This window comes from Crotalus tigris, unplaced genomic scaffold, assembly GCF_016545835.1.
Source record: "Crotalus tigris isolate CLP2741 ecotype Arizona unplaced genomic scaffold, ASM1654583v1 scf7180000020963.25688851:1431469, whole genome shotgun sequence".
Taxonomy (NCBI): Eukaryota; Metazoa; Chordata; class Lepidosauria; order Squamata; family Viperidae; genus Crotalus; species Crotalus tigris.
In genome coordinates, this window is record NW_024098281.1 from 1,013,893 (window position 1) to 1,297,234 (window position 283,342).

The window sequence follows — 283,342 nt, forward strand, 5'->3', positions numbered from 1 at the left end:
CTAGTTCCTCCTTAGGCCCTTGGTAGAGTTTGTGTAATCTCTCCCAGAATCTTTCATGGTGCTTGTAGTTCGACCCATCTTTCCATCAGATGTGAGTGCATGGCTTCTGTAGGTTTTCTTTGTTGTCTCAGATCATAGTGACCCTGAGACTTCTTTGGCCTTACTAAGGCTTGAGCTTCAGCCTCTGTGTACAGGTCAAGGTTGGCTGTTTGCAGCATTTCTCCTTGATCGGCTGGTTGGGGTGCCTCATCTAGGCTGGTTGGTTGAACCCCTTCTTCTAAATCAGTGGGACACTCTGCCATGGCTAGGACAGGTTCAGTACTCTTCCCAGCTATTTTGAAGCAAATTTGATGTACTTCTCTCTCTGACCACTAGGGGTTGCTACTTGCAGATCAGCTACTGGGGTGCTGTCTGCGGGTGGAGGCACCACTGGGTGTGTTCTCCTGCATTCGTGGGTACTTCAGCACAATTCACCCTGTCACCACTAGAGGTCACTTCCTGTAGGTCGGTTACCAGGGTGCTCTTCCTTCGAGGTTCATCCTTTGTCCACTAGAGGCTTTCTCTGTGCATGATTAAAGGCTTGCGTGTAGTTCCTCCTTTAACCACTAGGGACGCCAGTCAAAATTCTTCTTACTACTACGTTACCTCTAGTGGCCACTGAGAGAATGCTGAGCTTCCACTAGCTCTTACAAACTCCCACCTGGTTGTTAGGTTGCAAGCTGGAACTTCTTGGTCATCAGCTTGAGTGCATGATTACTTTTGGTGAAGTTCACTCTGTGCCTTCTAAGGGGTGTTGGAAGCTTGGGATGAATTTAAGTAACTTGCTCTTTAACTATCAGATTTACTCTGCGTAGTTAGAATGCATTTAGTGAAGTACCTTCTTTCCCCTCTAAGGGGTGATCTTAACTTGGCTTGGTGTAAGCCTGCTATGTGCTGAATTAATTATCAAGTTGTTGTAATCCAGCATAGAAGAAATTGCAAAAAAAAATTGCATAAGGAAGGTGTCATGTGCAAATTGGCCACCAGGGGATGCTACTGCATTGCTATTGGAATCTCTGCATTCCTTCTTTCCATTGAAATTCTTAGCATTCCAAAGGGAGGGGGGAGTTTAGCTTCTCTCTCTCCAGGACTGGGTTACTAAGAAGACAAATGGTTTTATTGCCTGCTGCTGGCGCCAGAAAGGGGGTCTGTTTGTTCTGAACGTTAAACAAAGGCCACAGAGGTTTGTTAAACTTTGAATTTGCCAGCAAAGAAACTTTTTCAGCCTTTCCTGCGAAGAATCAAAGGCTGCACTCCACACCTCTCATCATAGACTGTTAAAGTGAGGGCTCAGAAGCAAATGGGCTTGGTCTCACACACACATGTTTGAGTTGCAGGCGAAAAGGGGGTGGCTGCCTCAAGCTCCTTTGATCTTTAGAAATACAGCCTTTACATGCAAGAAATCCTTATAACAAGAGTGAAAACTTTTCCTCTTCTGCTTTAAATGTTGTCTGGCAGACAGAAAATACTGGCAATTTAGCACAAATATAAAACGTTTACAGTCTTTTACTTTTTTCTTTCAAAGCTGATATACAGAAAGCCATAATTTCTCACTCTAGAGTCAGATGTGAAGATAAAGCCTTGAATTTACTTTTGCAGGTGATTAGAGGAAAATTAATCCCATCAAATTATTGTTCTGCCCCAGACAGAACAGATGGCCTTAGTCCTATCCAGGACAGACAGATAACTCAATAGAAATGATTTTAAAACAGAAATATATTTATTCAGAGGAATTACTTGCATTTATGTTGGTTGATTCTGGATAATACATCTCTGTTCATTTCCATAGGTAATTTGATGATGGATTTTCCCCTCTTCTACTGCATAAGCATCACATGTTGGCATAGGACCTTCAAACCGTGGCTAAGTGCCATGAGGCTTGGAAGAAAAAAGACATCCCCCCCCCCGCGGCTTGTATCCAGGAAATCCTCTGATGAGCTCAGTAACTCCTCCCACTGACTCATTAATATGGGATAGCTAACTAGCTAAACTACATTACCCACAAGCTGTCTCTTAAGGAGACATCACTTAACCCAATAAATGCCAAACATTCTTACATGCAAACCTACATGCGCTAGCCAGGGTTACATAGAGTTATACAATCCAGAACACAGCCGGTGAACCATTAAGCTCCGCTGAGCCGCCAAAGGATGCCCTGCTATTTTATCTAAGGAGGGAGGAGGAGGAGGAGGAGGAGGAGGAGGAGGAGGAGGAGGAGGAGGAAGATTGATGAATGGCAGTGTGGCACATAGGCGTCTGCAACTTTTCCTCCTGTTGTGGCTGCAGGTGGAGGAGAAAGAGGAGACTATCCTTTGTTGTTGACTGCAAATCTTTCTTGTGAATTAAATGATTTCCTTCTTTGTGAATGGTTTTCCTCTTCCTTTCCCTTTTATGGTTTTTTGTTTATATCTCTGTCTTACAAACTGTTAAGAGACTTTCAGACAAAGGCGTGATACGATTGGTTGAAACGATCACATGATTTGCCTTGCTTCGTTATTGCTGGGGGTTATTTCAACACCAAACACAAGAGGGAGCAAAATACTAATTTGTATCAGGAGACTGCTAAACTAGGGGAGTTCAGTTTTATTTAACATTTTTTGTGACCAAAAGACTACTTTTTTTTCTCAGAAGGCTGCTAAGCTATCTATGGGTTTACACTTATTTTACTTTTTGTGAGCAAAAGACTTTTTTTTAATACAAGACTGTTTTCATCAGGAGCTCAGACTTAGCTTTATTTAACTTTTTTTGTGAACTGAGTGACGTTTTTTCCCTTCTTCTCTTTTTTTTCCTTTTTCTCAATTTCCCTGACTACTCTGGTGGATTTATAAGCAGTGCTGTAGGATTAAGTCTTTGACACAGAAAACATTGCTTTCTAAGGACTCAGTTTGCCAGCTTCCTGTGGAGTTATTAAACACCAGGAAACAAAAAAAACACATTGCCCTGACCTTGCCAATTGGGGGAGGGGCAGGCAGGTTGGTGCTGGCTTGCCTGTTCACCTGACCTGCCCATTTCAGCCACTTGCTGCCCCCTCCCCCGAAGGACCTTCCTCTTCCTTGCTGCAGAAACGGGGTCCTCCTCCTCCTCCTCCTCCTCCTCCAATTCTTGCAGGATTAAGTCAATGCCTTCATCTCCATAACTTTAAATTGGAATGTTTTAATAAATGAAACAGAAACCTAATCCTGTTTGAATGAATTTCTAGTTACCTGTATTTATAGCTCCACATAATCAGATTTGTTTTGAGTGTTGCAACATAGTGCTTTAAGTTAACAGGTGCCAGGTTCAAGGAAGCCCAGGTGAAGAACACAGCTGCTCTCCAAAGGATGTAACCATGTGCTGTACACATGTGATTTAAATTGGGGGGGGCTGGGGGAAGTAAGTGAAACTGAATGAAGATATTCCACGGACTGACAGTTTGGGGAGGGGGTGGTGAATCTGGTTAATCATGAGCTGGTATTAAGGTTTACCTCATGACAGGGAGAGCAGCAAAACGTCAATATTTCTCCGCTCTTATTGCATCGGCAGAGATGACCCAGACCTTCCTGGGGAGGGCTGGCCAGAGGTCTACCTTCAGGGCCCTGCTGAGAAATTTTCAGTGTGCTACCAGATAAAATTGCTCGGATCCCTTCTCAGTTGGGTACCAAGCGAGGTGCAGATCTGTTGGAGATGCCCGGGGAGCAGTTTTATCCTGTTATCTGGGAACAGTTTGATCCTGTTTTAAGCAGAGGCTCCTGTGAATTAGACCAGCACCCCTTCTGGCTGGTCAAGGCTACCCGGGAAGTGACACCTGATGGGTCCTAGTGACGAGAGGCTGTTCTTGGCACCGTTTGACACACTCTCTCCTTTAGAAGCGTCACTGGACCATTCTGGAAAATTTTCATCCAGGAGACGAGGTTGTGCTGCAACTTGAGGACCGAGGATGAAATGGACTGAGCCCCTTTTAGAGTTTATGCACCGGAGACAAACTCCTTGTGTTCAACCACACTTGGCCAATAAAGAATTCTATTCTATATTCTCTTCTATTCTATATTCTATTCTATTCTATTCTATTCTATTCTATTCTATTCTATTCTATTCTATTCTATTCTATTCTATATTCTATTCTATTCTATATTCTATTCTATATGCTATTCTATATTGTATTGTATTCTATTCCATCACTGTATTGTATTGTATTCTAATTCTAATTAATTCTAATTCTAATAATTCTAATTCTATTCTATATTCTATTCTATATGCTATTCTATTCTATATGCTATTCTATATTGTATTGTATTGTATTCCATCGTATTGTATTGTACTGTAATTCTTATTAGTTCTAATTCTAATAATTCTAATTCTATTCTATATTCTATTCTATTCTATTCTATTCTATTCTATATTGTATTGTATTGTATTCCATCATTGTATTGTATTCTAATTCTAATTAATTCTAATTCTATTCTATTCTATTCTATATTCTATTATATATGCTATTCTATCCTATATGATATTCTATTCTATATGCTATTCTATATTGTATTGTATTGTATTCCATCGTATTGTATTGTATTGTAATTCTTATTAGTTCTAATTCTAATAATTCTAATTCTAATTCTATTCTATATTCTATTCTATTCTATGTTCTATTCTATGTTCTATTCTATATGCTATTTATTCTATTCTATTCTATTCTATATTGTATTGTATTGTATTGTATTCCATCATTGTATTGTATTCTAATTCTAATTAATTCTAATTTCTAATAATTCTAATTCTAATTCTAATTCTAATTCTATTCTATTCTATTCTATTCTATTCTATTCTATTCTACTCTACTCTACTCTACTCTACTCTACTCTACTCTACTCTACTCTATTCTATTCTATTCTATTCTATTCTATTCTATTCTATTCTATTCTATTGAGGTAGGGTATCCATCACCTTGAAGCTGGTCCCAATCGGAGTTGATAGATACTGAGAAGTCCCACTGTGCAGCCTGCCTTGAGGGGTGTCGCAGGGCTTGGTTCTCTCTCTCTGCTGCTGGATGAGACCATCCTTTCATGTGGGATGAGCTACTGTGAGCAGGTGGGTAGCACCCAGGTAGACAGCTCCATCCCAGGGAAAGTAAGTGCTGCTGTGGATGCTCCCTTGCTGTGTTTGGAGATGGGGGGAGGGGGTTGGATGGGGCACAGTAGGCTTCAGCTGAAGTGGCTGTGAGCAGGAGGAGTCTGTTGTGTATCTGCCCTCTTTGGTCCTGGGCCAGGTTGCCCTGCCTGAGACAGACCTGATGCATAATCTGGGGGTGGGGGGATGCTCCGCCTGGCCAAGGATCAGATGGCAGTGGTGGCTGGGAGAGCCCTTGCTCAATTTCACGATGTGAATCAATCACACCCTAGTTTGAGAGTCCCTTCTTTCAGCTATTCATGCCCTGGTCATCCCCCCCATATTGACTACTGCAAATAGGCTCTAGTGGGGCTATCCTTGAAAAGTGTCCAGAAGCTGCAACTGGCACAGAATGCAGTGGCACAAGCAGTTTTGGGTGCCCTGAGGGTCACACATATAACACCCCTGCTAAGTGACTGCATTGGGGGCCAGTTTACTTCCGGGTCCAAATCAAGGTGTGATCACTTTTAAAGCCCTTCGTTGGCCTTGCACCATGTTATCTGAGGAACCATCCCTTTTTCACCAGCCCAGGCAGGGAGGGTGTGGGTCTCCTCTCCCTCCTCCGGATGAGCACAACTTCTACAGGGGGTTTGTTCCAAGGCACCCCAAAACTCTGCTGGCTTTCCTCAATGTCATCTCACAGCCACCCCCCTACATGCACTCATGGGGGCGATCCCAGGTTCTCTGGCCCAATTGTTCCAAGCCATGAACTGCGCACCTTTTATGCGTATCCTGAATGCCTGCCTGGTCTTTTGCCCTGTGGAAGGACAGTCTCCAAGGTGCCCACCCAGGCTGCTCTCATTCAGCCTTCCTGGGCAGGGCCAGACCCATCCATGTTGTGCCTTCTGCACCCCGACAAGCAGTCTCCCACTCCACTTGTCTGAGAACAGTGGCACAGATCCCTGGGGGAGGCCCTCAGCTATGGCTCTGCCCTTGGAGGCCCAGCCATTCACACAGAATGGGGTCACTTGCCAGTGGTACATGTGGGGCTGCTTTTGCCAGGCCTCGTTCATATATTATAGATCTGCAGCAGCTGAAGGTCAACCAAAGTCGGACCCTTTTTCTGAGTTCCCAAAGGGAACTAAAACCAAATCATACAAAGGTGCTTTTTGCTCACCACGCAACCGCACGGTTACCAGGTTGATGACCTGGACAACCTGGAAGGGCCCTAGTCTCCTCCCTCTCCTGCGAATGTCGAGCCCACGGGGCTTGACACATGCCAAGCCGCGTGAAAACTGACCTGGTTAGTGCTGTGTTAGTCTAGCCCAGTGATGGCGAACCTTTTAGAGACCGAGTGCCCAAACTGCAACCCAAAACCCACTTACGCATCGTCAGGTGCCGGGTGGGTGTGGCCTATTGGGTGGGTATGGCTACGGTGGTAATGGCAGACTGGGTGGGACTAAAAAGTTCAATCAATCAATTCCAACTTTGCAAGATCTCCCCCCCCCCCCCGCAAGAAGTTGAAATTGACTGAACCTTTTTTTTTTTTTTTGCACACAGCAGTGGAGGCCTAAAGCGAAAAGGTTTTATAAAACTCAGCTGAAGGCCTAGGACTGGGGCGACGGTGCGTGCCCACAGAGAGGGCTCTGAGTGCCACCTCTGGCACCCGTGCCATATGTTCGCCACTGGTCTAGCCATTAGTCTCTCACAAACCCACTTAATCCTCTTGTGCACCTCCCCTGCTGTGAAGCAAACCCGAAGAGCCTGAGGAAGACCTGCTGGCTACAGCCTGGAGCACAACTCAGCCGGGTGGGCAGCCCAGGCAAGACCCCTTTGGCCCAGGACTGCAAGGGAGCTTCCTGCCTTGCGCAATTAGCCCCAAGGAAGGTGCCTGATGCTCTCCAGTTGGCACGGAAGGCCCGATGCTGTGAAAGGGACAAAGACTCCTGAAGGCAGGACAAGAAGCAACAGCTGGAAACTAATCAAGGAGAGAAGCAACCTAGAACTAAGGAGAAACTTCCTGACAGAACAATTAACCAGTGGAACAACCTGCCTCCAGAAGTAGTGAATGCTCCAACACTGGAAGTTTTTAAGAAGAGACTGGATAGCCATTTGTCTGAAATGGTATAGGGTTTCCTGCCTGAGCAGGCAGTTGGACTAGATGACCTCCAAGGTCCCTTCCAACTTTTTTTATTATTATTATGGATCATCCCACAGCCAGATGTTCAGACTGGATTTGGCATTTTGTCTACCTATTGAGTCCTTACGCAGGACCTGGGATAGGCAGATGTGAATGTTTGATGGTATTACAGGTATCGTCACAGGATGGAAGCAGTTCCTAGTAAGGCCGCCTTTTGCAATTGACTAAAAGAGAATTTGTCAATGCCAATGGTTATTATTATTATTAAGTCTGTGGACAGTCCCAGTGGCGATGGTGACACCTAGGGAGAAGGCTGGGGACGGATGATCCTGGAGGCGGCCCACCGAGGCAGCCACGAAGGTGGTGCCTAATCCACCAGTGGGAAACGAGGGGCTGGGCTTCCTCTCCAGGGGGCAGATGGGGAAGACACAGGCCACTCTGGAGAGTACGGCGAGGAAGGGCTCTGCTCATGAGCCATTTATTGTTGCACTGTAGAAGAACATGACACAAAGCAGGACTCAAACAAACCTTCCAGGGTCCTTCCTCTTCAGCCCAGGGTCCCGCTCTGGGTTCGGCCAACCCCTGCCCTTGCCTCAATCTAGCTAGGGTGGGGGAACCCCCAGAGAAGCAAGGCAGATGCCTAGGATGGGGGAAAAGAGTCTGAGCAGCATTTCCTGCTGGGGCCCGCAATGGTCCTTCTGAGCGTGGGGATGGTCAGTGAAGGGAAGTTGTGGTTGGAGGAGCCCTGGCAGGGCAAAGCCTCTGTTGCTCAGCAGCCCTGGTTTTCCTGCTCCCCCCGCCCCCTGCCCCATCCAGACTATCCCCTGCTGGATCTTGGCATCTTCATGCTGCTGGCAAAGCGCCCCAAAGCCTCACATTTCATCAGTGCGATGGGGCTGGAGGATGACACTGGTGGTACCATCTGCCCAGCCAGGCTGCTGGTCGACGGAGGTGGGTGGGAGTGCCCCCTCCTTCCCTGGAGGAGGATGCTTGGGGGCCAGGAGGAGCCCCTCCAAGGCAGGAGAAGGTGAGTCCAAGGAGGAGCTGCCGTTGCTGGCAGAGGGGGGCCCAGCCCCCGGGGCGCTCCGTGGGCCCCCTCGAGACCCGTTGAGACTCTCTGAAGCCGCAAAGCCTTCGGGGGACACAGCTTTCTCTGACAAAAGCAGCCCGGGGGACCCAGGAGAGGGAAGGGTTTTCGTCTCTTCTGCTGACTGGGGGGTGCCTGCCAACGTCCGGGAAGCCCCGCTTGAGAACTCCCGCAGCTTTCGGGACAACACTGAAAGAAGAAAAGGGGGCAGTTACAGCATTGCAGGGGAGCAGGGTTGCCCTCCTCGGGGTCCCTGGTGGCTTCCCCTTTTCCTGCCTCCTCCTCCTCCTCCTCCCTTGGAATGAACTGCCCAACAACTTTGTGCTTTTTAGAAGGATGGCATCTCCTGTTTGCCCCTTTCCACTGTCCCCCCCCCCTTTGGAAGATGTTATTGGAAGTGACCCCAAGCCACTCCTGTCCCTCTGGGGAGGCCATCCAGCCCTTGGCCACGGAAAAAATAAATCCTGCAAAGATGTCTGCCGAGGACTAACGACTCTCGGAGGCTGCTTGGCTTAAATCAGACCCTTCCTCTTTATGCCCAGTGGAGGAGGAAGTCAACAAAGCATCCCCTTTTTGTCACCCATACGCCAAACTGCTCCAACTGGCAAACCTCCGTTCTGCGCCAACTGAAGCCGGCCGGGCAGCCCAAGTGCCCATCTCCAGCCACGGGAGAGCAAAGGCCACGGGTGGGGGGGGGGACTGTAGCCTCCAGGAGTTTGCTCAGTCTTTGCAGGAGCTGGTGCTGAAAGCACAAGGCTGTCTGTGTGTGGGGGTGGGTGGGTGACTAGGCTTAGAGGTTGCAGAGGCCAACTCAGCCCCAGAGACTCACCTCCATGCTGCCCCAGCGGTTGCTTCTGGCCACCCAGAGGATAGAGGCTGGGCAGGAGGACCAGGCAGAAGGAGAAGAGCAGCACCTGAGCAGAGAGCGGTTGAAGGCAATCAGACCACAGTTTGCATGGCTGAAACGTGTCCCCTCCTTGCAGCTCCCATTTTTGGCCCACTGGAGGGGAGCAGGGGAGAGCTGGCCAGAGGGCTAGAGACACGGAAACTCACCATGACGCAGGTGCTGGCCGCAGCTGTCTTGGTGGACGAGTGCTGGACGAGCGCTTGCAGCTTCCTCAACTGCTCAAGCAGGGACCTGCAACGTAGGATTGACGCACCCTCAGCTGCACCACTGGGGTCTCTTGCTGCAGCAAGGTGCCCCCTGCCTTGAACCAGGCTCCTACAGACTCAACTGAGGGCTGCACCCCTATCGAGTGGGGCGGTCTCGATCATTGTTTGATCCGTATGTGGGCAACTGAACGAAGCTTGGGCGGCTACGGGCAGCCCCAATTGGCTTGCAGAACTCTTAAGACGAGAGCAGCCTCCCTTGCGCCCCCCCCCCCAGCCCAACTCACGTGTTCTGCTTCTGCAGCAGCTGCACCTTCTTCTGGAGCTCACTGTTCTGGGCTGTGCAGGCCAGCACCCTGCAGAGAGATGGGTCAGTGAGGAAGCCCAGACTGGGTAGTCCCCTTGGTGAGGAGAGGGGAGAGAAAGCAAGGAAGACCCCTTTCCCCACCCCTCTGCTCCCCACCTGCTCTCCAGGTTGTCCATGTAGACCTTCTTCCTGCGGCGGCTGTCCTGGGCTGACTGCTTGTTGCGAATCTTCCTCCGGACGCGCTTCAGGACCCTCTCCTCTGCCTGGCAGCACACGTGTCGGGGGATGGTGGTTAGCCAAGAGCCCCCCTCCCTTCCCCTGGGGAACCCCTGCCTTTCAGCCTGCCTGCCTGCCAAGGCTTTGTCCAGACCTTAGCCCTGGCCCCTCCTCCACCGCCTGGGGGGGGCACCGGGCTGGCCACGCTGCAGGGCAAGGACCAGGCTGCTCCGTCCCCCTCTTGGAGCCAAGATCCGGTGGGGGGAGGGCTTTCCCTGTTGATTCTCCTCCCTGCCTTTGGATGTCCCGCAGGCCAGGTGAGGCAGGCCCACCTTGGTTAGGGGCAGGTGGGAGGGAATCGAGACACCCTCCTTCTCCAGGAGCTGCTTCTCTTCATCCGTCAGGACCAGCGGTGGGAAGTCCAACTGGAAATGCAGGAAAGATGGTGGCTGATCAGGGCCAGGGCCTGGGAAGCACCAAGGATGAGGGGCTCCAGAAGAGCGGCCTGGCCAGGCTGCTTACCTGCATGCCTGCTCCTACCTGGGGCTCCGCTGTGAATGCTGCAGTGGGAAGACTGAGGCCCTCGGCGGTTTCCATATCTGCCCACATCTCTGGAAGAGGGGAGAGAGAGGACTGTCAACCCGCCGCACTGTGAACCAGCCCTTTCTCCCCCCCAGGGCAAACCTCGCTGCTGCCCTGGTTCAGTGGCTGGGTTCGCACAAGGCACCAAGCTGGCTAGAGCAGGCCTGATTAGTAAGAGGCTCCAGCGCATTGGCTTGTTAGCAGAACCAGCCGCCTACTGAGGGGGAGGGGTCCTGATGGGCCCAACCTGGGATGTCAGTGCGGTTAGTTGATCCAGGGGTGGGGGGAAGCCAGTTGGGGTACAGAACCAGAGGAAACCCCTACAAGGCTAGCTGAGTTCTAAGAATCCAATTTCTGACCCGAGTCAAGGTTTTGTGTAATTATGTCACTAAGAGCATCTTATGAGCCAAGCCCTCAGATTAGCCTCTCTGGATCCAGGGTGCTTTGCTAAAATCATAGCTTCCACATTTCCTTACAGAGAAGCAAGCAGCCCCTTTGCCAGAGTCCTGGCAAATTTATAAATCTGAATGTCTACATTTTAATATTTAAAGCTAAAAAGCAAGGCTTTTTTTTCTGCATTGGGAGGTTTGGGAGGAGAGGGCCAGATCCTCTGTCTCTTCCCCTAACCTATGTGACCTTAAAAAACATCTCTCATTGACTTTGGCCTGGCTGAAGGAATGCCTGTGCAAAAGCCCCTTGCTAGGAGGTTGATGCCGAGTTAGGGGCCTCTTTGCAAAAGGGGGGAAGATGGCAGGAAGTAGCAAGCCACAAGCCGAAGGGAGCAGACTGGAGCTGAAGGCCCAGAATAACAACTTTATCAAGGATCTTGGAGGTCTTCTAGTCCAACCCCCTGCTCAAGCAGGAAACCCTACGCCATTCTGGACAAATGACTGTCCAATCTCTCAACTCCCAGTGTTGGAGCATTCATAACTTCCAGAGACAAACCGTTCCATTGGTTAATTTCTCCTTAGTCCTAGGTTGGATCTGATAAACTTCGATCTGTTACCTCTTGTCTTACCTTCAGGTGCTTTGGAGAATAGGTTGGCCCCCTCCTCTTTGTGGCAGCCCTTCAAATTTTGGAAGACTGTTATCCTGTCACCCCTGGTCTTCCTTTTCAATAGACTAGACATAGCCAGTTCCCCCAATTGTCCATTGAGTCACATTCACTCCTTCTACCTCAGCATCTTTTTTGTATTGTGGTGATTAAAACTGGATACAGTATTCCAGGTGTGGCCCTCCCAGAGCAGCATATAGCAGTACTAACACTTCACAAAATCTTGACACTATCACTCTGTCGATGCAACCTAGGACTGTGTTGGCTTTTTTGGCAACTGCCGCGCAAGGCTGGCTCATACTTAAGCGGTGGTCTACCAGACACCTGCCCCCCCCTCACTGTTACCACTTTGGAGCCATGTTCCTCCTACCGTATGCAATATCTGTGCATTTGAATTTTCTGTCTAGATGCAGGACCTTACTTTGTTCACCAGTGAAATGTGCCTTGTTGGATGGGGCCCAATGCTCAAGCCTGTCAAGATTCTTCTGAATCTTGAGTCTGTCATCTAAAGCAGTGGTTCTTAACCTGGGTGATATCGCCCCCCAGGGGGCGATTTCATTTTTCAGGGGGGCGATGGAACGAAAAGGGGGCGATATGGGGGCGATGGAGCGAGAAGTTTTGGGGACACTTTTGAGACTTTTTCGTACAATGAATCGCTGTATATCTATCGTACAAAAACATCAGATCGAATTGAATTGTGTTTTCAAACGTTCCTCCAGCTAGCTTCAGTACAGAACGCCGTACATATGTGAAGACGCATTGCTTATCTTAATGCGCGTTGCGCAGCAGCCTCTACCCATACAGTGGTGCGCCATTGGCCAGAATATGGGAGATATGATAAAAAGACTGGAAATAAATTATTTGCATCGATACGTCCTGATGACAATTTTAAAGAAAACAAAAAAAAGTGTTTGCATAAATTGAAGAATTATTTCCTATGTTGTGACTGAGAGGTTATGTTGGGGGAGGGGGGCGATGACAACTTCCTCATTGGCTCAAGGGGGCGATTCGTTCAAAAAGGTTAAGAACCACTGATCTAAAGTATCGGCAATTCCCCTCCAGCTTGGTGTCATCTGAAATTGATGAAGATGTTGAAGAGTCCTGGGCCTAAAACAGAGCCCTCCCCTGCACACTTCCTCCATGTAGAGCAGTGGTTCTCAACCTGTGGGTCGGGACCCCATTTGGGGTCGAATGACCATTTCACGGGGGTCGCCAAACCATGCTGTCCGCCATTTTTTTCCCTTTTCCCTAGCTGTCCTACTCCCTCTTATTGATGGCCACACCCACTTGGGGGTCACCACAACATGGAGAACTGTATTATGGGGTCACGGTATTAGAAAGGTTGAGAACCACTGATGTAGAGGGAAGTTCCATTGAGCACTCCACGTTGAGTGCGGTTGGTCACCCAGTTACCAATCCATCTGATGGTGATGCTGTCTACCCCACAATTTTCTCTTACCAAGAAGCAGGTTGTGGTCTATTGTATCAAATGCCTTACTCTTGCAAGTGGGAAAGCGTTTCTCCCCTGCCTGCCAGGGCGGGAGAGGAAGCCCGCCTGCCTTGGGCTCAGATGGCTCTTCCGGGTTGCTGCGGCCGTTTTTCCCTCCTACCTCGGAGGTTTCCCTCCCAGCCATTTCACCATCCTCTGGCCACGCGCAAAAACGCCGCAGGCTGGGCCGTAAGTTGGCTGGGAGACCAGCCCAGCTTCGCTCTCAGCCCACGGCAGCCCCCGACCCGTTTCCCAACTTAGCCCGGGCCCTCGGGAAGCCTCCGCTCACCCAGATCTATGGCCACGTCACCCTCGCCCGCCGCCCAGGAGGGCGCGGTGGCATTCAGGTGTAAGGAGTAGTTGTGCTCCGACTCCACGCGGCCCGAGTCAGGGAGGCTGCTGGCAGGAGACGGGCTCCGGTCCTCGGCGAGGCTGCTCTGGCCGGAGGGGTCGGCGGAGCTGTCCGAATCCTCCCCGAAGGGGCTCCAGAGGCACCGCAGCAGCTCCTCCAGCTCGTCCTCCTGCCTGCCCGGGACCTGCGGAGCGAGAGGAGGCAGGAGCAACCAGGGCCAACCGAGGGCACCGCCCGCTTGCCCCTGCCCGGCCCACTGCCCACCTGCGGCTGCGGGAAGCCCCACGGCTCCGGTTCCGGCTCGCTCCCCAGGAAAAGCTCCTCCTGCAGGAGGAAGTCCAGCAGGTCCTGCTCGGCCATGGCCGCCGCCTCTTCGGGCACAGCGTCCGCCAGGAGAACCGCCGGCAGGGCGTCCACTCCAACCACTTGCGGGCGGGATCCGCGGAAGTGAAACCGGCTCCCGCTCTGTCGCACCTACTCCGCTACTGCGGCTGCTGACCCGGACGAGTCCGCTCCTTCCAACACAGCAGAGATGACGTCACCCACCAGGAAGTGTCTCGCTGCCTGTCCGTCTTCCTCTTGTCCCGCCTCTCCCGCGGCCGCTCACTGGCTGGCGGGAGCGTCACTCACGCCTGGGAAAATCCCGCGGCTTCTGACGTCATGGGGCTCGGGCGTCAGGTTCTCCCTCAGGCTCTTCCGGTTGCTCTGCGGATTCGTGGCTGGACGCGGCGGGGGTCTCGGAGATCCTCTAGTCCAGCCCGCTGCCCCGCGAAGGAATTGCGGCTGCTGATAAAAACAGGATCGCCAACGTCCGATAACGGATATGGCACAAGAAGAAGAAGCCCGATCTTGGCTTGTTTCCCCCCTCCTCCCGCTGGACCCCTGCCTGACCTCAAGAGAGAGTTATCGCAGCCCCTTACTTTTAATGGCTGTTTTTGTTTTGTTTTTTTTAGAATAGAATAGAATTCTTCATTGGCCAAATGTGATTGGACACACAAGGGATTTGTCTCCGGTGCAGAAGTTCTCAGTGTACATACAAGCAAGAAGTGATAAATCGTGATAGCAATAGCACGTAAGACTTATATACCGCTTCGCAGTGCTTTACAGACCCTCTCTAAGCAGTTTACAGAGTTAGCTTCTTGCCCCCAGCAATCTGGGTTCTCATTTTAATGACCGTGGAAGGATGGAGTTAACTTGAGCCTGTCTAGATCAAATTCCTGGAGTGAGCAGTGAGTTAGCCTGCGGTACTGCATTCTAACCACAGCTCTATCATAATCAAATACAATCATCATAAATCATATGATACAACACTCAGTGATAGTCATAGGATACTAAATAAGCAATCAACATGAATCATAATAGGATGCTAAATAGAAACAATCAGTGTTTCCATTGCTTGTGAACTGCCTAGGATAGAGATTTTCAGTCATAACCGCCTTCAGATCTGGGGACTTCCAGAAGCCTCCAGCAGACCTGTTACATTTTTTAATACTGGTGGCTATGGTAAATATTGTTGTTATTATTATTGTTGTTGTTATTCTTATTATTAGTAGTAGTAGTAGTAGTGTTAGTAGTATGGTTGGTCCCAGACAGCCAAATGTTTAAACTAGCTTTGGCATTCTTGTCCACTACTGAGGCCTTCCCAAGGATCTGGGATAGGAAGATGTTGTTTGATGGTGTTAAAAGTATTATTATTACTATAAATGAGAGGCAAACATATTCCCTTTGGAAAATGAAAGCTTAATGTGGGATGGGATCCCTGGCTTGGCAATGGTTCCTGTGAAAAAGACACAGAAAGTTCTTGGATTAGCAGGACAATCGGTCCCAGAATTTCTGTTACTAAGCAATGCAATCCTAAAGTGTGATGTCCATATTGCCATCTTAACTCAGAGACCTTGCAAGTCATTCAGAGGACCTCATGTGACCAGAGACCTAAGCAAGCACGCTGCTGGGCAGGTGGGTGAATGTCGCAGGCAGGTGCTATTATAGAGCATGAGTGGGTGAGTGGTGGGTGGCTGTATTCTGTAGCGGGGCTGCTTGGGAGAAAAAGGGATGGGAGCAACTTATGGGAGCGACTTGGAGGCTCCCTGCTGGCTTCCTCATTGACTTTGTGGGAAACCAGCAGGAAGGTTGCAAATGGTGATCACATGACCGTGGCTTCCTGGATCGTGTGACAATGATGACATTGCAACAGCTGTAGTACCGAGGACCAATTACAAGTGCCCCTCACTCAGCTCCATTGTAACTTCACATATTAATCAGTTATTTTAGGCTGTATCAACAGAAATACTTCATTAATTGCAGCAAGCAATGCATCTTCATTTTGTTGGTCAGACCCCACCTCCAGGACTGTGTTCAGTTGTGTCAACAGCGTTTAAGAGAAGTGGGAGTCAGTTCAAAGAAGGGCAATGAGGCTGAACCAAGGAATAGAAAACAGTAACTATGCAGAAGAATGGAAGGGAGCGCAGGATCTGATGGCTTCCAGAGATCCAAAGAGAAAGAAGGTCAAAAGGCTTCCCTTTTCTCATTCTGGTGTCCCAGATGCAGCTCAGTGGATTTCAAGACAGATTCCAACTGATCCACTTCTTGGGAGTAATGATGAAAGAGGGTGAGCTCTCATTTTCTGCTTCTGAGCATCCACGAAAAAAGCCTTTTAAATAATAATAATAATAATAATAATAATAATAATAATAATAATAATAATAATAATAATAACTACTACTGGAAGAAAAGGTGTTTACCCGTCGCAGATACACAGTGATGGAAAACAAAGAAATAATGATCTGTTACTACAGATCAAGTCCAACAAGACGAGGATATCTAAAACGAATGCACCAATTCTGGAAAGAACAACATCCAGAATCAGAAATAACAGAACAGAGACTAGCAGATCAACGCCGATTTATAACACGAAATAAAGTATTTACAGAAACAGAATTAGACGAACTGCAAAGGTTTACCCAGGGCAAAGAAATCAAAGCCTTACAAGAAGTAATTCAGAATGTAGAGGCAAACCAGGGGGAGTTGGCAGTGAAAGAATCCAGTAGAGATATACAACTGTTCTCATTTGGAAACCAGGCACCTCTTCCTCAGGAAGAACAAAACCCTCTAACTAAAGAAATAAAAGAATTGAAACAAAGAATAATTGAGCATCTAGAACAGCACAAAAACAACAGAATAAGGCTGCCTGCATTGAAGCTTGTTCCAAAGAAACAGCTAGCACAAGCATTAAAAGATGCAAATACTGCAATAGCAAGTATAAGCACCAATTCACTGCAAGAAACAAACCAATTAATGTACAGCACAGCTGCAGTTATAACAGAATACCTGGGATGCAAAATCAACAAAAAGAAAAACAAACAAACAGTGCACCAGAAAAATGGAAGGTTAGACTAGAAAATAAGATCAGCAAGTTAAGATCACATGCAAGCAAGCTAGAACAGATGAAAGAAAAGAAGCTGAAGAACAAGAAGACCAAAGAATACCTAATCAAGAAATACCACTTAGAAACAAGGAAGATCAAGGAAGCACTGGAAATAATAAAGCAACAAATAACAGCTATAGCCAGGAAAATCAGTAGATATGAAGCTCGAATTGCAAACTATAGGCAGAACCTCCAATTTCAATCCAATCAGAAACGTTTCTACCAATCCATCAATGGAGAAACTGCAAGGAATCAGTCATACCTGACAAGGAAGAAACAGTGCAGTTCTGGAAGCAGATATGGGATAACCCAAAGAAATACAACAAGGATGCGGCTTGGTTAAAAGAGGTGGATGCAAATAAAACAGAAGTTGAAATGAAAGAACTAGTAATAACAACAAAAATGGTAGAAAAAAGAGCAAAGAAAATCAAAAATTGGTCAGCACCAGGTGAAGATGAACTGCATGGGTTTTGGTTGAAACATCTAACTGTTATACACCCACTCATTGCCAAGCAATTCAACAATATACTACAAGGAGGAGAAATTGAAAAGTGGCTAACAACTGGGAAAACCTACCTAATAATGAAAAATCCAGCAAAAGGGGCAACACCAGGTAACTACAGGCCAATTACCTGCTTACCAACAACTTTCAAATTACTAACTGGTGTGGTAGCTGATGCAGTACAACAGCATCTAGTTGAAAACAATCTCTTTCCACCTGAGCAGAAAGGAAACCGCCCCAATAGCAGAGGAACAAAAGATCAACTCCTAATAGACAAAATGATCTTGGAAAACTGCAAGAGAAGGAAGACCAACCTGAATGTGGCATGGATTGACTACAAAAAGGCATTTGACTCTCTGCCACATGATTGGATAATAAAGTGCCTAGAAATAACAGGAGTCAGTAGAAACATCAGAAAATTTGTGCAAAGATCGATGGCACAATGGAAGACACAGTTGCAGATCAATGGTGAGAGGCTGGGAGAGGTTAATATCAAGAGAGGAATATTTCAAGGAGATTCATTATCACCATTACTATTTGTTATTGCACTGTTTCCTCTGTCAACAATACTGAATAACTCAGGACATGGCTATCAAACATCAAAAACATCTGCCAGACTATCCCACCTCCTTTACATGGATGATCTGAAGCTGTATGGAAAAACATCATCTGAAATAGAATCGCTGCTCAACACTGTCCGTATATATAGCCAAGATATTGTAATGGAGTTTGGCTTGGACAAATGTGCCACACTTACTATCAAACAAGGAAAAATAGTGAAAACTGAAGGAATCAAGATGCCCCACGAAAATAACATTAAGAGTCTGGATGAGGAAGAATACTACAAATACTTGGGTATCCTTCAAGCTGACAACATCAAGCACACTGAAGTCAAGAAAAAGATTAGAGGTGAATACATCAAGAGAGTGAAGAAGATCTTAAAATCCAAACTCAATGGAGGAAATACCATAAAGGCAATCAACACCTGGGCAATCCCAGTCATTAGGTACACAGCTGGAATAGTGGACTGGACTCAAGCAGAACTAAAAGCAATGGATAGGCAGACCAGAAAAATAATGACAATGAATCATGCCCTTCATCCACGCAGTGACATTGATAGACTTTATCTACCAAGGCAAATAGGTGGGCGTGGAATGCTACAAGTACATCAGATGGTTGAAGAAGAAAAAATGGCTTTGGAAGAATATCTGAAGAACAATGATGAAGATGCACTGAAATTAGTATATCAGGAAGGCTTACTAACTACTAGAGAGACCAAACTGGCCTACAAGAAAGACCAAATGAAGAACAGAATAGAGGCATGGGAAGACATGGCCAATACATTAAAAAAATAGCTGGGAAAGCAGATAATAATAAAACCTGGCAATGGCTAAGAGCAGGAAAATTGAAGAAAGAGACCGAGGGATTAATTCTGGCTGCACAAGACCAAGCCTTAAGGACAAATGCATACAAAATCAAAATTGAGAAGACAGCAACAGACAGTAAGTGCCGCCTATGCAAAGAAGCTGAAGAAACAGTGGACCACCTGGTAAGCTGTTGCAAGAAGATTGCACAGACTGACTACAAGCAGCGGCATGACAAAGTAGCAACAATGGTGCATTGGAAGATCTGCAAAAAATATCAGTTGCCTGTAAGCAAAAACTGGTGGGATCATAAAATAGAGAAAGTCATAGAAAATGATAAAATTAAACTGCTCTGGGACTTCAGAATTCAAACAGACAAGCACCTGCAACATAACACCCCAGACTTAACAATTGTCGATAAGAAAGACAAAAAAGTCTGGATAGTGGATGTGGCAGTGCCTGGAGATAGCAGAATAGAAGAGAAAGACCTGGAGAAGATAACAAAATACAAAGACCTACACATAGAAATAGAAAGACTGTGGCAAAAGCAAGCAAGGGTAGTACCAATAGTCATAGGCGCCTTGGGTGCAATCCCAAAACAACTGGAGCACCACTTGAACACCATTGGCATTAACAAATTTGCTATTAGTCAATTGCAAAAGGCGGCCTTATTAGGAACTGCTTCCATCCTGCGACGATACCTGTAATACCATCAAACATCCACATCTGCCTATCCCAGGTCCTGGGTAAGGACTCGATAGGTAGACAAAATGCCAAATCCAGTCTGAACATCTGGCTGACTGTGCGATGATTGAGATAATAATAATAAAGTTGGAAGGGACCTTGGAGGTCATCTAGTCCAACCCCCCGCTCAGGTAGGAAACCCTATACCATTTCAGACAAATGGCTGTCCAGTCTCTTCTTAAAAACTTCCAGTGTTGGAGCACTCACTGCTTCTGGAGGCAGGTTGTTCCACTGGTTAATTGTTCTGTCAGGAAGTCCTTGACTTGAGACCATTATTGGGACTGGAATCTCAGTCATTGAGTGAAACACTTGTTCAGGAAGACATCTCATGACTGCTTAGCTCAACAACTGCCATCCTGGCATTCCAGGTTACAATCGTTATCTCATGGGTTGTTAAGCAAAGTCCCAGATAAGGAGGAACTCCAAGCTGAAAAGCCTCCTTGGCTTTTTGGCAGGAGGGATATTCAGCCCGAGTAGAGAGACACTCAAGCCCGGATTGTGCCAGGTCTCTTGAGTCCTTACTTGCCACCACCCAAGGCACTCCACACTCCTTATCTAGGAGCAGAAAATCTTCCCTGAAATCCAGCCCAATAGAGAGACAGGTGCGGCCTGCATTGGGCCTCCCCTACCTGCCTATGGCACCCCATGCTCCTAACTGTACTGCCTATCAGCTCTGGGGCTGAAAATCTTGCTTGGATTTTGGCTCGCTCTGTCTCCGGGGACTGGCCGAAAGAGCTGCAGGAATGGTGCTGAAATCCTTCAGCAGACAACTCTTTCAGCCAGTGGCCAGAGAAAAGACAGTAGCAGCTTGCAAACTTTCCTGCTGGCTTCCTCCTCACATGATCATTGGGCAATTAGTATCTGGTCCTAAAAGTAAACAGGTTACCAAGCATCCGGATTGCAATCAAGTGATTGTTTGTGTATGTGTATACACCCCATTTTGCGATAGTTGGACGTGCTTTACAGGTAGTAAAGCAGTCTTTTTGAGGCTATCGTTATTTCAAACTGTTGTTAAGCAAATGGCCATGATCATCTGCACCTCTTTCTGTGCTTTCAGAAACAATGTAAAAGCACATGTATAGTATTGAGACTTCTGAAAATTCACTAATAAAACCTGATTATTAGTGAATTCCTAATTCCTCCAACTCTATCCTAATATATTTTATAGAATGCCCTAAATTTGAAAGAGTTAGGAACATGTCATCAGCAAGTAAGTGTACTAGATAACTTCATTTGCCTACTTTTATCTCTTTTCATTTCCGTGTGGTCACGCAATGCTATTGTTAATGTTTCTATAACAAAATCAGATAGCAAAGGTGATCGCACTTACCAATAGCACTTAGATTTATATACAGCTTCACGGACCTAAGTGATTTAGAGTCAGCATTTTGCCCTCTCCAATAATCTGGGTCCTCCTTTTACTGATCTTGGAAGGATGGAAGGCTAAGTCAACCTTGAGCCAGTCAGGATTGAACTCCTGGCAGTGGGGAGAGTTTGTCTGCACTGCTGCATTCTAACCACTGCGCCACCATGGCTCATGATAAAGGTCAACCTTGATTTGTCTCTCTTGAAAGTGAAAATTATTCCTGAATGTTCCTTCATGCACCCACACCTTATAAGCCCTTATAAACAATAGTACACTGCCACTGACATCCCCTAAACCAGGGGTAGGCAACCTTGGCTCTTTTATGATTCGTGGACTTCCTATAGCATAGCTGGCTCAGGAATTTTGGGAGTTGAAGTCCATGAGTCATAAAAGAGCCAAGCTTACCTACCCCTGCCCTAAACTCTGCTGAAGATATTACCTAGCGCGGTAACAAAACGTTCGGAAACCAACCCACGAGCTCAGAGAACGAACCTTCATCCTTATACAATTAGATTATATAAAACATTAAAACATACATTTAAATGGCATACAAATTTAAATCAGTTAAAAATCAATTAACCAAAATGAAGGGAGCAAAATGCAAATGGGAATGAGGTGAGGGGTCTGACGAATCCCTTAACTAAGATGCCATTCTCCCATTGGGGCTGGTTCCTCGGATTATATTTCTTTACTTATTTATTAATTCAATATCTATAGCTGTCCAACGCAATCAGGTGACCCTGGACCCATGCCATGAAGGGTTTTAACGGCGCTAGCCTACACCTTGAATTGGACCCAGAAACAAACTGGCCACCGGTGCTGCATGGGCCGCCCAAGAACTGCTTTATGTTCCAGGTTTCCAATGTAATTTTGTCTTTGCACCTTCGGATTTTCTTTGCCTGCATCAGCAACTAGACTTTCTGGAGGTCTTAAAAGTAGACCATGATAAATCATTGGAGCCTCGAAGGACTCTCAGCTCTTCCTTGGCAGCATGTTGAGAGTCAGCCGAGCAGAGGAGCCCCCTTGTCCGACAACATTATCAACGTCTTGTCCACCGGGGTGATTTTCTAGACTGCCTCCTCCGGTGCGGCCTCGATCGCCGCCTCTGCCGGGGCCACCAAAGCGACCTTCTTCCGTTGCTGCTGCCCAAGGAAGGTCGCCGCCTGCTTTAGCGGGGCAGCCCCGGGAAACTTTGCCCAGGGCATCCTGCAGAGCTTCTTCGCTCGACGCCCCAGGGACAGACACCGGCGCGGACTCCAGCAGGACAGAAGGGGAAGGGGTGCATTCCGATATTCTCCACGCACTTAAAAGCAACAAAAGCGCGGAACCGAACCGCTACAGCACCGCTTGGCCGGTCTAACACGGATGGACTTCAACTCCCAGAACTCCCCGGCTTGACAGCGAGCCTCCAGATCGGCCAAGGTGGCCGAGGAATTCTGGGAGTTGAAGTACCGGGAGCAAGAACTCTTCGAAGACCAGGTCCGAAAGGCCACCGCGCGGAGGAAAGTCCGTGTTCTGTCCGAGACAGAATAGGCTGCTGTAATTCGCTAAGACAGGCAGTTCACTCGGTGAAACAAGACAAAGAAATATCACTTTGGGGAGAAAGCGGATGAGGCCCGGACGGGTGCCGGGACTCGGCTCTCCCAGGCCGCCCTCAATGGAAGAAGGCTCCGCCGCTTCGCTTCTCCCCCTCGGCCCGACGACGCGCCCACGACTGCAAAGAGACGTGGGATAGAGGGAGGGAGTCCTCCCCCTCCGACGGCCCGGGACGCGGGCATGCGCCCTGGCGGGGAGGCGCCTCGCGGGCGGGGCGGGGCCAGGCGGGAGGTGGGGCGGCCCTCCTGCCCTCGCTCACAGCCCAGCGCCCGCCGCCGCTGCTGCCGCCGCCTCGCCCCGCAGGTACGAACGCGAAGCCGCCGCCGTCGCGCCCCGGGAGGCTCATCCAGCCACACGCCCGGCGGGCAGGGAGGGGCTGCCGCGGGACGGGGCGCCGTTCCGGCCCTCGCCCGCCCGCTTTCTGGGAAGGGCCCGGAGCCCCAACGGGAGGGCCGAGGAGGGCCCGGCCGCCGCCGCCGCCGCTGCTCCTCCACAGGCAGCCTGTCCCGTCCCGTCCAGCCCTGCCCGGGTTTGCAGGACGGCCACAAAGTGGCGGGCGCGGGGAGTCTCGCCGGCCCTAACTCCGACTCTTCCCGGGTCGGCGGGGAGCTGGCTCCGACTCTCCCTTCGCCCCCACTCCGGTCGAGAGGGGAGAGTCCCGGTAGGGCCGCGGGGCTTTCGCTGCCCTGGGCCTTGGGGTTCCTTGCAGAGAAAAGCGTCGCTCCGCAAGGCGGGCGTCCCTTCCTTCTCGCCGTTTCCATCCCTTCCCGCCCTCCCTCCGTCTCTTGGCCTTAGGATCCCTGCCCGCCCGGTGCAGCCCCCGAGAGTTTCGGGGCTCTCCTGTCTGAGCCGGCAGCGCTTTGCCCTCTCCCTCCCGGCCGGGCCCCCTGCTCCCCTCTCGGCTGGACTCGGGCGGGGGGGGGGGAAGCGGTCCAGCCACTCCTAGAGGAGCTTCCGAGAAAGTTGGGTTTGGGGCGTATGGAAAGCGGAAAGGAGGAACTTCTGGCTTCCCTCCCACGCGCGGCTCCCCATTCTGCAGCTCTCGGACCTCCCCATCCCCCGGTGGCAATCCCATCCCCCGGTTAGCCAGTCTACTTTGCAGGGTGGTGGTTGCTTGGCGTAGCAGAAGAGGGAGAACCTCGCCTGCTCCTTAAATTCCAGGAGGGGGAAAGGCGGAGTTTCAATATTCAACCGAATGTGAACAAAATAGTCCCTTTTATGGCGCTGTGCTGGGGGGGGGGGGCAGGCCAGGGGCTGAGGGAGGGGCATTTCTCACTGGTGACGGGTCTCTGCATGAAGAGGTCTCTGTTAGATTTCTGAAATGTTTTTTCAATAGAAGGGAATCTGTAGCTGTTCAGGGCTGAATTGTGGAGCCCTTGGTGTTCTCTTGAGTTAGGTTGCTTGCTAGCAGACATTTCCTGAACAAGAAACGCATCAAAGATGTACTTTTTTTTTTTTTTAAAGAGCACTGTGATAGGTTTATAGCACCAATTGTGTCTTGTGCAATGTGTACTCCAGAATTAGCAAGCCGAGTGTTTGCAGAAAAAAATAAAACCACAAACGGAGGCCAAGGCTGAAGGCTTTGTCAAATGTTTTGGGCCATTTTGATAAAGATGACTGCAAATATTTTTAACCTATTAAAAATGGAACTGTAAAATTTGGAGTAATCTTTTTCTCTGCAGTAAGCTACTTTGGCTTATTGCTTTGCTCTTTGGTGGCTGCTAAGTTGATTTCTACTTTCTGTTCCTTTCTAAAGCTCTCTTCCTTGGTGGGGGCCGCCGATCCCATAGCTTGTTTTGTGAGGGGCTCTAGGAAGCCTGTGGGAACCCCCCACCCTTACCCCCACTCAAAGCTCTATGGCCTTGGGCTTCATTGGCACTTCTTTTTGCTGGAGCTGAGAGAAGCAGGTGTACCCGAGGAAAGACCTCTGGAGGTAGAGCATGCAGCCAGCTTTTCTCCCACCTGGAAATTGACTCGCAGAGGTCAGCTTGAAAGGGCATTGCCAAGTATCACCAGGCACAGTTCAGCATCTCCCTTCTTTCTTGTAGCTGCAGAAGTGGGGCTTCTCCCCACTGAATGCAGAGCCTTTGGTTGCAGCTGTAACATCTGCTTCACTTGGCAATGCCTTGTGTGGGGCAAGGGCCCCTCCACCTTACCCTGACACCCAGGGCTGTCCCTACAAGTTGGGTTAGAGTACTTGAAAGCTGAAGAAGGCAGGAAACCCCACAAGCTTGCCACATGTGGGGTTTCAGAGTGTGTGGGGCTCCAGAGGGACAGTGGTATGCTTGCCCAGGGTGGGGAGGTCGTCTCAGGGAGCATGTCCAGGATTGGCGGGGGTTCCCCTTCACTTTCAGCATCTGGCCCAAGAGCAACCCAGACCCCCTCTCTGTCTGGGGTTATGCCATCTGCCAGTTCTTGGTGCTGTGGTTCTCTCTGCCTCCAAATAGAGCCCCTGCAGCCTCTCTCTCTCTCTCCTCCCCCCCCCCCATTGCTGCTGAGGCCATGGCCAGAGGTGGCCAGGCATTCCATATTTGGTAATAAATATTGTGGACTCTTTTGCCGTGGGAGGGGGACACTTCCCACTCGATTCCTCCTCCTTCTGGCTGGAATCTGCTAGCTTCTCATTTGGGAGGGATGAGGCACAGCCAAAAGTACCCTGCAGGGTTCAGGCTGGTGCCTCAGGCCTTCTGCAGCGGCCCTTAGCTGGCTGGCTTGTGACTGCCATGTGAGAGCAGCAGCAGACCCTCGGACAGCCCATGTGGCACTGAAGGGCCCTCTGAAATGCAGGTCTTCCAAATTTGGTGGGGACAGAGAAGAAGCTGAGGGTGCGTTGGCCACCTCCCTCCACTCCTCCTAGTTTCTGGGAAGGCTGTTCCTGCCTCTGAGGGGTGGCGCTTCCTCTTCGCCCCCTCTTTGGGGCACCTTGGAATGCTGTAAGGGGCATCCTTTTTCTGGGGACCTCTGGGGCTGCACAGCTGGCATCCTCTCTGCCCCTGACCCCTTTGCCCTTCCAGTGTGCCGAGAGTGGGAGGGAGGGAGCTCTGGCGTCAGCGGAGGCTGTTGAGACAGCCATGAGCTGGATGGACAGGAAGTGGGCCTGCGGGCAGCTGACCAGGGACCGTCCTGGAGGGGAGAGTTGGCCCTTCTGTCCTGTAGAGTCAGAGAGCAGGCGAGGCTGCTTTCCACCTCCAGAGGTTTAGGCCGAATGCTCCCCTCCACATCTGCCACTGTGCCAGAGGCTGCAGACATTGTGCTTCCGTTGGGGAGCTGGGGCTGGCTGGATCCCAGGCGGCCCTGGGCTGCTCCAGGGCAGTCAGGGAAAGTAGGCCCAGCTCAGAAAGGGTGGGGCTGTCATGGACCCCACGCCTGGTGGGTGGGGAGGAGGGTGCTGACTGGCTTGGAATGGCCTAACCCAGGGCAGGCTCTCTTCTCCCCACCTCCACCCCCCTTAGCAGGAAGGCAGGCTGGAGGTGGCGTGTGGGGAAGGGAAGGAGGAGAGCCCTGGGTGTTCCAAGGCCTGTCAACTCTAGCCCCTGCCACAGCAGAGCAGTGGAAGCTGGGCGGGTGAGCCATTTCCTGTTGCATTTTTCTTTTGCAGAGCGATGGCCCTGACTCAGTGGGTCCTGGGGGGTGGCTCCTTCCTTCCTTCCTTCCTTCCTTCCTTCCTTCCTTCCTTCCTTCCTTCCTTCCTTCCTCCCTCCCTCCCTCCCTCCCTCCCTCCCTCCCTCCTTCCCTCCCTCCCTCCCTCCCTCCCAATGCTGATCCTTGAGGCTTTGGGAAGCTCCCTTAAAGAGCAGCCACCCTGCTCCCTTTGAGCAGTGCGGAAAAGGGTCGAGGGACTTGAGTGGCTTGCTGGCTTTGGGGTGCTCCTGGCACCTGCTCTCCCCCTTGCACTGGGGCTCTCGGAAGCCTTTAGCCTTGGCACAGTGAGCTTCAAGTTGGGTTAAGAGGAGAAGAAGGAGACCTTCCCATTTCATGCTGCATGACCCTTTCAGTTGGAATGGGCGTTACCTTTTGCAACTTTCCAGCTCTGCCTTTCCAGGGTAGTAAAGCGTAAGGTTAAAGGTCTCAGCTCTACCACCTTCCCGCAGGGTCCTCAGGTGGGTGCCCTTCCTGCATCAAGGAGTCGTCCACCTATTCCTGTTCCGGACATGGCTCCCCCCTTGCCCTCTGGGCCCCCATTTTCATCTGCCTGTTGCAGCCAAGAGCTGAGCCTGGCAGACTCCTTGTTCTGTGCCACAAACTGAAACACAGAGAAGAAATGCAGCCGGGCCCATGTCCTCCGCTGCTTCTCTTCCCCCTTCTCCCTTATTTGTTCTTTGGCTGTTTAGTATTTCCGTACAGACGTTCAGCACCCCCAAATTATTTTCAAGCCATTCAGCATTAAGGCTCTGCTCTCCCAGGCGTTCTCAGGGAGTTCCTGGGCTGAGGATGGAGGGATAAACCTTTAGCAAACACCTGGCATGCGGCTCTGCAGATTTGGGGGAGGGGAGGGAAGGAATTCAGGCTGCCTTTTTTAATTGAGAACTTCAAATACATTAATGGGTTTATAAAAATCTTCAGGGCCAGGCCTAGAATAGAAATGGGATCTAGTGTTGTCTATTCATGCCCCCCTCATTCTTTTACTGTTGCTGTTGATTCTGCTCTGCATGAGGCAGACCCCTCCACCGCCCCCCCTCACCCTGAGACTCCCTGTAGCTCCTGCCTGGTGCTGCCAGTGCTTGGCTCTGGTAGGTCCTGGGGTCCTACTTGGGGGGGAGGGCAGGGTGGATAATAATCCATGATTTTTAAAAAAAAAATCAAAAAAAATAGGATTTTTTTAAAATTTAAATTGGATTTTTTTTATTTTTTATCAAATTTATTTTAATAACATGCTTTTGGAATAAAAAAACTATCTAAATATAGTTTTCTATTTCAGATGCATTAATAATTTAGTGTATTCAGCATGAAATGGATCTTAGTTATGTAGCATGAGGCTATATTCTGCAATATTTACATTTTTGGTAAACTCAATGAATCTAATGTTATCTCTGCAAACTGAGATAACATGCACTGCATTGATGTATTCACTCAATTTCACAGTAACCTTGAGATAAATCGTAAAAACAAAGTTCAGGAATATTCTTTTATCCCATTGTTTTGCAAATCTGTGTACCTACAAACCGTATGATGGTTTGAAGAGAAATGTGTCTAAGTGTTTTAACTAAATAAAAGAATTTGAGTAGTTCTCCAACTATGTGAGATTAACCTAAAATTGATTCTGATATCGCTGTTTTACTAACCTGACAGTTTATTATTCTGAATAGGAAACCCTCATTTTGTTTGCAAATAATAATATTAAAGATTCTAACTACCAGCAAGAATGAGTCCTTACATTTAAAGAGCACCTGTCATTTCAGATCCATGATGGCAGTGCTTGCTAGCGGGCATCCATTCACGTGCTGTCCGCCACGTCCCTCACTGTATTGTGTCACTGCTGCATCACCAGCCGTCCCATTAAAGTGAGTGGGACTGTCGGCGAGTCAACAGCGGGTCAGGAGGAGCTGCTGCAGGATCGAGATGACAGTTCCTCTTTAAAAATTATGATTTAAATCGTGTTGATTTAAATCAAGCCTTTTTACTAGTGATTTAAATTGTGATTTAAATTGATGATTTAAATCAAATCCACCCTGGGTGAGGGTCATCACACCTGTGTCCCACTTCACGCAGAGTTTAATTTTGAATGGTGCTGCCATCGTCCTTTGGGGCTTGGGGCTTATCCAAGCTAGAAAGTTGGCAGCTCTTTTATTCCAATTCCCGATTTCTGTATTATCATCCTTCTGTCCATAAGAAGAAGGGGACCCACCCTCAGCAAAAGTGTGAGGAAAGAAGGTGCTTGGCCCGGGGCAGTCAGGCATCTGCTGCATGCAGGTCCATTAGCGCTGTTTTGAATGACCGCCTGTCTTTGCATCCGGCTGTACCAGAGGTTTGGCAAAGGCTTGCTGGACGCTGCTTTACTGTTTCTGACTGAGCTGAGAATGCCTGAGCCTGTGTGCCCACCCCCAGATGCACACGTACACATACATCTCTTGCAAAGGAAGGTCTGGCTCTCTGGCAACTATGGGGTGCTGAAGCCCCAGGACTTCAGCAGCTTTGAAAATTGAACCCAGGGCCCAGAAAAGTTACCCATTAAAAACTGAAGTAATTCAAAGTCAAGAGCCGAATTCAAGCTGAACTCCAATAGTGAATGATCAGACCCTGGTCTGCAGCTGCCTTCATTTTGACCCCTCCCAGTCCAGGATAGTCTGGGGGAGAGGGTGTGTAGATTAAGGGGGAGATCCATGACCCCCCCCCTACTCCTTCAGACAGGGTTTCCTCTTCAAAGGTGCTGCTGTTACCTGTCCAGGCACAGCATTTCTCTTGGGAAATCAGAGTGGGAAGGGGGGGGCAGTCAGCCTCCCCCACCCTCTTATCCAGCCCATTCTGCAGATAGTTTGCCAACACAATTCCCTGAATTGGCTAGAGCACCCCTGTTCATCCTGTCTCCCAGTAGCGCTGGAGGCCCATCTGATAGCTTCTGCTGCTTGCTGAAGGGGTTGATCTCCTGTACTTCCGTTTTAAGAAATCGGCTCACCACCCCTGCGTGCATGCATGAACATGCGTATATACACACACACACACACACACACACACACACACATATGCAGTGTCCAATGCAGTTCACATTTCCAAGGCCGCATTAGAGGCGATTCAGAGCAAAACTGGTGGCCGCAGCCTTTATTGCCCAGAGACGGGGGCAGCCGCTGTCTGTGCAGGAGGACAGAAGCTTTTGGTGACACTGCCAAGGCCAGGGGAGGCTTTGGGGACTGTCTAGGCCAGCTCTTTTTCCGCTCTGCAGCCTCCCGGCAAGTCTACTTCCTTGGTTGTCCTCCTTCCTGCTTCGCCAGGTGACCTTCTGTGGGGGCGCGGGGGGGGGCTTCCTTCCCCTTTCTCCTGCATTTCTGCCTTAGTTCTAGGACAGGCAGAGTGGTGGCAACAAAGAGTCCCTACCAAGTATAGGGGGAGGGAAAAAGACATGCAGATTTAAGCCCGGACTCGGTTGGGGGGGGTTTTGGATTTTGGGACTGAAGCTGGCAAGCGAAGGTACTGCCCGTCTCTGTGTTTGGTGAGCCAGTCTTGTGGCATCCGTAGGAAATGGAGGAAAGGCTGTGTCTGTGCGGGGTTTGTGTGTTGTGTCCTCCCACCTTAGGAAGTCTTTTGTAGGATGCTGGAGCTCACAAAATGGGCCTGAGCTGGGGGTTAAGAATTGTGTGGCAGCATCGAGAGTGTTGGGCCAGAGAGAGGAGGTGTGAGAGGAAAAGCACAATGGGATCCTGAAGTTTGCCAACATCTAACAGCCAGTGGTGTTTTGGCCAGGAGGGCTGGGAAATGGGGGGAGGGAGGCTTCCCTCCCATCTTGCAGAGAAGGGTCTGCTTCTCCTATTGCAGTTGGAAGGAGGGCTGGGAGCTGTGAGAAAGGGGAAGCCTAACCAAAGCACAGCTGGAGAATGTCTTCTGGGAACTGGGAAGGAAAGGGCAGAAGTCCCCCACCCCATTGGCTGCTGGCCCTGCTTCCTCTTTCGAAGGGGGGAGGGAGGGTGCTTAGGCACAGGCCCGCCCCTCCTTCCTCCCCCCCCCCCCCAGACCACAGAGCCTCTGGCATGCTAGGGGATAAGCAAGAAGGCGTGCAGAGCCAGCCAGGGGGAAGGTGGGGGGGGGGCTCCCCTGCGAGCAGACATCTTTGGGGCATGCTGAGAATGCAGCCCTGGAATGTCTCCCTGGCCTGTGTGTGTATGTGGGGGGAGCGCCTGCCTCCTATGGGAAGGCCTGGGTGAACTCTGGGGCAAAGGCAGGAAGGAAGTTGCCCCATTACCAGTTGTTTCTTGACTAGGAACAGCCCAGTGGGTATAGGAAGAAGGGGGAGCTCAGGGGGGGGGCAGAGCATGCCAGAGGAGGCAGCAAAGCCAATCTCTCAAGGGGGGGGGCTTGAGAGATTGGCTTTGCCGCCTCCTCTGGCCAGTTCTTGGGCCTATTCCTTGCATTGTTGGCCTGTGACATTAACAATATTAATCTCCCCCCCCCCCCAGCCCTATTCCAGGATGGGGCTGATTTCGGAGTCAGTTGGGGTTGGTGGGCAACATCCTGGAGCCCAGCGGTACAGTAGTGGCCAAAATTGTGGAAACCTTTTGGGAAAAGTGTATTTTTGAGGTTTGATGGCTAATAACACCACTTTTATTTTGGAGAAGTACCATAAAATTATATATCAACGGAAAGATAATTTAATCGAGAATGTAATGCAACAAAGTTCGTTCAATTATCTGTACTGTATTCTATGAAAAGGTATAGCCAAGTAACCAGAAAAAGGAAGCACAACTTGATATCAGGTAGCTTTCCTTCATCTGATTGTAGCCAATGAGCGTGAGTGTTTAGAGAGCCAATCAGGGGTCATCTTGTTTTGGCCATGAGCCAATCAGATCACAGGAGGATTCAGTGATTGATGTCCTGTATTGAAGCTGAGAGGAGGACCTTGGTCAGTGTGTTATGTGATGGCTATCAAGTTGGTTGGATTTTTTGTGTGTTCTTTCATTTAGTGAGCTTGTAAAATGTAATAAAATTAAAGTCATGGTGCAAAGAGTTGACCGGTCACCCAGAAAGCGATGTAAAATAGTATTCTTAAGTGAACAAGGCTACAGTTATAAAGAAATTAGAAGAAAAATGGGTGGAAACTTAACTGAAGGTGGCATTTCTACTGTACACTTTTCCCAAAAGGTTTCCACAATTTCGGCCACTACTGTAAAGGCAGTAAAACCCAGTGAGACCACCCAGGAGCAGCCTTTCTCCCATTGGTCCTTCTGATGCTACTAGTGTTTCTGAACCTTGACAATTTTAAGGCATGTGGACTTCAACTCCCAGAATTCCACAGCCAGCAATGCTGGCTGTGGAATTCTGGAAGTTGAAGTCCACATGCCTTAAAATGGTCAAGGTTGAGAAACACTGTACTAGGGTTTCTGGAGCCCTTCAGAAGGGAGGGTCAATTCCACCTGTGTCCACAAAGTGACAGGTGGGGGGCAGTCTTAGTCTTTGTACTTGTGGCTTAGCACGGGAGGAGGAGCAGGGATAGCCGCACCTCCAGCTTATGACCATCCTGGGATGCCTGGCTTTGGTCCCCCCTCCCCAAAATGCAACCTTCCACGGTGGGCAAAGCATCAGGCCTGGTTTCGGGAAGGAAGCTGAACTTCTTCATGAGCGTCTCCTGGCGGCCTGGCTGGGCTTGAGTTGCCGATCCTCAGTTTGGGTGTAGAAAAGACGCCTGATGGATGGACTCTGACTTGGGGCAGGAGCTGCCCATCCCTGTCCAGGCGCCTTCACCGAGGTTCCTGGATGTTTGGGGGTGAGAGGTGGCAGGGCATCCAAATTCACCCGATACTGGCTGGTGCCCTCGAGGGGAGGGGCCTTGGGGCGTGGGCGTGACCTGCACAAGCGGAAGGGGGGGGATGGCCTTGGGGTCAGATGAGAGGAAAGGGGCTGCAGCTGCTGGGGTGCAGATAGGATAGTCCCGCCCTGTGCAGAGGCCGAAGCAGAGGCCGAAGCAAGAGGGCTCCGCATCCAAGGGCCTCCCAACAAGGACTGGGCAGAGTCAGGTACCCGGAACAGCCCTAGGGGCATCGGGGGAGGGCAGAGGAACAGAGCAGAAGCCCCTGCCTTATCCAGGCCCTGCAAGGATGGGGGAGGGGCTGCAGGCTGGGGCGGACCTCACCTCCCTGCCAGCTGCCAGTTGTGCCTCTGGCAATGGCACAAAAGGCCCTAAAGGCAGGGGCATCAGAAACATTTGGGAGGGGTCAGGTGGGCACCCCTTGCTAGCCATCCTCGGGACCTTGAGGTCCAGAAGACAGCCCCTCCCTGGAAACAGCTGCCAGCACCACTGTTTGAGCTATAGGAAGGCAGTGGGGCGTGGTGAAAGGGTGCAGGTAGCAGGGCACAGTATGGCACAGTGTGGTGTTGGCACCTCTGTTTTGTGGCATGGCTGCCCTTCCAATTTGAGGAGCTCCTTTTCTCCTTCGGGAAGAGCATCCCCAGCTTTAAACCTAAGATGGAGAACTCTCTCCCCGGCTTTCCTCCGCAGCCCCCCTCTTTTCCAACTCTGCGATTTTGCAGTTCTGTATGGGTCTCTTGCCTGAGCAGGGGGTTGGATTAGATGACCTCCGAGGTCCCTTCCAACTCTGTGATTCTGAAATTCAGGCACTATCTTCACTTTGGGCCAGAGGCATCGGAAGAAGGCTTCCGCTGACCGTGCGGGGGGGAGACAGTCATCGGGTGCTAGGCCGGGCCTTCTGACTTCCTTCGGCGGTTTCCTCTTACCGGCCATCTGGGCCTAATCTGCCTCCTTCGACCACCAGCCTTATCAGCTCAGCTTCACCAGGGTGGGCTTCCTCCTGCGGGCATGATGCGGCACATCTTCGCCGATAGGCTCCTCCTGGGCCACAAGTCCTTCTTCCTGCTGCCCTGCCCTGGGCCTGGCAGAAGCAGCGCCTGGATATGGGTGCTCCACACTTTGCCATGATGATTGCAGTAAAAGGGGAACTTCTGGTCATGGGGCAGCAGCCTCCTGTTCTCGTCTTGACCGCTACCCTGTCCAGCAGCTGCTCCAAGGACCGGAGCGGGGAGTTGGCACACGCAGAGAATGCCGGCTTGGCTTTTCTTACCGTTTGAGAGGCTCCGGGTCTCTTCCGAAGGCAAAGGAGCCAACTGGTGGAATGTCCCGTGGGGTTGGGCAAAAAATTGCAGCCTCAGCCTCCTCCCATCTGCACTTCTGGAGGCCTGTGGGAAAGGAAGGACTCTGGGTTCCACCCGGAAGAGCCGCCGGACGTTGAAGGCTGAGCTGCTCTGAGAATGGGGTGGCTTGGGCCACCCTTGGGGGCACTTGCTTCTCTCCCCCTCGTGGCACCCTGCTCACTCTGCCCTTCTTCAACAGGTGAAGCAGGAGAGGGGACATCTCAGGCGCCACCATGGTGGCCTTATCGCTCAAGATAAGCATTGGCAATGCGGTGAAGACAATGCAGTTTGAGCCCTCCACCATGGTGTATGACGCTTGCCGCATCATCCGGGAACGGGTGCCGGAGGCGCAGATGGGGCAGCGTAAGTGGCCAGGCTTTCATTGGAGAAGGCTATGCAGAGGGAGAAAGGGGTGGGCTACCAACCAGGAACTGCAGTGGGCCAGGGAGGCTGGGCCTTTGGGGGAAACAGGACAGTCCCCGCTTGCACCTTGTCCCTTGCTCATGCCCCTGTGGCTATGGGGCATCATTGGCTGACCTCAAGCCCCCTCCACCCCACCTCAGTCCAACCTCCTTCTTGCTGTTCTTTCTTCAGCCAACGACTTCGGCCTTTTTCTCTCGGATGAAGACCCCAAGAAGGGGATATGGTTGGAGGCTGGGAAGGCTCTGGACTACTACATGCTCCGCAATGGGGTGAGTGCTTCCCTTCGGGGGGGGATTTCTGGTCAGCCAGGACAGCACAGAGTGAATTGGTAGAGGGTAAGTCTGAATGCCAGCTGCAGCAGTTAATGAAGGGCTCATAGCCTAGTGCAGTGGTGGCGAACCTATGGCACGCGTGCCAGGGGTGGCACTCAGAGCCCTCTCTGTGGGCACACAGGCCATGCCCTGGAGATGGCAACCGTCCCTCTTCAACCAGCCGCCTGCTAACTTGCCAAGGTCCCACATGGCCAGATGCATCCCAGCACCCATGCGCTCTCTGGCCTCAGTGTGCAGAGATCGATGGTGTCAGGCAGCAGCCATCCCTGCCCCTGCCTCACCTTGCCCTGTGACAATGGCACCCCCGTCCTGCCTCGCCTTGCCTCGCCTCACCCCACAGGATAAGCCTCCTGCCCACTGCCCCACCTGGCAGAGACCTCCTGGACCTCCCCCAACCCTGCCCAGCCCCCACAGGCGTCCCTCCCCACGAGCAACATCGAGGTGATCATGCCCACCTTGGCCACTCCCACCCAATCTGCCATGACCACCACAGCCAATCCCACCCAGTGGTCCACGCCGACCTGGTACCCGGCGATAAATAAGTGGGTTTTGGGTTGCTGTTTGGGCACTCGGTCTCTCGCCATCACTGGCCTAGCGTAATTCCCCCCCCCCCAGATATGGTGCTCTTGACCAGAACATACATGGCCCCAAGCAGAGCCACTTCTCCAGAAAGGCCTACTAAAATTCCTCTGCAATGGCATTGCTCCGAGTCCAGAGCCAGGTCAGCTGCTCCCTTTGGCTGGGCCCGGCATCAGCCTCCTTCCAAGCACCGCACCTCCTCTGGGGCTGCAAGAGAGGCAGAGAGATGGGTACCTCCTGCATATGGAGGCTCCTCTGGTTTCTTGCTGGTGGAGGAGAAGGCTGGACCTTGCAGCATTCCTCAGAGACGAGCCAAGAACCTGACCTCTACACACACACACACACACACACACACACACACACACACACACACACACCGCCCCCAGAGTTGGCATCTTGAGGAGAAGTAGAACCTGTCCAGCACAGTCCCAAATGTGCCAGCCCAGGATGGTGCAGCAGGTGGACCCTGAGAGGGACTGCCATCTTGGCTCCCTTTCCCACCCCCTTGGTTGTCCGTGCTCTTCCCCCCCAATTGTGGCCTTTCTTGATTCGTTCCCCCCCACCCCAAACTCTGACTTCCCAGGACACCATGGAGTACAAGAAGAAACAGCGGCCCCTGAAGATCCGCATGTTGGATGGGACGGTCAAGACGGTCATGGTGGATGACTCCAAGATAGTCACTGACATGCTCATGACCATATGTGCCCGGATCGGTGAGCAGCCTGGAGGCAGTTGGGCTAGCAGGTGGAAGGGGGAGGAGTGAAGAGAGAGTCTCTGTTCTGTGGGTCCTTCTTCCCCCCCTCCCCCTCAGGGCCAGAAAGGACCAACTGTGTTAGCAAAGCTGAGGTGCCCATGTAGCCGCGGGCAGGGCGACGTTTGTCCCTCAGCAAGGCTGCTTTGTGCCCCTAGGCATCACCAATTACGATGAGTATTCACTGGTGCGAGAGATCCTGGAGGAGAAGAAGGAGGAGCAGATGGGCACACTCCGAAAGGACAAGACCCTCCTGCGGGACGAGAAGAAGATGGAGAGGCTGAAGCAGAAGCTGCACACAGATGATGAGTGTACGTGAGCCGGACTGGGCTGGGCTGAGTGCTCGGGGGGGGGAGACGCGGGTGGAGGGGACCTCGGTGGCTCTCATCCTGCCCTGCCTCCTCGTGCAGTGAACTGGCTGGATCACGGACGGACTTTGCGCGAACAGGGCATCGACGACAACGAGACGCTGCTCCTCCGGCGGAAGTTCTTCTACTCTGACCAGAACGTGGATTCCCGTGACCCGGTGCAGCTCAACCTCCTCTATGTCCAGGTGGGGCTTTTCCCTCCATTTTCTGGGCTGGCGTGGGGTGGTTTGGCTCGTCTGGGTAGAAAAGAGGCTGCTTTGGGAGGCCCGGCATTTCCAGGGAGGAGTGGTGAGGAGGGTCCCTGCTGATCTTGCTCATCTGTCTTCAGGCCCGAGACGACATCCTGAACGGCTCCCACCCGGTCTCCTTCGACAAGGCCTGCGAGTTTGCCGGCTATCAGTGTCAGATCCAGTTTGGTCCTCACAATGAGCAAAAGCACAAGGCTGGATTTCTGGAGTGAGTCCGCCTGCCTGTACCTTGGGGCCAGGTCCTGGTGGGTTCTTTGCCCCCACGGTCCCCTCGGCTGGTCATTTGGCTCGAGGGCTGGACAGAGCAGGGAAGTCAGGCCTTGGAAGGCTCTTCTCTGAGGGAGACTCTCTTTCCCCTTGTGCAGATTGAAGGATTTTCTGCCAAAGGAGTACATCAAGCAGAAGGGGGAGCGGAAGATATTCCTGGTGAGGGGAGGGGCTCTTGACACCCGAGGTTGTGGGCCACTTCCCTCTGCTGCACCCTCTACTTTCCAAGGGCCTTGGAGGTCTGGCAGGCATATGGGCTGGTGGTGGTGATGAGGGAATCTGCAGAAGGATGATGGTGCCGAAGGGCTGGGGAAGCAATGGGGCAGGGAGGGGGTGGGTCATTTGGGAGCAAGGGGATGCAGCCATCTATTCTCTTCCCCTCCCCCTCCTCCCAGGCCCACAAGAACTGTGCCAACATGAGTGAGATCGAGGCCAAGGTGCGCTACGTGAAACTCGCCCGCTCGCTCAAGACGTATGGCGTCTCCTTCTTCTTGGTCAAAGTAAGCTGTGATGCTTCAAGTCCCCTTTTGCCCCTGCCCGGGGGGGGGGCTAGGAGACCCTGCTCAGAGGCTCTGAGAGGGGGGAGGGAGGTGTCTGGCTCTGTGGAAGGGGTACTGGCTGAGGCTTTCCTACTCCGAGCTGGAGGGGTGTGTGTGTGTGCACCCTATGGCAAAGATACCTGCCTTGCAGGAGAAGATGAAGGGGAAGAACAAGCTGGTCCCCCGTCTCCTGGGCATCACCAAGGAGTGTGTGATGCGTGTAGACGAGAAGACCAAGGAGGTCATCCAGGAGTGGAATCTGACCAACATCAAGCGCTGGGCAGCCTCTCCCAAGAGCTTCACCCTGGTAAGGTCTCCCCCTCCAGCTTCAAAAGACCACAAAGGGTCCATTAAGGACTGATTGGGGTAGCAAAGTCTCTCCATCCTGCCCCCCCCCCAAAGTCTGCAGGTGAAAGACAGAGGAGGGGCCACTCGGGGTGCCCCAGATGCTCCTGGGCGGCTGCTGCCTTCCTGGAGCAGGCAGGCCCCCCACCACTCGGGGCTGTGTAGGCTATTTCCCAGTGAAGTACCCTCTGAAACAGCTGTGCCCAGTGCAGCTGTGGCATTCTATGGGATGCTGCCCTCGCCTGGCAGATGGGGAGATCTGTTCTAAGACAAGCAACACCAGCAACCGCATCTTGGGGGGGCAGCAGCCCAGCTGGAAGCACTCCCTCCAGTGACTGCCTGGGCTTTGGGGTTACAGGACTTTGGGGACTACCAGGATGGCTATTACTCTGTGCAGACCACTGAAGGGGAGCAGATTGCCCAGCTCATTGCTGGCTACATCGACATCATCTTGAAGAAGGTGGGTCTCGGATGGGGGGGGGTGACCAGGCTGAATCAAGGGATGCCCTAAGCTATAGCCCTCCCCTCCGTGTGTGTGTGTCCCCTGACTCAGCCTGTGTCCCTTTAGCTGCTGTTGAGGTGGGGATCAGTTTCTCTGGGCCTGGCTCGGGACAACGGGGATAACCATTGTTTCATCCCGTGTAGAAAAAGAGTAAAGACCACTTTGGCTTGGAGGGAGACGAGGAATCCACCATGCTGGAGGACTCCGTGTCCCCCAAGAAGTAAGACTGGCTTTGCCAGAGTGGGGTTGGGGGCCCGTCGGGGAGGGGGAAGTGGGGGGCGTGCCTCACCCCCTGCTCCCCTTGTAGGTCGACCCTTCTGCAGCAGCAGTTCAACCAGCTGAACAAAGCCGAGCACAGCTCCGTGGCCCTCCCAGTTATCATACGGCCGGGTGCCAGCGGGCCAGAGAACTTCCAGATGGGCACCATGCCCCAGGCCCAGCAGCAGATCACCAGTGGCCAGATGCATCGGGGGCACATGCCCCCTCTGGTAAGGGTCCCGGGCTTTAGGGGACACCAGCCACTGCATCCCCCAGGTCTCCTGCTACTCCAGCACAGGACTTGGGGGCTTCCGCTGCCCTTTGACGCTTGGTGCCCCTTCCTGAAGTCACCTCTGATTCTTGGGAAACAGGAAGGCAGCCCCACATTCTCCTCCTTTGCCCAGCCCTGCTATTGCTGGGGGAGGCGCATTGGCTCACCCATCTTTTTTCCACTCTGCCCTGCAGACGTCGGCTCAGCAGGCCCTGACAGGCACCCTCAATTCCAGCATGCAGGCCGTGAAAGCTGCACAGTCCAGCCTGGATGACTTCGAGACCCTCCCGCCCCTGGGCCAAGATGCGGTGAGAGGACCAGGAAGGAGGATGGCTGGGTGTCCCCCTGGAGAGGCTCCCTCCTGGGCTGGATGCCTGGGATAACTCCTGCTTCTTTGTCCGTAGGCCTCCAAGGCCTGGCGAAAGAACAAGATGGACGAGTCAAAGCATGAAATCCACTCCCAAGTCGATGCCATCACGGCAGGCACAGCTTCAGTGGTCAACCTGACCGCTGGTGACCCAGCAGAAACAGACTACACAGCTGTGGGCTGCGCCGTCACCACCATCTCCTCCAACCTGACTGAGATGTCCAAAGGAGTGAAACTGCTGGCGGCACTAATGGAGGACGAGGGCGGCAACGGGCGGCAGCTCCTGCATGCTGCTAAAAATCTGGCTGGGGCTGTCTCAGAACTGTTGAAGACAGCCCAGCCATCCAGCGCTGAGGTCAGTGGCGAAGGGAGTGAACTGGAAGACGCTGCTTGAGACGTTGGATCTAGGAGAGCCGGGGGGGTAGAAAGTGGAAGGGGGGGGATGCAGGTTTTCATCTCCCTTGGCAGTGGAATCTGTCTGGGGGTGTTTGGGCTGATTCCTCCTTTGCACCCCAACACAGTGTTGTTGTTCAGTAAATAGGAGATAGGGAGGGACCACTGTGTCTGCTGCTTCGAGCTCCTGTGCAAAAGGAAGTTGAACAGAAAGGAAGCAGGTGATCTTGGGCCCCTGCCTGACTCCAGCAGGTGCCACTGCACTTCTGGTCCAGCTGGGACAAGCAGAGGGGGGACGGGGGGACAAGCAATGGGGGGGGCGGGGCGTTGCCCATCTTGAGATCCAGAGTTAGCTTCCTGACAGCAGCGCTGGCCAAGGGCTCCTGGGCTGGTCTTGGAGGCTTTCACCTCACAGGGCCCCGACTCCTGCTGTAGCTGCTTTCCTAATCCTTCGGAATTGTTCTCTGGGGGAGAGGGTGACTCTTGCCATCGAAGTCCAGAGGGCGCACAGTGGCAGACTGCCTTTCTTGGGGCATGTGACCAGACCGAAGACCAGAAACTGACGTGTGCCCCTCTTTCTCCCTTCCAGCCACGGCAGAATCTGTTGCAGGCAGCTGGCGCGGTGGGACAGACCAGCGGGGAATTGCTGCAGGAGATTGGGGAGAGTGACACGGATCCCCATTTCCAGGTGAGGGATCTGCCAAGAGCAGACTGGTCCCACCCTGCTGCCCCAAATAGATTGGACCGGCTCAGGAGTGGCTGAGAGATGTCCAGGGGACTGCAGTGAAGTCTGTAGGAGGAGAGACTGGAGAAAAGTCAGTGGGGCTGAGGGGCGACAGAGGGCCCCCTCCAAAGTGCCCACAGAGATTACCAGGGTCCCAGGATGTGAGGCTACAGAGTTTGCTACGCGATTCCTTGTCCATCCCCCAAAGCGTCGGCAATTGAACGTGGAGACCCAGAACCAGAAACAGCTTGCCTTGCCGGAATGACTTCGAGCACCGCTGGGAGGGTCTGAAACTGAAGTTCCTGCCTGGCGTGGGGAGGGGGGATTCAGTGAGGCCTAATGGCCTGGAAGCCGACTCCACAATGGGTAGCTGAGGTTTGTGGGCTTGGCCCATCATCTCTCATGTTGTGGATGTTCACGTACAGATTGTGGAGAGCCGGCGCCTCCGGATCCTGTCCAGCCCCGATGCCAAGACGGTAAAAGGGCCCGAGATGGTCCATGGCTTTGCTCCTTGCAGAGCCCCTGCATTTGCCACCCCAATCGGTGTGCTTGCCCAAGGGGCTCCTGCGTAGCTTTCTCTCGCCAGGTTCTTCAAAGCCGCTCTCGGGCTAGGCTCTGTCTGGTGTCAATCTCCACCGTATAATTTAAAAGCCCCTTCGAAAGCAATCACAGGTCTGGGATCGGGTGATGCAGGCCCCCCCCCACTCTTCCAGCACTGATCTACCCTGCTTCCTTAGGGGTGACCTGGCCCTCTCTGAAAACCCAGAGACAGGATCCAGCCTCGATATGGGGAGTTTCGGCTGGGCTAGAAAAGGAGAGGTGGGTGGGGGGAAGTTTACAACTGGCACAAGGGCGTGCTTGGACCTGGCAGCACCTTCTGCTCTCCCGGCCCACAAGCTGCGACTGCTTGGGCTTGGTGATGGGCTTGGTGTGCGGCACTCTGCGCCTGAGATTGAGTTGCTGGTGGTGAAGGGTGTTCCTGGTTGGGCGGGTGGGCTGGCAGGTGGCAACATGGCCACCTCCAGGCACAGGCCCCTGGGGGGGGGAGACCCTGGGCTGGATGTGTTTTGCGTGCTTCCTGGCTGTGGCTTGATGGCCCTTCCTTCTCCAGGACGTGTTGATGCAGCTCGCCAAGGCGGTGGCCAGTGCGGCTGCTGCTTTGGTTCTGAAGGCCAAGAACGTGGCCCAGAAGACCGAGGACTCAGTGCTGCAGACCCAGGTGATCGCGGCTGCCACACAGTGTGCCCTCTCCACGTCTCAGCTGGTGGCCTGCACCAAGGTGGGTCCTTCTTGCCTGGGATTTGGTCATCAGCACAGCTTCTGTTGGGACAGCTGGGGGGGGCTCTCCCGTCTTGCCTGGGCCCCCTGTAGACCCTCTTCCTTCTAAGGGAGGCTGGTCCAGTTGCTCCTGTGTGTAATTCAACTTGGGCGGGCCAGGTTTGCTTTCTCCACTGGACGATGGCCAGAGAGCCTGCTCCCGACCTGTGCTCCTTGCTTTTTCTTCGACAGGTGGTTGCTCCCACCATCAGCTCCCCCGTCTGCCAGGAGCAGCTGATCGAGGCTGGGAAATTGGTGGCCAAATCAGTGGAAGGCTGTGTGGACGCCTCCCAGGCTGCCACCTCTGACGAGCCACTACTGAAGCAGGTGGGGGTGGCCGCCACCGCGGTGACCCAGGCACTCAACGACCTGCTGGAGCACATCAAGCAGCACGCCACGGGCGGGCAGCCAGTTGGGCGCTACGACCAGGCTACCGACACCATCCTCAATGTCACCGAGAACATCTTCAGCTCCATGGGCGATGCTGGTGAGAAGTGCCACCTGGGAAGACTATCCTGTCTGCAAAGCCCCAGAATTGCAAGGCAATGTTAGCTGTTGGGTCCTGGACAGCCAGGAGCATCGTGCCCCCCCCCCTCATAGCCTCTCCGTGCTCTTTGACCCCCAGGTGAAATGGTTCGTCAGGCTCGCATCCTGGCCCAGGCTACCTCCGACCTGGTGAACGCCATCAAGGCTGATGCGGAGGGGGAGACAGACCTGGAAAACTCACGGAAATTGCTGAGTGCCGCCAAGATCCTGGCCGATGCTACAGCCAAGATGGTGGAAGCAGCAAAGGTCTGGCCCCTTGGTGGATGGAGCTGGGCATTGGGATGTTTAGTCTGATGGTGCCCATTTGGCTCTATGCCCGCAGCTGCACAAAGCAGAAAATGACCCCCTCTCCTTGGCGAGCAGTGTCAGACAGAGGCGCCCCCTGCCCCCCTTGCAGGCAGCTTGCGGCCTTGCAGGCAAGTGGGCCCTGCCAGAGCCTATCCTTGGGGGTGACTATGAGAGCCGCCCCTTCCAAACGGAACACAGGAATTTGAGGGCAAGCATGTTCCTGATGGGCCTCTGTCTTTCCTGCCAGGGGGCTGCAGCCCATCCGGACAGTGAGGAGCAGCAGCAGCGGCTGCGAGAGGCAGCCGAGGGGCTCCGCATGGCTACCAATGCAGCAGCCCAAAATGCCATCAAGAAGAAGCTGGTGCATCGGCTGGAGGTCGGTTTCGGGAAGGGGCAAGACTCCCCCCTTTTACACTTTCTGGCCAGCCTGGTCTGACTGGGAAAGTGAGGGCCTGACCCTGATCTTTCTGTCCAGCACGCAGCCAAACAAGCCGCTGCAGCTGCCACGCAGATGATTGCGGCTGCCCAGCACAGTGCTGGGGGGAGCAAGAACCCTTCCGCCCAGCAGCAGCTCGTGCAGAGCTGCAAGGTAAGCTGGAAGGGGGGCAGGACCCTGACCTTGAAGCCCCCTCTGATTCCATGGCCCGTGCATGGGTGATATGGGGCTGTCTTCACCGTCCTCGCCTGGTAGGAAAGTGAAGGCCCAGCAGGCGGGTGGGAATTGAGCTCCGGATCCCCTCTTGCTCTCCCGGACACAGCCAGTGTGGCAGGGAAGCCCAGCTGTTCCAGGCACAGACAACTTGGTGCACAGCAGCTTCTCAGTGTGGTTGGCAGAGTGAGAGGGACAGCAGGGACCTCTGAAGCTGCTGTTCAGGTGCTCAGCCTGTCCGCTGCCTTTTTGCCTGACCTGTCCAAGGAGGAAGAGCTGAGCTAGCTGAGACATCCTGGCAGGTGCCAAGATGAAAGGAAGGCAGGGGAGGACTGAAACAAAAAGGCCATCAGCCACAGGAGGCCAAAGAAGCCACGAGCTCACTTATCCCTGAAGCAGGGGAGCAGGGAAAGGCTTCCCCTCCAGGGGTAGCCCAGGGCGGACCTGCAGCCGAGACGTTCTTCTTTCTTCATTCCTGGCAGGTGGTGGCTGATCAGATCCCGATGCTGGTGCAGGGAGTTCGTGGCAGCCAGTCCCAGCCGGACAGCCCCAGTGCCCAGCTGGGCCTCATTGCCGCCAGCCAGAACTTCCTGCAGGTGAGCAGATGCTCTGGCCTGGCCGGGTTGGCAGGGGGCTTACGGCACACGCCAGGCGAGCACGGCCACTCCACGTGACACCTACCCATTTTTTCCATTGTAGCCTGGTGGGAAGATGGTGGCTGCCGCCAAGGCTACGGTGCCCACCGTCTCGGACCAGGCCTCTGCCATGCAGCTCAGCCAATGTGCTAAAAATCTGGCAGCAGCTCTTGCCGAACTCCGCACAGCAACACAGAAGGTCAGCAACTTTGCTTGCAGGGTTCTAAGTATCAACCCCACTGGGGGAGGTGGGGGTGGGGTGGGCAGGAGCACAGGAGAGACACATCGCTCTGTCTGGGAGGCTCCTTGTACCAGGCCTGGCTGAGCCTGGCCTCTTTCCCAGGGTGGGAACTCCTGGCCTTGGCAGGAAGTCCCAAGGGTGTGTGTGTGCTGGTGAGCAGGACGGGTTCTCCTATTCTCCCAGGCGCAGGAGGCCTGCGGGCCACTGGAGATCGACTCGGCCCTCAGTTTGGTGCAGAGCCTGGAGAAAGACTTGCAAGAGGCCAAGGCGGCTGCACGGGACGGCAAGCTGAAGCCCCTTCCAGGAGAGACGGTGTGTTGGGGAGAGGGAATTCAGTGGAGCTTTTGGGGGGGGGGAGAAGGTGGCCTCTGGGGGGTTCCGGGCCCTTTCTGATAGCCTGTCTGTGCTGCAGATGGAGAAGTGTGCTCAGGACCTGGGGAATAGCACCAAGGCGGTCAGCTCCTCCATTGCCCAGCTGCTGGGGGAGGTTACCCAGGGCAACGAGAACTACACAGGTACCTGGTTCTTCAGGGTTTGTGGCAATTGCAGCTACAACTATGGCTCTGCATGTTTGTGGGTAGCCTGTCCTGTCCTTTGGCCAGGACGCTTTCCTCGCCCTGCCTGGCCTGAGTGGTCAGGGACTCATTTTGCCCTGCAACGACCCCCGCCTGCCTTTGGGACGCCCCGGCCCAGCCAGATTTGCCTTTCTTGGGATGGGGCAAGTCCCTAATTCCAGGCTCTGGAATCAGGAAGACAGCTGGATAGGGCAGGTATTCCTGGGCTCCCATTCGTGAGGAGTCCCTTGCCCCTCTCCCTGTCCTCCCCGCAGGAATTGCAGCCCGGGATGTGGCGCAGGCGCTGCGCCAACTCAGCCAGTCTGCGCGGGGGGTGGCCGCCAGCACAGAGGACCCTCAGGCCCAGGCAGCCATGCTGGACTGCGCAGGAGACGTCATGGACAAAGCCAGCAGCCTCATCCGGGAGGCCCGCAAGGCGGTGGCCAAGCCAGGGGATGCTGAGAGCCAGCAGCGCCTGGCCCAGGTGAGCCCGGAGGCCTGGCTGGGCCTGGTCTTGCTAGGGGTAGCAGCTGCTTGGGGAGAAAGGCGGTTGCCTGGGAGGGCAGGTCAAACTCTCCCATCTCCTCTCTGCAGGTGGCCAAGGCCGTGTCCCAAGCCCTGAACCGTTGTGTGAACTGCCTGCCTGGTCAGCGGGATGTCGATGCCGCCATCCGCACCGTTGGCGAGGCTAGCAAGAGGCTGTTGGCCAATTCTGTGAGTGGGGAGGCTGCTTTTGGCCCGGAGGGTGGGTGGCCTTGGTCAATGGCACAACACAGGCCAGCCCCATGTGGGTAGGCCAGCTCCATTTTGTATACTGCTGACCTGTGCAGAGAGCCGCCCCCACTGCCCTGCCGAAGCTGATCCCTGGTTTGCCTTTGGCAGACCCACATTGAAAATGCCACCCCCACATGCGCATCACCACCCGCACAGGCCACGCAGATACACTCGCTGTGCTTGGTCCTGACTCGGTCTTTGGAGTCATAGGCCTTGGGGACTCTCATGGTGGGAGTTTGGCAGAGCCCACCTCTCAAACGTGGGGAGATTAACCACCAGCCCCCAGGCTATAGGTTTGGGAAACTGGGCTTTGGGTTTCCCTGCTCCAGGCAACGGAAGGGGCTGCCTTGCTAGTCCTCAGACTTGGTGGCCAACGAAGGGATGGGCTGGAGGTGTCTGGCAGGAGGAGAACCGGATATTCAACCTAGTCCTTAAGCGGAAATCGCCTGGCTGTGACAGGAGACGAGAAGGGTGCCTGGGACTCCGAGCCTGACCCCTTTTTTCTGCTCCCAGTTTCCTCCCAGCACCAAGAACTTTCAGGAGGCCCAGAGCCAGCTGAACCAGGCTGCGGCTGGCTTGAACCAGTCGGCCAATGAGCTGGTGCAGGCGTCGCGCGGAACCTCCCAAGACCTGGCCAGGGCCTCTGGCAAGTTTGGCCAAGACTTCAATGAGTTCCTGCAGGCTGGCGTGGAGATGGCTGGACAGTCCCAGGTAAGAGCTGCCTGGCTGGGCGGGGAAGGTCTCCCGTACACGTGCAGAAGGAGCGCCTCGTCCTAAGGCATGTGGGTGGGCCTGTGCGCGCAACCTCGTGTGTGGTGGGAGGTGCCAGCAGGAGGTTGGCAGGGCAGAGCCCAGGCGGGATGTGACCTGAAAGGATGAGCTCTTCCAGAGGCTGCTCTGGAGAGTGTCCGGGGCAGGTTCCCAGCGGGCTGCCAGGCAGATGCCACAGCAGCCCTGACCAAGGGAGCTGAGTGTGCAGCACCAGGCCCTGTGACTGGCAGGCTGGGTGAGGCTTTGGGTGTTTCAGAGCAGAGAAAGCCAGGGGTGATGAGACGTGCGAGCCTGCTCGCTCTCCTGCAGGGCAGTTCCAATGCTGGGGGGGAGGGGAAACCCAAGACCCTCTCCCTGGGGTGAGGGGAGGCTGCTTGGGGGAGGCTGAATGTCCAGCACAGCCCCATGGGGGCTGAGCAGGCCAGGCCAGAAATTGATTGGCGGAGGGCCTGGGGTGGGATGCCATAGGGCCAGCCGGATCCCTCTTCATTCCGTCCTGGCATCCTGTGGAGGGCAGAGGTACTACTGGAAGGGAAGATGGGTCGAGGCACAGCTGCACTTGAGGTCTGGGGACTAAGAGCTCAGGCTGCCGAGAAAACTCGTGCTTGGCACAGTCATAATTCCAGAAGGGCTGTGAAGTCCCGAGGGAAAAAGGGCAGGGGGCCAGGTGGGTTTGGCTGCTTGGTCTGGAAGCTACCCCCATTTCTAGCAAGCAGAGCGGGGAGTGAATTTAAGCAGGGGAGGGGGCTGCCCCAATCAGCCCAGGCTCAAGGGTGCCCAGGGGAGGGGGCAAGGCAGTGCCAAGGGGCTGCCCATCACGGAACGGCGATTGCAGTGAGGGGCTGGCCGGGTGTGGTTCAAAGGTCCGGTGACTCCCTCCGTCTCTCTCCCCTGCAGTCCAAGGAGGCCCAGGGCCAGCTGGTGTCCAACCTGAAGGGCATCTCCCTCTCCTCCAGCAAGTTGCTTCTCGCAGCCAAAGCACTCTCCGCAGACCCTACAGCACCCAATCTCAAGAATCAGCTGGCAGCGGCTGCCCGGTACGCATCCCTCTTGCAGTGGTAGCGGGAAGTGGGGCCTCCCCCCCCACTCCCTGAGAACTGCCGGGTTGCCTGGAGAGGGGCACTCTTGGGCAACGGGGGAGGAGTTAGGACAGCTGTGCTGCACCTGGATGCCCGGGGATGAGGACAGGGCGGGCTTAACGGCAGCGTCTCTCTCTGTCTCCTCCCCCCCCCCAACCCTGGCAGGGCTGTGACGGACAGCATCAACCAGCTGATCACCATGTGCACCCAGCAGGCCCCCGGCCAGAAGGAGTGTGACAATGCTTTGCGGGAGCTGGAGGTGAGCCAGCCTCACCTGGAAGAGGGCAGGTGCCCTGGGGCTGATTGGGGGGCAGGCAGGGCGGCCTGCCTGAGGTTCAGCTGACTTCTCCTCTCCAGACGGTGCGAGAACTTCTGGAAAACCCCACCCAGGCTGTCAGTGACATGTCCTACTTCAACTGCCTGGACAGCGTCATGGAGAACTCCAAGGTGAGCGGGGAGAGAAGGGTGGCTTTGAGCCAGGCGCTTAGGGTTTCTTGAGGTCTTTCAAGTCCCCCAAAGCTCAGGCTAGATGTCCAGACAGAAGGAAGTCCAGCTTCTGTTCCAAAAGAGGAGGGGGTCCATTTTCTTTCTGGGTTATCTTGGGAAGTTTTGCAGACCTGTCCCCACTTTAAAACCTGCATTCTCTGAATGGCTCTGGAAGCTGTTTCTTGCTGTGCCAGCGCAAGAAGCCCTCAGGATCCATAGTTCTGTGCCTGCACACATCTACACCCATGCATGTGCTTCCCTGCTTTCTGTCTCCTGCAGGTGCTGGGTGAGGCCATGGCTGGCATCTCGCAGAATGCCAAGAACAGCAAGCTGCCAGAATTTGGCGAGTCCGTCAGCACAGCCTCCAAGGCCCTCTGTGGCTTCACGGAAGCGGCTGCCCAGGTGGGAGGCAGAGGCCCTCGTGAGGCTGGCGGGGGGAGGGCAACGCTCCCGACTGTGGAGCAGAGGTTGCAGGGGAAGGGGCTGTCTTCCCTGTTCTCAGGACTCCCCCCCCCATCCGTGCTCTGTTGTAGGCAGCCTACTTGGTCGGCGTTTCTGACCCCAACAGCCAGGCCGGTCAGCAAGGCCTGGTGGACCCCACCCAGTTTGCCAGAGCCAACCAAGCCATCCAGATGGCCTGCCAGAACCTGATCGACCCAGCCTGCACGCAATCCCAGGTAGAGGCCACCTTTGGCCAGGAGGGAAGATGGGCGTTTCTAAGGGGAAATATCCTGGCAGTAGAACAGTTAATCAGTGGGAGAGAAGTTGGGTGCTCCAACCCTGGAGGTTTTCAAGAAGAAATTGGACTGCCAGTTGTCCAGAATGGTATAGGGCAGACATGTCAAACACAAGGCCCGGGGCCGGATGTGGCCCACGAAGCATCCTGGAAACAGTGAGGGAACGGCCCCCGCTGCCTTGGCCCTGGCCCAGGCCGGCCGGGAGCCAATGTACAATTTTGTGCTGGCCATTTATGCTGAAACCATTCAGTCTTAGCGCCACAAGGCCGTCTGGAAACAGCGAGGAACCAGCCCCTGCCGCGTCGGCCTCGCCCTCTGGGTGCATCCTTTGTGAGGAATGAAGAAATGGACCATGCCTTGGCGCTTGCCCTGGTCCCACCCCCTTCTGCCAGAGACCCTCAGATCTATCCCACTCCTGCCCAGGCCCCCACAGGCACCCTTGACGCGAACGATGTAGAGCTGGCCATGCCCGCCCAGTAGGCCACACCCACTCCATCCATGCCCACCCAGTAGGCCGCACCCACCCTGGCCACACCCACGTGTCCCCCCCCCCCCGAGGGCAACTGCAATGCTGATGCGGCCCTCAGTGAAATTGAGTTTGACACCCCTGGTATAGGGTCTCCTGCCTGACCAGGGGGTTGGACTAGAAGACCTCCAGGATCCCTTCCAACTCTGTTATGTGTTGGAGGAGGGGGCTTGAACCAGGCAGTTGTGAATGCAGTCCCACAGCCAGGGGCACTCCTCACACAAAGGCAGGGGCGTGGGCTTCATTATCATCGGGGATGATTCCTTGAGCCTCCTTGTGGGTAGAGCTAAGTCCTCCTTGCCTTCCGCAGGTCTTGTCGGCCGCCACCATCGTGGCCAAGCACACCTCCGCCCTTTGCAATACCTGCCGACTGGCCTCCTCCCGCACCGCCAACCCGGTGGCCAAGCGCCAGTTTGTCCAGTCTGCCAAGGAGGTAGCCAACAGCACAGCCAACCTCGTCAAGACCATCAAGGTACCCCCAGATTCCCAGCTGGGAAGGGGATGTTCGGCAGAGAGAAATGAGAACCCTGCGCTTGGGGGCCATGGAATGCAAAACCCCGCCCCTGGGGGGGGGAGATGGCTCAGGATCAGTGGGAGGTCCACGACTGGCCGGGTCGCGAACTGAACAGCTATATTGCATGTTGAGCCCCATTCTCTGGGTCTGACAATGGAGATTGTCCCAAAGAGCAGATTTCAGCTACTTTGCGAAGTCATCCTGCAAAGGACGGGAGAAACTTTCTGCCCGGGGGAGGGTGGCTGTGAGGTTGAAGGCTGCAGGCTGCCCCCCCCCCCAGCTTGGCTGTGTGGCTACCTCTCGGCTCTCTGTGGGACAAAAAGTGGCTGGTTCTGGGCTCCGGGAGCTTTTCTATCACAGCATGATGGAAGGTAAAGGTCCAACACGAGTCTTCCCACAGGCGTTGGATGGCGCGTTCACTCCAGACAACCGCGAGCGCTGCCGTGAAGCCACAGCCCCACTGATCGAAGCGGTGGAGAACCTGACCGCCTTCGCCTCTAATCCCGAGTTTGCCACCATCCCTGCCCAGATCAGCCCAGAGGTAGGCAGAGGTTGCTGGGGGATGGGGAGGAGGAAGGGTCCTCTCTCGGCAGCCCTTGGTCTGTTGCCCTAGAGCAGGGGGAAGGAACCTTGGCTCTTTTACGACTTGTGGACTTCGACTCCCAGAATTCCTGAGTCAGCATGGCTGGTTCAGGAATTCTGGGTATTGAAGTCCACAAGTCATAAAAGAGCCAAGGTTCCCTACCTCGGCCCTAGAATGACCCTCTCTCTGCTATTTCCCCTTAGGGGCGCAGGGCCATGGAGCCCATCCTCTCCTCTGCCAAGACCATGTTGGAAAGCTCTGCTGGCCTCATCCAGACTGCTCGCTCGCTGGCTGTCAATCCCAAGGACCCTCCCAAGTGGTCAGTGCTGGCGGGCCATTCGCGCACTGTCTCTGATTCGATCAAGAAGCTTATCACCAACATGAGGTAGGTGCTCGCTGTTTGCCTTCCCCCTGCAGCCCGGCTCCCCCCATGGAGCTTATATTGGGGACCTCAGTCTGAGGCAAGCACAGGAGGAGAAGGCATATAGTCCTCAGAGGCAGGGGGCAAGCAGGTCTCCCTGGAAGCAGGCAACTGTTGGCAATTCTGACCCAATCTGGCCAAGTTCCAAATCCAGATGTGCGGCTGCATCGGCCCGGGGGGGGGGCTGGGAGTCGGAATCCTTCCTCAGTGTTCTCATTGGCACACGTTCGGGTATTCCTTTTTAGCAATTGCATCATTTAGTAACCATTCACGGTTGTGATGTGGCCAGTTCTTGCATTTATGACTTTTGCAGATCTGTAAAACAAAAGGAAGCTGAAATAAGGCTTCCTGGGGATCCAGGAAGAGAAGGCCCTTCTCTTCCTGGATCCCCAACTGGCCAGACTAATAGGGTGGAGGGGACCCATAGTGTGCCAGCATGTGTGGGACGGGCCAACACCAGTGGGGTGAAAAGGTCCCTCAAGTAACCTGGACCCACGCCATGAAGGGCTTTAAAGGTGATTCCCAACACCTTGAATTGCACCCGGAAGTCACGGTTCTACTGAGTGACCACTTTGCTTCATGACCGAGTTGCCAGCCCAGTTACAGTTGCTAAACAAAGATTATCTGCATAGGGATGAAAAGGGGGCAACCACGACTGGACTATTGTAATGGGCTCTACATGAGGCTGTCCTTGAAGAGCATTCGGAAGCTACAGCTGGTCCAAAGTGCAGCAGCACAAGGAGTTTGGGGGCTCCAAGAATGGCCCCTGTCGCCTCACTGCTCTGCGAACTGCATTGGTCGCCAGTCTGCTTCCGGGTGCAATTCAAGGTGTTGGGAATCACCTTTAAAGCCCTTCATGGCGTGGGTCCAGGTTACTTGAGGGACCTTTTCACCCCACTGGGGTTGGCCCGTCCCACACATGCTGGCACACTATGGGTCCCCTCCACCCTATTAGTCTGGCCAGTTGGGGATCCAGGAAGAGAAGGGCCTTCTCTGCTGTGGCTCCTGCCCTCTGTAAAATCTCACCCTCCCCCCCCCTCGATGTGAGGTTGGCCCCAACCCTCCTGTCTTTTCATAAGGGCCTAAAGATGTGATTGTGCCAGTCAGCCTGGGGTCCCAGTGGGGGAACAGTGCAATGTAGGGGGTTGATCCCATCTCCTCCTCTGCCCCTGCCTTCCCCGTGTGTCCTTAGGTTTGAATGTCTGTTTTTAACTTATTATGTTTTTAGCTTAGATAACTGTAACCTGCCCAGAGTTAACTTAGGATAGAGGGGTAGGCAACCTTGGCTCTTTTATGACTTGTGGACTTCAACTCCCAGAATTCCTGAGCCAGCCATGCTGAGGGGAAAGGGAGAGGCTTCCAAGCTGAGCCAGGCTGGCTCAGGAATTCTGGGAGTTGAAGTTACCGAGTCACAAAAGAGCCAAGGTTACTTACCCCTGGCCTAGGGTAAGATGGGAGGCCAATGAATTTTATAAATCAATAAAACCAAAATGGCTGCCTCCCCTGAGGTTTTCAGGCCCGGGGCAAAAGCGGGTCAGGAAAAACCATAAAATTATTATAGATCCTTCACAATGTAAGAAATGGCGGCAGAGGTAAATTTCTGCCCCTCACTGGCCATGAAGAGTCCCCCCCCCCTTACTTAACCCTTACCGTCCTTACTATTTCAGGCCCATTCACACAACTGAGGAGATTCCCTAAAGATTCAGGACTTGCCATCTTTTTTTAGTTTCTCACAAAATATCTGGAAAACCGACTCCTTTTGCCTTCCAAATCGTTGGCAGCACGCTGGCATCTCTGTGGCTAACAGAACTGGGAGGGACGAACAGATGAAGCAGCAATTGGAGGGGGAGGAAACTAGGGAGGTGCCCAGTGTGCACATCTGGTTGCCATTGCTGTCTGCAGGGACAAGGCTCCTGGCCAGCGGGAGTGTGACGAGGCCATCGAAGCGCTGAATAAATGCGTCCGAGAGGTGGACCAGGCCTCCTTGGCAGCCATCAGCCAGCAGCTGGCCCCTCGTGAAGGCATCTCCCAGGAGGTGAGGAGGTGTTTGGTTCAGCTCACGCTGGGGCAGCAGTCAGGCGGTGGGCTTCTGGGGAGAGGCTGACCGCTAGTCCTCCAGATTGGAGGGCCTGTGGACACCAGAATGGCTGTTCATCTCCAGCAGTGCAAAAAAGGAGGCAGGCCGCCCGGGTGGCCCCTTCTGACCAGCAGCAGGACAGAATTCTGCTTCAGGTTCTGCTTCAGCTTCTGGGTAGGGGGGAAATGTCCTCCCCCTGCCCCAAATTGGTGCTCAGGCCTTGTCTCCTTCCCCAGGCCCTGCACAACCAGATGCTTACAGCTGTACAGGAGATCAGCAACCTCATTGAACCCGTGGCAGGTGCTGCTCGTGCTGAGGCCTCCCAGCTGGGCCACAAGGTAAGGCAGCCACTGGCTGCAGCAGCAGGAGAGCTCCACAGCCAGTGCCCAGCTGGAAGGCTGGCGAGACCACGCAGCCAACTGGGGCCTGATCCTGAAGAGCCAGTCAGGCCATCCTGTGGGTGGGGAGGGAGGAAACAGGGCTGAGAAGGCAGGCCTGGCTTCAGGCCTGGAACTGGCTTCCCTGGGCTCTCCGTGGCTTGGTGTCTTTCGGGATGCACCCAGGCACCTTCTTCACGATGCAGTGTGGGGTGTATGTGGCTCCAGTCCCACTACAAGGCTTTGACCTTCTGCAGCCGACCTCCCCCTGTCCGCCTGCTTGCCTCCTCTGTGGGGGCTTGAGGTCCTCTTCTTTGCTCTACGCTGGAAAAGGGAAGGGGAAGGGGACTGGAAAAGATGGGGGAGACTCGGTGTGAGGCGGGCAGTGCTCGGCTCGAAGGACCCTTTGGCCCTCGTCCTCCGGACTGGCCCCTCATTTGCTTGGAGAGCGGCATCTTGATTGCCCAACCCCTTACATGACCCCCTCCGCAGCTCCATCTCAAGGGAATGCCCCTTCCCACCCCTTCTCTCCTCCTTCTCCAGGTCTCCCAGCTAGCCCAGTATTTTGAGCCCCTGGTCATGGCTGCGGTGGGTGCAGCCTCCAAGATGCTGAACCACCAGCAGCAAATGAACCTTCTGGACCAGACCAAGACGCTGGCCGAGTCGGGCCTGCAGATGCTCTACACGGCCAAGGAGGCCGGGGGGAACCCCAAGGTAACCGTGGGGCTGGCACCGGATGGATGCATGCATGGGGGTGGAAGCTGCCTGTGCGCCACCTGGGCTGATGCCAGGGCCTGATGGGGGCCTCTCTCTGCAGCAGGCAACCCACACGCAGGAGGCCCTGGAGGAGGCCGCCCAGATGATGAGGGAGGCGGTGGAAGACCTCACAGCCACCCTGAACGAGGCTGCCAGCGCCGCGGGGGTGGTAGGCGGCATGGTGGACTCTATCAGGCAAGCCATAAACCAGGTAAGCAGGGAAGCCACGGTCCGGCCTCCCCCTGGCCACTGGGCCTCTTCTCTGGGGAGCCCCTGTGCCCGGCTCCCCTTTGGCACCGGAAACCTTGCCAAACCAGCTTTGTAGGGCAAGGCAGTTAGGCACCCCACGGGGTTCAGGAGGAGCCAGAGAGGCTCAGGTGGGATCTTGGAAGCATTTGCTGTCGAGTCTTTTGGGGTACTGAAGTCACCCCCATCAGCCAGTTTGCCTGGCCCTCCCCCCCATTGGTGTAATCTTTGCGTCAGTCAAAAGAAAAATGGTGGGGAGGGTTTGTGTGTGGGGGAAATGCAGGGGTATACTGAGAAGCAGGGCAGCAGCCCACCTCCCAGCTCTTTTCTTCCATTGGGCAGCTGGACGAGGGCCCGATGGGAGAGCCCGAAGGCACCTTTGTGGACTACCAGACCACCATGGTGAAGACTGCCAAGGCCATTGCTGTGACAGTGCAGGAGATGGTGAGCCGGTTGGATGACCTCTTGGGGAAGGGTGGGCTTTGGGCATGAGGGCTGGGGAGCCGGTTTCTATGCAGACCCCCTTCCAGAGCCCAGGGCAGGTCCTTTTACCCTTTTTCCCACCTCATGTCTTACTCTGCTGCCACAGGTGACCAAATCCACCACCAACCCGGATGAACTAGGCATCTTGGCCAACCAGCTCACCTCGGATTACGGGCACCTAGCCCTGCAGGCCAAGCCCGCTGCCCTCACAGCAGAGAATGAAGAGGTGAGGGAGGGCACGAGAGTTGGGGGAGGGGAGGGACCTGGAGGTGGTCTTGCCAGCAGTATTCAGAGGCTGTTGCAGCGCCCCTAGCAATGGTGAGTGTGCCAGGCATCTCGATTTCCTGGGTTGGGGAGAAGGGGGCAGGTTGGCACAGTTCTGCATCTGTCTCAAGAAAGCAGCTCTGTCTTCCTGGGGAGTCGGTTCCCCCTGTTTCTAGCCTGGCTTGACGGGCATAAAAGCTGAGAGCAAGGGAGACATTGGGGCCCCTTTGCCAGTGGTGAGTCGGGTAGCTTCAAAGTGGGTTTGTGGAAAAGAAGCAGACCACATTCCTCCCCCCCCCAATAGAAGGGCACCAAGGCAGAGCTGGCAGCTGTGACATGCTTTCTTGAATTCCATGCTCCCCTCCAGATTGGCTCCCACATTAAGAACAGAGTGCAGGAGCTGGGCCATGGCTGTGCCGCCCTCGTGACCAATGCTGGCGCTCTCCAGTGCAGTCCCAGCGATGCCTACACCAAGAAGGAGTTGATCGAATGCGCCCGCAAGGTTTCCGAGAAGGTGACTCTAGCCAGACCTGGGCTAGGAATGGAAGAGTCCCCCCATCCCCCCCCCCCAGATGCATATTGGGGATCGGACCCACAGACCATAACGGGTGTCCTGTCATTCCTCTCCTGCAGGTTTCACACGTGCTGGCAGCCCTCCAGGCCGGCAACCGGGGCACCCAGGCATGCATCACCGCAGCCAGTGCCGTATCAGGCATCATCGCAGATCTGGACACCACCATCATGTTTGCCACTGCAGGAACCCTCAACCGGGAGAATGCTGAGACCTTCGCTGACCACAGGTTGTGGCTCCCGTGGGCTGGTGGGTGGGTGGGGCTCCTTAGTGCCAACGCCTCGGCCTCCAGCGTGCTCTGACGGGCGCTTTCTTGGCAGGGAAGGCATCCTGAAGACAGCCAAAGCACTAGTGGAAGACACCAAAGTGTTGGTACAGAATGCCACCGCCAGCCAAGAGAAACTGGCCCAAGCCGCCCAGTCCTCGGTGACAACCATCACGCGCCTGGCAGAGGTGGTGAAGCTGGGGGCTGCTAGCTTGGGCTCTGAGGATCCCGAGACTCAGGTCAGGACGGCAGCCACAGGTGGTGGGCAGGCGGTCCTGGGTGGGTCCCGGCTGCTCATCCCGCCTTTCTCTCTGCACCCAGGTGGTCCTGATCAACGCTGTCAAGGATGTTGCTAAAGCCCTGGGAGACCTGATCGGTGCCACCAAAGCCGCTGCCGGCAAGTCTGGAGATGATCCTGCCGTGTACCAGCTGAAGAATTCGGCCAAGGTCAGGCCAGCAGCCACTAGGGCGGAGCACGGCTTGAGTGTCCTTGTGCTTGGGGGGGAGGAGAGGTGGAGCACCACACAAGGGACACCGGAGATGGCCATCCGGTCCTTGAGCAGCTCTATGGCTGTTGTCGGCAGGTGATGGTCACCAACGTCACGTCGCTCTTGAAGACCGTCAAAGCAGTGGAGGACGAGGCCACGAAGGGGACACGGGCACTGGAGGCCACCATCGAACACATTCGGCAGGAGCTGGCGGTGAGGGCCTGTCCCCCTGCTTCCCGCAACCACTGGCTGACCAGCCGGTCTCCCACACTAACCCCCCCTCCTCCTCCAGGTGTTCTGCTCCCAGCTGCCCCCTGCCAAGACTTCTACACCAGAAGACTTCATTCGCATGACAAAAGGCATCACCATGGCAACGGCCAAGGCAGTGGCAGCTGGCAACTCTTGCCGGCAGGAAGATGTGATAGCCACGGCCAACCTGAGCCGCCGTGCCATTGCGGACATGTTGCGCTCTTGCAAGGTGGGCCTTGGGGTCAATTTCCCAAGGGGGAGGGGGAAGGTCACAAGCTGTAGGGTTTTTGAAGGGGAGGAAGGCCTCTGATTGGGGTCCTGCCCTGCAGGAGAGTGTCCTCATTGGACAAGCAACCCTGGGGTGGGGGCTGGAGAAGGCTGGCCTGGGTGGACACAGGGCCACCCCCTCCAATGGGGTCTTGCAGCCCTCCTCCAGGGAGCTGCAGTTGGGGAGCTCTGAGTTGGAGGGCGGCCCCTCTCCTTTCTGCTTGGGGGGCTGGCGATCATCTGCCCGTCTCCTTCCAGGAAGCTGCATGCCATCCTGACGTGAGCAGTGAGGTGCGGCATCGAGCCCTGCGCTTTGGCCAGGAGTGTGCTAGCGGCTATCTGGAACTTCTGGAGCACGTTCTGGTGGTAGGTGCCTGTCCCTCTTCACCCACCCTGTCTCCAGCAGCTGTCCCTTCTTCCTCAGCCCTCTCTCCTCGGCCCAGCCAGTGAGCGCAGCGTGCACTGCATACGAGGGTATGTTGCAAGTCCACAAGAGGGGTGCTAGGGAAGCCCAGAGTCATTAGGTCTGGGGGAGGGCCCAGGGACAACTACCTTCCCCCTGCGTAGTGAGACATTAGCCCGCGGACTTGTGGTGTGCTGGTCTTTGTGCTGTGGGGACAATTCTAACCGGCAGAAGTAGCCCTTTGTGTGCAGTGTGGCTAATTTCTTTTTGGGTTCATGTCCCTCCCCGGGCAGGCTGCCAAGGGACACCGGAAGCACTGGTCCTGTGAGCTGGGGAAGCCCCATGGGACAGAGGGAAGGGCACTTGGAGGCCCCCGGCCGGGTGATCTGGCTGCTTGGACATTCAACCGGCTCCCCCAGCCCTTCCGGGCAAACCCAGATCTTCTTCACCCTCCCTTCCCTCTCCAGCCCCTCCCAACTTCCCTGCTCCCTTTTGTCTCTGCTGCTGCCTTCGCCCCTGCCTCTCCCAAGCAGTAGCTGGCAGTGGTGGGCCCTGGGGTGCCCAGATGGGTGCCCAGCACGGTTCCTCTTTCCTCAGATCCTGCAGAAGCCAAGCCACGACCTGAAGCAGCAGCTGGCCGGCTACTCCAAGCGGGTGGCTGGCTGCGTCACGGAGCTCATCCAGGCGGCCGAAGCCATGAAAGGTAGGTGGGGAGGCCTGGGATTGTCCGGCCCTCCTCCTCTTCCTCCTCTTCCTCCTCCTCCTCCTCCTCCTCGCTGGGCACGGGGCGTGTATCCAGACAGCCCATTTCTGCTTTTTGGGGATTTGCTCAACCCGTTGAGTGGTGGATCAATCCAACAGGCTGCGCTTGCACTTGAGAGTGGGAGACCCAGTCAGGCCTGCGGTGTGAATGCTGTGGGGCTTAAGAAAAGGACGGAGCTTTTCAGAAAGGGCAGCCTTCATGAAAGGAGAGCCGGGAGTCGGAGCATCGTCCGGGCTAAGCCAGGGGCAGCTCTGGACCCCTATGCCTTCTTGTCTCCCACAGGGACCGAGTGGGTGGACCCCGAGGACCCCACGGTCATTGCTGAGAATGAGCTGCTGGGGGCAGCCGCTGCGATCGAGGCTGCAGCAAAGAAGCTGGAGCAGCTGAAACCGCGAGCCAAGCCCAAGGTGGGCTCCCCCCCAGCAGAGTGTGAGAGTCGTTGCCAGCTGAGCTCTGCCCCTTCCATGCCCCCCAGTACGAGAAAGGGGCCAGCCCCTCTCACTGCTCTCGCTGGCTCTAGGGACCACCTGGGCAACCTCCTTGCAGACCCACATGGCCTTAGGAGGACTCCGGCCACGACTTGCCTCCCTCCCCCTCTCCCCCGATGACCTGGTCCTGTGCCAGCCTGGCTTCCTCCATCCCGGGCAGAGTGAGAGGGGCCGGTCTGGGGCTTTTTCATGCCCTTTTCAAACAGAAGGGGGGAGCAGAAATGCTTCCTCTTGCTCAGAGTCCTGGTCGCTACTCCCCGGGGAAGACTTTTCTGGGGTGGAGGGCTTCCCCCCTCCCAGCTGACAGTCTCTTGCCTCTCCAGCAAGCAGATGAGAGCCTCAACTTTGAAGAGCAGATCTTGGAGGCAGCCAAGTCCATCGCTGCGGCCACCAGCGCCCTGGTGAAGGCGGCCTCTGCAGCCCAGAGGGAACTTGTGGCCCAAGGCAAGGCAAGTGGGGGCTCGGCACCTGGGCAGGAAGCCCTCAAGTCTGGCCTGGAGCTGACCACCCTGTTTCTCTCTCTCTCTGTCTCTTTCTCTCTGCCAGGTGGGCGCCATCCCAGCCAATGCCCTGGATGACGGACAGTGGTCCCAAGGCCTCATTTCAGCAGTGAGTGCGGAGGGGGTTGGGGGGAGGCTATCCACTCACTGGGAAGGGGCCCTGCTTGCTTAGAATGACCTATTTTCATAAGAGAGGGAGGCCTCTCCCATACCCGTTGTCCACTCTCTCCAGTGTGGGCCCCTAGTCAGGAGAGCCCTCTGCTCTGCCCTGAGACCCCTGAGCTCCTCCCCTCCCACCCTACAAGAGAATGGGAGAGCTTGGGCAGAAGGGGGGCTCCCTAGGGCAGGGGTAGGCAACCTTGGCTCTTTTATGACTCGTAGACTTCAACTCCCAGAATTCCTGAGCCAGCCATGCTGAGGGGAAATGCTGGCTCAGGAATTCTGGGAGTTGAAGTCCACGAGTCATAAAAGAGCCAAGTTGCCTACCCCTGCCCCTAGGCCAAGAGTGGCTTCTGGGGCACTCGAGGCCTCAGTCTGGGTGGGCCCTTTGTGGCCACAGCGCCTGCAGTGGCCACCCTTCCACTCGCTTACCCCCCTTCTTCCTCTACCAAGGCCCGGATGGTGGCTGCTGCCACCAACAACCTTTGTGAAGCCGCCAATGCGGCCGTCCAGGGCCACGCCAGCGAAGAGAAGCTTATCTCCTCAGCCAAGCAGGTGGCGGCCTCCACCGCGCAGCTCCTGGTGGCGTGCAAGGTGAAGGCAGACCAGGACTCCGAGGCCATGAAGCGCCTGCAGGTGAGGAGGCAGAGTTGGCTGAGGGTCTGAGGGAGCTGCCCTTCCCTCCCTTCCACTGATGGAGGAGTTGAGGGAGCGGGGTCCACCTTCCCCGCTGGCCCCAGTGTTGACCTCTCCCAGGTCCAGTTTGGGCCCTGATGGACTCAGTCAGGGCTGCCCTTCCTTGGGTCAGCTGGGGCTGGGTCTCTGTCCTGCACACTTGCGCTAGGGCCCGGGCAACCCTGCTTCTGGAGGTGAGGGGAGCACCCCAACCACCCCCCACCCCTTGCCAACCAGACCAGCAACAATCAGCTGGAAGGTTCCCCAGAGGGATCGGGGCCCTGTGCACTGCCTCCCCTCAGGGGTCTGCAGGCATGGGGTGACCGAGGCCATCCCAGGGTGTGACCTCCTTTGCCCCCAAATCCGTCAGGCGGCTGGCAACGCGGTCAAGAGGGCTTCGGACAACCTGGTAAAAGCGGCGCAGAAAGCTGCGGCCTTCGAGGACGAGGAGAACGCAACGGTGGTGGTGAAGGAACGGATGGTTGGGGGGATTGCGCAGGTAAGGGCCCACCCAGGAGGGGCTGGAGTAGGGCCGGAGGGGGTTCCCACGGGGTGACCGCTGCCTCTTCCTTCTCCTCAGATCATAGCCGCCCAGGAGGAAATGCTGCGCAAGGAACGGGAACTGGAGGAGGCGCGCAAGAAGCTGGCCATGATCCGGCAGCAGCAGTACAAGTTCCTCCCCTCTGAGCTGCGGGACGAAGGGCAGAACTGAGCTGCCCCGCGGCCGGACACCAAGCAAGGGCAGCCCTCCTCATAGCTGGGGCCCGGGGCCCCTGCCGCCGGGCCCACCGCTACTTCTGCGCGAGCCCCGAATCCCCCTCATGCCGTACTCTGGACTGTCTTCCTGGGCTGCCCCTTCCAGGAGCTTTCCCTGTGCCTTGGCTGCCTGCTCAGCCTGATTGTCTTGGGGGGCCGTGAAACCCCTTTGGGGCTGTGCAATCTGGGGGGAACATGGGCTCTGCCCACCCCTCTCTGCCTCTGTGCATTTTGCCTTACGGGCGGGCCCTGGCCCATAGCCAAAGGGCTGTCTCCGCCCTTTGATTCCCAAGTGCCTGCCAGACCCTCACAGCCCTGCAGCGTTGCTTGGCTCTCCCCCCCCCTCACCTCCTGAGCCTCCTTCCCCTGCAGCAGGAGGCCCTCTCCTGCACAAGCCCCCAAGCGCAGCTGTGCTTAACCACATCTGGGGACCATTCACAAGCTGAGGCTTCTCACCTCTTTGTAATTTTGATACATCCATAAGGCAGGGAACCCAGGGCTGGGAAGTGGGAGGATGAGGGCTCTGCCTCCGAGCCCCTCAGGCTGTCTGGAAAGGGCTGGTCTGCAATAAACTGGTTCCTCTGCTCTTCTGCCTCTACTCACTCCTTTGTGGCCAGCAGCAGCCCTCACCCCTGGGTTGTGAGAAACAGGGCTCCAGGCAGCAGACCCAGCTGGTGTGGGAGGAATCAACATTGTCTGGCCCCCAGTGGCCTTGCCCAGCTCTAGGGAGAAGAGCAGGCCGCTCCTAGACGCGGGACCCACGCTGCTTGATGTGGGATTCTTCCCTCTCCCCTAGGGAAGAATCCCAGACCTGCTTGCCAGCTCCCAGTGTCGGCTCCTATGGGCAGACCCACACCTCCACGGCAGTCCCTGACCTTTCCAAGTCCCCAAAAGACTGCCCCAGGCTCAGGTCCTCTTGCTGGTTGGGAGGACCCTTTTAGAGGGTCCCAGAGGAGCCCATCCTCGCTCAGCTGCCCCATTCCCCCGTGTGGAGGTCAGGGCTGCGTCAGGCTCCTGCCAGCCGGCCACCCTTCCCACCAGGCATCTGGACCCAGCTTTCTCTGCAGTGCTCTCAGCACTTCCTGCGATAGCAGTCTGTCCCTGGCAGTGGGTGCCCTAATCTGGCACAGGAAGAGTGGGGAGCCTGGGTTGGGGGGAGAAGGACAGGAGGGCGAGGAAGTTGCTTGCTGCACAGTCTTCTGGTTTCTCCTGCCTCCTTGGCCTTGAGGGTTCTTGATTCCTGCCCTGACTGGAACCTTGGTGAGAGTTGCCCTCCTGGGTGGTTCCCTTTCCTTGTGAATGGGACAATCCAACTCTAGCGTGGGGAGGGGGGAAAGAGAGCAAAGATCCTGGCCTCCTCTGCCTGAGGGTGTGCCCATCAGCAGATCCCCAGAAGCGGTGAAAGGGAGGCCCAGGCATGGCCTTCTCCTCAAGCAGGTAGTGGTGGAGCTCTACCAGAGCTGGGAACCGGCACCTGCGAAGTTCAGCCTTCTGTTCCTCCTTTGCCACTCAGCCCTTTTCTGAGCCTGGAGAGTTGCTTCTGGCCAGCTGGCTTACGAGGCTCCAGGGAGGTTGAGGGCCAGATCTCACAGTGGGCAGGGGTCTGTGGTCGGGCCTTTCCCTTGGAGGAGAAGATGCAGCTGCAGAAGCACTTCCAACCACTGAGGAGAGGACGATGTCTATCCCAGAGAATGGTGCAAGATTTGGGGGTTGCGGGTTTTGCTCCCATAGTTCCCCAGGTGGGTTGTGGGCTTCCTCTCCTGAGGGGCGGGCAGGAGTTGTGTTCCTGAGGATGTGCTACTAACTCTGCACTGTGTCCTGCTGACCCGCAAAGGCCCCAAGATCAGGGAAGTGTTCCTCCTGCTCGTAAAGGCTCCAGAGGAAAGTCACCACCCTCATCCTCATTCTGAGGTGGACGGTGCCTCTAAATCCACCAGCCCTGAAGGAACTCTGCTGCCAGTCCTGTTGCAGCTGGGGGAGGGGACATTCCAGCCTGCACTTTGCCATTCTCTCCACCCAAGCCTTTGTTATTACCGCTGTTCCAGGCTACGGAAGCTGCCCACCATCTGCCAAAGAGCCGAGCACCCTGAATAGAGATGGGCCTGGGCAAGAGGCTGCCTTCTTGGCAAGCGAACTGGCCCCTAATCCCCGGCTGCCTGCCCTGAGCCCAGAGCCAGAAATAGCCCGCTGGGCTGATTTGATGGACAGAGATCAAGGAAGGCCTTCCTTCCTGATCGCCACCTGCTCTGTGCCCATCACACCAGTGGGAGTGAGCCAGCAGGCATCCTGCCTCAGCCTGAGACTGCCCAGTGGGAGGGATGTGCTGTGCCTCCCTGCACCTGCTGGATGAGCCATTCCTAGCCAGGGGGGCCATATTCATACAGCAGCTTGGCTGCAAAAGAGAGCCAACCCTCTTTTTGTGAAGCGAATGTTAGCCAATTTTTTGTACCAATATGGCCGCCAATTTTTTGTACCAATATGGCTGCCAAATAGTTCTCCACCCTGGTTAAGCAATAAACTCTAAAATGAGGCATTTGACAGGACTGCTGTATGGAACAGAGAGCTTCAGTGTTGTAAGGCAGGTGCTGCTTTATTATTTATTGTAGTTATCACCCGCCCTACGTAAAATGGGAACTGGAGAATGTAACCGTTGTGCCCATTGTGCTCAGAGACCCTGCCCTCCCACGAGGGGAAACCCCGAAGAAAAGGAGCCACCAGGGCAGATGGTCCCCCAAAGGCTCTCCTGCAGGTGTCCCAAATGGATGCCTTGGAGGCTGCAGCAAAGCCATTGGTAGCCGGCATGGATGTGTAAGGCAGGGGTCCCCAACCCCGGGTCCATGGACCGGTACCGGTCCGCAGCATGCCAGCAATCGGTCCACACAAACAAGCAAAACCCCTTTCGTAGGATGCAGGCAGCACACAAAACCACGCACTCTCAGGTCCGTGGAAAAACCTTTCTTCACGGAACCAGTCCCTGGTGCCCAAAAGGTTGGGGACCTCTGGTGTAAGGTGTAATTTCACTTAATGGAACCTCTCAGGTGTTATAAATTGGAAGGGGGGGGACATAGAGCAAGTTTTCAAAGGGGTTTCTCCAAATATGAATAGTTTGTCAGATGCAGTCCAGGAGAAGAGGAGAACGAACACACACACACACACACACACACACACACAGGCTCCTGATTTAACAGTTCCAACCCAGCACCCCCTCCTATATGAAATCAGGGTTTTGCATGCGTAGCAGGCAGAAACATGGAAACCTGAAGAGAGGTTTACCAATTGAAAAATAGCTCATCTCTTCCAGGGCCAAAGGGAAGTTGTTCATGCACAATTCAGTGAGGTCAGAAAAAAATAAGCCATGCTCCCCAGTGTTACCTCTGCTCTCCCTGATTCCCTAGTGAAGGAAGCCACAGAACCCATGTTGGAAGGGAGGGAACGAAGGAGGGCTGGCTTCAGGGGCAAGCAGCTGCTATTCTTTGGACCCAAGGAGTATGTCCTCCATCTCCAGGCCATACAATGATGCCCCGTGAGATGCAAATGGATGCCCAGAGTTTCTTGGGCGCAAAATCCAATGGCTGCTGCAGGATTGAGGAAATGCCTCCTCCGTCACCACATAGCCCGCTGGCTGTCACCAGAGCAGCTTCAAGATGGCTGCCACAAGAAATGTGTTGGCACACTTAACTGCTGGCACACGAACTACAATATTCTCAGAGCTGGCTGGATGAGCAAGTTAACTATTCATACCTCGACTGCAACTCTTCTTGATTATTACACCACCACCGATGATGGGAGCCATCTTGAAAAGTTTCATAAGATTGCAGTTGGTGCAAAATGCCAGGATGCTAACCATCTGCATCAGTTGCCAGTCACTTTCACTTCTGAAGTTGTCAGTCATTCAGAACATCATTATCTAAGGGACCACTGCTCCCACCGGTAATCTGCCCGTGTTTTAACATCTGTCCAGTTATTGGCATTTTCAGAAACCAATCTGGCTTTATTTCATCTGGTTTTGAAATACCGGTTCTTCTTACAGGTCCTCAAGAAATATTGAACTTTGTTGTTAGCAATACTTTCTAGAACCTATTGACTTCACTTTCCAGAATATCTGACTCTTGTCTGGTGATCAAACACCTGGATGTGTCATTGATTAGGGAATCTTTTTTACTCTCTCCTCTTTCATTTATCTGTCTTTTCTTGTTTTCTGTCTCTTGGCATGCTCATTATGTAAATGTTTCTCTTGCTTTCCATAAGTTCCTTAAATAAATGCCTCCTCTTTCTTACTGAATTCTTATCCTCGGTTTCTTTGTGTTGCTTGTCTACATATAACAATTTGTCTGTTCCTGTTCATCCCTGAAATCCTGGGCTTAATTGAGCAAATGTTTCTCTTGTTCCTTGACTGATGTGATATCACTCAGCATTCGTATGCCTGGAAGCTTTGTTTCAGGTAGGCATGGAAGAGAGTTCAAGATTGCGGAAGGAAGGAAGGAAGGAAGGAAGGAAGGAAGGAAGGAAGGAAGGAAGGGAGGGAGGGAGGGAGGGAGGGAGGGAGGGAGGGAGGGAGGGAGGGAGACTACTCTCCCCTTTATGGTCCCCACCCCATTTTTCTTTCCATGCCAGGTGGTGGGATCCCTGACTGCCCCAAAGCTAAGGCACCAATCCTGTCCTTCCTGAGCAGTTGCTGCAAGGAAGACTAGAGGGCCAGGATTGTACCCCGAAGGGCTTTGCCAAGAAAAGATCAGAGATGACACCTCTACAGCTCTGTCATTGCAGCTCCTTTTCCTTCCCTTTGCCTGGTTTCTCCTCTTGCCTGTCAGGATGTGTTTATTTGCCTCATTCACACTGATGCCACACATTTCAGTTCAGAGTTTTGCAGGCACTCTGCTTATCACAAATCTACTCTGTGCCTTCATTACATAATTATATTCCATGCTAATGTTGTTGGTGTAATAATGTTGCTTGCTTTTGTTACTTTACGAGGAGGAATTCACGACCCGGGTTGCAATAAGCTTCCACTTGCTCTTCTAAGGTAGGGGAACTCCCAGTTCTGGGCCATCCTGATGCGAGGAGGAGGGCGGAGAGCGGGGGGCGGGGGGCGGGGGAGGACACATAACTCAGGTTTGAATTTCCTGAAGGCTCTTCCATCTTGGAGGGATTCCACTCCTCCCCAGTTGGACACTGGAGAAGCCTCCAGCCAAGCACTGGGTTAGGACCTCCACATCATCGGTTTGCCCCAAGGACCAAATTTATAACTGGGTGTCATCAATAAGCTGATGACCATCATCATTGTGACATCATGACGGGATCTCATGAATTAGCCTCATGAAGATGTTAAAAAGGAATGGGGAGATGAGAAGCCCCTGAGGAACTCAAGAAAAAGAGGGGATCCCTGCAGAACCCACCATTCCAACTCCTTGCAGACAGCCCAGAAGGGTATCGTGGAACTGAAAGCCACTAAGAAGAAGAACCAATGGGGCTATCCACCCCTTTCCGATTCCAGGAATCCCCACAAGCACAACTAATGTAATTCTGCTGCTGGATCTAAATCCTGATCTAACCCACTGGCCCCAGGGATCCAAATTACCTCTAGGGCTCTTGACTGCTTCTTCCAGATCTCTTCTAGAAAAGGAAGGTTGGAGACAGTTCTAGATTCCCTCCAAAGCAGGTGGAGTGAAGGCTTCTGCAGGAGGGGGAGTAGAGATGGAGGAAACATCTTTTCATTACAAGAAGCAGCACTGATGGCTGCTTAGAAGAAGTGTCTACATTCTCAGGATTCATAGATTTAAAAAAAGGAGCCCAGATCACAACATAAAGTAAGAGGCTTCTCTATTCAGGGGTAGGCAACCTTGGCTCTTTTATGACTCGTAGACTTCAACTCCCAGAAGTCCTGAGCCAGCCATGCTCAGGAATGCTGGCTCAGGAATTCTGGGAGTTGAAGTCCATGAGTCATAAAAGAGCCAAGGTTGCCTACCCCTACAGCCCAGCTTCTCTAGAATACAAGCCATTTCCAGTGCAATTCTGAATTACACATTCAAATGTCCTTTCAGCCTGAATGGTTTGACTTCAGATCCACAGTCGGTGACGATTTATGGCACTGGTGCAAATACAGAGGAATTATTTAAGATCAACAACATTCCTTCAGCTCAAGATGGCCTTACTCTGGGCTGCTGAAGACTGATGGAATGCAAAATTAGCCCTTAAACCGAAAGTGGCTAAATCATCTGGCAGAACTCAGAAGGTGCCTCTGCAGCAGCAGACTTCACCCAAAGCATAACACCGTCCAGGCACACATCACAAAGGTGAGGTTCTGGAGACGCAACAGGCCACAGGTGCGTTGCTCAAGATCAAGAAGAATGTTTGCCTACTATGGAAGAATGGATACTTAAGGTGTCTAATTTAGCAGAAATGGCAAAAATCTCCGCTTATTTGAAGGATTATTCACAAGAAAAATATATTTCGGTTTGGAGAAGATGGATTGATTATATTCAGAATAAATATGAGACTGAAAAGTATTATTTAGCTTATGAGTAAATTTTAGATTGTCATTAATAGTTTAATATGGTTGAATTTATATTATTTTTATTATTATTTTTTAATTATATTATTATTTTTGTTTTTAATTTGTTAATGTTTATCTTGAAAAGGAGTTAAAGTATGTTATGGATTTGATTGCTAATGTAGTTGGGTAATGTTAGTTAGATTATGATTGTTTATTTTTAACCCTGTAATCAGCTTTGGGAAGTGGGGGAGGGGGGAAGGGGTGGGAGGGATTTGGGATATATATTGTATAAAATCTTTAAAACTTTTAATAAAAAAAAGGATCAAGAAGAATGTGTGAGGCATGGAATAAAATGAAGAGGTCATATTCTGCTTGAATGTCCTAAGAGAGGTGCAAGAATGGAAGAACCCATATCCAGAGATACTGATGGTGGCGGTTCAGGATGGGGTGGGTGGGTGGGTGGGTGGGCTTTGGTGGGATGCCTTTCAAGAGGAAACTTAATGGTCATATTTTCTGGGGGCTTTCAACACAATGGTTGGCTGAGCAGGGAATTTGATTCCAGTTCTAATTTTAGGAATTAAAGATTCTAAGCTTTAATAAGGTATGCTAATTAATAAGCAAAATTGAAAAGACACGCACCGATTTAGATTTAAAGTTAGATAACTTATGCGGTCAGTGAAAATACTTTTACGTTGAATTTCAGCAATTTTTTGTGAACCAATCACAGAATAATGTGACCTTCCACTGACTAAACCGTAACGCAGAGCATTTCTGCCTTTTATTTTTTTGTTTTTAATGTAACAATTTGTTAATTTGACTGTTTCTTACATTTTAATTAATATGGTTAATATTACTTCCCTTCAAGGCATGAAGGCTGCATTTCTACTACACACCCAAATCAAGCTGAAACTGGATTTGGGGGGGGTTATAGTTAAGTCTGCGCAATCCATTTCTTTGGAGAGAAGTTGGTTTCAAAGACAGGATGAGGCTGGCCAGAAAAGCCTCAGGGCCTCAGGGCCCAAGCCCGAACAAGAGGATGGAGGGCAACTACTGATCAAGGGGCATTGGCCATGTGCCAGCACACCTGCAGTGGTCCACCTGCCTGGCCTGCAAGACTTTGGTTGCATGTGGGAAGAGGGCATGGGATCCTGGTGGTTTTTCTGGGCCTCAGAAGACTAGGAATCACAAGTTGGGGCAAAGCCAGCGCTCAGGCCCCCCAGAGGGGGTTTGTCCTTCTAGGGTTCCTTCTCCTTTGGCTGCTCTGTGTGTGGCCACCCAAGAGCCAGAACTGACAAGCGCCGAGGGTGGACAGATCCCTTGCAGTGAGACAGAAGAAGAGAGACTTCAGGCTGGCTGGTCCACCCGCCTGGCAGTGGGACTGGAAGGCTTGTTCTGACTTCCTTACTTATGACTCCGTTTCTAAAAGGCTCCGGTGCCCCTCATTGAGCTGGAGTCTGGGGAGAGGCCCTGGGACAGCCAATCAGCAACCCAGCAGGCCTGGCAAGGCAGCAACTGGGTCAGGACTGGAGAAGCCATTCTTGTCCAAGCGACCTGCCCAGTACTCCCCTCCCCCACAGTCCTAGGAAGCCACATAACAAGATGGCCCGATTGAGAGTCGCTCTCTGACTCATGGGTAACCCTTGAGAAAGGGGCTGTGCTGGGCACGGGGCTTGGCTTTGCCACCCAACTGCGGCCTCTAGGGGACTACCACTGGGTCTGTGGTTCTGCTCATCCTTTTCTCGGAGCAGAGGACCCCCCCCCCTTCCTCAACAGCTGTGCCTCAAGGACTGTGCACAGGTCTCTCAGCCTTGTCTGTGGAAAGCAGGGCATGAAAGTCCCTCAATTTGCCCCTGTCTGGTCCCCATACCTGGTCCTAGGCAGCCTACTGGCCTGCTTCTCTCTGATTGGCGGCACGCAGAGACTGAGGCCCTGCCTCCCCTTGCGCCTGCATTCGTCTGCCTTGTCCCCACTAGGGTGGGGCGGCCCACCAGCATAATTCCCCCCCCCATTCCAACACCAATCTTGACTCTTCAGCCCTCTCTGGACTAGCAGTAGACCATACCTCTTGCCTCTGGCCCTCTTCCACCCCCCACCCCCACTGCCAGTCCACTCCAGGGAGCTTTTTCCTAGCTGTTCCATTCTCTCATTCCCAAATCCCAGCCGGGAGGTCTGACAAGTTGTTCATCCAGGCTCTGGGACTACTGTAGTTCTTGACGTGTATTGCAAATGCAGGAAAGGAATGTATTCAGATCCCTCCAACAGCCGATGCCCCTCCCAAGCTCCCACCACCACAGATTCTCCCGAATCCCAAAGGTCCTCGGACCCTCTGTCTGCCGCGGTTGTTCTGGAGCAGCCCCTTGGCACGGCTGAATAGCCAGCTTTGCGCGGCCGAGGGCTTCACTTAAGCCGCCGCTGGTGTCTCCCACGCGTGATCGTGCCTCCCGATTCCCGGTTCCCTGGGCTTTTGCGCCGAGATGTAGCAGCGGGACACCGTGGCTTGGTCGCGCGACGTAGCGGGCCGCAGAGAAATCCGGCTCGGCGGGGCTTACGGAGCCTCCAGGCCGCCCTGACTCGTTGGGAGGGGGGGGGCGGGAATGCCGAAGCGCTTACGGCCAAACGGGGAGAGATGCGCTGTCCCTTGGCGGTCTGCCTGCCTCTCCCCGCCCGCAGGCCGGTCCGAGTTTGCCAGCTTGTCCCTAAAAGGTGCTGCTTGGCCGGCGGGGGAGGGACCGGCCCCTCCCCAGCTTTTAGGCAGCGCCAGAGGTCCGGGGCGCCCAGCCAGCACCCGCCACTCCCGGCTCCACTCCGCTCCTTCGCGTCTCCGCCGCCCGTCCTCTCCTTTTTCTCCAGCCGTCCGTCCCGTCGGTCTCCCCAGCCGCCGCCGCCATGGAAGCCATCAAGAAAAAGATGCAGATGCTGAAGCTGGACAAGGAGAACGCGATAGACCGAGCCGAGCAGGCGGAGGGGGACAAGAAGCAGGCGGAGGACCGGTGCAAGCAGGTGACTCGCCCGTGATTGGCCCGGAGAGCTGGAACCCATCTGGAGCCTCTGACACGGGCCCCCCCGGCTCCCCAAGGCCCCTTAACCTTCTTTCTGGCCGGGCACATGGGCTCGGGGACTCTGGGTGCCCTTCGGAAAGGCAAGGGAGGCCCTTGGTCCCTCTCCCCTCTCCTAAGGTGGCGGGGGTCCAGAGGGGCACCCCGTGGCTCTGAGTTCAGGGCGGCCTCTGCCTTCCCCCGCTTCCCCCCTCCTCTCCCCAAACCCCCTCTCCCGTTAAGGCTCGCTGGTGGGCAGCAACGTCCCAGCCACAGCGCCGTTTGACTCCCGGCCGCCTTTCTCTCTCTCTCCCCCCCCCCTCCCCCGTCCCTCTCCCGGTAGCTGGAGGAGGAAAAGCAGGGCCTGGAGAAAAAGCTGAAAGGAACCGAGGATGAAGTGGAGAAATACTCCGAAGCGGTCAAGGAAGCCCAGGAGAAGCTGGAGATGGCCGAGAAGAAGGCGGCCGACGTAAGTCAAGGGAAGGGTGGCGGGGCGGGGCGAGGCGGGGCGGGACGGACTCCGTGGGAGAGTGCTTTCGGGGTAAGGGTCGAGCCTGCGGGGCGGGGTCGGCCGGGGCGCCCTGATGAGCAGCGGCAGATGAGATGCGACGCCCCTGCAGGTATTCCGAGCGCGTTAAGCCTCGAGCAGCTGCTGCCTGCGGCGCCGGGGAGGATTCCGCGCAGGGTGGATAGGACCGCCCGGAGCTTAAAAGAGGCATCGCCGGGCGCCGCGCCAGCCGCCCGAAAACCTGTCGAAGTCCTGCAGTTACAATTCCTGAGCTCCCTCCGCTATTCCGGGCAGACCGGCTTTGACCCCTGCCGAGAAGGCCGCGCAGGTGGCCGCGGGCCGGTCGCTGGTAATGTTAACGCCCAGCCTTCGCAAAGGCACTCGGCACCCTATAAATAAACGCTCCTTTCCAAGCCGGGCCCGCGTCTGGGGAGAAACCAATCCGGGAAACTTAAGGAGCTGCTAAAACGGAGCTGCCACTTGGAGGACAGCCAGCGCACAGCCCGGTGGTCAAATACCCCGGCGACGAGCAGGACCCACGGCTGGGAAAGCTGGCCAGGCTAGAAGGGAAAGCAACAGGCGGCCCAGAGACATGGGGACGGGGCCATATCAAAAGAGGAGGAAGAGAAAGGCTCCGGCAGGCCTGCCAGTTCCCCAGAGCTCAGAGCGTGAGGAATGGAAGCGCCGGCCCCAGATCTGTGCTTGGACCCCCCCAGCCTTGGCTGGTGGGCCAAATCATGCAGCAGAGACGGGAGGGCAAGGCAGGGGCCCTGCACAGAGAAGCTCCAGGTGCTGGAACAGAGTCTCCTAATTCACCAGGGGCAGCTTCTTCGTGGGGCCACCTGCCCTTTCCAACGTGCAGGCCCTTCCATGCTGATGCCCACCGGAGAAGCCAGGCTCCACTGCTGAGATGTGCAAAAGGATCCCAATCGTCGGGAGTGTCTGGAAACCCGGCCTGACTGGGACTCAGCTCAGAAAGGAGCCCTTTCCCTGCCTGGAGCACTTGGATCTCCTCTACCCAGGGCACCCCCAGCATCAGAGAACTGCTGCCCCCCTTGCCCCCAACCCATGAGAACCCAAAGTGCCCCCAAGATTCCTCTCCCCTCTCCCTAGGCAGGAGTAGGCAACCTCGGCTCTTTTATGACTCATGGACTTCAACTCCCAGAATTCCTGAGTCAGTTCTTCTAAGTTCTTTTGCCAGTTCTTCTAAGACAGCTGACTCAGGAATTCTGGGAGTTGAAGTCCATGAGTCATAAAAGAGCCGAGGTTGCCTACCCCTGCCCTAGAGGATCCCCACACTTCCTGGGGCCAGGGATTTCAGCAGGAGCTGGAAGAAAGAGGGAGCACTGCCGCCCTCCTCTGGCTGCCTTGTCTCCCTCTCGCCTTTGCTCATATTTGGTGATTCCCTGCGCCAGGGGAAGGAGGTGGGGCTGACGGGGAGGAGCAATGCTTTGGAAAGTCCAGCCGCTCTTCCCTCATGGTGGCCCCATCGGCCTCTACTGCACCCCAGGATCCAGTGTCCTCCTTCCGTCCCTGTGCAGAACCCCCACATCACCCAGCTTTCTGGACTGCTGGATTTTAAGGGAACTGAAAGTGAACACGCAGACAGACACCTGTACTACGGAAGTCTTAGGACCACTGTGATCCAATCACTCAGGGGATCAAGAATCGAATCCTGCGGCAGGAGAATTGAACGGGAAAGGGTTGCCCAAGATGGGTGGAAGTTCCTAAAGAAAAGCAAAACGAAACGGCAAGCAATTCTGGTGAGGAGAAAAAAAACAGAAGACGCTTTACAAGCCAGTGGGATTGCAGAAAAAGTGTAGTAAAGATCTGAAAATAAGCAACCCAAATGAAAAGAGACTCAGGTCACGAAGGAAGAGAACAGACAAGCCGTCTTGAATTGTTTGCTGGCATCAAGAAAGCAAATCTCTGAAGAGTTTAGCAGAAGACGCTTATAAAAAGGGCTTTAGTTACCTCCAAAATAAAAAGAGCCAGTCCTGCAGCTGCTCAACGAAGAAAGCAACACACTAACAGGCAACACTTTCCATCTCCTATTTCGGTCCAGTCTTCTCTACCCCCCCCCACCCCAGTGTTTTCCATCAGACACTGCGAGAGATGGGCTGAATAGCAGGAATGAAGCCTGAGATGAGAGAAATGGCAGCCAGATGGAGGAGAGCATCAAAGAGCCCTGGAGAAGCACAAATACCTGTCTTCAAAAAAAAAAAAAAAAAAAAAAATGGAGGAGGGGCAACAATAAAGAACAAGTGAAGCTTTCTGATATTTCTGCCTTGGAAGACCACAGAGCAGTTCATAAAAAGACTGATCTATAAGCATTCCAATGTGGTAATCAACAGAAACCACCATGGATTTCCAAGTGGAATCTTGCCAGATTACTCTTATGCAGTGTTTGTTCATGTAACTTCCTTAATAAATTGTGGGGAATGTACCTATTGATTTCAGCAAAGCACTGCTGCACCCCCCACAATATGCTGATTAATGAACTAGTTAAGCATGGCTGGATGGCCTTGGAATTAAAGACCTCCAGAGCTGCCTTGAAAGTAATTCTTGTAGCATGACGATCAAAGCTTTTTGCAACAGACTGGAGGAAATTGTTTGGATGCCACAAGGGTTAACCCTGGGTTCTCTACTCTTCAATATTTTCATTAATGAGTTGAATGCTGATCAAATCTGAAGGCAGCTCAGCTTTTGATAAGATAGCTAATACCCCAGAGGACAGAAATAATAATCAAAACTATCCTTGGAGGTTGGAGAAATGAGCTGAACAGAATGAATTTAACAAGACTGGTGCCATGTTTCTTCAAATGCAATGCCAAAATTTTATCCAATGCGCGTGCGCGCACACACACACACACACACGGATACCAGGCTTGATAACTGTACTTGCAAAAAAACAACAACCTTGGGGTCGATTGCAAGTGAGTTTAAAGTAGTGGTGGCGAACCTATGGCACGCGTGCCAGAGGTAGCACTCAGAGCCCTCTCTGTGGGCATGCGCGCCGTTGCCACAGCAGAGTTCGCCAGAGTAGCGAGCACGTGGTGTTTGGAAACGACAGGGCAGGAAGTGAGTGAGCAAGCGGCATTGGCCCCCCGGGGATGCCCCGGAGATGGTGAGGGACTGGCCCCTGCCGCCCTGGCCCCAGCCACACTCACCCAGTCTGCCGTGACCACTGCAATCATGCCCACCCAGTGGGCCATGCCCCCCCCCGAGGCACCACAATGCTGATGCAGCCCTGGCACTTTGCGATAAATACGTGGGTTTTGGGTTGCAGTTTGGGCACCCGGTCTCTAAAAGGTTCGCCATCATTGGTTTAAAGCAATGGTTCTCAACCTATGGGTCGGGACCCCATTTGGGGTCGAACGACCATTTCATGGGGGTCGCCAAACAAGGCTGTCCGTCATTTTTTCCCCCTTTGGCCACGCCCCTGGCACCCAGTGATGTATAAGTGGTTGGGGGTCACCACAACATGGGGAACTGTATTATGGGGTCGCGGCATTAGAAAGGTTGAGAACCACTGGTTTAAAGCAATCATGTGACATGGCTGCCAGGATGAAAATCCTTAGGCTGCCGGACTGTGGTTCCAGGTTAATTGTGCTCCAGCCATCTCAAGGGCGGTTTTGTGCTTTAGGAAGAGATACTGAAATGAAATGCCAGGGACCGCCTGGAAGGACATCCCACCTTTTCCAGGTTTGTCCTTCCATCTTTCCAGTCTGTGGAACATGTCCATTTGTCTGCAGCACGACTGCTGCATCTCTGACTTCTGGCCAGCCACAACTCAGCCTGGTTGGCCAGGCCCTGAAGAGCATCACAGTTCTGTCACATTGTTGTGACTCTGGAGAGCAAGAGTTCTCTTGAACAGACAATTGAATGGACATGCTGAGGGGGACAGACTGGGTCAAGACAGGCTGGGCTTAGCATGGTGCCAGGATGCCAGGAGAACTCATGGCACTGGCCCTTCTTGGGTAAGAGCGATATCAGGCAAGCTTCGCCAGACTGTGAAAAGGAGAGGACCAGAGGGCAGGAGTGGAGCCAGCAGCCAGACAGAGGAGCAGGGGAAGTGCAGCCAACCCATAGAAAGGAGGGTGAAAAAAACCCAGAACTGCTTTCCCAAATCAAGTATCAGCCAGTCTGAAGCTGAAATCCCCACACAGATCCTTCCTTGGGACCAGCTGTGGAGAAAGGAATTCTTTTAAAAAGAACAGTGAGATTTAACATGCTGCTGGAGACACTTTCTCACAATGCTTCTTCCTTCAAATTCCTTCGTAATGCTGTACGTGCTTGGAAGTCAGGCCCCAAACTGGTCTTTGGCTGTTCCAAAACCAGAGTTCCTGCCCTGTTTCAGACCAGAGACAAGGTGGAGATGAAGAGAATGGGCTGGCCTTGCTGGGTAGAAAGCAAACCTATCCAGGTCAGTTAAAGTTTGCCCAGTAGCAAAGGCTGGCTGCAGATTTGCTGAGCAGATGGTTGGGAAAAGTCACTTCCTGTAACTCTGGAGAGACAGAACCTCCAAATGGGAGATACCTTTATTTGCAACCCTCATCCGAGAGAAAATGCTCAGAACTGCCTTCTGTGGGTTGAGAGAGTCACCGCCTGGGTTTCTCTCTGCGGTCCTGATTCTTGGCTGCCTGCCCACCTGCCACTGTGCTGAGCAGATTGCTGCGCTGTTTGCTTCAGGATTTTAGATGAACTTACACCACCTGGTTTCCAGCAGCAGAAACTCTGACTTCACAGACTCTGTTCTTGACTCCCACCAGTGGTTTTTTGGCTCTCTGTGGGAAAGGAGAAGGCCGTCATCTGTCCCTTTTTTCAGCTGGGGAAGTCTCCGGCAGAGTTGCGAGTCTGAGGACATCCCTCACCTGCCCCTCTGCCCACCCTAGCCAAGAGCCAGACTCTTTCCTTCAGCTAGCTGGGCATGAACAAGGACAGAAAGATGGCAGCTGATGATGTTAGTCAATACGAAACCTGACAACTGCCCAGTTCAAGTATGTTTGAAGACAACCCCAAATCCTCTCTAGAGATTCTGCCAGTTCTTCTAAGACAGATGGCAATGTTCTACTCAGCGCCTTGTATGGATATTTGGAGCGTGCTAGTTCTAGTATACCTACCTGTTTGTATACTGGAGGTGGATAGCGCCAGTCTCCAGTTACACCACTAGGTGGCGTTGAACTTCCTTGGGAGGAATGGACTCCTCTGGGCAAGTGATGGGAGGCCCACGGATATGACTTAAGGCAGGGGTCTTCAAACTTGGCCCTTTTATGACTTGTGGACTTCAACTCCCAGAATTCCTCAGCCAGCGTGCCTGGCTGAGGAATTCTGAGAGTTGAAGTCCACAAGTCATAAAAGGGCCAAGTTTGAAGACCCCTGACTTAAGGTCATCCTGGGGCTCCGCCGAGGGGCAGCGGGCTTTCCCTTCCCCTCTTGAGGCATCTCTAGCCTCGCCCTGCTGCCTGCAGTGGCGCTTGGTGAGGAAACCCCAGCTGGGCTGAGCGGAGGCTGCCGCCGCCTGTGTTTGAGCGGGCTCTTTAAGGCAGGGCCTGGCCGAGCCCGCCGGAGGAGGCGCATGCCGGGCAAAGCCGGTGGGGCGGGGAGAGGGGGAAGAGGAAGAGGGGCGCGGCGGCAACAGCAGCTCGAAGGGCCGCCTCGGTCCACACCCACCGCGCTTCTTCCTGCTGGGCGGGCGGGCTGGCGAGCGAGCGAGCAGAGGGAAAGAGGGCCAAGAGACCGCGGCCCGAGAGCCCCGCCAGCTGGCCAGTCAGTCAATTCACTCTGCGCCCGCGTCCACGGCGGGTCCAGCGGCCCCTCCATTCCCTGCCCTCCGCCTCGCCCGCCCGCCCGCCCCAATTCTGGGACCATGGCCGGGGGCAGCTCCATCGAGGCAGTCAAGAAGAAGATCCAGACGCTCCAGCAAGTGGCGGACGAGGCCGAAGAGCGCGCCGAGCACCTGCAGCGGGAGGTGGACGCCGAGCGCCAAGCCAGAGAACGGGTGAGCGGCGAGCCCCGATGGGGCAGCGCGTGTCGACACCCCCCACCCACCCACCCACCCAAATCGCTCGCCGGGCCCCGCGTCGCAGCCGCCCTCCGAGGGCTGCACGGTGTTCCTCTTCTAAGCACGTACAGAGCGCCTCGTGGCCTCAGCCCCACGGCCGAGCAGCAGGCGACTCTTTCGGGCGCAAGGGGGTCCTTTCCAGGATTCCGGACGGCTCTGTAGCTGGGCTGAGCTCCCCTTTTCGGATCGCCCTCCCGTGCTCCCGCGAGCGGGCCCTGCCCTGCGCAGGTACGCCGCCTCCTGCTTTCGGGGCTGGCGCGGCCGCTCCTCCCCTTCTCCGGGGCAGTGGAAATTCTTCCGTGGCTTGAGCGGAAGCCAGCGGCTGGCTTTCGGGACCCCGAGCTGCTGCTCTTCGCTGCTGCCTCTGCCCGCGCTCGGTGCCGCGGCTTCGCACCCTTCGCGTTGCTGGATGGGCCTGGATGGGGGGAGCAGCGGCCCCCTAGACTCCCATTCAGCCAGGCCGTGGTCACCTGGATAAGACCCGGGCGGGGAGCGGCCTGGATGCTTCCGATTGCCGGTGGATGTCAGGGGTCCGCAAGAGGCAGGAGAAGGCTGGGCTGCTGGAGGACTTGCTTCCCCTTCCTACCTGGACAGCTGAAACTGGGGGGGGGAAGGGGGGGGTCTGGCTTCTGGGAGAGATTGCCCCAAAAGCAAAAGGTTTAATGTGAGGAGAGACGGGTTGTGCTGGTTCAATTCCCAGGGCGGACCTGAGGTCCCAGAGGCTTATCTCAGCCCCTTGGAGGAATCATTAAAGGAGAATATTGTAGCTCAGGGTTGACATGAGGGGTCTTTGATGCTCTCCCAGCTTGGCTGTTTGCTTGCAGGCTTCCATGACCCAAACTAGGTAACATCATCACCTAGTTACCTGGAGCACAGATAATATTACCTATTTTGGATAATGAAACATCTGCAAGAAAACAACCAAGCTCAGAAGGCACCAAGGACCCCTCATATGGAGGAATAAAATGGCCTAGGGTAGCAGGAAACACCCTCCCACACACACTTCTCTGCTTTCCACAAGGTATCAGGATCTGGCATCTTGTGCACCAGGAGGGCTGCTTTGCTGAGCAAACTGCTGTTTTCACTCTGCGAAGTGTTTCAGAGGTGCTTTGAAGGCGCATCTAGTTCAGTTTTTTCTGTGCAGTAACTGCTTTCTGGATGTTGTTGAACCCTCAGCATCCTTCACTGTGGGTAACAAAGGGGTTGCCCTCCCCCCATGGCTGATCCAGGCTTACTGAGGCTCTTCTAGGGTCCAGATGTGTGCACATCCAAGCCCCGTGAACTGTTCATGCAGGGTGTGGAAGTAATAATAATAATAGAGTTGGAAGGGACCTTGGAGGTCTTCTAGTCCAACCCCCTGCGCAGGCAGGAAACCCTATACCATTTCAGACAAGTGGCTGTCCAGTCTCTTCTTAAAAACTCCCAGTGTTGGAGCATTCACAATTTCTGGAGGCAGGTTGTAGAGCTCACTAGGCACTGACGTTTCAAGGTGGGCTGCCTTCAGAAGTCAGCCCCCAGGCCTTGATGGCTCAGTGGGGATTGGCTGAGGCTTCTGTGAGGGCTCTGGATTCCCTGGGTGGATGTTGGCAGTCCAGACAGGAGAGCCAAGTCTCTGGGTGCAAAGACCAGGCCCTGGATGGAGAAGCCACGAATTAGGCTGGGCTGCTTGGACCGTTTGTCCTCCCTTCCTGTCCTGTGGCCTGGGTGCTCTGAGGCTCCTCTTCAGTGCAAGCCTGGTTGCTTCATCCTGGGTTTGACTGCGCCTCCCCCTCCTCTCCTTCCTCTCCAGCATGTTGTGTCATGCACTAGTTTCCTGCCAGGCGCCCTCTCCAGAGCCCTGGGAAGAGGCTGCTTTTCTGACCCTCTGTATGGCCCAGGTTCTTGGGCCTCCCCCATGCCAGGGGCCGCTTGACCTGGCAGGATGCTCCTCCCTTGCCTGGAATGTGTGGAGTTGGGGGGGGCTGCCTCGCTCCTCCCCCCCTCTGAGTGTGCAGCCCACCTCTGCTGCAATAAACAGGAAATCCTTCCCCCCCCCAGCTCACATTGTCCTCCTCTTCTGGGGAATATGCTGCTGGGGGGGAGGGGGGCATTCCTCCTGCTTTAGTCAGCATTGCCTAAAAGAAAGCAGCAGGGCCCACCCTTACCGCTGCTTCACCCTTTCCCATCAGTCTTTGCTGGACTTGAGTCAGCGTGCCAGGAAGGGCCTGGAGTCCCCGGGCAGTGTGCGGGAGCCCCCCCCCGCATGCTTCTCGATGGAGTTCCTGTTTTAGAGTAAAGTCCAGCTGCGCCCAGAGTGACTCAATGGGGGTGGGGCGAGAGGATCTTTTCCTTTTCCCCATCAGTGCTGACAGAGCTGGCCATGAGGCTGCAGTGCTCACTCAAGATGCTTAGCTCCTTTTTTATTCATTTAGTGGGTTCATGGGTCACTTCCGGTTCCCAGCAGTCTCCTGGCCTGCCACGCCCAGGGTCCCACATTCCTCCTCCTCCTCCTTCATGGAGCTCCTGCTGGCTTCTAGGGGCTGTACAGAGAGTCTATAAAACCCCATGGGGCAGCGGCAGGTTCCCAGGCCCCAAGGCAGGATGTAGGACGAGAGAGAGAGAGAGAGAGAGAGAGAGAGAGAGAGAGAGAGAGAGAGAGAGAGAGAGAGAGAGAGAGAGAGAGAGAGAGAGAGAGAGAGAGAGAGAGAAGGGGGGGGTTGGGTAGTGGGGGGGGGGAACCAGCAGCTCTGCAGAGAGAGGCCAAGAAGCCCTAGAGAAGCTGCCCTGTGTGTGTGTTTTGGGGGAGGGCCTGGTGGCCAGAGATGCCCAAGCACAGACTTTGTGCCCAGCAGAAACGCTCCCCTTTTATTTTTTTAAAAATATTTTATTAGAATTTATATGGATAAAGGGGAAGTGGGGTCAGTAAGGGTATAACAAGGGGTGACAAACAAAAAAGGTTAGACCAGGGGAAAGGATCAGTACAACATGGTAGTTATCCCCCACATTAAATCAACGCTTCAGCAAGTATACATATTCAATCATGATAATTAATATAAGGTAACAATACTTGATATAATATTACTAATTATATCACTAATTAATCAGATAACTTTAACACAATATATTACATTAGTTATAGTTACTTATTGTTAAAATCACAAAAGGAAAAAAGAATTCATAGAAATAAACATTAAAATTTAAATACAAAATAACAATTATCCCATTGAATTTCGTAACCTTTTCTCATTCTAGCGTGTTGCTACTCATTGGTAAAATTTATCCCATGTTTTAAAATAGATTGAGTCTTCTTTCTCTTTCATGTCTAAAGTTAATCTGTCCATTTCAGGCCCATTCAAGTATTTTTATATCTGGTCAGATGGTAAATTTTCGTTTTTCCAAAACTGGGCAAATACTATTCTCGCAGCTGTTAATACATGTAATATTAAGTACTCATTCTTCTTTCCATAATTAGATCCTAATATTCCTAGCAAACACAATTCCGGTTTAAATTCGCTCCCCTTTTCTTGTACACCCAGGCACTGCCCTACTCCACCTCTCCTCATCAGCTACTCTGCCCTTTGGGGCGGCTCTTTCTCCTTCCTTCCCTGCCCATCAGATCCCTCTTCCATTCATTCCTTCAGGGCTGAGCTGCACAGAGACACTCAAGTCCCTAACCAAGCGTAGCCAGTGGGGCAAAAGCTGACCGTTTAAGGTGCTCTGTACATCCAGCTGTTTGGAGGGGTGGAGGCACCACCCCCATTCAGTGGGAGGGGGGACATTCTCTGATGTTAGCAGGAATCTGCAAAAGGCAAAGGGGCTGTTTGGGGAATTGGGTCCCAGACTCTGGGTCAGTTTCTGGGTTGATAAGGCCCTGCATATGGTCTGGGAGTGAATATGTTACGAGTGTGTTTCCCACATGTGGGTGCATCAGGATTCCAGTCACCAGCTTCTGCCCAAGAGAGGAGGTGGTCCCTCTGATTCTGAAATACATTCCTTCTGCCATCCTCCCGAAAAAGGTTCCTGCCTGTTTTCTATTACTTCCAACTGAAGGGCAGCCTATAAATCGGTTAAGGCAATCAATAAAGGATGGGAAAGATCTCAGAAATACTGAAGTCTGTTTCCTGTATTAAACTGAAACAGGATCCATCCATCCATAAGAGCCGAGGTGGCGCAGCAGTTAGAGTGCAGGACTGCAGGCCACTTTGGCTGACTGTGTTCAGCAGGTCAGCGGTTCAAATCTCACCAGCTCAGCCTTCCATCCTTCCGGGGTAGGTAAAATGAGGACCCAGATTGTTGGGGGCAATGTAAATATATATATATATACATTGCTTACTGGTGTACACCGCTTAGAGAGTGCTTGCACTTAAAGCGGTATATAAGTCTCACAAATAAATAAATAAATAAATAAATGTTCTGCAGGCTGGAGAAAGATGGCAGAAGCGCCAAACCATGGGGCTTGGGGTCAGGCTGGGCATCGTCAGACCCATAAGAAGACCCAGACTGTGAGATTAACTTCACGGGAAGAATCAAAGGACTTTTATTGAAATTGGCTATAACAATGATGGCGGACCTTTTAGAGACCGAGTGCCCCAAAACTGGCCCCGCCCCCCGCTCCACCCCCTGCTGTGCCCCTGCTCCGCCCCCACACCATTTCCCACCCCGCCTGCCCTCAGGGCCACTCACCGCCTCCAGGGCCCACCACAGATTGCCCAGGCAGCCCAGCAGCGCCATGGTAGCCATGCCCTCTGCCCGCACCCTGCAGCATCAACTGTGCGCGATGGGGCGTGAGGGCAGTCTTGTCTACACTGCCTGGCTGCCATGTCCTTGGCTGGGCTGCTCCGCGTGGGCCACGCTCGGGGGCGACTCCTCCAGGGGGGCTGCTCGTGAGGAGGGGGTCGTGGGGGGAGGCGAGGCTGGGGCAATGGCACGTGTGCCCACAGAGACGGCTCCGAGTGCCGCCTCTGACACCCGTGCCATAGGTTCGTCACCACTGGGCTATAACAATAGAATCTTGCAGGTCAGACTGAGGGGTGCCTCCTTCCCTTTCGAATATTCCTGTGAATTAAGGGGGTGTCTGTTTGAGCCTCTTCCGAGTATCAGTGGGGCGTGAAGACCTGCTCCACCCTCCTTGCTCCATCCAGGTCATCTTCCTTGAGGTCTACAGGAAGAGGCTTGGTGTGATTGGGGCTTGCAAAGCAAGGCCAGGAATGGACTTCCTCAGCACATCCTGAGGCTGGCCCTTGCTGAGGTTGGCGGTCAGGGGTCAGGGCTGGCCTTCTGGGTGTGGGTCTAGGTCAGGGGTAGGCAACCTTGGCTCTTTTATGACTCGTGGACTTCAACTCCCAGAATTCCTGAGCCAGCCATGCTGAGGGGAAAGGGAGAGGTTTCCAAGCTGAGCCATGCTGGCTCAGGGATGCTGGGAGTTGAAGTCCAGGAGTCATAAAAGAGCCAAGGTTGCCTACCCCTGGCCTAGTCTGTTAAGCCTGACCGGAGTAGATTATCAGAAACTGGTAGGCCTAGTCCACGGGTAGGCAGCCTTGGCTTTTTTATGACTGGTGGACTTCAACTCCCAGAATTCCTGAGCCAGCCATGCTGAGGGGAAAGGGAAAGGTTTCCAAGCTGAGTCATGCTGGCTCAGGAATTCTGGGAGTTGAAGTCCACAAGTCATAAAAGAGCCAAGGTTGCCTACCCCTGGTCTAGGTTTAATCCTGGAAGTTTCTCTGAGGAGGGCAGAAAATGTGCTTCCCTGGCTTACTCTGGTGTTGCTGTTTCCCAGCAGAAGGACCAGGCAGTTCCCGATGTTCCTAGAAATCAGTCACCTTTGGGGGGGTGTTTTACTGGATGGCTCAGGGAGTTGTCTGCTATTTGGGGGAAGAATAACCAACCTGGTCTGGGTGAAGGCTGGTATTGGATCCTCACCTGGAGGTGTAGGGAGTGAATCTTCTGAACTGTAAGTTGCGATGAGACCACTCTGGCTGTCAGTGTAAGCCTTAAGGAGGGAGAGAGTCTGGTCTCAGGGCACTAATTTCTTTGCAGGCTGAGTCAGATGTGGCATCTCTGAACCGTCGTATCCAGCTGGTGGAAGAGGAGCTGGACCGAGCACAGGAGCGCCTGGCCACCGCGCTGCAGAAACTGGAGGAGACGGAGAAGATGGCTGATGAGAGCGAGAGGTGGGACTAATGTTCATCGGGAGGCAAACGAGATGAACCCAAATGAAGCCACGGGGCTGCTGGGAAGGGCTGGAGAGTCCTTGTGACTACTTAAGAAAATAAGTGTGGCCCAAGAAATCTGCTTCCACGGCAAGACTTAGATCCTCCTGTGCTATGAATCATGTCGGGCAGCAAGCATTTTCGATCTTGGGCAGGTGCTTCAGCCTCTTCCCACGTGATGCGTAGAGTCTTTTAAGTCTTCCATGGACATTCTTGGCCATATATTTCGAGGGCGTCCTGGTGGTCATTTGGGAGGGGGTCCATCTGACTGCCATCTTGGGGATTCAGTTGTTCTCCATGAAGAGAATGTGACTGGCAGATTGGTCGTCTGCATATGACAATGCTAGGTAGTTTGCAAGAGAAACTCTTTTGGAGCACTTCTTTGTTAGTAACGTGGTCAAAATAGCGAACCTTTAAGAGGTTCGGTAGAGGCATCTTTGTTGCAAGACTTCAAGTCTCTCCTTAATACTTGCTGGCGCCTTCCAGCTCTCGCTGGCATAAATGGCAGTCTTGGATCACTAAAGAGGCGAGCAAAGGGAGTTTTTCAGGAGGTGTAATAATTCCAGTCACTCCCCAGCCCCATTCCGCCTGCCTAGCTGGCTGCAGAGAAAATTGTTGGGTTGCCTGGACCCGAACCCAGGGCTTTTAAAGCACTGAACACATGACCTGCTCCTGTTCCATGAGATGAAGGAGGGGGGTCAAAGGTGAGCAGGGCCTGTGGGGACTGCGGTCGAAGCCCAGGGACCCCTAGCGAAGGGTTGGGCAGTCTGGGTGGTGAGCGTGGCAGGGTGCACCTGTGCGCTCAGATACTGGTGTCGAGGTTGTGGTCAGTTCTCCAGCCCAGTGGCTGCAGGAGAGTTTTCTTGACCGGGGCTCATTTCCCCCAGAGGCATGAAGGTCATCGAAAACCGAGCCATGAAGGACGAGGAGAAGATGGAACTACAGGAGATGCAGCTGAAGGAGGCCAAGCACATCGCTGAAGAGGCAGACCGCAAATATGAAGAGGTGAGCCCTCGGGGCTGCAGGAGGGAGACATCGGCCCTGGCCCTGGCTGCCTTTTGGGGGGGGGGAGCATCCCACTTACCCATTTGACGTGGCCTTTGCTTTCCAGGTGGCCCGTAAGCTGGTGATCCTGGAGGGGGATCTGGAACGCTCTGAGGAGAGGGCAGAGGTGGCCGAGAGGTGAGTACAGCTACGGAAGCTGCCAGCTCCTTTGTCCGGCCATGGAGTGCAGGGGGCCCAATGGGCAGAGGGCATCCTCAGCCTGCTTCCCTCTCTTCCCTTCCCCTGCATGGCTTCCTCTCTCACAATCGACCCATTTGTCGGCTCCCGTTTGAGAAAGCATCCCAAGGCCCCTTCAGCCCTTGCGCTCCTTTCCTCTCTGCTCTGATGGGCCCCGGTGGGCTGGAAGGCAGGGTGGGGCCCTTGTGTGCAAGTGGGGGAGGCGGCCCCTGTGCTTCCCTGCATGATGATCCTTCCATCTTCTCTAGTCTTGCCCTCAAGAAGACGGGTCCTTGTCTTAACTGAGCCCCTGGCTTCAGATTATCCCTGAGGCCTCTTCCCACCCCACGTCTCTAGGAAAGAGCAAGAGGACTGACAGGATTGGCTCTCCAGAGGCGCCACTGTGGCTTCTATCTTGGCACAAATGATTGATGGCTTCTCCATATTTTGAGTTCTGGGCAGCCCGTCCTGGGCCTAAGCTGGGGGCGGGGGAGCAGCCCTGGCTGTGTGGATCCTGCTGGCCCTTCTCCTCTGGCTAATCCTTGCGTTGCCTCCCCAGCCGTGTGAGGCAGCTGGAAGAGGAGCTCCGTACTATGGATCAGGCCCTCAAATCCTTGATGGCTTCAGAGGAAGAGGTACTGAGTAGGGGGCTCTCCTGCCCTCCTCTCCCTCCTCTCTTTCGCGCCTTTGCTGCGCCCTCTCTCTCCTCTCCTGCTTTTCACCCGGTCCTGGGTCCTCGGCCTTGAGTCTTTCTCCTCTCTTCTGCCTCCTCTGCTGAGTTTCTCTAGCTGGTATCTCTCCTGGATGCGGCAGTGCCCCGGTGGAGGCTCAGGGCTGGCTGCACCCCCATAGCAGAGATGGCAAAGGAAGGTGCAGAGACTGCTGCTCTGCACCTCCCAGCCCAGCGTGACTGCAACGGAGATGACCCGTCCTCACTGTTGTTTGGGTGCTTCTTCTGGCCTTGCACGGAGGACTGAGCAGCACTTTAGGAACCATTCATGGCCTAGCTTATCTTTGGAGGATGCAGAGGCAACTGAGGTGGGGGGAAGGATAGCGGGAGGGGGAGAGACTGAACAGCAGCATCTTCCCACAGAAGCAGCCATCTCAGCCTGCATCACCACCAGCAAGGTGACCCAACAGCCCCTCGCCCCCCTGTGTTAGCTGCCCGGATGGAAAGGCAGGCTGGGCATCTCCCAAGGGCAGGCGCTTGAGGGGAGTCTGCTCCTCAGACTCCCTGTGTCTGAAGCTGGCTGGCTTGGGGGGACACTTGGGAAGAAGGTTCTCCTGGAGCGGCAAAGGCCCCACCCCCACCCCCAATTCAGCTGATTTCGTGCAGCTCAGTTTCCAGCCCTGCAAGAGGAATCTCTCTGGCCCTCTTCCTTGGGAACCTCCCCCACTTTTTTTTCTCTCCACTGATGCTCTCCCTCCCCTTTTTCTTTCTCTCTGCTCCCTTCCTTCCTTCCTTCCTTCCTTCCTTCCTTCCTTCCTTCCTTCCTTCCTTCCTTCCTTCCTTCCTTCCTTCCTTCCTTCCTTCCTTCCTTCCACCCTGCCTCTGCCTCTCTCTGTCTGGCTGGGACACACAGTAAATGCGGGGACCTTGAGGAGGAACTGAAAATTGTCACCAACAACCTCAAATCTTTGGAGGCTCAAGCTGACAAGGTAGGGGGAGGGATGGGTGGGTGGGGGCAGCCCCTACAAGAGAGAGGGTCACTCTGCAGTGCAAAGGCTTCGTGTGGGGAGTAAGGGGGCGGGGGTGGGGGAAGACTGCAGGCTGCTGCACCTCGTATTTTATCCCTCCTCTCTTCTTTCCTCTCTGCCAAGTATTCCACCAAGGAGGATAAATACGAGGAGGAGATAAAGCTGCTGACAGACAAGCTGAAAGAGGTGAGGGGAAATGCTGCTTCTCCTGGGGGGGGGGGGCTCCATATGTGTGGGGTGGAAAATGGATGGAGGATCTGGCTCCAAAGGATCTGCAGTCAGTGCTCAGCTCCTGGATCCTGGCAGGCAGGGAGGGAGGGAGGGAGGGACAGGCTGCTGACACATTTCCCCCCCCCCCCCCGTTGGCTGTGATTTTCATTGGAGGAGGATGGGGCCACGTAGCAGCAGCCCAGAAAGGAGGATGCTCCCTGGAGCGCTAGAGAGCAGAAAGCAAGGAGCCCACCCAGCACTCATTGCCAGAGATTCTCACTGCAGGGGGAAACAGCACCAGGAGAGCCGTCAAGTCCCTCATTGACGCGACATTGACTCCTTAGCTCCTCCGTTGCCATAGTCTCCGTTCTGTGGCCTGAACACCCAGAGCTGCTGCCCTTCCTTCCTTCTTGCCTGGACTTCTCATATGTTATATTTTATTGATTTTTTAAAAACATAGTCACCTTAATATTTGGTAAATGGCGTGTTGTCTGGGTTTACATTTAAAAGCAATCCATGACAATTAATTTCTATACTTCCATAATCGACATAGTAGCTTTCTCTGATGTTCTCTTCTTCCAGTAACGTTCTCTTTAACCAACCTTAAATTAACACATGATAGATAACAACTGAATATAAACCACTTTTCTAGTATTTAACAATCACGTCAATATAAAGCTTCTTTTCTAAGTGATCGTCTTAATTAGCTCAGCATAAGTCCTGTTTTCAAAGTTCTTATTTAGATTTGTTCTCCCCGCAATATTCAAGTTGTTCTTACCGGTTAAGATTTTCTCAAAGTTAATCACGCTTAAGTATTACATCTTTTTCTTCATACAAGCCATCCCAACAGTTTTACGTTTCTCATATCTTAAAAAAAAAGAAAAAGAAAAAAAGAGAAGAAAAAAAAAGGACTTCTGCTGTGGGGAGAGTGTGCCCCCTGCTCAGGGTGGGGGGACCTCCGTCCTCTCTGCTGAACGCCCGCTTGCCCGGGCCGAGGCCTGTCCAGGAAGCCCCGAAGGGTGCCCAAGGCCCTGCCGCTTCCTTACCCATTGCGGGAGGAAGGAGGCAGCTGTCATTTTCCTGGGGATGGAGGACACCTTTGCCCTCACCTGGCATGGCCAGATCCCTGTGTCTGGACAGGGCGGTCCGGCAGAACTACCACTGTCCCTGCGCTTATTCTCTTTAGCCTCATCCTGCTCAGAGGGGCAGCAGGGAGCAGATAGGGCAGGGCGAAGCAGGCAGGACAGGGAGCTGGGGATGGTCCCTTTGGCCTACTCTGGGGGTTCAGAATGGAGTCAGGGGTACCCCTTTCTCCAAAGGGCTCAGGGTTGGCTTCTGGACAGCTCCTTCATTTCTGGGCCATTGTAAACTCTTTTTTTTATTATTAAAAGTTTTACAAATTGATTACAATATAACTCAAACCCCTCCCACCCCTTCCCCCCTCCCCCACTTCCCAGAACTGATTACAGGGTAACAAATAAACAATCTAACATTACCCGACTATACTATCAATCAATCTATAACATACTTTAACTCAAAACAAATGTTAACTAATTAAAAACAAGAATAATAATATAATTAAACCATAACACTAAAAATAATATAAATTCAACCATATTAAACTATGAATAATAATCTAAAATCTACTCATAAGCAAGATAGTACTTTTCAGTCTCATATTTCTTTTGAATATAATCAATCCATCTTCTCCAGACCGAAATATATTTTTCTTGTGAATGGTCCTTCAAATAGGTGGAGATTTTCGCCATTTCTGCTAAATTAGACACCTTAAGTATCCATTCTTCCATAGTAGGCAAAGAATTTTTCTTCCAATATTGCCACACCAATAATCTTGCAGCTGTTATAAGATTCAGGGCCATTGTAAGCTCTTCTCTCTGCCCCCCCCCCCCCAGGCTGAGACTCGGGCAGAATTTGCTGAGAGGTCTGTGGCAAAGCTGGAGAAAACCATTGATGATTTAGAAGGTAAGCCCCCCTCCTCCTCCCCCCCCCAGCACTTGGCCTGGGCATGGGTGGGTGAGTCGATGCCTGCAGACAGCTGGGGAGGGGGGGTATAGCGAGACACCAGTGCCTCTGTGCAAGAGTTCCTCCCTCCTGTCCCTCTTCCTTCCTTCCTCTCACTTTCACTCTTTTCTCCCTCCTCCTTCACTACTGCCTGGCTGTCTCTCACTCCCTGTATTACGTCCACCCTCCCTGCACGCTGGCTGCAGACGAGGTCTATGCCCAGAAGATGAAGTACAAGGCCATCAGTGAGGAGCTGGACAATGCGCTGAATGACATCACCTCCCTCTGAGCCCCAGCACGGCTGCACTGCCCTGCCCTGCCCAGACACCCCTTGAGCACCCCCTCCTTTTGCAGATGCCTTGTCAGCTCTCTCCCCCTCCCCATACTTCTCCACCCCGGGGGAGAATGGGCCGAGGGGGGGTTTCCATGGAGGGAGTGGGGCTTTTCTATGCCCAAGTGCCTTAGGGCTGCACTATTGGGGGGCTGGCTGTGCTAAGAAAGCAGCCTGCCTTATGTAGGGTGGGGGACTCGCTGGCCAGGGAAAGGCCCCTGCCTGGGTGGGACGGGAGGGCCACAGACCCCAGACCCCTACTGGACCCTCCTGGCTCTGCTTGTTCGTCCCCCTTGCCTGTCTTCCACAGTGCCTTCCACGTTCTGTTCTCATCTTCTTCATTTCAATAAACATCTCTCAAGCTCTCCTTCTCTTCTCTTCCATTGCTGCCTCTTCATTTAAACTTTTTGGTTGCGCCCATCAAGCCTCTCGCCCATCAGTCCTGCCGCCCCCTCACCTCTTTGGGTCAAGTGGAGGTTGTGGGGAGTAACGGAGCCAAGATTCCTCACCAGCAGTTAGTCTCACATTTCTCTGGCTCGGGGTTCCCAGGGTGGAGGTGGGGGGTGAGGCCCCAGAGGAGTGGGGAAGAGGTCCAAGCAGGGCGTGTGGAGCAGCTCCAGGATTCCCAGGCTCCGCTGTCTGCCAGGTGCACCGAAAGTGGGAGCTGAGCTGCCCTCCTTCCCGCGGGTGCAGCAGTGAGAATTGGGTCAGTGCTTTTTTCCGGGGTGACCTCCTGGCACCCCGCAGCAGCTGCTGCATTAAGGAAGTGCTCCCTTGCCTGCCTCCCTAGGCGGATGTTTCCTGCGTCCGTGCCTGCACTTGTTTGAGGGGAACAAGGCGGAAATGGGGGGGGAAGGGTTGGTTCACTGGCTGTCCTAGCAGAGCAGCAGCCTTCTGGGGGGGGGGTCTTGGCAAGAGGCTTCGAGGGGGAGGGAAAATCGAGCACCTGGCCTCCCTGTTTTCTGTTTTCCTCTGCACTGACGCCTGTGTCTTCCTTCCTTCCTTCCTTCCTTCTCTTTCTCGCTGCTGCCATCACTGACGCCTCGGCCTCTTCTCTAGCACGCTTCCAGCAGGAGGCAGAGAAAAACCGTCTCCTTGCTAGAGAACTCCGGCTGGTCCTCAACGGCCTCCAGAACTGAGTTAGCGTCTCCCTACCCTGGGAGGGTCTCTCCTGCTCTCAGGGGTGGACGGGGCTGTAGCAACACTTAGCTGATGTTGGGTGTTCCCTGCAAGATGAGGAAGGGCTTGTGCCCAGGGTGCATTCAGGGAAGAGGGAAAACCTTTGTCCACCACCACCCTGGCAGCAGACGCTTGGAAGGGGTGGGGTGCCCAGGGGTGGCTGGTTCCTGGTGGGGAAGGGATGAACTCCACACACCATTGCCGCTGGGGGGGGGGAGAATCTGGAGGGAACCTTTCCCTGGGCTGGAGAACACAGGTGGTGGGGCACAGTCCTGGGTAGTAGTGCCCCCTTTCTGTCTTTCCATCTTCTCTGAATAGCTGCCACCCTCTCAGCAGCACCCTCAGCCAGCTGCGAAGCACCTGGTTGGTGTTGTGGGCTTGGCCTGGCCTTCTCTTAGCAACCAAGAGGGAGAAGGCTGCCTGCTAGCATCTAGGGCAGCCCCTTCTAGGTAGCCTGGCATCCTTGTAGCTGCTGCTTTTCTTCGGAAGACATGAGACTGATGTGCTCCTTGGGCGTGTGTGTGTGTGTCTGTGCGTGTGCCTTCCTTCCTTCCTCTCACTTGGGGGGGGGCTCTCAATCTGGCTGTGTGTGCCTGTGGCTCGGTGTGCGTGTGTCCGTCGCCTGCCTTGTGTTTGCAGAGAACCTGGCCAGTGCCAAAGAAGAGAACGTCGGCATCCACCAGGTCCTGGACCAAACTCTTCTTGAACTGAACAATCTCTGAGGGGCTGAGCTGCGCCTCTCCCCCTCCCCTCACCCGCAGCTCTGGGAGGAAAGACGGCCTCCTGCAGCCCAGGCTGCTGCCATTCTTTTGTGCAGTGGTGCAGTGCCTCACTTTCCAGTGCAGATATTAAAGCAAGCTGAACAGCAAAGGTGGTGTGTGCCTGTTCATCTGTGGGGCTGGGTGCGAGAGGGCTCTGGCAGTGGCTGCCATTTCATGGTCTGATCTGCAGGAGGGGGGAGGGGGGCTCCTGGTTCCTGAGCTAATAGCCTGCTGGCCATTGGAAAGAGGGCAGCTCCTGGCTGGTGAGGCAATAAAAAGACAAGACTTGGGGGTTCTTGGATCAGCCCTTAAAACTGTCCAAATCCTGAAGGCCAGAGTTTCTCTTTTCTGGTTTTGACGCTTGAAATATTCCTCCATGTTCACTTGGGTGTCCTCCAGACCACCGTTGAAAAATGGCCCTGCACTCATCTCCTCCAGGAAGCAGATGTATGCAGGCATCTGGCGCAATTGGGGTCCTGTTGCAAGCACGCTTCCCCTCTCTTGCTGGAGCAGGGAAGGCCCAGCTGATATATTCCTGTGCTTGAGGAGTGCCAGCCTCTTTTCTGGGCAGTTGCTCTTCTGGATGAGCAGCCTTAGGAAGAGCCCTGTCGAGGGGAGGAAAGGCAGGAGATGAGTCAAACCTGAGGCTGATTCATACCAACAGCCTTCCCTCTCTCTCCCGCCATGCACATTGTCCTTGTTTCCTCCGGATACCCCAGAGAAGATCTCCTCTCCATCCAGCCATGACCTTCTGGCTCTTCCCCTTTCAACCTGTTTCAAGTGAGCTTAAAGACCGGCTGCACAGACCATGCAACATTCAGTGAAAGGAAGGGGCCACAGCTGCTGCCTCCTTTTATTTGGCTTACTGCATTTGTATGTTGCCCATCTCTCCCAGAGGTGACTCCAGGCGGCTTACAAACGAGTAAATCCCCAACAGTGGCCCAGCATTGCATTGGAGGAAGGCCTCCCTTCTGCTTCTTTTCACTGCTATGAGCTGCTCATCTGGGGACGTGAACCACTAAGCAACAGCCTGCATGTAACTGGCCAAAGTAAGTGGAAGAGGCTTGCGCAAGCAATGATGGCCAGTTGCCTGCTCCCCTCCCAGAATCATCTTCTGTTCACAAGTTCCAGCTGCCAGTTCTTTAGCTGATGTCCTTAATATGCATCAGGTTCTGCCTGAGAGTCTGGGATAGCTTAATGCAGGGGTCCTTAACCCTAATGACAGATTTTATCTTCCTGGGCTCCAAGATCACCGCAGATGGGGACTGCAGCCAAGAAATTAAAAGACGCTCCTGGGGAGGAAAGCTATGGCAAATCTAGACAGCACACTAAAAAGCAGAGACATCACCCTGCCAACAAAAGTACATATAGTCAAGGCCATGGTTTTCCCAGTGGCAATGTATGGCTGTGAAAGTTGGACCATAAGAAAGGCTGAGTGCAAAAGAATTGAAGCCTTTGAACTATGGTGCTGGAGAAGACTCCTGCGAATCCCCTGGACTGCAAGGCAATAAAAGCGGTCAGTCCTAGAGGAGATCAACCCCTGACTGCTCTTTAGAAGGCCAGATCCTGAAGTGGAAACTCAAGTACTTTGGCCACCTAATGAGAAGGAAGGACTCACTGGAGAAGAGCCTAATGCTGGGAAAGATTGAGAGCAGTAGAAGAAGGGGACAGAGAATGGGGTGGGTGGATGGAGTCACTGAAGCAGTAGGTGTGAGCTTAAATGGACTCCAGAAGATGGTAGAGGACACGAAGGCCTGGAGGAACGTCCATGGGGTCGCGATGGGTTAGACACGACTTTGTAACTAACAACAACAATCTCAACCTTGGCAACTTTAAGCTTTGCTGGCTGAGGAATTCTGGGAGTTGAAGTCCACAAGTCTTAAAATTGCCAAGGTTGAGCACCCCTGGCTTAATGTATCGGCACAGTCCATGTGCAGATCCAAGCAGTGTGGCCTTTTGCAACTGATGGATGGAAATTTGGTCACTGTGCAGATTTTCCATGTGCTGACCATGACCTTTTTGGTCTGGCACCCAGTGGGCTGATAACCACTGGGAGCACCACAGCCGGTTGATGCCATAATTTTTCAATTTCGATTTTCAGATCTTGATACTTTGTGAGCTTCTCTACTTGTTTGTCTTCTACTATCCACTGATAGTACCACACCAATTATTCACACTTTCTTCATTTCAAGCACAATTATTTCTGTTGTGAGCCAAGACTTTATTGGTCTGTATTCAGAAATCTCACAATATTTTAATGTGTTCCTTTTTTTCCAGTGCTATTCATTTATTATTAAATTTATTTGCTGCCTTTCTCGTTTTGAGTGGCTTGCAAAATTAAAGGCATAAAACCATGAGATAAAGACAGTAAAAATGGAATTACAATTCAAAATAAAGTTACACTTAAAATATGGGGAGGGAGGGAGCAGAAAATACAGAGGGGGGGGGAGAGGGGATCTTCTATCTGTCCATTAACCATCTGCAGCACGATATCCTCCCGCGCCTCCCATTGGGAATTCAAGCCATCTGGCAGAGCCAGGTCTTCAGGCCCTTATGAAAGTCAGAGGGTGGCAGCCGGTCTCACCTCAGGGGGGCAAGCTGTTACAGAGGGTGGAGCCATGGCAGTGAAGGCCCTGTCCTGGACCCTGGCCGATGGGGCCCACAGCATGTCTCCTCTGTTGGTGCATGGGGCAGGCCAATCCCATAGAGTGAGACGTTTCCTGAAGTAACCTGGATCCATGTCATCCAGGGTTTTAAAGATGATGACTGAATTGCACCCAGAAGTAAACTGGCAGTTCTATCCAACAAAATGAAATTTAATGTTGAGAAAAGATTTTACACCTAGGAAAAACCAAAGGGACAAGTACAGATATGGCCAAACTTGGCTCAAAAACTAACTATGAGAGGGATCTTGGAGTCCCAGTGGGTGATCACTTAAACATGAACCAGCTGTGTGCCACAGCAGCCAAAGAAGTTAATACAATCCTTGGTTGTATAACCAGAGGCATAGAATCATAATCATGTGAAGTATTAACACCGCTTTATAACACTTTAAGTAAGGCCACCCCTGGAATACTGCATCCAGTTTTGGTCACCACATTCAAAAAAAGATGTTAAGACATTGGAAAAAGTGCAGAGAAGAACAACTGATTAAAGGCCTGGAGACAAAAACATAGGAAGAACGGCTGCAGGAACTAGGTATGGCTAGTCCGGGATAAGGCCACCTTGGCTCTTTTATGACTCGTGGACTTCAACTCCCAGAATTCCTGAGCCATCCATCCTGAGGGGAAAGGGAGAGATTTCCAAGCTGAGCCATCTGGCTCAGGAATTCTGGGAGTTGAAGTCCACGAGACATAAAAGAGCCACGGTTGCCTAGTCTAAAGAAAAGAAATAGGGCTGACATGACAGCAGTATTCCAGTATTTGAAAGGCTGCCACAGAGAAGGGGGGGGGTCAACCTATTCTCCAAAGCACCTGAAGAAGGCAGGACAAGAAACAACGGATGGAAACTAATCAAGGAGAGAAGCAACCTGAAACTAAGGAGAATCTTCCTGACAGCGAAGTCAGCCGCGCACCCTTCCCTCCCTCCCCCCCCACCTTCGCAAGGCCACCACTTCCGGGATCTGCTCGCGGGGCTCGGCGGGGCATGCGCTTGCGCGAGGGCGGCGGCGGCGGCGGCGGCGGGGTGGGGGGGCGCGCGCTGCCGGCCATGACGCTGCCGGTCTTCTTCGGGTGCGCCTTCGTGGCCTTCGGGCCGGCGCTGGCGCTCTTCCTGCTGACCGTGGTGGGCGAGCCGCTGCGGGTGATCATCCTGATCGCGGGGTGAGGCCGGGGGGGCTGAGTGGGACGGCGGCGGGGGTGGGGGGAGGGAGAGCGGGAGGGCGGCGGCGGCGTTGCTGTCCGAGGCTTTCATCCTTACTTCCTCTTTCTTCCCTCCCCCCCCAAACCCCGGCAGGGCCTTCTTCTGGCTGGTCTCGCTGTTGCTCTCCTCGCTGGTCTGGTTCGTGGCGGCCAAGGCCAGCGACCCGACCGACCAGGCGTTACAGCGGGGGCTGCTGGTCTTCGGCGTGCTCTTCTCCGTGGCGCTGCAGGAGGCCTTCCGCTTCCTCTACTACAAGCTGCTCAGGTGCGGGCAGGGGGCGGGCGGGACCCGCAAGGCGGTGGGGGAAGACGGCGCGGCCTCTGGTCCCCGAGCGCGAATCGGGCAGCGCCAAGCCGGACTGGCCTTTGGGGGGAGAAGGAGGCCGCGGCCTCCTCCATCCCTCCCCGCAGCCCGCTTCCCTGTCAGGTCCCGGGGGTGCGGGCTGCCCGTCCGTCCTTCGTCCCGCTCGGTAGACGGGCAGGCATCCCGGAGCCTCGCCCTGCAGGTTGGTGGGCTCCGGCGCCTTCCCCGGGACAGGGGCTGCTCCCGCAATTTGGCCTCCTGAAATCAAGTTTCCATATATGTGAACTAGGCTCCAGTTTTTTTTAACCATCGTGGTTTGAACCCAGTGGCTGCTTCTTAAGGTTTCTGCAGCACCTCCTTATTAATTAGGATCAGATCCAGGAGAACCTTATCTCTTCCTTCTTCTAGAACATGGAATAACCCATAGAAGGGAATATTTGTATCTTGGTTGAACTGTGGAGTCCTTGGTGTTCTCTGAGCTTGGCTGTTTTCTTGCAGACATTTCATTACTCAACTAGGTAACATCATCAGTGCTAGAAGGGAGCAGGCTTTGTACTCTGATTAATTGTAGTGGCTGGCCTGTCAGTGTTGGTGTTTTGTTGGTAGTTCCTTGATTAGGCTTTTGTTTATTGTTTGATTGTTTGTGTTGATAGTTCTTTGATTGGGGCATTGTTTACCACTTGATTGTTGATCTGATATTAATCCTGGTGTTAATCCCTGCTTATCTGGGTGTTGCTTGCTGGTGAGGAAGTATTTCGGTCTTTCTGTTTCCTTTTTAGTTTTTTGATTATCTCTTTTGAATGGTATGTAAATGTTTTTTTCTATATGTACCAGTTGATGCCTGATTTGTCAGAGTGGCAGGCTTCCAGGACTTCTCTAGTGTTTTTGGATTTAACTTGGTCTGGGATGATCTCTGTTTCCCAGTTGAAACTATGGTTAAGTCTATCCATACGTTGTGCAATTAAGAAGTTTTCATTGTGTTTTCTGACTGCTAGTTGGTATTCATGGATGCACTCTGCTAGTCTTCCGCCTGCTTGTCCTACATAAAGGCTGTTGCAGTCCTTACACTGTATGTTTATTTATTTATTTATGAGACTTATATACCGCTTTAAGTGCAAGCACTCTCTAAGCGGTGTACACCAGTAAGCAATGTATATATATATTTACATTGCCCCCAACAATCTGGGTCCTCATTTTACCTACCCCGGAAGGATGGAAGGCTGAGTCAACCTTGAGCCGGTGAGACTTGAACCTCATTTGTTTCTTCTGGGGCTGCCGGGTCTTTTGGTTTACTCAGGATGATTTGAAGGGCTTTTCTTGGTTTGTGTGCTGTGCTGATTCCATGAGGTTGTAATAGTCTATTTGGTAATTTCTGAGATGTTTTTGATGTATGGCAAAGTTATGCTTCTCACGGCTTTGTGAAAAGGTTGTACTGTATCGGGTTGAGTGGTCAGGCACTTTTTGATAAATGAGGGGGACCTTGGTGCTCTCTTTTCTTGCAGACGTTTCATTACCCTAAGTAGGTAACATCACCAGTGCTAGTAAGGAGTGCTGTTTGCTGTCTGTTTATATTCTGGTGTTTTCCCTGTCTGGGTGGGTGAGGGCGGTCTTAGGAGATTCTTCAATAGGGCTGTTTACTGATGGCTCTTTGGCAGTTTCTTGATTGGTGTATTGCTTACTTGATTGTTGGTCTGAAGTTCACTTTGGAGTTAATCTATGCTGATCTGAGTGCTGACTACTGGTGGAAAGATGCTGGAGTCTTTTCTTCTTTGGGGCTAGTTGATTGTCTTTTTTGCATAGTCTATAGCAGGGCTTTTCAACCTTTTCACCCATTGTACCACTTTTAGGATATGGCAACATCCGAGTACCACCAGTCATCTAGCAAGGTGTCAAAAACTTGATGACCAGAAAAAAAAAGTAAAAAAGTGATAAAGTACAGGTAGTCCTCGACTTACAACCGTTCACTTAGTGACTCTTAGAAGTTGCAATGGCACTGAAAAAAGTGCCCCCAAGCCACAGCCGAGCAAGACACTTGCCTGCCCACCCGGCGGCACTTTTCCTCCTGTCCAAGGTTTTCATTGTGAGCATTTCTGTTGAGGATTGGCAGCGGGGGTGGGGTAGGGGGTGTTTGGTTTTTATTCCCCCTGTCTGCTGGGTGATTGCAGAAGGTTTTGGTCACTTCACACGACCCTGGGACACTGTGACCATCATAAATATGAATCAGTTGCCAAGCATCTGAATATAAATCACAAGACCCTGGAGATGCTGCAACATTCCAGCTGATCAGCACTTCTGGGCTCAGCAGAAGCGCCAGGATCAGTGCCACTTTCTAGCTGATTGGTGCTTCTTCAGGGCTCAGCAGAAGCACCAGGATCAGCACCAAGCTCCAGCTGGAGCCTAGCGCTGATCCTGGCGCTTCCACTGAGCCCTGACAGCCCTGAAGAAGCGCCAATCAGCTGGAAAGTGGCACTGATCCTGGCGCTTCCGCTGAGCCCTGACAGCCCTGCAGCTCCAGCCATCTCGCTCAGGCTTGTGTGGTGCTGCCACCAGTTCAGCTCATTCCCCTCCCCCGCTACCACTTTTCTAGGATGGTCGCGTACCACCTGCCACGTGCCAATGTACCACATGTGGTACCCGTACCACTGGTTGAAAAGCCCTGGTCCTTAGAAGTTGTTAATGTCTATGTGTCTATTGATGGCTGATTTGTTAGTGTCCGGCTTCTAGAAATTTCCTGGCCTTTTTGGATTTGGCCTGGTCTAGGATTTTCCCAGTTGAAACTATGGTTAAATCTGTCTATATGTTGTGAAATTAAGGAATTTTCATCCTGCCTTTTGACTGCCAGTCGGTGTTCATGGATGCGTTCTGCCGGTCTTCTGCCCGTTTGTCCTACATAGTGGTTGTCGCATTGTATGTTATGGATGTCTCCTCTTTTTTCTTCTGGGGTTGCTGGATCTTTGGGTTACTTAGGAGGCTTTGAAGGGCTTTAGTTGGCTACGCTGATTCCATGTGGTTGTAGTAGTCTGTTAGTAGAGATCAAAATTTGGATGCTTGGCAACGGGTTCATATTTATGATGCTTGCAGTGTCCTGGGAGTGTGTGTGTCATGTGATCCCCTTTTTGCAACCTTTTGAGAAGCAAAGTCAATGGGGAAGCCCCATTCCCTTAACAGCCCTATTATTAACTTAACAACTGCAGTAATTCACTTAACAACTTTGGCAAGAAAAGTAGTAAAATGGGGCAAAATCCACTTAACAACTGTCTCGCTTAGCAACAGAAATGTAAGGAAGGCCCAATTATGGTCATGAGTCAAGGAGTACCTGTACCTTCCCGTGTTTCCCCGAAAACAAGTCCAGGTTTTATATTAGTTTTTGCTCCAAAAGACGCATTAGGGCTTATTCTCCAATTAGGGCTTATATTCAGGGAAATACAATACTAAATGCATCCATCTGGCTGACGATCTTAACGGGGGCTTATTTTTGGGGTGGAGCTTACATTACAAGAATCCTGAAAAATGATGCTCAGGCTTATTTTCCGGTTGGGTCTTATTTTCAGGGAAATGGGGTAGTTAGTGTGGCTGGTTTTACGACAGATTTGTTTCTAATTTGCGCCATGTCCTTTGCTGGAGAAGCTCACCAGGAAGGGTTGGTGTTTTGTTTCCTTCTTCCTTTACCAGGGCTATATTCTTTTGAAGATGATGTTGTTTAATGAATCTTCCCTAGTTGTTCCTTCTCCATTAGGATGGTGGGCGGGAATGCTGTAGTTCAGTGATGGCGAACCTTTTAGAGACTGAGTGCCCAAACTGCAACCTAAAACCCATTTATGCATCGTCGAGTGCCGGGTGGGTGTGGCCCATTGGGTGGGCGTGGCTGCAGTGGTAACGGCAGACTGGGTGGGACTAAAAAGTTCAATCAATTCCAACTTTGTGAGAACTTTTTTTTTCCCCGCAAGAAGTTGAAATTGATTTATTGAACCTTTTTTTTTTTTTTGCACACGGTGGTGGAGGCCTAAAGCGAAAAGTTTTTATAAAACTCAGCTGAAGGCCTAGGACTAGGGCGACGACGCACGTGCCCACAGAGAGGGCTCTGAGTGCCGCCTCTGGCACCCGTGCCATAGGTTCTCCAGCATTGCTGTAGTTTCTTGCATTACAGTTTCTGCTATGACTCCTGGAAGGGCTGTCCCCAGGAAAAATTGTGGGGCAACAGATTGCCAAGCACCCAGATCCTGGGTAGCACGGTGGTTGGACACACACTTTCCAGGGCTGACATTACTTCAAAGGATGGTCATAAATGGATGGAGCGTTATCTGTAACCTCTTTATCTTTTGCTCGGGTTCTTGACCTGTAATGGATTTTCTCCATGGTGGTTTGTCTCTCACCAGATGTTCTAGCCATTTTCCCTGTGGCTGATTTCACACAACTGTGTTGCTGGTTATCATCTCCTCTTCCTTCCTTTCACTTTTCTTAGTCTTTTCTATAAACCGACTGACCTGTGTAATTCAGCTCTACTGTTCCCAGGCCCACTTTTTTAAAAGAAAAACTTCACATTGACCTCATTTATTTAACTAAACTAGAATTAACAGATGAAAGGAAATGGAAATTTTATATAAAGGAGTATCTCCTCTGTGTGCCTGCTTGCGCGCGTGTGCGCGCGCGCACACACACACACACACCAACTTTGAAGCCACTTCAAAGCAAGGGGGAGTGGCTTGGCCCCACCTCGTCTCTCCCAGAGGCAGAGAGGCCACAGACCTGGCCTCAGACTGGGGCTGGCCTGGTGCACAAAGCCAGGGGACCAGCCTGCACCCACAGTCAAGAAGCTCCTTCTGGGCCAGGAGCAGCCTTTTCAAGTCCATGGGAGAAAGAGGCTGTCCAAGCCTGCAAAGGGGTGCCAGCTTCAGCCCAGATGATCTGAAACTCAGCCTGTGCTTCTCCTCCCCCCCTTCCCAGGAAGGCGATGGAGGGGCTGCTTGCCCTCAGTGAAGATGGCTGCTCTCCCATCTCCATCCAGCAGATGGCCTACGGTACGTTTCCCAATGGACGGCTCAGGGTGCCTGGGCAAAGAAGGTCATTTAGGGACTCCACTGGGATCCCTGCAGAGGGCAGGAGGGGGGCTAGGAATCCCTGGGGTGCTGGGAGCTTCAAGCCAGGCCCCTGCTAGTGAGTGCGTCTCCCAGCATGGAAGGAAGCCCCTTTCCAGGTCCAGAGTGGACAGGATAGGGGAGGAGGATGTGGCCAAAGGTCCGGCTGGGTTGGGGGATAGATCGGCTCTTTTGGGCCCTGCTCAGGCCAGCACCTCCTGTCTCCACAGTGGCCGGCCTGGGATTTGGACTCATGAGTGGTGCCTTTGCCATGATCAACCTGCTGGCGGATTCTCTGGGGCCTGGCATCGTGGGCATCCAGGGAGACTCCCAGCTCTACTTTTTGACTTCAGGTACAGCTGTCCTTGCTTGGTGGGTGGATGGGAAATGCCTTCTCTAGCCCCTCCCCTCACTGTCTCTGTCCCCACAGCCTTCATGACTCTGGTGTTGATCCTGCTGCACACCTTTTGGGGCATCATCTTCTTCCACGGCTGTGAGACGCGGCGCTGGGGGGAGGTGGCAGCTGTGGTGCTCTGCCATCTCACCGTCTCTGCCCTTGTGAGTAGCCCTAAAAATTGGGTGGGTGGGGGGAGAACAGGGACTACGAGGCTGTAGCCAAGATGCACCGCCCAGGCCTGTCTCTGCTTTAGCTGCCCCAATGAATGGACCCAGGTCCCCTGTGGCGGGGAGGGTCTTAGTCCTCGTGGCATCTTAGTATTGTGATAGCCGAAATGCTGCCTTGCACGTGGCCCCTGGGAATCCAGGGCCCCAGCCTAGCAAGGCAAGCCCCTCCTCTCTTCCTGCAACAAAGTCTGGAGGAGGGTCAGCCCCTGGCCAGCAGCTTACAGGCCATGGGGTGGGGTGGTTGTAGGCAACTCCACCTCCTCTGTGCAGTTGTGGTGCCCCTCGGCTGGGCTGCTCTCCAGCCTCGGGGAGGCAGAGGGCTTCCCACTTCATTTCTGGGGACCTGCAGCCCCCCAGGCACAGAGACCGGGGTGGGAGAGGGCCACCTGTCTTGTCAGAGGCCAGCAGGGAGGGCTGACCCCCCCCCAATGTTTCTGCTTGCAGACCTTCTGGAACCCGGTCTACCTGGGCAGCCTTTTGCCAGCATACCTGCTAATGGTGGCTATGGCGGTGTGGGCCTATCATCTCTCTGGAGGCTCCAAAAAGAATCTGCAACACTTCCTCCTGTGTGAGTGCCGTTCCAGCTCCTGTCCAAGACCACCTCAGGTCCCCCTCCCCATTGGGCAGTTGCCCCTGGGCTAACCCCTCCCCCCCCCCAGCCAGCTGGCTCAGCCCTCTCCAAATGCTACACTCCATTTCACAGGCCTACGGACCGCACCCCAAGCGGGATCCTGAGCCTTCCGGCCACGTTGCAAGAAAGTTGGGCCCCAGACTCTCTGGAGGGCACCTGATGATTGTGCCCTTGGAACATGGGGGGGGGGGCAAAGATGGGACCAGAGTTGCGGAATGGCCACCCCCCCCCCAACCAGCCCCAGGAAAATCTGTCTGCACGGTGCCATTTCTTCTTGAATCTCACTGCATTTGGCTGCTGACACTTGTTTGGGTGGGAGGTGGGAGGGGGAGGAGCGTTGGCTGAGCAGCCAGGCGCTCTCAGAAGCCGGGAGAGAGCGCCCAGTCAGGGAGAGAGCGCCCAGTCTTGCAGTGCTTGAGAGCCGGGAGCAGAAGAGAACTGTGGCTTCCCTTTTTAAGTAGTACCAATAAAGAGACTGGAGAAAAACCTGTGTGTGTTTGGGGATGGTAGGGTCAGGGCAGATGGCCTTGGCCTCCGGTGAGGTTCCTGCTTGGTCAGCTGGTGTGGCCATCACTGCAAAAGGGCCACCTGCCATCACACGATGAGCTGGACGGGTGAGCAGAGAACATCTGGCAGCTTCTGAGATGGTAGCAATGCAGTCACCATCTTGGGGAGCCCCTAGGACTGTTTTTTTTAGGGGGAAAACCATGGCTTGCTGTAACTGGTTAGATCCAGGTTCAGTGTATTGCATGAACTCCAACCAGATTGGTTCTGCTACCGCGTTGGCATGTCCTGTCCTGTCCCTAACTGACCAGTCTTAAGTCCCTTCAGTCTTGCTCTTTGTTGGGTTTCCTTTCTGGTGCCCATCCCATCAAATATGGCAGCTTCCTTGGGGCAGGTCCCCTCCTGGCACACTGGGCACCGGATGCTTTGCAGGGGCAGGTGCCGTGGGGGAGGGGACTTTTGTTGCAAGGTGCCAGTGCTGACAGCCTTAAATTGGCACAAACCTTGGCCCACTCAGTTCTCTGGCGTTGAGTAGCAGACACCCCCCCCCCCAGAACAGACGGACAGTTCTCGACTTACAGCCAAAATTGGGAGCAGAATTTTGATTGCGAAGCGAGGCAGCTAAGAGGCATGTGCCCGATTTTACGACCTTTTTTGCCCCAACGGTTACGTACATCACTGCAGTCGTGAAGTCAGTTGTGCAGTTGTTAAGCTAACCTGGCTTCTCCCATCGATTTTGCTTGGCAGGGAAGGTCACAAACGGCAATTGTGTGATGAGGCAACCAAAATTCAACCCAGGGCTGAATTTTGATCATGTGACCGTGGGGATGTGAGCTGGAAGCCACTTTTTTCAATGCCGTTGTAACCAGGCAGTTGCTAAATGAATAGTTGGTAAGTCGAGGATTATCTCTAAACGTAAGACTTATTTTCCTCTGAGGATCTGGCACTTCCCTTTTATAATCTTCAAGCCGTCTTGTGGCAGTAAGTTCCACAGGAGAATTATGTGGCATCTGCTGAAGCCTTTCTCCCAGTAGGCCAGACAGAAGATGCCAGCAGCCCTGTTAGTGTGGATGTTGGTATTACGAGACCAAAAGCCTCTTCGCAGTTCATGCATCATTCTACGTTTTTTTCCCCCCGTACATCCTGCCCCTCCCCCAGTAGTTTTTGCTTTTTTAAAAATTGGCCTGGTTGGGTGGCACTTAACCCAGAGCTCGGGGGGGGGAGGGAGGGTCATCCTTTGGCTTCAGACAATCCCCTCCACCCACCTGCCTGCAAACAGGGAAGGTGCCTGGAGTAGCCTCGGCTTCTGCAGATGGAGGAACCCTCGTCCTATAAAATCAACCCGGGGCGGGGGAGCAAGCTCTGATTCACAGGCAGATTTCCTCCCTGTCTCGCCTACTGATTTCCTGGACCACTTTGGCAGAACTAACGCATGCCGTGTTCTGCCCTGCACACCTGCTTTGCCGCATCCCAGCAGCTCTGCTTCGTTTCAAGGTCGCGTTGGAGTAGAGAGGGAAAAGCAGCACATTCCCAAAATAAACCTTTTTTCAGAATTCGCTGTTTCATTCGGGGTTTGTGTGAAGAAGGCTGAGCTTAGGCAGCTTTCAGGCCACTGTCACCCGGCAGCCACGCAACGAGCTTGTGAGAACAAATCGACAGAGCGGCAAGGCTGCTGTGTTTGTGCAGGCCATCAAGAAGCCATTAATCGGACCAGTCCGGCCTTTGGCCAATCAGGCTTCCCAATGAGAAGGGTGGGAAAAAGAGAGAGAGAGAGAGAGAATGACATGACTTCTGTAGCACCAGCCCTCTCCACAGCCGCTGGGCAAGCCTTATGCCGAGAGGGCTTCCTGGCACCCAGGTGGGTGCTGCCACACCTGGAGCAGCCCGTGGTTCTTCCTGGAGAGTCTGAAGGTAAGTCACGGGTTTCTGTCTAGAAGTGCCTCAGGAGCACACTAGCTTGCAATTTGGGCGGGCGGTCCCGCTGCTCCACAAGTCCAGGGGGGAGCCTTCTCAGGAGCCTTCTCAACTCTGCTGGGCTGGGCTCCTCTGCAGCCCCTCTATTCCGGCGAGGGGAGGAGGATCTTGTGTTTGGGTTGCTCTTCCTCCGGCTGGCCTGAGCACCACCCCAGCTGCTAGTGGGGGGGGGGCATGTCGGGCTTTGAACAGGCTGGGGTAGGAAGGAGCACCAAGGGCGTGGGGTGGAGCGTGGCCAGTGGGCTGCCAGCTACAGTGCTTGCTCATCAGTGGAGGCCGGAACGTAAAGGGCAGCAGGTTTCGTGGCTTGTCCTCGGTGCCTGCCAAGAGAAAAGGGAGTAGGTGGCACGGGCATTGTTCTCCTTCCCACCCGCGTGGCCTTCCTCGGAGGCCCTGGCATCCTCGGTGGGCATGCACAGAAGAGGAGGGACGTGTGGGCCAAGCAGGGCCCTGTGTGACTCTCCTCCCCTGGGAGCTTTGGAAAGCCACGCTGCCTCCCGCTGTGGGGCTTCCTCTCACCTGCTTGCCAGTCTCCGGTGCTTGTGAATGTAGACGAGGAAGGCAAGGGCTGTGGCCACAAAGAGAGAGCCAAAGAGAATAGCCAGAATGTCCCCTGCAGAAAAAGGTCGTCTGATGAATCCCCCCATGGGAGAGAAGGCCAGCAAGGGGGGGGGCAGATCAAGTTGGTGCTTGAAACATTTTCAGACTGCAGCTCCACCCACCCAGCCGGTATGATTAATGCTGGAAATTCACAGGCAGCAACCTCTTCCTCCCCCCCCCCCCGCCCGGTGGCTGACTGCCCAGCCCCTCCCCAGTTGTGTTCAGGCTTTGGAGGCAGGCGAGTCGCCCCATGGAAGGGCACAGGAGCTGCCCCAAATGCTGTTGGTGTTGCCATCACACTTGCAGTAGGAAGGGAGCGCTGACACGGCCAGTGGTGGGCAGGTACCCAGGCGCTTACCTGTGTGAAGGGAGGTGTTCACCTGCTTCTCAGCATCTGGAAGCAAAGCAGAAAGAACACCAACCAGAATAGCTCAGAGGTTGGGAAGAAGGGGATCCAAAGCCCTTCCAAGCTGCCTTTCCTGGGTTGGAAGTGCCTAGAGCCCCCCCCCACCCGCTGGGAGTTGGGCACCATATGCAAATAAAAAATTGCTATGGTTGTTTGCAAGAGAGAGAGAGAAGGCTTGGGTCACATGAGCTATAGCTGGGCAAAAGGTAGTAAAAGTGGCTGGGGCTGGGTGGTGCCCAAGAAGTAGAAACACTCCCTGTGCCAGCCTGATACACACCACCAGAAAAGAGCTGGTTCCCAAACACTCTGAAGCCCAATTGCAGCCTAGCCTGACCTCTGGATGGTGACAATATCTTGGGGGAGCTGGGTGTGCAGCAGCTCCAGTCCTGCTCCTGAACTAGCTTCCTTCCAGTTAAGCACTGTTATGCCAACAGAGGACGTTCCCCCCCCCCAGGAGGTCTTTTGACTCCCCAGCCTCTACTTTGCTTGGCTCCAAGCCCAGCTGAAGGTGGGCAGTGGCTGCTCCTTCTAAGACCCACCAGCCCTGTGCCCATTGAGGGCTTCTGATCTGGAATAGGCGTTTGGCACCCAGAGCAGCTGGAGGGAGGCTGCCCCAGGGCACCCCAACACAGCTCATGGGGGAAGGGAGACCTCCTCATGTCTCCTTCCTTCCTTCCTTCCTTCCTTCCTTCCTTCCTTCCTTCCTTCCTTCCTTCCTTCCTTCCTTCTCTGGGCTGAAGGACTCAACCCCAGTGGCCACAGACCACTCAGAATGCGTCCAGAAGCCATTTGGTAAGACTTTTGTTTCTCAGCACTACACACACAGACAGACCCATCAACCAACTTCTGAGATTGTCCTTGAAATAGAGGAGGTCAGCTGACCCTAACCTGGCCCTATGTAGCCAGGTGAGTACCTTTTCCAGAATCCGGGGGGTCAAGGCCATCTCTTGGGGCACCATCTTTTCCAGAATCTGGGGGGTCAAGGCCGTCTCTTGGGGTGCCATCTTTTCCAGAATCCGGGGGGTCAAGGCCGTCTCTTGGGGCGCCATCTTTTCCAGAATCCAGGGGATCAAGGCGGTCACTTGGGGGGCCATCTGGCAAAGGAGAGGAGAGACCGCCATCTAGAGGGAGACCGGGATAATAAGCAAAGTGATCTGAGTTGGGGAAGAACCTCCCCCTGCCTGTTTCTTCCATTCCCCCAGACTGAGGAGAGGCATTTCTTCCTGGCCTCTCCAGGATGTTGATCACGGACATTGTTAGAGAGTGAAGGAGCCCCCAACAAGACCGACTAACCCAGAGGTAGGCAACCTTGGCTCTTTTATGACTTGTGGACTTCAACTCCCAGAATTCCTGAGCCAGCATGGCTGAGCTTGGAAACCTCTCCCTTTCCCCTCAGCATGGCTGGCTCAGGAATTCTGGGAGTTGAAGTCCACGAGTCATAAAAGAGTCAAGGTTGCCTATCCTTGGACTAACCCTTTGGGCTTAATTAGCTGGGTTGGGGACTTTGCCTGGCACAAGCTTGTCAGGGAAGCAGCATCCGTAGCCTGCATGAAATGAATCACCAGGTTAAGTCAATAATCAGGTTAAATGTAAAAAACTAAGTTTCACTTTGGGGAACAGAAAGGGAGGAATAGCTCAGCTCTGAACCTCTACCAGGGGTTCTCAACGTTGGCAACTTTAAGACTTGTGGACTTCAACTCCCGGAACTCCTCAGCCAGCAAAGCTAGCTGAGGAATTCTGGGAGTTGAAGTCCACAAGTCTTAAAGTTGCCAAGGTTGAGAACCCCTGCAAGCAAACAGCAGTCCCCGCCCCTTCCTCCCCCCCCCCCCGCCAAGCCCGGCCAAGGAGAGCCAGGGATCCTGGAACCGTTCCTTCTTCAGGTTCTGTCCGGCCCCTCCTCCAAAGGCCCTCCACCTGCAAGGTACAAAGGAAGGTCAACTGCACACGCCCATAAACAGAGCCACTTTGGATCCCTACCACGCTCCTCCCAGTTCTTCTGGGCGGGTCTCCTCTAGGGATCCCTCCCCGTCGGGCTACCCCCTCCCCCCGCCCAGCGGCAAACTCCGCTGCCTCCTGGATCTCAAAAGAGTTGGTAACAATGAGAAGGAATGTCTTTACTCAGGATCCGGCCTTATCATAACCTCCCCACCACACACACACAACACACACACTAAGCCCGAAAAACCACACACACAAACCGGTTTTGCTGTTATCGCTCGTTCTCTTACGTGCGCGTTTGTCCGAATGCGAGCGCACGCACGGTGGAGCCAGCCCAGGAAGCGTCCAGACCCTTCCCCCATTTAATCGCTTCAGCCAGGATCACAAAAGGCCTGGGGGGCGGGAGGGGGGAGTCTGCTGCCTATCCGAACCGCAGCGGGAAAGGGGGTGTGTGTGAACCTCCCGGATAGATTTATGTTAGGTAGGGATATTTATCTCTTTAGAAGGCCAGATCCTGAAGTTGAAACTCAAGTACTTTGGCCGCCTAATGAGAAGGAAGGACTCACTGGAGAAGAGCCTGATGCTGGGAAAGATCGAGGGCAATAGAAGGGGGAGACAGAGAATGAGGTGGCTGGATGGAGTCACTGAAGCAGTAGGTGTCAGCTTACATGGACTCCAGAAGATGGTAGAGGACAGGAAGGCCTGGAGGAATGTTGTCCATGGGGTCGCGATGGGTCGGACATGACTTCGCAACTAACAACAACAGGGATATTTGTACAGACGCCCATCTCACAAGAAGGTGACTCTCCGTTTCAGCCCAGGCTCCTGCTGGGTTAAGCCAGAGCCTGTCCCGTGTGTGACCCATTTGGCCATTTGGGAGAGCCGTGAGGTCCAGAGCTGAGGCTAGGATCCCCAGAGAGGTTTGCTTCACAGGGCAGAGTAGCCTGCAGCTCTGGCTGCTTAGAGCAGGGGTCCTCAACCTTGACTAAGACTTGTAGACTTCAACTCCCAGAATGCCTCAGCCAGCTGGTTGCCAAGGTTGAGGACCCCTGTGCTAGAGGGTCAGTGCCCTTCTGCTGCCCAGGGGGACCTGGGATGCAGCCTGGCCATTCTCGCCCTGGGGAGAAGCCGGACAAATGCTCTTTCCGCTTGACCAACGGAGCTCCTCTTTGGGCCGGATGCCTCCTTTGACTGCCGGGAGTGGCTGATAAGGCGAGGGCCAGAGGGAGCGGCTTGTGTGCTTTTCAGGGTCACGGCAGAGGTGGGACAATCCCAGTAGCCCGTGGCCGGAAAACCTTGAATCGGAGGTGGGGTGGGTGGGGGGGTGATCCAAGGAGAGGCCGGGCACAAAGCCTTTTTTCTAAAACCAGTTTCTACCCAGCAGCTGATTTCCTGGGAGGGGGGCAGAAGAGAAGAAGGAAACTTGGACTCTAAGGAAATTAAGGGGGAGGAGAAACAACCCAGTTCCTAGGAAGATGTAAGGAAGGTGCAGAGATACCAAGTCCATCCAAATCAGCTGAGCCAATGATGGGCTGGGCTGGCATCTGGCAGCAGTTCTAGGCCAGGTGAGGGCCAGTAATGCGGAATAAAGGGCCAGCAAGGGAGAGATGCTTTTGTTGAGCAATTCCCCAAACCAGAAGCAAGTGTGCAGCTGGATGTACTTCCAGAGGGAACCTTTCAAGTGGGGTCAGATATTTAGATTTGCTAGTCTAAATTAGACTTTTCTTAAACTGGGATAGTTTGGCGACAGCAATTCGCATATGGATTCTCGCAGAGGACGTCTTCATCTTGAAAGTTGCCTCAATCCTTTGCTTCTTCCTGGACTGTCTTTTTAGTTTGGTTCCTTATGATAAATTTAGTCAAGGACCCCCTTTCATGTTTGAACCCCTTATCCATTTTTAACAAAACCAGCTTATCAAGAAAGGCTGGAGCACAAACCACGAAAGACTTTGTTTATGGAGATTTTTAGCCATCCAGGTCATAGTTATCCCAGAGGTGCTTTTTCAGGGGGCAACTGGAGTTTCTTGTTTTTCTTTGAAGAGGTTTCGCTTCCCATCCAAGAAGCTTCTTCAGCTCTGACTGGATGGTGGGGAATGGAGGGATTTATACTCTTGCAGACAGCTGGTCATTTGCCTTCTTTTAGAGAGTTGTTGAGGCCACCTGGAGGTTTCTCTGTGGAGTCAGGTCACCTGAGTAGTGCAAATGGGTATCCACTCTCTAAAAGAAGGCAAATGACCAGCTGTCTGCAAGGAGTATAAATCCTTCCATTTCCCCACCATCCACTCAGAGCTGAAGAAGCTTCTTGGATGAGAAGCGAAACTTCTTCAAAGAAAAGCAAGAAAGTCAAGTTGCCTTGTGAAAAAACACCTTTGGGACACAAAAGACTTTCTGGTTCCTAGAAGATGGTGGCTGAGTTTCAATCATCGCACTGAGTCATTCCCTCCTTTCATTGCCCTGTGTGGACTTTGCAAGGGAGTGTAAGCAGAGTTTGTGTACCTGCCTAAAGAGGAGGTGCTGGCAACAGCTGCTCCCCCCCCCATGCCCTTATAACTTTGCAGGTGGATGGCAGCATCTCACGCCACATGAGGTTGCCCAGGAAGACAAGGTGGAAGCTTCAGCTGCTCAAACATGTCCTTGTCCACTTCTGCCTTGTTTCACCAGTCTGGATGGGGGGGAATACCTGCTTGTTGGCAGCTGGTCAGCCAGCTTTCTGTGCTGGTTGTTAGAAACCCCTTTTCGGTTTGGATCACCTGCTGGATCACCTACTGCAGACGGAATCTGTCCTTCCATTACATTCTCAGTGGGAGTCCCACCTCCCGTGATGAAGAAATGTTCTGCCTCCTGGGATTTTATCATATAATGAAAGCGGCTCTCCTCCCCAATAAAGGAAGATGCCCATTAATAAAAGGAGGACTGTGGAGGGGGCATCCCCACCCCACTGGAAGAGACCAACATCTACTTCTCCCAGGGACCTCCGGGTTGGACACAGGCATAGAGCTGGATTCCCTTGCTCTTTGCTTAGCTGGCTTTGGAGAAGGTTGAGTGCCCCCCCCCAGCTTGGGAGCCGTTGCCGCCTCTGCCTCCCCCATTCCTGCCTCAGGGTTTCTGTGGCCCTGCGCTCTACTTGTGGGACCCTGAGAGGCTTCTAGCTTGTCATGTGGAGAAGACAGAACTGATCCCGTTAACCAAGTGCCTTATGCTGACTGTTGGCACTGCCTTGATTTAAAAAAAAAAATTAAGTCATACGCTCTGGCCACAAGCTCATGAAAGATTGGAGATGTTAAAATAAAGGCTCAGCAGAAACGGGAGATTCATCTCCAAAACCTGAAAGTTAACCTTTTTCAGTACACAAAGTGGGAGTCCTGAGGGTGGATTATGATGGAACTGCCAGATGGAAGAGGAGGAAGAGGAGATGGAAGAGGAGCAAAAGGCAGGTCAACCCAAGGAGCCCCCAACGAGGAAAGAGAGCTGCTCCATCTTCAGTGTCAAGATGGGCAGGATTGGATCAGGCTCCAAATGGGCCATTAGGACGACACTGGACAATTTTGAAGTAGACTAGAATGGGACTAGAAAATCTTCAAAGATACCCTTATAAATGTGTTCTTGGAATCTTGCACGTGAGGCTGCTTGACAGGAAATCTCTTTGGGTCTGAAAACAGGTGATGCTTGGCTCACTTACCAGTTGGCTGAACCTTCTCAAGGCTGTGAAAACTTGAAAAGATACTCCGCCCATAAAGATCCTGCAGGTGGCGGAAGTTATTCTGGATAGGCTCATCCTCGTCTCCTCGTAGGGTGTCCTCCAGCATCGAGATCTGCAGGGAGAAGGGCCACCAATGGTCACCCAGAGGAGGAGAGGAGGACCACGGAGCACCCCTGCCCAGCGGAGACAAACCTGTTCCTGGGAGAGCCGAACTGTCTGATTAAAGACTGTCCAGTTCACCGTCTGGTAACAAGGTGGGGTGGTCAGTGAGCCATTGTAGCGGAAATAGCGGCCAAAGTCATCAGGGAGAAGCTTGGCTACATCAAAGCCAGCAACTACCGTTTCCTCTCCTAAGAAAGGAGAAACCTCTGTGAGGATCATGCCAGGAGGATGCAGAGCAACACAAGGAGATGAGCCATCTAGAGCAGGGGTCTTCAAACTTGATCCTTTTATGACTTGTGGACTTCAACTCCCAGAATTCCTCAGCCAGCGTGCCTGGCTGAGGAATTCTGGGAGTTGAAGTCCACAAGTCATAAAAGGGCCACGTTTGAAGACCCCTGATCTAGTGGGACATTCTGCCTGAATAGAAGGGTGCCCCAAAGGTCACCCTAAGAGCATCTCATTCTGGTGCATGGAATATGGTGATCAGAGACATCACTGACACACACACACACACACACACAAGGAGCAATAGTTGTGGTTAATCAAGATTGTGCCAATGTGCCCTCTTCTTCTGACTTCGGTTCTTTGCCTCATCAGCCCTCCTTTTCTATATGTGCCATGTAGGGAAGATGCTAAAGGCAGCTGGGGCAGTGACCGAGGGCCTATGCAGAGAGGCCTGCTGGTTCTTGCTTTCCTGGATGTAGATGTGCCCCATGGAAACGATAGCATCGCCTGCAGGTAACTGTGGCCTTTCTCCTGCCTGGCTCCAGGACTCCCAGATCTCCTGCAGGGGGGTTTTCTGCTGGACCCCAAGCAGAGAAGGGAGGGGGAACTTCCCCCTGTCTCTTTTTACCTTCTTCCTTGATCTCACTCAGATGTTTGAGGATGTGCTGATACGGTTCATTTGTTTCCATCCCTACCTGGAAAAGGAGACAAAAACAGGAGTGAGAGGGGTGTAGGCACTCGCCCTCATGTCACCAAGGGCCCGGCTTCTCCAGGCGGAGACTCGGTGGCCTCTGCTTTATATTACAAACATCACCCATTGCACATTAAAAAACAAAACAAAACTAAGATCTTCTTCTAAAACGACAGTAGACATTTTTTGCATCCTCCCTGAAGGGCAGCTGATGGAAATGCTGCCAGTGTTCCAAGGACGAAGTCCCGCAGCTCTGCATCTGCCTGGCCCACCGCGCATCTCTTCCACACACAAACACTCCCATCACCTGCAGAAACGCAGCCAGCACAGCCAACCCTCCTGGTTCACTCGCAGCCTCCTGGATACTCTCAAAATGGGAGCTGTAATGGACCACGTGAATCTGGAGGCAAACACAGAGGACAGCACTGAGCACACTCAAGAAGCATCTGTGTTGGTGTTTCTGCAGCTTAATTACACAAAGAAGACCGTACTTCATGGGACCATCAGGATAACCCGAAGCATCTGTGTTGCACAAACCACATCAAAACCTTGGGAGGAGTTAATGTTCCACCTATGTGCTCCCCACCCCTACCCATGAGGTAGAGCAGGGGTCTTCAAAGTTGGCCCTTTTATGACTTGTGGACTTCAACTCCCAGAATTCCTCAGCCAGTGTGCCTGGCTGAGGAATTCTGGGAGTTGAAGTCCACAAGTTATAAAAGGGCCAACTTTGAAGACCCCTGAGGTAGAGGAAGGAAACTCTGGAGTTTTAAGCTCCTGGAAAATAACTTTTGAACACAGAGCTGTATCTTTCTTGGCCAAAGAAAATTCCAAAGACCCCAGTGCAGCCCCTTGGGGGTCCTAGAAAAGTGAAAAAGCCTATACTCCCCCATTCAAATAATGTTATTGCATTCTGTAAAGCATACCTATTTTTTTTTTCTTGTTCAAATAATTTTGTTACAAAGACCCTAGAGTCCTCAGCAGCAGCTCTATACCTGGGTTTGGCTTCAAGGCCAGCAAAGCACTTTATCTCTCAAGACCTAGAAAAGGGAGTAAATGCCAAGCAAGGCAGCTTGGGCTATTGGCAGGAGCCATGGACAAAAGACTGGGATTTACCTCACCCGCATAACGGTGGCCATCCACTGTGTGTTCGGAGCCAGGCCTGGTCAGCCCTGATCCCCAATGCAGGTGTAGCTGGGCTGCTTGGTACGGCTGGGGGAAGCCACCCCCACCAAGTGTCATTTTCTTGGGCAGACCTAGAAGAACTGGGGAAGGGAGAGGATGATTATTAAGAGAGAGGGGAGCAAGGGGGTCCTTCTGCTGCAGTCCTTCTGCTGCAGAGCAGCATATCTCCACAGCATCTCTTGCTTGCAAGAAGTACTCTTTCCAGGTTTAGTCTTCCCAACTTTGTTGTTAGTTGCGAAGTCGTGACCGACCCATTGCGACCCCATGGACAACGTTCCTCCAGGCCTTCCTGTCCTCTACCATCTTCTGGAGCCACTTAAGCTCACGCCTACTGCTTCAGTGACTCCATCCAACCACCTCATTCTTTGTCGTCCCCTTCTTCTATTGCCCTCCATCTTTCCCAGCATTAGGCTCTTCTCCAGGGAGTCCTTCCTTCTCATTAGGTGGCCAAAGTACTTGAGTTTCAACGTCAGGATCTGGCCTTCTAAAGAGCAGTCAGGGTTGATCTCCTCCAGGACAGCCCAGTTTGATTGCCTTGCAGTCCAGGAGACTTGCAGGAGTCTTCTCCAGCACCATAGTTCAAAGGCCTCAATTCTTTGGCACTCAGCCTTTCTTATGTTCCAACTAGGTGGCTGCTATCACCCAAAGAGCCATTGATGGACCTATCTATCCTGGTAATGAAACATTTGGAAACTGACCCACAAGCTCGGAGAACGAACCATCACCCTCAAGGAGAAAGTCCTTGAATGTGAGAGCTACAAAGCAGCAGAACAGCCCGTCTCCTGGAGTTGTGGGTGCTTCATCACCCTCGGGGATAGTTCTGGACACCGTCATGATCTGGGATGGTCCGAGGATTCCTGCCTCTGGGAAGAAGAGGAACCAACATTTCCAACACCACCGTTCTACAAAATGCTGCCTGCTGAATCATAAGCACTGAAAGGAACTGAATGATTGCTGTATGTAGCCCCCCAAAATATACCAGGTGCTCCCCATCCCACCTCCACTGCCCCCTCAAAGATTTTATTAGAGCATTGAGAAATGAGATGGCATGGCAGGAGAAGCTAATGCAAAAAGAAAACGTTCCTAAAAAGAAGACTCTAAAAACACAATGCAAACAATTAAAATGAAGAAAGAAATGGAAGAAGTCAGGGCGGATGCACAAAAAGATGTGTGTGAAGTTTTGAAAGCAGAAATGAGTCCCAGCAAATACCTGGCTGACAGGAGATCAGGAAGGTCAATCTGCTCTGGTTGGCAACGGGTGCCAAGAGAAACAAACGCAACCTCATGAGATACATTCGAAATAAAAGGAAAGGAACGAACTAATATTGATTTACACTGAAGTTTTTAAAACATCCAGGCTCAGATGTACTTTGTCCCAGCTTACTACAGAAACGTATTGACCCTCTTGGTTAAACCCTTACGGATTACCTTTGAGAAATTCTGAGGTTTCCAGAGAGTTGGACAAGAAGTATCCAACGAAAAGCAGGGAAAGAAAGGGAGATCCAGCAAGCTACAGACCCATCAGTCCCACTTAATCCTTCCAAAGACATTTGACAGGCAGGCAGTAAAGAGACTGATCTACGAAAACCCTGATGGTGATGTGGTGAGTACCAGAATTCAACACAAGAGTTCTCAAAAACAGGAACCACTTGTCTTGTCAAACTCATTATTTTTTTTTGATTGGGGAACTTCTGTAATAGATTGTAGGAAGCAGCTTGTTGCTTTTGGGTGGCAAGCTGCAAGCTCCATTTGGTAAGTGTGTGGATTAATGTCCATTAACATTCTGATCAGTAGCCAATTAAGGCAGTGATGGGCAGAGGGAGCATGGACACGCCCCCTTTACCTCCTTAAAGAAACCCCATATCTGGTGGGCAAGGGGGCGTCAGTGACCTTGTCGTTCCCTCCTTAAACATTCTCCTTTCTGGGACTTACATTGTGTTTGTATTCAAGCACAGCTTCTGGTCAAGGTCAGGAAAAGGCACTCTTTCTCTAAGGAGGCACTGACCTGTGCAGAGAACCTGCCTCTGAAGCACCTTTTCTGTTTCATATCCAAATAGGCGCACACCCTACAGCTCTGGTTCAAAAGTGCCCATTAAGGATTCCACACCAACTGGAAAGTAGGATTAGCTCGGGGCCTTTAATCTTCAACCTGTTTATTGATGTCTGGAATAAGGAGCTTATCAGATGTGCAGATCATGCCAAATAGGGTGGAATACCTAATGCTGGAGAAGGCAGAAATAAAATTCAAACCCGAGTTGGTAAGAGATAGATGCAAAGTGCTCCCCTTAGGAAAGAGGCCAAGAGAATCTGGAATTGAGTTTGGCGTTTCTGAAAAAGATTGCAGGCTGACTGTAAGCCAGCATTATAACACCGCTGCAAAAAATGGTCAGTACAGGCTTAGGGTCCCTCACCAGAAGAATGCATTTGAAGTCATAGGAAGTTTCATTTTATTCTTCCTTTGCTCTCTGCCTTGGCGAGACCCTTCCTTTAGTGTTGCGTGTCCAGCTCCGTTTGTCACATTTTAGGCCAAAATGGACAAGTGACAAAGGTGACAAGGTGATTAAAAACTAAACCTCATGAAGGATGAAAGCAGCCCTTTTCTCTGGGAATCCTGCCTGTTTTGACCACCAGCTCTGAAGGCTTATCGAACAGCAGTTTTGTTCATGAAATCCTTAAAATCTAACAGATGATCTCTCTTTCGTGAATGTAATCAAGCCGAGAAAAGAGAGGCTTTTCAGTTGAGTGGGCTGGACTCCGCCATTCTGGGGTCCTCCTAGGACAATGATGGGGAACCTTTTAGAGACCGAGTGCCCAAACTGCAACCCAAAACCCACTTATGCATCATCGAGTGCCGGGTGGGTGTGGCCCATTGGGTGGGCGTGGCCCATTGGGTGGGCATGGCTGCAGTGGTAACAGCAGACTGGGTGGGACTAAAAAGTTCAGTCAATCAATTCCAACTTTGCAAGACCTTTTTTTTTCCCCCGTGAGAAGTTGAAATTGACTGATTGAACCTTTTTTTTTTTTTTTTTGCACATGGCAGCGGAGGCCTAAAGTGAAAAGGCCAGCTAAAAGCCTAGGACTGGGGCGACAACACACGTGCCCACTGAGAGGGCTTTGAGTGCTGCCTCTGGCACCCATGCCATAGGTTTGCCACCACTGTCCTAGGATGGATAGCAAGATTGAAATACTTGGAATACTGTGCCCAGTTAGGGTCACCATGGTACAAAAAAGATGTTGAGATACTAGAAAGAGTGGAAAAAGAACAACAAAGATGATTAGGGGTCTGGAGGCTAAAACATATGATGAACTTAGATAGTATAAGAAAGAGAAGGACTGTGGTATGATAGCAATCTCTCAATATTTGAAGGTTTGTCACAAAGAAGAGGGGGGTCAACTAATTCTCCAAAGCACCTGAAGGCAGGACAAGAAGCAACGGATGGAAGCTAGCCAAAGATAGAAGCAACCTGGAACTAAGAAGAAATTTCCTGACAGTGAGAACAATCAATCAAAGGAGAACTGGGTGCTGCAACACTAGAGGTTGTGAATGCTCCAACACTGGAGGTTTTTAAGAAGAGACTGGACAGCCATTTGTCTGAAATGGTACAGGGTCTCCTGCTTGAACAGGGGGCTAGACTAGAAGACCTCCATGGTCCCTTCCAACTCTGTTATTTTATTATTACTCCCATATATTATGGATGTAGCATTTTCCTTTTTTTCTTTTAACAGAATTTTCATGTTTGTTTAACTATAAAATGCGTAGTAGTTGCCAAAGCACACTCTTTTGACTTTATTTCAGTGCCAACTAAATGCCTTCACTTATTTATAAGGAGCTATGCCTTCTAGCTGGTGACTGGTGAGTGGGAATCGGAAGAAGAGACCATCAAACAAAGATGGCACTTTTTCTTCGCCTTTGTCACCAATCAATCCATCACCTGTCCAAGGACAAAGTAAGGACAGATGATAAGACAGGTAGCTAAAAAAAATTACAAATATAAATAAAAAACAATCAATCAACTTGAACAGTGACTAGGGGTGCTTGGAGCTGGTGTTTATAATTAAAACAAAAGGAGGGCACAGTGATAGCCATGCAATCAGAGCCTCACCCTGTCCTCTGTGACATAAGTGACCTTGCCTGACGGCAGCCACCTCCTGTTTGCTTGCACCACAACCCCTTTCTAATCCCTCTGATTTGGAAGGATCCCTTAGGTCAGGGGTAGGCAGCCTTGGCTGTTTTATGACTCATGGATTTCAACTCCCAGAATTCCTGAGCCAGCATGGCTCAGCTTGGAAACCTCTCCCTTTCCCCTCAGCATGGCTGGCTCAGGAATTCTGGGAGATGAAGTCCACGAGTCATAAAAGAGCCAAGGCTGCCTACCCTGGCCTAGTCTATTAAGCCTGACAGGAGTAGATTATCAGAAACTGATAGGCCTAGTCCACGGGTAGGCAGCCTTGGCTCTTTTATGACTTGTGGACTTCAACTCCCAGAATTCCTGAGCCAACATGGCTCAGCTTGGAAACCTCTCCCTTTTCCCTCAGCATGGCTGGCTCAGGAATTCTGGGAGATGAAGTCCACGAGTCATAAAAGAGCCAAGGTTGCCTACCCCTGCCTCTTAGGTGCCTCTTGGGAGAAATCTGATTCTGGAGTTTGGGCGTCATTGTCAGAGACCCTCCGTGGGGCAAGGGCAAGGGTAGTGTAGACTCAAAAGCCAAGCTTAAACCTGGTACCAGGCACAATCTGCTTTCACAAGAAGCCCATAGCTTCTGCTTTCACAAGAAGCCCAATTATGGGAAGGAAGGCAAGATGCAAATGAGGTGACCCTTGTCCAAGGAAGCAGGAAGAACTCTGAACGAGGAACCATCCTGGTCACCTGCTTTGAGCTTCCTGCGACGCTAGTCCCAGCTGATCCTCAGCAGCCCCGTGATGCTCACCAGTGTGACCGTTGTTCTTTAGGGGAAGCTTCACTTCAGGAGGCACATTATAGCCAGACAGTAGCAGGGGCCCCAGCTTGGCGCTGAAGCTGACAGCTGTTGTGTTGATGTTGATGGGAGACTGCATGTGACCCTCACAGTGGGGAAACATGGACCCCCACTCTGGCATGTCTGAAAGAGACAAACACGCTTCAGGGGCCTCACAGCCATTTACCTACCTGAGACGGCGGCGGGGAACGTGGGTGGGGGTTAGGAAGGGGGAGAAAGCTTGACAAGGAGGAAAAGTGGAGATTGGTCAGTCTCACTTCTGCTGCTCTTCCAGAACATGCAGGATAGAGCGAGAAGGACACCACGGGCGCTTCCAGGCGGTTTTTCTGGGGCGGCGACATCACATGCGTCTTCCCAGCTCTGTCTTTAAAACACCGACCAGTTACCTCTCAATTGCTGCATGAACTGGCTGAAACTGGGAAGCAGCTGGTTCTGCCAGGCTACGGTGCCAGTGAAGCAGCCGGATCTTGGGGTCGATCTGGGCAGCAGCCAGGAGGCTCACCTCCAGTCTATAAGTGCAGGTGGGCTGACTCTGAGCTGGGCAGGCAGGAGGGAGGGAGGGAGGTACCCATGGAATGCAGTCACATGCCCTTGGGGGGGCTCAGTGCAAGGACAGCTCTTATCGCCGCTGCTACCTCTACTTCAGGGACAATGCTGGCAGGTGGGTATGAATAATGACCTGCAATGGCTAAGGAATGGCTGGGGGGGGGGGCGGCAGGTGAAGGACAGGAGCAGGCATTCCCTGCTGCTACAACCTGAGACCCAGATATGTCGAGGTAGGCTTTGGGCTTAATAGCCGGAGAAGACCAGCAGCAGGTGTGACCAGATCTGGCTGATCATTAACCAGCCTTCACCTGGCCAGGGGCCCAGGGGAGCGAGACCAGGCCTTTACCTTTGTAGCTCCAGTGATGGTCTTTGTGCCCTGGATGACCTGGGGAGCAAATGAGAGAACCTGACTTGAGTTGCTCAGCCACCCTTTCCTCCCCAGAGAAGCAAAATGAGGAGGTTCTCCTTGCCCCTCCCCCACTCCATTTTAATTCTGACATGGGGAACCACATGGTAGATTGAGGTAAAAAGACCTGGAGTGATAGCCCGGGGCCAGAGGTTGGATGTTGAGCTAAAGAGGTAGGGCACCTGCCTCCCTCTTTTATTGAGGCTCCTCCACAGGTTCCTCTAGTGCAGTGGTTCTCAACCTTTTTAATGCCGCGACCCCCAACCGGTCGTAAGTCGAGGACTACTCAACCGGTCGTAAGTCGAGGACTACTCAACTGGTGCAGCACCGTTTGCAGAGTGGGACTTTTGGCGGGCTCAGCAGGGCAGAGACAGCCTGGACAATTCCTATTGGCTTTTGAAAGCCAATAGAATTAGACTCTATTCAAGAGAATCTATTCTATTGGCTTTCAAAAGCCAATAGAATAAAAGGGAGTAGCACAGCTAAGGAAAAGGGGAAAAAATGGCGGACTGCGTTGTTTGGCGACCCCCGTGAAATGGTCGTTCGACCCCAAATGGGGTCCCGAACCACAGGTTGAGAACCACTGCTCTAGTGACCCCAGAGGAGTCCTGAGGTTGGATCGGAGGCACCTGCGGGGAAACGCCAATCTAAAACCACCAGATCTTTGCCTTTCAAAAGACCGGGGACTGCTTCCACCTGAGTACCGGCTGGCAGAGGCAAAGTTTTCATCCCGCTGCCACCCCGCCAAGCTGCTTTCTGCAAGATGGGAGGGGGGAGGGCAGGGGTGAATGATCCAGGTATGAAATCCTGTGCAGTATGTAACGAGGGAATCGCAACTATACATCTCTATCTCGTGCATAATAAAGCTGGCAAGCCATTGCCGTAAGAAGTAGAGATGGACACAAGTTTTGATGGTTTTAATTTAGTTTAATTTAATGCGGGGGGGGGGGGGCTGAAGAAATTCAGGGGCAAGTGTCACCTCCAGGTGGGGACAACCTCCCTCCAACTCCAGTGGAGGGTATAATATAGTGCAGGTGGTGGTAGTGGTGGGGGGTGTTGCGTCCTCAGACTTCTGCTTGCAAAGCACCTAAGTGCCCCTGGGAGATAGCCAGACTCTGAAAGATCTTGACCCGATCCTGTAGGCTAATCTTATATAAAGAAAGAAGTAAAATACCAACCATGGATAAAGGATTCCCCCCCCCCTCTTTTTTGCGCCCATGATTGTCCTTTTTCCTCCAAGAAGACAGGGTAGGGATATCCTGTCAGCTAAGGGGCTTAGAAGTCTTCCAAACAGAATTTCCAATAGCACCATAGCCTTTCTGCCAATCCCGCCTTAAAACTGTTGGTTTTGCTTGCAAAAATAGCCTTGGCGAGTTCCTATGGAGAGGCGCCATCCGTGGATCCCCTAAAAAAGGCCATGAACCAGGCAGAGCAATTGTACACCGCAGACTCAGATGGAAGTCTAGGCTGATCTGTGAACAGTTGCACACCGCATCCCCCCCCCCAAACATCTCCTGGCTACCCCTGGAAGAGGTTACGGAGGCAGAAGGGGAGTCTAAGAGATTCTTCCCCCCCCCATGGGAAGTCTGGGTGGCAGCCCGGAATCCATTTATTTAAAACATTTGCAAATCTTAAACCAAACTCTGGGTGTCTTACAGGCGGGAATAAAATACAAGAAACAATCAAAGAGAAGAAAAACTGGCATCACCCTTTCCTGACAGAGCCCACAGATTTTCCCCTCGCACCATCCCAATGCTCGGGGAACAAGCCTGGTCTTCTCAGATGTGCTTTTAAATCCCGAAAAGGTGGAAGTCCATCAGAGGGCCTTCCACAGGGTGGGGGGCTGCAAAGGAAGGAGATTGGCTGGGGGAAGGGAAGGCTCACTAAGGAAGAGTGGCAGCTTCTCCCACCTGACCTCAGGAATCAGAGCTGCCTTGCTGAGCTCTTTTGTGCGACCTTGGGGTGTGTGTGTGTGTCTCCATCCAGCTTTGGTAACTTTAAGACTTGTGGACTTCAACTCCCAGAATTCCTCAGCCAGCTTGGCTGGCTGAGGAATTCTGGGAGTTGAAGTCCACAAGTCTTAAAATTGCCAAGGTTGGGGACTTCTGTAATCTACACCAAGCAACTCTGGATGGAGACAGTCCTCTCCTGGCAGAGGTGCTGTCTAGGCTGGGACGCGAGGGGGGCTGCAGGGGGAGAGCAATTTCTTGCAAGGTTCTCCCTGTGCTCAAGTGGGGGGAGAGTCAGCAGATAGTTGCAGCCACCCCTTCCCCCTTTAGCCTTTGTGACTGCCTCGGAGCCCCTCAGACAGTCATCCTCACCTTTTCCACCTGACATGTGGGGGGCATGTCGATACGAGGTGGCCAAAGTTTGGAGGGGCTCCCCCGCAGGACCCACCCCACCCCGGGATTTTTCTTCCTCCCTCAATGCCCCTCTCAGCAGTTTGCTCTTCAGAGAGCTCCGTTGGAACTCCATGGCCTGTTTTGTGACTGAACTGTAGAAGAAGGTGGGGGAAGGGATCTACTACGGTAGGAGCGCCTGAGTGGATGAGAGCTCAGTGGAAGGCCATGTGTCTCAGCAAAGCCATGGAGAGTGTGGGAAGTGCCCAGAAGCCCAGCATCCTCTTTCCAGAGTGACTGAGCGGGTGGGTCGGTGGGTGGGTGGCTGACCAGCCATGTTTTCTGGGATGGGGGAGGCTGATCATCTGGGAACCAGAAGTAGAAAAGAGGAGACCTGGCACAGCACGGAACTGTTGTGATTCCATGCCAGCCTGTGCTCCCAACAGCTGAGTCTGAGGACTCTGAGGTGGAGGAGGCATTTGAAGGGCCATCAGGGGCAGAGGGAGGCTCTGATGAATTACAGGACTCATGGTTTGATGGAGGGCCTGGGCCCTCCAGTCGTGTTCCTGATGAAGCTCAGCTGTGTGAGGAGAATGAGTCAGACTCGGAAGACTCACACCTGATGGACTTGCTAATTGACACACGCACACGTCGTCAATTAGCAAGAGTAAATCAGCAGCAGTCAATGCGACTACTGCAGAGTAAAAGGAGAAGGCAAAGAGAGGCAACACCTTGGGACTGCTGTATAAAAAGAGGAGGTGTGGGCGGTGCTGATTGCTGAAGGCAACAGTTTGCAAAGTGCTTCTTGGAATCCTGGTCTGTTCGTCTTGCTTGTGACTACTCTTCTGTTTGCATCGTGTTTCCTGTGGACTATTTCCTTTCTTTGGACTTGAGTTTTGCTGTTTGTGTTTTTGGACTATTTGTGAGGTTTGTCACCCATATTAAAAGGGGTTTGTTTTGTTTTAAAGTCTCCAGCCTATTATATCAGCAGGGGTTTGGTCCTTGTGCCTTTAACAAGGACAGCAATAGGCTGGGATAGAACAGGAGCTGCCATGGCTGTCCAACTGCCCATGCACAAGAGAAGAACTGCTCAATTCTGGGTGGACACACAGGGACCCTTTAAAAGCAGGTCCATCTGAAAAGCTTCTGCCACTGCCTTTCTAGGAATGTTTGGGAAAAAGCCCTCCCAGGTTTTTTTGGGGTGGCTGGGTGGGTTTACCCTGACTGCACACAGCAACTCAAATTCAGTCAAGTGCCTTCCGCTTCCACAGATGCCAAGCCAAGCGGGGCCCCATCATCCTACTGAACAGAATAGAAATTAAATTGGAAGGAAAGCCTGTGCTAAACATTTTCACGAGGGCTGGCTGGCTGTACAGCAGTGAGCCCTTCAGGATCAGCCCCACCAATGATCCACAACGGGGAGAACATTTTACTCTGCAATTAAGTCTTTAGGCTGCAATCCTACACCTGTTTACTTGGAGCTCAATAATATCGCTTTCAAAACTCCTGCACTAACTATGTTGCCCAATAGGAACATCTGCAACCCCAAACGTAACTCAGAGAACCTCCATAATACAACAAGAGTTACTTTTGAGCAACCATGTAATGCAGCGTTTCTCAACGTTTCTGTGACGGCGACCCCCGTCACATGGATGCGCCACGCATGCGCGGCAGCGCCCCCATGCGCGCACCGCCCCATGCACGGTGCGCATGCGCGGCGCTGCACGCACACACGACGCTGCCCCCCTGCGCGGCGCGCATGCGCGGCACCGCCCCCTGAGGGGGGAAAATGGCGGATCGCGTTGTTTGGCGACCCCTGTAAAATGGTCGTTCGACCCCAAATGGGGTCGCGACCCATAGGTTGAGAACCACTGATGTAATGCAACTGTCCTATAACGTGATTCCCTACTTAGTCTCTCTCAGACTAAGCACTCTAAATCAGTGGTTCTCAACCTTTCTAATGCCGTGACCCCATAATACAGTTCCCCATGTTGTGGTGACCCCCAAGTGGGTGTGGCCACCAATAAGAGGGAGTAGGACAGCTAGGGAAAAGGGAAAAAAATGGCGGACTGCGTTGTTTGGCGACCCCCGTGAAATGGTCATTCGACCCCAAATTGGGTCCCAACCCACAGGTTGAGAACCACTGCTCTAAATTGAATAGCTACCCTCAGCCAAGGACAGAAGGCAGATAGATACTCAGCAAGCGCTAAAAGCTAACTGGAGGAGATTGCTAGATGGAGGACCCTCCTTTGGGTTACCCAGCAGGGAAAGGGATGGGTATTTACCTGGACCTGGAAATGGAGATGGCGGCTCCCAAATTTACGAAAAAGTTCCTAACAGGAAGAAAAGGTTTCCAGCTGCACAAACCATCTACATTCTGGAGCTCAGAGGCTGCACTCCTCAGAGTTACAAGCCAAATAGAAAAGCTTACTGTTTCAAAGAAAACACACACACACAAACACACACAAAGAAAGCAGGTCGTTGACCTTGGGCAGCTGAACATCCTGACAGCGACAGAGGGGAACCAAAGACCATGCTCCTGGGCACACTTTGCTCCAAGCAAAAGACAGGCGACCAACCGTCACTAAGGATATTTTAGCTGGGTTGCTGCGTGGAGTCCATAGCATGCATGCACGCACGCACGCACACATACACACACACGCACACAGGCACACAGACAACCAGGGACCCTTCTGTTCCAAGAGCCTTTGGCGTCTTCCCAGCTACCGCTCTGTTTGCCTTGGAGTGCGCGGCCCGCTTAAAAATTTGACTCCGGAGCAGACTTTGCTCCAGAACCGCCGGGAAAGGGAGTCGCAGGCGGCGGGCAGCCAAGGGCATTCTGGTGCCCAGGAAGTCGGCCTTGCCGGACTCCCGACCTCTCTCATTTCCAGCCGGTGCGACCACACGGGAGATCCGAGGAGTTTTCAAGGGCTTCTTCGGACGGAGAGCGGGGGATCCGTCTCCCCTATCGCATCCCCACTGAGCGGACTGACGGAGGGGTGTTGCGGGGAAATCGGAGCAGCCCTGCCGGCAGCCGCCGTTGAAGCAGCAGGTGGAGCTGACAGTCCGAAACGAAGCCCCGACGGTGGTGGAGGGGGAATTCTGCCGCCGCCGCGCCCGCCTCTCACCCACCTGCGTCCTCCTTCTCCTTCTCCTCCTCCTCCTCCTCGTCGCCCGCTGCGCAAGGTCGCCGGGCTGCCCACAGCAGCAGCAGAAGCTGCAGCGAGGAGAACCGGAGCTTCGGCCTCTGCGAGTTGCGCATCTTGGTTTGCACCCGAGGTCGCGTCTGCAGCCAGCCAGGCCGGGAGTCCGTCGCCGTAGAGCGTCTCCCGGAGATCCAAGGGACTTGCCGCCTTTTATAGCGAGGGAATCGTGCCGCGCCGCGCCGCCTCGTCTTGGCCCGCGGAGGGAAGCGCTAGAGCTCCGCGGGAAGACGATGCCCCCTCTCGGCCCTGGCCGAGGCTTCAGGCATCGCCGCTCGACCTCGCTTGTGGGTGCAGGGCACCTTCCAGCCACCCTTGGCTGAATAGCCGTGGCCACAGGGATCCTCCCCCCGCCCCGCCCGTCCGGCTCAGTCCGTTCTCACACCGGCAGGCTGCTCACGCCCTCCTCTTCCTTTCCCTTTTCCTGCACGGCGCGTCCTCGTGGATTTTGAGCAGGAAAGGCCGCTCTCCTCCTCCAGAGGCTGATTTGGACCGGGCTGATTTTCGGGGCCAGGCGTCTTTCGAGGCAGAAGAAAAGTCAGCCGATCCAAGCTGGGAGACCAGAAGGCGAGAAGGATGCGCTCCAGGGTCAGCAAACCCCAAACGAGACGGGACTTCTTGAGTGGTCAGCCTAGGCTTCGGGCAAAGGACCCCTGCCAGCCTCCCGCGCCTGGAGGTTTTTTTTTTTTTCCCCTCCTTCCCGCCGTTTTCTCTAGGCAGAACCGGCCTTCTGCGCCTGGAGCGGCGTTGCTGGAGGGCTGAGAGGTGGCTGGAAGCTGCACCAAGGCCGCCCAGTCTCTTAGGCAGATGCGGGCGCTGGAAGCTGCTTCTGGGGCAGGGGGCCCTGAGGGGAACCGGCTCCTGCCCTCCCAGCCCCCCAGAGCGCTCTCTGCCACCCACCGACCCTGGAGGAAGGGCGAGGCGAGGAGGAACCCGTGCGGCCCTTTGAAATTATTAGTCTCGAGGGCTAATCCGGCAAAGGATTTCTTTTTGCGGCGGCGGGACGCCTGCTGCTTTTGGGGATTCGAGGAGCTAATTGCGCAGTGTTTCTCAATCTTGACAATTTTAAGGCACGTGGACTTCAACTCTCAGAATTCCACAGCCAGCAATGCTGGCTGTGGAATTCTGGGAGTTGAAATCCACGTGCCTTAAAATTGTCAAGGTTGAGAAACACTGTATAGCGGGACCGACCAGGGACCTTCAACGGGGCAGCCAAGGCTCGCAGTCCTCAGATCGATCCTGACCCCAGTGGCTTGGACCTTAGTAGGAATACTCGCGCTCAGAAACGAGCTTGGGCCAAAATCTCCCGGAAGTGAGCGATTCCCAGAGCCTTCTTCCCGCGCCATGGGGCACCCCAGGCAGGTCACGTTCCGTTTCCTTAAGACTCGGCGCCAACATCCTGGGCGAGCCTCTTCGTAAATGGCAGCGCTGCTCTGGAGGCTGGGCTGGACCTCAGATGATGCAGTAGCAGCAGCCCTTTCGCCCACTCTTCACCGGGCGCTCCATTGGGTCTCTACCACCGGGGTGCAACGGTTTCGTTGCAGCTTATAATGTTATAATTTTAACTCCCACGCTGCATAAAAGGAAAGAGCAAGTCTCCAGGCTGCCCTGTACGATGTGGCCGATTCAACGTAATTTATAAAATCTAGTCCCGTTTACGGTCGGGACCAATTGAAATCCGACGGCCGCGACATAATTTAACCACCAGGAACTTATCTGGCAGCTTGAAAGCCTCCAAGCTGGCTGCTGCCACGCTGGGCAGCAACGGGTCGCCCCAAACACCGAGATGGACGGTATATAAATAACGAATAAATGAAAAGTAAGAAATACAAGATTCCTGACAGCGAGAACAATTAATCAGTGGAACAGCTTGCCTCCAGAAGCAGTAAATGCTCCAACACTGGAAGTTTTTAAGAAGAGACTGGACAGCCATTTGTCCGAAATGGTGTAGGGTTTCCTGCCCGAGCAGGGGGTTGGACTAGATGACCTCCAAGGTCCCTTCCAACTTTACTACTATTATTATTATTATAATCGTGCATTGGCCGAATAACCGAATCGCTCCTGGCTAACATCAGGCAACGGGTCGCCCCAAACACCGAGATGGACGGTATATAAATAACGAATAAAAGAAAAGTCAGAAATACAAGATGAATCGTGCGTTGGCCGAATAACCGAATCGCTCCTGGCTAACATCAGACTATAGAAAAGCGCGGCGCCGCGCCTTTTGCGCGCTCTCCTAAGTAACAGGACCGGTTACTGGACTCCGCCTCACCCACCGACGCACCTCCAAGCGGGCAACTTTTCCCCGCGGAAAGGCGTGGCTTTAGTCCTCTGATCGTCGGGGATCGGCGTTTCGCCCCTTGCCCCACTCACGAGGGGAGGAGCTCGAGTCGGAAGGCGCTTAAAGGCGCCGCGAGACGAGGGGCTTTCTCCGTGCGCGCAGCTGTCCGGCCGGCAGCTCCCCGACCGAGAGGGGCTGCCGGTCGGTTCTCGCAGGGCCGAGCCAGGCACTTGGACAGCCCTAGGCTCGGCCCCGGCCGGTCTGTTCGGAATGGCCGTGTCTACGAGCCCGGGGGAGCCTGGAAGGACTTCACCCGGCCGGCTCCTCCAAGCCGCCCTGGCGCCCGTTCCCCTGGGCTGGTCGAGGAGGTGTGCGTCGGGGAGGGGGAGGGTCACGCTCCGACCCTGACGCCTTTCGGGTGAGTCTTTTTCTTTGCCGGGAACGCAGCCCGGGCAGGGCGCAAATTGGCCCAGCGGCTCAGCCTTCCACAGACCAGACGGTGGGAAGTCTGCAACCGAGGGGGGGGGGCATGGAGGGCCAAGAGACTCTGTGGGTCCGCCAATAAAGCCCCCCCTCCCCTTCGGCGCTTGGGAAGAATTTCTCCCCAAGAGGCCTTGCTCGTTGCAGCCTCCAAGGGCCGCCCTAGCAGCGACACTTCTCTTTCGCCAAGCTCAGGGCGCTCCCCCCGCCGTCGTATCCCCGATTCGTGGCTCCAAATCAGCCATTGCGGTGAAAGAGAGCAAGAGCGCGCCCTTTCTTTCTTCCCGTTGCCATCTGCTCTTCAAGTACCTCCCCTCGCCCCCCCCCCAAAGAAAGGAGAAGCCTGCTGCCTTGGCAGTCGGAGCTGTATGGAAAGGTTGCAAGTTCAGAAGCGGGCTACCAAGAGGGCGAAGGGGTCTGGCAGGGGCGGTTTGAGAATCTGGGTCTGTCTGGGGTGCAAAGGGAAGACATTTTCCTCTTTAATGTTTCCAATTTTGGCATTCCAGTCTCCAATTACCACAGCATCATAAAACTCTTCTTCTTCTGCATCAGTGATTAGAGCAGTGGTGGCGAACCTATGGCACGGGTGCCAGAGGCGGCACTCGGAGCCCTCTCTGTGGGCACTCATGCCATTGCCCCAGCCCCGCCTCCCCCCACGGCCTCCTCCTCACCAGCAGCCCCCCTGGAGGAGAGTCGCCCCCCCCCGGGCAACAGGGACAAGACTCCACCCTTGCACCCCATAGCGTGTAGGTGATGCTGCGGGCTGTGGGCAGAGGGCATGGCTGCCATGGTGCTGCAGGGCTGCGTAGCGATCTGCTGCAGTAGGCCATGGAGGCAGTGCATAGCTCTGCAGGTAGATGGGGCAGGGGGTGGGTGGGGGCGGAGCAGGCAGGGCGGGAGGCAGAGCGGGGGCCGGGTGGTGGTTTCTGGGCACCTGATCTCTAAAAGGTACGCCATCACCGAATTAGATAATCGGATAATCAGCGGGTTAAAAGGTTGTCCACAAAGCCTGGTTGATATTATTTGGCTATTGATTGCACTGTAACCCAGTATTGCTCTTGCTGTGCTCTTTCTAGCTATAAAAGGAACAGCCAGTTCTTCTTTTCACGTCCTGAATAATAAACAGTGTTCAACTCCTCACTGAAAGTGCCCAGCCCATCTCAATTCATATGTACGCTTATACCATATATATGCTCTGGACCAGGGGTAGGCAACCTTGGCTCTTTTATGACTTGTGGACTTCAACTCCCAGAATTCCTGAGCCAGCAACATTCAGTCCTGAGCTGATTCTCCAAATATCCCAAAGAATTTGTTTTGTTTGGTTCAAAGCAATTTGTGCACATCCATAATTATCGCCCAGTTATTGACCAGAGCTGAGCATCCCATCTGTTCTAGCTGCGCTTATCTGGAAATCCCAGGTAAAAAGCAAGTTTCAATGGCCTGTGAGCGACCATAAGCCAAACCTGGGAGCACCTGTAATGCACCTTCATCTGGCACTGACAAAACACTTCTGAAATGTGAACGTTCCCCAATCTTTGATTGGATCAACACAGCAATGCCTTACAAGCCTGCTATCACATCTTAGAGCTGCTTTTTAAAATGTTGCATAACACCAACTAACTGCATCTATTTTTGAAAACCTTATTTTGAAATAAAATAAGTTCAGATAAAGCAGAGGTTAGAGATTAACTGGAAACCAGGAAGAGAAACTCTCTGGAAAAGTCCAGGAGACCTTAAAAAGAACAGTAAGTGGGGAAGGAAGCTGGATCCTACGGTAGTTGTCTGTTAGATTTATATCCCACCTTTTCTTCGGGAGCACAAGGTGGCATCCACAGTTCTCTTTTCTCCCATTCCTCCACACCACTGAAAGCCTGTGCTGAAGGCACTTCCCCACTCACTTCCTTTATTTCTGTGAGATCTGGGCAGGACTTGAGAGGTTTATTCAGATTACAATCCCGACCCAGACTCGGTCCTCTTTTATCTGCCTTGGGAGAGGTTCCACCTCCTGTCCTTCAAGGTTATTCCCTCTGCCCTCTGCAAAAGTTATTTCTTTTTGAAAAAAATAAAAAAGCAAAAAGAATAAAAAATGACGCACATATAGAAATGTTACCAATAGAAGGGAATATCCGTGGCTCAGGATTGAATTGTAGGGTCCTCGGTGCTCTCTAAGCTTGGCTATTTTCTTGAGATGTTTCATGACCCAACTAGGTAACACCATCAGTGTTAGAAAGGAGGGGGGGGGTTTACTCTCTGTTGAGGATAAAAGTTACTAATTTACCCTTACCCTTGATTCTGTTCTACAAAACCTGGAATATTCATTGCTACTGAATCTGATTCTCTCCCCCCCCCCAGCTGTGCCCAATTGCAGCATGTGGTCTTCTCTGTTGCAGTGCAGAAGCCCACTGGGGAGGGGGCTTCCTGCACCATTCTCGGGGTCTTTGCTTGATACCAGCCAGCATTAAATGCAGTGAGAAAGTGAGTTCAGGACAGCGAAGAAGAACCCAACAGGGCAAGGGGGCACACTTCCAGGGGGAAGGTGACAGGCTCGCATGCTGGACCTTCTCCCCAACTTGGGTCTGGCTGGAGGGGAGTTGGGGGCTCCACTGGCAACTTAGAGCATCCCCCCATCTCTTAGCAGGGAGGGTGCCAGGTCCTCTCCTCCCCACACAGAGCATGCTGGCTTTCCCACTGCCCTCCTCATATGGAACCCAGTGGGTCAGCGCCCTACGACTATGTTCACATTCAGGTAGTCCTCAACTTACAACTGTTTAGTGACTGTTCAGTTATGACAGGACTGAAAAAAGTGGTTTATGACTGGCCCTCATACTTATGACCATAACAGCATCCCCAGGGTCATGCAATCAAAATTCAGGTGCTTGGCAGCCAACATGGACTTACAATGGTTTCATGCCTTGGATCATGTGATCGCCATTTGTACCCTTCCCAATCAATTTCTGATTAGCAAGAGAATGGGGAAGCCCAACTTGCTTAACGGCTGTGATTCCCTTAACAAACTTGGCCAAAAGGTCATAAAATTGGGTGTAATTTGTTTAACAACCTCATTAACAATGGAAAGTTTGGTCAAATTTTGCTAAGTGGAGGACTGCCTATCACTTAGTCCTTACCCAGTTCTCCTGAGCTGGGTTGATAAAAACATCCGGTGAATGCACAAACTCTTTATTCGTATCTAAGGGCAATGACAGCAAACTCTTGGATGGGCCACCACAATGGGCCCCTCCATGAAGCACAGCTCAGCCCCTCCTCTTGTTGGAAACGTGATTAAAATACCAATAAAATTGGATTGGTAAGAAAAAGAGTTTATTCTGCAGAAAATAGAAAAGCGGTTTGCAAAGCGCGGTGGATCCTGGTGAGAGACTTCAACAGGAAGTTCTAAACCCAGAGACCACACCAAAATATTCAAACTCATAACATTATATACATTCCTATCGCAACGCCCCCATCCCCTCCCCTTAGGTCCCATTTGAGAGGACTTCCGGGGGCACAATCTTTCCGATCTGCCTAGCCAGAATACATCCCTCCCCCTCAGATACATTGTTTAGAACAGTGGTTCTCAACCTTTTTAATGCCGTGACCCCCCAACCGGTTGTAAGTCGAGGACTACTCAACCAGTCGTAAGTCGAGGACTACTCAACTGGTGCAGCACCGTTTGCAGAATGGGACTTTTGGCGGGCTCAGCAGGGCAGAGACAGCCTGGACAATTCCTACTGGCTTTTGAAAGCCAATAGAATTAGACTCTATTCAAGAGAGTCTATTCTATTGGCTTTCAAAAGCCAATAGAATAAAAGGGAGTAGCACAGCTAAGGAAAAGGGGAAAAAAATGGCGGACTGCGTTGTTTGGCGACCCCCGTGAAATGGGTCGTTCGACCCTCAAATGGGGTCCCGACCCACAGGTTGAGAACCACTGGTTTAGAACTTCCCTCTGCCATCCTTTTGTCTAGTTAAATGTGTCTTCTAGCCAAGCCTCCTGGAATCTAGTGCCTACCTACAGGGCTTGGCTAATCTTTCTATTGTTGATCAATTGTGACCGTTTTATTTTTAAACTTCTTCCTTTCTCACACTCTGGAAATCCATCCCCTCACCCCATTCCAGATAAGGAGCTCCTTCCAGACATCCCACGGCCTCTGAAACTGTTCTTTGAATGTCCCAAAGGTGTTTTTTCATGAGGCAAATGGACTTCCTTGTTTTAATTTGAAAGTGTTTTGTTTCTCATCCAAGAAGCTTCTTCAGCTCTGACTGGATGGTGGAGAATGGAAGGATTTCTATTTCTTGCAGACAGCTGGTCATTTTCATTCTTTTAGAGAGTCGTTGAGGCCACTTGGAGGTTTGCCTGTGTCCTCAGGGCCACCTGATTGGTGCAAACGGGTGTGGAGACTTCTTGGAACTGCTGAAAGGACTGTGTTGTAGACTGGAGATAGGTGATGCCGGATCCCTCCCCCTCTGTTGAGTGAGGGCTGTTCAATTTTGACCTAGATCAGAGGTCCCCAACCTTTAGGGCACCAGGGATGGTTTCATGGAGAGAGGTTTTTCCGCGGACTGGAGGGTGTGTGGTTTTGTGTGCTGCCTGCATCCCGCAGATGGGGCTTCGCTTGTTTGTGTTGCCCGGTTGTTGGCATGCCGTGGCCCGGTACTGGTCCATGGACCAGGGGTTGGAGATCGCTGACCTAGATGGCCTCTTGGACCCCTCTTTCAAACCAGCGGTCCTCTCTGTCCAAAATGTGGCCTTTGCTTTTTAAATGCAGATGGACGGCTGAATCCTGCCCTGATGGGTTTGGTCTCTTGTGTTGTGAAGTGGGAATGGACACTTGATCTCACTTCCCTGGCTAAGCGACTCTCAAGGCCGCTGGAACAAGGACGTGCAAAACGGCCAACTCAAAAGAAAGCAAACGGGGACGCGGTTTCTGAGCCTTAATAAAAGTGCAAATGCTCAAATGAAAGACCCTGATACTATGTTACAAAACTGCTCCAGCCGTTCCCCCAGCCTCTTCCCCTCCCTCCCTCGTGGCTCCGGAAGGGGCGGCGCTGGGCGGCCGTTTGAACGCGGGCGGGAGCCTCGGCGGCGCTGCTCCGGGCGACCCAGCTACTTTGTCCGAGAAGAGCGGCGGCGTAAGCGCGGGTTCTCTCTCCCTCCGCTGGGCTCCCGGCAGGTCCAAAGCCGAACCCGCGACGGACCCTCCTTCGCGGGGATGAGCGCCTCCGCTCCGGGCCCTTCCGGGCTCAGCCGCGGCTCCTCGCCGGAGCTCCAGCGCCGCGGCCGAGCGGAGGAGCTGCTCCGCACCGAAGGGCGATACCTGGAGCAGCTGGAAGGGGTCGCGACGGTGAGGAGGGGGCGCTCGGCAGGCGGCCGCCGCTCAGGGCGCGCGAGGCTCCGGCGCCTATTGCGCGTTCCTGGGTGCCCGTGGGTGCGGCGGGCGGGCTCCATTCGTGGGGCAAGCGGGAAGCGGGGAGGGACGTGGCAGGACCCCCCCCCGACCCTTCCCGGAAGGAAAAAGGCCGAGGGAGCGGCCCGGGTTTAGGGGCTTCTCTCCTTTGGAGCAGCCCGGTTATGGAGAGCGCGCTCTTAAAGAAAAAAAAAAAAGGGATGAGTAAGATCTCCCAAAGGGGCGAGTGGTTGAACATCATTGAGTTAATTGATACTTATTTTTAATCTTTGTTAATACTGGAAGCTACTCAAACTCTCTGGAACGGGAGTAACCTGAGATGCACCAATGCACCAATGCATTTTTCCCTAATGCATACCTACTTCCCCTTGTGTAAGGCAACTGAAAACAGCAGTTTATGGAAATGTTTAAAACAAAACAAAGCAACAGGAAGAAACTGTAATAGCAGCTCTCTCTCACCCACCCCATTCAGAGAGAGAGAGAGAGAGAGAGAGAGAGAGAGAGAGAGAGAGAGGTTTAAGAGCATGCCAGCCCCCCCCCCCTTCAAAGAGGAGAGTGGAGGATTGGGGTCTGGGATGTTGGTGACTTGAACAATGTTCATTGGACTTGCTTTGGTTAGGAAACCTTATTTATATGGGGGGGGGGGGAGAGAAGAAACTGGAGATAAGAAAGAGAAAAGGGAAGCTTACATTCATTCTGCCTCTCTATTTTTTCCAAGCCATATTTGCCTCCACTACTTCATAGGTTGTTTTTTACTTTAAAATTTGCAGTTCATTGTTTTTCTGGATCATTTCAACTTCAGCCAGCCACATTCTCAGTGTCCTCCTTTTTCAAACTCTTTTTGTACACACTTTTTTTGTGCCACACTTACCTTGCTGTTTGCATGTACATGTTGTTTTTATGTTTGCATGCACTCTGATTATATTACCTTGTTGTTTGTATGTACACTGAGAGCTTATGCACTGGAAACAAATGCCTTGTGTGTCCAATCACATTTGGGCAATAAAGGAATTCTATTCTATTCTATTCTATTCTATTCTATTCTATTCTATTCTATTCTATTCTATTCTATTCTATTCTATTCCATTCCATTCCATTCCATTCCATTCCATTCCATTCTCTATTCCATTCCATTCCATTCCACTCTCTATTCTATTCTATTCTATTCTATTCTATTCTATTCTATTCTATTCTATTCTATTCTATTCTTCCCATTCCAATTATTTTAATTTTAAAATCCTCTTCTTTACTAAGATACATAAACATGGCTTAGATTTGAATTTCTTCTACAATTTGAGATTTTTTAGAATTACATATTTTTATTTTCCCTTAATTTCACAGACAAGCGTATTTATTTTGATTTCTTGCTTTTTATTTGGTAATTCATCACCATTTACTCTTTATGTGCTGAGTTACAGTCTTCTCAGGTCGTCACCAACAGGGTCCCATGGATTTGACTTCTGCTGCCCTTTGTGGCTTTGGTCAGTTGAGTTTTTTTGCTAAATTAGCAGCCTATCTAGTACCCATGTCATGGCCATCATTCTAAAGCAGGCATGTCAAACTGCCGGCCCGTCACGCCGAAACCACGCCTATCCCATTGCCGGCAATGGGGAAAAAGTCGTGATACATCGTGCAACATCGTGAGTTTGACATGCCTGTTCTAAAGAGATTCCTGGTCAGCTAGCCCAGTTTGGCTAGTGGGTCAGAGCATAAACAAAGGCCAGTTTTAGCTCAGACTTGTTCAAGAAATTCTATTTAGGTCAGGCTCTCTGAAGTTTACCTTGCAAGAGGCATGTGAGTTCTTCCATCAACGATAAGGTAGATGTACTGAGTAAACTATTTTGACTAAGAAGCAGTACTAAAGAACCAAATCTGAGATGCCCAACGAGCCAGATTTTCTCCACGCTGTAGGAAGAGTGGAAATAGGAATGTTGTATTCAGCTTCAACTGGACAGTAATGGTTGTATGCAGTGGTGGGATTCAAATATGTGAACAACCAGTTGTCTGTGTAGATGCTGCTTCCGGAAGTCCATTCTGGGTCTGGGCAACAAAAAATTAGCTACTGGTTCTGCTGAAATGGTACGAACCGGCTGAATCCCACCACTGGTTGTATGTCCCTTTTCAGTACTTTGTGGTCACCCTGAAGGCCAAGGGGATCTTGAACCCGGACGTCCATGAGATTCTCTTTGGACCCTGGGAGTCCATCTGCTCCGCCAGCCGGTAAGGTCAGCCTTGTGGCATTGTGGCCTGGAGGTGGGGGGTGGGGAGAGGACAGCGCACTCTCATTGGCCTTCTTCCTTGGACGTCATCCATCCCACTATGAGAGATGGAAATGAGCGTTCACAGACAAATGTCTTACTGATTAATCAACTCCTGTACAAAAAGACTCCATTAACAGTATTATCTGGATATTGCTGTGTGTAGGATTTGGCTCAAAAAACTAAAGTTGCATGCGAGAAAGTATGATAAAATGAGCTACAAATTTTTATTACAGTATTGAATGGAACAATGGGAAAAGGATATGGCTGAAAATATTAAAATTTACATTATATTTTAATTTTAGGAGAATTTTTATAAATGATGTGCTGTTAGTGTAAGTCACCAGAGATTGTGTCTAGAATGTATAAAGACACTTCAAATTTATGTTGGAAATGTGTGAACAACCCACAGTTTAACATTTTGGATACAAATAGAGGAACTCATTCAGCAGATTTTAAAGACTAATGTATAATTGAAACCAAAGAATTTCCTTTTGGGAATAATGGATAGACAGCTGCAAAAAAAGGCATGCAACTTTGCTTTTATATTTGACAATTGCAGCAAGAATATGATATGCTCAAAAGATTCAGCACTCCCTACAATGGCAGAAGGGTTGGTGTACGTAACCATATTGTGTTTGCTACAAAGTAAATCAGAAGCTTCTTTTTTCTGTTTCTTTTTCTTTTTTCTTTTTGCACCTTTGTCTTCTTTCTCTCTTTTTTATTCTTCCTTTATATTAATTTTTGTTAGTATTTATCTTCTGTTATATAAACTTAATAAAATGTATATAACAAGGAAAACTAAAGGTGCACAATCATAATTAAGGAAGTTGTGCTTTTTGCATAAAAAGAAATGCATACAATATTACATACTTTAGCACCGTGGTGGCGAACCTATGGCATGTGTGGGCACGCACGCCGTCACCCCAGTCCTAGGCCTTCAGCTGGGTTTTATAAAAGCTTTTTGCTTTAGGCTCCATCGCTGTGTGCAAAAAAAAAAAAAAAGGTTCAATTTCAACTTTTTGCGGGAAAAAAAAATCTCACAAAGTTGGAATTGATTGAACTTTTTAGTCCCACCCAGTCTGCCGTTACTACCTCAGCCACACCCACCCAATTGCCACACTCACTCAATGGGCCACGCCCAGCCAGCACCCGATGATACATAAGTGGGTTTTGGGTTGCAGTTTGGGCACAGAGTCTCTAAAAGGTTCACCATCACTGCCTTAGCACATCTTCATGCAGGGATTGGAGTTAGCCCCATTTCATAGAACTATAGAAATAAAGGGCTGGAAGGGACCTCGGAGGTCTTCTAGTCCAATCCCCTGCCCAAGGCAGGAGTCCTTATTCCTGGACAAGTAGTTGTCCATTCTTGTCTTGAAGTCCTCCAGCAATAGAGCTTCCACAACTCCAGGAGGCAAGCTGCTCCATTGATTGCTCACTCTATCAGGAAATTCATCCCTATTTCCAGGTTGAAGTTCCTTCTGATGAGCTCCCACCCATTGCTTCTTCAGGAGCTATGGAGAACAATTGATGCCCTCAGGAGCTATGGAGAACAATTGATGCCCTCTTCCCCATGGCAGGCCTTTAAGTACTGAAAGACTGCTGTCGTGTCTCCCCTTCATTAGGCTAAACATACCTATTTCCCTTAGCTGCTCATCGTATGATTTTGCCTCTAGACCCCTGATCATCTTTGTTGCTCTTCTCTGCATTCTTTCTAGGGCCTCACCATCCCTTTTGTATCAAGCTGATCAGAACTGGACACAGTCTTCCAGGGGTGGCCTCACTAGTGCAGTATAGAGGGGTACTGTCACTTCCCTTGATCTCTCTATTGATGCAGCTGGAATTGCGCTGGCTTTTTTGGCAGCTGCAGCACATGATTGACTCATACCTTAGCAATGATCCCCCAGGACTCCTAGATCCCTCTCACAGTTACTATTGTCAATCCAAGTACTTTCTATTCCATACCTACGCATTTGGTTTTTCTGCCTAAGTGCAGGACCATATTTTTCTCACTGGTGAACTGCATCTTGTTGGACAGGGCCCAATGCTCAAGTCTGCCAGGGTCTTTTGGAAACTTGACTCCATCATTTAAAGTGTTGGCAATTCCGTGCCCTCCCCCCTCCCAGCTTGGTGTCACCTGCAAATTTGATGAGTTCCCCTTCTGTCCGCTCATCTAGATCATTTAGGTGCTCCACTGCATACTTCCCTCCATGTAGATATAGCCCCATTAAGGTCTACGTGCTGGGTGTGGTTTGGTTAGCCAACTGCTACTGTTTACCCCACATCATTCTATCTTACCAAGAAGCAGACTGTGGTCTATTTTGTCAAATGCCCTTACTGAAGTCCAAGTATACTACAGCCACAGAATTTCCCTGAGCTACTGATCACTATCAAAGTAGGCAATAAGGTTTGTCTGGCACGATCGGTTTTTAACAAACCCATGCTGGCTTCCATTAATCACCTTGTTCATTTACTAGATCAGTGGTTCTCAACCTGTGGGTCGGGACCCCATTTGGGTCGAACGACCATTTCACGAGGGTTGCCAAACAACGCAGTCCGCCATTTTTTCCCCCGTTTTCCTTAGCTGTGCTACTCCCTTTTATTCTATTGGCTTTTGAAAGCCAATAGAATAGAATCTCTTGAATAGAGTCTAATTCTATTGGCTTTCAAAAGCCAATAGGAATTGTCCAGGCTGTCTCTGCCCTGCTGAGCCTGCCAAAAGTCCCATTCTGCAAACGGTGCTGCACCAGTTGAGTAGTCCTCGACTTACGACCGGTTGAGTAGTCCTTGACTTACGACCGGTTGGGGGTCGCGGCATTAAAAAGGTTGAGAACCACTGTCCTAGATGCTCATGAATCCTCTGCTCGATTATCTTTGCCAGTATTTTCCCAGGTGTTCCTGTCAAGAGGCACACCCTTAAAAAAGAAACTCTTCCTACAGCCCACCAGAAGTGGGGAGTCCCATTCTGATTAGAGGAAAAGATTTCTAGCGCAGGGTTGAAGTGATGGGTCCTTGAAGCTTGGCTCTTTGCTTGCAGACATTTCATTAACAAAACCAGGTAATTCCGTCAGTGCTGGATATGACGTTACCCAGTAACTCCGGCATTGTTGATGTTACCTAATTTGGATAATGAAAATCTGCAAGCAAAGAGACAAGCTCAGAGTGCTCCAAAGGGCCGTCAAGTGCCATTCTGTCAGCTGATAGATTCTGTCCTAAAAGGTGTAAGTGGCTTTTTTTTAAAGGCAGATGTGATTGGTCAGGTTCAGCCAAGAAACTTTAGAGAGCCTCACACAGATGCAGAAGAAGCTGGACCTCTGAGCAGTTTCTGCTTCTCTTTATGCTGAACCCTTTGTTCTTGCACTTGCTGTTAGGCAGCTGCCTGCAGTGGCCTCTTTTTTCCTGGAAGAAGGTGAGTGCAGAAAGGGCACCGGCCCCTGGCCATTTCCTTCAGGGCTTCTCTCTCCGCCTACAGGACGCTGCTTTTCCACCTGGCCAGGGGCCATTTTGCATTAGGACTGGAGAGTTTCTGCCACCAGCTGGTGTTCTATGTCCATTATGCAGAGAATCTGGAAGCGGCTCAGAACATCCTGAAGGTATGCCCTTATTGCTTACTGCAGGCGACTTCGCAGGTCAGATGGAGTGGGAGAGGCAGTACTTTATGCCCAGCATCCTCCTCTCCCCCCATTGTTCTTGCACCTATCTGCTCTTGGCAGCCAAGGACATCCTTGGGTTTTTTAGCCAAGATCTTGGTCTGGAGATGAGGCTGGGGATCTGTTCTCAGAACCTGCTGGTCAGCCACCCTGACCTGCTTCTCCCCTTTACTGGGATGCATCTGCAGAAACTGGTAAGGAAGAACAAAGCTTTTTCCCGCTTCAAGAAGCTTCAGGAATCCCGCCCAGAGCTTAAAGGTTGCCGTCTGGAAGAGCTGCTGCCGCTGCCCCTGCAAAGGCTCCGTCAGTAAGTGGCAAAAGAGCCGTTCCTAGAGCAGAGTCTGGCTGGGAGGCCAACCTGCACCCACCACTCCTCCATGGGCTCCCGAGAGAGGCTGCTGGGTGCCAAGGCCGAAAGAGCTTTGCCTCACGGCTTGCTCTGCAAGGTGGGGTGCAGATGGTGTAAATGTATGGAGGGGCAGGCTGGGACCTGTAATGTGCAGCTGAGAGGCAGTTGCTTAGCTCTCCTCCGCCTCTGATAATCTGTTTGGTAGGTACAGACACTTGCTGCAAGATTTGGTGGAGCAGACTCCCCCGGAGAGCACTGGATTTGACCAGCTCCAAGGTAGGATTCTAATTTAAGCCCTGCGATGCCCTCCTGAGGTTTTTGCCTTTAGCTGTGCAGCTCTTGATCACAGCATTAGAGACCTCAGATTCTTGCCTGACAGAATTTTGTAGGGTTGGCTTTTCTGCCCTTCCCAGTTAGCCAGCCAGGAGAACAGGTTACGGTGCTCTTGGATGTGATATGCCAGTGATGGCAAACCTTTTAGAGACCGAGTGCCCAAACTGCAACCCAAAACCCACTTATTTATCGCTGGGTGCCAGGTGGGCGTGGTCCACTGGATGGGCGTGGCTGTGGTCATGGCAGATTGGATGGGTGTGGCCAAGGTGGGTGTGATCACCCCAATGTTGCTCGTGGGGAGGGATGCCTGTGGGAGCCGGGCAGGGTTGGGGGAGATCCAGGGAGTCTCTGGCAGGTGGGGCAGTGGGCAGAAGGCTCGTTCTGCGTGGAGAGGCGAGGCAGAGTGGGGGTGCCATTGTCACAGGGCAAGGTGAGGCAGGGGTCGGGGCGGCTGCTGCCTGACACCATCAGTCCCTGCACACAGAGGCCAGCAAGCACATGAGTGCTGGGATGCATCCAGCCATGTGGGACCTCGGTGAGTTAGTGGGTGGCTGGTTGAAGAGGGACAGTTGCCGTCTCCGGGGCATGGCGCGCGTGCCCACAGAGAAGGCTCTGAGTGCCGCCCCTGGCACGCGTGCCATAGGTTCGCCACCACTGTGATATGCTGTCACTTGCAGGGGCCCTAAAGTCTGTCTTGGAGGTCCTAAACCGAGTCCAGGAAATTGCTCGTGTCCGTCAGAACCTGGAGGAGATGAGACAGATTCAGAAGCAGCTGAAGGGACGGAAGACCCAAGTGCTGGCTCCAGGTGAGGCCTCTGTGTTGGTTGTCAAGTCCTCATGCTACAGTAGACTGTCATCACGAGGCTATAACTAAACACAGTTCAAACACAGAATAAAACCAGCAATTAATGCAACAGATTGTCAAAAACCCAGTCTAAAACGAGATACTAAGGGCCAAACAAGAGTTTCAGTTTGGTGTACTGGTTAAGAATCAGGCTTAACCTGTAGAATCGGGAGACCATGAATTCTAGTCCTGCCTTAGGCACAAAGCCAGCTGGGTGTCCTTGGGGCTGTTCCTTTTTTCTCAGTCCTAGGAAGGAGGAAATCATTTCTGAATCTTTGCCAAGGAAGCTGCAGGAACTTCTCCAGGCAGTTACCGGAAGTCAACGCTATTATGAAGGCACAAAAAAACAAAAGGCAAACACACACAATGAAATCAACATCTTTATCAACTGACATCTATATGGAGGGAAGTGTGTAGTGGGGTGCCCCAGGGCTCTGTTCTGGGCCCAGTGCTCTTCAACATCTTCATCAACGATTTGGACGAAGGGATAGATGGGGAACTCATCAAATTTGCAGATGACACCAAGCTGGCAGGAATAGCCAACACTCCAGAAGACAGGCTTAGGATACAGGAGGATCTGGACAGACTTGAACACTGGGCACTAACTAACAGAATGAAATTCAATGGTGAAAAAAGCAAAGTTCTACATTTAGGCAAGAAAAACCAAATGCACAAATACTGCACAGGTGGCACCATGCTCAATAGTAGCAACTGTGAGAGGGACCTCAGAGTCCTAGTAGACAATCACCTAAATATGAGCCAGCAGTGTGCTGCAGCTGCCAAAAAAGCCAACAGTGCTAGGCTGCATTAACAGAGGGATAGAATCAAGATCACATGAAGTATTAATACCACTCTACAATGCCTTGGTAAGGCCACACTTAGAATACTGCATCCAATTTTGGTCATTACGATGTAAAAAAGATGTTGAGACTCTAGAAAGAATACAGAGAAGAGCAACAAAGATGATTAGGGGACTGGAGGCTAAAACATATAAGGAACGGTTGCTAGAATTGGGTATGTCTAGTTTAACGAAGAGAAGGACAAGGGGGGACATGATAGCAGTATTCCAATATCTCAGGGGCTGCCATAAAGAAGAGGGAATTAAGCTATTTTCCAAAGCACCTGAAGGCAGGACAAGAAGCAACGGGTGGAAACTAATCAAGGAGAGAAGCAACCTAGAACTAAGGAGAAACTTCCTGACAGTTAGAACAATTAATCAGTGGAACAGCCTGCCTCCAGAAGCAGTAAATGCTCCAACACTGGAAGTATTTAATAAGAGACTGGACAGCCATTTGTCCAAAATGGTGTAGGGTTTCCTGCCTGAGCAGGGGGCTGGACTAGATGACCTCCAAGGTCTCTTCCAACTTTACTACTATTATTATTATTATTAAGAAACATTCTAATGCTTTTTTTGAAACTTTAACAAAACTGACTTCAAGCTCAGTTCTGGAGGGAATCATTTAAAGAACAGGAATACCAGGTGGGAAAACCTATCAACCCAACCAGGCACGCAATCAACCCAGAGGCTTTTGACCCAGCAGATGTCTTTCAAGTGATTGGTGCATCACTGCACGAGGCAGAGTTTCATAAGCATTTATCTAATGAAATGATGCTGGAAAGAGGAGCAAACTAAGCAATGGCTTCACTCTGTGGCTGTTGTGAAGCAGGTGAGAGAAGCACAGTTGAGCAAAATTCATCTTCACCACCTAGGACTCTCTGGGTCAACAGGGCAAAGATGAACTTACACAGGCATCTTTGAAAGCAGTGCTAGACCTACATGCTGCCACTGGTTGGGATAACCTCTCTGGATTTAGTATTACCAACAGAGTGTGGGGGGATTCCCTAGTCCAGTTTCGGGGGGTTGGAAAACTATCTGCTCTTAGTTGGTGTACCAATATTACCTGCCAAAAGTAGATGGGGCTGGGAAAATCCGGTGAGTACATAGTGCTACTTTGGATTAGTGGATAAATTTATTAGCAGTAAGGTGTGGGCTTGGACATTCAGAAACAGAGGAAGTCTTGATACATGGAGCTCTTTTTTTTTGCAACCCTTCTCTCCTCACAGCTGCCTTTCCAGAGCTGGCTGTAGCCATCACACCTCTAGCATCCAGGAGAAGGATGTTTTTTTTTTTTTAAAGAGAAATACTGAATTCCTAGAGCAGGGGTTCTGAACCTTGGCAACTTTAAGACTTGTGGACTTCAACTCCCAGAATTCCTCAGCCAGCTTTGCTTTGCTAGCTGAGGAATTCTGGGAGTTGAAGTCCACAAAAGTTGCCAAGGTTCAGAACCCCTGTCCTAGAGTATCCTATTAGGTTGTATGCTTTTTTCCCACACGGTCTGGTCAAAGACAAGTTCTGTAGGAGATCTTTGCAATAGTTTCTAGGTTATTTTTGATTTGGGGCTGCATTTTGGTTTTTAAGAGTTATAAGAAGCTACTTTGGTGACTCCTAAATCTTTGGGGAGATAACGTTCTTTTTGGAAATTCCTGTCTCGGTTGGCTGATAACTTTCTCCAGCAGGAGATGGAGGAAAGGGACTATATAATACTCGAGAACTTCATTTTAAAACAGCATTATTGGGAGTCAGATGGCATACAATTTTAACAAATTATTTATTTATTAATTTTATTGACCACCCATCTTACCACAACTTCTGATAATATATATTATGCTATATATGATATATATATATATATCTTGTATCTATCTATCTATCTATCTATCTATCTATCTATCTATCTATCTATCTATCTATCTATCTATCTATGATCTTAGAAATGCATATATTACGTACAATACAAATGTAGATTTAGCTGACAGTACTGATGAGCAATGGAAAAGAAGCTAATAGGGAAGAGAAACCACAATCTTTAACATATTCATCTTCCATATTAATTTTCAATAAAAGTTTACACGTATTAGTAATAACAGGTTTATTGTCAGTGCACAACGCCAGCTCAAAAACAATTTTCTCATTTGGAAAATCATAATTCTTGTCCAATTTAAACCTTTCTGTTAACAGCTTAAACAAACAGGTATGACCTTCCTTTTCCAATTCGTCTCTTGATTTTAACTTAGGTTGTCCTTCAAAAAAAAATCAATAAGTATAATAAATATAACATACATAGTATTCAAGTCATTTTGTCACTGTGCAAGGAAAGTTGGGTGTTTCAGAGGAAACAGAAGCCAGTTGAACACAATGGGAATGGGGTACTTAATGTGTTGGTACTTCACACAATGGAAGACATGTGTCGAGAAGGAATGGGTGCTGGATGAATGAAGTTTGAATAGAAAAGGGAGGGACCAGCATGAAAAAATGATGTACAAGTGACTTGGTCATAAGAGAGAAAATGAGATGGAAATGGCAAAACATAAAGGAGGAATGGAAGTATCAAGAGGAAGACAGAGAAAGTCATGGATGGAGGACATTGGTGAGATCCTGAAAAAGAGGCCACAAGTGCTCATCTCTGTTTCTTGGCTGAGGGAACCAGCATTGCTGAAGATGCTTCTATGATCCTGTGACTGGCATGACTACGTCAAAGGTGCACGGAACACTGTTGCCTTCCCACCAAAGTTTTATTTATCTACTCACATTCACATGCTTTCTAATTGCCAGGTGTGCAGGAGCTAGGGCAGGAATGGGATATACATACACAAACACAAACACATACACACACAAAATATGGTGTTTCCTATTGCAAATCTATTGTAAACTCATTTTGCATATACCTTCAGATGTTAATATTTCTGTATGTTTATACAATGCCTTAAATCTTATTTCATGGAGGATTTTGGAATCTAAAGTAAATCTCCTGGCGTGTTAGGAACCTGGCTATCACTTGGAAATGCTATCTCACAGTGTATTTTTGAAGTCCACAGCTGAGTTTTGGAATTATGTGCCAGTGGCTTGCCTCAGCGATCGGTGTCGTTAATCATGCTTCATTTCCCAGAGAAACCACTTTCGAAGTCACCAGTGGACCTCAGATGGTTTCAGAGCTGGGTTTTTTGTCCTTTCTCCATCCAGGGCGGTGGTTTCTCCAGGAAGGTTGGCTGATGGAGGTCCCCTCCAAGGGGAAGGAGATGCAGCGCAGGAGGTGCTTCCTTTTCTCTGATATCTTGTTGTTAGCCAAGCCTTGCCACCCGCTCCATCCTTGGAATTCACACAAGTTTGCTTGCCAGGCCGTTTACCCTCTCAGTCACTGCGTTGTGGAGAAGGTCTTTGGTCACACTCAGAGCCAAGGAGGGCTGCTCAGTGTAAGTGCTCTTCCCGCAGTCCCAGGTTCTGCCAATGGGCTGGCTCCTCTCCCCTGAAACCCATGGCTGATCTACGATAGAGGGTAAGGTGGGAGGCACTGCTGTGGCTAGTGCCCAGAAAAGATGGCAAGCATTGATGACTCCCCAGCCAGGGACTCGGGGGTGGGTGAACTGGGAATGCTTTCTTTTGGTCACACCCAGCAGTTTCCTGTCCTCCTTTCTCTCTTTTCAGCTCTCCTTCCCACAAAAAAAGTTACTATTGATGTCTTGCAATCAGGAGGATTTTGCCAAATGGCACCAGAATCTGGTGGTGGCTATCAGGTAGGCTCCTCCTTCTCTAAAGTGCTCAGATTAACATTTAAGGAATCATTTATCACAACCCAGCAAGGCTTAATTAGGCTGAGGCAGTGACCGCACTGAAGTTGCCTAGTAAGTATCGCAGCGTAGCTTTATGCAAGACTGAGGCTTCCCTGGTCAGGTCCTCCACTGCAGCCACCCACTCAGTTTCTGCCCCAAAATGATCTCTGGCTGAGCAGACCCGGAGACTGCTTTGGTTCAAGGGAAGGCAGGTAGCTCCTAACGTATACAGCTGTTCCTTCTGCCTGTTCAAAGTTGCAATGGTGCTGAATGGACAAACTGAAGTTACAGACTGTGCTCTGGACGCTTGGCATCCCATTTACATTTACAGCAGTTGCCAAGCCCCCTGTGATCATGTGGTCATTTGCAGTATTTCTTGCTGGCTTTGTCAGAAAGTCACTGGAGAGGCTGGCAGGGAGGCTTTACTCACAGTCACTCATGCCCTTGTCACCTCAAGACTGGATTACTGTAATGCGCTCTACATGGGGCTACCCTTGAAGAGCGTTCGGAGGCTGCAGTTGGTTCAGAACGCAGCCGCGAGACCAATTGTGGGCGCGCCAAGGTACGCCCACGTGTCACCTATCCTCCGCGAGCTGCACTGGCTTCCTGTGGGTCTCCGGATGCAATTCAAGGTGTTGGTTATCACCTTTAAAGCCCTTCATGGCATAGGGCCAGGTTACTTACAGGACCGCATACTGCCGCACAGTTCCCAGAGACCGGTGAGGTCCCATAGATTGGGCCTCCTTCAGGTCCCGTCGGCCAGACAATGTCGGCTGGCGGGCCCTCGGGGAAGGGCCTTTTCTGTGGTGGCTCCGACCTGGTGGAATCAACTTCCCCCCGAGGTTCGAACTACTCCCACCCTGCCGGCCTTTAAGAAGGCCGTTAAAACCCTCCTGTTCCGGCAGGCCTGGGGCTGATGTCCCCGGGGGGCCGGGATATGATCGGACTCGCGGTATGACTGCTTTATTTTATTGTTTTATCATTGTTTTAACTTTGTACGCCGCCCTGAGTCCTTTGGGATTGGGCGGCATATAAATACTGAAATAAATAAATAAATAAATAAATAAATAAATAAATAAATAAATAAATAAAGCTTGCAAGCTGCAACTGACTGTCAAGAGACTCCCTCTGGTCTCTGGCTGAAAAAGGTCCATGCCAAAATCTGCGCAGAGAGGCTTCAGAAGCTGAGGCCTTGCACACCCGCTCTGGTCCTCCAGTACCCCTTGCTTCCTCTTCCACTTGGTAGCGCTTGGGGCTTGCACTGTCCTGCTGGCTTCCCCACTGACGTGATTGTGGATGCTGGCAGGAAGTTGCCTCGCTAACAACCAGGGCATTAATTTAACAATCGCAACCAGGACTGCCCAGATTGTCATTGTGAAGCAAAGCAAGTGCATTTTATGACTGCATCGCTTAGTGAGGGAAATTCTGGTTCCAATTCTGGTTGTTATTTTCTCTCTTCCTACAGAGAGCTTCAGGTCTGTGGCAGCCCACTGGCCCAGAAGGCCAAGTGAGCCAGCTGGACTCTGCAGCAAACCTCCTGTGCGCCCTGGAAGCTGTGTGTGGCAACCTGCCAACTTGCAGACATCAGTGCTACCCTCCTTTGGACCACTAACTCCATGCATGACCCTAACTCAGCTCTATCCTTGGTTCAGTTCTCTGTTCCTTCCGTCCAGAGAAGCAGAATGTGAGGAACGGCCCTTTCCTTCCCCTTGGAGGCTGCTACCTCCAGAAGAGTGCCACTTATTGAGCCTAGAGACAGGGAGCCCCTGCCCTGGGATAGCCTGCTCAGCGACTCTCATGTGACGCAGTGGGGCAAAAATGATTCAGATTCTACGCAAACCACTTTTCACACCCATGGATCTTGCACAACGGGATGTAGAAGTCTATTTTCTTCTAATAGTTATGAACGATGGTAGTTTTTCCTTGTGAATTCTACTGAGAGATTAGTTTTGTCTGTCAAGATAGGAAAACTTCCGGGCTGGAACTCTAGTGGTTTTTTTCAAAAAAATGCCAGGGCAGGACCTCAAGACTGCGTGCTTGGGAACTAATTACTCTATAATCCAATTTCACTAGGGCAGACAAACTGCTGCTTGAAGCATATTCAAAATCTTGCAGCATGTTTGCTATGCAGTCAGAACCCTAAATGTAGACAAACTTTGGTGTTCTTGTAATCCTATTCTCAGTAGATATTTAAAAAGCTGATCAGTTTTGAATTTTTGTTGCTAAAATGGATGTGGGTGGGGGAGATCTTCCAGCTCCTCAAATTTCAGATAATAGAATCCATTATTTTAGGGAAGGGAGAAGCAGTTTACTGTGGCTTTTTAACAATTTTAATATGATTTATTTTAGCAATATAATTTCTACAATAACAATTACATCTAAAATGAGTAGATGCAATAAGCGAATCACTTAGGACTTTGTTTTCAAATGCATCTTGTTCTGCAATGTGTGAACCTAAAACCCATGGGAACCCCTGCCCACTAGGTTAGGTCTGTCTGCAGTGATACTATCTGTAATGCTGAAAACTGCAGGGGGATGGGTAGGGAAAGGACAGTTCTGTAACTGTCAAAGGAATAAAAGTTTTCTGAATGTATTTTTTTATTCCAAAATGTTGCAGTAGGGAAAATTATGCTTTCTTAAATGGATACCTGCTTTAAGAAAATGCTAGAGATGACTTAAAGACGGTCTAGTAATATAATTATTAGTAGGTTACTGTACTTCTTTAAGAAGAAAAAGATCATGTGAGGAAATAGCCCAAAAGAAATGTTAATATTAAATTTGGCAGATTTTGGTAGCAACACTGTAATTAACACATCCTTCTGTGGAGGACAGTGGACAGGCATTCTCAATGGTGGAAGTGTGTGTGTGTGTGTGTGTGTGTATATATATATGGACACACACGTGTGCATCTCTATACAGGGATCCTGAAACTAGAGAGAAACTTGAGGGAAATCACAAAACACCTTCCGGTGTTTTATACTGGCTCAATAAGAGAGGAAAAAGTTCCTCCTGCTTTGACAGAAACTGTCCTTCACCAGTTCTTCTTTTGTGAGAGGAAATAACAGTCCTTCCCCTTTTCTTAGTTAATTCCATTGCAGATGTCACTCGCCTTAAGACAGAGTATGCCAGTGGTGGTGAACCTATGGCACACATGCCAGAGGCGGCACTCAGAGCCCTCTCTGTGGGTACGCGTGTCATTGCCCCAGCCCCGCCTCCCTCTGTAGCCCCCTCCTCACCAGCAGCCCCCCCCCGAGGAGAGTCTGCCCCAGGCACGGCCCTTGTGGAGCAGCGCAGCCAAGGACATGGCAGCCGGGACAAGACTCTGCCCTTGTGCCCCATCGTGTGCAGATGATGCTGCAGACTGCGGGCGTGGCTGCCATGGCACTGCAAGGCCGCCTGGGCGATTTGCTGCAGAGGGCCATGGAGGCAGTGAGTGGCCCTGTAGGTGGGCGGGCCAAGGGCAGAGCGTGGGCGGGCTGGGGCAGTTTTTGGGCACTCGGTCTCTAAAAGGTTCGCCATCACTGGTCTATGCACCATCTCTTTGTCCAGCTGCTTAAGTCGGAGTTTGACCATTCCAAAAGCAAAAGGCAATTAGTAAGAAAAAAAGGCTTCTCACCCAATTTGCTTCCCCAAATGCGATGAACACGGACACAGAATTCCATTCTTGTGTTACCAAAGCCTACACTGCTTTAAGCAATGTAAAACTAATAGGCTTTTTAAAAATTGCATTAAAAAAAGATATTACAAATATTCCATTCATTAAATATTTCATGCTTTCCCCCCAGAATTTGATTTGGTTTGTATGGCTGCCAGTCTCACCTAAGCGGCTCTGGGTGGCCATATAAATTTATGTACGAACAAGCATAAAAATATTACAACTATGTATTGTATTAATTTTAAAGAAAATTGTCCAGGAATGAGGAACAACTGAAAATATTAAAATATATTTGAATCACAACATACAGCAGGTCAAGTGCAGTGAAAGGGATCCTCAAGGAAATTACCGAGATTGTAGAGAAATTTAATTCTTTGCACTGATTTTTCTTCAAAATATAGGACAGGTATGCAACTCTGTGTTGACTTTCTCAGAGAGGTGACAAAGTACCCTGGGATATCTTCAATACCAAAGCTATGAATTACCAAGCGTTGATGGCATCCAAGGAAAATTGTTCAACGAGAAACAGATGACCTAGGAAAAATTCACAGCTTGTTCTTGAAACAAGTAACAGGGCCAGAGGACCTGGTAAGAGTAACCAACGTGACATCAATATTCCAGTTGGGCACCTGGAAAGAAGTTTTGTCAGCTTAACCTGTGCCCAGGATTGTTAGGTTAAATTCTGATCTTGTTAATGCTACTCTCCAAAACCCTTTGACCAAGTCCTCATCAATGGCTCTTCTAAACTTCGTAATAGTGAGATGACCAGTCCTTTTATGAATTGTTAACTCACTGAAAAACAGAAACAAATAGTAGAAACCTGAAAGTGTTAGGACTTGCTTATAAATGACTTAAGGAAAAAGCTATTCCAATTGCAAAATGCCAAAGTGATTGTGAAGTGCTTGAGGAAGAGGACCTCCTTAAAATAAATTGACTGCTGTGGTGGCAAAACGCAGTCCCACGTACAGCATTCACTCCACACATGAGACCCTATTCCACCCCCCCCCCATACACCTGAACTGCTTAAAGTGCCCTTGTATTAAAGCATTCCCAACTGGCTGCATTGACCCTGAATGACAACAGAGGAATCAGGAATTGGGGGCCCAGTAACTGAATATATTCACTGGCCATATCTCCGTGTATCTAAGCAGAAAGGGGTAAGTAAGGCCATCCAGGTGGGTTTATCAAAATCATTCCAACATCATGGTGCAATTTACAGTTGTCTTTGTCTTACCTTTGTAACATAGCATATCAAAAAATATACATGTTGTGACTCTGCTTTTCATCAAGGCTGCTCGGCAAGCTTAGAGCCGAGTGCACACTGAAAGTTATTTGTTTGCTTAATAAACATGTCATATCTTCAAGTTATTTGTTCCTTTAGGAGAGCCAGGCTTTGGTCACAATAACATTTAACCAAGAGGCAAATAATTTTGAAATAATGTGATGCAGACCGGAGAAAGGAACCCTCCACAGATAATCTGTAGGTGGAAGAAAAAAATCTGGTGCCCACAATGGACAGTGTAATAGAGACATCGCATGTGTGAATAAAGCAAATTTTATGCTAGGAGCCCTTAGGAAAATGATTGAAAATAAAGCTGTCAACACAGCAAGAACGTACCTGAAGCTGGAATGCTGTAAACCGTTCTAAGTTGACGCACTGAAAAAAAGATTGGGAAACATACAAGAGAGAGCAACCAAAATTATTGCAGAGTTTGAACAACTCCATTGCAAGGAAGTCTAGATCCGAGACTCTTCTGAGAAAAAAAGGTGGGCGTTATGATCGAGCTGAATAGACCCATGTGCGGCAGGAAGACTGAACAGGGAGATGTTTTTCCTCCCTCCAATGAAGCTGATGGAAGTGGCCGCCCAAAAAACCATTGCTTCACATCAGGCAACACATGGCATTCGTTACTCCAAGATGCCTGGTGATAGCTACTAGATTGCATGTGTGGAATTTATCCAGTTATCAGGCTGGATAAATTTAAGGACCCCTCTATTGAGGACTACTAATCTTGAAGACTCAGTATTACGCTTGAGGTGGAGGACAGCAGGCTATCAAAGCCCATCTGCAGGGCAACAATCATGGGAGAATCGGGCCGTGTCTCTTCCTTGCAAATACCCATAAAGCATCTATTTCCACTGTGATCAGCATAACGTAGGAATGTACTGCCTAGAATGTTATTTTTATTTCAGACTATACTGATAATTGATTAGATGCCACTTTCAAACAATGATGATATTTAATTTTTGACTGGGATTAGACCTCAACTATAGGTAGCCAACTTACAATAGTTCATTTAGTGACTGTCCAAAGTTAGATCACTGAAAAAAACTGACTTACCCTTTTTCACATGACTGTTGCAGCATCCCCATATGGGGTCACATGATCAAAATTCAGATGCTTGGCCACTGACTCGTATTTATGATGTTTGCCGTGTCCAGGGCCCATGTGATTACCTTTTGCCACCTTCTGACAAGCAAAGTCAATGGGCAAACCAGTTTTACTTAACAACCGTGTTACAAAGTTACCAACTGCAGTGATTCACTTAACTGTGGCAAGAAAAGTCGTAAAGTGGAGCAAAACTCACAACAAATGTTTCACTTAGCAACAGAAATATTGGGCTCAGCTGCAGGCATTGAGGGCTACTGTATTTGAAGAGTGGTAATAGGAGGCATTTAAATGAAAATATATAGTTTTAAAATGGATTCAAATTGGGTGTAATAGATAATTTATACTACTTAGGTTTTTATTTCTGATAATTCTTGTTAGAATTTTGCTGATTAATATGGAGATTTAGAAATGGGCTTATAGGTGATGGGGTGAAGTATGGAATTAAGAAATGGTCGGTTATATTTTAAGAGGCAGTGATTATATTTGCTGGGGAGTTTCTGTTATTTTTTTGTTTTGTCTTTCTTCCTATACTTATTCTTTTTTATCTAAAAAAATATTTTAATGCATTTCTCTTTTAGGTAGCTATATTAGTTCTATTTGTTTAATATGATTTTCAATAAAATAGTTGGGAGAAAAAGAACTGAGAGTGAAGATACTTCTGCCTTTTAGGATGAACCAGCAACAGTAAAAAAAAACAAAACAAGCAATCAAGAAATATGCCCACAGATTACTATTTGGTAGAGCAGCCATGACAGCCCAGGAAAAAGATACCATTCAAAAGCCGTGCTCTCTATATCTGAGCTCCCTTTTGCTATGCAAGCAACTGTTGGACTTTAAAGATACAGGATAGGAAAAGAATTGTTGCTTTTGCACTTTGGAAAAGACTCCCAAAAATACAGGGAAGAAAACAAATGATGGATCACTAAACCCATAGACCCTGAGTTCTCACTTGAGGCACAAATGACCCAGCTCAAATTATCACATTAAACAGCTCTCAGAAAAAGTCTTTAATGCTGGAAGAGGCGGAAGGAAAGAAAAAAAGGACAAACAGCTGCGAGTGGTACAGAGACAAAGATGAGGAATGCAAGGGGGGCAGGTAGAAAAAAATAGGTTAGATTTTCTCCAAGATCTATTCCAACTGGTGTGATTGAGGAGTCAAAACGGCAAAAGTATACAGCAGCGAACACAAAACTGATAATCCCAGCTGTAGGAGTTCATTAAGCCTCTGCACCTTTCCCAAATCTTGAATACCTTTTTTGAGGTGAGCAACTGGAATCGCTGGCAGTTTTCCAATCGGTTCTTAGCAAAGACTTTACACAGCTGACCGTCTCTCCCGGCTCAGTTGCTGGGAGGGAAGCGCTGCCTTCTCCTCACCCCCAGCTCAGTCGGGTCCCCCCCTTCTCCCCACCCGAGAGAGACCAAGGAGGCGGCGGCGGCGGCCCCGGGGCGAGCGCGGAGAGGCCTTTATTCACCAAGGGGCGATGTTACACGGCCGTGCCGTCGGCGGGGCGCCGCTCCTCCCGGTAACCCTTCAGCAGCTGGTTGACCAGCGTCTTCTCGCCGTCTCGGCGGGGCAGCGGCAGCGGCGGGAGCGGGTTGCCCTTGTACTCGATCACCGCCCTCTCGGCCCGGTCCAGGTTGTCATTCTTGGGGATCCGCACCATCCGCGTGTAGCCTCCCTGATGGGGCGCGAAGCGGGGCGCCAGCACCTTGAAGAGCTTGGGCAGCAGGTCCTTCTCCTGCAAAGAAGCAGCAGCTGCAGCAGCGGCGGGGGCGCCGCGCTCAGTCCCGGGCCTCGCGCCCCGCCAGCGCCCCGGACCCCCTCCCAAGCCGAGCCCGCTTACCGTCAGCCAGAAGTCGGCCAGGCGCATGGCCTGCGGGTCCGTGTCGCCGCGCTTGGCGTGCTCGATCAGCTGCAGGGCAGAAACGAACACAGGGAGGGTGGTGAGGAGGCAGTTCGCCAGGACGCCCCCACGTCCATTTTCCCCCTCCCCCCATCCCCCCACTCACCTGCTCGGCGTAGAAGCGCATCTCGTCGGCGCGGGCGCGCGTGGTCTCAATCCTCTCGTGGCGCACCAGGCCCGTGACGAGGTTTCGCAGCATGTCGAGGCGCGAGCGCGGCCCGAGCCCCAAACGGCGCCGCAACCGCCCGTGGGAGATGCCGAGCACCGCCGTCAGCCTCATTGCTGGGTCGCCGGAAGCCGCCGCGAGCAGGGCGGAAGGGCCGCTTGAGGGGCGGGGCGACTGCGCGATAGCCGAACAACCTGGGGAGGTGGGCGGGGCAATCGGCGTCCGAATGGGCCCCGAGGCGAGGTGGCTGCCGGCAGGAGTATCGGACGTTGGGCCGGCCCGGGAGCGGGGAGAAAGGGTGCTTCCCTTGCGGTTTCCTGACGCCGCTTCTGCCCGAGGACAGCTGGGCCCGAGCAGGCGGGGGACGGCTTGAAGACGGGCCCGGCAGTGGCACCTCGCGGCTGCCGGCCTTTGGGGCGGGCAAGTCCGGGGCCTTCTTTCCCGAGGAGATTCTCCCGCCTCTGCCCCTGAATACTCAAATTGGTCTGGTCCAGGGGTAGGCAACCTTGGCTCTTTTATGACTTGTGGACTTCAACTCCTAGAATTCCCGAGCCAGCCATGCTGAGGGGAAAGGGAGAGTTTCCAAGCTGAGTCGTGCTGGCTCAGGAATTCTGGGAGTTGAAGTCCACGAGTCATAAAAGAGCCAAGGTTGCCTACCCCTGGTCTGGTCGATTCTGAACGAAGCCTCAGGAAGGAGGAACACGCTGCTTCTGCTATTAAAATCTACAGAAATCTTAATAACCCACTTTTTGCGTTAGAATAATAATAAGGAATTCTATTACAATTTCATGCAGAAATTGAAATTATTGGCATGATATTGGAAGCAATAACAAAAGATTTTAGACATGGGAGAAAGGTTTATTTCTATTTGAAAAAATGTGTATTTAAAAGTTGGCAGAGGTGGTAAATATTTAAAGTGTTTATTTTATAATTAAGCATTTCACTGGTGGTATGTGTTGAATGTTGGGTGTTTCAGATATACTGATATATTCTTAAATTAGAGCTGTTCTTAAAGGTCGGGCTCTCACACCTTTAACCTGTCAGAATCTTGTCCATTTAGGTATCTTCATAGTCTGTTGAAAACAAAATATAACATTTGTTTAAATCATTGCCTCAGGCTTATTTACTAACCATACTAATGCAGTAAGCATTGTTTCAGTTTAGGAAATGTGATATTCCAAAATGAATTCCAAACAATATTTTCAGATGTGGTTGAGATAATCATTTTATTTAGCAATCAATACAGCTTGTTTTAGACTATCCTGCATAGATCCCTACTATTGCCATTTAGTATCTAACCCTGGCAAATTAATAGATTTCAAATAGATTTATTTCTCAGTCCCATTCTTTAGTATCTTAATGGTTTTTATGTTGAAATTTGCTTTAATATTCTTTCTAGTATTACAAATATTCTTGAACTTTATGTTCATCCCATCTAGAAGTCCAGTTATATCAGTTTGCTGAATGAATGTTCTTCACCATGTGCAAATGTGTGACTTGTTTCTCAAACGGGATATGTTGTTGGACTCCTTGTTGGAATTTCAGAAATTTTTCCTTCAATGATACGGTATTACTTGAAATGTTTCTTTCATTTATAATAATGACGAACTATTACATTAGCAAATTACAGTTCAGGTGTAGATATTCTCTGGGTATCTCCAGTTAGTGGGAGATGTTTAGCTGATCAGAATGGACTCCACGAGAATAGGAAGCACATAGATAGTTACTCATAGAGGGTATAACTGAGGGAAGGAGATTCCCTTTGTCTCAGACGGGCCCTCAGTGGGAATGTTGCAATGCGAAGGCACACCTCTTGTAGGCAGCGTAGAGTAGGAGTATGGCACGCAGCATTTGCCGGCATATGGCCATGGCCATGCGCACTTGGGGCTCCTGGAGCCCTTGGGGCCAGCGTTGGCGGGTGCTTATGACTTGATGGAAGGCTGAATGCTTGGATACCCTGAGGGAGCCACTCCAGCGTGGGGGCTGTACTGTCACAAGGTGTCCAAATACCGAATCAATTCCTGTGAGACGCACAGCCTGGGGTTTACGCACAGACCCACTGTGCCCTCTTGTCTCCCCAGCTGCTCCCGGTGGCTGCTGCTGTCCTGCTCCCATCTTTGCACGAGGCTCCAGGACCAGACTGAGGCCCTGGAAACAAAGCTGCACTTCTAAATCGACAGCACCTGGGCTCCGTCCACCTCGGAAGAGAGGCTTGGAAGCCCACGGCCTAGGGATGGTGCCCCTCAGCCACTGCAGAGATTCATCTAGTGGAGACCAGGGTGCCCATAGCTGGTAGCCCCCATCCATGGTCAAGGCCACGGAGTAGCCCTTACCCCGTGTTACCCCTTACTCTTACGACATCTTTGTACTACTTGGTGCCCTTGGCAACCCTTTGTGAACGTGGACAGCTTAGAACTTTCTGATTGATTCAACATTCCAGAAGCTCCTTCTGCTGCTGATTGTGCAGAAAGCTTATGATTACAAACTTAAGGACACTTTTGAAGTTGTAAATCTTTAACTGAAGTAACATGAGAGTAGGTGGCAGACTTAAAATATTCTGCTGTAAGGATATAGAAGACAGGGACAAAAGCTTCCTTTTGCAGAAGAAACCAGAGGGAAAAATCATTGGTTCAGAGAAGATTGAACCATACACGCATTTTCCTACCTTAGGTGTATAATCCCAGATTGGATAGGGTTTCAGAAGTGTGGAATAGGTTTAAGACGTTTTTTTTGATAGGACTTCCAGGTTTATTAATTGACATGAAAGCATGCTTCTTTCTTCCTTTCTTCCAAGTAGATGGATTTCCCCCATTGAGGGTGAGGGGGTGGGGGGGCTGGGTTGGGGTGGGATTGATTTGGGGTTAGGGTGTTAACTGTCCAGTTGGTAGTTCCAGAAAAAGAAATTGCTGGGACATGATTCTATATTCTATTTTACCAAGAGTATAAACTTTACTAAATAAACCATATTGGCACAGACAAAGTGAAACCAGCTCTGGGTTTCCTGTGCAAAAGCTAGCATAATTAATTCCCCCTCTTTCCTGTGGGCCACCCTCAGTCCATTACATCCACCAATAACTGTCCATTTTGTTATGAGAGCCAGCAAGCCATGCTAGTCCACCTGCTCAGTGTGTCCTTGGGTTGGGCACTCTCACAGGAACAGATGATGCTCAGATGCAATTGCCCCCACCCTTGTATTGCATCCCCCTCCTCCCTTTTCTTTGTTAAGCTGCGAGCTAAGTGGAATATAGATGAAAATGTCAATCAGTCTTGACAGGCCGACCCCCAGAAGAAGGATAGACCTGAGACAACAATAAACATATATACACATATACTCATAACTAATTGTGTCCACACCCCTCATTGGGGCCGTTGGGGGTACCTATTGTCAAGGTTCCGACTAATGAACCCAAACAAATCACAACTCTGAGGCTTGAAAATTCCTCAAAGAACATGTTTATTGGATACATAATATTGGCACGATCAAAAGTGAAACCAACTCTAAAATTCTCATGCGGATTCAATAAAACTAAACTTAATACTTCCCTTCCCCTTATCATGTCATTGATCATGCAACCCAATGAGGGCAATTGGCGGGTTCCATGACACTCCTCTCTGATTTCCAGCACCTGTGAGGATGACATTGGTTCCCACAGGATCATCAATGTTATGCCTAGCAATAGCTCCACCCCCCGACCTCCAGCCTGTGTGGCAACTGTGAACAATAAAGATGGCTTCATCCAGGTTCATTTCAAAAGTTGACAGTCGGACTCCCCTAGAGAGAAAGAAGTTCCTAGAAAATAACAAGCATAGATACACAGCAGGGTTTCGATAATCTTCTACTCTATCACCCGGAGCCTCTCTAGGCTTTTGTCGATGTTTATTTTGAAATTTCTCTACTAGTCTATCTGCCTTTACATCTTTACCCTTCACCCAAGTAGCTTCTGACAAAGAATAGCCTTTCCACTGAATTAGATACTGTAATTTCCTTTTATACAGTTGAGAATCAAGGATCCATTTTATTTCATAATGGGTGTCACCTTCTACTATAATAGGACCTGGGGCTACTCAAGGTACTGGTCTCAATGTTGATTCCATGACTGGTTTTAATAAACTGCAATGAAACACCGGATGTATTTCCCCTAATAGTCGTGGAAGTTTTAGCTCCACAGTAATGGGATTTATGATCTTTACGATGGGGAAGGGACTGATGAATTTAGGTCCTGCTTTTTTTCAGGGTAGTTTTAATAGGTATTTGGTTGACAGATAGACTTTCTCCTCTACATGAAATGGTTTCTGGGGGGACCACCTTTTATCTGCTTGCTCTTTTTGAATCTTTGTGGCTTTGACTAAGGCACGTTTTATGTTTGCCCTGCAGTGAGCTTATCCACTTTGTCAAACTCAATGAGGAAGGGGGTTCTTGGGGATATTCAGGCATGGGAATGAATTCCCTGCCAGCGGCTACTTTAAGGGGAGTAAGTCCAGAACTGCTGGGCACAGTGTTATTGTATGCTACTTCAGCAAAAGGTCTGTCCAGTTGGTCTGCTGATAGTTAACATAACATCTCAGGTATTGTTCCACCATTGCGTTCACTCATTCAGCAGCTCCATTCGTACTCGGATGAAAAGCCAAACTGAGGCCCTGGGTGGATCTAATCAGTTTTACAAACTCTCCAGAATTTAGCTGTGAATTGAACCCCTCAGTCCGATATGATTCTTCTTGGTGCTCCATGGAGTCAATAAATGGGTTTTAAAAATAGTTTCACCAGTTTTTGGGCAGAGGGAAGACCAGGGCAGGCAATAAAGGAGCTTGCTTAGAGAAAAGGTCAATGTCCAAATTACAGTATTCCCGCCATTTTCAGGAAGCGATAAAGTCCATTGCAATTTCCTCCCAGGGTTGGGATGGCTCCGCTACCTGTTGTAACAATCCGGGGGTTTCCCTGTTTTTTCTTCATGATGGTACAGATTGCACAGCTCTTTACATAGCTTTCAATGTTCCTTTTCATTCCTGGCCACCAGAATTGCCTTCTTACTGGGTGTAAGGTCTTTAGGAACCCAAAGTGACCGGCTTGCTTGGCATCATTGCTTCGTTGCAGGGCTTGGACCCTGAGGGAGCTTGGAAGCTACAATTTAGAAACTTTCTATGCCAATTCATCTCCATATGTAAACAGTTGCTGGTTGTCTTTAAACCAGAGGTCGGATTTCAGTTCAGTTTTAAATTTCTGGGTCAAGTCACTGTTGGAGCCGGTGAATTGCTTTTGAGCTTGATGCCTAATGGTCACTTGGGAAGCTTTTTGAGGTGAGGGGATGATAGCATTGACTATTTCCTCATGATTGCTCTTGTACCGTGTTTCCCCAAAAATAAGCCCTAGCTTGATTTTGGGGGGTGGGCCTAATATAAGCCCTAACCCCAAAATAAGCCCTAATTTTGGGGAGAGACACACACCTAAAAATCAAGCTAGGGTAGGGGTGGGGATGTGGAGCTGCCCAACGTGCTCTACACCCACTTACCTTGCAGCCAGGCCTCTCCCTACTGGCCCACTTTTTCTGTGGTGTCTTCTGCAGCCAGGCCTGCATTTCTCAGTCACAGGCCTTTCCAGAAGATCACTGCAGCCAAGAATCGAGCTATGGATTAAATCCATTGCTCGGTTCTCAGCTGCATAGGCCTTCTGGAAAGGCATGACTTGCAAATGCAGGACAGACTTCAGCTGCAGAATGAAGCTATTTTTTCGGCCAGAAGAAGTGGACTGGCTGGGCGGGGCTGTCAGTGCCGGAGGTGAGTATAAAAGACATCCTCTGAAAATAAGACCTGGTCCCTCTTTTGGAGGCAACAACAACAAAAAAAAGACCCAGTCTTATTTTGGGAAAAACATGATATTGTGTTATTCTGGACAAGGCATCACCTAGGAAGTTCTTCCCTCTGGGAATGTACTTTAGAGTGAAGTTGAAACGATTGAAATATTGCGTCCATCGAACCTGCTTGGAGCATAATTTCCAAGGGGTTCTAAGTGCCTCAAGGTTTTTGTGGTCAGTCCACATTTCATTTTTTTAATTTTTATTTATTTTTATTCATTTTGTAACATAAAATGTGAAAATACAAAAGTAAATAGTAGGGGACAATAATAGAAAAAGGGCAAACAAAAAAGGTGTGAAGAAAGGGAGGGGAAGAAACAAAAGGCATTGACTTCTGACTCTCTGTTGCAGTAAAATCAAACATTAAAATCAAATGTCAACTTTTTTACATTTCTATAGTAGTATGCACTAGCCATTTCTGTATCGGCAAATCGGTATAATTGGTGAAACCCAAAATCATTATATCACTTTTTTCCACCTCAAACAGAAAGTCCAGAAGTGGTTTCCAAGTAGAAACAAAAGTACTTATGTTCTTTTTTTTTAAATCAACACAGTCAATTTGGCATCTCTGCTAATTCCATCAGCTTTTGTAACCATTTGTCCATGATAGGAATCGAGGCATCTTTCCACTTTTTGTGCATAGAGCATTCTTGCTGCCATTGCTATATATAAAATTTCCAATTTTTTCTCCAGTTCTCTTTCCATTAGGCCCAGAAGGAAAGTTTCTGGTTTAATCTTTATGTTCACTTTAAGAATTTTCTCCGTTAATCATTCCAATGGTATTTTATTTCTCTCTAGAATATGGTGCCAGGTTGGTAATTGCCAACAAACGGCAAATGCTTCTTTCTCCCATACTGCCCATCATCTCTCTGTGTCGGTCAGTTTTCTGGAGGTAAGCGCATGGTTATAGGTCTCTCTTGCTGTTTTTTGGGGGAAGAACTTCACCCTCTACTATATTGCTAGCATCCGCTTGGATGGTAAATTGTTCCTCAGGGTTAGGGTGTTGGGGGACTGGTTCTCCTGCGAACAAGCTTTTGAGTTGGTCAAATGTTGCTTGGCATTCCATAGTATAGTATATACCTATGGCAATGTCATTGTGTAGGCAACCCAACCGAACATCACTTGTTCATCAAGTCCATCACTGAATGTCTGGGAATGCCTCAGGAACCAGAGAAGTGAGTCTTTTCAGATGAGATCCCCCTCCCTCCTGGTTTTTAAGAAGTTCAACAAAAGATGGTTTATTTCATTGGTTATTTCATCGCTGTGATTTTGTCCTTTCTAGAAGTGGAAGGGTTTTGGATTTTTTGTATTCTTGATACAAAATGTAGGTTGCACGTTATTACTTTATTTTTTTTTTTTGTATTATTTGGAATCCAATTTATGGAGGTTGGGATATGTGCTGCTCAGAATAACTTGTGATTAGATCAGCCTAGAAGCCCAGTGAAATAAAATTAAACTAAAAAGTTAAGCTTGAAATCTCAGTAGATTTTGAAAACCCTTGCAACTTTAGGGTAGCAGCCACTAGATGTCATCACTGTTCTATCTTTGGGAGAAAACATCTCATAAAATATGCCTGATTCACCTTCTGCTTTAATTCGACAATAATCCATTTTACCGGTTCGAGAGCATTAATAAACTGTGGGCAATTGTCCGTCCAGGATTCTTCTGGATTGCTTCTCAGCTGTAGACTGCCACTAACCTGCCACAGCTAGGTAAACAGGCATGACCAAGTCAAACCATTTTTTTTTTAAATTACACATTAAAGGTAATTTCTAGATCTAACCAGAAGTTAGATCTAGATGGCATAGCCATTTCAAATTTAACATTGCAGATTGAACTTAAATTTTTACATGCTGGCTTATTGGCAGGCCAAAGATGGTAATGCAATCAGGATATACATCAAATGTTCTTTGGATGGTACTATTTCATGCTACCCCTGATTTGGAGACTGGTGCTTGCATGCTTAAGTATCTACCAACTACAAGGGGATTCAGCTTCCTTGTATTGCTTTCAACTTCCACTGCATTGCCACATCAGTGCTGTAGTGTTACAATTCTTTTGATGCCCTTGGAAGTGGGGTATATGATAATTCTCTGCGGCCAGCTCACCACACCCAACTCGCCGTGGCCATCTTGCTGCTGCCAACTCACCGTGGGACAACTCATCACGGGACAAGAGTTACATTAAGATCGAAGAAATGGTGGAATAGAAAGGATGCAAAAGAAGGGACAATATGAGAAGTGAATGACAAAAAAGATAGTTTTAATTTATTTTAAATAATTAAATTGAATTATTAATTTGCGGTGAATTGTCCCTGTGGCAAGTTATCCCATGGCGCATTGGCTGCGGCAAGTTGGCCATGGAGACTTTGACAGTGGTGAGGTGGCCACAGCGAGTTGTCCCATTCTGCTGGAAGTGCACCTTTTCTGTAGTGGTCCCTGTCTTCTGGAATGAGATTCCTCCTAAGATCTGAAGCCCCCCCCCCACGAGTGTTTCCATAGGCCTTGAAAACCCGGCTCCTCACCCAGGCCTTTAGTGCAAGTCACTGAAGCCACCTTTTTGATGATTTGCATTGTTTTCCTTTGTTCCCATCTGTTTTTGTCACTCTGCCCTCTTTACCATTCTTCTCTTACTGTTTCTCTTGTTTTTGGCATTTTAAGGTTGTAAATTACCCAGTGTCACTGGGAATCAGGCAGCAACTGCATTTCATAAAATTATATAAATAACTATGTGGAGTCACAGCTGCCAGCTCTTTGCAGGTGTTGATCTTCATACCTTCATCGAGTTCTTCCCAAGAATCTAGGGTGTTGTGATATATTTATTTATTTCTAAAATTTATATGCCGCCCAATCCCAAGGGACTCAGGGCGGCGTACAAAATTAAAACAATAATCTGACAATAAAACAATAAAATAAATACATTCATACAGCGTGTCCGATCATATCCCGCCCCCCCCCCTGGGGACATCAGCCCCAGGCCTGCCGGAACAGAAGAGTTTTAATGGCTTTCTTAAAGGCTGGCAGGGTGGGAGTAGTTCAAACCTTGGGGGGAAGTTGATCAGGGTAGTATGTATGCGGATCCAAGCAGTATGGCCTTTTGTAACTGGTAGATGGAAATATTGTTAATTCTCACCTTTTCTTAGTGATTTTTTGATATGGCACCCAGTGTGTTGATAACCACTAGGACTACCATGGCTGGTTTACACCATAATCTTTTAATTTCGATTTTTAGATCTTGATACTTTTTGATTTTCTCCAATTCTTTATTTTCTGTTCTACTATTTCCTGGTATTGATATGTCAATTATTATCCACACTTTCTTCTTTTCAACCACAGTTATATCTGGTGTGTTATAAGCCAAGACAGTTCGTCAAGTACAGTTTGTATTTGGAAATCCCATAATATTTTAATCTGCTTATTTTTTTTTACTACTTTTTCAACTCTGTTTCCACCAATTTTTTCATTACTGTAACGCAGACATGTCAAACTCGCGATGTCACTTGACATCATGCAACGTATCGGGACAGTTTTGCCATTGCCGGCAATGGGGTGGGCGTGGCTTCCATGTGACGCGCCAGCCTATGGGCCGGCAGTTTGACACCCCTGCTGTAATGTGATAAGTTTTATAGCTGTTGCAGTGAATCATTTTAGCAACTGTGTTAGGTTGTTTAATCAGTTTTATTAATTCTCTTGGGGTTCCTTGTCTTGCGCTCTTTCAAATTATGGTCTTCTCACTTTACAATACTCCATATCTCTCCTCTGTATCGCTGCAATCCATTGTTTTCTTGGCTTCTGCCTTTCGAACCACCATTTTGCTCAGTTCTTTAGCCATCGTATTTCACAGATTTCTGCACTGAAGCTTGGCAAATTTCTGTTGCATTTCTGCTTGAATTCTCATCACATGGAACATACTGCTTTGTGTGAATAGCTGTTAAGAATTGGGTAGAAAAAACTTAATATGGTTACTCATGTACTCAAATGGCCACCTCAGATATACAGTGGTACTCAGTACTCATCATTAATTGGTTCCAGGAGGCATGATAGTATCAAAAACGATGAGCACCAAACAAATTTGTTCCCATAAGGAATAATGTAGTGAGTCACAAGGCAGCCGACACAAATATGTTCTAGCTTGTGCACTGAGTATCAAACAAACGATGAGTACCGGGACAAAATTTTCATGTCAAAATGCGTTGAATGCCAAATTCAATGAGTTTCAAGCAGTTGAGTACTGAGGTACCACTATATGCTCCTAGAGCAGTGTTTCTCAACCTTGACAATTTTAAGGCATGTGGACTTCAACTCCCAGAATTCCACAGCCAGCATTGCTGGCTGTGGAATTCTGGGAGTTGAAGTCCACATGCCTTAAAATTGTCAAGGTTGAGAAACACTGTCCTAGAGCCATCGCTCTTTGGATGCTACTCACCAAATGCTCATTGATGGTCCCTCAGAAGTTGGAAAGCAGGAGGTGCCACAAGATGGGGTCCTCGTCTCAGTATTTTTCTGCATTTTGCTTAATAATGAGCCACTTTAACAACTTGTCACAACTGAATAATTCACTTAACAACTTCATAAATGGACTAAGCCTTTGCAGCAGACAGGAGAATGGGGCACTCTTCTTTTCACAGGTAGTTTTCAGCTGTATGACCACAATTGGCATCAGCATTCCCTTTGCTAAGCAAGGTAGTTATTAAGTGAGCCACACCTGATTTTACAATCTTTTTGCCACAGTTGTTCAGCAAATCACTATGGTAGTTAAGTGCATCATGCAATAGACAAGGGAATCTGACTGGGAAGGTCACAAATGGAGATCATATGACCCCGGGATTCTGCAGTTGTCATAAATACATGCTAGTTGCCAAGTGCCCAAATTCTAATCATGTGACAATGGGGATGCTGGGATGGCTATAAGTGCACGTCAATTTTTCTAGCGACAGTCATTAAATAAATGCTTATAAGTCAAGCTGTAACTGTAACTGTAATATGCTAAAGCAGCCACTTCATTTACCTATGTTGCAGAGCTGATTCAGAGCTGTTCCTGGCTGTCTTTGGGAAGAGGTGTGGTTGTGCACATGCATGCACCTGGAGGCAATCAGAAACAGCTTCTGAAACAGCTGCACAATCCTTGCAAACAGTGGGGCTGCTTCGACAAAAAAAATTCTTGGCATGCATTCTTATATATTGTTCTTTAACTGCTTTTCACAGCCCTAATTAATACTTAGAAACATACAGGATTTAAAATGATCTGGAGAGTTTGGACAAGTAGGCAGAAAAGATGAGGTTAAACAGAAATATGGAAATAAAAAGTGACTTATAGACTGTTTTTCACACTTACAACTGGCTCCTGAAGTCGTTTGATCACCTTTTGAAACCTGACAAGCAAAGTCAATGGGGAAGCCAGATTCATTTAACAACTGTGTTACTAATTAATTTAACAAGTGCAGTGATTCACTCAACAAGTGTAGCAAGAAAGGTCGTATAATGGGGCAAAACTAATTAAACAAATGTCTCAGTTGTGGATGTAAGTGGAGGATTACCTATAACTGAAAATGTTCAGTTAGAAAAATATATATATATATATATACTGGCAAAGAATTGCTGACATCCAGCTGGGCAACAGCACAGGTGAAATAGACTTTGAAGTTGTGCCTGATCACAAAGTACTATGACATGGAGTCCAGAAAAGCAAATGCTTGTTGTTGTTGTTAGTTGCGAAGTCGTGTCCGACTCATCGTGACCCCATGGACAATGTTCCTCCAGGTCTTCCTGTCCTCTACCATCTTCTGGAGTCCATTTAAGTTCACACCTATTGCTTCAGTGACTCCATCCAGCCACCTCATTCTCTGTCGTCCCCTTCTTCTATTGCCCTCCATCTTTCCCAGCATTAGGCTCTTCTCCAGTGAGTCCTTCCTTCTCATTAGGTAGCAAATGCTACAACTGTTTTAAACCATGGATAATAATCAAAGGAGGGCTGCCTTATAAATGTGGCTGAGATACCACTTTCAGCATCTCTGAAAAATGCAGCCATTGGAGAAGAAGATTTGATATTGCACCCTTTCCCCAAATGTACATCCGAGTGGATGGTGGGGGCCATCTCCTGAGGAATGTTTTAATGAACTTTCTTTTTAATGATTCAATGGCTGAGGATGAGCTTGAATGGTTTTCCTGGGGAGGTGATTTTTGCTGTTTCCAGTATCCAGCTGCTTCCATAGGATCACTCTTTCCATGGACAGCCCACTCATGAACAGGAGTCACCCATGTATACCAACCACCAAAATAACAGAAATGTTTGGATGTTGCAATAATATACCATTAACTTGTGGATCCTTTTATTTGCAGTACAGGTGAGTCATCGTTGAAATTCCCCTTGGGGTTGCTTGGAGGACTTTGTCCATCACGTAAACCATTTTTGGATCAGCAGTTGCCGCACCCTGCAGATTATCTCCTCAACTGTCTTAGACTGATTCATTTCCAGCCCTGCTTAATTTCCCACCAGGAAAGGCACTTAAAGTGTCACTGTTTTAAGGATTTTGATAGGAGGATAACTAGAAGCACACATACTTATGGTGAAAGGAAGACAAAGCTGGGATTAAGATATCTCCCCATGCATCCCACAAGAAGGAGGTAGAAAATTCGCAAGGAGGGAGAGGTGGCTGCCAGTCTGGTGTGGTTTTGAATGCTTGTGAAAATTGCATCACTCAATATCACATCTACGGTATATTAGGGTTGGGTTGAAGAATCTACCCATCTCTCTTTTGGTTTGATGAAGAAGTTGCTTTCAAAATATCTTTGCAAAGAGAATGTTATCGATTCTCAGGAGTGGGGGAAAAGGAGAGAATTGGGATTCTTGGACTTCCTCTGGGGGTGTCTCTGTTGGGGTGTCTGTGACTGGTTCGGGAATACCTGTTGGGTGGGGGTGGGGGCAAGGATGGAGGAGGTTGGGGAAAGTTTGATCAGCCAGAGATTTGTAAGTAGAAACAAATGAAATTTGGCTCAGATACAATTGTAATAGATTCACAGAGTTCCTTTATAATAATCAGTTGTGGATGCTGCATCACTGAAGGATTGTAAGAAGAGATAGGACAGCCATTTGGAATGGTATAAGGTTTCTTGCTTCAGCAGGGGGTTGGACTAGAACAGGGGTTACCAACCCCCAGTCTGTGGACCAGCACTGGTCCACAGCATGCCAGTAAGTGAGCCACACAAACAAGCAAAGCTCCATCCTCGGGATGCAGGCAGTATTCAAAATCACACCCACTCTGGTCCATGGAAAAACCTTTCTCCATGCCATCGATCCCTGGTGCCCCAAAGATTGGGGACCTCTGGACTAGAAGACCTCCAAGGTCCCTTCCAACTGTTATTCTGTTAAATACATTGAAAACAACACCTCTTGCTGCCAATTTCAGCAAGGAAGCTAAAAGAAGAATAACCCCCACCAAGAGAAATAAACCCAACATCATTTTGTTAAAGCACCCTGACCATAAAATAAGAGAAACGGAAGTCTCGTTTGTAGGTAAAGAAAACCTCTTAAAATTGGATGGCAACGTTGGCATCTGCGTTAATAATGCACATGGGCATGTCTGTGCACAAACCCTTGGCTTTACAAAAGAGCAGTTACAAGCTGATGATGCCTAACACAACACACCTTCTGAAGTACTTACCAGTCAGCAACGACCGAAGAACTGTTGATGTCTTTAGTTCTCATTTGGCCTTTTATTTATTGGATGGATGTCCTGTGTTTCTTTCAGGAGCTCAAAGCAATATGCGGGACACCCCTCCCTTCCCCGACCCCACTCCTACAACCTTGAAGTGTCGGGTTGCGGGAGAGCCTGACCAGAACCGAGGCACTGTGGAGCTTCTGTGCTTGATCTTCTTCACTGTAATACAAATTATGGATTAGTTTTGACCCCTTTAGATTCTCCCTGCATTTCAGACCAAATATGTAGATCATCGCTTTCAGAATTGCTAGACAGAGTGGACACTGAAGTCCAAGTGTAAACATTTTTTATTTGTGGGTGTGATGCCCCCTCTGTAGGGGAGATAGGTGTTTCCTAAATGTGATGAGTAAGTATATAAGTAAGTAATAAGTGAGTGAGTGAGTACAAGCTGGTCTAGGAATATTCTTCAGCATATCAGTAGAATGCAGATGGGCATTTTCAGGTTTTTCCCCCCAAAGGTGCTTTTTTCCAAAAGGCAACTGGATTTCCTTGGTTTTTGCCTTTGAAAACCTTATTATTTTGCTCCTTATTTAGAACTGAAGAAACTTCTTGGATGAGAAGCAAAATGTTTTCAAAGAAAAAAAAAACAAGAAAATCCAGTTGCCTTTTTGGAAAAAGCATCTTTGGGACAACCATGACCTGGATGATTGAGAATCTCCATAGACATTTTCAGTTTTTACAAAACTCTTGGGACAGATTGCAGCGCTGTAATTTAATCTGTAAAAAGTTTTATAGAATTTTTTAATCACACTCTTTTGCTTGACTTCTCCCACTCTTTTCAGGGAGGCACAGGGAACAATCCGCCTCAATGGCATATAAAGGCCATGATTTCTCTGCAATCTCTTTTTTTTATTAATCTCCCCTTAATTCCCTTATTTAAGGGAGTTAATTCTCATCTTTATTCTCTCTTTCCTGCTTCTGTATAATAACCTTTGTGATTACTGCCATTAAGCTTCTCAGAATCTTTTTCTATTTAAATTCTTTGGGTCAATGAATGTTTCTTTTAAAAAAATCCATTTTCTGAAGGAAACCTTTTTTTCTAATAATTTTCTTCACACTGTTCGTGACTCATCCTATTGACCTTAATGTGATGATTCTTTTTTTTTTTCTGATTTGGACTAAGCGTTATTGCTGAGTTTGTATTATTGTGGTTTTGAATAATCCTTCTTGGAAAAAAATAATTGTTTTCTTTCCCTTTAACTTCATTCCTACCGGTCTCCTAATTTGAAATACAATATTCATTCTTTTGAAGGCAAATCTGACCAAAAGTTCCTCTTAGGTGGTCATTTCCTACCGATAGTTCTGTGAAATATTTGAAAAGAAAATCTTGATTTTTTAAAAACCTATTTTGCTGCTGAACTTTGCCAAAGATTTATGGAGATCCTGTCACTACATAGAAGAGCATGAGTTAATTAACAATAAACTTTGGTGCTTGTTTTATCCCATAAACTTTGGTGCTTGTTTTATCCCATAAACAAAGCATTCTACTCAGTGTGCTGACCTACTGAGATAACATAATTCTGTCCAGTTCACTTAAAAGCAGAGTTCTCTAACTTGGCCACTTTAAGACTTGTGGACTTCAACTCCCAGAATCCCTCAGCCAGCATGTCTGAAAGTGGGCCAAGTTTGGCGAACCATGATTTAAAGCAGGGGTCTTCAAACTTGGCCCTTTTATGACTTGTGGACTTCAACTCCCAGAATTCCTCAGCCAGCATGCCTGGCTGAGGAATTCTGGGAGTTGAAGTCCACAAGTCATAAAAGGGCCAAGTTTGAAGACCTCTGATTTAAAGCAATAAATAGAGCGAGTGGGGAATTTCATTAACTGGTTGGCCAATTTGGGGCACTTGTGCTTTCTGTAAATCTCACAAGCTTTATCATAGAACATTTCATTACACAAATTCTCAAGGAAAAGTACCGTAAATGCCGGCGTACAAGGCGACCCGGCGTATAAGACGACCCCCGTCTTTATAGCCGGGCCGCATTCCTAGAACGTCGTCTTATCCGCCGGAAACTACCAGTATTTCCGGCGTATAAGACGACTCGGCGTATAAGACGACCCCCATCTTTGGCGCCGATTTCAGTGCTCGCGGAAGTCATCTTATACGCCGGCATTTACGGTAGTACCCTTCCACAGAAGTCTATCACTGGACTCAGCTGTTTTGGACAGTCTCCAACCTTCTCTTTTTAGGGGAGGGTTGTTGAAAATATTTGAGGCCTACAGCTCCAAAGGAAGAAGTGGATTATCTGGACACCAGGCAGTCAGAGTTCAGATTAGGGAATGGCATTGAGTAACCTTATTGATGACCTCTGGTGAGCTCAGGAGCAGGGTAGTGCATCAATCCCTAATTTTTCAGTGACTTTCAATTGAATCAGTACCATGGTATCTTTCTGAACTGGTTATCATTTGACCATTGAGAGCCATTCATGTCTTAGTCACTTACCAATTGGACTATTGCAATGCATTCTAAATGGGATTGCCCTTGAAGAGTATTTAAAAGACACTGAAAGGCATTGAAAAGCACTGTTTTCCTTTTTCCTCCAAGGTTGGTTCCACTTGTTACAGACCAAGAAATTCTGCCCTAAACCTTTGCTATGGCTTGACATGCTTCCTCATTTCTATTTGACTCCTATGTGAAACTGCTGAGTGAGGGTTGAACAGGTGAGGTCATTTATCAGCATCGGGTTAAATATCAGTATGCTGATGATATCAGTTGTGCAACTTGGTCTTGGGCCAATCAAGTGATGGTGCTGAGATACTTCCTCAGTGCCTGGAGGCTGTGGGTTGGATGAGGAAGAACTGGCTTTGCTCAATCCTGCCAAAACTGAATGGCTGTGGGTTTAAGGTCTCCAGATCAAGTGGCTTTCCATCATTAACCCTGACTGGGTTACACCCCCCTGGAGTTGATATGCAATCTGAGGTTTCTTATGCTTACAGCTCCTGCTTGAAGAGCAGGTGGCAGCTGGATTCTTGGCATAAAAAAAGGGGGAGGTACAGCACAATTAGACTAGCAGGATTCTCTTATGGTACCCAATCACAATAAATGTAGTTCTAATCTTCGTATCTGGTCTACCCAATGGAGCTGGCATGCATCATTGCTCAACTGGGACACACTGCTGACAATCACTCATGTCTTAAGTTACTTTCCAATTGGACTACTGCAATGCAGTCTACATGAGACTGGCTGCCTTTGAAGACTATTTGAAAGGTTCAGCTGGTTCACAATTCACATAGTTTGGTCACACCATAGTATGCCCATCTGACATCTCTATGTGAATTGCACTGGTTTCCAATAGCTTCCAAGGGCTACTCGTAGTACTGGTTGTCACCTAGGGACCTACATGGCCTGGAACCAGGTTGCAACATTTCTCTTTAGTAGTTTCTGCTTGCCCCTTTAGATCTAGCAGAGTAGACTATTGATTAAAAAGTGTCATCTGGCAGATCCCTGATAAATCTATATTGCTTTCAAAACTTTCAGCCTCACATGAAACTCAAAAAAAAAAAAATCTCATTGTATCACCTATATCAGGGATGGCGAACCCATAACATATGTGTCAAAGATGACATGCCAGCATTCACCAACACCTGACAACTATTCTGTCTATTTGACTGACCAAAGAAATGAAATGAACATAAATATGCAACCTGCCACCACCCAAAGATTAAAACGGATACTCACCATCCGTATCAGCATGTGATCTATCATGTTCAGAATGGGGATTGGTAGTAATATGAAAGAGACTAATAGGAACATGGCAGCTACATAGTTCAGTTGTCTTCCAATTGTTGCATGGGGTGGTTGTTTGCACAATGAAACTCATTTTGAAAGTGCAAGCGCAGAGAATATCTGCAACTGCAATCTTCAAAATGAGCACCCTATCAACAATTGTGTGAAATCAGCTTTTGTAAGATTGCCTACCTTTAGGAAAAAATCAAATGCACAGGTATAGAATGGGTGGTACCTGGCTCAATAGTAGTAATTGAGAGAGGGATCGTGGAGTCTAAATGGACAATCACTTAAATATGAGCCAGGAGTGTGCTGCTGCCGCCAAAAAAGCCAATTCAGTCCTAGGCTGCTTTAACAGAGGGATAGAATCAAAGTCACGTGAAGTGTTAGCACTACTTTATAATACCTTGGTAAGACCACACTTGGAATACTGCATCCAGTTTTGGTCACAATATAAAAAAAGACGTTGATTAGGGGACTGGAGGCTAAAACATATGAAGAACGAATTTAATGAAGAGGATTAGGGGTGACATAATATCAGTGTTCCAGTATCTAAGGCACTGCCAAAAGAGGGGTTCAACCTATTCTCCAAGGTACGTGTAGGCAGGACAAGAAGCAATGGATGGAAACCAATCAAGGAGAGAATCAACCTATAATTGAGGATAAATGAATGGCTTGCCTCCAGAAGTTGTGGGTGCTCCAACACTGCACATTTTTAAGAAGGGATTGGACAACTATTTGTCTAAAATGGTATACGGGGTTGGACTAGAAGACTCCTAAGGTCTTTGTCTAGAATGGTATGGGGGGGTTGGATTAGAAGACCTCCTAGGATGGTGCCTTCCAACTCTGTTATTCTGCAAGCATGTTTCATTATAAATCAATATGTAAGGAACTGTTTTTCTTTTGGGGGGAACGATAGGCCAGCTGACTCAAATTAGTTATTTTCCAGATTTTTGACACACAGAGCCATCACTGCAATCCAGGTAGAACTTCATCTTCAATTGCCCAATGAAGCATTACTACCTCAAAATCAACATATTGAAAATGGAACTTGTATTTTGGTTCCCTATATCATTAGCTCCTCAATTGCTTTTCATATTCCTCAACCATATTCTGTACCAGATCTGGGCATTTTATGGCCCCTGGGCCACATCTGGGCCCTTTGTCTGTCCTTGTCAGGCCCGCTTGAGGTTACTTGGAAATTAGAAATCAAATATAAATAAGCATGCTGCAGGGAGCAGGAGAAGGCGAGTTGAGTCTGGCTCTGCACAGTCACCATGTGCTCCTTCAGTTGACTGCTGACTCTGGGGCGCACAAGAGAAAGTGCTTTTCTGAGCCTCTGCAGAGCTCACCCCTTGCTTGGAGCAACCTGAGGAGATGGCAATGGCAGACCCAGGTTTGGCCATCCATCAGCACCTTGGTTGAAGCATGGACTTGCAGGTGAGCAAACAGAGTGCAGTCCTAGTTTCTTCATACTGCTCCTTGGGAAAATTAATTGCCCACCTCTGCTCTATCTGCTACAGAGCAATTACATTCTTTTGATTTTGATTCCACCATAGAATCTTTAATTCAGCTGGAACTATTGACCATAACGCCCTAAGGTTGCTTTGTAAAAAGGCAATTGGACTTTGTTTTTCCTTGAAGAAGTTACGCTTCTTATCCAAGAAGCTTCTTCAGTTCTGGAGAAGCTTCTTAGATGAGCAGTACAATGTCTTCTAGGAAAAACAAAGTCCAGTTGCCTTTTGAAAAAGCACTTTTGGGTCAACCATGACCTGGATGACTCAGAATCTCCATAGACATATTGCCTCCAATCTTTTTCTCCCTCCATTTTGCCTGAAACATTAGCCTTCTACCATCAAATATTCTCCTTAAACCAGCGGTTCTCAACCTATGGGTCGCGACCCCATTTGGGGTCGATCGACCATTTTTCGGGGGTCGCCAAAGAAGGCGATCCGCCGTTTTCTCCCCTCAGGAGGCGCCGCCGCGCATGCGCACTGCACATGGGGGCGCCGCCGCGCATGCACGCTCCCCATGCGCGCAGCACCGTGCAGAACGTTTGTGTGACGGGGGTCGCCGTCACACAAACGTTGAGAACCACTGCCTTAAACTGTTAGAATAATTTATATTTTCTTTCATCCAGATGGAATGAAGCTACTTCATTCCCACTTCATTGTTCACCAGCAAAAAGTCCTTACATTTATCTTCTAGTTTTCTGTTTCAACTCTTTTTTTATTTTATTTGCCTTTAAATTTAGATTCTCTGATTTCCCATCCCTCAATTATCTAAATATCCCCTGCGTTGTAACATCTTAGTAGGTGCGGTGATCTAGATACTATTTCACATATAACATATCTTTGACAACCACCTGCCATGAAAAGCGCAACATCAAGAAAACATTCGAGTTAATGGAAACAAGTCTTTATTAAGTAACTTTTTAATATCAGAAAAATAAAACTCTTATAATTCTCTTTACAGCAAATATATAATATCAGTGCTTTGGCCATCATAAGTTAAAGGCCCTTTATCATAAAATATATGCTTTTTTTAAACTTTACTCAAATTGAATTTATAATCCGTATGACCTTTCTACATATACATAACAAAAAGAGTGTAGTAAAATTAGCAAATACTAAACCATATTGAGAGTTTTGTCATTCTGAAGTCTGTGGTTTATAGAAACAGTACACGCATCTAATGTCGAATCCTTGGCTTATTAGCTGCAGTGTACAATGCAACAATATACAAAATACATGCTTGGTAAATGAGATTGTTCATATCTACAAGACTCAGCTAAAGATTAAGAATTCAATACTGACATTTAACTATCCTACAAGCTATTAGCGTTAAAGTTATGCATCTCATAATGTAATAATATTATATGCCATCAAGGCAACTTTTATACTGAAAAAAAATCATAAAATAAAAACCGTTATCTGTAAACTTTTTTTATACGAAATGTAACTCTTTCAAGTGGAAATAAAAAATAAAGTTTTCTGTATATTCACTAGTTCAATACACATAGAATTTGCTATTCTGAGAAAAATTATTTCATCTTGGGAAGATATTGCTCAAAAAAAGAGAGTGAGTAAGAGGAAGGACAGATAGAAGTTTGTAAAAGGAGAAAGAGGAAGAGAGAGAAGAAGAAAAATGAAATCCATCAGAACTTCTGAGTGTTCTTTTAAAAACGCCAGCACAGATTTGAGAAAATTCTGAGGATGAAGTACTGTAAGGAGAAACATCCATAGGCTGAAATGTATATTAAAGAAATCAAAAGAAAAGTTCAATTTTTTTTTCCTTGAGAGAGGGAAGTGTAGTTTTGAAATGAAATAAACCGTTTTGCTGGGTCTCAGTCATTTATCACCGAATGATAAAAAAAACTGTGGATGTTACTCCTTTCGCCCCCCCAATATGACTAAAAATAAAAAGACAAGTTTCACATAATGTGCAAGTGTGGTTGGAACATAAAAATGATTCACATTTTTTATACTCTTGATATTCGCTAAAATAGTTAATTTAAGAACATCTTGATCGCACGAGCCAATGGAATGTCAGCATCCTCATTCTAGACATTAAGGGATGCAAACCCCTCTCCATCTTCCCCTGCCCTCCCACCATGGGTCTGCAAGAAGCAGAGATGGGTGGGGAAGGGGATCCATACAGACATGTCATAGCATGACAATTCATATCATGAACTGCACCTTGTATTGTGTGATGAACACCAAGGGCACAAAGGGATGCCTTCCTTTCAATGGAAGGTAGTAGCAATTCACACGTAGAGAGCATTATCTAAGATGCCCCCTGCCAATAAATAAGCAAACTGCCACCACTGGGGCCCCTTTGTGTCCGGGGTTGGACCTCCCATGTCCCTTGGCAATGATTTGAAACCAAGAAGGCTTTTCCAGGCCTCAGCAATGGAAGACCCACGCGTTCCTGATTCACTCAAAGTTGCCTCAAATTACATTACTGGATGAGAAGAGGCTTCTTTCATCCCCGTTTGCCCCTTCGGTCCTCCACGTGCCATGATCTCGTTAATAAAAACCTCTCACTTGGCTACTCGCTTGAATGGCAGGAAACCAACTGATGCACGGTAAAATTATTTGCAACGTTAGTTAAATGAAGCTTGTTATTGTAAAGAGGGAGAAAAAAAAAAAGCATCCCCAAACTTGCTCTGAAAAAACTGGCAGTGTAAAGAAGGCAGCGCTGGAAGAATTTTGAAACATTCATGATCCTTTGCACCGTTTCCCACCCCCCACCCCATAATAGTTTCTAAGCTCAGGGGCTACGCAAGACTTCACTTTCACTGCCATTATTAGAAATACTTTGTCGAGATCTGGACAGACTGCGAATGCTCATTGTACGTTCCTGCTCCAAAAACTAAGCCCCTAAGACTTCCCAACGACATCACGGCTTCCTTCCAGGACTTTGCTAGAGGTACCACAGCTGCAACCGAAATGGAGAAAGACTGGCTTAGGCCTATAAGGTTAACTGAACAAGCCTTTGTTTGTTATTTTTTGAAAAGAGTACATGCTTTTCAAACAATTTGTTAGCCTAATCTCAAGAAAGCCCAGTTAACAGTCTGAGTTCATTATAGGTTTACTTAGGGGGTACCATTACATCCAAGCCATTAAGAGTTTAAAAAGTCCATATATAATATCTCTATATATTTAAGAGTGAATTTGAATCGCCTGAGTAACAGCTGTCTGGCAAACTGGACACGAGGGTGCTTCTTTTTCACAGATCTTGTTGGCACACTCCATGCAGAAAAGGTTGTGGCCACATGGAACCAGGGCAGCGATTACTTCGTTCTCAAAACAGATCACGCAGTCGTGCTTCCGTCTTAACTCCGGAGGGGAACTAGATGTGGAACCACCGTTGGAAGAAGAGTAGCTGTTGGTACCATTGGAAAAGGCAGGGATATAGATGGGAAGGCCAACCTGATTGACTGTGCTGGGAGGGTCGCTTCTCACTCTCCGGGCTAGGGGATGTTCCAAGGTCTCGGGAAACGTCGGTGACAAGCGAGGTGTGGATGGCTGACTCCCTTTCCGTGGAGATTTCACATTATTAGCAGGTTCGCTACCAAAACTGGAGAGTGGGTTGACGGGTTCGAAAGGTGTCCAGATGGTCTGAGAAGGTGTTGGCAAGGAATCGTAGGCAGGAGAGTCGACGGTGAGATCCTCTGCCCCCACGGAAGGTAAGGTCTCTCCAAACCAAAAATTGCCAGTGCTGAATGGACTGGTCGGGCTGAAGTCAGCCAACCTATTGCTTCCAAAATAGGAGTCAGTGGAACCACTTCCTAGAGAACTGGAGCTGTCGTTTCTGTAATTAGAAATCATCCGGGTGCGACTGGGAGGTGGGACTGGGTTGGAAGTAAGCCAGGCAGATCCAAGGTTTCCTCCTTCAAAACTTACATCTGTACCATTGTAATGGAAATCGTTTTCTTCGTTGAGCTCAATGTAGTTTCCAGTGCGCATGGCAATGTGCATTTCTATCTCTTCTCGGGCCCGGTCTACATTTTCAGGCATGCCGGTCACCTCAAAAACTGGCTCTTTGTCTCTACTGGGAGTAACTATGTAGGTATGGGTTTGCTGCTGAATTCTTTTGATCGTAGCGCCTTTGGGGCCAACCACCAGCCCGACGACACGGTAAGGCACCCTGACCTGGACTGTAGTCTGGCCTGGCAGATTGGGGTTACAAGGCAGCCCTCCCAGAGCAGGGCCATTTTTGTTGCGCGAAGCTCTTATCATGGAGAAGTGCTCAGCAGCAGAAAGAATTTCCCTTTTGGCCATGGCAACGTCTTCTTTGCGTCCAGTGACCACAAAAACGGGCTCTTCTCCACGGACAGGGGTCTTGATGTACGTATTTGTTTTGGCTCTCAGGGCCTTTATTTTGCAACCTGAAGCAAGCATACAGAAACAAAAATATACAGTTTAATATGTTTATTTTTTTTTTTTAAAAAATACTCAGCCTTTAAGTTACAGGCAGTCTTCAACTTATGACTGGTTGTTTAGCAACCTTTCAATGTTACAACAGACTAGGGGTGGGGAACGATGGCCCTTATGACCGGTGGACTTCAACTGCCAGAATTCCTGAGCCAGCCATACTGACTCAGGAATTCTGGGAGTTGGAAGTCCACAACTCATAAACGGGACATCGTTCCCCACCTCTGCAACAGACCTACCCAAAAAGTAGTTATGTCCCACTTCTAAAGTACCAATGGCTGCCCCTCCCTGAGGTCATGTGACTGCATTTTGGGTGCTTGGAAACCAGCCCACATTTATGGTTGTTTGCAGCATCCTGTGGTCGCATGACCACAATTTATGATGTGTTTGCTGAAAACTGGCATTTACTTCCAGTTTTTAGTAAAAAAAAATGCCCCATAGTGAACAATGAGATTATTTAACAACCAGTGTTCACTTTATGACTGCATTTGCTTAATGACCACTGAAAAAAAGATTGCAGAATTGAGTCCAGTATGTGGTGACTCACTTTATCACTGTCACAACTTAGAACCATAATAGGCAGGCTCCAAGACTGCCTGTACTTTTACAACCACTATGATCCACAATATGTTCAAGCTAAATCCAACATAAGTCCTTTCTTTGTCAAGTCAAGTAACTTCACAGAGACCAGCACTACATTCTGTGCAAAAATTGATGCTTCTGGGAATAAATATCACACGAGGTTTGCAAATTAATTAGCTGAAGGTATCTTACTCACTCACTTGTGGTTTATACAAATAAAACAGAGATCCAGCTTTTGAAAAATCTGTTGGGTGGGCTACTTAAAAATAATTCTTTACAAGCAAATAACTATATAGAAGCCATTTTACTGTTATTTCCTGAATTTCTTCTGTCTTTATAATATCCTTCTCTCCATGAAGCATTACTTTTAATCACTGCATATTAATAATAATTTGATTATATTAAAATTAATGACTAAATTAATTAAACAATTATAGCATTCTTTATTGGCCAAGTGTGGTACTACATTTAGAAAAGCTAGGAACTCTTTCTGAAAGAAGTCAATCAAGGAAAGCTCCTAAAAACAAAAAGATAAGGCAGAATGAAACATGAAACCCGATGTGTCAACTGGAAGAACAAACAAATGCATGGTCAACACCTGAATGATATAGAAGGAAAAATTGATAAAAAAAACTCTACACGGAGATGGTTAAGAAGTGTTAAAGAACGAAACTGAAGGCTTTATTTTACTTCAGTGGTTCTCAACCTGTGGGTCGGGACCCCATTTGGGGTCGAACAACCATTTCACGGGGGTCGCCAAACAAGGCTGTCCGCCATTTTTTCCTCATTTTCTTTGTCCACGCCCCTGGCATCCAGTGATGTATAAGTGGTTGGGGGTCACCACAACATGGGGAACTGTATTATGGGGTCGCGGCATTAGAAAGGTTGAGAACCGCTGTTTTAGTGGCTCAAGAATAAGCTTTGCTGATTAACTGCATTAAGGTAAAGACTTAACATGAATCAAAAACAGCAAATGTTGCTTTTGTAGTAAAAAGATGAAACAAATGACCATTTGATCAGTGGCTGCAACAAAATTTCACATACTGACTCTAAGGAACATCATGACCAATTTGCTAAAATTATTCATTGGATACTTTTTCTAAGGTTTTGATTAGAATGTAGCAAGAACCATGGGACCCTCAAGTTGAGAAGGCTTGGGAAAATGAGTGGGTTAAGATCTTATGGGATTTTAAGATCGAGACAGACAGGCATCTTGTTCATAATGTGCCTGATATAACAGTTATTCAAAAGAAGAATGTCACTGATGCTGCTCTACTAGGTGATGCCAGGATTGAGGAAAAACAATTGGGAAAAAAATTATAAAATATTGGAACTTAAAAGTTCAAAGTTGAATGCTTATAGAAAAAGAAATCTGTTATACCAATTGTGATCAGAATCCTTGGAGTGATAACTAAAGGACTTCCTTGATATTGGAAATATTGAATTTATCAGACTTGAACACTCTTAATTTTACAAAAAAACTCACCATGATTGGAACTGCCTATGATCTTAGATGTTATTTTAGTAATTCTTAGTCCTTGGTTAGGACTAAGTTTCCACCAGGCGTAGAGTACCCTTGCATATTAATTTTAATAATTTATTAAGCTTTTATGCTGGCCAATTTAACAACTCTGGATGGCTCACAGCAATCAAAGAAATCATAATGAAATATAAAAATAAAGAAAAAAGATGACATATTGCTACTGAAATATTATAATTTTAATACAATTTGTTTTGCCATTAAAAAGCTATTTTAAATAAAACAAATACTAGTACACAGGTTATTCATTCAAGGGCACTTCTTTTTAACATCAAGAAAGCCCTTTAGATGGAGGCCGAAGTGATCTCTAAATATGCTAAAAACCTGAAGAAGCTTTTAAACCACAGGGAAATTTTATTTATTTATTTATAATTTTCCTGTTTTTATTATTTTTATAAATAACTCAAGGTGGCAAACATTTTATTTTATTTTTCACATTTCTGAACCACCTATCTTGTAGGAGGTGTACAATAAAAAGTTTAAACATAAAACAGCATAAAAGTTGAAAATTAGAAGGAGGCAAGTGTGATTAAATATTATTAACATTAGTTAAAAAGTGAAGAAAGGGCTTCCAGGGAATTAATATACCTGATTCTCCCTCTTCCTCCTATTTTTCCCATAACAACAATCCTGTGAGGCAGGAGTAGGCAACCTTGGCTCTTTTTTTTATTAAAAGTTTTTCAAATTTATTACAATATAAACCCCCCACCCCTCCCCCCTTCCCCCCTCCCCCACTTCCCAGAGCTGATTACAGGGTAACAAATAAACAAACATAATCTAACTAACATAAACCAACTATACTATCAATCAAAACCATAACACACTTTAACTCCTTCTCAAAACAAATATTAACAAATTAAAACAAAAGTAATAATATAATTAAGACTATTAATAATTATCTAAAATCTATTCAAAAGCAAGATAATACTTTTAAGTTTCATATTTCTTTTGAATATAATCAATCCATCTTCTCCAAACCATAATGTATCTTTCTTGTGAATGGTCCTTCAAGTAGGCGGAGATTTTCGCCATTTCTGCTAAATTAGACACCTTAAGTAGCCATTCTTCCAAAGTAGGCAGTGAGTTTTTCTTCCAATATTGCCCCACCAATAATCTTGCAGCTGTTATAAGAGTCAACATCAAATTGATTTCTTTAACATCAAAATCTACAATAATACCCAACAAAAATAATTGCGGAGTAAGCTTTATCTTTCTCTTAAAAATCTGCAACCTTGGCTCTTTTATGACTTGTGGATTTCAACTCCCACAATTCCTGAGCCAGCCATGCTGAGGGGAAAGGGAAAAGTTTCCAAGCTGAGCCATGCTGGCTCAGGAATTCTGGGAGTTGAAGTCCACGAGTCATAAAAGAGCCCAGGTTGCCTACCCCTGGCCTAGTCTATTAAGCCTGACAGGAGTAGATTATCAGAAATTGGTAGGTCTAGTCCAGAGTTTCCCAAACTTGACAATTTTAAGGCATGAGGACTTCAACTCCCAGAATTCCACAGCCAGCAACGCTGGCTGTGGAATTCTGGGAGTGAAGTTCACGAGTCATAAAAGAGCCAAGGTTGCCTACCCCTGCTGTGAGGTATATTGAGCTGAGAAAGTGTGACTGGTCTAAGTTACCCAGCTGGTTTTCATGCCTAAGGCATGCGTAGTAATCTAAGTAAACATTTCTATAGTAAATACTGTGATAACACAGTATCATAGGAATGAGGTGGATGGAAATGGGGATTTGTCTGACTTTTGCTAGTCTCCTTTTGCAGGTAATGGAGATGTAGCACTGCTACAATAGAAAAAAAAATCCCCACTTCTTTTTATTCTTTCTTTCCAACATCACTGCTTCTCTGCCAAGATCTATTGACTTGAGGCAATAGCAAAAGTAGGCTGCTTTAAACCTTCCTGTAAATTGCTGGAGCAAGACAATTAACTATTAGATGCACTTTCTAATTCAGTATTTTGATTGAGAAACACAAATACACATAGCCACACAAATTCATACTGAGGGATAGTTCATTTTTGTATCTTTTTAGGAGAAAGCATCATCAGGGTTGTCAAACTGCCAGCGGGCCGGATGCATCATGGCAAAACTGCGCCCACCCTATTGCTGGCAATGGAAAAAAAGTCATGATACTTTGCGACACGTCACGTAATGTTGTGAGTTTGACATCCCTGATTTACATCCTAGTCAGCAGAATTTTTGCCTACACATTAAGCTCCTATCTGAAAAGCAGCATGGTAGCCTAGTGGTGAAGACGCTCACGTCCCATGTGGAAGGTTGATAACTCAATCCTAGGTAGTGTCAGAAGCAAAGAAAAAAATATCTGCTGCAAACTCAATGTAGGCATCAGAAAGGGCATCCAGCCAATAAATGCTTAGCTCCATCCAAATGTCCTGAGTCAATTCTGAACAGGGATTATCCTGTTTGGCTTTTCACAAGAAGGCATGTGGATGTTCTAAGCATCATGTCAGAAAAATGCAGGCCTCACATTCACTATTAAACAAGATCCCTAAAAATGCTCTCTTTTAAAAGGTAATGCTGGAAGAAAAGCTGATTTTCCAGACTCTGAGATCAACCCCTCTGTTATCAGGAAAGAAAGAGTGATCTGTCAAAAAAGCCAGTTTCCAACACCAACTTTCTGTCTATGTCACCAATCAATAGTAATTGAGTTTATTTGTAAAAAAATTCTGTGAAATACAGAGAGACACTACAGTAAAGGCAGTCAACTCTCTGCCCTCAAGTCAGCAACCTTTTAACACCATTTCACTGGATGACCTTCAGAGGTCTTTCTGTTCTCATTTCTTGTTCCTATTAATCACTTCTTAATATGCTGCATCATGATACACCATCTAACCATTTAGAACTGTTATGAATAATGCCATAGATGATTTACGCTTTCTGTTTCTCACACAATATTAAAATGAGGAATTAGAAGGGAAACTTCATCTCCCACGCAACATTTCCAGGTCTTTGGACTTATGAGAGCTTGCCATATCCAGGGCTTGCAGTGAGATGTCTGGTAGAATGGAAAGTTTTGCCACAATTGGCAAAAATTGCACATTGCCAGTTAAATGGGGCGTTGTCTTACCTGAACGCCTTTTCTCAGCACAGAGATGGGAGAATCCACCAATGGGTTTAGACTGTGTTCTTGCCCAATCAGATCAAGTCAGCCAAAGTTGCCACGCCTCTCCTGGGCTAGAGGATCCCAGTCTCGACGCAGGCGAAGCATGACTGACAGCAAGACGTGTTGGCTCATAAACATAGACCTAGGCCTAATAACCTACTAGGGTGGGAGTGGATTCTCCAACTCCATGCTGAGAAAAGGTGTTCAGGTAAGACAACGCCCCTTCTCCAGCACAGGAGATGGAGAATCCACCAATGGGACATACTAAAGCCTATTGTCCCTGAGGGAGGGAATCAGGCCTGCCCAGTGTGGCACTTTGAGGTAGTACCTGTTGTAGAACTCTCCTGCCAAAGGAGGCCTCTGCCGAGGCGAACTTGTCGATTTTGTAATGTCTAACAAAGGGTGACGGAGATGACCATGTGGCCGCTCTGCAAACGTCTTCAATGGACGCTTGAGTGGCCCAGGCCGCGAAGTAGCCACACTACGGGTGGAATGGGCTGTAATGTGCCCTGGAACCGGCACTGAATCCGCCCAATACGACTCTGCAACACAAGCCCTAACCCACCTGCCAATCGTGGAGGAGGACACTTTCCTGTCCTTAGAAGGAAGATGATAGGAAACGAAAAGAGCCTCGGTAGTGCGGAAGGCAGCTGTCCGCGAGATATAATAATGGAGTGCTCTGTGGACATCTAACAGGTGCCACCGTCGTTCCAGAGCATGCAATGAATTAGGACAGAAATCTGGTAACACGATTTCCTGAGTCCTGTGAAATAAGGAATTTACCTTTGGAACAAAGGTCGGATCAAGACAAAGGACCACTTGGTCCCGGTGAAAAATGCACAAATCATCCCTAGTGGAGAGAGCAGCTAATTCAGAAATCCGCTGCGCGGAGGTGATAGCCACCAAAAATGCTACTTTGTGCAATAAGTATCGCAAATCACATGTTTTGAGGGGTTCAAAGGGCGGATTGGTAAGAGCCCGCAAAAATCTTCAGCAGTTCCCAGGAGGGATATCTATGGACTACAGGGGCCTTGGTGTTAGTAGCACCCTTGATGAACGAGTGGATCAAGGGATGGTGACCGAGGGAAGTTGCAGATTCACATGTAAGTATGGTAGAAAGAGCAGCGACCAGTCTGCGTAGTGTGTTTGGAGCCAAACTCCTCTCCAGACCCTCCAGAAGGTAGTCCAATATGTGAGGAATCATCAGATCTGGAATTGTCAAGTGGTGCTTAGAGCACCACGAACAGAAATTCCTCCATGTGGCCTCATAAATACGGTTGGTAGAGGCCCGACGGGAGGCCTGGATTATAGAAATGACTCCTGGTGAGCAGTGCTCCCGGGATAAGACTGAGCGCTCAAGTGCCATAAGGCTAATTGGAGCCATTAGGGGTCTGAATGAAGGAGTGTCCCCTGACTGAGACCCTGTCCGGGGGAATCCTCCACGGTTCTGCTAGGGACAGGTTCACTAAGTCGGCGAACCATGGTCTCCGAGGCTAGTACGGGGCCACTAGAACAATCTCCGCTCTTTCCCTGATCTTGCGGACGACCGCCGGAAGAGGAGGGAGCGGAGGGAAAGCGTAGAGCAGACCCTCCAGCTATGGACTCCGAAGAGCGTCTGTGTGCTCTGCCCCTGGGGATGGGAAATGGGAGAAGAACCTCGGTACCTGAGTGTTTGTCGGGGAGGCAAAGAGGTCTAGGACTGGAAGTCCGAATCGGTGGGAGATTTCCCTGAAAATCTTTGGGTGCAGGCGCCACTCTGAGTGGTTCACCATAGCCCTGCTGAGGAGATCCGCCTGTGTGTTTGCCTCCTCTGATATGTGATTGGCCTTGATGGAGGCTAGATTGGACTCTGCCCAAGAGACCAGGAGGAGAACCTTGGACAGGAGGGCATGGGATTGCGGGCCCCCTTGCAGATTCACATGGGCCTTGGCAGCAACGTTGTCTGTGAGGACCAGTACATGACGTTTCGTTACAGAGTTGTGGAAGTGTCGAAGGGCCAGGTGTATGGCTCTGAGCTCCAACCAGTTTATATTGTGCCGAAGGTCGGGGTGGGACCAACGGCCTTGGGCCCACTGTGAGTGTAGGTGCGGACCCCAACCGAACAGGCTGGCGTCGGTCATCAGAGTAATTCGGTCCAGCTCCTTGAAGGAGGACCCCCTGAGCATAGCCGATGAGAGCCACCACCTGAGGGAGCGCGAGACTCGGAGTGGAATCTGCACTCTTTGAGTGGATGAGCTGATGTTCCATCTCTGGAAAGGGAGCAGGAACCACTGAAGTATCCTGGAATGGAGCCTGGCCCAAGGCACAATGGCAATGACCAAAATCATTTTTCCCAGTAATTGGGAGAGACTTGCTAATGTTACCATACGGTTCCCGAAGAGTTGTAGGACTAACTGCCATATGCTGTCCCGACGTTCTTGGGATAGATAGACCCAGCAGTTCACCGTGTCTATGATGGCCCCTAGGTGTAATAGCTTTGTTGTGGGAGACAAGTGACTCTTGGAAAAGTTTACTGAAAACCCGTGACTTTGAAGAAGGTTGATCACCCGTTCGAGATCCGTCAGTGCAGCTTGGCCTGACGATGAGTGAATCAGAATGTCGTCCAGGTAACACTGGACTCTGACTGGCACCATCCGGAGGTGAGCTGCTAGAACTGCTAGGATCTTGGTAAAAACCGTCGGGGCCGAGGATAGGCCGAATGGCAATGCCCTGTATTGATAGTGCCGGCCCCTGTAAGCAAATCTTAGAAACCGGCAGTGGCTAAGAGAGATGGGGATGTGGAGATAAGCTTCCATGAGGTCTACGGACGTCAGGAAGTCTCCTCTTCTTACACTTCCTAGAATGGACTGGAGCATTTGCATCTTGAATTTGCGGTAAACAAGGTGACAGTTTAGTCTTTTTAGATCTAGGATTGCTCTCCATCCCCCCAAAGCTTTTGGGATGACGAAGAGGATGGAATAGAATCCCCGACCTCTCTGATCCAACGGTACCAATTCTATGGCCCTTATGTTTATAAGGTGTTGAATGGCCTGTTGCATTAATTTTTTTTTTGTGGGATTTCTTGGTTGGGGACAAGAGAGAAAGCGATTCGGAGGGTAGGTGAGGAATTCCAGGGAAAGCCCGTGTCGAACCGTGTTCAGCATCCATGTGTTTGTGGTGGTGGCCTCCCACTGGCGGGCAAAGAGGGAAAGTCTGCCGCCTATGGGAGGGACCGCCAGAAAGTCATCTGGAGCGACGGAAAGGGCAGCTGCTCCCACAAAAGGGCCGTTTGCCCTGAAATTGTTGTCTGAGTCTAGAACCCATTCTGTCCGATTGTCTGTCCTGTCTGACAGGAAAGGAGCAGGGGGGGGGGATAGGAATAATTGGACCTAGTACCCGTACAAAAGGACTGTCTTCGTGAGTATGTGTTGGGTCATTTGTCCAGACATTTAATAAGGTGATGGAGAACCTTACGTTTATCCTTATTCTCAGTAAGGTAAGGCTCTAAAGCTTCCCCACATAGCTTCCCCCCCCCCGGTAAGGGGCTGCTGACAGGCGCCATTTAGACTTGGCGTCCGCATGGCAGTATTTCAGCCAAAGCATATGGCATCTGGTGACATTGGAAGCCATGGCCCTGGACGAAAATCTGGCAGCCTGTAGCATTGCATCGGAAGCATATTCCGTTGCCGCCACCATCTTGCTCAGATCCTGGTGAGTTTGGATATCTTCCACTGGGATCCTGTCCTGAAGCTGTCTAAGCCAGCGGAGAGCAGACCTATTAAAGAAGGATGCTGAAGTAGCTGCCCTAATAGCTCAAGCCGTAGCTTGGTGTGTCTTGCGGAAAGTGAGCTCCTTTTTGTGGTCCTCCACCTTGAGGGCATCAGACATGTCTCCAGGAGTGGCAGTGGGAGATACCAGGGGTCCCAAGGGTTCATCCAGGTGGGAACCTCCAGGGCATCTGCCAAGTCTTGGGCAACATTATAAAGTCTTTTTTCGCTGCTACTTGGGAGGGGAAGGGTACCTGGAGATTCCCACTATTTCTTGACCGCATTTAGAAACATGGGCGGACAGGGGATGCGGTGTTGTGTGGTTACTGGTTCAGTGAAGTTCAGATCTGCCTCCAAGTCCAGAACGGCCATCGATGTCGATGTAGAGGGTTCGGGATCAAGATGGGCCATGGAAGTGGCCTTTTGGAGCAAAGGGACAAAATGAGACCGATTAAAAAGACCAGTAAAAGATGGCATTTCGGGAGGTTTTTCGACTCATCTGACATCGGAATCCCCAAGTTTGTATCAAACTCACGATAGGATGAACCCTTGGAGTAAGAGGACTGTGAAGGTGAAGAAGGTGCACCATATGCCTCGGTAATTGGCTGGTGGGTAGGTTGGAAATAAACCGAGGTTGACCTAGGTATATGTGATCTAGCCTGAAGAGTGCGTGCTACCGCCTGTGCAATCAACTCATTTAGGCGGTCCTCCGTGGGAAGGGGAAACAGCTCTGTTGGTCTGAGTCCAGCCGCAGTAGGGGTGAAAGTAGCTTCTGGGGCTGACTGCTGGGCCTGCGGAGCTGCAGGCTGGAAGATGGGTTCCTGGTGAGATGTGTCACCTGGCACAGAAGCAGAGGATCCCAGTGGCAACTCGAAGGAAGGAACTTCAGCCTGAGTGGCCTCAGTCCTGGACTGTCTTTGTGCTTTAGAGAATTCCCTCTCTAAAGCCTGGTGTCTCCTACTGGCCTGTTTTTCATCCTTTTTAGAGGCTTTGCCTGCAGATCTGGCCTTGGCCTTGGCCGAGATTTTGCCTGCAGCCTCATGATTGGAGGATTTATGCTTTTTAGAGGCTGATGAAAGTGGTGAAGCTCCCTTCTTGGAAGAGCCAGTATCCTCCATCCTCGTGGATTAACACAGGAGCACGATAGGGTACCCCTGGTATCCAGAGACAGCTGCTTTTTTCTGTGGATAAGCACAGGAGCATGATAGGGTACTCCTGGAATCCAGAGATTGCTGTTGTTGTTTATGGATAATCACAGGTGCTCGATAGGGTACACCTGGAATCCAAAGATTTTTAAAAACTGTAGTCAAACCCAGATGCACAAAAGGGTACACCTGGAATCCTACAGGAAAAGCCAAGGACAGGGTATGTGTGTACCACAATGCTGTGTATTGAGAAGGAGACACCAATTCAAGACCTCCAAGATGGTGATACAAATTTAGTGGACTGCTGGCCTAGTAATCCTGTTCAGGCAAGAGGATTAGTGCAGGCCCCAAATAAAGGCTGGCCGATGAAGGAGAGAAAGAACTAGTGAATCTTAAAATGGTGGCCAGATTCAAAATGGTGGCCGTCCCCCCAATGTGAAAATTTGCTGAGACTATTTCCCCAATTAAGATTGGGGTGGAGGGAGGGATCCCTTTCTCAGGACGAAGGGGTCCTAGTGCAAAGTTTCTAGTGTCCACAAAATGGCGGCCGCGAGTGTGAAATGGCTAATAGGCCACTACACTGTAGGTGCTACATGTTCCTATAGGCTCTGAGATTCACCGGGCAAAAAAGGGGCGATCGCAATCACCAGAGGGCGCTGTCATCACCTTCGAACGGAGACAGAGCTCGTCTGCACAGCCCAAATATTTTTGCTCCCTCACGGAGCCACCAGCCAGCTGATTCACAAAAAAACCAATCGGGAGACGGCGCGCGCTCGTCCAGTGACCGGGGATGCAGCCGCAAGCCCCTCAGCAGCCAGGTAAAGTATTTGGGCCACCAGACCTCTGGAGCCACAATCGCAGCTCTGGTAACCAGAAAAGCAGCCGAAAACTGCAGGGAAGCCTCCCTGACTCGCGCTGAGGCCCAATTGTTGTTCTTGGGCCTGTGCACACAATAGGACACCAGGAATGCAGCCGCAACCCCCCGGTCATCACTGGTGAAGATTTATGTCCACAAGGACTCCGGAACTGCAACTGCAATCCCGGCAACAACAATCGATAACACAAGCCTTAGGGAAAACTCCCTGAAGCGCGCTGAACTTTCACCATCCCCTTTGGCCCGTGCGCGTGATTGCGAGCTTCCCCCTCCCCAGGAGCTGCAGCCGCAAGCTCCAGCAAGGGAAGACACTCAAAGAAATATGAAAGAGAAAAAACAACTATTGGTGCCTCTGAGGGATGAAATACTCCCCAGAGCAATGTGTGTGGGGGGATGGAAAACGAAACCGAAAGGTAACAAAACGCAAGAAAGGACTTTGCTAAGCCTCTCCTTGAAACTAAAGGAGGTAGGGGGAGATTGGAAAGAAAAGAACAATCCTAACCCAGCGCTGAATCCAGCACTGATCAGAAAAACTGGTAAATGGCGAAAGATGGAAAATCCACCAATGGAGACTATACCTGCCTAAGAGCCAAACTTGCACGTCTGTCCTGGGCAAGATCAAGCTGAGACTGGGATCCTCTAGCCCAGGAAAGCTGTGGCAACTTTGGTTGACTTGATCTGATTGGGCAGGAACACAGTCTAAACCAGTGGTTCTCAAGCTTTTTAATGCCGTGACCTCCAACCAGTCGTAAGTTGAGGACTAAACCGGTCATAAGTTGAGGACTAAACTGGTCGTAAGTTGAGGACTACCCAACCAGTCGTAAGTCGAGGACTTTCCCTGCCCGGGAGCGCCGCGCATGTATGGTGCCGCCCCCTGCGCCGGCCGAGGCGTAGCTGGCAAGCGGCAGAGATGGAGCAGGCCGACCACCGGCTGGGCCACCAGCTGGCCAGCCCAAGGAAGGTAAGACACCAGCCGGAAAAGGGGAAAAAATGGCGGACAGCCTTGCTTGGTGACCCCATGAAATGGTCGATCGACCCCAAATGGGGTCGTGACCCATAGGTTGAGAACCACTGGTCTAAACCCATTGGTGGATTCTCCATCTCCTGTGCTGGAAAAATGAAGCCTTTTCTCTGAATAACCATGAAACCATTAAAGTTCAAGCTGCTGATAAGAATGTCCATAGTTCAAATGATTTACTCTTCAAATATTTACACATACACACTCCTAACTCTTTTCTTCAGCTTCAAAATTGGTCTTTTCTGCCAAATAAGGGGTGGCCAAATTTTGTAGTGCCGTGACTCCCAAAAATAATGAGCTTGTTTGTCCATCTCCCTCATGAACAAAACTGCCGGACAACATGGACAGAGTTTCTGCTGTGAGAACTTGCTCCTGAAGGAATCTCCTTTGATGGCCTTTGCTCTTAGGACAATGCTGCAGCAGACCCAACCTCTTCTTGAACTTGACCTAAGGCAACCTGGCCTCTATCAAAGTGCTCTTGCCGAACCTCACTTTTCCCCTCTTCCAGGAAAAGCAGGGAGAGCTCCAGACACTCCATGCATGATGGCCTCCTGTTAGAAAGCACTGTCCTCCAGAAAGTAGAAGAAAAGGTGCTAGGTTTGAGCTGCCTCAAGTGGATGCACTACTTTGGTGCAAAGACAAAGCATGTCTTCCCCAAATGATAAATTTCACATAAATGAGGAAACAGAAATATATGGTTTAGATAGTAATAGTTGGCTTATCATTAACTGTGGTGCTCTGAATGGTCATATATGAGTTTGTATAGATGAGTGATGTGAAACCAGAAACTTTCTAGTATGGATAGATATTTTTAGTGGGAAGCATGACTCATCTTGGTCCTAATTGTGTCTCCCACTTTTGTGTTTAATTCTATATGATCAATGCAGCACTTCCAGGATTTTGGCCTGAGTGCATATATATATGACCAAAGGACCAAAGTTACAGATTGGGTTGTTGACACAGGGCAATAAGAAATGACACCTTCAGTCTGAGTATTTTCTAGAGATAGCATGAATTTGAAAGGGTCTCAAAACAGAGGTAGCATAGTAACAGCAATAGCATTTAGACTTATATACCACTTCATAGTGCTTTACAGCACTCTCTAGGTCAGTGATGGCGAACCTTTTAGAGACTGAGTGCCCAAACTGCAACCCAAAACCCACTTATGTATCATTGGGTGCCGGATGGGTGTGGCCCATTGGGTGGGCGTGGCCCATTGGGTGAGCATGGCTGTGGTGGTAACGGCAGACTGGGTGAGACTAAAAAGTTCAATCAATCACTTCCAACTTTGCAAGATCTTTTTTTTTTCCTGCAAGAAATTGAAATTGATTGATTGATTGAATTTTTTTTTTTTTTGCATACGGTGGCAGAGGCCTAAAGTGAAAAGGTTTTATAAAACCCAGCTGAAGGCCTAGGACTGGGGCAACGGTGCGCGTGCCCACAGAGAGGGCTCTGTATGCCTTCTATGGCACACGTGCCATAGGTTCACCACCATAGGCTCTAAGTGGTTTATATTGTCAGTATACTGTTTCTAACAATCTGGGTCCTCATTTTACCAACCTCAGAAGCATGAAAGTTTGAGTCAACCTTGAGCCAGTCAGAATCAAACTTCTAGCAGTGGGAAAAGTCAGCCTGCAATACTGCATTCTAACCACCAGGGCTCCTATGAGATGAAAGATTCCAAGACAGAAAGGTCTTAACATATATTAATTAGATAAAGCACTTAATGATATGACCAAAAAGCACTATCAAGCATGAAAAACTGCCTCAGAATGGAATGGATGGAAACAAGAGCAAGGCCTTGACACAAGGGAGAAAAACAAAAAATTAAATACAACCTTTCATGGATAGGAGATGAGACAAAAAAAAAAAACTTTGAACAAGCTAACATTTAATTCTATTTACAGGAATAAGAATGCTGGGTACAAGGCCATGTGTAGCCTGTATAATTGCCAAGAGTTCCTCCTTTAAAAATCCTCCATAGGGAATGACCTATAGGGAAGAAGCAGGTGCAAGAGGCAGGCCTGAGTTCCATCTCCTGCCCCAGGAGGACAAATCCTTCCCAGTGAGAAGCGTGAGCTAAGAAAGGGGAAGAGTGAGGGAAGATGAAAAGGTGTTCATCTAGGCCTCCAAAGGGTAGCCAGGATTCATGGAAACAATGCGCAAATGTGCACCTGATGACATTTCCTCTGAAGAGCAGAAATGGAAAAAAATTAGAGCAGAAATATGTCTCCCAGAGTATCTTCATCTCAATTCAACTGCTATGGAAGATGGCAGTGATGTCTGGATTATAAGAATATTGGCATTATGTCTTGAAACAATGCGTCAGACCCATCTACCACATCCAGAATATCCAGGTTGAAGGAAAGAAATGGATTTTGCTCCATCTTGCTTATTAGCTTAATAGACTATGGCAAAATTGTCCACAACCTTAAAATGTGTCCCATAGAAAGTTTAAAAATCTGCATTGCTCTGATTACACTAACTCAAGACCGTTTATATGCAGCCAATAGCTGCAAAAGAACTCAGTGAGTTTAGACTGAGAGATCTGTCCAAGGAGCTCCCAGAGTCTTCAGGGCATCTGTCATCACAGCGACCTATGGCAGCAATGGACTGAAGGAGCCGTCATAAGCCAAATTTGGGGTGAATGTCCACAACAGATGTAACTGAAAGGCCAGAATGGACAGGCAAAGTCAGACAATGTAATTCTGAGAGAAACAAATACTGGAAGCGGAATGGGATAATTTGCCATGGCCAACTCGCCGTGGGACAATTCAATAGATATAAAAGTTAAATTAAGTTCGACGGAACCATGACCAGTAATAATAAAAGTCGATCCAGAGAAAAAAGTGGTCACTAATGATAAAAGTAACCAAATGGAACAATTGATACAGAGTTGAATTGACCCACAGCGAGTTGGCCATGGCGAGTTGTCCTAGGCACGGCTCCCAAGAACCACCACCATGGTGGCCAAATGAAAACCGCAAAATCTGGAACAATTTTGGTGAAAGTGCAGCCTGACAATGGATATTGACCATGAGGGCTGGAGGGTTGTCATCCGAAAGAAAAGATGTTGAGCAAATTGAACACAGAGATATTAGTTGACAGTATTAAAATAAAGACCCATTTGACATACTAAACTGAAGATGAGCAAAAGTTGCTTGAAGAACTCTTAACTGAATTAAGCTGCAAGGAATTCAAAGTGGATATTAATCAGAAAATACAAATATCAACATGATATCTATATAATCAACATGAATTCTGAAAAGCCGTGTAGAGGGCAATAGAGAAGTCAAGTAGTAGGATTCAATCAAGTAAACAAAATGCTTTTTTAAGCTCCTGATGATAGTTCTATGCAAGCATATCGCCCATGTATGTTACACATACAATCTACAATGATGAATGTATATTCCATGACCCACTAAACTACAACTGCCAGCAGAACTGGCCAGCATGACTAATTATGTTCCCTAATTCTCATGTATAGCCTTTAAGGAATGCAACCACTGGAACCGAAAGAGGAGGGAAGAAAATGAGCTTGAAGGCTGAAAGCGGGCACAAACTACCTTGCCAGCCTAGTGATCTTCACCCCACCTTTTGCACACTATTCTGTTCTGCATGATTTCTTCCTGGGTGTGGTTTTTTTTTTTTTTCAAAATCTGGCAAATATAGGGATTTTGATTATCTCCATTTAAGCTTCAATCGTTCTAATATACAAAATTACAATAGGATAGAAACTTTGAAAAACAGATTTTACTTTGAGTTTGGACCTATGAATAACTTTAAAGAATATTTTTTTCTGAGGAGGATGACTAGTGCCTTTTACCCAGACATCAATTATGGCCCATTTACAACATCTGTTCTATCAATCATTCTTGGGTCTCTATTCATTGCCACAAAAATGCCAAATACTTTGAAAGTTTCCTTGTAGAAAGTGGAATTATCCAAAACAAATACATACAAATTTATTTATTTCAAACAATTTATTTTCTAGCAGATGTTATGTATTACACAATAGCCTAATTTGTATGAACATTATGAAAAATACAGAGCAGGATCAACTGAACGTAGGCAGAAAGGATCAGCTTTCTGAACTTGAACTTTGTTAATCTAAACAAAAGGAAATATTGCTTATTATACATACAGAAAAGTTTAATGCTATAAACAGAATGGAGGAGTGCACAATTAATTCCTTCAAAGTCACACTAGGAACAATATTAATTGTAAGCAACTTCCTCTATGAAACTTTTCAAGAGGAACATTGCTCCAGTGTTGTGTGGTGTTGTGTTCTATTTCAAATATGTTTTTGTCTATATATTCACACAAGCGATACATATTTTGACTGCTCTAAACTCAATAAGAAACATGCACTATGGCAGGGGTCTTCAAACATGGCCCTTTTATGACTTGTGGACTTCAACTCCCAAAATTCCTCAGCCATCATGCCTAGCTGAGGAATTCTGGGCATTGAAATCCACAAGTCATAAAAGAGCCAAGTTTGAAGACCCCTGCACTATGGGCTCAAACAAAAGGTAAAGACGAGGGATGAATTGTCAGGAATGTTCTTACAAGTAGCAAAAAAGTATTTCTTTAATAATTGTACATCAATCTTACAATAACCAAAGTTTTTTGGGTAGAATACAAAGGGCAATAGACAAAAGAAATAATTGAGTACTCCTGTGATTTTATTTTATGGCAAGCTATATTAGGATCTATGGTTACAAACAATAAAATAACTTACTTTTGTGTAATATAAAAAGAGCTGAGGTGGCGCAGCAGTTAGAATGCAGTACTGCAGGCCACTTTAGCTGACTGTGTTCAACAGGTCAGCGGTTCAAATGTCACCGGCTCAAGGTTGACTCAGCCTTCCATCCTTCCGGGGTAGGTAAAATGAGGACCCAGATTGTTGGGGGCAATGTAAATATATATATATATACATTGCTTACTGGTGTACACCGCTTAGAGAGTGCTTGCACTTAAAGCGGTATATAAGTCTCATAAATAAATAAATAAATAAATATCTTGAAGCAATTACGTAGTTCATAGATGGTGAGGATAATGGTGCTTTTTTGCTGTCCTCAGTGACCTCAATATCATACTGACTATATACTGCTCTGTTACCAACCTGTGTGCTATGCAATGCTTAAAAGACCAACAGATTCAAGATGTGGCTGTTCCTACATTATAACAGCAGCTTGAATAGATTAAAAAAAACACCCCGTAGTATGTGGGCAGATGAGTTATTAAAACCTTCTTTAAAAGAACTAATAGGGACCAGATAAACATGCTCTGCAAGTCAATCAAATTTTTCTCTGCTTGCATAACAGCAGGAAAGACCAAATTGTTAGCATGCTAACTACATACAAGCAAACTAATATTTCCCTAAGTTACAAGCCTCCTTGTAAAATAAAAGAGAAATTAGAAGAGGGTGTGGAAGTCTATTTGATAAGCAAGATACAAGTTTATTTTCTTTCCTTTGGACAGTGGTAAGCAAAGTGTGATAGGCTCAACATTTTGGAAGTGATAATTGTTGCTGGCTAAAATTACTCATTGCAAGGAAACTCTAAATTTACTCCCTGACTATTCCTGATATTATCTTCCGGTGGTGACTCCTACCAGCGGAAGTAGTTCTAAAACTGCATCAGAAATGTTGGTCCAGATTAAATCCTAATGCTATCTGAATCTGAGCCAATAAAAAGAGCATAATACTGTAAAGACTAAAGGACATATTCTACTACCTCACAAGGATATTTCATTTGTTAATCATAGCACAAAACATGGTTTACATTCCACCTACTTCGGTAATTTGAAGTTATCCATTAAAGTCCTAGTTTAAAAATTGCTAATTTCTGTAGAAACATACTCCGTTTCTCTCTCTCTCTCTCTTTTTTTTTTTAAAAGCCAGAAGCATGCTCTACATCAGGGCTTTTCGTGGTACGGGTACCACCTGTGGTACATTGGCACCTGGCAGGTGGTATGCGACCATCCTAGAAAAGTGGTAGCGGGGGAGGGGAATGAGCTGAACCGGTGGCAGCACCGCACAAGCCTGAGTGAGAGATGGCTGGAGCTGCAGGGCTGAGCAGAAGCGCCAGGATCAGTGCCGCTTTTCAACTGATTGGCACTTCTTCGGGGCTGTCAGAGCTCAGTGGAAGCGCCAGGATCAGCGCCAGGCTCCAGCTGGACTCGGCGCTGATCCTGGCGCTTCTGCTGAGCCCAGAAGAAGCACCAATCAGCTGGAATGTTGCAGCATCTCCAGGGTCTTGTGATTTACATTGAGATGCTTGGCAACTGATTTATATTTATGACGGTCACAGTGTCCCAGGGTCATGTGAAGTGACCAAAACCTGCTGCAACCACCCAGCAGACGGGGCGAATAAAAACCAAACACTCCCCCACCCCACCCCCACTGCCAATCCTCAACAGAAATGCTCACAACAATGAAAATCTCCGACAGGAGGAAGAGCGCCGCCGGGCGGGCAGGTGTCTTGCTCGGCTGTGGCTTGGGGGGCACTTTTTCAGTGTCATTGTAACAGTCACTAAGCGAACTGTTGTAAGTCGAGGACTACCTGTGCTTTATCATTTTTTTCCTTTTTTTTTGATCATCAAGTTTTTGACACTTTGCTAGGCGACTAGTGGTATTCAGATGTTGCCATATCCTAAAAGCGGTACAATGGGTAAAAAGGTTGAAAAGCCCTACTCTACATCACGGGTGTCAAACCTGCGACGTCACGTGACATGACGTATCATGACCTTTTTCCCCACTGCCGTTAATGGGGTGGGTGTGGTTTTGGCATGACGTATCTGACCTGTGGGCCGGCAGTTTGACACCCCTGCTCTACATCTCCCAAAAACAAGAGACCTGGAAGAAGAGGGAAAATCTACACGATAATAGCTCCCAAAATATAGAATATTCTATATTTTTGGAGCTATTATTGTGTAGATTATTCCTCTTCTCCCAGGTCTCATTTTTGGGAGATGTAGAGCATGGCTTCTGGCATTTTGTTTTTTAAAAAAAACCGAGTATGTTTGTTATTAGCATTATTAGTGTCTAATATCTTATTAGTCTAATAACAATGCTTGAAGAGAGTTGAAGTGATTTCTAGGCAGCTATCAAAGACATTATTTATAAGCATTAGATACTGCTTCTGAATTGGTCCATTTTTATTTTATTTTCTTGCTGGATGTAAAACACTGTTTCCAAGCAGAAAACTAGAGCAGAAACTCTCACCCTATCTGCATCAGTCAAAGACTGCTATATTTTACTTGAGACTTCGGTGGAATGAAGAAGCACCATATGTGAAGCAGTACCTCATTCATTTGCTACCAGTCTCCAGAGATGAATCACTTTTACATGTTACTCATGCCTTATATAAAGCATCATGTCCATTATGCTGTTTGGGGGAATTTACATTTCCTGAAGAGGCCACAGTTAAGACAAATGTGATGCAGAGTACAGTATGTGACGTAGCTGTGTGATATTTCTTACACTTGCATAAAGATGCTTAAAACAAATAGTATAGCTGACTTGAACTTGGCAATCCAGATATAGTCCCTGACAGTGCTTTTTTTTGTAAAAAAAAAAAAAAAAAAGGTGCTGGAACTCACACACGTCATACAACCCACCTTGCCTACCCTACAAGGTTCCACCCAAAAAAAGGTGCCAGAACTCTGTTCTGGGCGTTCTATGAGAAAAAAAGCCCTGGTCCTCGATTTACGACCAGTCACTTAACAACTTCTCAAAATTACAACAGACCCCTCCCCCCACCTTCAATTTTCTTGAAGGAAAATTGCATGGCTTGAACTACCTTTCCACCAAATTCAACCTGTAGTTGTCCGGTCTCAGTACTTTAACATGAATGGATGGAGGAGAATATTTGTAGTTCCAAGGATCTCTCACATATGAATGGTTATGGACCTTTATTTTCTCGTGGCCAACGAACTTTAAAAAGACATTGAGCATACTAGGGATTTGGGAAGGGTGTTGGGGATTAAATGGCATAGCAGCTGAGTCAGACTATAATCATGACATCCTTCTCTGCACATGCTCAAAGCCATGTTTAGCTTATTAGTTCAAGCATGTAGGAAACAGATTCCAGAACTATGACCCACAGGAAAAGAGGTGAAGGAAATATAAGACAACGGGCACCAAAATGCTAAAGCAAACAAACATCTCTTTCATTCTGGAACATAATGTATAATTTATTCTCTTGCCAGTTGTCTTTGTCTGAGTTGATGCCTTCAGTAAATATCAACAATCCTAAAGCGGATTTTTAAAAACCCATAGGCCTTGTATACAATTTCCCCAAGTTTTTTTTTTTAATTTCAGACTGTAGTCTAAACACAGCAGTTGCACCTACAAAATGAAGACTTGACAGTTGTTTTCCCATATGCAGTGTTGCTCTATCAGATAACATCAACAGGTTTCCCAGATTCCAGGCTACAATATATAAAGAAGGTGTCATGAAAGGGAATAACAAATGTGTAACATAAACATGTTTATTACCATCTCAATCCTTGCTAAGGCAGCCAATTTTGAGGCTAACTAACAAGGGAAGTCTTGTTTCTGGTATAAGAGAGGAAGTTATGTCTGGTGTTTGATGAAAGGAGTTGAGTTTACAAACTAATTTTTGCCATCACCATCTCTACACAAGGCACACAACATCAAAGAAGCAGCAGCTCCATATTACCATTATCCTTCTTGAGCTGGAGAGTTCTTACACTTCCTAAATTCTCTATTATAATCTCACAAAGTGCTTGACCACTTCGGGATTACAATTCTAGGGATTACAGTCTTTCAAAAACATGAATTTGAGGGACAGTGGTACTTCTGATGGGCATCATACACTAATTTATTTATATTTCATATTTCTAAACCACCCATCTCCCTCAAAGAGGGGACTGTTAACTGTTGCAGGTTAATACAGGTAGATGGTCTCAGAGAATAAGCAATATCAGTGTCATCTATCGTGCCTTAGAAAGACAATTCAAGAAAAAGAACTTGACCCAGCAATTGAATAGACACTTACAGAAATCTGGTTTAATGAGGCTATTATTCTGTTGTAATTTAACTTTCTGTTATCACTGTGTTTAAATGAATAGAATTTTACCATGACTGATGAAAATCCACAAATGAGCCCTTGACTACATCACTCAATACCCTAACATGGAGGCAGTTTGAAAATGCAGAATATCAACAAAAGTTGTCTAATGTGCTCCAAGAAATAGGTCCACTGGGAGAATTTTCACAAGTTATTTATGTATCAAAATCATTGCACAGAATCAGACAAATTCAAGGTTTTTCAATTCCCTGTCCATTTGCAGAATTGCCCGCCTACCAACAATCACAAATCATCCTATTCTTCTATATGCAAGTGAAAAAGTAACATTGTAAATCGCTAAACAAAGATAACAGATGAAGTTTGGTATGTGATATCCATAATTCAGAGATTGCACACATTTTGTTTTCTCATTTCTAAACTGTGCCTTTTATTCATAGGAACTTATGGAGTCTACAACCATTTCCCATAGGGGCTGTTTAAGTTTAAACTCCTGACAGCTAAGCTTCATAGTTAAGAGAAAGAAATCATATTGTTGGCCAATGAAGATACATCTCACAGATGTAATGTATTTTCTACAACTACAACAACTAGAAATCTTTTGCTAACCTGTTGAAAGAGCTGGGGTTCACAGAATGTTATGTTTTTCATTATTTCAAGTGGATCTGATTAAAATCTGAAATAATACATATTGGAGATTCATGGGAACATCAGATTTAACAAGACCTGAGTCCTTGTTAAAATAGGTACACTCAACACAACTATCTTTGGAATGGAACTGTAGCTCACCACTGAACTATGAAGATTAGCTGCTACGTGAAATACATGACAATAATCTTCCAAAATTTATGGGTCATATGAGATTCAAGCCTGCAGAAATGGTAGTTAATGGAATTAAGAGCCAAGTGCAATGGAACTTATATAAACATATTATGAGTACCTCAAACGAAAAACAACATCATATGGGGAAGCATTATATGAAGCAGCGGCAAATATGTGTCCATTTAATTAAGAACACCATTATTTCCATAACTGTTAATTTCAGAGTTGCTAGAATTGTTTACTTATGAATTGGATAAACATATATTTTAGATTTATACACATTTTAAGTGTTTCACATGATACTAAATGACACTTGCTTCAACTAAACCTTTTTACTGGTTAGATACAAGAATACTGTAGTCACATGAAGTATTTAAAAATTCAGGAAACAAGGAATTCTATCACAAATAAAATGGTAAAGGAGAATGAAATATGAAATGACATCTCAGAAAAATATTCATGTCTTATTTGGATTTCTTTAAAAATATTTTTAAGGGTTTCAACTTATTTAAAGTAACAATTCAGAACCTGTACTCCAAATAAGGCATTTGTTTCAACCTAGCAACACTGAAATAACTCGAACCCCAAAGCAACAGAGGAGGGGCTCATATTTATAGGTTGTTACCAATAACTTTCTCAGGAAGAATTTTGTGGGCCAAATTTGAGTAAGTCAAATACAGTATATGCAGACTCTGTTGGTTCAAAAGGCTGCATTTTGTGTGGCTTGTTGAGTTTCTTTCTATAAGCAGCAGGAGCAATGCACATCGCAGATTTTAAGTTTCCACTTTAATCCCCCAATTTGAATTTTTTTTTTTTTAAAAAAAGGCACAAAGCAAAATAAAACTAAACTCCTAGCCTGAATTTTTTGGGCCTGCTGATTGTTGAAGCTGCCAGAAGGCTGCTAAAGCAGGGCTACATCTTGAGGAGAGAGAGTATACTAATGCATAACTAACAGCTAACCAATCTGGTGTAAATAAGCCATGCCAAGAGACCAATAATATATTAGCCAGGAGGGAGGACATATTAAAGTCCCACCCTTCTCCTATACAGGCAGTCCTTGGCAACTGAGCCATAAAGTGGATCAGCACGATTGACCTGACTTTGTGATCTTTTTTGCAGCTATTGTTAAACAAACTCATTGTTCGCTATAGATAATTTTAGCTGAAAACTGGAAGTAAATACCAGTTTCTAGCAAACACATGTGCCTTAAATGCAGGCCAGTTGCCAAGGGCCCAAAATGAAATCATATGATCATGAGGGAGGGCAACTTTGGAACCCGGTTGTAAGTAACTTGGGTGGGTGTTGTCATTACTTTGAATAGTTGCCAAGCAACCGTATTAAGTTGAGGACTACCTACACTGGGAGAAATGTGAAGACACTATTATATCAGCTAACTTCAGAATCATAGGAAAATGGCATACGAAGATCGACTACGGGACTTTGGTCTGGCTAATCCAGGGGTAGGCACAGCTGGCTCAGGAATTCTGGGAGTTGAAGTCCACGAGTCATAAAAGAGCCCAGGTTGCCTACCCCTGCTAGTCTAAGGAAAAGAAGAAATAGGGGAGACATGATAGCAGTGTTCCAGTATCTGAGGGGCTGCCACAAGGGCCAGGTTGTTCAACAAAACACCGGATGGAAGGACGAGAAACAATGCTTGGAAACTGACCAAAGAGAGAAGCAACTTGGAACTACGGAGAAACTTCCTGACAGTGAGGACAATCAACCAGTAGAACAGCTTGCCTCCAGAAATTGTGGATGCTCCATCACTGGAGATTTTTAAGAAGAGACTGGACACCTGTCTGAGACGATATAGGATCTCCTGCTCGGGCAGGGGGCTAGACTAGAAGACCTCCAAGGTCCCTTCCAGCTCTATTCTATTCTAGACATAGCCCTAAAACTGGGCTGAGCCTTGGAGATTCTTGGAGATGTGAAGGTTATAAAGGTGGTCTTTGACTTACAACAGTTCATTTAGTGACCATTCAAAGTTACAACAGCACTGAAAAAAGTGACTTAGGGCCATTTTTCACACTCACAATCATTGCAGCATCCCCATGGTCACATGATCAAAATTTAGATGGTTCATATTTAGGATGGCTGCAGCGTCTCCGGATCACGTGATCAGCTTTTGCGATCTTCTGACAAGCAAAGTCAATGGGGAAGCCAGATTCACTGAACAACCAGGTTACTAACTTGTCAGCTGCAGTGATTCACTTAACAACTGTGGGAGAAAAGTCGTAAAATAGGGCAAACTCTCTTAGCAACATAAATTTTGGGCTCTATTGTGGTCATAACTCGAGGACTACCTGTATACATTTTGTTAAGTGTCAGAGATGTATTGCAATAGGCAGCAGTTTCTCCAGTGTCTTCAGCTACTGAAAAAGGCAACCTCGTACATAAGCCAATAGTATATTTGGCTTTTTTAAAAAAGCAAGAGTGGGGAAATCAATGCCCCAACCAATAAGTAAGTGCCCCCCCAACACTTATCTGTGCTATTCCAGCATCCTAAGGTGATGCCATTTTAAAATATCTTTTAATTCAAATAAAAGAGTGGGATTATGGAACATAAAATGCTCCTTTTCCCAGCCTTAAAGCTTTGCTAAAGCCCCCAAAAATGGAGTGAAATTAGCATCCCAAAGAGTAACTCTGGGTCATTTTCAGGGACTATAAGGAAAGGAATAGGATTGGTTTCTTCTCAGAAGCTTTTTGCTGTCCTTTCCCCTAACTCTTAAACCTAACCCCCCCCCCAAAATAAAATAGTATAAAAACATGGAATAATTTCAGTTCTGGTCCCTTCCAGAGATTATATTACTGGAGGCCCTCTGCATCTCTTGAAAGGCAAGAAAACCAAATTCTCTCCTAGAAACATCGTCTACTCTTTTAAAGGCTTTTATTTTTCTTAATAACACAATTGTTATTACCCCCAGAAATCTTTATATTTAAGATAGTTTGGGAGTTGGATGATTTGGTTTTTCTGTATCAAGTGCCTTTTGCGTTTCTGGCACTAGTGAACACAGTGTTCCTCAATCTTCGTTAAGGCATGGGAAAATATAAACACTAATTCTATATGCTGCTGTATATTTCTTTTTCCATAATAGTCACTTACCTTACAAATAACCTTCTTGAGTCCTACTTCCACCTAAAATAAACATTCCTTTGTACAGTACTGAAGGTATTCCACAAATTTTTAAAAATAAAACTCTCAAAGGTATGCAGCTCAGCAAAGGGTTTCTTCTAAACACCTACACATGTCAGGCATAAATGATCATTTTTACAGCTACAGCTAATAATATCCTGAGCCAACTAATTGCTGTCTAGGATACTTATAGGGCAGTTAAGTGCAAGCAAGGAACCGTCTCTCATTCATGAGAATAAAAACCTCAAGTGTAAACATTTGCAGCCAGTGACCTCAGGCACAGCAAGGTCACAGCAGTTCCACAGTTTAAATATCCCAGCTGAGAGTTTCTCAGTCAACTCTTTAAGCTCCAGGAGCTCTGCGTCCGTGTGCAGCTGTGTGCAGGCATCAGGCTGCTTGCTAAAATGCACAGCTTTTCTACACAGCTACTTCTACCCTTTCCCTTTGACCAGATTAGTTCACCTTAAATGGAAAGGAAGCACTCAATTAAAAAAAAAAAAAAAGACTGACTCCATCTCTGCAACTATTGATTTCCTGGGAGCAAATGAAATGAAACCAGCCAACCAAAAATCTCTTTACTTGCCTTGAAAGAAGAAAAACAATTCAAGTTAAAACAGAATGGCTGCCACTTCTTGTGTCTTTCTTAACTTCTGAATAGATATAGCAAATCTTTTTGGCTTTCTTGAAAAGTAGATACTGTGTGTATGTGTTTATGTAATATTGCATGTTTGTTCTACTGCCTCAAGGAGGGGGTATACTTAGAGCAGGGGTCTTCAAACTTGGCCCTTTTATGACTTGCGGACTTCAACTCCCAGAATTCCTCAGCCAGGCATGCTGGCTGAGGAATTCTGGGAGTTGAAGTCGGCAAGTCATAAAAGGGCCAAGTTTGAAGACCTCTGACTTAGAGAGTGAAGACAATTAAAATATGTTGGGCTTCTGGAACACTATTTCTTAATCTTGGCAATTTTCAGATGTATGGACTTCAACTTCCAGAATTATCAGCAATGACCATGCTGGCTGGAGAATTCTGGGTACTGAAGGTATTATGAAGTTTCCAAGTTGGAGAAAAATTATTTTAGAAGCAGCTGGATAATTATTCAAATTGGGTCATTTTAAAAAATGAAGATAACATTCAACTAAGAAGAGGTCATATGACACTTTTGGTGCTTGGTAACCAGTCCGCATTTACAGCTGTTTGCAATGTTCCCTAGCTATGTGACTGATTTGCAAAGCTTTTTAGAAAAGCAGTATTTATTTCTGGGTTTTGGCAAAAACATCCCATAGCAAGCAATGGATGAGCATACAGTACATTTATCCAAAGCTATTTGGTCTTGAAGATTCAGTATTACCTTTGGATTGGGGTCAGCATACCTTGAAGTACCAGCTGGAACACAATAACAATGTGGAAGGGTAAGAAATCCAGAAACATCTGGTTGATCACTGTGAGAAGCAAAATGCTGGACCAAGATGGACCTTACAAAGTTTAGAAGAGTGTGCAAACATTGTTATAAGCCAAGGAATGGTTGGAACCAACCTCATACCCAAGATTTGTTTCTCAGCTAATATATCAGATCCTGTCTCTGTAAGATAGACAACACCAAGACTTCTTTTCCTTAATATTTTACACTTTGTAGGCTTTGTGTCAATATATCACTATCATCTTGCTTTGACTCTGTTAATAGTTTTATAGTATAGTCTTAAAGCAGGCTAAAACTATGTGTTCCACTTTAGCACGTCTGAGATACCCAACGAAGAAACAAAAGATGTCTAGCATCTACTCTCTCTCTCTTGTAGCACGAAACAAGTCTATGCTTGTTTCTGCAATGCACATCAAGCTGCTATGACCGTCTCCAAAATGAAATGTGTCTATTTATGGATGTTATTACTGGAGTACAGTATACAAGAAAATAATGATCCCAGAGGCAACAGGATATATAGGCATTTCTTAGGTAACTCATCGTTTTAGGGAGAGGTCATCTTCACCACAGGTGCTGGAATACCCACTGGAACATTCCAAACTAAGCCAAAAATATGCTGGTTTGCATATTTGAATGATACCTTTGGGAAAAGCCTACACATGCCAGTCATATTCAAGAAAATGTCACAGCCAGTGACATAAAGGAAAGGCTCATAAAGGCTCATAAAGGAAAGGCAGAGAAATTCATCCCTCTCCTGGCAGCCAGTTTTATTTCCATATGGAGCATTCAACAGGGATGGTATGAGCGTTTTTCTCTTCTATCTCTCAACTCATTTGCTAACATGAAATTCCCAACTTGCATGCAGCATGGATGTCATCACACATTATCACATTCTGGACATTGTACCAAACCTTTAGAATTAACAATACTTGTTGGCTTGTTTCAGGTTTCAAATGAAACAGAAACTGCCCAGGTAACTTCACGGTCTGTTTCTGTTGCTCCCCTCTGGGAGGAGGTTTCGAAGTATTTCTAGCAGGACTACCAGATTCTGTAGTAGATTTGTTCCTTATGCCACCCGTCTGGTAAAATCTCAAATTTGTTTTTCTTGCCATGTGTATGTATACATCCGAACTAGACTGTGTTGTTTCTCTGCGTTATATATGTGTATGTGGGTATATGCATATTTTTTGTCATGTTTATGCAGTGTATATATTGGAGGTGGTTACCCTTTGAGAGCTATATGCAATGAAATCTCATTTTACTGTATGGTGATTAAAGCGACAATAAAGTTATAATTCTATTTTAATTCTATTCTAAATGGTAAGGCTGGTGTACACTGTTTCTGCAACAGCTGCTAGCAAGGCCTAACTGTCTGGCTTTCCTGCTCCTGAATTTCCCAGCACCTTCCTTCTCTCACTTGCCTACACTCTTAGATTTTTCCTTGATCCTCTGAAGCATTTCTGCCCAAAACAGGAGAGCACCTTGTTGTTCTATGCAGGAATGAGAACATCTGATACTTGGTTCAGGCATGGATCACCCTAAAGTGTTTGTTCCATACACAGAAGACTGCACACTACTACCGTGCAACTAAACGAGAGCCAGTTTGGTGTAATCATTAGGACACCAGGCAAGAGACTCTGAGAGGCCCTGAGCTCTAATCCTGCCTTAGGCGTGAAGCTAGCCAATTGACCTTGGGACAATCCTTTCTGCCTAGGAAACAGGCAATGGCAAACCACTTCCGAAATCTTGCCAAGAAAATTGTACATACTTGTCCAGGTTAGTGGCCAGGAATCAAGACTGACTCAAAAGTATTGCATGCATAGGTGGCACCATGCTCAATAGTAGTAATTGTGAGAGGGACCTCGGAGTCCTAGTAGACAATCACCTAAATATGAGCCAGCAGTGTGCTGCAGCTGCCAAAAAGGCCAACACAGTGCTAGGCTGCATTAACAGAGGGATAGAATCAAGATCACGTGAAGTATTAATACCACTCTTCAATGCCTTGTTAAGGCCACACTTGGAATACTGCATCCAGTTTTGGTCACCACGATGTAAAAAAGATGTTGAGACTCTAGAAAGAGTACAGAGAAGAGCAACAAAGATGATTAGGGGACTGGAGGCTAAAACATATAAGGAACGGTTGCTGGAATTGGGTATGTCTAGTTTAACAAAGAGAAGGACAAGGGGGGACATGATAGAGTATTCCAATATCTCAGGGGCTGCCATAAAAAAGAGGGAATCAAGCTATTTTCCAAAGCACCTGAAGGCAGGACAAGAAGCAACGGGTGGAAACTAATCAAGGAGAGAAGCAACCTAGAACTAAGGAGAAACTTCCTGACAGTAAGAACAATTAATCAGTGGAACAGCCTGCCTCCAGAAGCCGTAAATGCTCCAACACTGGAAGTTTTTAAGAAGAGACTGGACAGCCATTTGTCCGAAATGGTGTACGGTTTCCTGCCTGAGCAGGGGATTGGACTAGATGACCTCCAAGGTCCCTTCCAATTTTACTACTACTACTATTATTATTATTACATCCCTCAAGCTATTCAGACTTTAACTTCCACATATCCAAGCCATAATGGCAAAGGCTCATAGGCTGGTTATATATCCAAAAGACACCAAGTTACCAAACTATACTTATTCTTATGCTAACACTTAAAAAACTAATGCTTGAACAAATTCAAGTGAAGATCCATCTATACCTAAGGACTGAACAAAATTACACAGTAAACCCCGTGAAGTCTACTTCCTATTGATACCAGGAGATAAGATGAATCAGTTTTTTTTTAATTTCCCTGCTCTTAAAAATGGAACTTGTTGGCCTCCTGTTCTGCAGATTGGAATGCCAGATATGAGGGTACACTGGCTTAGCTTGTCTTAACAGTGTAATTATGATTAGCAAAAAAGAATTACCGGAGTAATTAACTTTTGATTATAAAAATGGGGTGGAGCAGAATTTAGTGAAAAGCATAGCGATTTTCTACGCGTTCAACTTAAACTGAGAAAAGGGCGAAGACTTCAAACGTGAACCACAGAAATGGGGAGCCTTTTGGCTTCAGGTTCTCCTTCCTTGACCTCTTGGCCTCCCGAGCACAGTCCCCCAATGCTGATGAACACAACCTCAATCTTCAATCTTTTTATTTGTTGTGGGTTTTGCAGCCTGGCTGCTGGAGCAGTCTGTGCTATTGTCATGTGTTATGGTTTCCTTCCTCATTGCTTCTCAGCATTTTCTGAGGCATTCCATGTTTGGATCTGGTATAATTAATCAGCTAGCTGGATCTCTCTTGCTCCCTCCCAGAGCTGTCTCTATATGGTCTGGATCTGACACCGCAGCATTATTTTTTAAAAAGCGAAGTATGGCTTTTTATGCCTTCTGATTTGGGAATACTATTCATTGACCGTAAGCGAAGCAATGCTTCTGGCAGATACCGAAAGACCTGTTTCTGAGTTATGAATCACTTCTCTACAGAAGTGGTTGTGAAAATCCGTAACTTAAAATGGATCTCTGACTCAATGTCTTATTTTAATGTAGACATACTATTTGAGAGCAGGTGGTAAACTGCAGATATTTGAAAATTTAATGACACCGAAGCATATAATCACTGTAGTGAGACAGATGTAGGCATTATATTTAATAGTACTTAGGAAAACAGCAACGTTTTTTTTTAGATTTAGTTTACAATCACTTAAATATGAGCCAGCAGTGTGCTGCAGCTGCCAAAAAGGCCAACACAGTGCTAGGCTGCATTAACAGAGGGATAGAATCAAGATCACGTGAAGTATTAATACCACTTTACAATGCCTTGGTAAGGCCACACTTAGAATACTGCATCCAGTTTTGGTCACCACGATGTAAAAAAGATGTTGAGACTCTAGAAAGAGTACAGAGAAGAGCAACAAAGATGATTAGGGGACTGGAGGCTAAAGCATATAAGGAAAGGCTGCTGGAATTGGGTATGTCTAGTTTAATGAAGAGAAGGACGAGGGGGGACATGATAGCAGTATTCCAGTATCTCAGGGGCTGCCACAAAGAAGAGGGAGTCAAGCTATTTTCCAAGGCGCCTGAAGGCAGGACAAGAAGCAACGGATGGAAACTAACCAAGGAGAGAAGCAACCTAGAACTAAGGATAAACTTCCTGACAGTTAGAACAATTAACCAGTGGAACAACCTGCCTCCAGAAGCGGTGAATGCTTCAACACTGGAAGTTTTTAAGAAGAGACTGGACAGCCATTTGTTTGAAATGGTATAGGGTTTCCTGCCTGAGCAGGGGGTTGGACTAGATGACCTCCAAGGTCCCTTCCAACATTATTATTATTATTATTATTAGTATTAGTATTGTTATTATTATTAATCTATCTTAGCCTCAAAATCAAATTAGAACAATTCTGAAAATGTTTTAACTAGAGTTCAACAGACTTAAATTAGACCACATGATTATGCTATCCCATGTTTGCCTGCAAATGTTTAAAAAAGAAGAATCAGCTATAAAGTGTCAGGTATAAATATTTTAGGTAAGTCTATTTATAATAAAACTTAGTGCAAACGTATTTTAGAGCTAAACCCATCATCATAACTTTTGAGAATCTATTATTTATTGATCGTTTTCAATCAACGTATAACACAATATTTCAGGTATTTTTAAAATGATAGCTTCATAAACAAAATGAAGCATGAAGACACAAACATTTGTTATGCAAATAGGCCTTGACTTATGACCATCATTTTACAATTGTTTGGAGTCATGAGTCATAAAAGAGCCAAGGTTGCCTACCCCTGGTTTGGAGTAACCATGGCTGTGGAATGGGTGTGCTTAGGGCCTGTAAAGCATTCCATCTGTTGTAAAATGTCATGCCCCTTGTAGTTACATTACAACATTTTGGGTGCTTGCCTTTATGACTGATTGCAACTTCCTGTGGTCATGTGGCCATAATTTGTGGTTATTTTTTCCATAGTTTACAGCATTTTTTTGCTAGTTTCTGCCAAAACCATGTCTAATCGGAATAATAAGTTTGCTTAACAACTGTGGTGATTTGCTTAATGACCATCACAGAAAGTATAAAAAAAAATCGGGTCAGTGGGTGCCTCAATTTATGACAGCAATGACTTATGACCAAGTTTTCAGACCAGAAAAGGTTAGAAAACTGGGAGTCTGTGAGTTCTAATCCTGCCTTAGGCACGAAAACTAGTTGGGTAATTTTGGGACAGTCATTCTCTCTCAGCTCAACCCACCCAATAGGGTCGTTGTTGTGTGGAAAACGGGAGGAGAAAAAAATATTAGGTGTGTTCTGAGGCTTGAGTTATTTGCAAAAATAGGAAAGATGGAATAAAAATAAATAGGTTACAAATTAATTAAATTAAAAAACTTTCATTAAAATACATGCAGAAAGTCCTACTTTCAGCTCTCACAGCTGTCAAACAAAAGCAGTATCATCAACAGCCAGCATGTGCCAAAAGACTGAAACCAGAGATGATCTGAGTAGGAATCACTGGCAGAACTGCCTTGATCAGCACAATTCCTTAGCCTAGACTGCAGGCCGGTCTCCTTGTCTCAGAGTGTTAACCTCATCTTTCACCTCCTCGCTTCATCAGGCTTTATAGGGTCTCCCCCCCATTTGCAGCAATTTCTCCCTCTCAGATTACGGTAGTTTCAATCTCTATTTCTCTTCCAAGCCCAAGAATGCACAGGCTGCCACATTTTATTCTCATATGATAACATTTTGTAAGAGAAAACTGGAGGATTTGAGCACCTGTTTTTCTGAGCCAAAATTGGATGGGGAGGGACGGGGTGTAGCTATGATGTTAGAAAGCCAGCAGGGATATGAGAGCACTCAGTGTTTTACCAAGAATGTTACATGTGCAACTATCATCCTATTAAATAGAAATTATGCTCAGCGTATTCAGGTCCAGTTACAAGATGTTCTTTTGAAGGAGGATAGCTGACCTATATAATCTGGGAGGGACAGATTATGCCCTCACCCTTGATTCATATTATCGTACAGATCCAGGGCTTTTATATATAGCAAAATTGGCTCAGTTTGGATAACATACAGAGCTAAAACGAGTCCTTAATATGAGTGCCAACACAATGTACTAAACTAGCCTGAGTGGCATAGAATTGTCACATTCTTGTAGTTTTACGCAAGTTTTATACAAGTTGTAGTTTTATACAAGAATGTGATGATTCCACGCCACTTAGGCTGGTTCAGTACATTGTGCTGGCGCTCATATTAAGGACTCGTTTTAGCTCTGTATGTTATCCAAACTGAGCCAATTTTGCTTTATATAAAAGCCATGGATCTGTATGATAATATGAATCAAGGGTGGAGGTATCAGAAAAGCAGGAAGTCATAGTAAAAAATGATCCTTTTCTTGGAGATAAATCTCTTGCTACACACTATGATACTCTTTTGGAACTCAGTGGCTTACAGATTGGGTAACACAAGTATTACAGACCACTGAATTTGTGATGGGTTAACTTCCAAGGGAATGTCTGTATAAACCAAAGGTTGGAGACTTATGTGAAATGGATAGCCTTGTGTAAATATGTGTTGGAGTCAACCACTAAAGTGTAGCTGGGTACCAGTGGCTTGCAGAAAATACAGATGTGTACTCCTGAAAGCCAAATTTACATTACTGGGTAAAAAAAACAAAAGCAGAGACCTCATTCTGCTGAGTGGGGAATTCTGGGAGTTGAAGTCCACACATCTTCAAATTGCCAAAGTTGAGAAACACTGTCCCAAAGGTGCTTCTTCCAAACAGCAACTGGACTGTTTTTTTTTCCTTTGATCCAGCTGCCTTTTGGAAAAAGCACCTTTGGGACAACCAGGACTTGGATGATTGAGAATATCCACAGACGTTGAGAAACACGTGTTAAAGAGAAATCAGTGATAAAATAAAAATGAGAAATTCAGCTATTTTAGAAAAAAAGTATGGGACACGGACACGGACACACACACACACACGAAAGGCCACAAAAGAAATGTGGTGGTGGATGAAATAAACTTTGGATATAGTCACTTCTGTTGAGAAATAAGCTGAAAAACGCCTATATGAGGAACTTGTATGGGAACTTAGCCAGCACTGTCGGTTGATAAATGTCCTTCATCTAGACCTGTTCCCAATGACAAGCTGTGATTCTTCCATAGATAGCTCTGCAAAATCTTTCAATCAACCTTCATCTATTATCTACCCTTATTCTACATCCCTCAAATTTGCAAAGCACATAGTATTTTCATTATCCATGCATATCATGTGTCTGGAGTATGCAAGTTTCTGCTTGCTAGTGATTGCTAGAAGGCAGCAGACAATCTTTCAGGACTAACCAACTGGTTCTTCCTGCATATCATGGAACTCTTTGGTAACCATCTTTTAATCCAGAATTTGAAGACATAATCCTTCTTCCTCCTTGTCAACATCCACCCTTATTCCACCATATATTACCATCGAAAAAGCCATTGCTTTAACTGTACTGAGCCAGTTTGATCTAATAGGTAAGATACTGGACTAGGAGCTTGGAAACTGAGTTCTAGTGCTGCCTTAGACAGGGAAGCCAAGTGGTTGACCTTAGCCAGTCACTCTTAAACAGTCCTAAAAAAAGGCAAGGGAGTGCTGTCAAGAAAACTGAATGGATTTATTCAGGTAGTATAACCTTTGTTGTAATAGCAATTCCTTCATACTTCATGATCTAGTCTAAGTTTACAATTGTCTTTCTGCCTACAATTGTTTTGTTTTCTCCAGCACACTATCCTACATTTATTCTTGAGCTCAAGAAACCAAAACCGTTTATCATATTCACTTCTTAGCAGTCAACTGTGAATTCACAAAGCGTGCTTGTTGACATTACTTTTGTCTTTTTAATATTTAACATTAACCCAGATTTTCTACTTTCCAGTTTTACTTCTTTAATGAGCACTTCTAAGCTTTTAATCTGATCAAGTGGTGCCGTCTGCATATCTCATATTGTTAGCATTTCAACATCGCTGGTTGTTCAGTTCTTCCAGACCTGCTATTCCTACAATATATTCACTGTAAATTAAAATAGTCATGGGGACAAAATGCATCCTTGTTTCATTTCCTCCCCTACCCTGAATCACTGTGTTTCTCCAAACTCAGTTCTTACAGTAGCTTCTTATTCACTGTAAAGATACCTCAAAAAATAACCAAGTGTTCCAATTATATCCATTAACTTTAATATGTTCTTCATTCTGGTATGAACTGTACTATCAAAGGCCATATTGGAGTCAGTAAAGCAAAGGTAAATCTAAAATTCTCTTGTTCTCTCCATTATTCCTATAATTAGTTTTCTAATACTAATTTTTTAGATGTTTTTTTAACCCCACCTTTGTTATTTTTATAAACAACCTAAGGTGGCAAATATTCATTTCTCCTATTTTCCCCACAACAGTACCCTGTGACGTGGGTTGGGCTAACATAGCGACTATCGGTATCACAAGTCACCCAGTCTAAGGTGGGACTAGAACTCAGTCTCCTGGTTTACTTAAACCACTATACCAAACTGCCATATGTCTTTTCTAATATTTACCTGATCATCTGACATTCTATTTTCCATGTATGGCTCTAGTCTTCTTTGTAAGAATGTAAACAAAAGTTGATTGGCATGAGGGCTTTATGCAACATTTTGGTAATTAGTTCATTCTCTAGAATCTCCTGAGTTTTTGTCATCTAACCTTGTCCACACTGTGAAGCGTCAGCACTTTAGTTGCTTCTTGTCCAACAATGGGATTTCTTTCCCATGTGGTGCTTTTTTATTGAACAACTCTCTGTTATTTCTTATACCTCATTCTTTAATGGAATTTGTTCCTGACTCTACAGTATTCTTTCTCTACAACCGTTGATGTCATTCTATAAATCTGTTTGGAAATGGTTTCAGTATAGTTTATTTACTTGGATTAGATCTATTCCAGGATTAATTCCGAGTAATCTTATTTTACTTCTAAATTTTCTTCTAATTTCCATGATTATCTTGAAAGCTTCTCTCATTTTCTTCCTATTTTTGTCCATATGTTCACGTTCTTGATTGAGACCTCTCTCTTTGTCCTTTTAAAACTGTCGTTTGCATTCAGTAGTCACATGCAGGCAACCCTTACAATTTGCAGGATCTGTCTTTGCAAATTCACATAAATGTTTTTGTAACCCCAAAAATCAATACTCCCGGGGCTGTCACACTTATCTGCGGATATGCAGAGAAGCAAAACACTGGAATTGCCCAACTAATTTGGAATTTGCAGCATTTTCACAGAATGTAATTACCATGAATAATGTTAATTGTCTGTATCCGTATTGCTCAAGATTTACCCTCCATTTTTTCCAGCTAGCGTAACAACTTGTTCTGAAACTACTTGGACCTTTTCTTCCTTTAAAATTTTAGGAAATTTTTAAAAAATTCGGCTTCCACTTTTCCATAGCAAGCTCTATTTTGCATAAGATCAAATATCTTTTTCATATTTTGATATATAGCCTTCAGTTGAAACTTGCTGACATGTGTTTTTTGCTTTATTTTCTAAGTCCATATATGACCCCAATAATTCATGATTATTTTCACCATCTGAAAATATTTTATCTGACTGAACTGCATTTCTCCAGGTTCTGTTTCCTATTATTTAGCTAATGTTGTCCATCTGGTGATATCCAGATGCAGAATCCTCATTTATGTTGCTTAAAGCAGATCTCGGCAATGAAAAAGTAATTCTCTCTGCAAATTTTCTTCTATTATTCTATTTATCCAAATAAATCTTCCTGTAATGCTAGGCTCCCTTAAATGTACATAATTTTAGATATTTACATTTGAACACTTAACTTGGCACAGAATTCCCTAATTTCTTCTAATTACATCTATAACAAGAATTATAGAATTAGATAATTTTAAGAGATATAACTGTGTGGTCTATTGGATTGCAGCTAAAAACATATTCTGAAATGCCCTATTTAGAATCTTAAGTTTACCATCACTACCACAAAAAGTGAACAAAGGACTTGGGAAAATGTAATGGTATAAATTAAACATGACAGGAATGAATTAATTTTTCACAGGATCCTCCTGTGAGAAACTAGAAATTAAGAGCCATACCTATTTCTTCCATTTTAAGGAGAACACATTATGGGCTCTGACAAAAGTTTTGGTCACCACGATGTAAAAAAGATATTCAGACTCTAGAAACATGCAGAGAAGAGCAATAAAGATGATCAGAGGATTGGAGATTAAAACATCTAAGGAACGACTACTGGAATTGGGTATGCCTAGTTTATTGAAGAGAAGGCGAGGGGTGACATGATAGCAATGTTCCAATATCTCAGGGATTGCCACAAAGAAGAGGGAGTCAAGCTATTCTCCAAAGCACTTGAATGCAGGACAAGAAGCAACGGATGGAAACTGATCAAAGAAAGAAGCTACCTAAGGAGAAATTTCCTGACAATTAATCAGTGGAACAACTTGCCTCCAGAAGTTGTGACTGGAAGTTTTTAAGAAGTGATTGGACAACCATAGTGCAGGGAGTTGGATTTGAAGACCCTCTTCTCCTCTCCTCTTATTCCATCCTAAAAGCTGCCAGGCATTTTGCCTCCATTAAAATTATAAATTGTCCTGCCAAATCCACAACTCAAAGTACTGAGGCTCTTGTGCACAAGCAAGACACGTTTCCACTAGAATTGCTATAAAACTCAGTTCAAGAGTTCAGATGCATCAACTATGTCCAACAAGGAGTTTGAAGAGCATGTCAGGTGTAGCAACATTAGTTATTCATGAAACGCTTATTTGGAATCAACTGTGAACTTTAGAAACATGCACCTTTGCTTTCCTGTTCTGACTTTTTCTGGGGCTTTCAGACTTTTAGAACTAAATCAGTGCTACAGACAAAACAACCTTTCACACTATTACTATTGTTAATAACAGGAAGAAGTTTTTCAAATTCTTGGGATAACTGATTTGGAGCAGCTGAGTTACTATGTTCTAGATATATTGTTCAAATCAAAGGGCCTTGTACCTTTAAATGTATGGACAAAAGGCCCACACTTTCTCTACTGACATTTATAATTTCAGTGGCACCTTAATTTCCAAGGTGTGAGTGGTCTCTAGATTTGGGAATGTTCCTCTCAACCTCACGAATATGAAACACAAATCATTGGTCTACCCATCTTCTAGCATGTTTCCATTCTTATTTCCTGGAAATCCTTTTTGCTAGAAATACTGTGACTGGATACAAACACTCTGCACCCATATACCAAGTGAATGGAGTTGTTCCTGCCAAATATTATAATTTTACTTTCAAGTGAACTCTGGCCTGGTATTCTGTACTTGTGTCTGTGTGAGAAAATGTATTATGCAATGTAGGCTAGACTTTGTGAAAAAAAGTTCTTTTTTATCTCCTTTTAAAAAAATATCTTTCACTAATCCCGAAAAGGATATATCTCTAAGTGCACATATCATTTACTATAAAAATTGTGAGTCCTCTCTGAAACCAATAGAGTGGGAAAATTATATATGAGATTTAACAAATTATTCTAACTATGGTTAAAGCGACCAGCGTCTTTAGCCACCCAGTCCTCACAATGCAACTTGATGCTAAAAATGGGCAAACGTAAGAAAATTGCTAGTTTCCTCATTTTAGAACAAATTCTGTTCAGATTCCTTTTCTGGCCTCATTATTGTTTCTCCTTTGAAATTCTTTTGACATTCTGCTTTTACTCTGTAATTTGGTCCTTATCACAATTTTCAACCAATGCTTAATTTAGCCACTCAGTTTCCATGCTACCAGTATATGACAAAATCTCCTCCTTCCTATTTTCATTTCTTTCTCACACTGTATAAGGGCAGAGGAATCTTACTGGCAACAGTCCCTGGATCATTTCAGGTGCTTTCAGAAACATTAGAGAGGATGAGGCCATCATAACACCAACAGACAGCTAGATATAGGCTTTCATCCCCTACAACTGCTAGATGTGATCAGCTCCTGTAATTTCAAGAATGACATATAAAGAATAAAAGTAGCATGTGTGTGTTTAGAATTTTTCTTTTCCTATGGCGACTGAACTATATTTGTCAATTAGATTGAGATGGGTGACTACAGGTAATCCTCGAGTTAAGAATCTAATGGAGCCTGCCCATTTTACTCGTAACTCGAATACTTGTAGGGATGAATCTTGTATCTTGAACAAGATCACTCCCGCTTTCGCCCACATGTTTGCTAATAGAATGGGTGAGCGAATCCATGGTTTGTTATGTGCGCATGGTGTATCTCAGGGTGGGGAAGTGATGGAACAGGCCCCCCTGACCCAGTAAGTTACCTCATGCTTCCCCCTCCCTACCTGCCACGCCGGACTCACCTTGAGAAGATCTGTCTCTTCTCTGTCGTGATTTTTGCCTTGGTGGGAGAGGAAAGTCAATGGAAATTCCTGGATGCTGTAATATTGCACAAGTTCAGGCACCCATCCTCTTTTGCAGAGAATGGGTGCCTGAACTCTCACGAGATCATGGACCCCAGAAATTTTCATTTTTGGCACAACACTGTGTCTTTCTCCTGCTCCTCCAACTCCTTTCCACTACTACCGGATTCACTGCATTTCCAAGGGTCCCACAGGCGCTCAAACACAGACGCTCAAACGTTTTATCTGAACAGAGATGCAGTGATCCACTGTGTTTTCAAGCACCCCATTTGCTCCTAGATGCAGCTTCCGGTCTCCCCAAGGTCCCTGTTCAGATAAAAAAGTGTTCCAGTGGTGGCGGAAAGGAGTGGGGGAGGAACAGGAAACAGGCACAGTGTTTGCACCGAAGATGAACTTTTCTGGGGTCCATGATCTCGCGAGTTCAGGCACCTATTCTCTGCAAAATAGGATGGGTGCCTGAACTCGTGCGATATTATGTCATCCAGGAGCTTCCACTGACTCTCCTCTCCCTCAAAGGCAGAAACCATGGCAGAGAGACAGATCTTCTCAAGGTAAGTGAGTCCGGGGCGGCAGGAAGGGAGGGAGAAGCAGTTGTGGAGAGCGGGGAGGAATAGGGTGAATGTTGGAGAGCCTCTGTAGTTGTTCTGGAACGACTACCATGGTGCTACAATAGTCATAATTTCAGGACTTGCTCGTAAGCACTAGGGGGCGCTTATCATGTAACTTTGAACGAGCATTAAGTGAATGCTCATAACTCGGGGATTACCTCTATAGAATTTGAATAAATAAATGTGATGAAAGTGGAAAAATTAATTGAGAAAACACTTTATATTAAGTCTATTACTTTTATTTTTTGAACATTCTACTCTCTCTGTGTGTGTGTGTATGTGTGTGTGTGTGTGTGTGTGTGTGTGTGTCTTTGAGTCAGTGTGGTCTCCTGGCAGTTACCTACAAAATAGTAATCCGCTCACTTTTCTTGGCAAAAAATTTTGAGAAGTCATTTGCCCTTCCTCTTAGGCCTGAAAGAGACAAATCCAAGATCATGTAGTTTTACCTCTAAGGTGGAACTAGAACTCATGGTCTCCTGGTTTCTAGCCTGGCGCCTTAATTTCCACACTAAATTGGCTTTCTAAATGGACTTAGATGGAACTAGCCACAATTGTGTTCAGTGTTAACTGAAAGCCCATAGTTCATTTGCAAAACAAGGATTCTTCAGAACTTAACTCTGCTTAAAAATAATCTAGGCTAGATAGGAAACATCTCCAATTTAGAAGAAAGAGGAAAACATCCAACCACAATTAGTGACTCTCAGAACATTTTGCAGAATGAGCAAACCCAAGTTATATCCCTCCCCCTAGATTCCCTTCATAGAGTTGGTGTTTCTGAATCAAAATGTGGACTCAAGACCACTTTGCACAGAAAATAATTTACCATAGCGATGACAGATACTCCTCCTTAGCAAATGATTCAATGACCCTTCGCAGTTAACAATGGTGATGAAAAAGTAACTTTAGGACCAAGCTAGTATTATTATTTATCCTTATTATCTTCCTTACTGCCCCCTTTACTGGTATTATGATTATGATTATTCTATTGCTTTCTATGTACACTGAGTGCTTTTGTACCTGAGACAAATTCCTTGTGTATTTAATTACACTTGGCCAAATAAGGTTCAATTCAATTCAGTTCAAACTTTACATTTACAACCTTCACAGGTCTCTAAATAAAAGAAGGCTAAACTTAGATCACAAGCACGGCACTTACTGATTAAGTTGCCAGTCTCAGTTGTGGTGACTATATGACAACTCCGTGTACAATGAATTGTGTTGGTGTTAACTTATTTAGCTATATATCCTTTCCTTATGCCATGCCACTCATTTCTTTACCTTATTATTTCTTATTTATTTTCTGTGTTTTTGTTTGATGGGTATGTATGGATTGTGAATATTCTGTCTGGCCTTTCCTCCCCAAAACATGGGACCTCATACCTGAATAGTTATTTGGTAGTGAAATTTCCTAGCACCCTAAACCTCTGCTCTGAAAATACAATCAACAAATGTTGCCCAACATGGTGAAAACCTCCTGTATAAAAGATTTGTTTCCCAGACCTTTCCTTATAAACCACACCCATTTTTCAAAGTGTCACTGCTTCAGCTGCTTTACCTGCAAGACCATTTCAAAACCAAGCTTCCCCTACAATTTCAACATACTTCCCTCTCTTCCTCCTATCTAGCTATCTAGATCCTGTATTAAATCCTTTTGTCAAATTTAGATTTGACAAATTAGGCCATTTCTCTATTTCTCCCAGCCACATTCCCAACCTAACCATCCCGATTCAGGCCAAACTTCCTCTTACTCAGCATGCAATGTTGCAACCCAGAACTAAGTTTTGAACACCATTATCCACTCCCTAATAAAAGGCAGAGCGATTCTGCAAGGGCACCCTATTTTCACCAATTCAGAGCCAAACCTTTCCCCAAACTTTTCACAGCTAGAAGCCACCCAAAGCAAACCTTCACAACTCCCAAAGTGAACACCCATAGAGGAAAAAATTCCAATAGAATTCCAGCTTTCTTTTTGGGGTGGCAGCGAAAGAGAATGGTTCCCCTTTTCCTGCCACCCCTTCTCCTCCACCCGCTCATCTTTTATCACCTTTTCTAAAATAATCTAGTGCCCATCAAGTGCTTTGGGATCGGACTCCCATCTTCCTCCCCAGCTGGGGTCGACTAGGAGTCCCCAGTCTGGGAGAAATCGCTGTCCCAGCTTCCCCACCTCGGCTTGCATGATCCCCCAACGGGCCGCCCCCCTCCGATAAGGAATCCCCCCGAGACCGGTCGACCTCGAGGCCCACGCGCGGGGCCGCCCCAACTCACCCTGCCGGCCCACGATCTCGGCCACATGCTCGGAGCTGGGCACCGGGACACACTCGGTGGTGTTGACGCTCTTCCTTCGCAGCAGCGCCGCCTGCTCTCCGTTCAAGACCGATCCAGGGGGCATCCCGGCCACCGCCGCCACTCCGGGCAGCCCGTAGGACTGCGAGAGCATCGCCGCCATCACCCCGGCGTGGACATCGTCGCCGGGCCCGTAGAGCGCCCCGCCCAGCGCCCCCGCCTCGGGCGCCTCAAAGGCCGAGCCGGCGGGGAGAGGCAGAGCAGGGACGGGCGGCGGCGGGGGTAGCAGCACCGAGCCCAGCCCCGGGGGTAGCAGCGGCGGCGAGGCCGGCGGGGGCAGCAACAGCAGCGAGACCGGGCCGCAGACGCCGCCGCCGCCGTCTTCCCGGGGCTCCAGGAAGCCCTCCTCGTCTTCGTCCTCTTCTTCCTCCTCGGCGGCCTCGTCTTCCTCGTCGTCCGGCGGCTCCTCCAAGTCCAGCTCCAAGTCACCGCCGTCTCTTTCTCCTTCTTCAGGCGCCGCCTCCTCTTCCTCCTCCTCCTCCTCCTCGTCTTCTTCGTCTGGCTCCTGGGCGGCCTCGTCCCCGCACTCCCGGAGGCCCAGGCCGGCCAGGCGCTCCCTCAGCAGCCCCGTGTCCGGCAGCAGCGGCGGCTGAGGGGGAGCCGGCAGTGGCGGCGGCTGAGCGTGGTGGTGGTACTGGAGCAGCAGGCCCGGCGGCGGCCTGGGTGGGGCTGGCAGCAGCAGCCGCGCTCCCGGGTCGGGAGGCTCTTCAGGAGGCGACGGCGAGGCGCTGCCGCTCGGCATGGCCGGCCAAGGCGGCGGAGAAGACGGGGACGGCGAAGCGCTCCAGCTACACGGGGCCGGGAGACATGCTGTTGTTGCTGCTGCGGCGACGGCGGGCTCTCCGGCCGCTGCTTCCTCCTCCTCCGCCGCCGCCGCTGTCTCTTGGGGGGCGGCCTGGGCGTTGCTGCCGCCGCCGCCGCCGCTGGCGACGCTGATAGCGCTGCTGCTGCTGCCGCCGCCACGGCCCGCGCTCGGCTCAGCGCTTTCTTTGTTCCATGGCGGCGGCGGCGGTGGAGGAGGCGGCGGCGGCTGCTGCTTCCCCCCGCCGGCTCCGGCCGCAGGCAGCAGCGGCAGTGGCGGCCCGGGCAACTCCAGCCCCGCCCCGCGCCGCTCCCCCAGCTGGGCGATTGGGTGGCGGCCGCGCGGGGGCAGCAGGAGCCGGGGCTCGTCGGGGCGCGCGGGAAGCGGCGGCTGCGCCTGGGATTGGCGGGTGGGCGCGGGGCCAGCGGCGACTGCGGGGGGCGGCGGTGGCTTCTCTCGCTCCGCCTCCGGTCCGGTCCCCGCGGACAGCATCCACACGCGCGCACCCTTCTGGCTCTGCCCAATCTCGGCTGCGGGGAGGGCGGCCCCGGATTGTTGGGTTGGCCCGGCGGGTATTGTGACGGGGCGCTAGGGAAAACCGGGGAGAAGAAAAGGCGGCGCAAGGCGGGAAACCGGGCGCGGACCCAGACCGGTTGGGGTCGGGAGGCGGAAAGGGGCGGTCTTCAGACGGTTCCGTGGACCTAGAGCCGAAACCGGCCTTTTTTTGCAGCCCTGCATGGCGGCAGGGAACTCCTGACTGAGTTGGCTGGCTGGGCCGGCTTGCACCATGCTAAACGCTCTTCTTCGCCCCAAGCGTTGGTTAGCATGAATCAGGTTTAGTGGGTTGTGGCAATGGAGCTGTTGAAGAGTATGGGGAATGTGTTCAAAGGCGTGGTGAGAGGGACGGGTTGAAAAAGACGAAAGAAGGCTGTTCTTCCCTAAATTTGAACTTTGGTCCTTGGACTGGGAGGCTTCTGGGAGAAGAACCCCCTGCAAGAGGCGCTCTGAACATGTTCTCCTGATTCCTGTGTGTTCCTTCAACCTAGCCATCAACTGGGAATGATAGTTTCCAGGCCTATAGCAGCTGGGTTGGTGACAGGAGAAACCACTCCGTTTTACTTTCTGCCAGGGCTATTGGAATAGAACCTGAGGGGTGTGTGTGTGTCTGTATTTGTGTGTGTAAGTCAGATAGCAGGGAAATCTACACAAATTACATTACTGGCCAGGCCAGAAAAGGAATTGAGTTATCAGAGAGCAGTTACTTCAGTCATTTTCTAGATTGGAACCTTCTCCTATTTTTAATTAGATCTTGATCTAAGAGTTTGTTTGAGCTTTCCTTTTCTCTGAGGTAGACTCAGAGGCAACTAACCAAGCATCTTTCCAACATAAAGCTCTTCCCAGATTGTTATCTCTAGTGTTAGAACATAGAATAATGGGGTTTAAAAGGGACCTTTGAAATTTAGTCCAGGGATCCCCAACTTGTGAGCCACTACTGGGCCGAGGCCTAGTTGCCTTCAGGCCGTGTGAGTGGCTGGCTGGTGCACATGCGTCTGTGGGCGTGTGCACAGCCCCTCGCACACATGGCCCACTTACACGAGCAGCATCTTGAACATCGGTTGTTTGTGGGCCCACTTACGCAAGCGTTGCTGGGGCATGTGCAGCCTCACATGAGCCTTGTTGCGGGTGCTTGCAGCCCGGCTTGCGTGAGCCTCGTTGCAGATGCTTGCTGCCCCACTTGCATGAGTTTCGCGAACATCACGGGCGCTTGTGTACATGCATGCATGCATCTATCATACCCACAAAATCATCCCCTTTCTCCCCCGTCCAGGTCGCCAACCTGGAAAGGTTGGGGAACTCTGTTCTAGTCCAATCCCCTGCTCAAGACGAGTTTATATACCATCCCGAATAAATGGTTGTCCAATCTCTTCTTGAAAACATCCATTGAGGGAGCATCCACAACTCCAGGAGGCAAGCTATTCCACTGATTAATTCTTCTCACTTTCAGGAAATTTATCTTTATATTTCCCTCTGACAAACTTCCATCCATTGCTTCTTGTCCTGCCCTCAAGTGCTGTGGAGACTAAATCAATGCCCTCTTCCTTGTGGCAGCCCTTCAAGTATTGAAGTTCTTTCCTAAGCCTTTTCTTTGTTAGGCTAAACATACCTACATTCCTAGCTTAGCCCTTCATCATATGATTTAGACTCCTGATCTTCTTTGTTGCTCTTCTCTGCACTCTTTCTATGTCCTCAGCATGTTTTCTTTTTTCTTTTTGTATTGTATCAACTGAAAATGAGATAATTTGTGTGCATCTGTTTAAATAAGGTACGTGTCTCACTGTGTTGTGAGCTGCTAAATAAGAGAAGTGGGGAATAAAATCATTTATCTTATAGACAATTTTATTCTATTAAAATCTAGCCATAAATAGTATTTGATCTTTTTGCTTCTTTGAATAGGAAAAGGCGTAGGTGCTTTAAAGAGTTTAGGTGCTTTAAATTTAGGCAGATAGCCTAAGTTTATTCTCATTCTTGGGTGTATTTTTCTGAAATCTACTCTTAAATATTGCCTAACTTTTCTAATTCCTTGTGGCTTTGTAACAACTCCTATTCTTTTCACTGATTTAAACTGATAGCTAGAGCGTGCTTTTAACCATTTGCAAAAGTTGCTCAATTTTTAAACTTGCTTTAGCTGCCCAAATCTGATCAAGTTTTTTTTAAAAAGAGGGCAATACCCTCACCCCAAATTAACACAGGGGAATAGCTTAATTTTGGGGGGGGGTCATTAAATCTTGCATTGTGAATTTAGCCCCTTTTTCTTGCTCCCAGTAAGTATTTTGCATGGACTTGGTTACTGCTGTGGGTTTTGTATGCTATTTTGAACAGTGATTCACAATCTTTGAAATAAATACAAATAATTGGGAATCCATATTTTAAAATATTTCCAGATCTTTGGCAATATATAAGGAGGCAGTAGGGAAGGGGAAGGGTCTGGGAGACATAAATTACGCAAAGTTGAAATCTGTAAATCCAAAAAGCTGTTGTCTGCATATACGGGAACTAATGCCGTTTACTATTCCCACTTCGTATTTAAATAATTGAATGAATAAGCCAAGCTCATAACGTTCTTAGTAGGAGTTCAAATTAATCTTTTAAGTCTAAAAAGTTTTTTGATATCTGTTACATTTTTATGATATACTATACTTTTTTACACCAACAATTTGCCTTTATTTTGCATGGTCTGCCACAGTATGATTACTGGTTACTGCTCAGTAGATTTTGGCAATTTACCAGGCTTCGTAGACTCACTTTCAGAAGCTGTTTGGTGGTATGCCAACTTGCCTCAAAAATTGGGCATGTGATTAAATGACCACATAACAGTTTCCATGTATACCAAGATGCTCAGAGCCCACATTCTTCTCGTTGTCTGAGTTAGCTGCTCAGGGATATCTAATGTGCCCTGAGAGACTGCTAATATGAATTATATGGTCTTGAGTCATGCTTCTGTTCATGCTATGCAAGCATATAGCCAGATTTTGAAAATAATTATATTCCGTTGGGGAATGACTGAAAAGCAAATAAAAAAATAGATTAAGTGCTAATATAGCTTCAATGGGTAGCAATTTTTGCAGTAATTTTATACTTATAAAAATGCTTTGATAAACACCAACAAGCTGGTACGCCAGTCTGGCTTTAAACATTATATGTTGTGTGTAATAAAGCTGTTGCTCCAACATGCACCCTGAGTATCAAAGTAAGTGCAGGTATTTTTGGCTTTTCAGTCAATTCACACTTTCAGCAGCTTGCGTGCAGCTATATTTTCAAGCAGCTTCCATTGAGTGGGCTACACGTAGTTCTCAACTTACAACCATTCATTTAGTGATTGTTCAAAGTTACAACATCGCTGAAAAAAGTGGCTTATGATCATTTTTCACACTTAACGACCATTGCAGCATCTCCATGATCACATGATCAAAATTCAGATACTTGTCAACCGGCTCATATTTATGACCTGGGATCTTGTGATCCCCTTTTGTGACCACCTGACAAGCAAAATCAATGGGGAAGCCAGATTCACTTTTAATAATCATTACTAACTTGGCAATTGTAGTGATTCATTTAATAACTGTGGCAAGAAAAATTGTAAAATGGGGCAAAACTGCCTAATTTCTAGACAAAATTTCAATTGTCGTCAGTCAAAGACTGGCTGTAGTAACTGCAATTTTACTTATCACGGAGTTACATCTTTAGTGAAGTATAAATGGGTGCCAAAATTTATACAGGTAGTCCTCAACTTAGCAATTGCTTAGCAATCATTTGAAGTTAGGACACCCCCAAAAGATAACTTACAACCTGGCTTCAAGGTTCCATTGGCTTGTCCCCCCCCCCCATGGTCACATCATTGCATATTGGGCATTTAGCAACTGGGCCATGTTTACTGCTTGCAGCTTTCCATGTCACATGACTACTTTATGAATTTATTTTGTTTTTTCCAGAAACCAGCATTTACTTCCAGTTTTTCTATTTTTCTTGCCCTTTTAGCTTTCTCTTTGATCACCTTTTTCTTTTTTCTTCCTTAATATACATTGGTTTGTATTAGTTTTTAATCTTCCTTTTTAAAAAGTCTTAATAAAAATATATAAAAATACTAACTTACATATGTTCAATTAATAGATAATAATTTTTGAAAAACTGCAGGGGCTTCAGAATCAATAATGCTATCATCTTGTCAATGGTGGCTGATGGCCAATGAGGTGGGAAGACAGCATGATATCCAATGTTAGATAGAGCCAAACACTTCATTCATTTATCCCTTCATATTTTGCCTTCATTAATTTTACAAATAAATTAAGGCAGTGAACATATCCAACACACCTTCCTCCTATTTTCCCCACAACAACAACCCTGTGAGGTAAGTTGGCCTGACAGACAGTGGCTGGCTCAGTCACCTAGCTGGCTTTCATGGCTAAGGTGCGACCTGGCTGAGGAATTCTGGGAGTTGAAGTCCACAAGTCATAAAAGGGCCAAGTTTGAAGACCCCTGTTCTAGCCTGATGCCTTAACCCAGTGTTTCTCAACCTTGACACTTTTAAGGCATGTGGACTTCAACTCCCAGAATTCTACAGCCAACATTGCTGGCTGTGGAATTCTGGGAGTTGAAGTCCACATGCCTTAAAATTGTCAAGGTTGAGAAACATTGCCACTAGACCAAACTGGTTCCCGCCCCATTTTCCTCTCTTGTTATGCACCAAGGACACTGGAGCCAATTAAATGTAAGACTGACGTTTTACCTTGGTTCAGAAGGGCTGCCTTTCAGGAGAAAGTGTTGGTGGACTCCATGCTTCTTAGGGTCATGCCAATCTCCCAAATGCTTTTTGTTTTCATTGCTTTTTGTGTCCCAACAGCTGCATAAATCAAATACCAATATGTGAATGCCATGGATAATAGGATCCAGGATAAAAGCTACCAATGCAAATATCTTAGAAAATAAGTTCCCCATCGTTTTTAAGAGCCCCCATAAAGGTGTCTATGGAAGGGGAAATACAGATGCAAAAAGAAATGAAATCTAATTACCTTCTACAAACATGGTCATTTTGATTTTGCTGGGCATTTAATGACGTTATAAAACAAAGTACTCTTATTAATGTGGGAAGTCAGCCCCCCAAAGAAGGAAATATTAAAAGGGCAGAAAAATATATTTCCTCAAAATATCTTAAAGAGGTAGAAAAGCATGCCCAGTTTTCTTAATAGTCCCACGTCTCCCTCCCCCAAGCAGAAACTAGCTCTGTACAAATGCAGATGTAAATAATCCAAGAAGGTTGGAAGCCCTCAGCTAGAAGATTAAGAAGACAAAGACACTAAAATCTACATACCCCACCCAAAGTCTAAGACAGGACATAATAGGATTAACTCACAGATGCCAAAGGGCACACCCAGACTCAGGTCAGAATACATGACACAGGAAATACAAAGCCTCAAACAGGAACAGGAAACAACTCCAAGCAAAAGGCTCCAGAGAGTATAAAAACCCACTCTCCATATGTGCTCTCTCTCTTTTCTTCCAGAGCCATCTTTCTGTCTGACTCTCTTCTTCAATAAACTGCAAACTTCTTTCTAAAGCAGTCACCATGTTGTTTATCCCCGGCTTGGACTGAACCACGATGAAGATTTTTCCTTCAACATTAGCATAAGGATTTATTTCATTTGGATTTTAGGGTTGATTTGAGTGTGAAGTATCTTGCTTTATGGCATTTTTTGGGAAGGTGCTTTTTAAAAGAAAAGGCTTTATTGTAAAACAGGACATTTAGTGGCTCACATTTTATATGCACAATTCAAGGATCTCAGCAAATAGATAATTGGCTTTTGAAATAACATTGGTGCCCAAAGGCAGTGATGTCTTATACCCTGTACAGTATATCAGAGGTAGGAGCTACAAGATGAATGGAAGACTCATGTCGCTCCTTTTTCCACATAAAAAAACCTGACTTGCAACAGCTGCATCAGCTGGAAAAGCAGATTTGAAGCATGAACCTCAGAGAAATAATAGTCTTAGCGTCATTATTAGATTAAAGTTTACGGCACTTACAGGAAAAGTCATGGAACATACTTTCCTGTCTGGATAGAATAAGAAGGGACCTTTTCAGGAAAACTGACCTCTTGATATACATCTGAAATGAAATGGTTAACTAGATATAACTAAGTTAATAAGCATATAATGAATTGCTACTACTTCTGACCCATTTTTTTTTCTTTCCACCTCTAGGCCTCATCTCCAAATTTCCTGACTGGGGAAGAATTCTGCTTTTTGTATGATTTATGGAATAAGAAGCTTTTCTTTTTTATTGCTGTATTCTAATGGGGAACAACATTGGAGGTGTTGACTAAGGGTGGTAGAGATTGTGACTGCGGCCCCTTGTGAGGTGCTTCAGGGTTCAATGCTCTCTTCTGTTTACTATCTACATGAAACCACTGGGATGAGGTCATCTGCTGGTTCTGGGTTCAGCATCATGATGACAGCAACTCTACACTGCTGTTCCTTATAGAATGATGCACAACTTACAAGAATGATGCACAACTTGGGCTGTTTCTTACAGCCACAATTCAGCCCAAGGTTTCTGTTGCTAAGGAAGACAATTGTTTGAATATTGCCTTATTTTATGACCTTTCTTGCCACAGTTGTTAAGTGAATCACTGCAGTTATTAAGTAAGTAAAATGGTTGTAAGTGAATCCGGCTTGACTAACATCAGCGGAATCCCCTAAATCCTCTAGACCAGGGGTCTTCAAACATGGCCCTTTTATGACTTGTGGACTTCAACTCCCAGAATTCCTCAGCCATCGTGCCTGGCTGAGGAATTCTGGGAGTTGAAGTCCACAAGTCATAAAAGGGCCAAGTTTGAAGACCCCTGCCCTAGCCTGTTACAAAATGTTCGGAAACCAACCCACAAGCTTGGAGAACAAACTTCCACGTCATCCTACACATGAGCTGTAAATATCCACCACTATCGCATGAATCTGGCTTCCTCATTGACTTTGCTTGTCAGAAGGTTGAAAAAGGTGATTACATGACTCCTGGACACTGCAATCGTCATAAATATGAGTCAATTGCCAGGTGTTTGAATTTTGATCATGTGACCATGGGGAATGCTGCAACAGTGGTAACTGAAAAATGGTCATAAGTCACTTTTTTAGTGTCATCGTGACTTTGAACAGTCACTAAATGAACTGTTGTAAGTTGAGCACTACCTTTATTCTTCAAAGTGCAGGTGGCACCTGTGGCCCTGAGAACCTTTGCACAGATAATAATAATAATAATAATAATAGTAAGGTCCGCGCTAGATATTGGAGTTCCTGGATATCTGGTGAAAAATGGGTTACAGGACTCAGGACTGTTGGCTGAGCAACCAGGGCCAGCAGCTGCAGAACTACTGGAAGAAAAGGTGTTTACCCGTCGCAGATACACAGTGATGGAAAACAAAGAAATAATGATCTGTTACTACAGATCAAGTCCAACAAGAAGAGGATATCTAAAACGAATGCACCAGTTCTGGAAAGAACAACATCCAGAATCAGAAATAACAGAACAGAGACTAGCAGATCAACGCCGATTTATAACACGAAATAAAGTATTCACAGAAACAGAATTGGACGAACTGCAAAGGTTTACCCAGGGCAAAGAAATCAAAGCCTTACCAGAAGTAATTCAGAATGTAGAGGCAAACCAGGGGGAGTTGGCAGTGAAGGAATCTAGCAGAGATATACAACTGTTCTCATTTGGAAACCAGGCACCTCTACCTCAGGAAGAACAAAACCCTCTAACTAAAGAAATAAAAGAATTGAAACAAAGAATAACTGAGCATCTAGAACAGCACAAAAACAACAGAATAAGGCTACCTGCATTGAAGCTTGTTCCAAAGAAACAGCTAGCACAAGCATTAAAAGATGCAAATACTGCAATATCAAGTATAAGCACCAATTCACTGCAAGAAACAAACCAACTAATGTACAGCACAGCTGCAGTTATAACAGAATACCTGGGGTGCAAAATCAACAAAGAAGAAAAACAAACAAACAGTGCACCAGAAAAATGGAAGGTTAGACTAGAAAATAAGATCAGCAAGTTAAGATCACATGCAATCAAGCTAGAACAGATGAAAGAAAAGAAGCTGAAGAACAAGAAGACCAAAGAATACCTAATCAAGAAATACCACTTAGAAACAAGGAAGATCAAGGAAGCACTGGAAATAATAAAGCAACAAATAACAGCTATAGCCAGGAAAATCAGTAGATATGAAGCTCGAATTGCAAACTATAGGCAGAACCTCCAATTTCAATCCAATCAGAAACGTTTCTACCAATCCATCAATGGAGAAACTGCAAGGAATCAGTCAGTACCTGACAAGGAAGAAACAGTGCAGTTCTGGAAGCAGATATGGGATAACCCAAAGAAATACAACAAGGATGCGGCTTGGTTAAAAGAGGTGGATGCAAATAAAACAGAAGTTGAAATGAAAGAACTAGTAATAACAACAAAAATGGTAGAAAAAAGAGCAAAGAAAATCAAAAATTGGTCAGCACCAGGTGAAGATGAACTGCATGGGTTTTGGTTGAAACATCTAACTGTTATACACCCACTCATTGCCAAACAGTTCAACAATATACTACAAGGAGGAGAAATTGAAAAGTGGCTAACAACTGGGAAAACCTACCTAATAATGAAAAATCCAGCAAAAGGGGCAACACCAGGTAACTACAGGCCAATTACCTGCTTACCAACAACTTTCAAATTACTAACTGGTGTGGTAGCTGATGCAGTGCAACAGCATCTAGTTGAAAACAATCTCTTTCCACCTGAGCAGAAAGGAAACCGCCCCAATAGCAGAGGAACAAAAGATCAACTCCTAATAGACAAAATGATCTTGGAAAACTGCAAGAGAAGGAAGACCAACCTGAATGTGGCATGGATTGACTACAAAAAGGCATTTGACTCTCTGCCACATGATTGGATAATAAAGTGCCTAGAAATAACAGGAGTCAGTAGAAACATCAGAAAATTTGTGCAAAGATCGATGGCACAATGGAAGACACAGTTGCAGATCAATGGTGAGAGGCTGGGAGAGGTTAATATCAAGAGAGGAATATTTCAAGGAGATTCATTATCACCATTACTATTTGTTATTGCACTGTTTCCTCTGTCAACAATACTGAATAACTCAGGACATGGCTATCAAACATCAAAAACATCTGCCAGACTATCCCACCTCCTTTACATGGATGATCTGAAGCTGTATGGAAAAACATCATCTGAAATAGAATCGCTGCTCAACACTGTCCGTATATATAGCCAAGATATTGTAATGGAGTTTGGCTTGGACAAATGTGCCACACTTACTATCAAACAAGGAAAAATAATGAAAACTGAAGGAATCAAGATGCCCCACGAAAATAACATTAAGAGTCTGGATGAGGAAGAGTACTACAAATACTTGGGTATCCTTCAAGCTGACAACATCAAGCACACTGAAGTCAAGAAAAAGATTAGAGGTGAATACATCAAGAGAGTGAAGAAGATCTTAAAGTCCAAACTCAATGGAGGAAATACCATAAAGGCAATCAACACCTGGGCAATCCCAGTCATTAGGTACACAGCTGGAATAGTGGACTGGACTCAAGCAGAACTAAAAGCAATGGATAGGCAGACCAGAAAAATAATGACAATGAATCATGCCCTTCATCCACGCAGTGACATTGATAGACTTTATCTACCAAGGCAAATAGGTGGGCGTGGAATGCTACAAGTACATCAGATGGTTGAAGAAGAAAAAATGGCTTTGGAAGAATATCTGAAGAACAATGATGAAGATGCACTGAAATTAGTATATCAGGAAGGCTTACTAACTACTGGAGAGACCAAACTGGCCTTCAAGAAAGACCAAATGAAGAACAGAATAGAGGCATGGGAAGACAAAGCACTACATGGCCAATACATGAAAAAAATAGCTGGGAAAGCAGATAACAATAAAACCTGGCAATGGCTAAGAGCAGGAAAATTGAAGAAAGAGACCGAGGGACTAATTCTGGCTGCACAAGACCAAGCCTTAAGGACAAATGCATACAAAGTCAAAATTGAGAAGACAGCAACAGACAGTAAGTGCCGCCTATGCAAAGAAGCTGAAGAAACAGTGGACCACTTGGTAAGCTGTTGCAAGAAGATTGCACAAACTGATTACAAGCAGCGGCATGACAAAGTAGCAACAATGGTGCATTGGAAGATCTGCAAAAAATATCATTTGCCTGTAAGCAAAAACTGGTGGAATCATAAAATAGAGAAAGTCATAGAAAATGATAAAATTAAACTGCTCTGGGACTTCAGAATTCAAACAGACAAGCACCTGCAACATAACACCCCAGACTTAACAATTGTCGATAAGAAAGACAAAAAAGTCTGGATAGTGGACGTGGCAGTGCCTGGAGATAGCAGAATAGAAGAGAAAGAACTGGAGAAGATAACAAAATACAAAGACCTACAAATAGAAATAGAAAGACTGTGGCAAAAGCAAGCAAGGGTAGTACCAATAGTCATAGGCTCCTTGGGTGCAATCCCAAAACAACTGGAGCACCACTTGAACACCATTGGCATTGACAAATTCGCTATTAGTCAATTGCAAAAGGCGGCCTTATTAGGAACTGCTTCCATCCTGCGACGATATCTGTAATACCATCAAACATCCACATCTGCCTATCCCAGGTCCTGGGTAAGGACTCGATAGGTAGACAAAATGCCAAATCCAGTCTGAACATCTGGCTGACTGTGCGATGATCGATAGTAATAATAATAAAACTGGTGGGATCATAAAATAGAGAAAGTCATAGAAAATGATAAAATTAAACTGCTTTGGGACTTCAGAATTCAAACAGACAAGCACCTGCAACATAACACCCCAGACTTAACAATTGTCGATAAGAAAGACAAAAAAGTCTGGATAGTGGACGTGGCAGTGCCTGGAGATAGCAGAATAGAAGAGAAAGAACTGGAGAAGATAACAAAATACAAAGACCTACAAATAGAAATAGAAAGACTGTGGCAAAAGCAAGCAAGGGTAGTACCAATAGTCATAGGCTCCTTGGGTGCAATCACAAAACAACTGGAGCACCACTTGAACACCATTGGCATTGACAAATTCGCTATTAGTCAATTGCAAAAGGCGGCCTTACTAGGAACTGCTTCCATCCTGTGACGATACCTGTAATACCATCGAACATCCACATCTGCCTATCCCAGGTCCTGGGTAAGGACTTGATAGGTAGACAAAATGCCAAATCCAGTCTGAACATCTGGCTGACTGTGCGATGATTCATAATAATAATAAAATTGGAAGGGACCTTGGAAGTCATATAGTCCAACCCCCTGCTCAGGTAGGAAACCCTATACCATTTCAGACAAATGGCTGTCCAGTCTCTTCTTAAAAACTTCCACTATTGGAACATTCACCGCTTCTGGAGGCAAGTTGTTCCACTGGTTAATTGTTCTAACTGTCAGGAAGTTTCTCCTTAGTTCTAGGTTGCTTCTCTCCTTGATTAGTTTCCATCCCTTGCTTCTTGTCCTGCCTTCAGGCGCTTTGGAGAATAGCTTGACTCCCTCTTCTTTGTGGAGCCCCTGAGATATTGGAACATTGCTGTCATGTCCCCCCTTGTTCTTCTCTTCATTAAACTAGACATACCCAATTCCAGCAACCGTTCCTTATATATCTTGTCCACAAGTTGTTCCCCTTCCTTGCTCAGAAGGTCCTTCAGGAAGTTACTCATACCCTAATCACCTAACACCTTGCAGACCACCCATAAACTAGAGCTGGTTCAAACTGAAGTGGCCATTTGGGATGCCCATGCTGTACCACTGCAATGCAGATTGCATTGGCTGCCAGTCAGTGTAATTCGCTACTTGCAGTTAGAACCATCGCAGTTTCCCCACTGTTATGCGATCAGAATTCAATTTTTTGGCATTGGGCGCCTGTTTACAAAGGTTGCAGCACCCTGGGGTCACGTGTTTGCCATTTACAGCCTTCCCAGCTAACTTCTGAAAAGCAAAGATTTGCTTAATGACGATACGATTCATTTAACAACTGCAGTGATTCTCCTAACAACAGTGGCAAAAATGGTCACAAAATTGGGCATGAGTTAATAATTGGCTTGCTTAGCAATGGAAATTCTGATCCCAATGATAGTCAAGGACTAACTGTAAACCCAAGAAGAAAGAGGAGAAATATGGATTTTGAATGAGGGTCTTATGGAGAATCTAATAAAAATTACAAAGTGAAGGAAAGGAAGCTAGGCTGTTCGGGGAATGCTTTTTAAAATGCAGGTCATGCTCCTGCTATTAAAAATGTGAACAGATAGTGCATATTTTACACCATGTTTTTATTTAATTTCTTATATACTACCATAATGTTAACAAATCCATATTAAGTGACTTGGGAATAGAGATCTCTTTATTACTTATTGTATAAAATTAACAAGGATCCCCATAACAAGGCTATCTTGCTGGTCCTTGATGTGTGCTCTGTTTTTAAAGTTAGGTGATTTTTGCTCTGTCGGACGTGTGGAGACATAATATTTATCTGACTTGGCTTACAAGGCATGGTTATTTATAAGACTAAGCTTCGATCAGCTGGATTCACACAGAGCACATAAAATAAACACCTGCAGGGGGTGTTAAGACAATCAAGATAGCCACTAATATGAGATCAAAACCCCACCTCCTATTTTCATACATTATGAGATGTAACAAAGATGTGGGACTTCAATCTCATGATTTTTTTTTGATGCCCCTTACAAATATCTCTGACTTGAAACCTTCAAATATGGCTTATCATGTATAAACTATATTATGTTTAAGCAAGGTAGGTCAATTCAGCCTCTGCTATACTTGCATCATTTCCTTTGAGCTAATATTTAGCTTAGATTTTAGTTCAGAAGCTGGTACGGTCTTATTCTTTGCAACCTCAGCTCTTATAAACAAATAAAAAAAATCAGCCTGGTTCAGTTGTCAGTTTTTTATTTGCTGACAAATGAAGGACCATGTTGTAATTTTCTTTGCTCTCTATTGATTACTGAAGCCTTTTATTTATCCAGCTGGTTAGCGTCTCAGTCAAAACATTTTGCTTAATCAATGCTTGCCTGAATAAATAAATATTTGGATTCTAAGCTAAATAATCTTAAAGAATAACCATAAGCTAAAGTAGAACCATGATTGACACATCACAAAGGCTAGGCTTACGTGTTGAACTAAATCAAATCCCCCCCAAAATTGTTGGTTATATGAATAACCGGATACCGGTTATCCTTGTTTAATGACCAGTTGGTTGTTCAATGTCTGAACTTGCATTTTATAACTGATCCTAAAGTTCTGGCTGTTGCAGCATCCTATGGTCATGTAATCATGATTTGTGGCCTTCACTCCTGGCTTTCCACAAGCAAAATCGATGGCAATCTGCCAGGATTCATGGTGAGGTCCTTGCTTAACTGAGGTAACTAGGGACTGCCTGAACTGCCATCATTAAGTAGTTTGGTCATGTGATATGGTCAGTGGTGAGATCAAATCCCTGAACAACTGGTTCTCTATGTGGATGCAGGCCTGGGCATCCAAGGCCTATAATGGATTTCTGGAAGTGGCATCCCCGCACTTCCGATGGGCCATTCTAGGCCAGGCCCAGAACGGACTTCCAGAACTGGTGCGCATTCAGCTGGTTCTCCAAACTCAACAAAATTTAGCTATCGGTTCTACTGAACTGGTGTGAACTGGCTGAATCCCATCACTGGATGCGGTGCTTTATGACCACATTGGTTAGGGACAAAAATTCCAATCCCAGTTACTATCAACAAGCATTACCTGTACGTTAAGCTTCATACAGGTAGCCCTCGAGTTAAGACTACCATTGACCCAAAATTTCTGTTGCTAAGTGAGACATTTATTAAGTGAATTTTATCCCATTTAACGAACATTGTTGCCACAGTTGTTAAGTGAATCACTGCAGTTGTTAAGTTAGTAACACGGATTTTAAGTGAATCCCGCTTCCCCATTGACTCTGCTTGTCAGATGTTTGCGAAAGTGACCCCAGGACACTGTGACCCTTACGAGGCAGTTGCCAAGCGTCTGAATTGTGATCACATGACCATGGAGATCTGCAACGGTTATAAGTGTGAAAATCGGTCATGTCACTTTTTCAGTGCCATTGTAACTTTGAAAGGTCACTGTTGTAAGTAGAGGGCTATCTGTAGTTTGGATTCTGCCTCTTTACCCAGATGTCTCCACTCTGCATTTCCAGACACATTTTTTATTCCAGTTGTTGGAAATCCTAATCTTTTACAAGATGTATTGTGATCTTAGATCATCTAGAGATGGGTGGGAGAGGAGAATAAATGCGAGGAAAGTAGTAATAGTAATAGTAGTAGTAGTAACAACAACAACAACAACAATAATAATAATGTTGGAAGGGACCTTGGAGGTCATCTAGTCCAACTCCCTGCTCAGGCAGGAAACCCTATACCATTTCAGACAAATGGCTGTCCAGTCTCTTAAAAACTTCCAGTGTTGCAGCATTCATAGCTTCTGAAGACAGGTTGTACTACTGATTAATTTTTCTCACTGTCAGAAAATTTCTCCTTAGTTCTAGGTTGTTAACCATACAATCAGGAAATGAAATGCATTCCCTGAGTTAGCTGGTCAGGTTGCAAAGATACGGGTGCAGTTCTTTGTGAAACAATGGTCCCTACATGCAGAAATCTGGAGTATCAAAAAGAAAAACGTTAATGTTGTATAGGTAGTCCTCATTTAGTGACCACAATTGAGACTGGCAAATCAGTTGTTAAGTGAAGCGGTCCGTAAATGAAACTGTCTGTGTTTATGATCTGACTTCAGTTTTCCTTTTCTTTACAGACCTGTGAAGGTTGTCAATGTGAGACTTGCTTATAAAGTTACTTTTTCATCACCGTTGTAACTGGGAACGGTCATTGTGTGAGGCAATGTAATCTCTGTGATAGTGTTCTATCCAATTTATGGATTCTGCATTTCCATTCAGAAGCACAAACACTCCAAAGGGGAGCTAGGGAGAAAGATTTTTGGGAGTTTGCTTGTTTAATAGAGAAGGCGACTGACCTATAACTTGAGTTTGCTCCTTCCACACAGTGTTGTGACTCACTGATTGTGGTTGGATGTTTTCCGCTTTTTTCTGAGTTAGGGATATTTCCTATCTAGCCTGGCTGTTTCCAGGCAGACTTAAGTTCTGAAGGCTCCTTGTTTGGCAAATTAACTATCGCCTTTCAGCTAACACTGAACACAATCATGGCTGATTCTTCTGTTTAAAATGAGGAATCACCAGAACTTAACAGGGGGCATTTAAGGCCTTGATCCAACTTCTTCCTTAGTGCAAAAAAGATCATTTAAAAATAGCACTGAAAGAATCATGTTTGGAAACCCCCCTATGGCATCATATGAAAAGCTTTGCCAGACCATAAGTTATTTGCAAACCTAGAATTATGTGAATGGCCTCTATAATCAGCCTTTGATGATTTTTTTTTTTATAAATCTTTGCTGGTTGCTAACATTTTAAAATAATACTCAGCAGGGAGTAGTAGACTTTAATTAATATGTCTGCATTATTGCTCCGTTTAAAGTTTTAAACTGCATGTCCCCGGCCTTCTCAACTCTTGAGCAAGATTTGGACTCCTTCCAGCTTTTGAGCCCCCAAGTGTAATAAAAATTAATCAGGCAACCTATAAAACACTGAATGAGACATAATTTAAACATTTTTAAAGAACCCACATTTGGAGCCCTTTTTGAATTCAGGACAGAGGTGAAATAGTTTTCTTGTCTTTGTCCTCTCCCCCCCATGCCCCCAATCTAAATTACAGCCAGTTTTTATGTAAGAAGGGGTGAAAGACCTGTTCATTTCTATCCCATTTAATGTTCAAATGGAAACACTGATAACAAGTAGGCAGGCCAGAAGAAAACTGAATTTGCTACCTAAGTAGGTTGAACTTTTTGACATCAGCCAAGTTCAGTTAAAAGGGGTAGAAGGGCTCAGTGGTTAAAGATGCTGAGCTTGTCAGCTGGAAACCTGACAGCCCAGATTTGAGACCTGAGTGCTGTGCAATGGGGTGAACTCTTGTTCTTGCCCAAAGCTCCTGCCCACCTAGCAGTTGCAAAGCATGCAAAGAGCTGTGGTGGCACAGTGGTTAGAATGCAGTATTGCAGGCTAACTTTGCATTCCCATTGCCAGGAGTTCGATCCTAACCGGCTCATGGTTGATTCAGCCTTCCATCCTTCCGAGGTCGGTAAAAGGAGGACCCAGATTGCTGACTCTGTAAACTGCTTAGAGCAGTGGTTCTCAACCTTTCTAATGCCGTGATCCCATAATACAATTCCCCATGTTGTGGTGACCCCCAAGTGGGTGTGGCCACCAATAAGAGGGAGTAGGACAGCTAGGGAAAAGGGAAAAAAATGGCGGACAGCGTGGTTTGGCGACCCCCGTGAAATGGTCATTTGACCCCAAATGGGGTCCCGACCCACAGGTTGAGAACCACTGGCTTAGAGAATGCTGTAAAGCACTATAAAGCAGTATATAAGTCTACTATTGTTATGCAAATGCGAGTAGATAAATAAGTACCACTTTAGTGGGAACGTAACAGCGTTCCATGCATCTTGGCATATAGTCCTGCTGGCCACATTAATATGGTAGTGTCTTCAGACAATGCTGGCTCCCTCAGCTAGGAAACGGAGATAAGCACTGGCCCCTAGAGTTGGACACAAATGGATAGGAGAGCACATCTTTCTCCTGTCCTGGCCACTTTTTACAGAGGCACGATTGAAAATGTTTTAACAAACTGCATCACTGTTTGGTTTGGTGGTAGCAGTGCATCAGATAGAAGGTCCATACAGAAAGTGGTAAGGACAGCTGAGAAGATTATAGGAAGCTCGCTTAAAACTCGAAGCATTGTTAAAGACACTACACACCCACTTCACGGTCTGTTTCTGTTGCTCTCCTCTGGGAGAAGGTTTTGAAATATTTATAGCAAAACTACAATATAATTGCTTCAAACAGAATTAACAAATAGAGATAGTCCTTGACTTATGACCACAACTGAGCTCATAATTTCCATTGCTAAGCAAGACAGTTGTTAACTGAGTTTTGCCCCATTTTACATTTTTTCTTGCCACAGCTATCTATCTATCTATCTATCTATCTATCTATCTATCTATCTATCTATCTATCTATCTTGTAAAGTTTTATTAAAAAATCTTACTTTTATGTATTTTTTATTTATTACTATTATTATTATATAATATTAAAAAATCTTACTTTTGATGTCCATTTTAACCAGCAAGATCACTAAGAAAAGGCAGACACGTAGAATTGTGACTTAAATTTTTGCCACTCTGCACACGTCCATGAATAATCCTAGAAACCTCGCACATGTTGATTTGGGGTTTAGAAATCAATATTAGAGAGCAGACGAATTCACAAATATAGAATCCGTGAATAACAAGGATGTCCCTTCCTCTGATTCAATGAATAAAACATAATCATAAATAAATCATAATCCTCCAGTAATTCCAGCAAACCATGTTATAGTTTAGTGCAAAGTCTTCACAAGTCTTACCAGGATCCTTTTTGTGGCCTCCAGTAACATTACACGGGGGATGGGACAAAACATGGGCCCTGGTTTGTACTTTAGAGGATGGGAGGTTAAAAAGCAAAATGGATGCCTAAATGCTTATAGATGCTGAAGGAAGCCAGTTCTCTCCATAACACTCTGGAATTCCCTTCAGAAAGAGGATCTGGCCTCACCCACTTCCCAATCCAGCCTTCAACATGCCACAGAAACTACATATCCCTGGCTTAAAGCAATACGTGAACCGCATCATTTTGTTCTATAAAACACAACATTTTGCTGCTCAGCACTTCATTTGACTTAGGGTGACTGTTCCCCCAATGCTATTTCCATATCCATATCTTGAATATCCCAATCCCAGGAAGATTTCTGAGTTATTGAAAATTTTGCATGATCAGTGACTGGCTGTAATTTTTACTGAAAAGCTGCATTCTGTATATTGTCCACTTACTGTCAGTGTTTTCTTAAAGAACAATAATTGTCACCCACTATTAACATTGTGGTATTTATTTATTTATATGCTACCATCCTAAGGTGGTAAAGACTGGTCTTTAGAAGGCCAGATCCTGATGTTGAAACTCTACTTTGGCCACCTAATGAGAAGGAAGGACCCACTGGAGAAGAGCCTGATGCTGGGAAAGATTGAGGGTAATAGAAGAAGGGGACGACAGAGAAGGAGGTAGCTGGGTAGAGTCACTGAAGCAGTAGGCGTGAGCTTAAATGGACTCCAGAAGATGGTGGAGGACAGGAAGGCCTGGAGGAATGTTGTCCATGCGGTCGTGATGGATCAAACATGACTTCGCAACTAACAACAACATCCTAAGGTGAATGGTGTAGTGCAGTGGTTTTCAACCTTTTTAATGCCGTGACCCCATAATACAGTTCCCCATGTTGTGGTGACCCCCAAGTGGGTGTGGCCACCAATAAGAGGGAGTAGGACAGCTAGGGAAAAGGGAATGAAATGGTGGACAGCATGATTTGGCGACCCCCATGAAATGGTCATTTGACCCCAAATGGGGTCCCGACCCACAGGTTGAGAACCACTGGTGTAGTGGCTCAGTGGTTAAGACAGTGGGCCAGCTGCCTGGGTTCAAGACCTGAGCACCACACAACGGATGAACTCCCATCCTCACTCCAGCTCCTGCCCACCTAGCAGTTCCAAAGCATGCAAATGAGAGTAGTTTAATTGGTACCACTTTGGTGGAAAGGTTCATGCTTTCGGACAGTGCTGGCTCAATGTCCTTGAAACAGGCATGAGCACCACCCTCTATAGTCAGCAACGACTAGCGGAGTAAAATCTGCAGGGGACTCCATCATTTTAGGATCAACTTAGAATATCAAACAGAATTTCAATATCTTCCAAAACTATTCTGACAACAATCTTCAACCTTAGCTTGAAGAGATTCTGTCTGCCCATGTCATCTGGGCGGTTCATAGCCAAGTACTGTTTTCCAATAATCTCCCTCTTTTTACTTCAGTATCAAACTCAATAAGCTCTCTTGGAATAACATACCTTTTTTTTTTTTTTTACAAAAGTTGAAAAAACTCTAAAGCAGACCCCCCCCCCAAAGTCAAGCTGAAATGCTCAAAGTAGGACAAGAGAACAGAGGTACAGAAATAATCCCAATTCATACATACATTCAGAATCAAGTTCCATTGAAGTGAATTAAATTTACTTTCAGGAACGCTTGACTTAGGAAGACAGTTTGGCAGGGTGTCTATGGGGCAGGGTGTCTATGGGGAGCTCATTTGGCAGGGTGTCTATGGGGAGCTCGTGTGTCTAAAAAGTCAAGAAGATGATTGTGCCCACGTGACTTAAGCCATGATCTTCACGATAGTGTAAAAAGGACAGGGTTTTGATTACACAATTGTTTATGGAGATTCTCAATTGTCCAGATCATGGCTGTCCCAAAGGTGCCTTTCAAAATGTAACTGGACTTTCTTATTCTTTTTTTCCTTGAAAACATTTACCTTCTCATCCAAGAAGCTTTTTCAAACCAAGATAAGTCTTTTGAAAAGCACCTTTGGTGCTTTTTGCAATCACACAATTGCAATCTCCATTTTCAAGATCTGCTTTCAGCTTGGCTATGACTAAGCACTCCCTCCCTCCTATATACACACATTTTTTTTCCTTACTTTCCTAGGGTTGTTTTCGGCATCATTCTGTTTTCTGTACATTAACCTGTATCCATTTGTTTTTCCCTAGCCAACATTCATGCAATATAGAGCAGTGGTGGCGAACCTATGGCACGCATGCCAGAGACGGCACTCAGAGCCCTCTCTGTGGGCACGCACGCCATGCCCCGGAGATGGCAACCGTCCCTCTTCAACCAGCTGCCCACTAACTCACTGAGGTCCCACATGGCCGGATGCATCCCAGCACCCATGTGCTCGCTGGCCTCTGTGTGCAGGGGCCGATGGTGTCAGGCAGCAGCCGCCCCGGCCTGCCTCACCTTGCCCTGTGACAATGGCACCTCTGCGCTGCCTCGCCTTGCCTCACCTCACCCCACAGGATGAGTCTCCTGCCCACCGCCCCACCTGCCAGAGACCCTCTGGATCTCCTCCAGCCCTGCCCAGCCCCCACAGGCGTCCCTCTCCACAAGCAACACCCACTTTGGCCACACCTACCCAATCTACCATGACCACCACAGCCATGCCCACCCAGTGGGCCACGCCCAGCTGGCACCCAGTGATAAATAAGTGGGTTTTGGGTTGCAGTTTGGGCACTCGGTCTCTAAAAGGTTTGCCATCATTGCCCTAGCCCTGCCCCATTTGCAGTGTGTGCGTGCTCATGGCCCCATGTGTGCATGCACACATGTAAAATGCTTCCCCCTCCCTTCCAGTCCACCAATCGACAATGGTTGGTGACCTCTGCTTTACCACCACTAATTGAGCTTGCTAGTCGGTTGCTTTGCCTCCTTTGTGTTGGGTGGGGCTCCTGCTCCGGGCGGCGGTGGCGGCCTTATAGACCTGCTGCTGGTGGCGGTAGCGCACGTGCCAACAGAGAGGGCTCTGAGTGCCGCCTCTGGCACGTGTACCATAGGTTTGCCACCACTGGCCTAGGGCCTACTCACTAGCCCTGCCCCGTTCCTGTGTGGTGCAGCGCCTTGTATCTGCACCCCGTGGTGCGGCAGTGGCCATTTTTGTGACTTGCAGCATGGTGGTCCATTTTTGTGCCCCCGGTTTTTGCATGCCAGAGGTGGCACTCAGAGATGCCTCCCTGCCCCCCCCCGAGGGCACCACATTGCTTATGCGGCCCCGGCACTTTGCGATAAATAAGTGGGTTTTGGGTTGCAGTTTGGGCACTTGGTTTGTAAAAGGTTCGCCGTCACTGATATAGAGCATTCTAGAATTCTCTTGAGACCAACATTCATGGGTTGATTCCAAATTTTATCATAGTTTCTGTTATGTCCTGGGCCTGCTGAATGACTCAGCAGTCTCAGGAGGCTGCAGAAGGCCCAGGCAGACTATGTGGTTGCCTGGGACCAGATAGACTGTCTCCAGCCTTGTGAGCACGTGCAAGGTGGGAGACTAGCCTTGCATTGATATAGGCTGATGCTTTCCCTGCAAGGGAAGTATAAAAGAACCAGCACCATTTTGTTTGCTGTTCTGTTCTGTTTGTGATCTCAATAAAGAAGTTGTGTTTTGTTACTCCTGCCTCGCTTCGATGTCTCTGATTCTAAAACAGAACAGTTTCAATAAGTAAGAATGAGCAAATTCAGCCCATTGATTCCGAAGGCTCTTATCCAAGAATCATTAAACTTAATACTGATAACTTGTACAAAGTACTAATTTAGTATTTTGATTAGCTTCCTCTAAGCATCGTTATTTGCATTTGCATTTGAAGAAAGACCTTCACATGGTTATTTAGGATTATGAATAGGGATTTCAGTACTATATATCTTTTCTGGAATTCTAATTCTAACAAAATTCTAGAAACTTTAGAGATTGACTGTTTTGCTGCTTTTCCAAATGATCTGTTGATGCTACACCTCCTTTTCTTCCTGCTTAGTCATAGCCAAAATCAAACTGAACTGAATGTTAAATTCAGTTCTGAATATTTCTAGGAATATTTGAACAGTCATACATTATCAGGATGATGTTTGGCACAAATTGTGACCATGTTTTTCTTACAAAAATAAATAAATAAATAAAATAACCCAGGGAATCTATTTCAGCAGAAGGCAAAAAGAGCTGTGTCAGTTTAAATCAGGACTGTTGCTTGGAAAATGTAACATAGCTGCAAAATAGTCATCACTCATTCTTTGTAATTCCTGCTTCTTATCATAAACCAGGGTTTCTCAAACTTAGCAACGTTAATATATATGAACTTCAACTCTCAGAATTCCCCAGCCAACATGGGAATTCTGGGTGTTGCAGTCCACATATATTAAAGTTGCTAGATTGGGAAACAGTGGCATAAAGCCTCAACAATGGCCATCATTTTATGTTAAAGGCCCTGGTAGGAGATGTCTATACAAAACCATTTTCCCTAAGAATTGTGGGTAATTCAACGTCCTCCAGATTAAGTTGGGCTCCTAATCTTTGTCACTTCCATCCCCCATGGTCAAGTCCAACACCATCTGGAAACTCATTAGTCCTCTTTTCAAAGCTTTAAGTCCTCTCGGAATGCAGGCAGTCCTTGAGTTACAACCGTAATGGAGTCAGTCCATCAGGGTCGTAATTTGTGACAGTTGTAAACCGGGCCAGTCACATGACTGGACTGATTTTATGACCTTTTTGGGGGATGGTTGTTCAGCGACTTCTATCCCAGGTCCTGGGTAAGGATTCGATAGGTAGACAAAATGCCAAATCCAGTCTGAACATCTGGCTGACTGTGCGATAATCTATAATAATAATAATAGTAATAATAGTAATAGTAATAATAATAATAATAATAATAATAATAATAATAATAATAATATTGTACAAACTGATTACAAGCAGCGGCATGACAAAGTAGCAACAATGGTGCATTGGAAGATCTGCAAAAAATATCATTTGCCTGTAAGCAAAAACTGGTGGGATCATAAAATAGAGAAAGTCATAGAAAATGATAAAATTAAACTGCTCTGGGACTTCAGAATTCAAACAGACAAGCACCTGCAACATAACACCCCAGACTTAACAATTGTCGATAAGAAAGACAAAAAAGTCTGGATAGTGGACGTGGCAGTGCCTGGAGATAGCAGAACAGAAGAGAAAGAACTGGAGAAGATAACAAAATACAAAGACCTACAAATAGAAATAGAAAGACTGTGGCAAAAGCAAGCAAGGGTAGTACTAATAGTCATAGGCTCCTTGGGTGCAATCCCAAAACAACTGAAGCACCACTTGAACACCATTGGCATTGACAAATTCGCTATTAGTCAATTGCAAAAGGCGGCCTTACTAGGAACTGCTTCCATCCTGCGACGATATCTGTAATACCATCAAACATCCACATCTGCCTATCCCAGGTCCTGGGTAAGGACTCGATAGGTAGACAAAATGCCAAATCCAGTCTGAACATCTGGCTGACTGTGCGATGATCGATAATAATAATAATAAAGTTAGAAGGACCTTGGAGGTCATTAGTTTAACCCTCTGCTCAGGCAGGAAACCCTAATCCATTTCAGACAAATGGCTATCCAGTCTCTTCTTAAAAATTTCCAATGTTGGAGCATTTACCCCTTCTGGAGGCAAGTTGTTCCACTGGTTAATTGTACTAACTGTCAGGAAGTTTCTCCTTAGTTCTAGGTTGCTTCTCTCCTTGATCACCTTCCATCCGTTGCTTCTTGTCCTGCCTTCAGGCACCTTGGGGAATAGTTTGACTCCCTCTTCTTTGTGGCAGCCCCTGAGATACTGGAACATTGCTATCATGTCCCCCCTCATCCTTCTCTTCATTAAACTAGACATACCCAATTCCAGCAGCCTTTCTTTATATGCTTTAGCCTCCAGTCCCCTAATCATCTTTGTTGCTCTTCTATTACAACTCGGCTGTTCTTTGCTTTTTCAATATTAAATCCAATGCATGTGTAGAAATATAAAAAGCCTTTTGGATTAAGATTTGGTGGAACATTCAAAAGATTTTTAAGAGAAAGATAAAGTTTATGCCACAATTATTTCTGTTAGGTATTATTGAAGATTGTGATGTTAAAGAAATTAATTTGATGTTGAATCTTATAACAGCTGAAAGATTATTGGTCGGGCAATATTGGAAGAAAGATTCTTTGCCCACTATGGAAGAATGGACTCTTAAGGTGTCTAATTTAGCAGAAATGGCGAAAATTTCTGCTTATTTGAAGGACCATTCACAAGAAAGATATATTTCGGTTTGGAGAAGATGGATAGACTATATTCAAAATAAATATGGGAATAAAAAGTGTCATTTATTTTTTGAATAATGAGTATTATTATTATTACTAGTATTATTATTATCATTATCATCATCATTATTATTATTAATAGTTTATTATAGTGGAATTTTTATTATATTGTATTGTTTAAGAATTAGGATATTAATTTGTTTATGTATTATGCTTATTTAGAATTTGTTTATTTTTGTTAAAAGGGAGTTAAAGTGTATTATGGATTTGGTTTTTATATAGTCGGTTAATGTTATTTAGATTATGATTGTCATATTTGTAACCCTGTATTCAGCTCTGGGAAGTGTGGGAGGGCAAGGGGGTGGGGGCTGGTTTGGGGTTGTTTTGTTGTAAACTTTTGTAAAACTTTTCAATAAAAAAAAATATTAAATCCAATGCAGAGAAGAGCAAAAAGATGATAAAGGATCTGGAGACTAAACCATATCACAAAGATTGAGGGGACTAGGTATGTTTAGTCTAAGAACAAGCCTGATATGATGGCAGCCTTCCATATTTGAAGGGCTGTCACAGAGAACAGGGGACCGACTTGCTCTCCAAAGCATCTGAAGGCAGGGCAAGAACTACAGGTAATCCTTAACTTACAACAATTCGTTTAGTGACTGTTTAAAAGTTACAACGGCGCTGAAAAAACTAACAAGACCATTTTTCATACTTACGGTAGTTGTAACACCCCATGGTCATATGATCAAATTTCAGTTGCTAGGCAACGGAGTCTTACGACGTGATCCCCTTTTGCGACCTTCTGACAAACAAAGTCAACGGGGAAGCCAGATTCGCTTAACAACAGTGTTTAGTAATTTAATAACTGCAATGATTCACTTAACAACTGTGGCAAGAAAGGTTGTAAAGTGGGGCAAAACTCACTTAACAAATGTCTGACTTGGTAACAGAAATGTTGAGTTGAGTTATGGTAGTAAGTTGAGGACTATCTGTAATGGGCCACACGTGGAATACTGCATCCAGTTTTGGTCACCATGATGTAACAAAGATGTTGAGATTCTAGAAAGAGTACAGAGAAGAGCAACAAAGATGATTAGGAGACTGGAGGCTAAAGTATATAAGGAAAGGCTGCTGGAATTGGGTATGTCCAGTTTAATGAAGAGAAGAAACGAGGGGGGACATGATAGCCGTGTTCCAATATCTCAGGGGCTGCCACAAAGAAGAGGGAGTCAAGCTATTCTCCAAAGCGCCTGAGGGCAGGACAAGAAGCAACGGATGGAAACTAATCAAGAAGAGAAGCAACCTAGAACTAAGGAGAAACTTCCTGACAGTTAGAACAATCAACTTCCTCCAGAAGTGGTGAATGCTCCAACACTGGAGGTTTTTAAGGAGAGACTGGACAGCCATTTGTCCAAAATGGTATAGGGTTTCCTGCCTGAGCAGAGGGTTGGACTAGATGACTTCCAAGGTCCCTTCCAACTTTACTATTATTATTATTATTAACCATGTAGATCTTTCATGTGATCCAGCACAAATCTTATCTTCTCATATTCTTATTTCATATGAACATAGAAATATAGGAATCTGCTTTCTGCTGAGACCAGCCATTGGTCCATCTTGTTCAGTACTCTACAACATACAAAACCACTGTTTATTTGATAGTGGTGTATTTTATAAATGCTCAAATGCTCAATCAAGCATTGTTTCTATGATAACAGTGTTCCAATATCTCAGGGATTGCCACAAAGAAGAGGGGGTCAACCTGTTCTCCAAAGCACCTGAAGGCAGGACAAGAAGCAATGGATGGAAACTAACCAAGAAGAGAAGCAACCTAGAATTAAGGAGAAATTTTCCAACAGTCAGCGTAATGGCTTGCTTTCAGAAGATGTGAATGCTCCAACATTAGAGGTTTTAAAGAAAAGATTGTCTGAAAAGATATAGGGCTTCCTGCCTGAGCAGGGGATTAGAAGACCCCAAAGGTCCCTTCCAACTCTGTTATTCCGCTATTTAACTATAGATTGTTGAATAAGGCACCATTGTCTAGTTCAGACAATACACTGAAATATAAACTGGTTTATGTCTGGAATTAGACAACATCCAAAATCAAAATCATTATGGCTTAGTGTAAATCTAGCTGGTGATCGACAGTCCTGTCTGGTGTTTAATGGAGGAATGCAAAGATTTTCAGCTGTTATTCTTTGGGGATGTTCAAAAGAAGACCGAGCACTGAAGCATAAGCCAAAGGCAAGCAGGTACACCTGAGATAGCATTGGTTCCGCACAGATATCTGTGCAATAATGTTAGAAAAAAATATAGTCTTGGCAAGCAGTATTGTTAATTAACGTTACATGGAAAACATGTTTTCTGTGAATAAATTTGCTTTTGTATTAATGTAAGATCAATTGGTAAACAAATGATCACTGGCTTCATCTATAACTTGCTAATAAAATTAAAGAGCAAAGAACAGTTAACCAACCTTAATTCATATTTTATACAAAGAAATTTAATTCTGGGCCTGGAAACAATAAAAACTACCACTGCTACCAGGAACATATATCAGAAAGCCAATAATACTGTTTGGAGAAAGCAAATAATAAAGTTGGAAGGGACGTTGGAGGTCTTCTAGTCCAGGTCTTTTCAACCTTTTCACCCATTGTACCACTTTTAGGATATGGCAATATCTGAGTACCACCAGTTGCCTAGCAAGGTGTCAAAAACATAATGACCAAAAAAAAAAAAAAAAGGAAAAAAGTGATGAAGTACAGGTAGTGCTCGACTTACAACAGTTTGCTTAATGACTGTTCAAAGTTACAATGGCACTGAAAAAAGTGCCCCCCAAGCCACAGCCGAACAAGACACCTGCCTGCCCACCCGGCGGCACTTTTCCTCCTGTCCAAGGTTTTCATTGTGAGCATTTCTGTTGAGGATTGGCAGTGGGGGTGGGGTGGGGGGGTGTTTGGTTTTTATTCCCCCCATTTGCTGGGCGGTTGCAGCAGGTTTTGGTCACTTAACATGACCCTGGGACACTGTGACCGTCATAAATATGAATCAGTTGCCAAGCATCTGAATGTAAATCACAAGACCCTGGAGATGCTGCAACATTCCAGCTGATCGGCACTTCTTCTGGGCTCAGCAAAAGCACCAGGATCAGCGCTGAGCTCCTGCTGGAGCCTGGTGCTGATCCTGGCGCTTCCACTGAGCCCTGACAGCCCTGCAGCTCCAGCCATCTCTTGCTCAGGCTTGTGCAGTGCTGCCACCGGTTCAGCTCATTCCCCTCCCCAGGTACCACTTTTCTAGGATGGTTGCGCACCACCTGCCAAGTGCCAATGTACCACAGGTGGTACCCGTATCATTGGTTGAAAAGCCCTGTTCTAGACCAATACCCTGCTCAAGAAGGAGAACCTATATAATTTCATAGAAGTGGCAGTTTAATCTTTTCTTAAAAGCCTCCAGAGATAGAGCATCCACCATTTCTGAAGGCAAGCTGTTCCATTGATCCGTTGTTTTATTTGTCAGGGACTTTCTCCTTATTTCTAGCAGGATCAATTTCTCCTTATTTCTAGCAGGGGTCAATCTAAGCCTTATGTGCCAGCTGAGAGTTAAAGTCCAACACTTCTGAAGTTCACCATTTGGACATCACTGTCCTATGATGAAAGAAAAGAAGACCGAGGTTGGGTGGGACAATAATTTTAGAGTTTTGAATTATTCTTAGAGTTAGGGGTTTTAAGAAGCCCTTGAGTATCATAAGTCATACAGGTGTGTAAAATATCAATTTGTCCCTTAAAACGTCTGCAATGTTTTCCTACAATTATGACTTCTTATTGGACAGCAAAAATCAGCACAATTACTAATGATCACAAGAGTTAAAGTTTTCTGTGTCTCTTTGCTTCCTTCTAGTGCAGCATTTCTCAGCTGGGGCAACTTGAAAAGGTGTGGACTTCAATTCCCAGAATTCCTCAGCCAGGTGGCTGAGGATTTCTGGGAGTTGAAGTTCACACCTCTTCAAATTGCCAAGATCCAGAAACACTGCATAGGATATTCAAAGCAGGGAAGAGTTTTGAGCTCAGTTTTATGAGGCAATTCCATCACTCAGTTCCAAACTGATATTAATTTTATTACGGTATTTCAAACATGGAATTACAAGCCTCAAGGAACCAGGTGACTGAACGCTGAAGTTGAAATAAAATCTTCACAGAAGGAAATTTAAAATCAAATCACTTTGTAACTTGATTTAAGAGATCCTAACTAATATTAGAAAGCTAAGCACAGTTGGAAATGATTAATATGTGATGGGCGACTACCAGGAATAATTTAAATAGTCCCAGGAAAAGACCGTGGCAAACTGTTTTCCTAATATTGCCAAGAAAAACACATTGCCTTGACTTTCTATTCAATAAACACTGAATTTGTATCCAGTGATTTTATCCCTTTTTCATTTTTTTTTAATGGACTTAAATTTGAAATTCAGCTTCTGACATTTTTGCTTTCCAGTACAGGAACTGATTTGGGACAAATTATTAGAAAAGTTTCTAAATGTTATTCCTAAATTCAGTTATCACAGACTGGCCCAAATTATTTAGCACATGTAATACAATGTGCATTATGAGTAGTCCTTGACTTATGAGCCCAAAGTTTATGTTACTAAGCAAGACAGTTGTTAAATGAGTTTTGCCCCATTTTGTGACCTTTCTTGCTATAGTTGTTAAGTTAGTAACATGGTTGTTAAGTGAGCCTGTCTTTCCCATTGACTTTGCTCATCAGGTCACAAAACATCAAAGCACCGCAAATATCGTAAATAGGAACCAGTTGCCAAGCATCTGAATGTTGATCATGTGACCATGGGGATGTTGCAATGGTCATAACTGTGAAAAACACATGTCACTTTTTTCAGTGCCGTTATAACTTTGAACTGTCACTAAATGAATAGTTTTAAGTTGAGGACTACTTGTACTGCTTTTGTTGAGAAACAAATGCAGATATTCACAACAATATTATATACGAATGCTTGGAAGCAAATTAATTTACATGAATTATTAAGCAACTTCTTAAACTGGATTCATTTTAATTACTGTAGTGTTTTATTTTTGTATTATTCAATCCAAAATGGGAAATGAATATTGCCCGGGTATATCTGTGGCTGGATTTTACCAATGTGGTAAAAAGAATGGGGAAAAAATGTGAACTGTTTCTTCCCTCTAGTGGCTGCTTCATATAAAGAAAGAGCCGTCTATGGATTTAATTAAACACCAACAACTCCATTGTATTTCCTGTGTATCAAACGTTAATAGACAAATCATAGTGGGAAGTGGCTGGTTGTAAAATGAAATGTTCCACAAATAATTAGCAAGAACACATTTCCAGTTCTGTACAGAACATTGATTTCTGTACTATGTACTTGCTGAACATAAACGGTGTTAAGGAGCTGCTTTAATATAAAGGCATATCATGAATTGGTTTCTGATCCACTTTATAATTGTAGTTATAAAGATACAATTTGTAAGAAGTACAGTGGCCTGCATATTCGCCAGGGCATTACTTTGAATGCGAGGATGCCATCGTTATTACAATAGAGGTAGTTTGTAACTTAAAACAATTTGTTTTATGGCTATTTGAAGTTATGACCATGCTGAAAAAGTGACTTACAATTAGTCCTCACATTTATGACTATTGCAGTGTCCCTACTGTCATGTGATCAAAATCCAGGCATTTGGCAGCTGGCATGTATTTAAAAATAACTCAAGGTGGCAAACATATCTAATATTTCTTCCTTCTCCTATTTTCCCCACAACAACAATACTGTGAGAAGGGTGGGCTGAGAGGGAGTAACCAGCCCAAGGTCTTCTGGCTGGCTGTTCATGCCTAAGGCAGGACTAGAACTCACAGTCTCCTGGTGATTAGTTAAAGACACCTAGCCGGTTTTCATGCCTAAGGCAGGACTAGAACTCACAGTCTCCTCGTGATTGGTTCAAAGACACCTAGCTAGTTTTGATGCCTAAGGTAAGACTAGAACTCACAGTCTCCTGGTGATTGGTTCAAAAATACCTAGCTGGTTTCCATGCCTAAGGCAGGACTAGAACTCATAATTTCCTGGTGATTGGTTCAAAGATACCTAGCTGGTTTTCATGCCTAAGACTGGACTAGAACTCACAGTCTCCTGGTGATTGGTTCAGAGGCACATAGTCAGTTTTCATGCCTAAGGTGGACTAGAATTCACAGTCTCCTTAGTTTAGGTTAGCACCTTAACCACTAGGCCAGGGGTAGGCAACCTTGGCTCTTTTATGATTCATGGACTGGCTCAGGAATTCTGGGAGTTGAAATCCACGAGTCATAAAAGAGCCAAGGTTGCCTACCCCTGGACTAGACCAATAAGTTCCATATACGGGGATGTATGTGAGATGAGATTCTGCTGAAAATGGCAAGGGGGAAAATACCGTATTTTCCAGCGTATAAGACGACTTTCTAAACCATGCAAATCGTCTCCAAAGTTGGGGGTCGTCTTATACGCCGAGTTGTCTTATACGCCGGAAAATACCATATTTTCCAGTGTATAGGACGACTTTCTAACCATGCAAATCTTCTCCAAAGTCGGGGGTCATCTTATACGCCGAGTCGTCTTATACGCCGGAAAATACGGTACCATATTCTGTTTAGAGAAAGGTGCATATTGCATCATTGCTTCAACAGCTGCTCCAGTTCTCTGCCTTATGACCCTATAAGAATCCTAAATTGACGAGTAAAGGTATTGGCTATTTGTAGGCCATGGGTGGTTGCAGACCTGAAAGAAGAGGCATCCGTGAGTTTTAATTCTAACATTTGAAAACTTTTCAATTCCGCAATTCCAGTTCATGTATTTAAAGTCTTCTGGAGACAAATAAATACATAAATAAAATCAAAATGGTAGCTGTGGCTGGGAGATCAAAGCCCATCCATTTTTATTCATGTCCCACCCACACTACATCCTTGCCTCCTCTTCTTCCATTGTACTACCTCTTCCTTTAGTTCCATTCTGCGAGATCCATCAAGGACTTGATAAAACATGCAACGTTTAAACAGAAAGTGGTAAAGACAGACATTATTTTGGGATGCTCCAAAGCAGAGAATTCTTTTCTTCTTTAGACCAAGCTTTTGGTCTGATAGCTGAGAGCAGCTCTACTGTGTGGCAAAATGAGAGATAGTTTGTCCAGTGGATGTGTAGATGGAGGTGGTCTCCGAACTGCCTCTCTTCTGTTTGAGGGTCAGTGTTCTCTATATAGAGGTCCAGAGCCAATGGTTAGGTGGGACAAGGTGGTCTTCTAAAGAGCCACTTGGAGCTCTGCAAATCACTAAACTCCAACAGAAGACAATATTTGTGGCTCAGGGTTGAACTGTGGGATTCTTGGTGCTCTGGTTGTTTTCTTGCAGATGTTTCATTACTTGTCTAGGTAACATCAGCAGTGTATCTAGTAGGGTATTAAAACATCGGCAAGAAAACAACCAAGCTTGGAGAACACCAACGACCTCACTAACCTCCCTTAGGCTCTTTCTTCATTGACACAGATATTATTCCATTTTCTGAAGGAAAACACCACTCATCTGCCAGATCACGTTTCTACCTATCCAACTATATTTGACTTGTTCAGTGTCAAACAGAATGTGACTCTCATATTTTTCTGCAACTCACAGATCTGAAAAATGACATACCAGTTAGGCAATAGCCTGAATAGTGATAAATAATAGGTTGATCTTTCTCAATATCTGTGTTCCTTCTCAAAGGCAGAGTTTTATGTCAAACCTGGCAACAGTTTTGCATTTCACATATCTGCAGCAGGAAATTTTTTTGATTGCAGTTCTGTAGCTGAGCCATAAGGACTTGCATATGCCATTGCACCGTTCAAAACACTGCAATATGAACCAAAAGGAACTTTGCAAGCAATCCTTCAATTTATGACCTTTGTAGGTCTGTAAAGCAAAAGAAAGCTGAAGTAAGAGCGTAAGCATGCTCACTGTTTCATTTAGCAATCATTTTACTTAATAACAGGGTTGCCAGGCCCAATTATAGTCACTAAATAAGTACTTGTAATACAAATATAAGGGGGGATGGAACATGGAAATATACAATATTATACAGAATATAGGACTTAGGACTCAACACTTCACTTCAAATATGAGGCAGGACTTTTGATGAACACTTGCTGAAAACAATTTTTAAGCTAGCTTCTGTCTCAACTTAATTGTCATGCTATCCACTCTTCATTTAACTAGTTTGCTAATCAGAATCTCATGTGGTTCTTTGTCAAATACTCTTCTGAAATCAATATATATTATGTTTGGAACATGTCCACAATCAACTAAGGTAGTTACCGAATAAAAAAAGAAAAGGAAAAAAGAAGAAGTAGGTTGGTAAGACTTTGTCTTACAAAAAACATTCTGCTCTCTGTTAAAGGCTGCATTGTTTGCCAGGGTCAGAAATACCTTTCTTTTTGTTTTACACTATAGAAAAATAACCCCTCTGGAAATGGGTTGTGTAACCTGTGATCTTTAGGAAGCAAAGCAGCTCTCATTATGGGCTGTATTGGTTGGGCAGCTGGGAGCTGTATTATAACAACACCCTAAGGACCAGATGATCTAACCTCTGCCTTATAATAAGCAAAGGGCAACCCCCTTTGGAGTTTGCATTTTAACTTTTGAGCAAAAAATAATTTTTTTAGAAAAAAAAAGAGAGAAAAGTTTTCAGATTTGTAGTTGGGTCAGTAACCGTAACCCAGATTTGGTAGAATTTCTCGGATAGCCATACGAATTGAATTGCCGGAATTCCAAGATGATGTGATACGGGCTTAAGGCAAATGGTGTCACTCTTGGGAAAAGCAGTGTGGCGTCCATTGTGTTCATCAATGCTTACAACAAATGAGTGAGACTTTCAGGAATAAGCATCCTTGATAATGGTTCCCAGACACAATAAACCTTCCAGCTCTAGAAATAGGCTGTCATTAAAGAATATTGATGGGGCTTTTTTGGATGGAACTCAAGCACTGTTTGGAGAAGAGAACATCTTTGTCACTTTGAGATAAGTGTAAGATTTGCAAGGTTTATAAATGATGCAATAGGAGATGAAGAAGAGAGCAAAGAAGAACAACAGACAAGTCAGCTATAAAGGTATCCAAAATACTGTCCTCTTGGATTGAGAGAGCTTGGGACGATGTGGGAATGTTGAATTCTTATGCAGATGAATTGGCACTGGATTATTCTAAGGGAGAGAATAGTTATTACTCGACAAAATCTTAGAAAAACTTTCTGAGCCATTTGACCTGCCATCTATCTTCTGTAAAAAAAAAAATGGGTCAGATTGCTTGGGTAATCAGATGTAGACACTTAGATATTGTAGACTTGTTTTGCAAGGGGAGAAAACTACTAATGTTGAGATATATTTATCAGTAATCAACTAGGGGGGACAATATATTTATTTTTTCTTTTAATTTTTTTTCTTCAATGACTTTTGTTCATTTCTTTTTGTGCTGTTTAGCTTTGTTTTGTTCTTGGTGTGTTTTTTTGGAGTTTGCATTTTAACTTTTGAGCAAAAATATTTTTTTATAAAAAAAAGAAGAGAAAAGTTTTCAGATTGTTTGTGACTTTGTTTAGGTGTTCTTGGCTCTGGAGGTGGGTTTATTTTGATGCGTTTCTTGGTTTTAATGGCTGCCTGGATGTTTATGTTCAAGGGGAAAGTGGGTCTTGACACTATGCCAACTGTTGGTATTTACCACGTGCCAGTGCCTTCATATTGGCCCAGACTGCTGTCATGATAAACTCCTAGTATCCTGCAATGCTGCATTTTGTGTCATTCTAATTATTTGGGGAGATTTCAGCAATAACTTCCCACATCTAATGGTCTGGACACATGTGCTACAGTATAAGCTAAATGCATTTTGTGTCATGAAGCAAAGAACAAGATGGTAGCACACGTGTTCCATACCCATGATTGAATTGTTCTTCAATAAGGGTGATGGGTCTGCATCTTGCATCATGCTAGAAGTCAGCAACCTAGCTTTAAAGCAAGGATCTCCAAACTTGGCAACTTTAAGACTTGTAGACTTCAACCCCCAGAATTCCCCAGCCACCATGGTGAGCCATGTAGTATATAGCCTTCCTCTCCAATTATAATGCAATCACCAGCTGAAGGAGAGGAGGCCCCAGTTAGGGGATTAAAAGGCATTCCGTCTTAGGGAGAGGAAACATTTGAAGCCATATGCTTAGGTTTATATTTGGCTTTCCTAAGGGAAGACAGACAATCTGGTGAGATTCTTGTAAGCTGGTGATCAACAATAAAGAAACTTATCTCACTCATTCTTGGAGTTATTCTGGTTCCTTGCACCCAAAACCAATACATCCTCATCATCTCCCAACAGTTTGATTCTTAACATTCCAGATTCTGACACTTTGTACAGTTCAAAACTTTCAGCTTGCCCAGCTTGCTAGCACGGGGTCACTCTTGAGTGATTCTTGAGTGCAGAAAAGAATGCATAGTCTTCCTCTCATTCTCAGCCTATTGCAAATGCACTCAGCTCCTATGTTGTCTAGCTTCATTCAGACCTGCTTTTTTCTAACCTGAGCTGTATTAAGCCGTTCAGAAAGGATCACCTGGTTGGCTGCAGGATCTGATCCCTCTTCTCCAGCAGCTGGTTATTGCCCAAGGCTATAATTTCATTCTGGGCTGCCAGGCTTTTATATTCCCAGGTGATTGGCAATTACCTTAAAAAAAAATAGTCCTACAGTTGATGACCCATTAAGTCAATGAACTCTCATCAACCCTAGAAGCTCATTCCCCATTCAACCCTTACATCTCCCAGTGGGCACTCCTGGCTAGGTGAAGCATGCTGTCCTTGCTTTCTCATGTCCTGTCCATAGTATACCAAAGCTCACCTTCCTTTCCTTTCCTGCATTTATTTTACATCTGCAGGGTCTATTTTTCCTTGCTTCTCAGTTTCTGTAGTCCTATAGAGAAATGTAAGAGTGAAAGAATAGCCTGGATTATTATAGCATTGGACCTGCGAAGGTAGAATACAGAAAACAAGAAGAACTTTAGTAAATGTGGGGAAATCTGTCTCTATCTCTGAATAACAGAACAGAATAACAGAATTGGAATGGACCTTGGAGATCCTCTAGTCCAACCCCCTGCTCAGGCAGGAAACCCTTACCATTTCAGACAAATGGTTGTCCAATCTCGTCTTAAAAACTTCCAGTGTTGGAGCATTCACGACTTCTGGAGGCAGGCTGTTCCACTGATTAATTGTTCTAATTGTCAGGAAGTTTCTTCCTAGTTCTAGGTTGCTTCTCTCCTTGATTAGTTTCCATCCATTGTTTCTTGTCCTGCCTTAGAGAATAGGTTGCTTTGGAGAATAGATTGATTCCCTCTTCTTTGTAAAATTTGTAAAATTTTTTTACATTGTGGAAACCAAAACTGGATGCAGTATTCCAAGTGTGGTCTTACCAAGGCATTATAAAGTGGTATTAACACATCTGAAAAGAATGCTTCCTTTCTCTGCCTGATAGGAAGAGCAAGGAACAGGGGGCAACCCATTAGATTATGTGATGGAAGTCAAGATTCCCAACCCTGATGGCAATCTGCTTTAATGCAATTTCTGGAGTTCGTTTAAGAATCAGCCAGAATACCATGGCTCTATTTATTTAAAACATTTATGTAACTGCCCATCTTATGCTGAAATCTGGGCAGCTCCCAAATGCTTAACTGTGATGTTTGGTCGGTTTTCTAGGAAACACTTGTTTCCTGATTCTGTCTTGATAATCGCCTACAGCTCAAGACCTGGCAGATTTACGTCAGGGTCACTTTATCCCAATCCCTTCTTTATAGTGCATTTGGGGTTTCTTGCTGTTATTGACAATGTCTTCAAGAAGCTACTAAAATCCAGTCCTTGAACAACTGAGAATCCTATAGCCCTTTGGAGACTAACAGGCTTAGTCACACCTAAAATGAATTAGAATCCATGAGACCCTTTCATTTTTTTGAGATGCAATTTTTAAGTGTTTTAACAACACTAAAAAGGACTAATGCAAACTAAAGTAGAATAAGAAAGGAGAACGAGGAAAAAAAAGGGGAAACAAAAAAAATCTAAAAGTGCAAAAAAGAAAAAATAAGAAGAATGTAAAGAAGAGAAAGAAAGAAAAAAGGAAAGAAAGAAAGAAAGAAAGAAAGAAAAAGAAGAAAAATAATGATATAAAGATATCAAGAAGTGACTTCTGATTTTTCTCAAGGCACTTATGTATTATTACATTTTAACCTCTCTAAGTCTACAGAATCTATGAACATCTGTTTAATAGATTGATAAAATTGTTTTGGAAGGCAATTTTACACATTCCTTTCCTTTGTACTATAATTTCTACTACTGTTTCCAAGAAAATAAAAGAGAGATTCTTCAAGATGTTTAGATAAATTCCCCTTCCAATTCAAGTCCTAAATTTAATAAATAAATAATTGGAGTGATTTGGCTTAATCACCAAAAATTGAGACGTGGAAGTCCAGGTTTTGAACCTAATGAATAACAGAATAATGGTTGTCCAATCTTTTCTTAAAAGCCTCCTGTGACGGAGCACCCACAACTTCTGGAGGCAAGCCGTTCCAGCAGTTAGGGTGCAGTACTGCAGGCCACTTTAGCTGACTGTGTTCAGCAGGTCAGCGGTTCAAATCTCACCGGCTCAAGGTTGACTCAGCCTTCCATCCTTCCCGGGTAGGTAAAATGAGGACCCAGATTGTTGGGGGCAATGTAATATATATATATATATACATTGCTTACTGGTGTACACCGCTTAGAGAGTGCTTGCACTTAAAGCGGTATATAAGTCTCATAAATAAATAAATAAATAAATAAAATAATTGTTATAACTGTCAGGAAATTTGTCCTTGGTTCTAGCTGGTTACATATACTGCCATTACTTCTTTCACCACTTCATGCAATCAGCATAGAGGCAGTGACTTCTAAAGTTCCAGCTGAAACAAAATGCTTTATTTTCCTCTCTCTTTTTAAAATAAAAATTATGCATTTTCTCCAGGCCTGCACAATATGGTAGGTTGGCTCCATTGCTCAGAATTGGGGAGTTGGAACAAACAACTGAGTTCTGACAATCTTCCATAAAAGCTGGATAAATCAAGCATTTGCAAGGGTAACACAATTTATGTCAGCATGCTTTTCAGGCAGTTCGGGGATTGAAAGTTTGAGGAAGAACTGAGAGCTGGAAACATATTGTCTCAGTTCTTGAAAAGTGATAATTTGGGGGTTATGAAAAACTAGAGCCAGGCTTGAACTGGTTAAGAATCCTTCCCTGGGATTAACATCTGGATCTGAATTATAAATGGATTAGAGATAAATATAGGAGCTGTTGGATGGCTTTTCATGAGATTTGTATATGCTGATATTGATTGATTATCTGCCATTAAGTCAGTGACAACTCTTAGCAATCATATACTGTAGACAGATATTCTCCATGTTGAGCTGTCCCCAGTCTGAAACAATGGATGGAAACTAATGAAGGAGAGAAGTGACCTAGAACTAAGGAGAAACTTCCTGATAGTGAGAACAATTAATCAGTGGAATGGCTGGCCTTCAGAAGTTGTGGGTGCTCCATCACTGGAGGCTTTTAAAAAGAGACTGGACAGCCTTGTCTGGAATGGTATAGGGTCTCCTGCTTGAGCAGGGGGTTGGACTAGAAGTCCTCTAAGGTGCACTCCAACTTTTGCTGTTCTGATCTTTCAGGTCTTCCAACGATGCATCCATCACCACTGTAAGTCCATCCATCTTGCTGCTGGTCACCTTCTTCTCTTTTCTTCCACTTTTCCTAGCACTAGAGTTTTCTCCAAAGAGTTAGATCTTCAGATAATCTCTCCAAAGGAAGATAATTTGAGCTTGGTGATTTGCTCCTTGAGGTAGAATTCTGGGTTGATGTGTTTGGTTTGATTTCTTGATTGTCCACAGTAGTCTTAGGAGTCTTCTCCAACACCAAAGTTCAACAGCATCAACATTCTTCCTATCTTGCTTCTTCAAAGTCCAACTTTTGCTTCCACAGAGTGTAACAGAGAATCATAGTGCTCATGATTCTGATCTTAAATTAGTACACAATATTTTTTTCTAATATGTATAGTTGAACTATCTTAAGATATTTACATAATTCTTGCATAATTTAAACTGAATTTATTTGTTTCTTTGCATGTACCTTAGTTTGTAAAGTTCAGAAGATACAATAAATCTGTCACAAATATGATCCAACCCAATAACTTTTGAAGAAGGAGCCAATCAAATAAAATGCTCTAATTTGTAGTATAATGATATCCTCATTGATGTTCTCTATATCTCCTACATAGTATAGATTGTCCTCAACTTACAACAGTTTGTTTAGTGACCATTCAAAATTACAACAGCACTGAAAAAAGTGATTTCTGACTGTTTTTTACACTTACGTCTGTTACAGCATCCCCATGGTCACATGATCAAAATTTAGATGCTTGGCAACTGACTCATATTTATGACAGTTGCAGTGTCCTGGGGTCATGTGATCCCCTTTTTGTGATCACTGGGGATACCAGATTCACTTAACAATTGTATTACTAACTTAATGGTAATGATTTATTTAGCACCTGTTGCAAGGAAAGTTGTAAAATGGGAGAAAATCCATTTAACAGTCTCATTTAGCAACATAAGTTTTGGGCTCAATTGTGGTTGTAAATTGAGGACTACCTGTACTGTAGTTATGGAAGTTGAAGTTTATCCTATCTGGAAGATACCAGGCTAAGGAAAGGCAATATACAGAATAATTATACAGTTATTTTCCAAAGAAACCTAGAAAAACAAACATAGTCCCTTTCACCGCAAAATGGAAGAGAGTCAGCTACCTCTGCAAAGGAGAAAAATTCATTTACAGATTGCCTGCCCTATTTTAATGAAATTTCATTTATTTTGATATGGATCCTATTAAATCTCTTTTGTGTTAACAGCATGTGAAAATAATTCAAAAAGTGTTTGCTGCTAACAGCGAATATTATGCCTTGCAGGTGGTATTAATTTTGTGGTTGCGGACAAAGAGAAATTGACTGGAATTAACAGAAATAACTAGTTTTAGGACAGAAATGGTGAGGGGAGGGGGCAGACACAGGAACCAAGCAATCAAATTGCACTCAACTGCTGCTTTGCCTTTCAGTTGTGCTCTTAAACTTTTGAGGATTGGAATTTCAGTTTTCCCCAAGCCTTTGATGCATTATTATTTACAGGTATGCTTCATTTTATTATTAATAAAAATGTTTTCAAATTACGTTATTCTTGACTGTAGGTTTGCTGCTAATGTAGCTGTAATTGTGATAATGCCTCCTAGGATCTGAACAACAGTCAATAGTAACATGATAGTTTCAGGGACAGTCCCCCAAATCCTAGATCAGGGGTCTTCAAACTTGGCCCTTTTATTCTCCAAGGTGCCTGAAGGCAGGACAAGAAGCAACGGATGGAAACTGATCAAGGAGAAAAGCAACTTACAACTAAGGAGAAACTTCCTGACAGTTAGAACAATTAACCAGTGGAACAACCTGCCTCCAGAAGCTGTGAATTCTCCAACACTGGAGGTTTTTAAGAAGAGACTGGACAGCCATTTGTCTGAAATGGTATAGGGTTTCCTGCCTGAGCAGGGGGTTGGACTAGATGACCTCCAAGGTCCCTTCCACCACCACCACCATCATTATTATCATTATCATTATCATGGATTATCGCACAGTCAGCCAGATGTTCAGACTGGATTTGGCATTTTGTCTACTTATCGAGTCCTTACCCAGGACCTGGGATAGGCAGATGTGGATGTTTGATGGTATTACAGGTATCGTCGCAGGATGGAAGCAGTTCCTAATAAGGCCGCCTTTTGCAATTGACTAATAGCAAATTTGTCAATGCCAATGGTGTTCAAGTGGTGCTCCAGTTGTTTTGGGATTGCACCCAAGGAGCCTATTACTATTGTTACTACCCTTGCTTGCTTTTGCCACAGTCTTTCTATTTCTATTTGTAGGTCTTTGTATTTTGTTATCTTCTCCAGTTCTTTCTCTTCTATTCTGCTATCTTCAGGCACTGCCACGTCCACTATCCAGACTTTTTTGTCTTTCTTATCGACAATTGTTAAGTCTGGGGTGTTATGTTGCAGGTGCTTGTCTGTTTGAATTCTGAAGTCCCAGAGCAGTTTAATTTTATCATTTCTATGACTTTCTCTATTTTATGATCCCACCAGTTTTTGCTTACAGCAAATGATATTTTTTGCAGATCTTCCAATGCACCATTGTTGCTACTTTGTCATGCCGCTGCTTGTAATCAGTTTGTGCAATCTTCTTGCAACAGCTTACCAAGTGGTCCACTGTTTCTTCAGCTTCTTTGCATAGGCGGCACTTACTGTCTGTTGCTGTCTTCTCAATTTTGACTTTGTATGCATTTGTCCTTAAGCTTGGTCTTGTGCAGCCAGAATTAGTCCCTCGGTCTCTTTCTTCAATTTTCCTGCTCTTAGCCATTGCCAGGTTTTATTATTATCTGCTTTCCCAGCTATTTTTTTTTCATGTATTGGCCATGTAGTGCTTTGTCTTCCCATGCCTCTATTCTGTTCTTTATTTGGTCTTTCTTGTAGGCCAGTTTGGTCTCTCCAGTAGTTAGTAAGCCTTCCTGATATACTAATTTCAGTGCATCTTCATCATTGTGCACTGAATCATTATCATTATTACTATTATTATTATTATTATTATTATTATTATTATTATTATTATTATTATTATTCCTCAGCCAGGCACGCTGGCTGAGGAATTCTGGGAGTTGACGTCCACAAGTCATAGAAGGGCTAAGTTTGAAGACCCCTGCACTAGACCAAGGGGTGTCCAACCCTGGGCAGCTTTAAGACCTGTGGATTTCAGCTCCCAGAATTCCTGGGAGGGAATGGCTGGCTGGGGCATTCTGGGAGTTGAAGTCCACAGATCACCCCTTGGTCTAGTGCAGGGGTCTTCAAACATGGCCCTTTTATGACTTGTGGACATCAACCCCTAGAATTCCTCAGCCTGGCTGAGGGAGTTGAAGTCCCCAAGTCATAAAAGGGCCACGTGTGAAGACCCCTGTCCTAGATGATACCTGAAGATGACCTTCTAATTGCCCCATTAATTAAGGGGAGGCAGCTAGTGAAGCTGACATGCATTTCAGGAAGAACAGAATACTTTATTTGGCCAAATGTGATTAGACACACAAGGAATTTGTCTCCTGTGTAGAAGCTCCCATGCAAAGCAACAGAGTACCGTAAATGCCGGCATATAAGGCGACTTCCGCGAGCGCTGAAATCGGCGCCAAAGACGGGGGTCGTCTTATACGCCGAGTCGTCTTATACGCCGGAAATACTGGTAGTTTCCGACGTATAAGACGACGTTCTAGGAATGCGGCCTGGCTATAAAGACGGGGGTCGTCTTATACGCCAAGTCGTCTTATACGCCGGAAATACTGGTAGTTTCCGGCGTATAAGACGACGTTCTAGGAATGTGCCCGGCTATAAAGACGGGGGTTGTCTTATACGCCGGGTCGCCTTGTACGCCGGCATTTACGGTAATAATAATCATAATAATGATACCAATTAGAGGGATAGTAGAGGTGATGAGAAGGATGATAATAATATAGGTGGTCCTTGATTTAGAACAGTTCATTTAGTGACTGTTCAAAGTTATAATGGCCACTGAAAGAAGTGACTTAGAACAGTTTTTCACTTTTACGATTCTTGTGGCATCCCTGTGGTCATGTGATCAAAATTCAGACACTTGGCAACTGATTCGTATTTATGATGGTCGCAATGTCCTGGGGTCACGTGATCACCTTTTGCAACCTTCTGACAAGCAAACTCAATGGGGAAAGCCAGATTCACTTAACAACCATGTTACTAACTTAACAACTGCAGTGACTCACTTAACAACCGTGGTAAAAAAGGTTGTAAAATGGGGCAAAACTCAACAAACGTCTCACTTAGCAACAGAAATTTTGGGCTCAATTGTGGTCATAAGTCAAGGACTACGTGTACTACAGTCATACATCATGAGTGAATATACTTAAACATAGGACAGTACTATGAGGAAGGCAGTCTATGCCAGGGGTCTTCAAACTTGGCCCTTTTATGACTTGTGGACTTCAACTCCCAGAATTCCTCAGCCAGGCACGCTGGCTGAGGAATTCTGGGAGTTGAAGTCCACAAGTCATAAAAGGGTCAAGTTTGAAGACTCCTGGTCTATGCTATGATAGGAGAGCTGCAGAAGTGGTCTTTCAAAAATTGTCCATCAAATGTATGGATACCAAAACTGGGTGGGCAATTTTTCTGAGTTTTTCAAGGGGAGGGGAAAATCCTCTGTCACACGTTCACAAGAGCATGTTTCCTCCTCTGTGGTAACACTTGTCCAGCTTTTGAAAAGACCCTGATAGAGCAGATAACTCCTGACATCTTCCCTTGGGACTTTAGTGAAACCTTGAAGAGCCTATCAGAAAATTAGACTCAGTGTATTTCTTACTGAACTGCAGCTGAACCAGAAACGAAGGAGCTCATTTACTCAACCAAGTTAATATGATGCAATTACCTAGATGTAGAGCCAGTTCTTAAGTAGCATGAAGACTCATGAGGCATGGTTCTCTCTCCTCCTCCCCCCCTCTTTACCCCACTTTGAAGAAAAAAACATTGTTTTAACTAGTCTTATGCGATCCATCTGGCCAAAACCACATAGGGCAAACAGTACCTCCACAGTGGAGTAGAGTAGAGTGGGATAAAACAGAACAGAATAATTGGAAGTTACTTTGGAGTAACTTCTAATCTAATCCCTATGTTCATTTCAGACAAATAGTTGTCCAATCTCTTCTTAAAACCCCTAGTGATGGAGTACCCACGACGTCTTACCTTGGTAGTGTGGGAAGTCAGCCCCAGAGAAGGAAATATTAAAAGGGCAGAAAAATATATTTTCTCAAAGGATCTTAAAGAGGCAGAAAAGTATGCCCAGTTTTTCTTAATAGCCCCAAGTCTCCCTCCCCCGAGGAGAAACCAGCTCTGTAGAAATGAAGATGTAGATAATCCAGGAAGGCTAGAAGATTAAGAAGACAAAGACACCTAAAATCTACATACCCCACCCAAATTCTAAGACAGGACATAATATAAGGTGACCAACTTTTTTACAACAAAAAGGAGGACACGAATAAATTGAAGAAAAAAATATCGTAAATAAAATAAACATTGTATTTATTCCAAAAATAATACAGAATACACTATAATATGATAAATGCATAATAAAAAACATTTGTAACAATAACATTTTATATTGTAATTATGCTTACATGCCTATTAATTATTTAAATGAGTACTTTTCCATTGAATGAATTTTTTTTGTCAATGTATCATCTTCTAACAATATATTGGAAATATCTGAACAAGAAATATCCTTCATATTGAATTTTACGGCAAGTGCTGCAGCTAGAGTATCAACATTCAATTTCGATTTCTCACTTGTCCAAAAATCTACACAGCTGGACTGAGCGGGGGTGGGCGGCGGAGGCAGGTGTTCTGAGCCAGGTGCTCCAAGATGGCCACCTAGGTGCGCAGGTCAGCACTGCGTAGATCACCAGCTGGTGCGGCCCATGGAAGGTCAACTGCCCGCCGCGCCCCCGCCCACAGCTCCCCCGCCAGCACCGCTGCCCTGCCGTGGAAAGCTGGCCCTGCGGCTTGCAAAGCACCAGCTGAGCCAGCTTCGGCCCTGCAGCCGCCCCCCCAGCACCACCGCCCACCCTGTCCATCCCCGTAGAGCCGGCCCCACAGCTCGCAAAGGCAAAACATCAGCCGCGCCGGCTCCGTCCCTGCAGCCGTCCCCCCCAGCTGCCCCCCAGCACCACCGCCCAACCTGCGCATCCCCGTAGAGCTGGCCCCACGGCTCGCAAAGGCAAAGCACCAGCTGCCCCGGCTCCGGCCCTGCAGCTGTCTCCCCAGCCGCCCCCCAGCACCACTGCCCACACTGTGCATTCCCGTAGAGCCGGCCCCGCAGCTCGCAAAGCACCAGCCATGCCGGCTCTGGCCCTGCAGCCACCCCCCAGCACCACTGCCTACCCTGTGCATCCCCGTGTAGAACCGAACAGGGAGGATCAAGAGAAACTTACTGCTCCAGTCTCCTCCAACTATCTGCGGAACTAAGTAAGAGATGGTGTAGTTGGGTAGCAGTGAGGGGTGCAAAGTTCCTGCAACTTGCACATGCAAAGTTTGCCGCCCGGGTGTTTTGGCGCGCTCAGCAGCAATTCCTATTGGCTTTCGAAAGCCAATGGGGGAGTAGCACAGCTCAGGCAAAAGTTGAAAAAAAAACATCAAAAAAAGGTCCCGGAACGCCTTCTGAGTGTTCTATGAGGAAAAAAAAGCCCTGCAGATAAGTCTTCAAATATAGAAAAAGAGGACATTTAGGAGGACATTTTCGAGGGAGGGCAGAACTCCCAAAAGGAGGACTGTCCTCCCCAAAGGAGGACGGTATATGGAAAAGGAGCACATTTAGGAAGACACTTTTTGAGGGAGAACAGAACTCAAAAAAGGAGGACTGTCCTCCCAAAAGGAGGATGGTTGGTCACCTTACATAATAGGATTAACTCACAGATGCCAAAGGGACACAGGTCAAAATACATGACACAAGAAATACAAAGCTTCAAACAGAACAGGAAACAACCTCAAGAGCCCAGCCGGTATAAAAACCCATTCCCTACAAGTGCTCTCTCTCTTTTCTTCCAGAGCCATCTTTCTGTCTGGCTCTCCTCTTCAATAAACTGCAACCTTTCTTTCTAAAGCAGTTGCCATGTGGTTTATCCCGGGCTTGGACTGAACCATGATGAAGACTTTTCCTTCAACAATAGAGTATGTCATCCTAGTGGTTCAGTGTAGACACTCTATGCAAAATAGATGCTAGATAGATGCAAAATATTCTCCATGTTGAGCTGGGTCTTTCAGATCTACCGATGATGCATCCATCACCACCTAATCAAGCCCATCCACATTGCTCCTGGTTATCCTCTTCTCTTTCTTTCCATCTTTCTTAGCATTAGAGCCTTCTGCACAGAAGAGGGATAATGTATCCAAAGTAGAATAATTTGAGCCTGTATGCCTCAACTGAGAATTCTGGGTTGATTTGTTGGATGGAAGGAAGGAAGAACCTATCAAGATCACAAGCATGATGTTTCTAGTGGCACCTTTGTGATCTTTTCTACCAAGAAAATTTCTGTAGGTAGGAAAGAGATCTGTGATTTTTACACATGGCATAGTTTTCATTCTATGCCAGTGATGGCGAACCTTTTAGAGACCGAGTGCCCAAACTGCAACCCAAAACCCACTTATGCATCATCGGGTGCTGGGTGGGTGTGGCCCATTGGGTGGGTGTGGCCCATTGGGTGGGTGTGGCTGCGGTGGTAACAGCAGAGTGGGTGGGACTAAAAACTTCAATCAATCCCAACTTTGCAAGATCTTTTTTTTCCCGCGAGAAGTTGAAATTGATTGATTGATTGAACCTTTTTTTTTTGTACACGATGGCAGAGGCCTAAAGCGAAAAGGTTTTATAAAACCCGGCTGAAGGCCTAGGACTGTGGCGATGGCACGCGTGCCCACAGAGAGGGCTCTGAGTGCCACCTCTGGCACCCATGCCATAGGTTTTCCACCACTGTTCTATGCTATCTTCAATATTTTATCAGATTAGGCAGGGAAAACTATGAACCAATCAATACCTCCTCCAGATGATAAATAGGAGAGTGCTAAACATATCACTGCATCAGTACAAATGATCCTTGTTTAGCTTGGTACTTGCAACTTGGTCATTAAGTGAAATGGTCACTAAATGAAATTATGATTGTGCTTACAATCTTCCTTCACCTGTTTTTGCTTTACAGCCTTGCAAAAGTTATACTTTTTCATCACAATTGTAACTGCAATCAGACTTGAATGAGTCAGTCGCTAAATCAGGACTACCTATTCTGTAGTCTATTGTAGCCTTAGAAGTAACACAAATTCCCTCCATCACAATAGCTCCCTACACCCACCCGCATGATACTGTAGGTTGGTCTTTTTCCCAGCAGCAAAACCATGATTGTAGGGTACAATGTAGAGTCTTCTGATATGTATGTCTTTAAGTGGGTTGTTTTTTCATGTGTTTGTATGTTTGTTTGTAGTAGTAGTAGTAGTAGTAATAACAATAATAATAATAATAAAGTTGGAAGGGACGTTGGAGGTCATCTAGTCCAACCCCCTGCTCAGGCAGGAAACCCTATACCATGATGGCGAACCTTTAGAGACCAAGTGCCCCAAAACCACCCTGGCCTCCCCACCCACCTCTGCTCTGCACCCCACCCACTGGCATGGCTACCCACTGCCTCCACGGCCCACCGCAGATCTCCCAAGCAGCTTAGCAGTGCCATGGTGACCATGCCCTCTGACCATGCCCTGCAGCATCATCTGCGTGTGACAGGGTGTAGGGCAGAGTCTTGTCCCCGCTGCCTGGCTGCCACGCCCTTGGCTGTGCTGCTCTGCATGGACTACATTCTGGGACAATTCTCCCCCCAGGGGGGCTGCTGGAGAGGAGGGGGCTGTGGGGGAGGCGGGGCTGGGGCGACGGTGCACGTGCCCACAGAGAGGGTCCTGAGTGCCACCTCTGGTACATGTGCCATAGGTTCGCCACTTCTGCCCTATACCATTTCAGACAAACGGCTGTCCAGTCTCTTCTTGAAAACTTCCAGTGTTGGAGCATTCACAGCTTCTGGAGGCAGGTTGTTCCACTGGTTAATTGTTCTCACTATCAGGAAATTTCTCCTTAGTTCTAGGTTGCTTCTCTCCTTGGTTAGTTTCCATCCATTGCTTCTTGTCCTGCCTTCAGGTGCTTTGGAGAATAGCTTGACTCCCTCTTCTTTGTGGCAACCCCTGAGATATTGGAACACTGCTATCATGTCCCCCCTAGTCCTTCTCTTAGTTGCTCAGAAAAAGCAAGTAATGGTCCATGTGAACTCAGAGGCTGAGAGATCAAGGAGGAGACATGCACGAAAAACAACACAGGTGTTTTTTTTTTTTTTAATTGCAAAGCATCTAAAAACTGATTTATAGATGAAGAAAAAAAAATTGCTGAAGATGTTGCCTCCAAAATTCCAGAAACTCTCATTTCAGGGAGCAGGAAATAGGAATTCACCTGGAAGTGCAATATGTTTAGTTTTGCTTCTTTCTTTCCTCAAGTTGCTGTTCAAGGCATCACAGATTAGCCTGGGGAAATCACTTCTATTTACTATCTGTGGCCAGTGCCTGATATTAAAAATGCAAAGAAATGACTGTTTCCTTCTAGGCTCCAGGGTAGGATGCCACAGAGGTCAAGCAAGATGTTGATAAAATGTGTCTTTCCTTGCAGACTAATTCCAATTTCATCAAAGGAGCTGCACCTTCCCTTTTGAATGCTGAAAAGCACATCTGGGTGTGTTTTTGTGGCTGACAAGAGTCTGCAATAATTACAATGGCAAAAAAAAAAAAAAGAAAAGAAAAGAAAAAAGAAATGGGGGTCAGGTGTTTTTCTCATTGCTAGTTGCTATAGATTAGGAGTGTCAAACTTGCCACATCATGTGATATGTCGCAACATTTTGTGACTTTTTCCCCCTTGCCGGAGCTGGGGTGGGCACAGCTTCCACGTGATGCATCTGGCTTGTGGGGCGGTAATTTGACACCCCTGCTAGAGATGATCCAGGAGAAGGAAGAAAAAGATTTTTGATTGCCCTTAACCACCAAATTACAAAGCCTGCTTATTACAGCAAGATGGAATGTAATTAGGCATTTAATAGAAATAGCAAGCAATAGCATTTAGACTTACATACCGCTTCACAGTGCTTCACAGCCCTCTCTAAGCGATTTACAGAGTCAGCATATTTGCCCCCAATAATCTGGGTCCTCATTTTACCTACCTTGGAAGGATGAAAAGCTGAGTCAACCTTGAGCCAGTGAGAATCGAACTGCCGAACTGCTGGCAGCTGGCAGTCAGCAGAAGTAGCCTGCAGTACTGCATTATAACCACTGCGCCATTACTGCTCTTTCTTGGGTCCAGAAGTATTAACCTCAATGTCCTAGTTCAGGGGTGTCCAACCTTGGCAACTTTAAGGGGTGGATGTCCCAAAGGTGATTTTCAACAGGGAACTGGATTTTATTGATTTTTTTCCCCCTTGAAAATGTTTTGCTTCTCATCCAAGAAGCTTCTTCAGTTCTTGGATGAGAAGCGAAACATTTTCAAGGAAAAACAACACCAAAGTCCAGTTGCCTATTGAGAAGCACTTTTGGGGCAACCATGACCTGGATGATTGAGAATCTCCATAGACATTAAGACTTGCAGACTTCAATTCCCAGAATTCCCTAGCTATTAATGGGGAATTCTGGGAGCTGAAGTCCACAAGTCTTAAATTTGCCAAGGCTGGACATCTCTGTCCTACTTGCTCTCTTCTCTTGAGGTTGTCACTGATGGGTGGGAGAGAGACTTCACTTTTCTGAGGTAAGGATTCCACTGAGTTGCATCCTGTTAACACCTCTTTTCTTAAAAAAATAGATAGAAATGACATGTGAGTAGTATTAGAAAGATACCAGGTCTTGAAGTGACAGGAGTGAAATGTGGCAATTTAATTATTATTTTTAATTCTGCCTTTATTTATTTATTTTATAAATAAGTCAAAGTGGCAAACACACCTAATATTCCTTTCTTCATATATTTTCTTCACAGCCGCAACCCTGTGAGGTGAGTTGGATTGAAATAGAGTGACTGGCCCAAAGTCAGAACCTTGGAAAACTCTTTTACTGGTGTGGTGCTGATTTCTTGTGTTATTTATCCTTGTTGAAATAATACAGCTTTTAAAAATGGAATGCTGGTATATCCTTGTGATGATGCTTTCAGTGTCTAATTTGGAAGGACCAACATGGTGAATTATTGTCAAAAACTGGCAGTTGCCTAATTTAAATAATTCTCCTGAACTGTCAAAAAGAGATTTCAAAGATGAATCATGCTGCTCGGTTCTGGAAGTGAATTGAATTTAAGTCTATTGACGCAACTTTTTTCTGTTCCAAACTTTCTCTGTTTATATCAGTGGTGGCGAACCTATGGCACAGGTGCCAGAGGTGGCACTTAGAGCCCTCTCTGTGGGCACGTGTGCCGTCGCCCCAGTCCTAGGCCTTCAGCTGGGTTTTATAAAACCTTTTTGTTTTAGGCCTCTGCTGTCATGTACAAAAAAAAAAGGTTCAATCAATCAATCAATTTCAACTTCTCGCAGAAAAAAAAAGATCTTGCAAAGTTGGGATTGATTGAAGTTTTTAGTCCCACCGACTCTGCTTTTACTGCAGCCATGCCCACCCAATGGGCCACACCCACCCAATGGGCCACACCCACCCGGCACCCGAGGATGCATAAGTGGGTTTTGGGTTGCAGTTTGGGCACTCGGTCTCTAAAAGGTTCGCCATCACTTGTTATATATTTTTACCCCTTCAGTGAATTTTCCAAGGCTACATTTTGAAAGTGTTCCTTGTGCCCACTAGGGGGCAGCAGGAACCTAGGTTAAGAGTCAGCTTCTTCCTTAAATGGGTGACTAGCATGTTTCAAAGGGCTGGAGGCAAATTTGTGTGTGTGGAAACCAGTGAAGCATAGAATAATAAATACTGTCCAATCTGCTCTGACTTTTTCTGTATAAGAAGAGACAGATAAATTGATTCCGCATACCTTTAATCTATACGTGCATAATGGTGGGAATGAAAAAGTCAGTTCAAAAAATTGTGGTCCTCTGGGCTTTATGAATAATGATAACCAGTATTTTTCCTCCTTAAACAAATCAAGGCTGCTCTTTCTGTAATCTTCCCATCTAATGCCGAGTGCTGGACTTTTCATCTGTTTCTTCTTGAGCTTTGAGCAATTAAAAGCAGCGTGCCTCCACAAGAGAAGGCGAAAAGGCACAAAAAAATTGCAGCGCCTGATGATAAATGCCCAAGTATTTTTGAACGATATCAGGCTCTTCATGTATATTTCATAGTGATTGACTTGCTGTGTCTCTGCTCTTCTCTCTGAAAGCACCCAAATTACATTTCAATGCATTTAGCGTTAATAGTCTCATTTTCATTTAATTACAAGTCTCTTGTTGCTGGGATAAAAGACATTTTCCATGAAACAACTGATAACCCTCTTGAAAATGCTTTAATGTAGTGTGTTTTTACTGTGTATTACTTTCATGAATCCCAGGGTGGAATTAATTTAAGACTCTCTCCCTCCCTACCATTAGCAGCACATTAGCTGTCATTTGGGCCTCAGACCCCATGTTACAAATTAGGGGTGAATGGCACAGTTCCTTGAATGTTGATATAATAAAGGAGACACAGACAAACACAAACGGACACAGACACAGCTGAACAGTGCAAATCTCTTTTATTAAAACTGCTGAGAAGTAAGAGAGCAAACAGAGAGTCCTGATGGAAGAGAATATTTGTAGCTCACGGTTGAACTGTGGGGTCCTTAGTACTATCTGAGCCTGTTTGTTTGTTTGAAGATGTTTCATTACCCAACATGGCAACATCATCCATGCTACAAGGGAATGCGGTTTATTTTCTGTTTATATACCACTGACTTGCCTGCCAGTGTTTGTGAGAGTGTCCTTGGTGGTTCCTTGATTTGGCTGTTTTCTGTTTGTAGTTCCTTGATGGGGTTATTGTTTCCTGCTTGATTGTTTGTTTAGTATTGATTTTGGTGTTAATCTCTGCTTATGTGGGTGTTGACTGCTGTTTGAGTCTTTTTGCTTCCTTCTTGGATTTTTGCTTGTTTCTTGAATGTAAGGTAAACATTATTTATGTCTACGTGCCTGGTGATGGCTGATTTGTCTGAATGCCAGGTTTCCAGGAATTCTCTAGCCTTTTTGGACTTGGCTTGGTCCAGGGCAGTGGTTCTCAACCTGTGGGTCGGGACCCCATTTGGGGTCGAACGACCATTTCATGGGGGTCGCCAAACAACGCAGTCCGCCATTTTCCCCCCTTTTCCTTAGCTGTGCTATTCCCTTTTATTCTATTGGCTTTTGAAAGCCAATCGAATAGACTCTCTTGAATAGAGTCTAATTCTATTGGCTTTCAAAAGCCAATAGGAATTGTCCAGGCTGTCTCTGCCCTGCTGAGCCCGCCAAAAGTCCCATTTTGCGAACGGTGCTGCACCAGTTGAGTAGTCCTCGACTTACGACCGGTTGAGTAGTCCTCGACTTATGGCTGGTTGGGGTCGCGGCATTAAAAAGGTTGAGAACCACTGGTCCAGGGAGATCTGGCTGTAGACTAAAAAAAATCACAATAGGAGTCGCAATCACACTTTTTGGCATGCATCAAGGAGGGTTTTGATTACATGGTTGTAGCCCCTAGCTTGACTTTTTTGACCCTCCCTCCATATGGGTGTCCTCTATTAAAACATATATTAAAGTCTTACAACTGTTAAGTGAGTAGTGCCCAATTTCATGACCTGTCTTGCCACAAGTGATAAATAGCAGTAGCTCTTAGATTTATGTACCACTTCACAGTGCTTTACAGTCCTCTCTAAGTGCTTTATAGATTCAGCATATTGCCTCCAACAATCTGGGTCCTCACTTTACTGACTTTGGAAGGATGGAAGGCTGAGTCAGCCCTGAGCCATTTAGAATTGAATTGCTGGCAGTGGGCAGAGTCAGCCTGCAGTACTGCATTCTAACCACTGGGCCACCGGGACTATAAATAAATAAATAAACAAATAACTTACATTCTTAAGTAAATCACATGGTCATGAAGCAAATTTGGCTTCCTCCATTGACTTTGCTTTGTAGAAGCCAGCTGGGAAGGTTGCAAATGGTGATCACATGACCCCCATCGTAAAAGCATGCTGATGTCAAGTGCCTGAATTTTGATCATATGACCTTGAGGATGCTGTGATGATCATATATAAATATGGTCATCACAGTTCTGTCCTCTGGTGCTTTGGAGGATAAGTCAATCCCCTCTTCTTTGAGGCAGCCCCTCAAATAATGGAAGACAGTTATCATGAATACCCTAGTTCTTCCCATCTTGTAGCCCCCCCCAGTTCCTAATTTGGTGCCTTTAACAAAAGTTTTTCAAAGTTGCTTCTTGACAAAGAGAGAGAGGGAGACGAAGAGCAATAAATAAATATAAAAGAGGAAAGTGACTTAAATATGAAAGCTACAAATGAAGAGAACTACAACTTAATAGAAACAAAAGAAAATCTGCAAAACTTTACTACAACAAAGAAGACAAAAAAAAAGACGTTTTATATTCCAGGACTTCAAAACAAACTTGAGGACAAAAAAGAAGATTTAATAAAATAGATTAAAGAGCTGTCAGGAGAATCATTAAAATACAGGAGACAAAAAACAAATACTCTACTTAATTTGTCTTTTTTTATCCCTAACAACATTTACAAAAATACAACTTGGCAAGCTAAACTTACTGATTTGTAAAGCGAGCTGGCAAAAGAAGAAGATCAGAGTTGGTGTCTAGAGATGTGATTCAACTTATCAAATGGAATATTATATGATTAAATACCTGTTTGAATACGGTTAAAAATATAAAGTTTGATATAAAGAGGCCCTATAATAACATTATTAGATGGTGTACTGTATGATTAAATATTTGTTTGAATATGGTCAAAAAAACAGACAAAGCTTGGACATAAGGGGCCCTATAGTAAGAGGAATAAGATATATAAGTAGTATAATGCTTTTATAATATATGAAATGTAAAAATATTGAGACGGTGTATTTGAATGAAAAGTTTGGATATTCAAAGTTAATGAATTTTGAGAAAACTATGACTGATAAGAGTGGTTTGAAAACTGAGAGGAAATTAACCTTCAATAAGAATCATGAAAACAGGACATACTGTATAATGACCTAATAAGATGATCTTTATAAATACAATTGAAACATAAGCTGATTAGAAAAGAGGTTATATGTTGATGCCGAGGTAGATAAAATGAGGACCCAGATTGTTGGGGGCAATGTAAAATATATATATACATTGCTTACTGGTGTACACCGCTTAGAGAGATCATTAGCCACTTTAAACCCCTCCAATCCATACATGAAGCAAACTGACACCCTCCATGAAGAGGAGGCACGACCACGAACGCAAAGCCTAAAAATAGCAAGGCAGCCCAAAATCTTAAACCCCTCTGCAACTCAGACTAACCTGAGCACAACCAAACAGAACACTCCCCCAGCCAATCAGAGCACAGCCAACCCCCCAGCCAAGACACTTCCAATTTTACAACCCGAGCCACCTCAGACACTTCCAATTTTACGTGGGAATAAACCGAAAACCGATATACATCACCAAATAATAAACCTACGTGGTGTGTCGTATTGAATATATATATATATATATATATATATATATATGTATGTGTGTGTGTGTGTGTGTGTGTGTGTGTAGGTCTTTGGTTGTTCGGGTTTTCTCCCGCGTAAAATTGGAAGTGTCTTGGCGACGTTTTGATGAAGTCCCATTCGTCATCTTCAGGCTGGTGTTTTCGGCTTCGTGGACATAAATTATAGCAAGCACAATCTTTGTTCTATTGCCTATTTTCTATCACTAGAGCTTTGCATCTTAATTAGAGGTTCTAGGAAGTTTTTAAAAACAAGTTCTGGCAGTCTGAAAAATTCTGGGAGGGAATTCTGGGAGTTGAAGTTCATATATTTTAAAGTTGTCCAGGTTGAGAAATACTGCTCTAGAAGCTTCAGGCATACCTTGGGAACTGAATTTTTATGTGAGTTCTCTTTTCTTCTTCTTCTTCTTTTTAAATAAAAGAACTGGGGATTATCGCTGAAGCTGAGGTGCTGGTCATTTGTCCATAAGTCATTAGGGAACAAATCTGTGGCACCTAATTAACTAATACCATCTAAATTGGTGGCCATCACCACATCTGATGGTATTAACTGGGGTATCTTAACTCTACATTGGATACTTTCTTTTAGCAGATCCTTTCCAAATTAGCTTTGATGGGCAATTCCTGGTTCTAATCTTAGAAGGAGATCTCCCCCGCCCGTTCATGCTCTGCATAATTCTATATATTGGATAAGAGACCATGTCTGAGTGTCTGTCACACTCCACTAAGTTTATCACTCTTTCATTTAGGATGACAGTGCAGGGAACAATGTCTTCATTTTCTGAAACAACTGAGTGAGTGGATGGTTTTATAGTGGAGACACCCCCCCCATATTCTGTTTTACTATAAAAATGGAACTCAAGAGGGTGTTGGTGGGCAAAGTTTACCTCAGTGCCAAGTTGTAACATCTACTGAGGCACTGTTAGGATCTCAGCCTTGAGTTCACTGCTTGGAAGGTGAGATCAACTGGATCTGTTGTTTAGACCAAATCTGTGCTTTCCAACTTTATATAGTATATAACACATATAATATATAAAGTATAGTGCCACTTTATATTGCCTCGGTAAGACCACACTTGGAATACTGCAGCCAATTTTGGTCACCATATCACAAAAAAGATGTTGAGAGTTTGGAAAAAATTCAGAGAAGAGCAACTAAGATGATCAGGGGCCTGGAGACTAAAACATACAAAGAATAGCTACGGGACTTGGGTTTGGCTAGTCTAAAGAAAAGAAGAAATAGGGGAGACATGATAGCAGTGTTCCAGTATTTGACAGGCTGCCACAAGAAAGAGGGGGTCACGTTATTCAGAGCACCAAAGGGATGGACGAAAAACAATGGTTGGAAACTGATTAAAGAGAGAAGCAACCTGGAATTAAGGAGAAACTATTCTATTCTATTCTATTCTATTCTATTCTATTCTATTCTATTCTATTCTATTCTATTCTATTCTAGTCAGTGAAGAGAAGAGCAACAAAGATGATTAGAGAACTGTAGGCTAAAGCATATGAAGAACGGTTGCAGATATGTCTCGTTTAATGAAAAGAAGGACTGACTAGGGATGACATGATAGCAATGTTCCAATATTTTGGGGGGCTGCCACAAAGAATAAGGGGTCACCTATTTTCCAAAGCACCTGAAGGAAGAACAAGAAGCAATGGGTGGAAACTAATCAAGGAGAGAACCAACCTAGAACTAAGGAGAAATTTCCTGACAATTAATCAATGGAACGACTTGTCTCCAGAAGTTGTAATGCTTCAGCACTGAAAGCTTTTTAAGAAATTGGACAGCCATTTGTCTAAAATGTTATAAGCTTTCCTTCCTGAGCATGGGGTTGGACTGAAAGACCTCCAAGGTCCCTTCTCTTATTCTGTCAATTTGGGCAATTCCCAGAATTCCCCAGCCAGTTTGACCACAGGTGAGAATTCTGGAAGCTGAAACCTACACATCTAGAAATCACCCAACTTAGAAAATGCGAGTTCAGAGTTGATTTCACTAGCTAGGACTGAGGATTTAGAAATATATTTTCTAACCTTATCTTTAAATACTAGAGAATAAATTGATGACTTTTTGTATGAAATGTATGAACTGATACTGGTCTACTCTCTCTCTTTTTTTTAAAAAAAACATAGTTTTAATTAAATTTTTTGATTATAGTAGTAAAAACAAATGCAAACTATACTTAGAGAAAGAGAAGAGAATATAAAAAAGTTAAAAGTGCAGGAAAACATAAAAAGAAAAAAAGAATATCAAGAAGAGAAAGAAGAGGAATATATACAAAAATGACTTTCAATCTTGATCACAAAAAACATAAACGAATTTAGTAACTGTTCACCTACCGTAAGGTTGCAAACAGATACATCTTCTTCCCATATTACATGACTGATTTGAATTATGACCGTCACAACAACATAATGGGCAGGTCTCTCTATGGCCATATGCTGAAGACTAACTGTATGTCAAAACTGACACCTAACAGTTCTTTGCAAACTTCACATCAGACTCCCCCATTTACAGATAGTCTTCAACTTACAACTACAGCTAAGCCCCAAATTTCCATTGCTAAATGAGACCGTTGTTAAGTGAATTTTGCCCCACTTTATGACATTTCTTGCCAAATTGTTAAGTGAATCACTGCGGTTGTTAAGTTAGTAAACGTGGTTGTAAAGTGAATCTGGGTTTCCCATTGACTTTGCTTGTCAGGAGGTCATAAGAGGAGATCACATGATCCCCGGGACACACTGCAACCGTCATAAATATTAGCCAGTTGGCAAACATCCCAATTTTGATCATGTGATCATGGGGAGGCTGCAATGGTGTAGGTGTGAAAAATGGTCATAAGTCACTTTTTTCCAGTGCTGTTGTAACTTTGAACGGTCACTAAATTAATGGTTGTAAGTTGAGAACTACCTAGACCAGGAGTAGGCAACCTCAGCTCTTTTATGATTCATGGACTTCAACTCCCAGAATTCTGGGAATTGAAGTCCATGAGTCATAAAAGAGCCGAGGTTTCCTACCCCTGACCTAGACATTATCTGAAGATGCAGAGAACTAGAACTAACACCCTATAGGGTGATGTTGGACCTTGATTCTTTAGGGAGGCTTAAATGCAGGAGGAGAAATTTTCCTCCAATGAAGCATATGCAGATTGAAGTAAATCAAATCCATTTTACTGCTTTCTTTCCAGGCAGATTTATATTCTAGCAGATTTATGCCTGGATTTTTAATAAATTTTTCAGGCATAAATTTACTTGTCTGTTTAGAAGCTGGGATGGGGAGGGTGCCTGCAATTTTGGGGGGGCACAAGCAAGGGGGTGATGTTGCTGGGTCAACTGCTCAGGCCAGGAAACGCAGGAATGGAGAAGCAGGCTTGGTGGAGAACTGAGCTCTGCTAGGGAATCTTCAAGGCAGGACACAGAAGGAAAAGCTGAGAGCACCAGGCATTCCGTGTAGAAAACCAACTATTACTTTGCTGGGGAATGGATGAGCATCACTAGACTTTATTCCTGCCGGTGTTCATCTCATCAAGGGTCTGTTGGAAGAACAAATCTGTTATGTGATATGATGGCAGTGTTCCAACATCTGAGGGGCTGCCACAAATAGGGGTCAGCCTATTTCCCAAAATACCAGAAGGCAGGACAAGAAGCAACGATTGGAAAGTAATCAAGGAGAGAAGCAACCTGGAACTAACTCACCTGGCAGTGAGAAAAATTAAATCAGTGGAGCAACTTGCCTTCAGAAGTTGTGGGTGCTCCATCATTGGAAGCTTTAAAAAAGAGACTGGATAGCCATTTGTCTGAAATGGTGTAGGGTCTCCTGTTTGAGTAGGGGGATGAAGACCTCCAATGTCTCTTCTGACTCTGTTATTCTGTTATTTCTATTTTATTTGTGAAACAACCCAATTCTGCCTTATGTTTGTTCCTTCCCTATTCTGAACATTCAATTCAATGTTGAATAGTCCAAAGAATGCTATATTGTTAGTTTTCAAGTTGTAATGTCCATCCTTTCCCATATGTCTATGGGGGAGTCTTCACCCAATTTTTTCTTTTGCTTCCTACAGTGCTACCTCTCAAGGCCATGCACATGACTGTCCTCCTGCATCATATTTTCCCAGAAATGCAGTGAGATTTCTACTGAGAAAGAGTGAGGACTTTAGACAGAGATAGCATGTTTCATGGTTGTGTCAGGCTCCACCCTTAGGTCTCTCCATTCCTAGCCTTTGATAGATCCAACACAATTGGTTTCATATTTTCCCTGTCCCTCATACTTGGAACTTCTTCTCTAGTAGTGGTGAATTAGAACTTCTTCTGTGTCCTTCAAAGCATCTTCTCCATCCCTCTTTCCTATGAAGATTCTGGCTTCAGATCTTAGTCCACCTTTTTTCAGTTTTGCATCTCCAGGTAGGTTGGACATCAGAATGTATGCTTGTGTTGACCAGAGAATACGGGCACTATAGTCCAAACAATTTGCAGGGTACTAGTTTAGGATGCCTTAGTAACTGTTCTCTCTTCAAAGAAAGTTACATTTCAGAAAGACTTTCTTTACCCTTCCCTCTTTCCTCTTCTTTCCTTTAATTTGGATGTTTGACTTTGTTTGACTCTGTCATTTACATTGACATCCTTGTGAACAAACTATTCAAAGCAGCACTGGCATTTTAACATCCCAAGATAGTGTTTCTATCACCCTATTCCTGATCAATAAACACAAATAAAAGTAATTACATCTGACATTTCTCCCAGGAGTTGGTAGAACACTGACTTTTTAAGCGTGCCATTTCAGAGAAGAGGCAGAGAGTTTAGTTTCAGAAAGATTATTGTAACAAAAGAACCGTGCTTCTTGACCCTAAAATATACATGTTTCATAAAGAAAGACCATCTCCAACCTAGTCTTTTTTTTCTGCAACATTTGGCTTTAGGATGCCAAACATTATTTTCTTTTCTCAAGAGGAAAATTAAACTACAACAAAAATCTATCTTTTCTACAGATCTTGTTACAGATTTGAACTTTGGGATTTGATGCAGTAACTGAGAACTCAAGTTAAAAGTACACAGAGAATCTTGGTTAACCTCTTTGCTTTATTGAGTACAATGGTTTAAGTTGCGCATACTCACACATTCATATTCACCAAGCTCCTTACAATCCTGATGGGATGATTTAAAGATATTGGAGAAGACGGAGTCCTCAACAGATAGTTGTGTGCACAGCTGAGGACTTTTGATAACTCTTTTTTTATTTTATTTCATAAAAGTGTCCTTCATCATATGTCACAGGAAGGAAGGAAGGAAGGAAAGAAGGAAGGAAGATGAAGAAAGGAAGATGAAGAAAGGAAGATGAAGGAAGGAAGATAAAGGGAGGAAGGGAAAGAAGAAGGAAAGAGGGGGAAAGGAAAAAGGAAAGAAAGAAGATGAAAGGAGAAAGGAGGAAGGAAAGAAGATGAAGGGAGGGAAGAAGGAAAGAGGGCAGGAAGAAGAAAAGAAAGAAGATGGTATCTTGGTGGTATCCTTCATTCCTTGTATATCATTTGGTCTTTGATTTCGACTGATATCAGCTTGTTGCTGTGCATGCCTGTAACTCTCGCAGATATTACTTTCAGCACCTTCCCTACTTCTGTTCTTTCAACACAGTGAGTTTTGGATTTATCTTTGAACAGCCACAGTGCCCAAACAGTATAACAGAACAACACAAATGACCAAATATGCTACCGTTGCACCACTGAAGTTTTCACCCATTAGGAAAAACCAACAATCTGCACATTGCAGATTTCAGCAACCCCCTAGTTGATATGCAGAATTGTAAATAAAGCCTAGAGCATTAAAAATGATAAATTATAAACTATGCTGATTTTTAAATAAATTATAAACTATGCTGAAATAAAAGTTTCCTATAGCCTTTAAAATGCTGTGCATACAGAAATCCTGAAGTACAGAGCCATTTATTATTTGACATATGAAAACTGTGACTGCAGTGCAGAAATCCTTAATGGTGATATACATTGCTCACCAAATTATTTACTGCTTTTATGTTTTTAAAAATGTTTAAAAATGCATTCTGTAAAAATGACTACCGTAATCAAATTGCACGGTGGACACAGGCATTTATTTGGTCCAGTAAAATGTTGGGATTTCTCCCTCTTTTGCTTATTTCAAGATAACTAAACAAATGATTTTTAAACGCCGTTAGTTTCTTTCTGTTCATCAAAGCCACCATTTTGAGAAAAATCAGGTGGAAAAGAATGAAAAAAAAAATCAGCTGTAAACCGAATTCTGGAATTCATTTATGCAAAAAGACAACCTGAAATTTATCAATCAATCAGTATAGAGCTGGAAGGGACCTTGAAGATCTTCTAGTCCAACATGCTGCTCAAGCAGGAGACCCTATACCATGACTCAGGAATTCGGTTAATTGAAGTCCACGAGTCATAAAAGAGCCAAGGTTGCCTACCCCTGCCCTATACAATTTCAGACAAGTGGCTGTCCAGTCTCTTCTTAAAAACCTCCAGTGATGGAGTGCCCACGACTTCTGAAGGCAAGGCTTTTTGCTGGTTAATTATTGTCACTGTCAGGAAATTTCTCCTAAGTTCTAGGTTGCTTCTCTCCTGGGTCTGTTTCCAACAATTACTTTTTGTTTTGCCTTCTGGTGCTTTGGAAAACAGGATGATCCCCCCCCTTCTTTATGGCAGCCTCTCAAATACTGGAATACTGCTATCATGTTCCCCCCCCCCCAGCCCTTCTTTTCTCTAGACTTTATTTATTCCTCAAATTTATATGGCTGCCAGTCTCACAAAAAAGTGACTCTGGGCAGTGTACAATAAAAATGCATGCTTAATATGAATGCAAACAAACCGAAGTTGAAATCCCAGATTTAATTCATATATTGGATTGTTATACTTCAGTTCAAACTTTGTGGGGGCGTGTAGGTCCTTTATAGTTTCTCAGAAACCTGTCCTTATTAAATTCATTCAGGTCGGGTAGAAGTCATTTAGTGATTTGGTAACAAATGATTTGCTACCTGTAAACATACTTTCACAGGTTGAGCAATTGCAAAAAATGCTTATATAAACACCCAGAAAAAGACATTAATGTTTAAGGAAACTCAATAGACAATAGGAATATGCTAAATCACTCAGCCGTTTCATTGGGCATGTTCCTTTTGGAAATATAAGTCCAATTGTTTTTAAATTCAACTTACAACAAAAACTGACATGTGTTATTATCCCCTAATACAGGTAGACTGCGAATTATGCTCATTCGTTTAAGAACCTTTTGAAGTTACAATGGCACTGAAAAAAGTAACATGACCATTTTTCACACTTACGAACATGGCAGCATCCCCATGGTCATGTGATCAAAATTCAGATGCTTGGCAATTGGTACACATTTATGACCATTGCAGTGTCCCGGGGTCATGTGAGCGATCCCCTTTTGTGACCTTCTGACAAGCAAAATCAATGGGGAACCCAGATTCAGTTAACAATTGTGTTACTAACGTTAACAGTTGCAGTGATTCACTTAAGAGCTGTGGTAAGAAAGATTGTTAAATGGGGCAAAACTTACTCATCTTGCTTAGCAAAATAAATTTTGGCCTCAATTGTGGTTATAAATCAAAGACTAGCCATCATCAAGATTCTAGTTAACCCTCCAGCCAAATGTATTCCTTTATTCTTGCATATTCCAGTATTCTCCCATTTTTCATAACTCCTTTGGGACTATTGTATGTGTTTGGTTTTCAGTGGACTGTTTATCTCTCTCTCTTTTTTGGTTTCACTCAACCATGATAATATCTTCTGATTTCTTAAGGGTTACGTTTTGACTCCAGCTCAGCATTTAAAGTATTGATGATAATTCAGTCTTTTTCTTGGACTAAAAATACACAAAAGCACTATCAACACTATAAGGAAACATAGAGCCATGGTGGTGCAGTGGTTAGGATGCAGTACTGAGGGCTACTTCTGCTGGCTGCTAGCAGTTTGGCAGTTCGATTCATGCTGGCTCAAGGTTGACTCAACCTTCCATCCTTCCAAGGCCAGTAAAATGAGGAGCCAGATTGTCGAGGACAATATGCTGACTTTGTAAACCGCTCAGAGAGGGCTGTAAAGCACTGTGAAGCGGTATATAAGTCTAAGTGCTATTGCTATCTCATAAGTATAACCCATCAGATAAGAACTTTAAGTAAGACTGAATAGGTAAGAAGACTATGAAGGAAGTTGATTGGGATTTAGAGCAATATGTGAACATGTCTTTATCATGTCAAGTACTCCCAGTTCTTCCAGTCTTGCTAAGATTGGATGCAATTCTTTCTTGAATTTTGTATTTGTCTGAATTTTGCAGTCCAGTCCCAACCTGAAACAACAACAACAACCAGATAAAACACACACACGCTTTATGGGGTATGGCAAGGTCATATACAGTTAGAAAAATAAAAACTGCATACCTAAATACATTTTTGAATATGAGGTACCTAGGTGCAGTTTTGAATGTTTCATTCATGGTAAATACAATGATTCATGCATGATAAAAATATGTATTAATAAAGAGATGGGATCAAAGATGACTGTGAATGAGCATACTTGAAACTGACACAGGCAGGAAACTGTCCATTTTGCAGCCTCAAGTATTTTTTTGTATTTTCTTATTTTCCAGTTCTCTATTGATTTTCTTTTTTCATCAATCTTCTACTAGAGGAAAAGGTAAAGGCTTCTCTGCTCATCTCCCCTTCTTGGCAGAGCGAGTTAGCTTTGTCCAAAGATTATTTCCATGGGTCATGTGACCAAAATGGCAAAGGCACAAAATGCGGTTACTTTCACACCGAAGTGGTACCTATTTATCTACTCACACTTGCATGCTTTCAAACTGCTAGGTAGGCAGGAGCTGAGGCAAGTAATGGGAGCTCATCCTGTTGTGCGGCGCTCAGGTCTCAAACCTGGGCTGTCAGCTCTTCAGCTAATAAGCTCAATGTCTTTAACTGTTGAGTCATCACGCTCTACTACAGTGGTTCTCAACCTGTGGGTCGGGACCCCATTTGGGGTCGAATGACCGTTTCACGGGGGTTGCCAAACAATGCAGTCCGCCATTTTTTCCCCCCTTTTCCTTAGCTGTGCTACTCCCTTTTATTCTATTGGCTTTTGAAAGCCAATCGAATAGACTCTCTTGAATAGAGTCTAATTCTATTGGCTTTCAAAAGCCAATAGGACCTGTCCAGGCTGTCTCTGTCTGCTGAGCCCACCAAAAGCCCCGTTCTGCAAATGGTGCTGCACCAGTTGAGTAGTCCTTGACTTACGACCGGTTGAGTAGTCCTCGACTTACGACCGGTTGGGTGTCGCGGCATTAAAAAGGTTGAGAACCACTGCTCTACTAGAATAGCCATTAATATAAGATTAAATACCTATTTTTCAGTGGAAAGTGATGCTCTGAAAAGTAGTGGGTAGGAACAGGATAAAGACTAAATTTGATTTCATTTCATTAAAATTCATGCTTTCTCTTTTGGCTACAGTATATGTGTATCATTAGTCCCCTTCTCCCCTTGAGTTCTGTTAAGTATTACAGATGTTATGGATGTTATAATCCAACAAACCATGTTGTCCAACGTTGGAGAAAAATGTTGAAACAGATTGGTTTTAGTTGGATCTATGTATACAACTGGCTTTATTCTCATATCCCTATTGTTCAAAATAAGCACCTCTCTGAAACAGTGTGGTTAAGTCATTGTCTAGTGAGAGATTAATTATGACTTCAGTTGAAATAGTGCTAATAGTGATAAATTAGCAGAAGGGAAAAAGGGTCATTTTTATATAGAATATATTGAAAGACAAAGAAAATATCAACCAACTAGGAAATGGTATCCTGGAGCTTTGTCAAAAATCTTTGTTAGGGAGATGCAGCTAAAACAGCATAAGAAACAGATCTGATAAGGAGAGACTGAGAAGTCTAAGATGAAGTTCAATGATCTTAAGGAAGGTGCTTGTGGTAGAATTTAATCTGGATTCCCATGAGGGAGGGGCTGCATTGTGGAGGGCAATGAAGCTTGGCAAGAAGTGGGTTAAAACCATTCCCAGAGTATATCAGATGTCAATGCTGCTAACATTGAATGTTTTTGCATTGACAACAGAGAGAAATGTAGCCATCTTTTACCTTTTGCTTTTAGAGTTAGATGATGCTGGGAGGGGGGATGTGAACGAGAGTCCAGCTAGACATAACAACACTAAGCCTAGCGTGAGAAACAAGGTTATTGTAACCAGAGCTGATAAGGAATTGGTGGGCTGGAGAACTTGAGAGGAGGCCCGAGCTTCACGCTAATTGGGGAATGTGATTTATGACTGTTAATTGAAGGAGGGAATTGTGCTTTGATACTATGTGCTCAGGGGAGGGGAATTCAGTTTTTGGCTTCGATTATGCAATGCCGATATTATGCTACTTAAAATAAAGATTCTTTAAGGTAAACAATGCCTCAAAGTTATTTTGAAGAGTTTCATCTGTCGGAACCATGACATCAGTACTTTTGACATACTCTGCTCTGTAAGTTGCTTTAGTCTGGCAAGATTTGTCTATAGATGAAGAACAAAGAGAATGGCTAGCTCAGGAATTCTGGGAGTTGAAGTCCACAGGTTGTAAAGTTGCCATTGTTGCCCATCCCTGCTGTATAGATACCTTTAGCAGTGTATAACAATGGATGAGCCTCTATTTTTGTAGTTCAATCAGCTGGGGGTTGAAGCAAGAAGAACAAACCAACCTTCTAATTCAAATTTCATGAAGACTGAAAGATTAACATCAGTTCCTTGGAAAATACTGGAAAGATAATAAAAAACAGATCTGCAAACATCTAAAAACAAATGAAGTTATACCTAGCTAGGAAAAACCAAAGGTACAAGTACAGATTAGGCAAAATCTGGCTCAAAAATAGTAACTGTGAGAGGGACCTTGGAGTCCTAGTGGATGATCATTTGACTATGAGCCAGCAGGGTGTGACAGCAGCCAAAAAAGCCAATACAATCCTTGGTTGTATAAACAGAAGCATAGAATCAAAATCATGTGAAGTATTAGTATTGCTTTATAAAGCCTTAGTAAGATCATATCTGGAATACTGCATCCAGTTTTGGTCACCGCATTACAAAAAAGATGTTGAGTCTTTGGAAAAAGTGCAAAGAAGAGCTATTAAGATGGTTAAAAGTCTGGAGACAAAAACATAAGAACGGTTGCAAGAATTTGGTATGGCCAGTCTAGAGAAAAGAAGGACTAGGGGTGACATGATAGCAGTATTCCAGTATTTGAGGGGCTGCCACAAAGAAGAGAGAATCAACTTATTTTCCAAAGCACCAGAAGGCAAGAAACAATGGATGGAAAATAATCAAAGAGAGAAGCAACCTGGAATTAATTCCTAACAGTGAGAACAATTAATCAGTGGAACAGCTTGCCTGCAGAAGTTGTATGTGCTTCATCACTGGAGGTTTTTAAGAAAAGACTGGGCAGCCACTTCCCTGAAATGGTATAGGGCAGTGGTTCTCACCTTTTTAATGCCGCAACCCCCAACCGGTCGTAAGTCGAGGACTACTCAACCGGTCGTAAGTCAAGGACTACTCAACTGGTGCAGCACCGTTTGCAGAATGGGACTTTTGGCGGGCTCAGCAGGGCAGAGACAGCCTGGACAATTCCTATTGGCTTTTGAAAGCCAATAGAATTAGACTCTATTCAAGAGAGTCTATTCTATTGGCTTTCAAAAGCCAATAGAATAAAAGGGAGTAGCACAGCTAAGGAAAAGGGGGAAAAAATGGCGGACTGCGTTGTTTGGCGACCCCTGTGAAATGGTCATTCGACCCCAAATGGGGTCCCGACCCACAGGTTGAGAACCACTGGTATAGGGTCTCTTGCTTCAGCAGGGGGTTGGGCTAGAAGATCTCCAAGGTCCCTTCTAGCTCTATTCTGATTGATTGAATGTCTCAATCTCCTTCTGTAGTGGTATGTGAGAATGTCCTTGTGAGATGGGATGAAGAGATGCTGCTTAGGGAATAGTTAGATGAGGGACACCGTGGCCAAAGAAACCCTTCCTAAGTTCTTGGGCTGTGAAGAAAATGACAGGATAATTGTACTTTCAGACTTTCAAGATTTGATTTATGTGTCTTTACAATAAAGTAGAATTTATCTAGTTGTGTCTTATTATCTCCCAAGGTCTCCCCACATAGCTTTATGCCCTTTCTGTCATTATCCTGATTTACAAGCCAACTTGCGACACACCACTCTGACAATGCTACATTTTGCCACCAAGTTACAAGCCAGAGATGCAATCAAAGGAGAGGAAGCAGAGAAGGCCACTAACGGAAGCAATTCTTCAACCTGAACTGCAGGAGCATAAATGCACTGCCTGAGGAAGAGACACCAGCTGAATGAAGCTTTCACACATTTTGTCACATTGGGCTTGATCTGTCTCTGACAGAAGAAACGGGAAAGATGGACGATAAGACAAATTTCTACCAGGTCTGATCTATGCTTAATGTTTGATAATTTTCCCCCATTAAGAATTTTGTTAAGGGTGGCCAGTGATTCTATAAGTCTACTGAGGAGGATTTATATCAGGAATTGTTACATGAAGAGATTGTCTGGGAAGGTGCTGAAATTGAAAAATATGGTTGGTTTGCCTGGCTATTACAAAGCAGGTTGTTGTTGTTGTTAATTGCGAAGTCGTATCTGACCCATCGCGACCCCATGAACAATGTTCTTCCAGGTCTTCCTGTCCT

General features: G+C 47.2%; 9 protein-coding genes across 23 annotated transcripts; 4 read left to right on the forward strand and 5 right to left on the reverse strand.

The window, feature by feature from the left end:
• Positions 1 to 7,706: 7,706 nt before the first annotated feature.
• CREB3 (cAMP responsive element binding protein 3) lies at positions 7,707 to 14,358 on the reverse strand. 2 transcript variants are annotated; one of them, XM_039369050.1, is made up of 9 exons: positions 13,723 to 14,358; positions 13,396 to 13,642; positions 10,522 to 10,592; positions 10,314 to 10,406; positions 9,922 to 10,028; positions 9,746 to 9,814; positions 9,402 to 9,486; positions 9,178 to 9,262; positions 7,707 to 8,537 (listed from the first exon to the last, which is right to left on the reverse strand). In XM_039369050.1, the coding sequence occupies exons 1-9, from the start codon at positions 13,816 to 13,818 to the stop codon at positions 8,134 to 8,136; spliced, it is 1,257 nt and encodes a 418-aa protein (XP_039224984.1). In that variant the 5' UTR covers positions 13,819 to 14,358; the 3' UTR covers positions 7,707 to 8,133. The 2 variants fall into 2 exon arrangements, with proteins under 2 accessions (XP_039224984.1, XP_039224983.1); XM_039369049.1 differs by having other exon boundaries at positions 10,504 to 10,592; positions 13,723 to 14,357.
• Positions 14,359 to 22,647: 8,289 nt separating this feature from the next.
• Positions 22,648 to 60,106, forward strand: TLN1 (talin 1). Of its 6 annotated transcripts, none has more exons than XM_039368983.1 (57): positions 22,648 to 22,757; positions 33,445 to 33,608; positions 33,840 to 33,937; positions 35,163 to 35,292; positions 35,489 to 35,641; positions 35,741 to 35,883; positions 36,027 to 36,154; positions 36,312 to 36,372; positions 36,609 to 36,713; positions 36,904 to 37,059; positions 37,456 to 37,557; positions 37,743 to 37,819; positions 37,907 to 38,087; positions 38,323 to 38,436; positions 38,533 to 38,850; positions 39,478 to 39,576; positions 40,038 to 40,088; positions 40,724 to 40,891; positions 41,122 to 41,416; positions 41,555 to 41,721; positions 42,011 to 42,139; positions 42,239 to 42,352; positions 42,895 to 43,008; positions 43,112 to 43,246; positions 43,472 to 43,600; positions 43,701 to 43,803; positions 44,118 to 44,326; positions 44,437 to 44,556; positions 45,130 to 45,327; positions 46,285 to 46,424; positions 46,632 to 46,725; positions 46,824 to 46,913; positions 47,232 to 47,354; positions 47,486 to 47,629; positions 48,526 to 48,687; positions 49,130 to 49,270; positions 49,516 to 49,697; positions 51,636 to 51,768; positions 52,047 to 52,148; positions 52,731 to 52,901; positions 53,005 to 53,154; positions 53,532 to 53,633; positions 53,779 to 53,898; positions 54,304 to 54,450; positions 54,570 to 54,736; positions 54,828 to 55,011; positions 55,094 to 55,219; positions 55,357 to 55,473; positions 55,553 to 55,738; positions 56,035 to 56,142; positions 56,777 to 56,882; positions 57,225 to 57,349; positions 57,754 to 57,879; positions 57,977 to 58,039; positions 58,543 to 58,725; positions 59,135 to 59,263; positions 59,345 to 60,106. In XM_039368983.1, exons 2-57 carry the CDS (start codon positions 33,479 to 33,481, stop codon positions 59,474 to 59,476), a joined length of 7,680 nt encoding a protein of 2,559 aa, XP_039224917.1. In that variant the 5' UTR covers positions 22,648 to 22,757; positions 33,445 to 33,478; the 3' UTR covers positions 59,477 to 60,106. The 6 variants fall into 6 exon arrangements, with proteins under 6 accessions (XP_039224917.1, XP_039224918.1, XP_039224920.1 ...); XM_039368984.1 differs by lacking the exon at positions 22,648 to 22,757 and adding an exon at positions 31,994 to 32,113; XM_039368986.1 differs by lacking the exon at positions 22,648 to 22,757 and having other exon boundaries at positions 33,479 to 33,608; positions 53,008 to 53,154.
• Positions 60,107 to 68,772: 8,666 nt separating this feature from the next.
• Positions 68,773 to 89,339, forward strand: TPM2 (tropomyosin 2). Of its 8 annotated transcripts, none has more exons than XM_039368997.1 (9): positions 68,773 to 69,013; positions 69,392 to 69,517; positions 81,636 to 81,769; positions 82,696 to 82,813; positions 82,920 to 82,990; positions 83,589 to 83,664; positions 84,851 to 84,913; positions 86,851 to 86,920; positions 89,109 to 89,339. In XM_039368997.1, the coding sequence occupies exons 1-9, from the start codon at positions 68,900 to 68,902 to the stop codon at positions 89,189 to 89,191; spliced, it is 855 nt and encodes a 284-aa protein (XP_039224931.1). In that variant the 5' UTR covers positions 68,773 to 68,899; the 3' UTR covers positions 89,192 to 89,339. The 8 variants fall into 8 exon arrangements, with proteins under 8 accessions (XP_039224931.1, XP_039224929.1, XP_039224930.1 ...); XM_039368995.1 differs by lacking the exon at positions 83,589 to 83,664 and adding an exon at positions 84,613 to 84,688; XM_039368996.1 differs by lacking the exon at positions 89,109 to 89,339 and adding an exon at positions 87,166 to 87,661.
• Positions 89,340 to 92,889: 3,550 nt separating this feature from the next.
• On the forward strand, positions 92,890 to 100,210 carry LOC120319790 (gamma-secretase subunit Aph-1b-like). The gene is made up of 7 exons (XM_039369025.1): positions 92,890 to 93,051; positions 93,185 to 93,355; positions 98,339 to 98,412; positions 98,700 to 98,822; positions 98,900 to 99,027; positions 99,538 to 99,661; positions 99,797 to 100,210. The coding sequence occupies exons 1-7, from the start codon at positions 92,939 to 92,941 to the stop codon at positions 99,826 to 99,828; spliced, it is 765 nt and encodes a 254-aa protein (XP_039224959.1). The 5' UTR covers positions 92,890 to 92,938; the 3' UTR covers positions 99,829 to 100,210.
• A 1,549-nt stretch (positions 100,211 to 101,759) lies between these two features.
• LOC120319791 (carbonic anhydrase 9-like) lies at positions 101,760 to 122,861 on the reverse strand. 2 transcript variants are annotated; one of them, XM_039369027.1, is made up of 12 exons: positions 122,507 to 122,861; positions 116,976 to 117,014; positions 116,036 to 116,206; positions 111,038 to 111,186; positions 110,232 to 110,324; positions 109,862 to 109,928; positions 109,039 to 109,196; positions 108,826 to 108,958; positions 104,213 to 104,329; positions 103,161 to 103,196; positions 102,722 to 102,815; positions 101,760 to 102,522 (listed from the first exon to the last, which is right to left on the reverse strand). In XM_039369027.1, exons 1-12 carry the CDS (start codon positions 122,634 to 122,636, stop codon positions 102,453 to 102,455), a joined length of 1,257 nt encoding a protein of 418 aa, XP_039224961.1. In that variant the 5' UTR covers positions 122,637 to 122,861; the 3' UTR covers positions 101,760 to 102,452. The 2 variants fall into 2 exon arrangements, with proteins under 2 accessions (XP_039224961.1, XP_039224960.1); XM_039369026.1 differs by having other exon boundaries at positions 104,123 to 104,329; positions 122,507 to 122,860.
• Positions 122,862 to 130,104: 7,243 nt separating this feature from the next.
• Positions 130,105 to 147,798, forward strand: ARHGEF39 (Rho guanine nucleotide exchange factor 39). Its single transcript, XM_039368998.1, has 9 exons — positions 130,105 to 130,674; positions 132,863 to 132,957; positions 136,468 to 136,588; positions 136,834 to 136,952; positions 137,200 to 137,270; positions 138,005 to 138,133; positions 142,193 to 142,422; positions 142,655 to 142,743; positions 144,245 to 147,798. The coding sequence occupies exons 1-9, from the start codon at positions 130,288 to 130,290 to the stop codon at positions 144,288 to 144,290; spliced, it is 1,287 nt and encodes a 428-aa protein (XP_039224932.1). The 5' UTR covers positions 130,105 to 130,287; the 3' UTR covers positions 144,291 to 147,798.
• A 2,006-nt stretch (positions 147,799 to 149,804) lies between these two features.
• MRPL17 (mitochondrial ribosomal protein L17) lies at positions 149,805 to 151,059 on the reverse strand. The gene is made up of 3 exons (XM_039368999.1): positions 150,837 to 151,059; positions 150,671 to 150,739; positions 149,805 to 150,565 (listed from the first exon to the last, which is right to left on the reverse strand). The coding sequence occupies exons 1-3, from the start codon at positions 151,008 to 151,010 to the stop codon at positions 150,311 to 150,313; spliced, it is 498 nt and encodes a 165-aa protein (XP_039224933.1). The 5' UTR covers positions 151,011 to 151,059; the 3' UTR covers positions 149,805 to 150,310.
• A 1,089-nt stretch (positions 151,060 to 152,148) lies between these two features.
• Positions 152,149 to 153,271, reverse strand: LOC120319811 (FANCD2 opposite strand protein-like). The gene has a single exon (XM_039369059.1). The coding sequence runs from the start codon at positions 153,201 to 153,203 to the stop codon at positions 152,676 to 152,678; it is 528 nt and encodes a 175-aa protein (XP_039224993.1). The 5' UTR covers positions 153,204 to 153,271; the 3' UTR covers positions 152,149 to 152,675.
• A 17,318-nt stretch (positions 153,272 to 170,589) lies between these two features.
• MEX3C (mex-3 RNA binding family member C) lies at positions 170,590 to 218,629 on the reverse strand. Its single transcript, XM_039369011.1, has 2 exons — positions 215,856 to 218,629; positions 170,590 to 174,080 (listed from the first exon to the last, which is right to left on the reverse strand). Exons 1-2 carry the CDS (start codon positions 217,225 to 217,227, stop codon positions 172,852 to 172,854), a joined length of 2,601 nt encoding a protein of 866 aa, XP_039224945.1. The 5' UTR covers positions 217,228 to 218,629; the 3' UTR covers positions 170,590 to 172,851.
• Between the last annotated feature and the right edge of the window lie 64,713 nt (positions 218,630 to 283,342).

Excerpts from the sequence above, each read along its gene's own strand:
- LOC120319790 (XM_039369025.1), top strand. The coding sequence starts at position 92,939 with ATGACGCTGCCGGTCTTCTTCGGGTGCGCCTTCGTGGCCTTCGGGCCG. Across the intron at positions 93,356-98,338 it reads CTCTACTACAAGCTGCTCAG|GAAGGCGATGGAGGGGCTGC; the intron begins GTGCGGGCAGGG and ends CCCCCTTCCCAG. Across the intron at positions 98,823-98,899 it reads GCTCTACTTTTTGACTTCAG|CCTTCATGACTCTGGTGTTG; the intron begins GTACAGCTGTCC and ends CTGTCCCCACAG.
- TLN1 (XM_039368983.1), top strand. The coding sequence starts at position 33,479 with ATGGTGGCCTTATCGCTCAAGATAAGCATTGGCAATGCGGTGAAGACA. Across the intron at positions 43,601-43,700 it reads AGCCCCTTCCAGGAGAGACG|ATGGAGAAGTGTGCTCAGGA; the intron begins GTGTGTTGGGGA and ends TCTGTGCTGCAG. Across the intron at positions 44,557-45,129 it reads AGAGGCTGTTGGCCAATTCT|TTTCCTCCCAGCACCAAGAA; the intron begins GTGAGTGGGGAG and ends TTCTGCTCCCAG.
- LOC120319791 (XM_039369026.1), bottom strand. The coding sequence starts at position 122,636 with ATGCGCAACTCGCAGAGGCCGAAGCTCCGGTTCTCCTCGCTGCAGCTT. Across the intron at positions 109,929-110,231 it reads TGCTGGCTGCGTTTCTGCAG|GTAGGGATGGAAACAAATGA; the intron begins GTGATGGGAGTG and ends CTCCTTTTCCAG. Across the intron at positions 108,959-109,038 it reads TTCGGCTCTCCCAGGAACAG|ATCTCGATGCTGGAGGACAC; the intron begins GTTTGTCTCCGC and ends TTCTCCCTGCAG.
- MRPL17 (XM_039368999.1), bottom strand. The coding sequence starts at position 151,010 with ATGAGGCTGACGGCGGTGCTCGGCATCTCCCACGGGCGGTTGCGGCGC. Across the intron at positions 150,740-150,836 it reads TGCGCTTCTACGCCGAGCAG|CTGATCGAGCACGCCAAGCG; the intron begins GTGAGTGGGGGG and ends TCTGCCCTGCAG. Across the intron at positions 150,566-150,670 it reads TGGCCGACTTCTGGCTGACG|GAGAAGGACCTGCTGCCCAA; the intron begins GTAAGCGGGCTC and ends GCTTCTTTGCAG.
- TPM2 (XM_039368997.1), top strand. The coding sequence starts at position 68,900 with ATGGAAGCCATCAAGAAAAAGATGCAGATGCTGAAGCTGGACAAGGAG. Across the intron at positions 82,814-82,919 it reads CAGACCGCAAATATGAAGAG|GTGGCCCGTAAGCTGGTGAT; the intron begins GTGAGCCCTCGG and ends TTTGCTTTCCAG. Across the intron at positions 86,921-89,108 it reads AACCATTGATGATTTAGAAG|AGAACCTGGCCAGTGCCAAA; the intron begins GTAAGCCCCCCT and ends TTGTGTTTGCAG.
- CREB3 (XM_039369049.1), bottom strand. The coding sequence starts at position 13,818 with ATGGCCGAGCAGGACCTGCTGGACTTCCTCCTGCAGGAGGAGCTTTTC. Across the intron at positions 10,029-10,313 it reads CCCACCTGCCCCTAACCAAG|GCAGAGGAGAGGGTCCTGAA; the intron begins GTGGGCCTGCCT and ends GTGTGCTGCCAG. Across the intron at positions 9,815-9,921 it reads ATGGACAACCTGGAGAGCAG|GGTGCTGGCCTGCACAGCCC; the intron begins GTGGGGAGCAGA and ends ATCTCTCTGCAG.
- ARHGEF39 (XM_039368998.1), top strand. The coding sequence starts at position 130,288 with ATGAAAGACCCTGATACTATGTTACAAAACTGCTCCAGCCGTTCCCCC. Across the intron at positions 130,675-132,862 it reads AGCTGGAAGGGGTCGCGACG|TACTTTGTGGTCACCCTGAA; the intron begins GTGAGGAGGGGG and ends GTCCCTTTTCAG. Across the intron at positions 142,744-144,244 it reads AATCTGGTGGTGGCTATCAG|AGAGCTTCAGGTCTGTGGCA; the intron begins GTAGGCTCCTCC and ends CTCTTCCTACAG.
- LOC120319811 (XM_039369059.1), bottom strand. The coding sequence starts at position 153,203 with ATGGATGGGGGCTACCAGCTATGGGCACCCTGGTCTCCACTAGATGAA.
- MEX3C (XM_039369011.1), bottom strand. The coding sequence starts at position 217,227 with ATGCTGTCCGCGGGGACCGGACCGGAGGCGGAGCGAGAGAAGCCACCG. Across the intron at positions 174,081-215,855 it reads CGAGATCGTGGGCCGGCAGG|GTTGCAAAATAAAGGCCCTG; the intron begins GTGAGTTGGGGC and ends TGCTTGCTTCAG.